Here is a 288,358-nt window from a genome sequence, read left to right on the forward strand (position 1 = left end):
GTCGCTACCCCTGCGTGACATTGGCGCCAAAAAACAAATTCCCGGTGCCTAGTGGTTTCTGCCCCCTTGGGGGCAGATTGACCTAAAATCAACCAATCTGCCCCCAAGGGGGGCAGAAATGGTCTAAACACAGTTTGCCCCCCAGGGGAGCGACCCTTGCCTGATGGGTCGCTCACCATCTCTAAAAAAACAAACATACAAAAAAAAAAAAACACACAAAAAAAATTTGCCCTGGCGCCTAGAGGTTTCTGCCCCCCCCCCTGGTGGCAGATCGGCCTAATAATAGGCCGATCTGCCCCCAGGGGGGGCAGAAATGGCCTAAAATAAATTTGCCCCCCGAACACCCAACCCCCCCCCCCCGGAGCGACCCTTGCCTACGGGGTCGCTCCCCCTGCGTGACATTGGCGCCAAAAAACAAATCCCCGGTGCCTAGTGGTTTCTGCCCCCTTGGGGCAGATTGACCTAAAATCTACCAATCTGCCAATGGTCTAAACACAATTTGCCCCCCAGGGGATCGACCCTTGCCTGATGGGTCGCTCCCCATCTCTAAAAAAAAAAAAACAAACAAACAAAAAAAAAACACAAAAAAAATATTTGCCCTGGCAACAAGAGGTTTCTGCCCCCCCTGGGGGCAGATCGGCCTAATAATAGGCCGATCTGCCCCCAGGGGGGGCAGAAATGGCCTAAAATAAATTTGTCCCCCGAACCCCCCCCCCCCCCCCCAGGAGCGACCCTTGCCTACGGGGTCGCTCCCCCTGCGTGACATTGGCGCCAAAAAACAAATCCCCGGTGCCTAGTGGTTTCTGCCCCCTTGGGGCAGATTGACCTAAAATCTACCAATCTGCCCCAAGGGGGGCAGAAATGGTCTAAACACAATTTGCCCCCCAGGGCAGCGACCCTTGCCTGATGGGTCGCTCCCCATCTCTAAAAAAAACCAAACAAACAAAAAAAAAAACACCAAAAAAAAATTTGCCCTGGCAACAAGAGGTTTCTGCCCCCCCTGGTGGCAGATCGGCCTAATAATAGGCCGATCTGCCCCCAGGGGGGGCAGAAATGGCCTAAAATAAATTTGCATCCCCAACCCCCACCCCCCCTCCAGGAGCGACCCTTGCCTACGGGGTCGCTCCCCCTGCGTAACATTGGCGCCAAAAAACAAATCCCCGGTGCCTAGTGGTTTCTGCCCCCTTGGGGCAGATTGACCTAAAATCGACCAATCTGCCCCCAAGGGGGGCAGAAATGGTCTAAACACAATTTGCCCCCCAGGGGAGCGACCCTTGCCTGATGGGTCGCTCCCCATCTCTAAAAAAAAACAAACAAACAAAAAAAAAACACAACATTTTTTTTTGCCCTGGCAACAAGAGTTTTCTGCCTAGCCTGGGGGCAGATCGGCCTAATAATAGGCCGATCTGCCCCCAGGGGGGGCAGAAATGGCCTAAAATAAATTTGCCCCCTGAACCCCCACCCCCCCCCCCCCGGAGCGACCATTGCCTACGGGGTCGCTCCCCCTGCGTGACATTGGCGCCAAAAAACAAATCCCCGGTGCCTAGTGGTTTCTGCCCCCTTGGGGCAGATTGACCTAAAATCGACCAATCTGCCCCCAAGGGGGGCAGAAATGGGCTAAACACAATTTGCCCCACAGGGGATCGACCCTTGCCTGATGGGTCGCTCCCCATCTCGAAAAAAAACCAAACAAACAAAAAAAAAAAAATAATAATAATTTGCCCTGGCGCCTACAGGTTTCTGCCCCCTCTGGGGGCAGATCGGCCTAATAATAGGCCGATCTGCCCCCAGGGGGGGCAGAAATGGCCTAAAATAAATTTGCCCCCGAACACCCCCTCCCCCTAACCCCCCGGAGCGACCCTTGCCTACGGGGTCGCTCCCCTTGTGTGACGGCGCAAAAAAAAGATCCCTGGTGCCTAGTGGTTTCTGCCCCCCTTGGGGGCAGATTGACCTAAAATCGGCCGATCTGCCCCCAAAGCGGGCAGAAATGGCCTAAATACATTTTGCCCCTCCAGGGGAGCGACCCTTGTCCAAGGGGGTCGCTCCCCATCTGTAAAACAGAAAAACAAAAAAATCCCTGGTGCCTAGTGGTTTCTGCCCCCCTTGGGGGCAGATCAGCCGAATCAAAATAGGCTGATCTACCCCCCCCAGGGGGGCAGAAATGGCCTAAAATAATCCCCCCAGGGAGCGACCCTTGCCTAAGGGGTCACTCCCCTTGCGTGAAATTCACGCAAAAAAAAAACTTCCTGGTGTCTAATGGTTTCTGTCCCCCTTGGGGGCAGATTGGCCTCATCAAAATAGGCCAATCTGCCCCAAGGGGGGCAGAAATTGCCTAAATATAATTTGCCCCCTAGGGGAGCGACCCTTGCCTAAGGGGTCGCTCCCCACCTAAAAAAAAAAGAAAACATAACAAAAAGAAAAAAAAAAAAAAAAAGATCCCTGGTGCCTAGAGGTTTCTGCCCCCCCTGGGGGCAGATCGGCCTAATAATAGGCCGATCTGTCCCCAGGGGGGGCAGAAAAGGCCTTCCCAAAAAAATGCCCCCCCTGGGAGCGACCCTTGCCAAAGGGGTCGCTTCGTTGCGTGACATTCGCGCGCAAAAACAAACTCCCTGGTGTCTAATGGTTTCTGCCCCCCTTGGGGGCAGATTGGCCTTATCAAAATAGGCCAATCTGCCCCCAAGGGGGGCAGAAATGGCCTAAATATATATTGCCCCGTAGGGGAGCGACCCTTGCCTAAGGGATCGCTCCCCACCTAAAAAAAAAGAAATCATCACAAAAAAAAAAAAAAAAAAAAAGGTCCCTGGTGCCTAGAGGTTTCTGTCCCCCCTGGGGGCAGATCGGCCTAATAATAGGCCAATCTGCCCCCAGGGGGGGCAGAAAAGGCCTTCCTAAAAAAATGCCCCCCTGGGAGCGACCTTTGCCCAAGGGGTCGCTCCCTTTTGCCAATTTCAAGAAAAAAAAAAATCCCTGGTGTCTAGTGGGGTTTTAAAAGCCGGATTGCAAGCAATCCGGCTTTTGAAACCTGTGAGAGACTTCATAGGGAAGGAAATACATTTCCTTCCCTTTGAAGCCTCTCGGGGCCTCCCCCATGGGATTGAAAAAGAAATGCAAAAGCATTTCTTTTTCAATCGCGCTGGAAGCTCTGCTTCCAGCGCGATGGGGGAGACCCTGTGACTAATCAGCGCGCGCTCGCGCGCTGACGTCACAGGGGCGGTTGGGGGGGTCGGGGGTGGGAGGGGAAGGGCTTCCCCTTCCATCCCTGACTTGGGGGGTTGGGGGGGAACCCCACAGAGGGAGCGCTAGCGCTCCCTCTGGGCTCTGTGCACAGGACGTAATGGTTACGTCCTGGGCACAGCAGCACTGTGCCTCAGGACGTAACCATTACGTCCTGGGCACAGAAGGGGTTAATAGACGGCAGTCCGTCTTTATTGTTTGATGGCAAGTTGTTACGCGCTTTCGAGAAGTTCATTTAGCCTCCGTTTTTAGGTACATTGATATATGAACTCGATCTCTGGCATTTTACTTTCGTTTTTGTAAACAACGGACTACAGTCCGTCTTTTATGTTGGGAATGCGAACTGCTACTGCATTCCCGGAAGTGTATTTAACTTCCGTTTTCAGGCGCGCTGTTATGCGTACTCGCAACATGTCGTTCCTAAGTAGCTGAACGCCGTTTCTTGATCGGATTATATTATGTTAGGTAAGTGCTTATAGAATGGTGTTCTCTGATGGTGGAGGCTGTTAAATTTTGAAGTAATGATTAATATTGAGGTTAGATTCTACATATTTATTTATATTGTAGTTTTGAATGGGAACGGCATGCAAATACCGAGCATGCAGTAAACAAGGAGCTTGATGTAAGATACTTGGTTTGAGTTTTTTCCTTTTTTGCCATTTGGCTGCAATTAAGAATGAGTTACAACTGCTAAGGGATTTATGACTATTCATTATATACTTAAATGGATTTTTTACTTTTCCTTGCTTGAATAGGTGTGATGTATTTATACTGAGCAGATATATGAGGAACAGTGTCTATTACTGGAAGGGATTTAAAAGTATTTGGAATCTGGAGCATATAAGGTACAATTAGGAGTTATACCAAATTCAATACAGGTTATTTGTGGATGTTCATTATTATTTCACTGGATTCAGTCTTGGACAGTATCTATTGGGCGTTTTGATATTGGTACAGAGTTTGTACACTGGTGAACGAAGGAATTGACTACACTGTTACACGGTTTGGAATTGCATGTGGAATGCAGTTTACTTGGTGACTGGTAGCACTTCTATTGATTTCACGTGGTGACTCTTTGATTGGTGAGGTGGATGTGCTAATTTAATATATCTTTGTGGGGTTTTTTCACAACGGATGGAATCTTTCCTCTCGTTTAACTTTGGGACCTGTCAAATTGCTATGAAGGGGACCTATATATTTTATTTAACATTGTAGTTTGAGCATTTTGGTTTCTAATGTAAATAAGTTGCTTATAATGTAGAGCCCTGAAGAAGTCGTTGGGGAATAGAGGATTTTCCCAGGATGAAACACGTGTTGGCTCGGAGTGTATTTCCATGGACGATGCTGTAAAATTTGAAGACGTGATTCAATACATTTCTGGATATGACTGGACAGTACAACAATTGGCGTACAATCTATAGAATGTTTTTTTTGTGAACATTATTCATTTGAGATTTGACTTACTTGACTTGTGGAACAGGCAACTGTGGAAAAAAAGGGGGGCCTCACATTGTGTGCAGCACTGGATAATATCCCGGTTACCCTTGATTGTGAGCTGCCTTTCTCTTCTTAGTATGTGCACCTTGACCATGTGGGCTACTGTTTCTACCCTTGCATTCTACTGTTACGTTATCAGGAGGTGTATGTCTAATGGTCTTGCAGTGGTCAAAACATAGCTTACTTTGCCACTGGTCTCTATGCCCCATTTTCTCTGGCATAGCCTACTGAGATACTGATTTGTGGGATTTTGAGAGGATTTATGGACCAGATTCAATTGGGACCATGGTCACCTCTAAACTAGACTGCAGGCCAACCTGGTGTTCAACATACCTCAGTGGCATTAGAGCCCAACAGTCCCTTCAGAACAACAGCAGTGCGCTCACAAAGGTTCCCTAGTATGCTTAGGATAATAATAACCAGGTGATACATGCACATATTGCACCCAATCCTGGTGGCCAAGTCTGTGTCTTTTCAATAAATGTACTGCCAGGGTTCTGGGCCCACTCCACCCTTCAGATCCCACCATCAATATCTTACTGTAATTTCCGCATCCTGCTTGGATGTGGTACCCTGGTGTTTCTAAAATACAAAGATTATCTGATTCAGTCCATCTTTCAGCCACAGTTGCAGGATGAAGAGCCTTAGGGGCAGAGGGGATTCTATCCTACCTTACAATGCTGTGTGGTTTCACAAGATGGCCTCCAATATGAGTTACGAAGTTAAAAAAAGGATACCTTATCCAGCATCTACCAAGTCTTTCCCTTTCAACTCTCCCCTGGCTGTATTCACTGTTTCTTTCATACCTCTGGGAAAGGCAGGGTGTGCTCAGCATGGTGGATGCTTCACTGGCAAATTTCAAGCTCACTGATGGCCCCTGCCACCATAAAGCATCCAAGATGATGGATCGCCAATAGCAACATAGCAACATTTATACTCATTGCACAGCCCTACAAGCACTCCATAGTTTTACCCCTGCAACGGTGTATATTCTTGTGGCATTGAGATTTGCTTTCTGGACTACAGGGCACAGATTTGTCAGATGAGAGGCATGGGATTATAAGATTAGTGCAGAACATATTCATTTCAGCTTGCGGCATGGCCACTCCCCTGGCTTGTTTGTTACATTTGACATTTTAAGATACCCAAAGCAATTTTTGTGAGTCAACCAGCTGGGCTTTCTTTGTGGCACAGAAAACAGAAATGCCATGAGACCTTGAAGTCCTCACACTGGGAGCAACTTTGGAGCATTCACACATTGACACCCAGGATGAAAGCGTTCCATGGCAAATGACATAAACCAAATACTTCTGACAATTATGCCACTTACAGCCTTGAATGCATCCTCCCTATCTGTTTTCAATGGCAAATACATCTCCTTTATTTCTTCCCCAGGCTCCACTCCCATTGCCTTGCCCATACAGTCAACAATTTAATGCCTCCTCTCTACACACTCATAAATCACTCTCTCCTTTCTCAGCCAAGGGCTTCACAACATACGTTTCCACCAAAATCTACACTATGTGGTAGTGAAAACCTTACTATCACTTCCTCTCACGCTAACTTCTACACATTATCCCAACTCCTTTGTCCCCACAAAACTGCAAAATGTTTAACTAACCTTCTACATATATATCTTCTAACCCTCATCAACCTCTCCCATTGAGGGTTGAATGCACTTCAGTCCTCTGAAACTATACTCTAACACCTTGCCAAATTATTTCCTGAGCCACCACAGTCACATGCGTTGCATCCTCATTCACCTTGATCTAGCTACTGATTTGTATACAGTAGACCATCCACATAATCGTCCTCTCTCCACACTGTTGGTATTAAGGACTTTATATTACAATGCGTCCCTCATATGTAACAGAGCAATCTTTTTAGTGGTAAAGAGCTCCAAAAGACACCCAGAAACTCTGTCCTAGTTGGGAATCTGAAGTGTAATTACTATGTAACACCAATTCTCTTTCTACACCACATCAGTTCAAGACAACATTTCCATGTTTGTTACCTTCTACCACCTCTATGCTTATGACACACGTGGTTTCCTTTCCTACTCTTTCTCCTTACCACCAATCACACACATTTACCTGTTTCACTGCTATTGAACATGAAGGACCCTCAGGTCTCTTAAACTGAACTCCTCCAAAATCTCTATATTTTCTTTTCCTACTGATCTTACACTCCCTCTGGATATCTTGACTTTCATGTCCTTGGCTAGAAATTGTTCCATACTATTCAGCCCTCCAATATATGTACAATCATTTATCAATATCACTGCCACAGAGTCACAATATCAGCCACATATTATAGGAAAAATGTGCCTGTTAAGACCATTTCATATTGCAGAGCCACTTATTAACTCTTTACTATATACCAAAATAGATGACTGCAAAAGCCTACCTCTGGGATTCCCTCAATGTCCCTTTCCCATTTCACAAGGTTTTTACTTGCACAAACAGAAACCTATTCAATTGCCCGATCACTATTCCTCCACTACATGCCAGCATAAAGCTGGATTTGCTAACAACAGGGTAATTTATAAACTTATGATATGATTGTATTCAAAGTGGTCCATGATGTTTCCCTGGACTACTTCAACAGTATACTGCCCTGCTACACAGTAGGACCGTGGATAAGTTGTATTCACATGCACAATCTTGGGTCAACCTCAAATATTAGGTGTAGTGTCTTGCATGATTTAGAACACAATCTTTCTGACTGCCAGGGGACTCAGTATCAGTATAGTGTAATTACTAGAATAGAATGTAATGAAAATTTGATTTAGAATGTTAAAGTTGACAGATAAATGCAGAGAATAAAGACATGTGATTTACAGCTTTGTGTGTGGCATAGTCAATCGCGGATACACAGGCTGGAGAAGATGCTACAACTGGTGATGAGATAACCCAAAGAAGAAAGTGCTCACCTGGAGAGTTTGCCATGGTCTGAGCAAACTGCTCATGTGTGCCACATGCGCCCTCATCAAAGTGCGGAGTCGACGGTTGGCATATGTGGATTCGAAGTGCAGTTCAAGTTGGTGTGAATCGTATGAATGGAAAGAAAGCTTCACTAAGAAGTCTAGACTAAGAAGTCTATGCATCGTTGGTCAAGAAGCTACGACTAAGCTCATACAAAAAGATACCGCCCTGCTACACAAAACAAAGTTATATATTGTATGGAGTGTTAACGCTAAAAGCGGATATAGCCAGGGATATGAAAGTGTAATTAAAGAGAATCATATTTTGCTATATATTACTATGAATATTAGCACTGGCAGACAAAACAAGCGAACAGGACTCCTACTGCTATTACTGTTACCTGAGTCTTGATAAGTGGAGCATTATGTCCTCATCACCGGACAGGGAGACCCAAGAAGAAGCACCTGGGTTGTGCTTAGTGAGCTTTCTAATACCCGACGTGGCTCACCAAAGCTGCCGGGTAGCGGTCATAACAACTCCGGAGGACTTCACGTGTGTCGAGGCTCCAACGGAGACAAAGAAAAAAGTCAAAACTCCAAAGGCTGCCCCGGCTGACCAATAGACTGAATGATCATCGGGCCTCTGTGATGTATCAGATTCCCAGGGACACCCCACAACTTCTGACAGAGCTTCATGTAAGATCCACATAAACACGTAGAGTAGATCTATGATTGCAGAGGTTTATTAAAACCAGCATAAACAGAGACCTCATCCACCATTAAGTAACAGCAACTGTCATTTGATTCTCTCCACATTCCACCTTAGTAACTTCTCAACATTCCAGAACATTACCTCACTCCTTAGATTCAAGACACCACAACACCTCCCTCACTCAGCTATATTTTATAGAAAAAACATAAATAATGAACTTGACAAAGATTGCATACATAAACAAAACAATCACCTTACAGCAAACATAAGCATCTACTCTACCTATAATTATTACAAATGTATAGATCTACTTTACATAGGGGGTCATTCTGACCCTGGCGGTCTTTGACCGCCAGGGTCGCGAATGACGAAAGCACCGCCAACAGGCTGGCAGTGCTTCCTAGCCCATTCTGACTCGGCGGTAAAGCCGCGGTCAGAAAACCGGGACCGGCGGTTTCCCGCCGTTTTTCCCCCGGCTGGGTGAATCCGCCAGGGCAGCGCTGCAAGCAGCGCTGCCCTGGGGATTCTGACCCCCTTCCCGCCAGCCTGTTTCTGGCAGTTTTCACCGCCAGGAAGAGGCTGGTGGGAACGGGTGTCCTGGGGCCCCTGGGGGCCCCTGCACTGCCCATGCCACTGGCATGGGCAGTGCAGGGGCCCCCTAACAGGGCCCCATGAAGCTTTTCACTGTCTGCTTAGCAGACAGTGAAAAGCGCGACGGGTGCAACTGCACCCGTCGCACGCCCGCAACACCGCCGGCTCTATTTGGAGCCGGCTTCTGTGTTGCAGGCCTCCTTCCCGCTGGGCCGGCGGGCGCTAACATGGTTAGCGCCCGCCGGCCCAGCGGGAAGGTTGAAATGCCGGCAGCGGCCTTTTGACCACGTAGCGGCCAAATGGTGGTTCCCGCCTGGCGGGCGGCAACCGCCGCCCGCCAGAGTCAGAATGACCGCCATAGTCTTGCAAATGAAGGGGAGCTTTTTTCACTACTTTACTTAGTCTTGCAAATGAAGGGGAGCTTTTCTTACCCTTGAGGGCTACTGACCCCCGTGTCCATTGTGTTTATCCTTCTGGGAAGTTAAGTCCTCTAAAAGTCCTCTAAAACTTCATCATCCGAAATTAGATTCTCATTTGTCCACCCCTCTTCAGATGATGGAAGATACTTTGCTACTCAATTAAGATTCAACATTTTGTTGTCACTCATTTTTAAACACCTTGATTACTTTGAAGGGTCGACTGTATTTAGAGACTCTGCCTCCCTTCCTGGGAGATTTTTTTTTCACCCAGTCCCCTACACACACCACTATATACTTAACAGTTTTTCTCACACCGTACCACCTCTTCCTCTTCACCATCTTCTCTCATTCTTTTTCCCTCCAATCCTTTACTTCTCCAGTTGGATCATTCACCATCATTAGTTTTCCTGACACCCACAATGGTATTACTTCTGTGTTTGCCACCCTCCCTTTGAACAACTGAAAAGGAGATGCTCCAGTTGATGAATGTGGCGTAGAAATATATTCTTGTACTTTTTTTCTTTATGGCTGTTTTCCAGATATTTTTGACATCAGAGCATGTTGAAAGATTCCTTCAAAACGTTAATGAACCTTTCCCCTATACTATTACTTTCAGGATGATATAGTGCAGCTTTATTATGTATCACTCCTCTTTCTCTTAGAAATTCCTCTACTACCCTTGATGTGAACTCCACCCCATTATCTGAGAGTAACAATATAGGAAAACCTTCCCTCTCAAACACATCTTAGTCACTAACTTGATCTCAGGCCAGCGTGATAACATGTCCACACACACCAAAACATAATGATTATAAGAATTTATTTCAACAGGATCTATTTATCTATAGCAATGTCAGACCAAGGACCCTTTGTGTGTTCCCTCAACCACACTGTCTGTGCCCTACATTTCAACACTTTATCACTGCATGAGCACTCCACGCAGTTCCGCACCATTCTTTCAATAGTCACATCCAATGCTGGACACTAGTATCCTTCTCTCATCCTTTCTTTGGTCTGGCTATACCCATGTGACTTGCAGGAGCATGATCTAGTAACTTTCTCTGCACATTGACTGGAGGAACTAATTTACTGCCTTTCATGAGCATACCATCAACAACTGATAATTCATGTTTGATTTGGCAAAATCCCTTCAGATCACCACCACACACATTTTTTTCTCACACCATTCTGTCAAAACCATCTCCGAGATCAGACATGCATTACCTTTTTCTTCTAAATGCTTACCCCCAAACCAATCTCCTTCCTCTGATACCTCACTTTCTACATCACTCTCTTTATCACCCATTCTCAACAAACAATCTGCCAAAACATTGCCAATATCTGGTAAATATGACACCTCAAAGTTAAATTGCTGTAATGCGACTAGCCATTTGTATATCCTGTGAGAAACAAAATCTATTCCAATCTTACTGAAAATGTCCCTTAGAGGTTTATGATCCGTTTAAAATATAAACCCCTTAGGAATTTTCTTAGTTTACGTACAGCCCAGAATACAGGAAGGGCTACTTTCTCTACAACTGAGTAACTGACTAATACTCCCTTCAACATACAAGATATAAATAGAAGAGTTTTTTCGTTACCATCCTTCTTCTGCATCAGAACTGCCCCCAACACCTTCAAGCTTGTATCTGTCAATATTCATGACTCATCTGCTGGATCAAAACTTCCTAGATTAGGCGCTGTTTTATACACTGTTTTACCACTGTTTTACCAGTTCAAATTCCTCATCACACTTTATACACCACACTAATTTCTTCCCTTTCCATAATAACTCTCTCACGCTCTCATAGATGAAGTATGTTTCAGCCAAATTGGGAATAAACTTATTGTAAAACTCTGGCATACCCAAAATTGGCATAAGCTCTTCCTTATTCTGTGGAGTATTAAGATTGCAAATTGTGATGACCAGGCCAGCCTTTGGTTTGATTCCAGAAGCACCTGCGACATGCCCTAAGTATTCAATCTCCCATACATCAAATTTACATTTTTCAGCCTTCAAAGTCAAGTCTGCATCACGCAGTCTTGACGACACTCTTCTCAGCTGATTAATATGTTCTTTATCTTGCTTTTCAACAATCAAAATATCATTTTGACATATTTTTACTCGATTAATTCCCTTAAGAACATGCTCTATTTCTCTCTGGAACACCAATGCCACTGAAATTAAACCAACAAGCATTCTCATGAATTTGAAGGTACCAAAGGGTGTAACAAATGCAGTAAACTCCTGGGAATGTAGGTGCAAATTTATTTGGTGGTGCCCTTAAGATAGATCTAGAGATGAGAAATACTTTGCTCCAGTAAGAAAACTCAACATTTCACATAAATTTGGAAGTGGACAGTGATCTACAATTACTGCTTTATTAAGTTCCCTCAAGTTCACACAGAGTCTGGCCTCCTCATTGCCTTCCTTGCCATGACAACAAGAGACAACCAACTTGTGGCCTCCACCTCCTGTATGATTCCACTGTTAACCAGTCTGTCCAATTCAGCTTCCATGCTTTCTTTCACCAGTAATGTTACACTCCTGTCTTTAGCTACTTTTGGTGATACATTCATCTTCAATCTTAGAAGATGGTAGTACTTTCTTAAGCAACCCAACTTGTTAATAAACATTTCTGGAAACAACTTAATTCACTTCTCACTCTCATTTGAAACTGAGTTGATCAAAGGGATGTTTCTGACAAATGGAGAGGGTTTCTCGTTGGCATCTAGTCATACATACAAATCACGTTGCTGAAACAAACTAACAAGAGAATCACCTTTCATAGGAACATATACTTTTCCTGGTATGATTCTGTCCCTAAACTCAATCGTCCCTCAGAAATGACCCAATAAATAAAAGGGCTCTCCCCCGTATCCTTTCGGGTTGATATCTGGTTTAAGTAGCTTCACTTTCCCAATTAGATTGTGTTCATAAAAGACTTTTGGAATGAGCGTTCTTTTGGCCTCTGAGTCAAACAGCATTTTAACCAGCTTTTCTTTGATGTTAACCACCTCTAATGGGCCATCACTAGAAGATCCCCTTCACTTGAAATATGTTAATTTCCTTGACATCTCCTACATCAGCCTCATCAACCTCTACCTCCCATACCTTTTTTGAATCCTTTGAAGATCTGCAGCACTTATCAAAGTGTCCTTTGCGTCTACAGATCTTACACATGGTCTTCCAACCAGGACATTCCTTATTATTAACAAAATGCCTGGAATTGCCACACAGAAGGACTTTCCTTACACAGACGTCAAACTAGGATTGACCACTGCAGACACATTATTGGACATTTTTCTGCATACTGCTTTTACAGTGCTTCCTTCTCCCTTCTCATTATTATAACTTGTTGCATCTTTCAGCAGTACATCAACACATGCCTTTGAATGTTCAAATGTCTTGGTGGTAGTGAGAACTTCCAGAAGAGAGGGGTTGTCTTTTTGCCACATACTTTTCCAGGCTTTGTCTGACGCACACCTCAAAATCAGTTGGTCTCTCAACCTTTCTTCAAGAGACACCAAAATTGCAAGTAGGTGCAAGTTTATGCAATTGTGTGACATACTGTTCCACCATCTTTCCAGGACGTTGCATTCTCCTCCCAAAATGGTACCTTTCAAGATCAGTACTCAACTTTGGTAGATAATGCAGATCTAACATTTTGATCTTATTCAGATTTTCAACATCCTGATCCAACAGTTCAGGAAGATGTACAAAAACTTCCTGTCCTTCCGAGCCAAGACAATACATTAACAGTGAAGTTTTTCTCTACTCACTGAGTGAAGTTCCACAAATCCAGGCATAGTGATTGAATACCTTTTTCCACGTTAGCCATGTAATAGACGGGTCCACAGGAGAAGTCAAGAAAAATGGAGGCACAGGAACATTCTGCATCATCTTAATATTTCACTTCTATAGCTGGAGGAATGGTGTTTACAAATCTCAAACTATACCACATAAAACCTACAATTTAATCCTATGTTTGTACTAAGTTCCAGTACTGTTATTTATTGTACTGGTGAGTGTAACAAAATGTAAAATAAGGTTGAGACACTCTTAACATACTGTCAGTAGCTTACCATTAATATGGTGAAAATTATACCTCTTCAAAAAAAAATTGTGTATCATTGTTGAAAATGCGCCGACTTTGTTCTGGTGAGCATAACATTGTTAGTAATGCAATTTTAATATGGTGATGATACACCCCTTAAAAAAGGTGTGTGTTACGGTTGATAATGCACTTACTTTGTCCTGCTGAGTGCAACATATCACACTGGTGTTGCCGAAGGTAAACAGGCATTCAGCGTTGACGCTGCAAAGGTCAACAGCAGCAAAATGATCCAATGACCCAAGAGCAGTGATCCAATGACTCACACCGCATTTGCCACATCATCAAGGTCTCCAGCATGGTAGGTACACTTGAACAGACTCCACAAGTGAGCGTGCGCAGGCTGAACGGTGAGTGAGCGCAAACCGCTACGTGAGCAAGACAAGCAGAGAACATGGTTGACTTTTGAAATAAATGATTAAAGTTTTTAACCCTACACACACACCAGGTCCTCAGGGCAGTAGTACATTCAACATGCACAAATGTTGACTGCTGATCCGCAGAACACGCTCTGATGTTGACAGCAGATCCATGGAACACACACCGTGTTGGAAGCTGATCCATGGAACTCACAAGTATCACCCTTCCTCGCCACCGAACAAATCTGGCTTCCTCAAGCACAAGTCAAACTGCTTCCTCAAGCTCAGTTGTTCTCGTACATTGAGTCCCACACACGAAGTTGACAAGCCAGCATTTCAATCTGTTGAGAATTATTTAGGTATTGAGGCCTCTCTGTGAGTTCGGCCCTTGTCGCCAAGTGTAAGATCTACATAAACATGTAGAGTAGATTTATGGTTGCATGGAGGTTTATTAGGACCAGCATTAACAGAGACTTCATCCACCATTAAGTAACAGCAACAGTCTTCATTTGATTCTCTCCACATTCCACCTTAGTAACTACTCAACATTCCAGAACTTTACCTGAGTTCTTAGATACAAGACACCACACTTTACCCTCAGTTTCAGCCACTCTCATGGCAGTTAAACTGCTGCAGCCTTCCTGAAACTACCACCATCCTTCGGTTCTGCCAAGAAGCAAAATATTGGCGAAAGATGGACTGCCTGGATGAAGACATTTGAAGATTTCAATGATGCACTTGAAGAGACTGATAGCAGAAAGAATATGAAATATCTAAAAAATCTTGCTTGTGATGGTATGAAAGAAGTCATAAATTAAATGCTGAGAACTGATGAAATAGTCACATACTGTCAGATTATGTAAGCTCTTAACTTCAAATTCAATCCAGCACCAAACGTTGATTATGAATGACATGTTCTTAGTCAAGAACGTAAAAGAGTTGGTAAAACAATCTATGAGTTTGTGGAAAGACTTGACAACTCATCAGACACTGTAAGTTCCAAGCATTTAGTGACGAAGCCCTGCAGCTTAGAGTTATTGATGGATGCTTGTCTGATTCATTCAGAAGATGAATGCTAAGAGAAACTGTAGTAAGTGTTGATGGCTGCCAGAGCTGAGGAATGTGCTGAGAAACAAGCTGCTGATATGGAGACCATAGGTGCTCAGAAAGATTCAGTCATGAGTGTGAAAAGTAATCGGAAATAAAAGACTGAAGTACACAAAGTTATTTCTATATGTAAAAAGAGTTGTGTTTCAGCTGTGGATTTTCATTTCCCCACAAAGGAAAGTGCCCCACCATTGGATAGATGTGCAAAGACTGTGGTAATGAGTATCATTTTATGACAATGTGTAAAACAAAGGAAAAAGTAAGTGTGTGATGGTGCGAAGACAAAATGGCCACCAGAACTTTCCAGAAGCAATGTTCGACGGACGTCCACTAGGCCAAGTGGGGACATCAGCTAAGGCAAATAGATTTTAAACAAAGTCAATCATCATTTAAATCATCATCAAACAGTTCTTCTGTCTCAATACTAAGTAGAAAGTGAAGAATGTGATTGTGCCATGTCTATGTTTATCTCAAGGAAACATGCATGTTTGACTGGTTGCATGCAATGAAAAATGTCAGTCAAAGTCAACGTGCCAAAGCAACAAAATCATAAAAACACTGTCCAAAGATTACATTGAAAATAAATGGATGTTCAATACCTTTCATAATCAACAGTAGTGCATCAATGAATATAATTCCTGAAGAGAAATACAATAAACTGCCTCCATTACTGCAGCTTACACAATAGAGACTAAAGTGTATACTTGGGCTACATCCACACCCTTGAAGAGTAAGGGTTCATTTGTAGCAACAGTGAAACATAAGCGAACAAAGGTATAAGAACTGATCCATGTGATTCAAGGTACAGCGGCAAATGCCTGTTTGCTCAGTTACAAGATGGCTGCTGACAGGGGACTGGCTTCGTGAATTACAACATAAAACTCATTATAAAATTATAAGTGAATTCCTGTTGTTATTTCATAGTTTAGGAAAATTAAAGACTATAAAAGTAAAGCTGTACATTAATGAGTATGTTCGTCCTTTTTGTCCAACGCATAGACAAGTTGCTTTTCATTTACAAGAAGGCAACAAGTGCCTGTTTGCTCAGTTACAAGATGGCTGCTGACATGGGACTGGCTTCCGTGAATTACAACATAAAACTCGTTATAAAATAATAAGTGAATTCCCATTTTTGTTTCATAGTTTGTTGTTTTGTAGTTTAGGAAAATTATAAAAGTAGAGCTGCACATTTATGAGAATGTTTGTCCTTTTTGTCCTACACATTGACAAGTTGCTTTTCATTTACAAGAAGCTGTGAAAAAGAAATTGAGTTGTTACTTAAACATGCCATTATTGAGTATTCCACTGGTCCAACACCATGGGTTTCCCCAATAGTAGTGTGCCGAAAAAGGACAGTGAAGGGGCTGTATGCATATGTGTTGACATGCATCTTGCAAACAAAGTAATTAAACAAGAGCGACATGTAGAGCCAAAGTCTTTTCGCAACTTAATTTGAATAAAGGCTGTCATCAGTTTTGAACTTAAAGAAAGGTGCAGGTACATTATGACCTTTTCTACACATGTTGGTTTGTTTAGATATAAAATACAAAGGGCCTGATTTAGAGTTTGGCGGAGGGGCTAATCAATCAGAATGGTGATGGATATTACATCCACAGAAATATAAATCTTGTAGGATATAATGGGATGTATAATTTGGCAGGCAGGATATCTTTCACAGTTGTGACGGTGTAACCTCTCCACCAAACTGTAAATCAGGCCCTTCCTTTTGGTACGTCATTGGCTGCAGAACTTTTCCAAGACATCAATTGACGTATCATAAGCCTGTAATGAATGTATTCAATTATAGCAATGACATATTCGTTCTTAGAGGTATGCTTTGTGAGGGGGCCGGGGGCTGCAGACTACACCTCCCTCACTCCTTTACGGCAGGAAGCCGCCCCTTGCCACTCTCTTCGTGTCTGGAGGCACATATTACTGGACTTTTGCCCTTCTGCACGGGAAGCTTTGTGAGGGGGCCGGGCTGCAGACTACACCTCCCTGACTCCTTTGCAGCAGGACGAGAGCCCTTGCTGCTCTCTTCGTGCCTGGAGGTGCTTATTACCGGACTTTTACCTGCTGAGCGGGACGCTTTGTGAGGGGGCCGGAGGCTGCAGACTACACCCCCCTGACTCCTGTGCGGCAGGAAGCCACCCTTGGTGCTCTCTTCATCCCCAGAAGTGCTTATTACTGGACCTTTGCCCCGCTACATGGGACGCTTTGTGAGGGGGCTGCAGACTACACCTTCCTGACTCCTTTGTGGCAGGAAGTCACCCTTGCTGCTTTGTTTGCGCCAGGAGGCGCTTATTACCAGACTTTTGCCCCGCTGCGCGGGACATTTGTGAGGGGGCTGCAAACTACACCTCCCTGACTCCTTTGTGGCAGGAAGCTGCCCTTGCTGCTCTCTTTGCACCCGAGGTGTTTATTACCGGATTTTTGCCCCGCCGCGCAGGAAGCTTTGTGAGGGGGCCGGAGGCTGCAGACTACACCTCCCCGACTCCTTTGGGCAGGAAGCCGCCCTTGCCGCTCTCTTCGTGCCTGGAGGTGCATATTACCAGACTTTTGCCAAGCTACGTGGGAAGCTTTGTGAGAGGGCCGGGCTGCAGACTACACCTCCCTGACTCCTTTGTGGCAGGACGCCGCCCTTACTGCTCTCCTCGTGCCTGGAGGTGCTTATTACCGGACTTTTACCTGCTGCGCGGGATGCTTTGTGAGGGGGCCGGAGGCTGCAGACTACACCTCCCTGATTCCTTTGTGTCAGGAAACCACCCTTTTCGCTCTCTTCGCAACCGGAGGCGCTTATGATCGGATTTCTGCCCCCCCCACTGCGCGAGACACGTGTGAGCATGCCTGGGCGAAGACCGGGCTAAGAGCGGGCCCGTCTGTGCCCGTCAGAGCCCACAGGAGACATGGCTGGGCCACCCCTCTAACATTTAATGGTATCAAAGAGAGAACAGCGTTGTCTAAACTGCCACTCTATTGATCAACATTAATGTTCTACTAATCAATGTATCACATTTGATCTATATTGATTATATTGGTTCTATTGATCAGTGTGTTAACAGGGGGCTGGTGTGGAAATAAGTGTTTCAAAGTAACATAAACTAGGTATTTTAGTGCGGGACTGAAATCCATAGCTGGGCAAGAGTAAGCAATCAAATGCAAAAAACACGCCCCCTCATAAAGATCATACATCAATATTGAAGTATATCTCAGGTGCAATGGGGGCTATAGATAAGCAGATCACAAATGTAGAAGAAAGGCTACTATCACAAGGGAGTCCTGTAGAGGGTTCATCCTTGCATAATAATCCCCCTAGCTTAGACCCTGATTCAATATGTCGGCCTAAGATAATAGATAGTAGGAATCAAGAAGAAACCCTAAACGGCTGTATTCAATATGCAAACGAGTCCATACTAGAGGTGGATGATTCCCCCCTCCACCTAAACGTACTGTATACGGAAGCCTTGAGTACCCCAAACAGCAAGTGTTTCAGGCCCTTTCATAGCCAAACCTCGTAAAAAGGCTTCAACCTATTGGAGAGTTGCAAACTAAAACCGTTACAAAGAAACTTCCCCAGAAGATAACTGAAACTACAGCAAAAGCATATGCAAATATTCTAGACACAATTAAAGCCCTAGGACTCACAGTCAAAACATAATTTGATATCTTTCTAAATCGTCTAATTCAAGTGCAGTGTAATGTGGCGTCTATCCTTGACTTAGTGAAGACACTAACTGTTGATGTAATCTCTATAACCCTTTAACCTAATGGTACAACCTATTCAAATAACGGAACCACAACCCCCGCCAATTACTTCTTTACCAAAGCAGCCTCCCACAGAGTCCTGCACACATGCAGATCGCACCTGTAGTGTACACCACACTATGATGGTGCATACAAGCACAAGTGGCTCTGAGATCTATAACAAGGCCCACTCCCCCTCGGACATTCCACTTCTCCCGAGTGATATTTTACAACTACCCCCCTCAATGATTTCCTATGTAGTGGTCTTTGTGAATGTTCCTACTATACCCGGAGAGAACCAGGAAACATGGATGACGGAAAGAAACAAATCCTTAAATTGGATAGGATCTCGACTGGAACCCGGCATGATTGGCACTCTATTTGAAGATATAAAGATGGTTAGGAGAGTCAAATGGGTAGGTAGGAGCCAGAAACCATTAATGGGAGATTGTGTGGTACTTTCATTTAAATCTCTAAAATGGGTAGAAAGAATCTTATGGGGATTAAGACCTTGCCAGGTATCTAACCATGGTATTTCATTACTTCCATTAGGCTATTTCTATCAAGGTAATAAGGGCCAGGACAACCCCAAGAAGGGGACCCTCTCATTATGGGAGAGAATTGAGTGAAACATTTTGTCCCCATTAGTAACAGATTCCAAGCCCTTCCCCCTCTGGAAGAATGGGACTGACTGTGGTTGATCTGGCCGGTGATAGCGAGGAAGCAATCTCTGCGGAACCTCTACCTGATCCACCAAACACCAATAATGATATGGCGGGCAGTAGTAGGGAAGTACCTGCGGGAATTATTAATGAACAGTACAATTCCAGATCTGGAGTGCGTGATAGAGGCGATCTTGTTCACCCGATCACACACTCATCCTTCCCTCTTAATGACGTAGCTCTTGCTGCCCCTCATCGATACGATTCAGGGGCTGCAAGACTAGGCCTTGTTCTTTTGTTTTGGAATGTGGCAGGCCTTTGCAGCAAGATTGAAAATACTGAATGGTTCTGTTTTATTGGACCATTTTCATGTCTGTGCCTCCAAGAAACCTGGTATACGGATCCCATACATGTAAATGGATATAGGACATTCCATACTCCTGCGATGCCTTCCATGCATGGATGGTCGAAAGGGGGGCTTTGCACTTATATTTCAAATAAGCTTGATTTGATAAATGCGATTAGCCTAACTTCAAATGTTTTTTTATCAGGTGATTGTATGCAAACTACTAAATTTATTACAGTTAGTTGTTATAATTTTTTACAATAACGCCCCTTCGGGTAGAATCCCACATATAATTAGACAATTGCAGGATGACTTGGAACTAGTGTGTAACTCCACCAGGAGAGAGACCTTGATTGTATGAGGAGGTGATTTTAACACACATTTATGTACACAATAGGCTGACAAAGTTTGTGGCCTACATGTAGGGGGTAACGAGGCACAAGTTTGTTTTACCCACAACCATATGGTAGCATACTGAATGACCCCATATTCAGGTTTGCCTTCAGATAAAAAGCAGCACAGGGGAACCATGGATAATCTTAGTAATATAGAATTAGGCTCAAGAAATGGGTTCTCTTTACGCTGGTCCCAGATTGAACAAATAGGCTTTATGAAGCAGCCGCTTAGTGACCAGGTTAAAGACTTCGAGATTTGCCTGATGCTAATATATACCCACAAGAATGTATCAGAGCTTTTACTGCAATCACACGTGGGATTTAAAAGTCACTTAGTGCTAACGTTAAAACATCAGGGGCCAGATGTAGCAACTAAACATTTTGCGACTTGCAAATAGCGAGTCATAGCGACTCGCTATTTGCAACTCGCAAAATGTTATGCAGTACGGTGTCTCAGACACCGACTGCGACTCGCTATGGGGTCGCAATGACCCACCTCATGAATATTCATGAGGTGGGTCGCAAATTGCGGCCCCATAGCGAGTCAAGGCACTCGCAAACATGGAGGCCTGCTGTAGTCAGCAGACCTCCGTGTTCGTGACTGCTTTAAATAAAGCAGTTTTTTTTTTTTTTTAAGTGTAGCCCGTTTTCCTTAAAGGAAAACGAGCTGCACTTAAAAAAAAAATACGAAACCTTTAGTTTCGGTTTTTTTTCAGGGCAGGCAGTGGTCCCTTGAAAAAAATGTTTGGGGTCCATTCACAAACTGGAAGGGGTCCCATGGGTTACCATCCACTTGAATGGATGGTAACTGCGTACGCGGTCGCAAATGGTATTGCATCCCACTCAGACTCGCAAATAGGAAGGGAACACCCCTTCCTATTTGCGAGTCGGAAATGCATATTGCGAGTCGGTCCCGACTCGCAATATGCATTTCTGAATAGCAAAGTGGCTTTTGCGCCTCGCAAACGGCGATTTTCGCCGTTTGCGAGGCGCAAACACTTTGCTACATCTGGCCCCAGGACCCCAGAAAAAAAGGCTGGTTTGACTCTGAATGTACACAGGCTCATAAAAATCTCAAGAAGGCCCTACGCAATTCAAAAAGAAGTAAGAGTGAGATTTCCATACTTAGCCAGGAGTATAAGAAGGCCGTAAAAAACAGGAAATTATAAAAGAAGAGGCTTGGAACACCCTCTACGAAGCAAGCCTTCAAACTAACAATGTTATATTCTGTAAAGTAGTAAATTCCTCGCTGCTGGGAGAAAAAATAATCTCACAGCATGGAAATAGCTATTACGGAAGAGGAATGGATCGCCGATTTCTCTGAAATACACTGCTCAAAAAAGGTGACTCTAGATGCAGATGTCTATAAAGGCGAGTTGTTGACTATTACCCCACCATTTAGTATAAATGAGGTAATCAAAGCCATTAACGTAAGCAAGAGTGGGAAAGCAAAAGGACCTGAAGGAGTCCCAGTGGACATATACAAGCCCAATATTGTTCTTTGGGGCCCTTTATTGACACACTTTCTTAGACAGGTTTTATCTCAACCTGGGCAGAGTCCATTATAGTACCAATATTTTAAAAAGGCGATCGTGTGAACTCTGATTGTTATAGACCAATCTCGCTTCTCAACACTCTTTCAAAGATAGCTGGTTGTATTATTTTGAATAGATGACAGGAGTTGCCCAGGGATAGTAACAGTGGAACAGGCTCTAAATCCAGATATTTTGATTGGTAAATATACTAAGGCCAAGAAAGGAAACCTCAACATGGTCTTTGTAGATTTGACCTCGGTGTTTGATTGCGTGATCCAGAGTAAACTATGGTCCACCCTGATGCAACTGGGGGTAGATGAAACAATAGTCCACTTTATAAGGGAGTTATACTCTAGAGGTAGAGCAAAGGTACGATTTGGGGTGCATGGGGAGTGCACAAGCTCATTTAACATAAATCAAGGGGTACGAAAAGGCTGCGTATTACCGCCTTTCCTTTTTTCATGATATATAAATAATCTTGAGTCAGTGTTAGTCAATAAATGTAAGGATTTACCTCAAACTGGTCACCGACCGATACCAGCTCTTATGTATGCTGACAATGCTGTTCTTCTGGCACAAACCCCACTAGCTTTGCAGCCTCTTTTGCAACTTTTGCCAATTACATGGTAGAACTAGGCCTTAGAGTTAATGGCTCTAAAACATATGTGATGAAATGTGGCATTAAGACTATTAAAAATTTCTGTATCACAATAAGGGGCGAGAAAATAGATATTACATCAACATTCTCATACCTAGGAATCCTGGCCATCAAAAAAAAATCTAAATGAGTAGGGAGAATCACTCCAAAAGTCATGTTGACAATTTATAGTGCTAAATGTGTCTCTGTCGCAATGTATGGGGCTGGTTTATAGGGACATAAAAAGTGCAATACATTGCAGATAGCGGAAAATTATTTTTTTAAATCACTTTTATTTGTCCCTAAATCCACTTCATCATCTTTGTGTCATTCAGAACTTGGGGTTACCCATATTGCTGACTTAATAAGGATACAACAAGTATTATTGTGGCACACAATCTGGTCTTCAGAATATGAAAGTCTGAACAGGGCAATTATAAAAGATTGTCAAACCTTAAATCATTCATTGCGAATTCCTTGGTTGGAGTACATTAAGAACAGTAATGAATGACTGGAGTGCTATACTTGAGAACTGTCCCTGCAATTCAGTCTCGACACAAAGTACAATACATGCAGTTTTATTTTGTAAATTGTATACTAGCCAGAGAAAAACAATTTTAAAACCATTTTTAAAATCTTTACAAATACATCAGTGTTGCCTGGCCTTTATGTACCTACAAACCCTTTCATCAATCAAAATTTGTAATGGTATTGCAGTTTATTTATGCGCAGTGTTAAAGGCCAGAATGGGCTTTATGACAACTTTGTACATGTTTTATTAACAGTCTTAGTAATGTGTTGCAGTGTTTTTTATTACCATTGATTGATGTATACCACTTTCAGATTTTAACTTAAATTAGTTATCTTAATTTTTTATTTTTTAAAATGTATTTATATGTGCTTTTATGGTTGCTGATAACAACTGAATAACGTATTTCCTACTAGAGGTACATAGAAGAAGCAGAATAGAGCTCTCACGCAACTATGCCAATTACTCAGGGAGGCAGATTTCACCTTGAACACAGGCAAGTGTGAGTTCAACAAAACAAAACTGAAATTCTTTGGCCATACCTTTTCTGATGGGGGTATGATGCCTAATCCTGCAAAAGTACAAGTGTTATCAAATGCTGACCTCCAACAAGAAGTTTCAATGTTATGTCCTTTTCTAGGCATGGCCAGAAACTGTTCCAGATATATACAAGACTTTGCCAGTGTGATTGCTCTATTACGAGAGTTGACAAATAAAAATATTTATTTTCAGTGGTTACAAGAATGTGAGGAAAGTATCAATAGAATCAGAAAAAACATTGGAAATGCTACAGAGATTGCATATTTCAATACAAAACTTCATGCAGAAGTTGCGGTTGACGCCAGCCTCATCGGGTTAGGCGTTATCCTTACAGAGCTTAGTGGATCCCCAAATACTTGACAGCATATTGTAGACTATGCTAGTAGAAGTCTGTCTCAAACAGAACATGCTTACCCACAGCCTGAGAAAGAAAGTTTGTCTGTGTTGTGGGATGTGAACATTTCTATGCATTCCTGTATGGAAAGCCCTTTTAACTGGTGATTGATCATCAAGCTTTGCTGACCATATTTGACAATTCAAAAGCCAAGATGCCTCCTTGCATTGAATGATGGGGATTAAGATTACAAGAGTATGATTATATAATTGTGCATTGTCCAGGAAAAGATCAGAATCCTGCTGACTACTTTTCAAGAGTGCCTATATAAGGTTACAACACTCCTTCCAAGATGGCTGAGGCCAACATTAATTTCATTGTCAAGTCAAGCATGCCAGCTGGTGTATCATTAGCACAAATTGTTACTGCCACGAGTCATGACAGTGACCTGCTGAAGTTAAAAGACATAGGCCCTCATTACAACATTGGCGGTAAATGCCGCTTACCGCCGTACAGAAGACCGCCAACACACCGCTGTGGCTGCTGAATTCCGCTACAGCTATTACGACCCACAGGCCGGAATCCGTCAAAATCCAGACAACCACACAAGTCTGCCACACAAAAGGTCAGTGATAAACTGGCGATAACAAAACCGACACCGTCACGCCAACAGGAATACGCCCACACTATCACGACCCACGAATCCACACAGTGGTCTTTCAACCGCGGTATTCCATTGACGGTACACACCGCCGCGCTCAAAATACACACACACACTTACAAAACACAACCACATTGGACAAAATCGAAATACACACACCTGATACACATACACACACCACTCCCACACACCCAATACAATATAAAACACACACCCACATCACCCACAAACCCTTACGACCAGAATTGCTAAAGAAGGCCAGAGAGAGACACCACCATCAACAAACTAGCATCCACAGGCACTCAACACCATCACTCACACAACATTCAGACCTCACACAACACACACAAACACATCCCCTCACACATCACAACACACACAACCTCACAGATCACCCACACCACCCCATGGCACTGCAAAGACACCCCAGGTTTTCTGAGGAGGAGCTCAGGGTCATGGTGGAGGAAATTATCCGGGTAGATCCACAACTATTCGGATCACAGGTGCAGCACACCTCCATTGCTAGGAAGATGGAGCTATGGCGAAGAATCATGGACAGGATCAACGCAGTGGGACAGCATCAAAGAACACAGGATGACATCAGGAAGAGGTGGAACGACCTACGGGGAAAGGTGCGTTCAGTGGTCTCAAGACACCAGATTGCAGTTCAGAGGACTGGCGGCCGACCCCCACCTCCTCCCCCACAGCTAACAACATGGGAGGAGCAGCTCTTGGCTTTACTGCATAATGAGGGCTTCGCACGAGTAGCTGGAGGAATGGACCACCCTACCTGCATGCTATCACATACCCCCACCCTCACCCCCATCACTCCAACACTTCACATATGTCCCACTATCACAAACCGCCCATCCGAACACCAAGCCCTGCATTCAACACCAAAGCATTGACACCGATCACCAAAGCATGTCCATTACAGATACCCACACAGACCCCAAAACAATTATCACACAAGGTCCTAGACAAGAATGTAAGCACTGGGGTTCAGGGTCACCCACCCATTGCACACGATGGCACACACAGATGCAATAATCAGGCCTTTACACCCCTGCAGGACCCCTACCCAACGTCATCGGACAGGAGGTTCCAGACATGTCCATACCCCCACAGAAGAGGCCCACAGTGAAGACAGCAGCTCTGTCCAACTGGATCTAGATGACCAGCCCAGCCCATCTGGGACCTTAGGACAGTCAGTTCCCCTGACACAGTCACAAGCCACCACAGAGCCTCCCCCTCAGGAAACACCATCACAGCACCCACCCAGTGGGCCCATACCTCTGTCCCCAGGACACGTCAAGCAGCAGTGTGTCCACCACTACAGGGAACCCAGGCAAACCCACCAACCCAAGAACAGCAGGGACTTGGGGGCAGTGGCCATGGGCACACGGTTCAGGGGACAGAGGCACAGGAAAATCAGCGAACTGGGAGGTCTGCTGTGCGGCAGGGGGAGGACAGGCCCAGGGATCCCACTCTCCACGAGGCCCTCTCCTCCATCATGGGAGCGTACCATCATTCCCAGGAGACGATGGCAGCTGTACTGGTCAAGTTTCAGGAGACCCAGCGGCTGCAGGAGGAACAGTATTTGGGGTTTAGGGAGGAACTCAAGTCCATAAACACCACCCTGGTCACCATTGTAGGGGTGCTGAAGGACTTTGTGAACACCAGGAGGGACACTGTGGCACAACAAGGGGCCCCTGACATTAGCCTGGACGATGAACTGCCCACCACCTCCGACGGCACTAGTGGACAGGAGGCACCGCCACAGGACCACGACACCTGCACCCCACCCCTGCAGATGGAGAAACATCCCCCAAACGGTCCCTGAGATCCAGGACAAAGACAGAGAACAATGCCAAGACCCCCACCAAGAAAGGAGACCACCCTGAATGTCATTCTTCTGTCCCACTTTTTCACCCTGTCCATCCTTAACCTGCCCTAGCTCCACTTCCTATGCCCCTTTGGACAATGCACCTGTGAGACAAATAACTGGACTCTACCATGGACATTCCTCCACCATCACCCCTGACCATTTTACAAACCCCTCCACTTTTTTGCACTTAAATAAACACCCTTGAATCACAAAACAATCTGAAGTCAGTCTGTGGTTTCACAAATGTGTATTTGCAATAACTGAGGAAAATAGCAATGTCCATTGTATTGTCAACATACCTATGTCACACAGCTCTAGTCCATGTGGTAACATAGCAGAGGTCACACAGTGGGACCCACATCTGTGAAATGGAAAGGCAAAGTGACAGGTCAGGGTCGATACATTGGGTGAAAGTGACAGACATATGATAGGTCTAACAATTTTATCAGATGTAGGAGGCAGTGATGTCCTCTCACCTGTGTCTCACTGGAAGTATTGCTGGATCAGGTTGTTTCTGTTGTCGATATCCTCTTCTTCTGCCTCTTCTTCTTCACTTTCCAAAGGCTCCACAGCTGCCACAAGACCTCCTTCTAGACCATCCTCCTGCAGAAAAGGCACCTGTCGTCACAAAACCAAGCTGTGCAGCATACAGCAGGCCGCAATGAACTGGCACACCTTCTTTGGTGAGTAGTACAGAGAACTACCTGTCATATGGAGGCACCGGAACCTGGCCTTCATGAGACCGAAGGTCCTTTCTATCACTCTTCTAGTTCGCCCATATGCCTCGTTGTAGCGTTCCTCTGCCCTTGTCCTGGGATTTCTCACTGGGGTCAGTAGCCATGACAGGTTTGGGTAACCAGAGTCACCTGCAAATGTTGAGGGACAACTGTTAGACACACACCAACCCTTAGGGACAACCCCAGACAACTATTCACAGGGTATAGGTTCCTTGTCCTCACCTATTAGCCACACACAGTGCTTCTGGACTTGTCCCATCACATAAGGGATGCTTCTATTCCTAAGAATGTAAGCGTCATGCACTGAGCCAGGAAACTTGGGGTTCACATGGGAGATGTACTGGTCGGCCAAACACACCATCTGCACATTCATTGAATGGTAGCTCTTCTGGTTTCTGTACATCTGTTCACTCCTGCGGGGGGGGACCAAGGCTACATGTGTCCCATCAATGGCACCTATGATGTTGTGGATATGTCCCAGGGCATAGAAGTCACCTTTCACTGTCGGCAAATGCTCCACCTGAGGGAACACGATGTAGCTGCGCATGTAGTTCAGCAGGGCAGACAACACTCTGGACAACACGTTTGAGAACATAGGCTGGGACATCCCTCATGCTATGGCCACTGTAGTTTGAAAAGACCCTCTTGCCAGGAAATGGAGTACTGACCACTAGAGGGGGGATTCCTGTGGGATGGCGGATAGCTGACATCAGTTCTGGCTCCAACTGGGCACACAGTTCCCGGATTGTGGCACAATCAAGTCTGTAGGTGACTATTACATGTCTCTCTTCCATTGTCGACAGGTCCACCAGTGGTCTGTACACCGGAGGATGCTGCCATCTCCTCACCTGCCGCAGCGGACGTGCCCTATGGATGAGAACAGCGAGCACAGTGTCAGCCAACACTGAGGTAGTAAAAAAAACAATTTTATTGCACACATTTGTCAATACGCTATGTGCCTGTCTTTGTGTGTATGCAAGGCCTAGATATGTGTGACTCATTTAAAAGTAATGCCATGTGGCCCACTGAAATGGCGGCTGTCTGACCTGTAGTGTGGGACATGGGGATATGAGGTAACTGCGCTGGCGTTGTACACCGCCGCGGTAGGTCGTCGAAGACCACGGCACAATCCTGCATTGGATATCATTGGGCCCTATGGGTCCCAGGAGCCAATGACGATGTACACCGGCGGTGATGGTATGCACCGCCGTGGACGTGACCGCCATTTTCTGTCTGTTCACTCACTTGATACCTGATCTTCGACAGGAGAGGACCTACACTGCAAGTGCTGCTGTGACCTCATTTTGGAAGCAACCATGGCTCATGTGTCTGGGGAAAGGGCCCCTGCCTTCACATCAGAGGAGTTGAATAAACTAGTGGATGGGGTCCTCCCCCAGTACACGCTACTCTACGGTCCTCCAGAAGAACAGGTGAGTGCACTGTGAGCATGCTATATGGGCAATGCCTGTTTGGAGTGGTGTGGATGGAAGATACAGGGGGATGAGGCCTGCATGATCAGACGGTCAGTGTATGCGCATCAGGGCAATGGTGGAAACGTGGGACAATGACTGGGATGGTCCGGACGGTTAAAGTTTTTCCTTTTCCCCTGTACTATCCCTGTAGGTCAGTGCCCACCAGAAGAAGGATATTTGGCGTGCCATCGCCAAGGACGTCCGGACCCTGGGGGTCCACCACAGACAGAGCACCCACTGGTGTAAAAGATGGGAGGACATTCGCCGCTGGAGCAAGAAGATGGCGGAGGTCCATCTGGGGATGGCCTCTCAACGTGGGAGGGGTGCCCATCGCACCATGACCCCCCTGATGTTCCGGATCATGGCGGTGGTGTATCCGGAGTTGGACGGGCGCTTGAGGGCATCACAGCAGCCACAAGGGGGTGAGTACCATCACATCCATCTGTCTCTGCATGCATTGGAGGTGTCTGGGTGGGGGAGGTGGGCAGTGGGTTCTCCTAGGCTAGGGCAAGCTTTGTAGGCAAGAACCCTTTGTGAAGCAGGCTAAGTGGCACCCCAACCCCACCAGTGGTAAGAACCATCTACACCTAGTCAGGCTCCTGTGACTTCCATGTGTGCAGCAATAGGGCATAGGCCATGTACCCCATGCCCCTGTGATTAATTAGGGAACTCTAAGTGCATTGCGTAGTGCAGAGGGCTGCTGTGTCTGTAGTGTCCGCCAACGGTAGCGATATTGCATGCACTGAACATGTCTTTCTTCTTTCTCCCCCCCCTTTTTGTGGTCTCCCTGTTCTTGTGTGCATCATCAGGAGGAGGAGCTGTGCCACCGGAGCAGGAGGAAGCTGCACCCCATATGGCCCTGGAGGGCAAGACAACGGAGTCTGAAGTCACCAGTGGGACGGAGGGCAAGGGGAGCTCCATGGCAGGAACAGGAGCAGAGACCAGCGACACCGACTCCTCCTCTGACGAGAGCTCCCTTGCAGTGGCGGGCCCCTCTGTGCCCACCGCATCCACAGGTACTGCCATCACCACCCCGACCAGCACTGCCCTCCCAGCAGCCCCTCAGCGCGTGTCCCGTGGCCGCTCACCCAAGAGGGTGGGCATCTCCTTCGCCCCAGGCACCTCGGGCCCTGCCCCAGTCTGCCCTGCTGCCCTCAGTGAGGAGGCCATTGACCCCCTGAGATCCCTCACTGTTTGACAGTCTACCATTCTGAATGCTATCCAGGGTGTAGAGAGGCAGTTGCAACAGACAAATGCATACCTGGAGGGCATTCATTCTGGCCAGGCAGCCCAACAGAAAGCATTTTAAGGCTCTGGCCTCTGCACTGATGGCAGTTAGTGTCCCTGTGTCCAGCCTCCCCCCTCCAACTTCCTCCACCCAGACCCAATCCCAAGTACCTCAGCCTATCCCAAGCACACCATCAGACCAGCATGCACACACCTCAACAGACAACGGTGGCTCTGGCAAACATAAGCACCACACATCCCAGAGGCACTCACACAAGCATCATACCCATGCACACATTCCAACATCCACTGCCTCCACTGAGTCCCCCTCCTCCCTCCCTGTCACGTCTCCACTCACACCTGCATGCACTACTTCTTCAGCCACTACCTCCATCACCAGCACGCCCATCACCACACACCGCTCATGTGCACTCACTACCCCACTACCATTCACACATCCCCTGTGTCCTCTCCCAGTGTGTATGTGAGCCCTCCTCCCAAAGTACACAAATGCAGTCACACACCCACCCAACAGCCATCCACCTCACGACAGCCTCCAGCCCATGCACCTTCACCCAAAGCCAGCAAACGAACACCTCCTACAACCACTACCTCTTCCTCCACTCCCAAAACCCCTCCAACTACCCATTCCAGTGTGTCTAAAAAGCTTTTCCTATCAAATGTTGACCTCTTCCCTACACCTCCCCCACCCCGTCCGTCCCCTAGGGCCTGTCTTTCCAGGTCCCAACCCAGCACCTCAGCCACCACATCACCGGGCACAGTGGTGCCAGCAATAGCCGGATTTTGGAGTGCACCAAGCAACAGGGCTGCCAGTGTCCCAAGGAGCGAGGGGAAGGACATTCCCCCACCTCAAAAACAGAACATTTGCCCACATCCCGGAGGGAGAAGGCCAAAACACCTGTCACCAAGTGCTCAGCAAGACAATTGCGCCACCATCCAAGGAGGGGAAGGGCCTGAAAATGAAAGGCAAGGCAACGTCGACGCCAAGCTGCATGGTGGACAAGACTGCCACCAGCACCGCACCTGCACCTCCACCTGCACCGCCACCAGCACCGCAGTCACTAAGCCCGCCACCAGCACCACAGTCACTGAGCCCGCCACCAGCATCACTGAGCCTGCCACCAGCACCGCAGTCACTGAGCCCGCCACCAGCACCACTGCCACAAAAACCACCACCAGCACCGCCACCACAGAGCCCGCCGCCAGCACCGATGCCACAGAGCCCGCCACCAGCACCGATGTCACAGAGCCCGCCGCCAGCACCGATGCCACAGAGTCCGCCGCAAGCCCTGATGCCACTGACACCGCCGCCAGCACTGCCAGCGGCCCCGCCACATCCTGAGCCAGTGGCACCACCGCAGACATGGCTGCCATCCCCAGTGGTCAGTCGTACGAGGCTGGTGGTCAGTTCTAGGAGCCTGGGCAGCTTGCATGTTGCACCACCATCAGTGGAATATCACATCCACTACCTCAGTCTTTGGCAGGATGAAGCACTCTGGGCACAAAGCCCCATCCAGAACCAGTGGAGAAAGGCATCCACTACCTCAGTCCTTGGCAGGATGAAGCACTCTGGGCACAAAGCCCCCTCCAGAACCAGTGGAGAAAGGCATCCACTACCTCAGTCCTTGGCAGGATGAAGCACTCTGGGCACAAATCCTTCTCCAGAACCAGTGAAGTATCACATCCACTACCTCAGTCCTTGGCAGGATGAAGCACTCTGGGCACAAAGCCCCCTCCAGAACCAGTGGAGAAAGGCATCCATTACCTCAGTCCTTGGCAGGATGAAGCACTCTGGGCACAAAGCCCCCTCCAGAACCAGTGGAGACTGTTATCCACTTGAGAGACTGTGGCTTTGCACTCCCCAGGATAAAGCAGTGGGCAACACACCCACTGGAAAGACTTGAGAGACTGTGGCTTTGCACTCCCCAGGATAAAGCAGTGGGCAACCCACCCACTGGAGAGACTTGAGAGACTGTGGCTTTGCACTCCCCAGGATGCAGCAGTGGGCAAACCACCCACTGGAGAGACTTGAGAGACTGTGGCTTTGCCCTCCCCAGGATACATCAATGGGCATGGAGCCCCCTCGTGGAGCTGGTGTCGTTATTTCGATCTGATGCCCCTGCAGTGTTCTCTCCGTTTCGATCGGGTATCAAGTGTGGGCCTAGCCCATGCATTTTGGGCCCAGTGGTCCACGGACTATATAGGTGCCGTACCTGGACTTGAATTCTTGGTGTACATAATTGTTTATAGTGTATATACATTTTTGACTAATGGATTATTCTTGATTACAATGGTTACAATAATTTCCTTTTGTCATTTCGTTCTTCCAGGGGGGGCTGGGGGGTGTAAATGTGATGTTGCAGCATGTATGTGTGTGTATGTTGTTGTGGGTGAGGGTGGGGGTGGGGTGTTGCATATTGCGTGTGTCTGTCACTCTCTTTTCCCTCCCATCTCCCCTGTGTTGTAGGTGCAGTACTCACCATGGTCGTCACCGCCGTCATTCGTGCTCCTGGTAGAGGAGCAGGAAGACTATCACAGGGAGGATTTGGAGTTTAGGCTCCATGGCGTCCTGGTTCCTCGTGAGGTGTGTAGAGGTGAGTGTTTTCCCTTCCAAGTCCTGTTTCCGCAGTGTTTTTGTTTGCGTTGAATCCACCCAGAAAAGGTGGCGGATTGGCCTGTCATAATAGTGTGAGCGGTACATTGTCTTCCGCCTCTCAGTTGGCGGTGACCGCCATGCTGTTTGTTTGTACCGCCATGGCGGTCAGAGTGTTAAAGTGGCTGTCTCTGTTGGCGGTTTCCACCATGGTCATGATTCAATTATTTTTACCGCCGGCCTGTTAGCGGTTTTACCGCCGCTTTACCACCTACCGCCAGGGTTGAAATGAGGGCCATAATTACACATCAGTTGTGAAACAAACACATTTGGCCTCTCAATAATGATGTTAAAAATCAAAATCAAAGAAATGTCTAAGATGAATTGTCCATAACTCAGGAATAAATAACTTTGCAAGGGCTGAGAATCCTGATTCTGGAGAGTTTCAAACAAAAACTGATTGAAGTGGCTCATGAAGTACATTGTAGTATTATTGCCACAAAGAGAGTTCTCTGAGTCTGAGTTTGGTTTCCATAGATGAAAGAGTTGAAAAGTACCTCACGGCCAGTCACATATGAAATACTCTGTCAGCTAAGGTTACTTAAAAAAACTCTGAACATGTAAGAATTCCCCAAACATGCCTGGGAGAGAATAGGCATTGATTTTGTTGGTCCTGTTGATAATTTACATCTTTTATTGGTGATTTTAGATGAGTAAAAAGATTTAATGATATCTTTGTGACATGGGTCATAACATCTATTGTGAAGCCTGACAATGGACCACCCTTCAACAGTAAAGAATTTAAAGAATTTCTGGAGCATCTGAACATAAAGCATCATTAGATCACACCTTTATGGTCACAGGCCAATGGACTTGTTAGGCGTTTTGAGTACACTAAAGAAAGCAGAGCAGTATGCAACTCTTGAGAAAGCTCTATTTAAAAACATAATTGCATTCTACTCTACGAGCTTATTGTGCGACAATCCATTCAACCACAGGTGAAAGTCCTGCACTTTGATGTTCGGGAAAGCAACGAAAACCAAGTTACCTCAATGAATCACTGAGAGAGATAAAAGTGAAAACATGATTTGTACCAAGGACTTGGTTAACAAACAGAAACTGAAAGTTTACACAAACAAGAGGTGACATACAAAAGAAATCTTGTTCAGAAAAGAAGAATTGGTGATCACTAGACAGATGCACAAAAGAAAATCTGATGCGCCTTATGATGCTGAACATTTCAAAGTGGTGTCTACCAAAGGACACATGGTTGCTGGGTTCTTTTGTTGCTCTCTGCCCATTGACTACATTTCATTTGATTATATTGTTTTGGTTATTCCCCCAATACATATTATTTGAGGAATATATACGTAACCTGCTGTGTTCAGTGGTGCCTATTATCCAAAGACTACATTGAATTAACGTGTATTGCTTGTATTGATTCCTCAGATACCCATCAGTTGAATTATATATACTATTTTCGATTGTTCTTTGTACTTAAGCTGTCTTATTCATTCCCCTGGTATACATTAGTTGATATATTTGTATTATCTTTCTGGAGATCCTTAAACTGTGACTCAATGGGATGATAATGTTTGCATTTTGATGTGAGAAGATTTCTTTTTTTGGGCATCCCCTTTATGTCCATACACAAAGTTTTATTTTATACCATACGGAGAGACTGTGTCTCGAAACATGTGTTGGCTGTTTGGCTGCCCTGCAGTGATATCCTATGTCGAAGAATAAAATAAGTGATTGGAACAACTACTTCTGACGACACTCTTTCTCAAACATTGCTGTTTATATTATATATATGTGTTACCTACTGGCAGTCGCCAGTAGGTAGTTATAGTTAAGACCACATTTCCATAGAAGCATTTTTTTTTACTTGCCACTATCTTTGGTACGGTTGGAGAACAGTTCACAAAATTTACTAAAAAGAAGTGTGCTAGTGATTCTTGTTGCGCATGGAAAGTTTTGTTGTGATCCATCAAGCAGGCGCTGAGAAAAAGGAGAGGTCACAAAAGTTGCATTTCCCATTTTTATTCCTTCAGGGCCTTTGAACACGACTACAGCCCAAACCAATGGCTGGAATTACACCAAATTTGGCAGAACGCTAGCTGTCGGTACAGAGATTGTGCTTTAGGGTGCTTGGTGTAAATCCATTCAGTAGTTTAGAAGAAAAAAAGGAAATCAAAATTTGTATATCTGAGGTCACGCAGACTTTGTGAATCATAACAAGCCTGTGCAGGAAAATGCACAGCTCTGACTGGCTGCCAACACTTCAACCAGGAAGTGTTGACAGCCATCTTGGGACTCGGCTTTAGCTGAGTCCCACAAAAAACATAATTAAAGGGGTCAGGGGTCAGGGTAGGGTCACCCTGAACCCTAAGTTGTGGTGTTGAGGTCACAGAGGGACCCTGTCAGAGCTAAAAAGCAGTTTAAATTAAAAGAAATTTCAGCTATTTTGTGTCATCATTGCAAATTCATGGCAAATGTTTAAAAAAAAAACAATTTCAGTCTCCGGTGCTTGTTTTTTAATAAACCCATGGCTGGACCAGGTTCTGGGGCACCGAAAATATAAGGGGGGCACACAGGCCAAGCCTCCAGGGCTTATATGTGCCCCAGGGACTACCACCTCCCTGAGGTTAAACAGTAAAATCATGTGTGGGGGCCACACTGACCTCCCCAGCCCTGACGACCACCACCTTCCTGGGCTAAAATAACAAAAGTGAAGGGTTGAGGGTCCTACTCCAGGTGTGTCTGTGGTCTTTTCCCTTCTTTAATTTAAACTTCAAAAGGTAAAGGTTCATACTAAAAGGTGATCTCATTTGTTTCAAATGATAAATCCACTTTTCTTTTTAATTTGTACTAACATATCTCATTTTACAGATATTGATCATCAAAGCCTAAATCGCTGTCCCTCTCTGAATCTATGAATTACTCTCTCTCTCTTAGGGTTGGATGGTTAGGGCCATGCGAACTGGGAAAACACAAGGTTGGGTGGTTATAGGAAGTTGGCCACAGGGCCTTGTCTCAGGTTAGGCCCTGCGACGAACTGCCACCGCACATGGCCAAATGCCATGCGCAGCAGTATTTGGATTAACGTATAGAAATGAAAATTTCTGTACTTTAAAAAAAAATTAACTTCGCTGAATAAACCAAAGGTTATAGGTATCTTATTGTTCGAAAATAGAAGAAAGAAACATAGAAATTCAATTAAAAAACTAAGGCCCATATTTATACTTTTCTAGCGCTACATTTATGTCATTTTTTGACGCTAAAGCGGCGCAAACTTGCAAAATATAATTGTATTTTGTAAGTTCGCGCCGTTTTTGCGTCAAAAAAGTGGCACAAATGTGGCGCTAAAAAAGTATAAATATGGGCCTAAAAGTTACAGTGACCCTATAGTTAGGCTCACATTTTAAATGTAACAAACCATAGAAATTCCCCCTTTCTCGTTGGAGTTATATCAAGTAACTATAGCTTGTGTCCTAAGATAACTATAAGTTGCACCCTCACCATGCAATGCTACCTACCCCACAAATTACATTACTCATGACATCTTTGATAACATAATTCATAATATCAATGTAATATTTGCAAAACAAATTATGAAAAAAACTGTGCATGGTGGGGCGCAAGTTATAGTTACCTTAGGGCATAAGTTATAGTTATTGGAGATAATGCTAACTATAACGGTGAATTTGTGTAATTTTATACATTTGTACATTACAAATGTGAGGCTAACAAAAACATCCCTGTAACCTATGCTTTTTTAAATATATATATATAAACACTCTTTGGTTAGAGTTATTTCAAGTGACTATAACTTGTGCACCCACCATGCATTGTACTTTCTTTAATAATTTGACTGCTAATGTTTCATTGATATTTTAATTGACGTTATAAAAGGTGTCATGAGTGGTGTAATATCTGGGGTAATTGGCAGTGGTGTAGTATCTGGGATAATTAGCAGTGCATGGTGAGGGAGCGATTTACAGTTACCTAGGGCACAAGTTATAGTTGCTGCTGAATTTCTATGGTTTTGTGTGCGTAAATTCAGAACAAAACAGAAATGTCTGTGTAACCTTTGGTTTTTTAAGTAAATTTCTATTTTTTTTTATTCCAATTCCTAACTTTACCATCCCTGTAACATTTTTTTGTTTGTGAATTTGGATGTTTTTTTTAATGTAAAGTAATTTTAATTACTATACATTACTCCAACCACCATTGTGTACCCCCTTCAACCATGCGTGGCAGGGTGTCCTGTGGCCAGGCCCTGCAACTGACCCCACTATAGCCATCCAACCCTGTACATGACTGGGGGTTGGCCACAGGGCGTGGCCTGTGGCCATGCCCTGCTTCAAACCCCCCTATAACCACTCTACCCTGTGACATGCACAGCCTTTGGCCATATGTAGCAAGGGTCGGTTGCAGAGCCTGTCTCTCTGGATGTGAGAATAGGTGAGAGAAGGTGTCTCCGGGTGTGAGAGTGTCTTTCTGAGTGTGAGAGTAGGTGTGAAAGGGTGTCTAGGTGTGAGAGTGGGTGTGAGAGTGACTCTGAGTGGGTGTGTGAGAGTCTGAGTGGGTCTGTGAGTGGTGTCTTAGTGGGTCTCTGAGTGCAGGCATTAGTGTGTGAGTGAGCACGTGAATGTATATATATATTTTTTTTATTCGTCAAGGTTCGCAACTCCATTGTGCTGTTACTGACATGTCATGACTCCATGCATGTGAGCGTCAAAAGATGGAAAATTTCGTGAAAATTCACCAGCCAGGCAAGTCAAAAATGCTTTTCCTATGGAAACTAGGTCCTAACAATAACTATATTTCATTTAACAGAGGGGGAGATGTAGGGGGTCATTCTGACCTCGGCGGTAAAAGGCCCTTACCGCCGGTCAGAAGGTCGCCATAACACCGCCGCGGCCGTGGTTAACCGCCATGGTCATTCTAACCCACAACGGCCAAACCTCCAAAATTCCGTCCTCCACTGCAGGCCACCACATCAGCGGGCAGCGATAAACTGGAGATGACCAAACCTCCACCGTCACGCCAACAGAAATACGCCCATGCCATTACGACCCACGAATCCACACGGCGGTCATTCAAACGCGGTATTGCATTGGCGGTACACACCGCCGCGGTCAGAATACACACACATCACCAAAACACAGCCACATTGGACAATTTGAAATACACACACCTGATACACATACACACACCACTCCCACACAATCAACCAACTATAAAACACACACCCACATCACCCACAAACCCCTGCGACCAGAATTACTGAGAGAAGGAGAGAGAGACACAGCAGACAATCCAAAGCAAGACACACTGAGGCACACTACACCATCACACACACCACATAGTAGCACAAAGCACCACTCACCAACATACTTATCATCACATACACCACCCCACACCACACCCACACCACCCCATGGCACCCCAAAGGCACCCACGCTTTTCGGACCAAGAACTCCGGGTCATGGTGGAGGAAATCCTAAGAGTGGAACCCCAGCTCTTCTGCTCGCAGGTGCAGCACACCAGTATAGCTAGGAAGGCGGAGCTATGGCAGCGGATCGTGGACAGGGTCAACGCGGTGGGACAGCATCCCAGGAATAGGGAGGACATACGCAAAAGATGGAACGACCTACGGGGGGAGGTCCGATCGATGGTCTCCAGGCACAACATCGCGGTCCAGAAGACTGGCGGCGGACCCCCACCCACCCCTCCCGAATTCACATCGTGGGAGCAAGACGTCTTGAACATCCTGCATCCTCAGGGCCTTGCAGGAGTAGCCGGAGGAATGGACTCTGGTAAGTCCAATCTCAACTACTATATCCCCCCCACCCCACCAGCATGCCAACCCACACCCCCACCCTCACCCCCAACCCCCCAGCACACATCCTCCCTGACAATGTCTCACCAGCACAACCCACCCATCCCAACACCAACTCCTGCATGCCAACACAAATCATGGGCACCCATCACATAAGCATGACCACTGCACTAACCCCCCCCCCTAACTACCCTCACAACACCTCCCTCAAGGGAATGCCTGCACTGGGGGACAAGGGCACCCATAACACGCACGCTATTGCACACACAGAAACAATAACCAAACTCTCTTACCCCATGCAGGACCCGAACGACAACACACCAGCCAGGAGGGTCCAGAAGTGTCCATCCCACCCCCGGAACAGGCCCACACTGAGGATAGCAGCTCTGTCGACAGTGAACCTGATGACCAGCCCGGACCATCGGGGACCTCTGGGCAGTCGGTTCCCCTCAGGCAGCCACAGGCCACACCAGACCCGACCCCCTCTGCCAACACCAGCACAGCTCCCACCCAGCGGGCCCATGCCTCTGTCTCTAGGACAGCTCAATCAGCGGTGTGTCCGCCACTACAGGGCACCCAGGCTAACCCAACACCCCAACAACAACAGGGACCTGGGGGCAGTGGTAGCGGGCACACCGGCCAGGGGACAGAGGCCGGGGGAAACCGGGCAGCTCGGAGGGCTGCTGTGCGACAGGGGGGGAGGAGAGGCCCAGGGAACCCACTCTCCAAGAGGCCCTCACCACCATCATGGGGGCATACCACCACTCCCAAGAAACGATGGCGACGGTACTGGCCAGGTTCACTGAGATCCAGGCACAGCAGGAAGAACGCTACATGGGGTTCAGGGAGGAGCTGAGAATCATCGGGACCGCAATGGGGACCATCGTCCTGGCCCTCCACAGGATAGAGGACGCGTTGCGGGACCATGGTGCACCACACAGGGCCCCTGTCACTAGGCCGGACCAGGAACAGCCTACCACCTCCGCCGGCGCTAGTGGACAGGAGGTCCCAACACCTCGACAGCCCCCCAGAACCCCACCTCCTGCTGAAGATCAACCACCCCGTAAGAGGAGCCTGAGACCAAAAAAAAAGACAGAGTAGGATGTCAAGACCCCCGCCAGCAGGACATACCCCCTCAAGTCTTCCCACTGTCCCACATTGCCACCCTGTCCAACCATGAACTGCCTATGCTCCATCCTTCCACAGGCAAAAGAACAATGCACCTGTGAGACTGAGAACTGGACTCTGCCATGGATATTCCTCCACCCCCACCCATCACCCTTAGAATCACATGTACCGATATCTAGCACTGTAAATAAATCACATTTTGCACACAAATCTGTTTTGAGTCATGCTGTATTATTAACAAATGTATTACATATTACTGTTCAATTTCTGTTCTGTCAATTAGTCATGACAACATACCAATGTCAATACGCTGTATTTCATGTGCGAACCAAGCAGAAGTCAGGTACTGAGTCAGACAGCACTGAGAAGGGAAGGGAAAGGCAAAAATTAATGAAAAACATCTGTGGGGAACTACAAAAAATACAGATGCAGGAGGCTATAAGCAATTGTGAAATGGCGTGGGTGATTCTTACCTGGGTGTTACTGGAAATACTGTTGTGTCACTCTGTCCCTATTGTCTGTGTCGTCCTCAGAGTCTTCCTCCTCTTCACTCTCCACAGGCTCCACGGCTTCTACAACACCACCATCTGGACCATCCTCCTGCAGGAAAGGCACCTGGCGTCGCAAAGCCAGGTTGTGGAGCATACAGCACGCCACGATGATATGGCACACCTTCTTTGGTGAGTACATTAGGGATCCACCTGTCATATGCAGGCACCTAAATCTGGCCTTCAGGAGCCCAAAGGTTCGCTCAATCACCCTCCTAGTACGCCCATGGGCCTCATTGTACCGTTCCTCTGCCCTGGTCCTGGGATTCCTCACTGGGGTCAATAGCCACGGCAGGTTGGGGTAACCAGAGTCACCTATTAGCCACACACGCTGTCTCTGTAGCTGTTCCATCACATAGGGAATGCTGCTATTTCGCATCACATACGCGTCATGCACTGACCCAGGGAACTTGGCATTCACATGGGAGATGTACTGGTCAGCCAAACAGACCACCTGGATATTCATTGAATGGTAATTCTTCCTGTTCCTGTACACCTGTTCATCGTCATTTGGGGGGACTAAAGCCACATGGGTTCCATCAATTGCTCCAATGATGTTGGGGATGTGTCCAAGGGCATAGAAATCAGCTTTCACTGTAGGCAAATCACCCTCCTCTGGGAAAATGATGTAGCTCCGCATAAGTTTCATCAGGGCAGACAACACTCTGGATAAGATCTTGGAAAACATAGGCTGAGACATCCCAGATGACATGGCCACTGTTGTCTGGAATGAGCCAGTTGCAAAGAAATGGAGGACTGACAGAACCTGCACCAGAGGGGGAATTCCTGTGGGTTGGCGGATGGGGGACATCAGGGCTGGCTCCAGCTTGGCACACAGTTCATGGATGGAGGCACGGTCAAGTCGGTATCGTAGTATTATATGGCGTTCTTCCATTGTCGACAGGTCCACCAGCGGCCGGTACACGCGAGGATTCCTCCTTCTCATCGCTAGTCCCAGCGGACGGTGCCTAGGAAGGAGAATATGGAGTACAGAGTCAATCCACTCACAGGTACGTACAACACAGCTTGCACAGTACAGGTAAATGTATGGTTTGATATGTTTGTATGTGTGCCATTGCAAGGCCTAGGCCTGTGTGACGCATTAGAAATTAAGCCATGTGGGCCCTTGAAATGGCCGATGCCTGACCTGTGAAGTGGGACAATGGGATGTGAGGTCACTGCGCTGGCGGGGCACACCGTGGCGGTAGGCGGTCGAAGACCGCTGTGCGAAGACGCATTGGTTAACATTGAAGCCTATGGGTTTTAGGAGCCAATGACGATGTGCGCCGGCGGTCGCGGGACGCACCGCCGCGGTACGCACCGCCGCGGGCGTGACCGCCATTTTCTATCTGCTTAATCATTCGAGACCTGATCATCCACAGGAGAGGACCTATACTGCAAGTGCTGCTGTGAACTCGGTCTGGAAGTGACAATGGCTGCTGCTACTGGTGAAAGGGCCCCCGCCTTCAGTTCAGAAGAGTTGGAGAAGCTCGTGGACGGGGTCCTCCCCCAGTATGCACAACTCTACGGTCCTCCAGACCAACAGGTGAGTACACTCAGTGCACATTGAATGGGTTATGCCTGTGTGGAGGGGGGGGGGATGTAAGTTGATGGGGTGTGGAGGGAATGGGGAGTGCAACGCACGACAGATGAGAGAATGGGAACCATGACAAGGTTGGGGAGGGGGGGGCATGTACTCCAAACATGCAGATATGTGACGGTTTCTCTTTCCCACCCTGTACATGTCAAACAGGTGAGCGCCCACCAGAAAATCGATATTTGGCGTGCCATCGCCGAGGAAGTCCGGAACTTGGGGGTCCACAACAGACGGGACACCCACTGCGGCAAGAGGTGGGAGGACATCCGCCGCGGAACGAGGAAGACCGCAGAAACACTGCTGGGGATTGCCTCCCGACCTAGGAGGGGTGCCAGTCGCACCATGACCCCCCTGATGTCCCGGATCCTGGCGGTGGCTTACCCTAATTTGGATGGGCGCTTGAGGACAGCACAGCAGACACAAGGGGGTGAGTATCCGCACATTCTCCCATCTGTATGCGCATTGGAGGCGTCTGGGGGGGGGGAGGAGGGCTGTGGGTGACATTAGGCCCGGGCGCTCTCTGTAGTGTAGTCCGCTCCCTTAGGCATGGCCCTGTGCCCCCGCTCCCCACCTCTGTAGGGTGCCAAGTGCAGCTACCCATGCTCCAGCATCACCCATGTGCGCGTGTGTTGTCCCTAGACCTGCTTGCCTAGTCAGAAGTACTGAGTAGTGTACCCCAAGTTCGCGACTTAGTGCACGAGGCACCTGTGTCTGTCCTCTCCGCAAAGGGTATTGCTAAGGCATGCACTCAACTTTGTTTAATTTCTCCCCCCACCCTAAATCTTTGTCTTCTTGTGTTTTAGCATCATCCGGCGGAGGAGATTTGGCGTCGGAGCAGGAGGGAGCTGCAGGTCACCAGGCCCCGGTGGGCACTGACACAGACACCGAGGGCACCAGTGATCCGGAGGGCGAGGGGAGCACCACAACGGGGGCCGGTGGAGACACCAGCGACACGGACACGTCCTCGTTTGGGAGCTCCCTAGCGGGGGCGGCACCATCTGTGCCCCCCGCAACAACAGGTACAGCCGCCACCCAGTGCACCAGCACCGCCCTCCCAGCAGCCCCTCAGTCTTCGCTCCGTGGCCGCTCGGCCAGGAAGGCGCACGTCTCCTTCGCCCCAGGCACCTCAGCCCCTGCCTCTGTTACCCCTGCTGCCCTCAGTGCGGAGCTCATTGACCTGGTGAGGACGCTCATTGTTGGGCAGACTACCCTTCTGAATGCCATCCAGGGGGTGGAAAGGGAGGTGCATCGGAGCAATGCCTACCTGGAGGGCATTCATTCGGGTCAGGCTGCCCATCAACGAGCGTTCACTGCTCTGGCCTCAGCACTGACGGCAGCCATTGTCCCTGTCTCCAGTCTCCCTCTTCTATCTGCCTCCACCCTTTCTCTGTCTCCTGTACCTCAACCTATCCCATCCACACCATCAGACCAGCCTGCACACACCTCAACACCCAAGGCCAGCTCATCCAAACATAAGCACCACAGAAAACACAAGCATTCACCCAAGCAACACACAGATGCAGACATATCAACAGTCACTACCACCTCTGTGTCCCTGTCCTCCTCGTCTCCCTCCTCCCTCCTTGTGACGTCTACACTCACACCTGCATGCACCCCAACATCAGCCAGTTCTTCCACCACCAGCAAACCCTCCACTACAGTCCGCACACCTGCAGTCACCACCCCCACTGGCATTTACACGTCCCCTGTGTCCTCTCCCACTGTGTCTGTCACCCCCTCTTCCAAGACACATAAACGCAGGCAGACACCCAAACAACAGCCAACCACCTCACCACAGCCTACGTCCCAGTCACCTGCACCCAAGGACAGCACACCTGGCTCTCATACAACCACATCCTCTTCCTCCACTTCTCTCACCACTACTCCTACCCCTTACCTTGGTCCCAAGAAAAATTACCTCTCCAGTTTTGACCTCTTTCCCTCCCCCGACCCACCCCCTCCAACTGGGAAAAGTCCCAAGGGCACCTCAGCCACCACCAGCCCAACTACTACAGTGCAAGTGGTGCATGGCATGTGGAGTCCACCCTTTGGCGGCAGTAACACTTCGGTGAGCAGCAAGGGGACAGCCAGCCCCCTCCCAGGCAAGAGGACCCAGAAATTGAAGGGCCGCCGTGAGCGGACAGAGACGGCTGCCCCCAAGGAGGTGACTCCGGCCACTTCACCGGCCACAGCAGCCAGGGGAGGCAAGGGCCCGAGAGCCCCATCTAAGGAGCGGAAGGACAGCAGGGCGGAGAGGACAACCACCAGGAGCACGGAGCAGGAGGGCCCCACAAGCCCCATCCCGGCTGCAAGGGACGACACCAAAGGGCCCAGGACTCACTCCCCGAAGGGGCCTGACACAGCACGGTCGGAGGGCGACTGAGCAGGGTGTCCAGGCCAGGTATGACTCCCTTGACATACTGCAAGAGCACCGCTGAAGAGGGCCCCGCCGTGAAGACAGGTACCGCTGAAGAGGGCCCGCCGTGAAGACAGGTACCGCTGAAGAGGGCCCCGCTGTGCAGAAGAGCACCGCTGAAGAGGGCCCCGCCGTGAAGACAGGTACCGCTGAAGAGGGCCCCGCCGTGAAGACAGGTACCTCTGAAGAGGGCCCCGCCGTGAAGACAGGTACCGCTGAACAGGGCCCCGCCGTGAAGACAGGTACCGCTGAACAGGGCCCTGCCGTGCAGAAGAGCACCGCTGAAGAGGGCCCCGCCGTGAAGACAGGTACCTCTGAAGAGGGCCCCGCCGTGAAGACAGGTACCGCTGAACAGGGCCCCGCCGTGAAGACAGGTACTGCTGAAGAGGGCCCCGCCGTGCAGAAGAGCACCGCTGAAGAGGGCCCCGCCGTGAAGACAGATACCGCTGAAGAGGGCCCCGCCGTGAAGACAGGTACCGCTGAAGAGGGCCCCGCCGTGAAGACAGGTACCGCTGAAGAGGGCCCCGCCGTGAAGACAGGTACCGCTGAACAGGTCCCCGCCGTGGAGACAGGTACCGCTGAACAGGGCCCCGCCGTCTCAAGCACCGCTCCGCTGGACCCTTCCTGTCAAGCACCGCTCCGCTGGGCCCTTCCTGTCAAGCACCGCTCCGCTGGGCCCTTCCTGTCAAGCACCGCTCCGCTGGGCCCTTCCTGTCAAGCACCGCTCCGCTGGGCCCCGCCATCTCAAGCACCGCTCCGCTGGGCCCTTCCTGTCAAGCACCGCTCCGCTGGGCCCCGCCGTCTCAAGCACCGCTCCGCTGGGCCCTTCCTGTCAAGCACCGCTCCACTGGGCCCCGCCGTCTCAAGCACCGCTCCGCTGGGCCCCGCCGTCTCAAGCAACGCTCCGCTGGGCCCTTCCTGTCAAGCACCGCTCCGCTGGGCCTCGCCGTCTCAAGCACCGCTCCGCTGGGCCCCGCCGTCTCAAGCACCGCTCCGCTGGGCCCTTCCTGTCAAGCACCGCTCCGCTGGGCCCCGCCGTCTCAAGCACCGCTCCGCTGGGCCCTTCCTGTCAAGCACCGCTCCGCTGGGCCCCGCCGTCTCAAGCACCGCTCCGCTGGGCCCTTACTGTCAAGCACCGCTCCGCTGGACCCTTCCTGTCAAGCACCGCTCCGCTGGACATCGCCATGTCATGCATCGCTGCGCTGGGTCCCGCCGTCTCAGGCACTGTTTATGGTTCACTGTGCCCACCACGCCTCCTCCTTGACCAGTGGACTCTGTAATCCACCTGAGAGACTGTGGCTTTGCACTCCCCAGGATGGTACAGTGGGCAACCCACCCACTGTAGAGACATTGAGAGACTGTGGCTTTGCACTCCCCAGGATGGTCCAGTGGGCAACCCACCCACTGTAGAGACTTGAGAGACTGTGGCTTTGCACTCCCCAGGATGGTACAGTGGGCAACCCACCCACTGCAGAGACTTGAGAGACTGTGGCTTTGCACTCCCCAGGATGGTACAGTGGGCATGGTGGCTCCTCGTGGATCTGGCGCCGTGGACTCATGTGGCTGTGGTGGCCCCCCCTTCCCTTCCCCCTGAGGTGCCTGTAGTTTTGACATCGGATGCCCCTGCAGTGTTCTCTCCAAAGGACTCAGGTCTTGTGTGTGGGCTTTGCCCTTGTTTCGCAGAACCTTGGCCCACGGACATGTTAGATTCGTAGGATGTGCAGGACTTGTTACTTCAGTGCTACACTGATGTGTATATATTTTTGTTTTTTGTAAATATTTTTCACGGTTGCTCAATTATTTCCAGGTGCTTTTTTTGAACATGAAAATTTATTCCAAATTTGGTTGTGTCATTGTATTTTTAAAGGGTCTTTGTGTGGTGTCACTGTGACTTCCTGCTCTGCATTGGTGTGTACATATTGGGGGGGTCGCATATGTGTATGCCCGTAACCTTTCTTCCTCCCCCCTCCCGTGTGTCGTAGGTGCAGTACTCACCGTTGACGTCTGCGCCAGAGTTCGTACTCGTGGTAGATGAGCAGGTAGACGAGAGCAGGTATGATGTTCAATTCGGGTTCCATGCTGTCCGGATTCCGCGTGGAGTGTCTCGAGGTGAGCGTTTTCCATTGGAAATGTCTGTTTCCGCCGTGTTTTTATCGGCGGTGCTCCCGCCCCGGAAAAGGTGGCGGATTGGTGGGTCGTGATAGGGTGGGCGGTACATTGTCTGCCGCCTGGCTGTTGGCGGTGACCGCCGCGCTGTTTGTTTGTTCCGCCGTGGCGGTCGGAGTGTTAATGCGGCGGGCTGTGTTGGCGGTTCCCGCCAGGGTCAGAATTGCATTTTTTTGACCGCCGGCCTGTTGGCGGGTTGGCCGCCGCTTTATCACCGACCGCCAGGGTCAGAATGACCCCCGTAGTGTCTTGCATGATTTAGAAAGGAACCTTTCTGACTCCCAGCAGACTCCGAATCAGTGCAACATAATCCCTAAAATAGAATGTATTGAAAACTTGGTTTAGAATTTTGAAGTTGACAGGTACACACAGAGGAATAAAGGTGAGGGATTGACAGATCCATATGTGGCGTAGTCATTGGCGGGTACCGAGGCTGGGGAAGACGATACATTAGGTTACCCATATTTCTTGTAATTTCATTTCTTATGCTTATGCTGACCATGACTTTTTGTTTTGAGCAGACTTGGATCAAGCACAAAATAGTTAGCAGGAACTGTCTCACACAGTCACATATATTGCAATCTCAACATTTAATTCTGAAGGTGAATGGGCATTATTTTTGTCATTTCACGTTTGCTGTGCCTTCAAACACAGAGGTCAAATGCCAGTGTAGTTTTCTGAAAGATTGCTGCTTATTCTTCTTATTTGGAAACTGATGTTTATTTGCCTTTCGCTTACTATAAAGTGTGAGGATTTTTGTAAAGTGAAATATGTAAAAATCTTGTTGGTATGAAAGGAAAGGCTGTAGGATATTGTTTTCTTCTAACTCACTACAAAATTCAAATACCTATAACTGAACTGTACAAATATTTCAAAATGAATAAACTGGAAAGCACAAAAGAAGCACTGTTTTCTTTTTTGTAATGGAAACAAAGATCTTAATAGGATCAAAACAAATCAAAAATATTTACTTGGTAATGCAGAAATGACAAAGATTTTCACACATTATCGTATGTGTGCTAAATAGTTTTTTCAGTAAAATTGCATGTCTGCGCAAATTTAGTGATCATTTTAATGAAAATAGTGCTTTCTTTAAATGAGAGCGAAGACATTTGAAGGAATGTTGGGGCCCTGGGCCAAACATATTTGGGAGGCCCCTGTTCCGAACACCTTTGAATTTATGATCTAATTTCAGCTCTTTCATGCCGTCTGTACCCAGGTCACTATGGGGGTTATTCTAACTTTGGAGGAGTGTTAATCCGTCCCAAAAGTGACGGTAAAGTGACGGATATACCACCAGCCGTATTACGAGTTCCATAGGATATAATGGACTCGTAATACGGCTGGTGGTAAATCCGTCACTTTTCCGTCACTTTTGGGACGGATTAACACCTCCTCCAAAGTTAGAATAACCCCCTATGTGTTTAAATTTAATATTTGGGGATAGTGATGTGGGCTTTCATTATTGTAACACAGCAGTAGATCACTAATATTAATGCAATTAATCTCTGTTATACCCTCTCATTTCTCATATTTTTAGCTAAGTAACTTTTTTATTGATGTTGCATTAAACATGAACACAATGTTTCTCTGCAGCATGTCTGTAGTAGCCTTCTGCACATCACCCACATTAAAAATAAACGTAAAGAAAATGGTATTTAAAACAATTTGGTCAAGAATTATATAATGTCACCAAGGTGAGACCCTGTGTATAACAGGGCTGGCTCCATCAGTGGTCCCCTGAAATGCTGGAGCCCTGGGCCATTGCCTATTTTGCATATGCCTCAAAACATCTCTGAATGACAGTGACTACCACACTATGCTTTGGTAATATATTTGTGACAGTGTTCTCCTAAATGAAACACCAGCTAAATACTGCTTACTACTCTCCTGCTGAATGGGCCTGGCTCATTTGCTACGGTTGTTCTTTGTGTGACGATTGTTTTTTTCAGAATGTCACCAGCAGAGGTCACAGAAGAAGATATGCACATGATGCTGGGTGGATTCTGAAGACATAACAGTTACAGTAATCAATGCATTCCGACTGACTGGAGTAGAGTGGATGATGTCAATTAGTAAAAGAATATAAATTTACTTAGGACAGAATACTGGGCCTGGGAAAATGAATGGTTTGAGAGCAGTTCTATTTCATTTTATGCCAAACAAATGCAAAGCTAACTTTAAATAATTTCTGAGAGCCGCTAATGCATAATTCCTTCTTATTAAAACCATAGGTATGAATAGTTATCTTTCTGAAACCTGTGGTAATCACTTAGATTCTCAGAAAACAAGATGTTGCTCTCCAGAGCAAGAAACTGATAGAGGGGGAATCCGAGTAACTGTTATACACGTTGCTGTAGCAGAGATGGTTGAGCCAACAAATTAACAGGGAGAGCAGAGTTAAGGGTCTGTCTTGGCTGTAAGAGCCTGTCTTTGCTTTAGGAGCCCAGACATGAGCTGAGTCACGGGAATATTTGGCTTGAAAATCAGACAACAAATATTATGTCAAAATATGATTGTTTTTTTTAAATTCAAAAAAGTATATTTCTTTGGCAAATGTTTAATCTTGGGACATCAAATTATATCACTGCATTGAGAAGTGTGTCTTAAAAGTGATTAAACATGAACATAGACACATTCATGCTGCCACTCCCCACTCAGATTACTGTACCATTAGTTAACTCTGACATGGCTACGTTCTTATGAATCCATGGGAACAGGAAATATCACAGAGACTAAGGAAAATTGTTAAGAATGTCAGTTGGAAAGGAGCTGACTGGAAGAGGTGACAATAAATATACCTCTTACCTATATCTTGTCTTTGGTATTATTTAACCTGGACACCACATTTTGGCAACAGAGGACGTGATCTGTGGCTGACACCTCAACAGCTGTTCATAGTATCGGAGTTGAAGGTGAAAGTGGATGGCTGGTGGCAGCATTGGTTGAGTCATTTTGTAGATTGTCTTAAAGAGACAACAAAAACGCTTTCCGTGACTGACAGGAACCTTGCTGCCTTGGAGTCCGGTGGGTGCAGCCACTGTGAGGAAGACATCCCTCAGTGGCGTGGAGTATTTTGGTCCCGAGGCGGCGACTGGTGAGAGGTGATGTGTTTGGAACTATTTTGATCATGAGGAGGGGGCAAGCAAGAAGCGCTTCTGCCGTTTGGGATACCTTGTGGCTGGTGTTACCCTTCAGTGCTGCAGCAGCCTCAGGATCGATGAGTGACCTGTTGGTGGTCCGTAAGAAAACTTTAATTTAGAGTATTCATTTATTGTTCTGAAGCACGAGCACCGTGGTGAGCAAGTGTACTGAGCGGTTGCTGTGTCAAGTGCGAGCTACATGAAACGCAAAAAAACTATTTGCAAACAAGATGACGTTTGTTTCTCCAAGATGTCTCTTATTTAAACAGCTGCAACCTGGAGAAGGGAGACATTTAGCAAGGCATATGTTTAGGGGCCATCTTGGGGAAAGGTCAGTGTATGATCACAAAGAAAAAGAAACCTAGTGGTACTGCCTATAATCAGGGATTTCTGTGACAGGCACACACTAAAATATTTTTATACCTATCCTGGAACACTGCTAAATGTAGAAATTTCGGTGACAGGCACACACAAAATATTTATGCCTGTTCAGGAGCCCTGTTAAGTGTGTGGTGATGATGGGTGCATCATTTCTGTAGCTAGTCTTTATGTAAATACAAAAAGACACAGTCACAAGCACACCTAATTAAAAAAACAAAAGAGATGAGAAAAGGTTTTTTTCTGAACAAGCAATCTGAATGAGTATGAAATTAGTGTTACAAAATTAGATCTGCACTATTTACCTAGAGTGAGCATGATAATGGAATGATATTACTTTGGCATAAGAGAACAAGGGATAGAGAGCTATGGCTGAAAGATGATCAGACTGTAGAGGAAGTTATCATCGTTATTGCCATGCGTTTTTGGCATATGATGAAATGGGTGGGAGAACTGAGCAAAGAAAACAAGCTGAAAAGTGCTGGGGAGAATGTGAGTGAGGTAGTTTGCATGAGTCAACACAATTGGGTACTACAGAAGTTAAAGATAATATAGTTTAATCTAATACGACAATTGATTTCAAAGACACTTGTTTTAGATGTGGAAGGATGGGACACAAGGTCAATGCAAATGTGTGTCCAGCTATCCATGTGGTAGGCAATCAGTGTGGAACCAACAGGATATAGAGACTCTCCTATGAATATGTTTGGTTATTTCTTGGTTTGTTGGAGTACAATGGGAGATTTACAGATGCAAAAATATATGTAGCAATCAAAGGTGATAATCTATTGAGTTGGCCACATCAAGGGGGTTTAGGAGTCACACTAAATCTCAATGCAGATCTACCAGTACAAATACATTAAGTTTTAGGTGATGAAAACAAGTTTGTTGCTATGTTCAAAGATCTGTTCAAGGAGAAGCTAGGCTCTTTGCATGATTACAAACATCATATTAAGTTGCGAGCAGGTGCTAAACCTGTAGTAGCTGAAGTGAGGAGAATACCCATCAATATATAAGAAGGGGTTCAGAAAAAAATTACAAAACTCATTGAAAAAGGAATTATAGAAGCTGTAGAAGCCACAGAATAGTTGGCTCCCATTGCAGTAGCAAAGAAACCCAGTAATAAGATTTGTTTATGTGTCTATCTGAGAGCACTTAATAGAGAAGCTATTGTGGACAAGTGTCCACTTCCTAACATTGATCAGATGGTTTAAACCATAGGAGAAGCTAAGTATTTTACAACATTGGATTTAGCCTCAGCTTATCATCAGGTTGAACTAGACAAGACATCTTAAGAGCTAAAGGCTTTCATCACACCAATGGGTGCGTACGAATTTCCATGAAAGCCAATTGGGTTTTTGGCTGCCTCAGTATTTCAAAGAATTATGGCTAATATTTTGAAAGGTGGGATTGGGGTTCATTGTTATCAGGATGATATGTTCGTCTTTGGTAGAACTATAGAAGAACATGATGTCAGAGTTAAGAGAGTGTTGGAGAGGTTACAAAAGGCAGATTTAACATTAAGGAAAGACAATTGCACATTTTGTGTAACTAAAGTTAATTATTTGGGACATCAGATCTCAAGACAAGCCAAAAAAGGAGTTGGCTAAAACCATCAGGAATCTAAAAAAAACAGAATCTAAAGAAGAATTAACATAATCTCTTGGAATGGCTGAGTTTTATAGTAAGTTTGTAAGAGGTTTTGCAGATAACACTATTCACTTGAACAGATTATTGGGTAAGAAAGTGGAATTTGTATGGAGTGACGTTTATGATGAAGAATTTGCACAAGTAAAAAATGATCTTGCTAATGCTCCCATTCTGCAAGCATTTGTTCATGGTGAAGATACTGCTGTAATTACGGATGCCAGTAACAAAGGTTTAGGTGCGCACTAGTTCAAATTAGAGATGGAAAAGAATGTCTTAAAGCATGTGCATCAAGATTTTTGAGAGGTGCTGAGATTAATTATTTGGTCATTGACAAAGAATCATTGGCCATATTTCAGGCTCTGAGAAAGGTTAAAAATTTGATCCGGGGGTTCTACATTTAAAATAAGATCAGATAATAAACCATTGAAAGATGTCTTTGAGAAAAAGGGTTGGATTCGATATCTTCAAGAATTAGACAGTAGGTGGTTCCCCTTCAAAATTTTAATTTTATTGTGGAGTAAATTCCTGCTGCAAGAAACTTTATTGTAGACTTTATTATGACTATTTGAAATTGCAGATTCCCAAGAGTTGCAAGATGAATGGGATGAACTGAATGAGCAAGAAGTTATGGTGTGTGAGATAACTTTGGGTGCTATACAAGAGGATGAATGGAAAAGTGAAGTATTAAAAGATACTGAGTTACTCAATATCATGGAGTTGTTAATGTCGAGACGGATAGGTAGGTTGAGTAAACCATGGGCAAGTCTTAAGGAAGAGTTAGCAGTGAAAGATGGTGTGTTGATGGGGGGTACTAGATTGATTCCACCAGCATCCTTAAGAGAAAAGTTAATTTACATTGCTCATGAAGGACCAATGGGTATTGCTAAAGCTAAAGTACTTATACGTTTGGATTTCTGGTGGCATGGATTAGATCTTATGGTGGAACCTGCAGTAAGAGATTGCATTCTGTATAATATGAGTGATAAAGTACATAAAACGTGTAATGTGCCTATAGTCTGTAGGAAACTACCTAAGTATCCCTGGGATGAGGTGGCAATTGACATAGTTGGACCACTACATGGAGAGCATCATACTTCATATTTGATTGTAATGTTCGATTTATACTCAAGGCAGGTAGAAGTAATTTGTGTGCCTGACATTTCTACCTCTAATGTGATAAAACGTCTGAAATATGTTTTTCAAATAGAGAGTTATCCATGATACATGCTTTCAGATAATGGTGTGGGATTATTCATAAAAAACTCACTATACCATCCTGAAACAAAATGGAGCTATTGAGAGACTCAACAAAACTTTAAAGGAGCGTATCAAATTAGCAAGAGTGAATAATTTAGATGGGAAAAGCGATCTACCAATGGATAGAGGTTGTCACCCCATTCTACCACTGGCAAAACTCCAATTGAGTTATTTAAAGGAAGAGCAGCAAATACTAAACTCTGACCTGGGTGGATAACCTTTGACAAATCCATTGAAAATAACAATAGTGGAGAATGGAGGTAAAGAGAAATTCAATGTCAATAAAGTAGAAAGAAAAATTATGATGCTCGCAAGTGTGTTCAGAACATTGGGGGTCATTTTGACCTTGGCGGACGGCGGAGGCCGTCCGCCAAGGTACCGCCGCTGAATGACCGCACCGCGGTCAAAAGACCGCGGCGGCCATTCAGGAGAGCGCCCGCCGGCCCAGAGGAAATGCCCCTGCAACGAGGACGCCGGCTCAGAATTGAGCCGGCGTAGTTGCAGGGGTGCGACGGGTGCAGTTGCACCCGTCGCGTATTTCAGTGTCTGCTTAGCAGACACTGAAATACTTTGCGGGGCCCTCTTACGGGGGCCCCTGCAGTGCCCATGCCATGGGCACTGCAGGGGCCCCCAGGGGCCCCGCGGCACCCCCTACCGCCATCCTGTTCCTGGCGGGAGACCCGCCAGGAACAGGATGGCAGTAGGGGGTGTCAGAATCCCCATGGCTGCGGAGCGCGCTCCGCAGCCATGGAGGATTCACAAGGGCAGTGGTAAACCGGCGGGAGACCGCCGGTTTACCCTTTCTGGCCGCGGCTGAACCGCCGCGGTCAGAATGCCCTCGGGAGCACCGCCAGCCTGTTGGCGGTGCTCCCGTGGTCGGTGACCCTGGCGGTCACCGGCCGCCAGGGTCAGAATGACCCCCATTGTGTTTAAAGTTGGGGTTTGGGTAAAGATTAAGGCACCATTGGGGTGTTAACAAAGGTTGAAATTCAAATGTTGCTGCCAGTGTGATACCTGTTTTGTCTATGAGGATATGAGCTTGGACTGCCGATGACCATCTTGTACCTGTTTTGTGTGTATGGAGAACTTACACTGCTGCTAAATGCTGTACATTTTGTGTGTGTGTTTACACACAGGTTTGAACTGCTGATGCAGATGTTTCCATGTTCAGGGCATGTGAGGGAAGCCTTTATTGTTTCTGACCAGATCAGTAAGTGTTCTAAGGTTGTAAGGGAAAGGTGTACTCCTGACTGGTTCTGTACCTCTGTTGTGTGTAGAAATCTTGCTATGCGTGTGAAAAAAGCTTGCGATCTTTAGGCTCATTGCTGTTCCTTACACTTGTACCAATTATGAAATCTTGCTTGTTTGTTGTGCCTAAGAGAAGCATTAAATGGTGCTTTCCAGTGGCATGTGTTCTATGTCATTGAAGGAACCTTGCAGTGGCATTTCAACACCACCCTTATTCCATGTCTTTTAAGCAAGTTTGCACTGACCCAAGGACCAGTCTTGTTCCATTTCCTTGAAGAATCTTGCACTGGCCCCTGCAGTGCCACATTAATTCAATGCTTTTGAATGAAACTTGCACTACCCATAGTACCAAATTTGTTCTATGTCTTTGAAGGAAGCTTGCACTGACTGATTCTGCAGTAGCATACTTGTTCTATGACTTTGAAGAAAGCTTGCACTCTCTGACACTGCATGTCCGTTAAGGGAAGTTTATATGCCTTTTAAAAAAGTTCACATTGTTCTGCAGCAACACACTTGTTTGATGTTTTTCAAGGAAGATTGTTATGCTCTTGACCAGTGTGTAATGATGAATGGATGTGAGGTGGGCCAAGGACTCCCTGTGCTTCTGCTCCATGTGTTCTATTTACTTTTGTAGGTTTTAGGTCTGAGCAAAAGACTGTTTTTTGCTGTTTCACCAGCCTTTCATTGATCAACAATAATAATTCATATTCTTGCTTAGAGACAATGGGCTTTAGGTAGCAATAAGTAAGCCCACTGTAGTTATTCATCAGACAAGAGTGGCATTCACATAAGAGTTCAGACCTTCAGAAAAACATACAAACAATCAGGCAGTAGATCATCCTTCTTCAGCAATTGACTTTGTTGCTAATGTTTGCCTCTGTCTAATAGACCACTGGTGGTCTTTAGGATTCCAGGTAATCTGAGCAACAGTATTTTGACTGTCTTACTATGTGTTACTCTGCATCCAGAGACGTGTGACCTCAGGAGATATTTCCTTTAGTTCATAAATCAGCAGCTCACCTACAAATGCAGACTGGCGCTAATTGAATAATAGGATTACCAGCAGCCTCACTGACATTGCTATTGGAACCACAACCTTCTTATACAGATCAGCAGGCATCACTGCTTCAAAACCATGCTGCATAGTTAAGTAATGTTCTGGTGCAGGCATAATGTGGCACTAGGGATTCCAAAGTGTGCAATGCTTGCATTGCACCACTTTGTAAATCTGTCACGGGGAAAATGCCTCCTTGATGCTGCATTAGCGTAAAAATACATTATGAGAGGGTGGCACAAGGAGGCACTAGGGGCTTCTAAATATGCCCCATAGTCTGCAGTTTGTCTAAGGTTGACTCATGGGAGATAAGATTATGTCAATTGATGTTCATGCTTCAGTGTAAATTACTTCAAATTCTATGGATTAAACCAGTGGAAATAATGCACCAGATAATCAAACTCTATCCCCTATTCCATCTTGTGTCCAAACTTTGATCCTTCCTGGTGAGTCGTGTACCTGTGTGTAAGCAGTGTGCTTGTGTGAGGGCAGGCTAGCCACCAAGTTTTGTGAGTGCATTGTGAGGGATGTGCTTCTGTAAATGGAGGATTACCTTTGTCTTTTGTGAGTGCAGAGTAAGTAGTCTAAATGTTAAAAGTTTTGCCAGTGTGAGTGCAAAGTGAGGCATATTCATGTATCACTGCAGTGTGAGAAATGTGCCAATGTGAGGGCAGTAGTTTGAGTGTGGGGTCCTTGTATGTTATGTCTTTGTCTGCATACACTTTACAAAGGGCAATCTTATTGGCTCTGGCAATCCCTTTTAGGGTTATAGCTTTGACTTGCAGAAATGCAGTGCAGGGAATGAGCATACATTAGTGTGTGTATAAGAATGGTAGAGAAATTTGATATGGCAGATGCAAGCTCTGCAGAATATTGAGGAGTTTACTGGGGCAGTTGACAGACTTAGATGTCATCCTAGTGAGGATGGGCAGTTTCTCTGCATGCACTAGTGTCCATAGCAACATAGGAATGCCACTGACCCACAGACTATGAAAACTGGGGATCTTGCAATAAAAAGGCATTACAAAAGCCCCCAACTAATCTGCATAAAACCTGTAATTCTTACTGGAAATATTTATATAACACAAGGAATTCTTTTTAGGATTGTGTCAGTGTGTGCCTCACATCCACAAGGAATCTACGAGCTGTCAAATAAAACTTGGTAATCACACTCAAACCACCATGCACAGCATACAGATCCCCATCTCTCTATTTTCTAGGTCGTCATTAATGGAAAGATTTGCCATCTGAAAGCTGAGTTTGTCCATAACTAAGTTCAAAACTACCCTTATGCACAATTTCATGGGATCAGAATAAAAGAACAATAATACATAATGTATCACAATTGTACATGCTTGTGTGTAATGTAGCCATTTAACCTGTCTATGTGCTTTTCCTGTTTGCTGTCTGGCGTTCCAATTAGTGTGGCTGTACAATGACTCATTTACCCTCACATTCTTATAATAGTGTTCATACTTTATGCTATGAAAGCAATAGAATGCTATACTCCTTTAGTATGGGTGGAAATATAATAATCTAAATAAATAACTAGCTTTAAAATTAAATAAATACATTGAGACTAATGACCAGTTAAATGTAAAACTGATGCAATCAAATATTGATCTTTTCCAAGCTGGGGCAGCAGCACAAAAGCATGTGAAATGCATCATACAATTATATCTTCTAAAGTGAAGCACCCTTTCATCGAAGAAGAGAGCTTATAAGTGTTTATCTGCAGAATCATGTCAGGAATTGCATTGTAATGATGCCTGGGTAGGGCTTATAATATGGAACCTGCTAAACATAAAATTACATAAAAGTGCAAAAACATATTGTACTGATTCTAGACTGGCATTCATACAAGTCAGCTAGTTTGGCATCATTAGTGGCAATTCTGTGAATGGAAGCAGAATGCTAGTGGTTTTGTATCACCTGACACCCTCAGGGGTGTGGAATTTATTAAAATATCTACTTGTCCACGGGACAGGTTGCTTCTCAAATCTACTTGTCCTGTAAAAAGATCTACTTGTCCCTTTGGTGCCATGTAGTGTGGCGCCAAATTATGGCAGCAATCTCATTATGTAAGAGCTCTGATAATAGCCTCTCTGATTATGCCAGGGCTACTACCATAGTAGGGCTTGAATAGTTGCAGTTTCAATCCCTACTGTAGCAATTTCCTTATTTTTCCACCTTTCTGCAGATCTGCATACTGGGGCTGGAGGAAGCAGTAAGCAATAGTTCCAGGGCTGGAATGCCTTTGAGTCTGCAAACCTACTAACCTGCATGTTTTAAAGATCTTCACCAGCTTCTCTCTAATATTTTCCCATAATAAGAAAGGTTGGACATTTACTCCTGACAATGGCAGAATTAGAACTTCTTCCAGGGTTGGGAAGAAAGTGGCTGGAGGGAAAATGAACTTGCAAATGCTCAATAGATTTTCACATGAGCAAATCTACACATGCGTATTTACCCATGCTAAAATACAGTTCACAAATATTTTATAGGGGTACGACATATACCATGGGTGCACTTTTGTGACTTTCTTTAAGAATTTGGGGCCACATGTAGGTAGGTTCAGATTTGCGACCCGCAAATTGCGAGTCGCAAATCCGAATGTAGGATGGTGTCCCTGACACAATCTGTGATTCGCAAGGGCTTCGCAAATGCACACCTCATGAATAATCATAAGGTGGGTCGCAATTTGCGACCCCCTTGCGAATGGCGGCCTCACAGGGATGGTGGCCTGCTGGAGACAGCAGACCACCATGTCTGTGACTGCTTTTCAATAAAGCAGTTTTTTTTTTTTTGTAATGCAGCCCGTTTTCCTTAAAGGAAAACGAGATGCATTACAAAAACGAAAAATTAAACGTTTTCGTTTCATTTTTTCAGAGCAGGCAGTGGTCCTGGGGACCACTGCCTGCTCTGAAAAAATGTTTACAGTGACATTCACAATGGGGAAGGGGTCCCAGGGGGACCCCTTCCCTTTTGTGAAAGTGTTAGCACCCATTTGAAATGGGTGCAAACTGCGATTGGTTTGCGCCCACGTTCGCAAAACAATCCTACATTGCACTGCGAGTCGCAATTAGGAAGAGAACACCCCTTCCTAATTGCGAGTCGCAAAACTGGGTTTGTGCACCGCAATGTGCTTTTTGCACGTCGCAAACAGCGAAAGTCGCTGTTTGCGACATGCAAAAAGCTACCTACATGTGGGTCTTGGTCCCTAATTAGGTCTGGTGTTAAAGACATTTTGTTTTTATTAAACTTCTATTTCTCTCTCTTTCGGCTGGCTTTACTGTGAGTGATCGCATTCTTCTCTTCCACAAGGAGCATATTGGCACACAAAGTAGTTTTGTTCAGTGTCAGGAACTACAGTGGCAATCAGTGACGTAACGAAACTGGAGGGTGCCCCTTTGCAAAGAACATGAAGGAGCCCCCTCTCCAGACTCACTCAGGGTAGGTGCTGTGCTGAAGGGGCCCCCTGGAGGGCGGCTGCGGGGCCTTTGTTATGCCACTGGTGGCAACGTGTGCTTTTAGAGTTCAAAAACATTTTGGTTTTTTTTTGCCAGTGTTTGTTACAATGTTGAGGGCCTGGTAGCTCCCACAACAATAAAGTGTTACAAAAGCCATGTCAAAACAAGACACGCATTGATGAAACTAAAAGACTTATAAAAATATGTCAGATCAGTTGGCTTTGTCAGTGTTTGTTTATTTTCATGCTTCCCATAATCGTGTTGAAAATGGTTACACTGATTTTCCATTAGAAATATTTTTGGGAAATACTAGCATGCATCAAAACATTTTACTAAATGACACCTCATTTGCATCTAATCAGAGAGCATTCTGGGAGAATTATACTTAGCCTCATAGCCTAAACTTTTCAAACATGTGTATACACGTTTTTTTTATTTGTACTGGAACCAACTTCAGTAGTGAAGTGTGACCTTAAAACATTTATTTACAGCACTCACCCTAATAATGAAGGTTTTCAAATAATGAACCATAAATACAAGTTCGAACAGCGTTATCTTTTGGAAACACATTACCTCAACTGTAGAGAGTTCCACTCTCTGTGAACAGGCAGCCAAAGGGTTTGTGCTGCAGAGGGTTGGGCCTACTTGTCCCAAGGACAAAGTAAACATAAAAACTTGTTGCCCTTGACCCCAAACAAGATGTCCCGGGCGTCGGGCGATAGGAATTCCACATCCCTGCACCCTAATGACAGACACCTGCCTTGCAAGGGAAAATGCCAGGGACAATATTATAACTATAATATTTGTTAGTTCCATCAACCTTGGGGTGGTCTTTCCCGATATTATTTGCCTACTTTCCTCCTACTTTTCTCAATTTGTTTGATTTGGCCTTAGAATTCTGTGAACTTTTTAACTGCTAACCAATGCTGCAGTTCTTGTGCTCGCTTCCAAAAACATGATAAAGTTTTAGGCATATTTAGTTTACTTATAAGTCGCTACAATATTCCCAGGGATGATACATTAAATGCTACTAGTGGGACTGCTACATTTATTGTGCCACTCACTTAAGTAGCTTCTTAATCATGTCTCAAGCCTGACATTTGAAGCCTGTATATAGTTTTCAACTGCCAATTTGACTTGGCAGAATAAGCCCCTTTCCAGTCCTAAAGTTCCCTATTTACTACATATAGTTAACCCCTAAAATAGGCCCTGAGCAGCCCTTAGGGCAGAGGGCATTGAACTTAAAAAGTTGGACATGTACATTTAAATTTTATGGGCCATATTTACAAGCAGCTTGCGCTACCAGTGCGCAGACGGTGTCGAAAACTATTATCCCCGCAATGCAGGCACCCTTGCACCATGGTGCAAGGGTCCTGTGTTGGCGCATGGCAGCCCCTTTTGCGCCAGCACAGGGAAAAAGGACAGGAATGTGCCATAACTTGTAGATTTGGCACAATCCTACCCTTTTCTTTCGATGCAGGGCAGCACTTCAAGAAGTCTTGCAACACTGCCATGTGTCGAAATATTATAAATATGCCCCTATGTGTCCTGGTAGTGAAAAACTCCTAAATGTTTTTTACTACTGTGAGGCCTACATCCCATTGGGTTACCTTATTACATTTAATAAGTAATAACTTTTGTTTGAGAGCAACTTGAAATGTCATATTTGATGTCTAGGGAATTGTAATTTAAAATCCTCTTGAATGGGAAAGTCAGATTTGAAGTCTCAGTTTTGAAAATGCCACTTTTTCAAATTTGACATTTTCTTCGCATAGCTATTTGCGGCCTGTAGGCTTTTTCCTGTGTCAAATAATGAGATTTAGTTGGCCATTGTGTACACCTCCCAGACAGCCACACATTAGACAGACTGGATGTTGGCAGTATAAACCAGCCAAAGCAGGATCAAGGCATGTAGTTGTGCAAAGATCTACTTGTACTTAAAACACACTGCTTTAGCTCGCACACAGGGAACTTCACACTAGCCTAATGTGACTGGATATCAACTAGGACCATAGCAGGTTGGCAGGAAATTTAACACACTTCTGTGGGGAGAAATTCTAGAAGAACCAGGTATCAAAATAGGACCCTTACACCAACTCTTTGGTTCACTTCTGGACCTGTAGAAAGACTCGCAGAGTGATGGATATGTATTGATTGAAAAACTGAATCAGAGAAACCATATCGGAGGAAACCAGATCATGGAAAGGTCAATTTTATGGAAAGACAATTTTAAGGAGATACAACTAAGTTACCAAATGAAATGATACATTTTAAAGAAAGATAATGTTGAGGAAAAATCCAAAATTACATTAAATTTGGGTGGAGGTAGGATTAGTGAGGGTTTTTTGGGTTCAGGAATGGGTAATGGTTAGGTATAATGAGGAGGCTTGGGGTGGATTTCAGGCACAGTTAGGAGGTTTCGGGGCTCATTGATGGGCATAATTAAGGAGTGGTGAGTGTTTAATTTTTTGGAATAAAAAATGTATGATGTTTAGGGGTGTGAAGGGGGTTTACGGTACATGCATATGTGGATCTTAGTGGTGGTGAGTGTTTTAAAGGTTCAGTGATGGTAGAGGTTAGGGGTGGTGAAGTGTTTTAGGTGTCAGGTTTTGGTGGAATTTAAGGTGGTGACAGGTTTTTAAGGATTCAGAGATGGGTGGATATAGATGTAGAAGGAGGTTTTTAGGGGTCAGGGATAGGTATACTTTATCGGTGGTGAGGATTTTTTAGGGGTCATGGATGGGTGGTGTTTTGGGATGGAGAGGGGTTTAAGGGGTCAGGGATGGGTGGGCTTTAGGTGTTTAAAGTGGCTTTTAGTATTCAGGAAAACGTGGAGTTTAGATGTAGTGAGAGGTTTTAGGGTTCGAGGATGAGTGGGGCATAGGAATAGAAATGACTAGATTTCACGGAAGGGTGTACTTTAGGTGTAATAAGGGTTTTTAGGTTTCTGAGTGGGTAGAGTTCAGGAGTAGTGAGAGCTTTTAGGTTTCGGGGCTAGGTGTAGTTGGGGAATGTTGAGGGGTGTTTAGGGGCAGGAATGGGTGGTGTTTAGGAGTTGTGAGCAGTCAGGATGGATGGTGATTAAAGGTGCTGAGTAGTCAGCAAATTAAAGGCAGATAGAACAATTGTTTGACAATATAAAAGATATATGGGGTTATTCCAACTTTGGAGGAGGTGGTAATCCGTCCCAAATGTGACGGATTTACCACCAGCCGTATAACGAGTTCCATAGGATATAATGGACTTGTAATACGGCTGGTGGTATATCCGTCACTTTACCGTCACTTTTGGGACCGATTACCACTTCCTCCAAAGTTGGAATAACCCCCATAATCTGAAATGAGGTCTCCTGCAGTAAATACCTCCAAAAACAGTTTGTGAAAGTAACACCTGTAGCTATTACATTTACCCTTAAAAAATAAGCATTCAAAAACCAATTTCAATCAAAAAAACATTCTATGAATTGGTTTCTATAAAATGGTAAATGCCATTCATTCTTGCAGTAATGGTATTCCATGGAATCGTTTTTCTATGAAATCACATACAGCCCTCTCGGGTAGATTGGCACAAAAGCAGTCAGCCTTAACTTAGAGGCACTATGGAAAGTATTAATGCTGCACTTCAAACAGTATTAAAGTGAAACACAACAAAAAACATCCCAGACTAATTTAGAAAAATAAGAAATTATTTAACACCAAAACAGATGAAATCCTATAAATGTGTCCAGAGATATTCATTTTTAAAGATTGCAGGTAAGTAAAACATCTAAATGAGCCACTTATGATAATCTGGTTGTAGAAGTCCAGGTGAAAATCATAACTTTAAATCATCCACAATGGAGCATGGGCAAGATACCTGTAGCAAGGTAGTCCCACTGAAAGAGTTACCTTCAAAGTCCAGCATGACGAGTACCATTTGCGGTGGAAAGGGTTGCAAGGAGCATGGAGGGTGTCACAGATGGTTGTCAATGTAGCATGTGGAGCAGGCCGGGAGTGTCATTGACAGTCATCACTGTAGCGTGAAGATCCTGTTAGACGTGGCCGATGGTCATTGCTGGAGCTTCACTTTGGTGGACATTGATAGCTCTCAATGCTGTAGCTCAAAGTGCAGATTTCATGCTTTTGGGCATCATTTCTGGCTTTTGTGGTGCAAAGAGTAGTGTTTGTCAGAACTTCGCATTGGTGGGTGGACTGGATGGCAAAATCTCAGTGCGAATGGGCCCATTCACAAAGAACCCAAGACTTCACAATGTTTCCTGTTTTTTGGAGAGCAGCTCAACTGAGGCCACACCAAGGGTCCAGTAGATAAGGGGCACAGCTTGTGTGTCAGGAACTCGCACCAGGAGAAGCCAGCAGGGCTCAGGCAGCAGGTCAGCTGGGCAGTTGCAGGGGGACTCTGGAGCTTGCTATGGCCCTTTAACTCAAAACAGGAGGTCAGTCAGCTGACCCTTGGAGTCTTGCTATGGCCCTTTAACTCAAAACAGGAGGTCAGTCAGCTGACCCTTGGAATCACTTCATCCTGGAAAGAAGGGTGTAGGTCTTCTCAGCTGGCAGGGTAGAAGGCAACAGAGCAGCAGAGTAGTAGGGCAGCAGAGTGACAGTCCTTCTTGCAGCAAAGCAGCACAGTAGTCCTTCTTCTGTAGCAGCCACAGGTCCTGAAGTGTACTGAAGAGTTTGAAGTAGGAGAAGGTACTGGAGGTTTTAACTCCCAGAGGTGCTTAGAATGTGCTCCCTCTCTGACCTAGCCCCAGATTACCTAGGGTCACTATAGACTAGTGTCAATCCCTTTGTGAATATGCTCAGGCAAATCTTTTGTGATGTGAAAGTACGGCAGGAGGCAGCTTCTCTCCCGCGTCGTCTGAAATGCCCCATCCTGCCAAAATGTATGCTCCTTCGTCTCACTGTCTGGGAACACTATAGGAAACCAACTGCCAGCTACATCAAGTCATGTAACCCTGGAAACAGCTTCCAGACACCAAATGGTTACGACAAGTAAATGCCAAAAGTAGCATTTTCAGAATTGTGACTTAAACTTTGACTTTACCATTAACAAAGGAAATAAGCTACAATTTTTTAGATACCAAACTTGAGATTCCTACCTGATCCCAATTGAAAGTTATCACTTATTAATTGTAAAAAGTTAACCCAATGTTATTGTATGGAAGAGGTAGGCCTTGAAGTAGTGAAAGTTGATTTTAGGAGTTTTTCACTACCAGGACATGTAAAAAGTTAAAAGTACCTGTTCAACATTTTGAGTACACAGCACCCTCCCATGTGGGCTGCCTAGGGGTGACTTACATTTATTAAAAAGAAAGGTTTAGGCTTGGCAAAAGGTTTATTTTGCCAAGTTGAAATGGCAGGTTAACCTGCACACATGTGCTGAAATTGCAGGCCTGAGACATAAAAGGCTATTTAGGTTGGTGGTACAATGAGTGCTGCATGCCCACTAGTAGTATTTCACTTACAGGCCATGGGTACATGTAGTACTACTTTACTAGGGACCTACAAGTAAATTAAATATGCTAGTTGAGTGTAAGCCAATGTTACTATGTGTAAAGGATAGAACACGAACACTTTAGCACTGGTTAGCAGTGACAAAATGCGCAGTCCTAAAAGCCAACAAAAATAGGTTCAGAAAACAGGAGGGTGAAGGCAAAACTTTTGAAAAAAATCCCGTCAGAAAGGACCAGTAGAGGCAGTAACATTTTGCATCCTTTCATTTTTCAACACATACTGACAATAAAAAATGTTAAATAAGTACCAAAATTCAACATAATAAGGCTTCAGGACCTGCTCAGGATGTACCACAAAGCAAGAAACTTCATAGCCATTTCACCAGTTACATTTCACTCCGCACTTTGTACTTATGGATTTATACTGCTATAAAAACTCAATTGCATTAACACTACCCTTACATTGAAGACTTGGTGCTATCCCACATTCTTACCTACTTTCATATAGTGGGTTGGCAAACTGCTACTAAAGATGCCAGCTTTCACACATAAATAATGTAAAAACCACACCCCACAGCTAGGTGGTAATGTACCAACTCCTAACTATCCCTTTCGCACAGGTCCTTGATGCAATAATAGCAGAGGTGTGGTATCCTACTGGGCATATCAGAGCAGAGCCAAAGACTGTATCACCATGAACAGAGCTAAATACAATAAGAGAAGTAACTGAGTGAAGCCCAACACACCTCTGTGGCTGCAGACAAGAAATCGCTGGTCTCTTTGCAGCCTGTGGCTGGGCTATTCTCAGTCAGCCTCTTATCTCTCATAATATTTTGACTTGGCTCACTCTGTAACAGATGTTCTTATCCCAACTGCAGCAGACAGTGTACTTCGCCTTGACTTGTTGACTCTATCCTGTTGGAGCTAAGTGATTCCCCACTGGTACTATGACAGCGAACGTACTCCGGAGTGAAGGCAGAGGGAAGACAGCCTTGCAGATAAAACTATCCTAGAGTCAATGCAAACCATGAAAACGTGTATCTGTTGTGACCAGTAACTGGGGTAACCTAAATGGAGGGCACTAACAGAGAGAGAGAGAGAAAGAGCACTGATTACTACAACAACTATCCCCATAGGCACGAAGCTTGAACTTTAGAAATTATAGCTTTGCAACAGACCCTTAAACTTGAATGTAATTCAAAAACCAATTTTGTGGAACGTAAAGTGCCATAGTTTGTACGCTGGTTCATATCAGCGGCCATGTTTCATCATGAGGGTCCAGATTCTTGTTATATGCTCATTATCTCAAACCCTACCAATGGTACTATTTTGCCAAGATTACCCTGCAACCTGCGTGGAAGTAGTGTAATGCATGTTACAGTCATGAAAATGTTGCTTGTACATATATGTGCAAATTTGAGTGTGTGTCATTTCAGAAGCTATGTATGGATGTGTGAGGTATGCTACCAGAGCAAATGCTTCGAATCAGTAAAAAACTATCAACAGTGATCAGGGACTCAGCTCCGGGTTGGGGGTGGTTTGGGGTGTTGCAGCCCCCTAAAACATTTATACTGTAATAAATAGTGGGGTACAAGTTTTTTCAGATAGAAAATTATTTATTTGGCATAAGAAGTCATAAAAGCATAAAACAGAAATACATAGTATAATAATCCATAAACCTAGCATGGAGCATAGCTTACACACTCATAATTGTTAGTAATTGATATGAATTTCTGATTTGTAATGGACTCTTCATAAAATTCAATATTACATGACGTATATCTATTGACGAAAGTCTGTGTAGAACTTCATACCAGGCTTATATTGTGCAAAACCAGCCTGACTCAGTAAATGTACTAGAAACATTGATCAGAGGCTTGAATATAGTTTGCAAACCAGGTTAAAGTAACATTTGTATTGCTTTGAAACATAATTACAGTTGCATAGGGTACATCATATCTCCAGGTCCCTTGGGAGGAGAGCAGCTTTAAAATACATAAAATTTAATCTGAAGGAAGTTAAAGTTAAATAAACACAATAACTTGAATTCTTAAAACAAAATGTATGTAGTTCGGCATGTTTCACAATGACCATTAGGAAGTACACCTTCACAGACTTCAGTCACATTACATTGTGTAATCTTTCGCTCATACAGAGGTCTGCATGGTGAGATCTTATAATATCTTTAGCACTATTGTGAGAAAACAGGGCTGATTTCAGAGGCCCCATAACTTTTTACCCCCATTTTCCTCTTTTTGCTGGTGTTTTCCTGACTTTGATGGTGCCCTGGGTACTGCTAACCAGTCCCAGGGCCTGTGCTCTGAGTAAAATGGATATGCAAATTAGGCTAATTATAATTGGCTAAGTTAACCTACCTATAAGTCCCTAGTATATGGTAGGGCATGTAGGTTTAGGGACCACAGCATAGGTGGTGCACACCTAGGTGCACTGCTGAGGTGCCCAGTGTCATTTTAAAGGCAGGCCTGCTTTGCTGGCTGCTTTTAAATTAAAGTTATATGCAAATTCGACTTTGGAATTAAAGGTACTTCCAAAGTCTTAAACTACCTTATTTTTACATATAAGTCACCCCTAAGGTGTGCCCTATGTGCCCCTAGGGCTGGGTGCCATGTAACTATAAGCAGGGACTTTATAAAAATAGATTTATAAGCCCTGGTGAGGTAAAAACAGCCAAATTCGTTTTTCCCTCATTGAAGTAAATGGCCTTCATAGGCTAGAATGGGCAGACTTTATTTTAAATTTTAAAGTCTCCTTAAATGTTACATACCAAGAATTTGGTATCAAATTGATTGTTATAATAAATCCCACAACTTCCAGTTGTTGGATTTAATATAACTTGTCCAGGTAAAAAGTTTAGACTTTACCTAAAAAGTTGCCAATTTCAGCTCTGCATTGTTTTTGCTGCTGTGCTCTGATTGGCCAGCCTGCAGCAGCTTCTGCCAGGCTGCCTTGATGAGGTGTGAAGTGGCCAGGCTTCACACAAAGGAATGTGCTTGGGGGAGAGAATCTCCCCTCAGCAGATGGTGAGGCAGGAAGGGGGAGGGCTGCCAAACTGGTCTTCAAAGGCAGAGAAGGACATTTGCAGCACCCAGCAACACCCCCACATCCTGCAACCCCAGACAATTAGGTGCCCCCTTGATTAGATTAGGAGAGGGCAGGAGAGGGGTGTGTTTATGATTTTTAGCCACACCAGTGGGTGGGCTCAGCCAGATGTAACCTCCAAAAATCAGATTCATCCATGTTGGATTTTTAGAGACTGTTGCCTTCTGGGATGGATTTTTGCCACACTTCCCAGGAAGTGGTCATCACAGGGGGACGACCCTGTCCCTGATTGGAGAACCAGGGCCCCCCTGCTTTTCACCCAGGAGCAAGGATAAAACTGGCAGACCTGCACCCACGCCTCAGATTCCCTCCAGAATTCAACAAGAAAGGAACTAAAGAAGAAGAAGGACTGCCCTGCTGGACCCCTGGCCTGCACCTGGACCCTGCACTCAGAAGGACTGCACCAGCTGCACACTTGGGCTTCACCACAAGAAGGACTTTGCCTGGCTTCAACTGGTTCAAGGAGGGACTCCCTGTTTGCTACAGGTGAAAAATTGCTAAACCAGAGTCCCCTGCACCAACTCCTGAAGAAAGCGACCAGCTGACCACTGTCCAGTGGCCAAAAAGGAGTTTGCGCCAGGTGCATTCTGGGAGTTGAAGTCCGCACCCCCCAAGGACCATCACAGAACTTCTGGACCCTTGGGGTGAGCTGTGGATCCCAAAAGAACCTTAAAAGAACATCTGGGTGAAGCCCCAGAAGTTTGGAAAAGATTTGAGAATTTTTGGAAAAAAGCTCCAGAGAGGGACCGACCCGCTGCGGAAATTCTAGCCGGCTTGCCTCAACCGCGACCCGGCCTGACTTCGTGGTTCGTCCCGGTAAAGAAAAACATCCAAAAAAGAGACTAAGTCCGAACGTAAAAAGTTGACCGGGACCTCCCAGCCATCGTATCCGAGAAGGGCTCCATGGACGTCGGATCAAGATCCAGGTTTACCCCGGTCGAAGGATTTTCATCTCGAAAAAACGACTAAGTCCGAAGGTAAAAGTCTCCACCGAGGAAACCCACATCGCGTATACGGACAAGGGCTCCAGGAGGTCGGATTCAACTGGCAGGTTCGTCCCGGTGAAGAAAAACTTCAAAATAAAGACTAAGGGGGTCCTTCTGACCCTGACGGGCGGCGGAGGCCGCCCGCCAGAGTTCCCCCCTCCGAAATACCGCTCCGCGGTCGGAAGACCGCGGAGGGTATTCTAAGTTTTTCCCTGGGCTGGCGGGCGGTCGCCAAAAGACCACCCGCCAGCCCAGGGAAAAACTCCCTTCCCACGAGGATGCCGGCTCGTAATCGAGCTGGCGGAGTGGGAAGGTGCGACGGGTGCTGTTGCACCCGTCGCGTATTTCACTGTCTGCCAAGCAGACAGTGAAATACTTGTAGGGGCCCTCTTACGGGGGCCCCTACAGTGACCATGCCAGTGGCATGGGCACTGCAGGGGCCCCCAGGGGCCCCGCGACCCCCCCTACCGCCATCCGGTTCCCGGCGGGCGGACCGCCGGGAACTGGATGGCGGTAGGGGGGGTCGGAATCCCCTCGGCGGCGCAGCTAGCTGCGCCGCCTTGGAGAATTCCAAAGGGCGGCGGTACACTGGCGGGAGACCGCCAGTGTTGCCGGTCTGACCGCGGCTTTACCGCCGCGGTCAGAATGCCCTGCGGGGCACCGCCGGCCTGTCGGCGGAGCTCCCGCCGACCCTGGCCCCGGCAGCCTTAGACCGCCGGGGTCAGAATGACCCCCTAAGTCAGAAGGTAACTTTTTAACCGAGGCCTCCCGTGACCTGTAGCCGAGCAGGGCTCCATCGCGGTCAGCCTGAAAGTTTGACTTTGCCCCGGTCGAGGTGCAACCAGATGACCCGATTGGCGCTTTTTGTTTCTAAGCGCTAGAAAAGTAATAATTCTTTAAAAATTCATATCTCCGGTTACCCTGAACCGATTTTAATCGTTTTTGTGTCATTTTAAAGATAAAAATATAAACTATTTTTATAAATTGGTTTTGGATTTTTAAACTGTTTCCTGTGTTTTATTTAATTACTGTTTTGTGATATTTGAATGCTTTACACTTTGTCTCCTAAGTTAAGCCTTGACGCTCGTTGCCAAGCTACCAAGGGTTGAGCTGGGATTAATTTACTGAGACCTAACTGTACCTATGTGGAGGTTAGTGGCTTGTTGCTAGGTGTAGGTACCTACCTGCCCTACCAATAACCCATTTTCCAACATAATTGGAAGCAGCGACGGGATCCTGTACTTGTGTTCAATATCACGTTACAGTTTTAGGTAAAACAAATTAAAAATCCTTTAAATTGTCCTAGTGCATAAATTGTTTTTAATTTTTAATTTGGATTAATTTCAATTATTGAATTTTTTTAATTTTTCTAAATTCTTGTTTCCAATTTTTGCAAAAAGTTTTTGTTGACACAAAACTAGGGAACCATGGAGCTTGATCTGGCTAGCCTACCCACACTGACAGTAGTCCAGCTTAGGGGGTTGTGTATTGAAAGAGGGTTGCCTGCAACCACTGATCTCAGGAAGCAAATCCTGATCACATCCCTGACAGCATGGGCTGAGGCCCAAGAGGTAGAGTCAGAAGAAGCTCCAGAGGAGGGAGAAAGAAGGGAGGATGCAAGCTCTAACCACTCAGGGGAGGGAAGGCATCTGAGCCCAAGTGAGGATGAGGAAGAACGGTCCTCAGTAAATACAGTCACTAGGGGCAGATCCAAAGCTAGTGGTGGGAAGGGGGTCCTTTCAGGAGGAGAGAACCCATCCATCAGAGAAAGAGAGCTGGAGGCCCAGCTAGCATACATAGCTTTGGAAGCAGAGAAGCTGGCCCTAGAAAAGAAAAAGTGGGCATACAAAGAGAAAAGAGATGGAGGCAGCGATAAAGAAGCTGAGGTGTCCATGGGTGGGGGAGTTTGCCCCAGATTACCCAAGGGGGTGGTTCCTGCTTATGTAGAGGGGGATGACATAGATAAGTGGCTGGGGGCCTTTGAGAGGGCACTCCAAATGAGAAGGGTTAGGCCTCAATACTGGGGTTCCCTTTTGTGGGAGTTGGTCCCCAACTCAGGGAGGGATAGGCTTCTGACCTTAAGGGGGGAGGAGGCAGATTCATACCCTAGTATGAAGAGGTGCTTAGCCAAGAAGTTTGGTCTGACCCCAGAGCAATATAGAATAAAGTTCAGGGACACCCAGAAGGTCAGTACCCAGTCTTGGGTTGACTTTGTGGACATTTCAATAAAGGCACTAGAGGGCTGGATTATTGGTAACAAAGTAGATACTTATGAGGGGTTATACAATCTGATCATGAGAGAGCACATCTTGACCAATTGTACCCAAGAAAGGTTACGCCAGCATCTAGTGGACTCTAAGCAGACCAACCCTAGAGAGCTAGGGGAGGCAGCTACTGAGTGGTTGATAACCAGGGTGGTTGTCAAGTCCCAGGGGGGAGACTCCAAGAAGGGGGGACAGGTCCCCAAAAACCTAAGGAGGGAGGTGGTAAGCCCACCACAGAGACTCCCTCTGTACCCCAGAACCCTAAGAAGGAGGAGAGTAAATCCCACTCCCACTCTGACCAGCAGAGACAGTTAGACCCAGGGTTAAAAAAGCTCTTGGACAGTAGGGCTTGCTTTGACTGTCAGCAGACAGGTCACTTCAGAGGAGATGCAGCCTGTCCAAAGAAGGTGGTTAGCACTGGGCTGTCCAGTGTAGCCATAGAGGAGGATTCCTCAGATGATGAAGTCCTCTTAGCATTGAGCTGGGAGACAGGACCAGATGGTAAGCTGGTGATCCCTGAGGGTGGAAGTAGGCACTTCCACCCCATTCAGGTGAATGGGATCCCTACCACTGGCCTGAGAGACACCTGTGCCAGTCACACTATAGTGAGTGACCGGTTAGTGACCCCAGACATGTATGTCCCAGGAAAGACAAAGAAAGTCAGGATAGCCACAGGGGAGGTCACCTCCAAACCTGTAGCCATAGTGCCCCTAGAGAGGGAGGGTATCCTTGACTGGATTAGGGTGGTAGTCAGTGCTGACCTTCCCCTAGATTGTATCCTGGGCAATGACCTCCCAGAGGTGAGTCTGGTCACAGATGGGGTGGTCGCCCAGGGCGCCCCCCCAACCCAAAGTCCTGGGGAGTCAGTCCCTACAGTTAGGAGACAGGGGTCCCCAAGAAAAGGAAAGAAGAAAAGGAAGGGTAGGCCACTCTTAAAGAGAGTTCCAGGGAGCCAAGGGCCTTCTGCCCCAGTAAGGGGGGAGCCCAGAGTTGGCACTGGTGAGGCCTCACCTGACCCCAAGGAAGTCCTGAGTAGTCAAGCAGCTGTCCAGATGCAAGGTGTTGCCCCTGCACTGACAGAAGGGAGAGTGGAAGGAGGGTGTCTGCCACAGGAGGTGGTAGCCCCCCACTCTAGACAGCAAGAGGGGTGCCAGGACCCCAAAGATGCCCCTAAAGCAGCTCAGCCACCTGTCAGTGGAGAGCTTAGGGTGTGGTTCTGGGTACTGACAGCTGTCAGTAGCCTCTGCTGGGTGCTAGCCTTCCTGGCAGCACTGTACTTGGCCTGGGAGGCAGACCCCAGGGCCAATAGCAAAGTAGTCCCCCTGACCCTGTTGGTCATGGTGGGGTTGCTCAAGAGTTGGGTGACCTCTTTGGGTAAGCTAGGTGTTGCCCTAGCAAAGTTTGGAGTAGGGGAGGTGGGCACCTCACTACCCAAGTTGGCAGAGAGAAAGGAGGAAGACCCCCCTAGAGGAAAGTTTCAGTTTGAGTTGGGTCCTTTTACTGTTGGGATGGATTCACTACCCATAGGGAGTGACCCTGACAGGAGGATATAAGTCAGAGTAGGCCCTGCAAAGGGACAGCCAGTTTTCTTCACTGTCTTCCTCGCCTAACAAGCCAGGAAGACTCTCCCAGGGTTGGGCTGAGACTCCTGGGCGTGTGGGCTGGGGGGGGGTTGTGTGAGAAAACAGGGCTGATTGCAGAGGCCCCATAACTTTTTACCCCCATTTTCCTCTTTTTGCTGGTGTTTTCCTGACTTTGATGGTGCCCTGGGTACTGCTAACCAGTTCCAGGGCCTGTGCTCTGAGTAAAATGGATATGCAAATTAGGCTAATTATAATTGGCTAAGTTAACCTACCTATAAGTCCCTAGTATATGGTAGGGCATGTAGGTTTAGGGACCACAGCATAGGTGGTGCACACCTAGGTGCACTGCTGAGGTGCCCAGTGTCATTTTAAAGGCAGGCCTGCTTTGCTGGCTGCTTTTAAATTAAAGTTATATGCAAATTCGACTTTGGAATTAAAGGTACTTCCAAAGTCTTAAACTACCTTATTTTTACATATAAGTCACCCCTAAGGTGTGCCCTATGTGCCCCTAGGGCTGGGTGCCATGTAACTATAAGCAGGGACTTTATAAAAATAGATTTATAAGCCCTGGTGAGGTAAAAACAGCCAAATTCGTTTTTCCCTCATTGAAGTAAATGGCCTTCATAGGCTAGAATGGGCAGACTTTATTTTAAATTTTAAAGTCTCCTTAAATGTTACATACCAAGAATTTGTTATCAAATTGATTGTTATAATAAATCCCACAACTTCCAGTTGTTGGATTTAATATAACTTGTCCAGGTAAAAAGTTTAGACTTTACCTAAAAAGTTGCCAATTTCAGCTCTGCATTGTTTTTGCTGCTGTGCTCTGATTGGCCAGCCTGCAGCAGCTTCTGCCAGGCTGCCTTGATGAGGTGTGAAGTGGCCAGGCTTCACACAAAGGAATGTGCTTGGGGGAGAGAATCTCCCCTCAGCAGATGGTGAGGCAGGAAGGGGGAGGGCTGCCAAACTGGTCTTCAAAGGCAGAGAAGGACATTTGCAGCACCCAGCAACACCCCCACATCCTGCAACCCCAGACAATTAGGTGCCCCCTTGATTAGATTAGGAGAGGGCAGGAGAGGGGTGTGTTTATGATTTTTAGCCACACCAGTGGGTGGGCTCAGCCAGATGTAACCTCCAAAAATCAGATTCATCCATGTTGGATTTTTAGAGACTGTTGCCTTCTGGGATGGATTTTTGCCACACTTCCCAGGAAGTGGTCATCACAGGGGGACGACCCTGTCCCTGATTGGAGAACCAGGGCCCCCCTGCTTTTCACCCAGGAGCAAGGATAAAACTGGCAGACCTGCACCCACGCCTCAGATCCCCTCCAGAATTCAACAAGAAAGGAACTAAAGAAGAAGAAGGACTGCCCTGCTGGACCCCTGGCCTGCACCTGGACCCTGCACTCAGAAGGACTGCACTAGCTGCACACTTGGGCTTCACCACAGGAAGGACTTTGCCTGGCTTCAACTGGTTCAAGGAGGGACTCCCTGTTTGCTACAGGTGAAAAATTGCTAAACCAGAGTCCCCTGCACCAACTCCTGAAGAAAGCGACCAGCTGACCACTGTCCAGTGGCCAAAAAGGAGTTTGCGCCAGGTGCATTCTGGGAGTTGAAGTCCGCACCCCCCAAGGACCATCACAGAACTTCTGGACCCTTGGGGTGAGCTGTGGATCCCAAAAGAACCTTAAAAGAACATCTGGGTGAAGCCCCAGAAGTTTGGAAAAGATTTGAGAATTTTTGGAAAAAAGCTCCAGAGAGGGACCGACCCGCCGCGGAAATTCTAGCCGGCTTGCCTCAACCGCGACCCAGCCTGACTTCGTGGTTCGTCCCGGTAAAGAAAAACATCCAAAAAAGAGACTAAGTCCGAACGTAAAAAGTTGACCGGGACCTCCCAGCCATCGTATCCGAGAAGGGCTCCATGGACGTCGGATCAAGATCCAGGTTTACCCCGGTCGAAGGATTTTCATCTCGAAAAAACGACTAAGTCCGAAGGTAAAAGTCTCCACCGAGGAAACCCACATCGCGTATCCGGACAAGGGCTCCAGGAGGTCGGATTCAACTGGCAGGTTCGTCCCGGTGAAGAAAAACTTCAAAATAAAGACTAAGTCAGAAGGTAACTTTTTAACCGAGGCCTCCCGCGACCTGTAGCCGAGCAGGGCTCCATCGCGGTCAGCCTGAAAGTTTGACTTTGCCCCGGTCGAGGTGCAACCAGATGACCCGATTGGCGCTTTTTGTTTCTAAGCGCTAGAAAAGTAACAATTCTTTAAAAATTCATATCTCCGGTTCCCCTGAACCGATTTTAATCGTTTTTATGTCATTTTAAAGATAAAAATATAAACTATTTTTATAAATTGGTTTTGGATTTTTAAACTGTTTCCTGTGTTTTATTTAATTACTGTTTTGTGATATTTGAATGCTTTACACTTTGGGGGTGATTCTGACTATGGCGGACGGCGGAGGCCGTCCGCCATAGTACCGCCGCCAAATGACCGCACCGTGGTCAAAAGACCGCGGCGGCCATTCAGACATTTCCTCTGGGCCGGCGGACGCTCTCCAAAAGAGCGCCCGCCGGCCCAGAGGAAATGCCCCTGCAACGAGGACGCCGGCTCAGAATTGAGCCGGCGTAGTTGCAGGGGTGCGACGGGTGCAGTTGCACCCGTCGCGTATTTCAGTGTCTGCAAGGCAGACACTGAAATACTTTGCGGGGCCCTCTTACGGGGGCCCCTGCCGTGCCCATGCCATTGGCATGGGCACGGCAGGGGCCCCCAGGGGCCCCGCGGCACCCCCTACCGCCATCCTGTTCATGGCGGGTTTCCCGCCATGAACAGGATGGCGGTAGGGGCTGTCAGAATCCTCATGGCGGCGGAGCGCGCTCCGCCGCCATGAAGGATTCCCCTGAGCAGCGGTAAGTCGGCGGGAGCCCGCCGACTTGCCGCTTCTGACCGCGGCTGAACCGCCGCGGTCAGAATGCTCGTGGGAGCACCGCCAGCCTGTTGGCGGTGCTCCCGTGGTCGGTGGCCCTGGCGGCCACCGGCCGCCAGGGTCAGAATGACCCCCTTTGTCTCCTAAGTTAAGCCTTGACGCTCGTTGCCAAGCTACCAAGGGTTGAGCCAGGATTCATTTACTGAGTCCTAACTGTACTTATGTGGAGGTTAGTGGCTTGTTGCTAGGTGTAGGTACCTACCTGCCCTACCAATAACCCATTTTCCAACAACTATGTTTTATTGACAGGGGATGGGAGAACATTTCTGAAACCCCCAGCCTATAAAACAGTGCCTTTATATATGCCAGCAAGAGTATTTTTTTTTTTTAAACAGCTTTATTCAGGTGTAGCCCTAAAACATAGGACGTTGATTAAAATCACAATTAAATCATTACTTAAAATGCAATATACTCAAAATATAAAAATAGGAGTGTCATCTTCTCAAAATTCTGATGAAACATACAAGGCAGCATTATATAGTATGACAGCAATTCTCGCAATACCCAAATATGCAACTAATTGCATTTCTTGGTGATGCGAACCTTCTTAATCCTAAGTACATATTAAATAACTAGCATATTCCTTAATTTATAGTCAATAATTAAGAACAGTTGAATCCTTGTAAAATTACCTTTGATTAGTTAAACATCACATGCCAGCTCTCTCACCCCTTGCAAGGCTCCAGAGAGCCCCATCAAGGAACCTTGTATTCCATTTAAAAATCGACCTAAAGCACATGTCACATTAAAAAATCTCATATCTACCAGTAGGTTGAGAGCTTGACCCCGATTAATATTATTATATTCCCTAAAGATTGGCTTTAAGAACTTTTTCCGTTCATCTAAGAACCACAAGCAATACAATAAAATATGCTCAGCAGTAATTTTTTCTTTGAGGCCATATGTACATATACCCAGATCATCCCTCATTTTGACTCTTGTTTTCAGATCCATATAGCATGGGTTTAGCTCGAGCCTGAATTTTAGCACTGTGTCCCTTACCTTGGGATTAGACAAAGCTTCTATATAGGAAAACACATCCTCGGTTCTCCACCCACGCCCCATGAACTGGGTAGGTATATTAAGTGCTTTCAGTCAGGTAATGTGAAGTGTCTGTCAGATTTCACCTGGGATTTGTACAAGGCCACACTGTCAAAAACATACACACACTCTCCCATCCATGATCGGAAGGCCTTAAGGAATTGTAATTACTTTGAAAACTATTGTGTTTTAAGTACCCAGAACAGATGTCACTCCTCTGTCTTTCTACTGCCCGTAACCCCCCCATGTCCTGCTTCTCATATAATGTTTTAACAAGGTATCCCAGGGTGGTTGTTGGGAATCTAAAGCTCACCCCCCCAATCTTACTGACCAAGCTGTGCCCCTGACAATGGTTCCCAAGGAGTTTGTCAATAAAACAATCATTAAAATAATCGAGTAACTCGTTATTTTCCAGAGAGCAGATTAAATAATGCAAGATGGTGAACCAACACAATCAAGATTATTTGCAACGATCCATAGGTATTCATTCATTAATCATGTAAATAAATAGCTTTACTGACGGCATTGCACGGATGGCTGAGTGAGCAAATCAGATACAGTGGGGTAATTAAATACAGACAGATGTCATTTTTTAAGCTGAGGTCAGTCTCTATCCATTTAAAAAAATTATGCCAATTTCACTAGATCCGTTTCCAGTGTTTAATCCCATAATGGCCCGAGTCCACCCTTCTCATCAGGAGAAAGGGAAAAAAACGACTTCAGTCTGTCACATTCCAGATACTGACAACCACATTGGACATAACGCTGTATCATCAACTAGCTGATGCCAGCAGATCTCGGAGGTCGATCACAACGTTAAAGAGGATATGATCCGTCCAGGTTAACCGCGAAGGGTGGATTTGGAGATCACGATGATAAACACCTTCATATATAATAATTTGTAATTAGCTCTACCATTAACTTTTGACTAAGCTATTGCACTCACCATTGGCCATACGTCACCAACCCAATTTGAATTTAAAATAACTGGATTGTGTCGTGCTGAACCTAAACATATGAAATAAAAGCGTTCGCCAAGTAGGACAAGCTGTCCAGAGACCTGAAGGTTGCCCAGGACATAATGCATCTAAGTTCATAAAAATAGCTTTTCTTCTTTGGGTTCCTGTCTACACCTCGCTCGCGCATCCGCACATCTCAGAGGACCACTAAACTCACCTGGAAATAAATGATGTCTTCCTTCATCTTTGCCCGCTCGAAAAATAACTTATGATAGACTAGTTTCTGTAACATAAACAGTGTAAGCACTGAGACAGGATAATATAGTGTTATTTGAAATCGTTTTTTAAAGTTTAAAGTAGCAGCAGCAATGCGCGTTTATGAGTTGCCATTTTTCATGCCTGCTCCTTGGAGCACGTTGTTCAAGAACCTCCTGAGAATTTTTAACGCTGCAAAATCTATGACTAAGAGAGAGCAAACTGCCAACTAGCAGGTCTCCTTTCGTATGCATGACATTCATCAGTGTCCCTTGAATTTGCCACTGCTGCAGAGTTTTGCTGAACAGTTATTTGGGGGAAGTAGCTTGCTTTGAGTACGGAGTTCCCAATCAAATGAAAACGCCACATCGTGCTGTCAGTCTCAAATTTGCTTTAATAAAAGTTGCTGGACATGTTTCAAAAGTGTAAAAGAATGTGCCTCCCTTCTTGAGAACCTTAAGGACTGCTCTGTACAATGTAATCAATCACTGCTGATTTTAAAAAAAAGAATGGCTTAATCTTTCATGAGCTTTAGAATCTGATTGCCTGTTTTTGTATCGATTAAATATTGACTATTTAACATTATGCAACCTCAAGTTTGCAAGCAGTGTTTTTAAAATTAAGAATGTACAAAATTAAGGGGCATATTTGTGAGAGACTTGTGTCGCCAGTGCATCACTTTTTTTTTACGTTGAGCTGCATAAGCCTCTCAACCATCTCTGAGACCACGCAAAGCCACTTTGTGTGGCTTTCAATGGCCTCCTAGATATTGAGAAAGACAAAGCAGGGCAAGTAGGTGCATTGCCTTATTATGTGCCAGGGAGGCGTGCCATGGGCCTTGAGATGGCTTTTCCTTTGCAACACTCAAGCATTTTGACACTGACCCAGATTTACTTAATGACGTAAACCTGGAGCAGCGCAAAAACCTTACACCTCCCCAGAGCAAGCATAACGAGGAGAAATATTTGTATTTCTCCAATTTTTTTCCTCTTTCCGTGTGTGCTGCATTCAGTGGCATACATAACAAGAGGAAACCGTCTCTCTGGATTGTTTTTTGCAGGAAGGTGCATCTTCCTGCACAAAAACAATTGTGCACGAAATGCAGGCACCCTTACAACAAAATGCAAGGGTGTCTGCATTTGGGCTAGAGACAAATTGTGCACAAGTGCAGGGGGAAAGGGCAGACATGCACTGTATTCCATTAATGCAGTGCACTCCTGCCCTTTCACGTTGGTGTAAGGCAGAGCAAAAGAAGACTTGCAGTGCTACCGTATGGTGATTCCCCACAAATATGGGCCTACATTTTTGTCGGGGCAATTGCATAGAATGCATAATATTGCAGTTACATCAAAATACAAAGGTAAAATATATTTACAATGTTTTTGTTCTTTCCTACAGACAGCTGTGGCTACCTGCCAAAGTACTCATGTTACCAATGTACTACTACATACATATTTTATACACAATGAGAAAAGGGTGTGTGAGCTTTTGTTCAAGCCCCTTTCGCTATTCTCTGTGGACATTTTTCAAGACTTGTCATTGGAACATTATTGTTCACATTGCCTTTTGTGACAGGGTGGAGTTATAAATAGTACCCTGTGGTGACTTCACCCCTGATGCCCAGATCATATTGTTGTTTCTGTGCCCCAGACATTTTTTAAGACTTGTCATTGGATAGGAAGCTTTAACATTATTTTTCAAATTGCCTTTTGTGACAGGACAGAGTTATAAATAGTACCCTGTGGGCATGTGCTTTTTTGCTGGAAACATTACTTTGTTGAATTTTCTCCCACTTTTATGCACAAATATTGCTATTATTTCACAATATTTTTGAAAATAAATACCCTCAATTTCTCATAACAAACTGTGGACAGAGTTCACTGGCTCATCAGTGTGTGGTGTGATATTATATCCTCATAGTCTGCCGTAGCAGGCTATACCGGCCATTTAAAGCCCGATTCACCATTTAGTGAGGGCCTTTAACAAGGGAGCAGGATTTTAATGCTGGTATAGTCCTGATAGGGAGGGCTACAGGCTATTCGAACATTCTGCCAGTAGACAGCAGCATTTTCTAATGAATAAAACAAAGGCCTCATGGATCCCGAGGGGACTGAAATCTCCTTGGCAGCCATGAGACCTTTGCTCACAGTAACAGCTATGAACATAAACATTAGAATGTTGGATTCTGGGCTTCTACCAGCCATTAGAAGCCATTAGCACTCCATTGTTTTTTATGGAGCTCCCAGCATTCCAATTTTCTAATATTAGTTGTCTCCACTAATAAAAAACTTACTGACCATCAAAGGAGACTTCTTTTTTTTTTAATTAGCATAACTAATCTGTATTCATTGGTTTGAAAAGAGACATATGAGATTTATCTAATAATGTAGAAGCTGTAGAAAACCACCTAGATTAAACACTGAAAGCGTAAATCAAATAGAGTTTAAATTACTAGTCACGGAGGATACCTATAAATAACGAAACCCTAATGTCACTGGATAGAAATCCAGAGTGAGTGAGCGAAGAGTAAATACTGTAAATCTTGCAAGATGAAACAATATTCATATTGTGACAGTGTTTTAAAGGGTATGAAGAGGGACTACCAAAGAAAGAATGTATACATTGCTACTGAAAGTGATTCCAGAGACACAGGTGAAGTGCTAAGTCAGAGGGCTCCCAGAGTTCCTGCATGGCGAATATGCAACAAAAATAAACTGTGCAAAATATTAGTCAACATTGATAATTACTGGGCAAATTAAATGATTTGGGGAAACAAGGGATATTAAAATGGTTTTGACATGGAGGATTATTGAAATCTTAACATGGCCTGATGTTTTTTACAAAAAAGTTTCTTTGCACAACAACAAACTAAGATAATTTATGCATAAACAAACTATGCAGTAATCAGCAAGAAAGAAGTTGAAAAGCTATATTATTTAAAATCAGTGAGAAACACATAGGGCACAACAGTAGGACTAGTGGCATGGACTGCATCGGACTGGGAACCCAAAGCCGGCCTGGCAAATGTTGTCAGACAAGTCCCCATTGGATACATTGCGTGCATGCCTGGCCACCATAATAGTACTTGGGATTTCTATTGCCCAGGAAAATTTGGAACAAAATTTAAAAAACGTGCATTCCACAACACACATTTCATTATGTATTCAATTGTATTCGTTTTTAAAGCATAGTAAGTAATGACCTTGAAGAGTACCAGGTTGCGGCTAACTTTATTGGGGCTCTTCAATGATTCCCTCACTATCACCCTTTAACAGTGCCTCTCGTCTCTCCATAGCACTCTCTCATTTGTATTTCATTTGTTTTATAGTGCTTCTCTTACACGTATAGGGTGATGGAGCATTTTATATCACACACACATACAGAGACAATGAATCGTGTTTAAATCATTGTATAGAAAATGTTAAATAAGACAAAGTGGACTACAAGTTGTAGGAGTTAAATGTCATCCATACTGGTAGGCTTTTTTTAAGAGTGCTTGGACTGGGAAAGCATAAACTCAGGATTTAGAACGTAACACAGTGGTTAGGGTGACTTTACTAATAAAGAAGTTCTACCCAAACAAACTCTTTTTATCAAAACTAGAATAATTCAAGACTCAGGAAAAAACATAACTTTGTAACCTGTTCTAAACAGTTTGCATTCAGCTCTTTGATGGCATTTCATAGCTAACTGAGCTAGATTATGATTGAAACTTATGAACTGCACAGTAACAAAAGGGTCTCTATGACAAAAACCTCTGCATAGTACACAGTACCTGTTCCTTGCAGCAGGCATATTAACCCTTTTTGCTACCTTCGATGAGTCAAAACTGCCACTAGACAAAACTCCATTCTCTCTCTCCAACAGGTATATTAATCATCAGAGTTATCTTAGCACTTTTATTGTTGCCTAAAAATTGTTGGATATACAAGGAACTCTGCAGTGCTTTTAAACATGCTGCACTGCTACAAAACCAGCCAACCTGGTACAGCAGTCCGGCCTTGGGCATGGATAAAAAAGGATTAAGCAGCAATGTACATTAAATAAAACTTTATAAACCAATGTAAACATGATTACACTATCCAAAGGAATTAATGGAATGTTCACTGCAAAATCTTGCAGGGTTAGCATGTTAGTTAAGAGGGAAGGGGTGCCTATGGTGGGGGAGTTTAAGGAGAAAGGTTTATGAGAGTTGACTTCCAGGGTCAATCTGTGGGCTAAATTGTGTTGATATGAAGCACATTCATCAGCCTAGTTTGACGACACTGAGGGTAGTGGTTATGTTTAGGGGAAATCAGAAATGGGGGAACGAAATAGTACATTGATGAGCAACACTGACGTCCTATGTTAGAATTTTACTAGTTAACAAGAATTTAAAGCTGATATTTTGGAAGAGACACATACACTGGGTTCAAGAGGCATGGAAGTCAATACAAGCATCTTGGATTTCACAGGGTTTATATGCCACTCAATAGCACGTACTAAAGAAGTAGCTATTTTGGTAATGTTTACATTAACAGATGTAGATCAATATTAGCAAAAGTAATAAATTCAACTGATGAGCCATGTCTTGGATTTCAATCTGGAATAATGTGTTCATGACAGATATCTATGGCCCACTTGTTGATTTGTATCAATGATATGGAGAACCTTGTTGACTATCCCCTCATAGACTGCAGGAGACATTTTAACTGGCATCCACGTTCAAGGCTTAATAAATGCTCTAAACAAGAGAATACAGACTAATTAGCCTTGATGTGCAGTGCTATTGTCAAACTGATATAGAATATGGCCCTTGGGGACATGTGAGGGCTTGAACTTCAAGACAAGCCCCTGTTTTGTGACCCCATCCTTATCTTCTGCCAATTGATCATTCTTAACTCCTTCTAACCGGGTTCCCCTGTTGAGTCTGTTCTAGTATCTATCGTACAGGCCTGTTCCTCTGTTACTGTACCTGCTCTGACTGACAATATTAATCATTCTCTTTTCTGTGGAACTTTTTTATGCAAATGTGAGAAATCCTTCATAGTGCTAAGGTTGATAATTACAGACCGATCATCTTGCCTTCAAACTTTGAGAAAGTTCATTGAACAGGTTGTGATCAATAAGTTATCAAACCGCCTTGAAGATGTGGACAGTCTGGCAACCACAGCAACTGGGATTTCACCCAGATAGAAACACTGACACTGCACTTTCACTGGTTTATTATGATCTGAGATCACTTGTGGACCAGGGAAACTGCAGTTCTTATTTTGCTGAATTTGTCCTCTGCTTTTAAAACCATTGGCAACAACATTCTTGCGAACGCATTTTTCATCCTTCGCAGGAATCAAATGCACATCAAGGACGACAGACCTTTGGACCCAGAAAAATGTGTGGTGAACCATCAACAATTACTTCAACATCATCTCAATAATTTAAACACCATGATCAATGTGACCATGGAAGGAAAAATCCAATCAGGAATATAGCTTAAAGATTTATTACAAACACAAGCTCAAAGTCACGTTATAGAGATATATAATTGCGAAGAGTTGCCCAAGGTGACAACATAAATTCAGGTGTACTAACTTCAGTCTCCCCTAACGTTTTGCCTCTGTTTCCCAGGTTGTTGATGTGTGCTGGACTCAGTTTTTGCTGTTTTTGTTACTCTGGTCATTTTACCACTGCTATCCAGGGCTAAAACACAAGCTCAAAGTCACGTTATAGAGATATATAATTGCGAAGAGTTGCCCAAGGTGACAACATAAATTCAGGTGTACTAACATCAGTAAAACTAAGCATTCAAGAAGAATGATAGAGAAAGTCTCTGTGACACAGAAATCACATGGTGCTCAGATCGTACAATCATTAGTCAAATCAAATTCAGCAGAGGCAATATTCTTTAGCTGGGCACGGGTCCTCCCTATAGCTAACCAAATCAGGGAAATACATGTGTGGGAAAGAACACATGCGGGCAAAATAAAAAAATACAAAAAGGATAAAATAATTTGGAAAAATAATAACTTGGGCTACAGGTCACTAACTAATTAAAATAAAATAAGCATTAGCATGGTGGAGGTTGTGATCTAAAAAAGGCATTTCTTGGGGCAATGGCAAAAGACAGATAAGAAAATATCTCTCCAAGGGATACAGGATTCAAGGTATCTTTATCAGCAAAGCATCTGGTCAGCAAGACATCTGCAAGAACCAGTGAAGGGTCTATCTCTGACCAAGACAGGACTAGGACTGCTTCTACTCTGAGCAAAGTTGGAATGTCTATGCTATATTTATTCACATAAAACTTTCTGATTTGTCAAAGGTCCATATAATGGTAAATGGGCATCATCTAATTAAATTGTTCACCAGAATCGAGTTTGCAACAGTTCAACATTTTCCCAAGTCTGCAGTGGAAACATGTCCTTTCGGTGTCGCTCAAAACAGGTTGAAACAATTGTATATGATCTCAATCCATGCTCCTGTACTATAATGTTCTCAAGGACAAATGGGTAAGACTTTTTGTAAGATCAAACAATAGACTGATCTGAAAGAAGACTCTGTAGGCCACAGTTATGCTAACATAAAGAAAATAAAAATACATTTGATTTTATATTTTTCAGCAAGCCACATATAATATACAAGCTTATAATCCATCATTAATAATATTTCAGCAGTATAAGTAAAACATTTAATCTAAATGGAAATCCTTTGTTATTGCATTACATTAGGTATAACAAAGAACTGCATTTTCTCACTTTCACATACCTTCAAAGTCAGTAATCTTTCACAAAACAGAAGAACACCAAATGTGTTTGTACAAACACTACTAGTTTAGAGTTTAAATTTCATTTTAACATCAACTTTAACTTTCTAGCATGATTTAATCAGAAAGGCACCTATGTCGAACTTTGAAATACAGACAAATTGCACATTTAAAAAGCATGTCATTGCAGCTTTCTATGGTAGTTTTTTCACTCTTTACATTCATAAACTTCAACTGTCACAGTCCAATGACTTTAGTGACACGAGGAGCAGAGCTAACATGTATGCTCTATCAGTCTTCTAAAACTTCTCAAGGAGACAGGTCTCAAGGGAGACGTCTTGGCATGGCTTGACTCCTTCTTAAAAGGATGCTTACAGTTGATAACACTTCCCCCATACTGGTTTGCTGCACAACCAGTAACATGCACGGTCCTTCCGGGATCCCCTGTCTCACAGTTTTTAACACTGATTTGCATCTGCTGATCTCTCTCATTAGGTTATTTGGATAAGCTTTTAATAAATACTGATCATCACACCCTCCACTCAGCCACTAGTTTAACCACATGCCGGCCCAGATTTACTAAAAAGTGGTGCAGCGTGTGTTAGACTTGGCATCCTTCGTGTAGTCTCCCCTAACGTTTTGCCTCTGTTTCCCAGGTTGTTGATGTGTGCTGGACTCAGTTTTTGCTGTTTTTGTTACTCTGGTCATTTTACCACTGCTATCCAGGGCTAAAATGCAAGTGTTCCTATGTAAAATGTATGTGTAATTGGAATTCCAAGATTTACATATTTGATTTACTGGTAAGTCCCTAGTACAGTGCACTAGAGGTGCCCAGGGCCTGTAAATGAAATGCTGCTAGCGGGCCAGCAACACTGGTTGTGCCACCCACATTAGTAGCCCTGTAAACATGGCTCAGACCTGCCCTGCAGTGTCTGTGTGTGCAGATTTTAACTGCAAATTTGACTTGGCAAGTGCCCCATTTGCCAGGCCCAAACCTTCCCTTTTCTTTTCATGTAAGACACCCATACGGTAGGCTGTAGGTAGCCCTATGGACAGGGTGCAGTGTATTTTTAAGGTAGGACATATACTAATGTGTTTTATATGTCCTGACAGTGAAATACTGCCAAATTTGTTTTTCACTGTTGCAAGGCCTATCTCTCTCATAGGTTAACATGGGGGCTGCCTTATAAAATGATTAAAGCGTACATTCCCTTTAGGAGCAGATAGACATGTGGAGTGTGGGGTCTCTGAACTCACAATTTAAAAACACATGCTTTAGTAAAGTTGGTTTTGAGATTGTGTGTTTGAAAGTGCCACTTTTAGAAAGTGGGCATTTTCTTGCTTAAACCATTCCGTGCCTGTTTGTGGATTCCCTGTCTGGGTTAGTTTGACAGTTGGGCTGTTTACACCTCTCTCTAGACAGTGACACAAAGGGAGCTGTGGTGTAGCCTGCATACCCTGATGAGCCAACTCTGCAAGGAAGGAGGGGAGAAGTGGTCACTTACACCTGAAAGGGTTGTGCCTGCCCTCATACAATGCAGTCTCCAACCCCCTGGTGTGTATCTGCGGCCTGGCCTGGGCAAAGCAGGATTTCACAACCAAGAGAGACTTTCCTTTGAAGTAGGCCTACTTCAAAGACCAAAATGGGTATAAGACGAGCACCTAAACCCTTGAAAAATTAGATCACTTCTGGACATCACGAGGAACCTTTGCCTGGAGAAGAGCTGAGGAGAAGTGCTGTCCTGCCTGTGACTGTGCTTTGTGGAGCTATCTTGCAGTTGCTGCTTCTGCCTGTGCAAGGGGACAAAGACTGGACTTTGTTGTGCATTCCTTCTTGTGAAGAAATCTCCTGGGGCCTTGTACTGAACTTGCCTCCTGTTGTTGAAGTCTCAGGGCCATCAAATACTTCTCCTGCCAGCACCTGGACTCTCTGCTGAGACTCTTGCCCTGCCCAGATCCTGGGGCCTTGGAAGGTGAAGCTGGCTGACCAAGACTGAAAATCCACTCACAGACCACCGTGAGGGGAAAATTTAGATGCACCACCTGAGACACGGCTGAGAAACGACACGCAGCCGGCTTCGCAGCTGAAAATCAACGTTCCACCTGCATTGCAGTTGGAAAATCGAAGCACGCAGCAGGAGAAACAACACGCAACACCCGCTGACGGAGGCGAATAACGTTGCAACCCACACAGCGCAGTTTCCTGATGCCGTGCAAGTGGATTTTTGACACAACATCGCTGGGTGCACAAAAACGTCACAACGCTCTACTGCGGAGAGAAGAAACGACACACGCCAACACGACCGGAGGATGAGAAACAACGAACGGTCTCGCTTGCGGGTAAGAAATTGATTCATCGCTGCCCTTTTTCGATGCACACTCGCCCGTGCAGTGTTATGTTTATGCTACCCAGGTACTTTTGAACAGTGTTATTACTGTTTTCTCAAAGATTTAAGACTCTTTTTACTTTTTAATTTAGAACTTGACTTGTGTATGGTGGATTTTTGCTGTATGGTCTTGTTTTGTTTAGATTAATATTTTCTATTTTTGTAAACCTGTGTTGTGTCATGTTTGTAGTGTTTCCACTTAGTTACTGTGTGTGGTGGTACAAAAACCTTACACCTAGACTCTGAAGTTAAGCCTGCCTGCTTGTGCCAAGCTACCAAGGGGGTGAGCCGTGGTTAACAGAGGGTGATTCTCCTTTAACCTGACTAGAGGGGATAGCCTGACTGCCAACCAAATACCCCATTTCTAACAGCGTGGCAGCAAAAATTACAGCGCCGCACTACACCACTTTTGAAATGCAGGGATTCGCCATATTTACACAACTATGGCGCACAACTGTGTTTTTCCCTGCAATGGGGCTAAATTTAGCTGCCAGCTCCAACGCAGGCATCCTTCCACCATAATGCAATGGTGTCTATGTTGAGCGGAGTGATTGTTTATGAGCAGAAAGGTGTTCCTACCTGCACATAAACAATCTACAATGGCGATTTGGCACTTCTATGTGTGCTGAAGAATGCAGAAAACATAGAAGTAGCAAATCGTCATTTTAGAATGATTGTTTATGTACAGGAAGGTGTCCCTTCCTGCACATGAACATTCATTCATGGCCTTTTGCTCCTTCTATGTGTGCTGCAGAATGCAGCACAAATAGAAAAAGCAAAAACAGGCAGGAATAAAAAGTTTTCCACCATGTTAATGCCACCCCTGCGGTGGTGTTAGGTTTTGGTGCTTCCACAGATTTACGATTTCTGGTAAATCTGGGGCAGCGTCAAAAGCAATGGGTGTTGTGGTGAAAAGCCCACAGCAACACCCATTGCACACCCCTCTGCCTCAGAAAACTGCATCAGAGGGGCCCATATTATAAGGAAGTGATAACCCACAAAAAACAATGAATAGCGCCACGGTAACATCACAAAAAGTGATGCTACGGTGGCTCTAGGGCCTTGTTAAACTGGCCCCCTGTCTTTTCACTGTTCATTGTCTTCCAAAAACTTTTCACCTTAATGCCCAAAAGAGAGAAATCTTATTGCTTATTAATAAACCTCAAAGATAGCAAGACTCCCTCAGGCTCTCAATTGCATAGATCCTGTTTCTTTCCATGCAATCTCAGATTAAAGTTGTAACTTCTGCATACTTGCTTCATTAGAAATCATAAGAAAAGTTCTTCCCTTCTTGCAAACCCATTTGCATGCTCAGGCAATTTTGACCTGTGTTCTCTCCAAGGATGATTATTACAATTTGCTTTTTTTTTCATCCGGAGTTCTCTTTGACTCAGTTGCAGCGAATGCAAAACTTTGCTGTCAGGAGAGCCTGTAGGGCAAAGACATATGAACAAGTCTCAGAAGCATGCAACAAACATTTACATTGTCTCGGATATAAATTTAAGGTGGTCATGCATGCAGATATTTCCAGTATGTAACAAGAAACAGAATGGTCATCACAAAGCAAAACCTGAGTATAACCTCAATATAAAACTTCCTAATAACTAATACTAGAGGATAATGGAGATATTGCATAATCCTTAATCAAAGGCAAACAAGGTGCACAGATAAAGATAAGAAAAGTCAAGTGTGACTGGAAAATACAGAAGGAGCTTGGAAGGCATCAAACCGAAAATGAGGGTAGTAAAAAAATGGAAAACACTTGCATTGCAATGTATGCAGACGTAACTTACAAACTTAATTCTTAGAATTAGGCTTCCTATTACAAAAAAGGTCACAGAGTGAAAGAATATTGCAGATATTTTAATTTTTTTACAGTTAACTTTAGAAGGGCTCTGCTGAGGAATATAAATAAACAAAATTGTTCCTTGTTTTTAGTCTGGCTGATGAAGATAGAAAATGTACTTCATTATCATAATTCATATTCCAAAGTAGCCAAAGTGACCAGTAGATGGGCAAATGGCAAGGCATTCAAATTAAAAGGCTTTCCAGAATTCACATATCCCTTTTCTTTTAATGTATTTGACCATATGTTGGATTTTGCAAAGTCTCTAGAATCCATGAATAAATTCATTCGTTTTTTTTTCAAAAACCTTGTAAGCTTAAGAATGAGTGTTGATCATTCATCTCATATAATTACTCGTTGTCATCAATATACTGGCAAAAGGAAAAACTATGTGCTCCCAGGTTTTGTTTCCAAGGAGCAACAATTATATGTTTCTGGATCTAATGTACATGATCATGTAACTAATGTTTGCTCTCACTTATAAATGAGTTTAGCAATTTTTTGTATTCAGGTGCAGATGAGCTAATTCATCCTCCAATGTATTGTGTTGGGGAAGGAATCACTAGAAGACTGTAAGCTTTGATTTTCCCAGGGGCTTGGATGATTTCTGTTGGATAAAATAGGTAAATGCAGTGAAGCCAAAATGTTATCTGGTCTGATATGTTTAAACTAGGGTTTGATGTGGTGCTGCCAAAAGAATGCTCAAATCAATATGATTTTGTTTCCAAAGTACTAGAGGAAGTTCTTGCAAAAGAACAGTGAAGCTGGGAGAGTTCTTTGGCTATACTCTGGTTTACTGACATAGTGAAACATTTTGAAACACTCTATTTTGGTTGCCTGTAAGCTGACAATCTACATTGTCATCTGGTTACATGTCTTTTTTCATGTTGTTCAGATTTGTGCCCAATCGTCTTGAGCTGTGCCAATTTAAAAAAAAAATGTTCTTTTGGTCTATGGCTTAGATTAAAAAAATATATATATATTGTAGCAGTTCATCATAAGAATTGCTGATGTTGTTTTAGATTGACTTCACAAGACCCTCCGGGACTGAGGTCTGAGGTAGGGTAATCATAACTGTGAAACAGGATTCATGGAAGGCATCTTGGGAGAGGTATGTATGTGCATATGCATTCATGTGGTATTTCTTTATCCCAAACCTAGCCAAAACGCAGAAGAGAGATCCACATGGTCAAAGGCACGCTTAAAGTCAACAAGTAAGAGGAGATGGAAATGAGTTGAGGACCGCTAAAGCATAGTGATGTGGTGTTTTTCCAAGAGGCGATCCTTTAACTCTTTATTAAATTGAAGCAGTGTTGGGGCTGTCTGATGGATACTGCCCCATGTTATGAGGATGTTCTTAAGGCATTTACAGAGAGCATCCGGTCTGTGTTGGTGGAGCATTACACAATCACTGACCTTGTTCAGCCTTGTTAGGCCTCCTCTTTGTGGTTCAGCTTTAGTTCTGTGGGCACAGCAAGCTTGTGATCCCTATCTATGCATATATGTTGTTCTTATGGCATCAAACAGAAATACACAAGTTATGGGTAGAATTGTTGCAAAACAGTTTACCATTGGCCATAAACTGAGATACATTCAGGTCAAACATGTTTTGTTAAGTTTACACTACAGAAATTGATCAGCCATATGCAAATCCAAATACTTGCCACTGCTTCAATAGGATCTGTCTATCCACAAACTACTAGACCAGGTCCCTTTTGATGGAAAAACAGCAATTCCACATCACAGTCATCCTTCTTGGGTCTTGTCATTGAGATGCAGCTTGATCTTTGTGGCACAGCACGCATAGCACACATATCTGGCCACCATTGTAGCACAAAGGGCAGCACAATAAACCACAAATATATTGGGTTCAGTGTCTGCAAGTGTCTCAGTCATCCCTATGACAATCCAGACAGCAACCAGAATCTTGCTACTATAGAACTTGTCCAGCCTGTCAGACTACATCCACTCCAGAAGGCAACAGAAGTAATCCCTGACTAATTCTGACTGGGCCTTATCTGCTGAAAACCTTTGGCAGGCTATCAATCTTTTTTGTTGACTTCTTTGTCAACCTAACCCGAGATCTGCTCAAAGGTGTTCAAAAGAAAAAAGCAACATCTTCTTTAGTTTTGTTGACAGCCTATAGAATGGTTCATTGTGATTGTCCCTCACTTATCTTCCTTTGTGGATTGTTGTAGAGAAAGAAGCGCATCAAACATATTGGGCGGAGGGCTTGGTACAGAAACAGATCTCCATTATATCAAATATGGGGCGGTTTTCTGCTTCAGTCACGCTGTGGATTTCCGGGGTGTGACTTTCTACTGAGTGGGTGTTTCTCAGACTTGTCTTGAAGTGGCACTTACCAATGTCAATTCCATATGCAGTCTTAAAAGTTGACTTGGGGCTACTAAGGCCATGACTCCTAACAGCAACACAGTGTACCAATACTGAGATTGCTCCTTATTAATACTAACATTTACTCCTTGGACAGGAGAGGAACCCACTGCCCCTTCAAATGTTTTTAAGCCTGTTAAAAGAAGACCCTGATTGATCACTTGCCTGAATCTACTGTTAAGGCTGCCGTAATAAAAAGGCAAATGTGAGCTTGGTGCTAACTGACTTTGAAGTCACAAGGACTCCCCACTGAAGGATGAGATAACACTTTTATAGTGTCTACAAACTTGAAAAATACAACTGAGAAATATTCCTCATTGATAGGTTTTCCCCAACTGCACCCATCACCAATTATTCTGATGCAACAACAGCCATTACAGGACATTTTGAGCAATGCAATCCCTTTGAATTCTCCAAAAGAAACATGCCATGTCAACGGCTAAAAATGCTCAAAGGTTTGAGGAGGGACTTTCACTTATATCATTATAAGAGGGACATGTTATTATTGACTATGTTTGCATTCCCACAGGTATGTGCTTCTGTTATCTTGCTTCTCATAATGGCACATTGATGATAGCTACAATCTAAGTGCAAATATATACTTAAAGATTGCTTTGACTTTACATCATGTAAACGTTTCACATATTCAGTTATTGTCAATACTAATTTAATTTTTTGCCACTATTTTGCTACTTGTATCTGAATTGGGTCTAGTGTTATAAGCATTTTTACTTCTGTGTGTGCTAATCTGTGGAGCTAGCACTGGATCTCTTACTGTAGGAAAGTTAGCACCAATTTCTGCCTCATGTCAGTGTGTTTTGACTGTGTCACTGGGATCCTGATAGCCAGGACCCCAGTGCTTATGGTTTTGTGGCCTGCTTGCCAGTATGTTTCACTGTTTTATTGAACAGTGAAAGTATGCTTGACTGTCACTGGAGTCCTGCTAACCAGGACCCTAGTGCTTATATGCTCTCTCCTCTCAAATTGATCACTACATACTGATAACCCAGTATTTCATCCCAAATGGGCATACTGGTCACCCCTTATAAGTCCCTAGTATATGGTACCCAGGGCATTGGGGTTCCAGGGGATCCCTATGGGCTGCAGCATTAATTTTGCCACCGATATGGAGCCCATGCATAGGCTTCTACAGGACTGCCATTGCAGCCTGTGTGAAATGGTGTATGCACCCTTTCACAGCCATTTACACTGCACCAGGTCACTTACAAGTCACCTATATGTCAGGCCATCCAACCCTGAAGACTGGGTGCAAAGTACCTGTGTGTGAGGGCACCCCTGCACTAGCAGAGGTGTCACCACATCATCCAGGACCATTTTCCCGGACTTCGTGCGTGCGGGGACCCCATTTTACGCATGCACTGGACATAGGTCAATACCTATGTCCAGCTTCACATTGGTAACCCTGACTATGGCAATGTGAAGTGTCTAACAACTGGGAATTGTACCCCAATACTGATTCTAGTTTTGGTTGTACAATCCCCTGCGCTCTAGGAGTTCCACAGTGGACCCCCAGTACTGCCATGCCCGCCTTTTGAGGTTTTCTAGGCAGCTCCAGCTGCTGCCACCTCACAGCCAGGTTTATGCCCTCTTGTTGCTGGAGCAGCTCAAGACCAGGAAGCCAGAACTAGGGAGAGTGTTACACCCTCTCCCTGTGGAAATAGCTGATACAGGCATGGGAGGGGTAGCCTCCCAGAGCTTCTGGAAATGCTTTGAAGGGCACAGATGGTGCCCTCCTTGCATAATCCAGTCTACACCACCAGTGCGGGGACACCAAGTCCCTGCTCTGGCGTGAAACTGGACAAAGGAAAGGGGAATGACCCCTCCCCTGTCCATCAACACCCATAGGTGGTGCCCAGAGCTCCTCTAGAGTGTCCCTGGGTTTTGCCATCTTGGATTCCAAGGTGGTGGGGCACTCCAGGAGCATTTGAGTGGCCAGTGCCAGCAAGTGACATCAGAGACCTCCCCTGATAGGTGCTTGCTTGGTTAGGTGACCAATCCCCTTTTCAGGGCCATTTAGAGTCTCACCTCTGGGTGTTTCTTCAGATTCGGATTGCAAGACTCCAGCAGGAATCCTTTGCATCCTTTACTTCATGTTCTACAGACAGAACTGCAGCTGAACCCTCCAGGAACTCTACAAACTGCAACAAAGAAGCAAAGATGATTTCTGCAACATTTTATCTTCAGCTCCTGCCAGCAACTGCAACAGTTTCCAGGTTGTGCATCCTCCGAGTAGTGCCTGTCGTCAGCCTCCACCAGAAGAACTGAAGGAATCTCCCGTGGAGTGATGGAGTCACTTCCCTGTTTCAGCAGGCAACTCTCTGCAGCAACGACTGGTAGAGTGTGTCCCCTCTCCAGATGACGAACTTGGATCCAGCAACACGGGTGGTCGACTAAAGTGACCCTGACGGGAAACACCCGGAACAACGACTCCGAAACCACGAAGTCGTGGAAAACGAAAGTGAAATAATGCGTTGGGGTGGGGTGGGAGCTCGGGGTGATTAGGGTTTAGAGGGGTAGGGGAGGTCACGGTTTAGGTTTTAGGGGTGGGTTGGGGGTTGGGGTGCTTAGGTTTTAGGGGCGTGGTGGGGACTCAGGGTATTTTTCGTTTTTGGGGGTGGGGCAGGGGGCTTGGGGTGATTAGGGTTTAGGGGGAAGGGGGTCAGGGTTTAGGTTTAAGAGGTGGGTTGGGGTGGTTTAGGTTTTAGGGAAGGGAGTTTGGGGTTGTGGTAACTTTAGGAGTGGGGTTTGGGGTAGTTGTGGGGATGGGGGGTTGCAGTAATTTTTGGGGGTGAGGGGGTAGGGGAGGAAGCATGCTGGAACCGTGCATGCTGATCACTAATGCCTTTACCAGGAATGCGTTTACAACAAAAAATCGTTGTAAAGGCATTTGTGGTAAAGGCATTAGTGATACCAACAAGTTTGTTGTTCCAAACTTGTTGTTGAGCCATGGGTGCTTGAAGCACTCGTGGTTCCAAGATATAACTGACCCTGACAATCCCAAGTTACAGCTACCAAACTTTGGTGGAGGTAAGAGCTTGCCTCCCCACGCAAGACAGTACCCCCATGCACCAAGTGACTTGCAGTTGCCAAGGCTTGTGTGCAACCTTCCAAGAAGTTCTTCATGCACAGCACAGCTTAGGCCTCCAGCACTCCATTCTGTGACGCACAGCTTCCTGAGTGGTTTTCCGGTGGCGTGAGATCCCTTTGTGTCGTGCTGCAAGAGACTCCATTTACACCTTCTTTGTCCCCATACTGTGGGACTCATGTACGTGCTGCCTGGTTTTCTGAGAGCTCTCTGATTTGCTGAGAGCTCCCTCTGTCTTCCCCTCCTCGGTAGAGGCCAAAAGGTCCCTCCTGGTCCCAGGCAGCACAATCTTCTGCTAACCGCAAGTTTTGCAGTTGCCAAGGCTTGTTGGCGGAATCCAGTGACGCAAACCAGACTGCAATCATCCATCCAGCATGGGACACCTTCCTCACCAACCAGGAACCCCCATTTGTCATCTATGGTGAATAACGGACTTTGTCTTCTCACCGTGGTTCTTTTTTTGCACCTTTATCTGGGTTAGCAGGGGCTCCTGCTCTCCCTGGAATCTGCAGTGCTTCTTGGACTTGGTCCCCTTCTTCCACAGGTCTTTAGGTCCAGGAATCCATCATTGGTGTTTTGCGGTCTCTTCTAGTACTTGCATAATCTTCTATCATGGCTTTCTGTGTGTTTCAGGGAACTTACTGTGATTTACTCCTGTTTTTTCTGGGCTCTGGGGTGGGGTCCCTTACTTACCTTTGGTGTTTTCTTACACTCTCAGTGCCCCTCTACACACTTGCCTAGGTTGGAAACCGACTATTGCATTCCACTATTGTAGTGTATGGTTTGTGTTCCCCCTAGGCCCTTTGCAATCTATTGTGATTTTCACTATTTGCACTGTTTTCTTACTGTTTACTTACCTGTTTTTGGATTCTAGTACATATATTGTGTATATTACTTACCTCCTAAGGGAGTATAGTCTCTAAGGGATGTTTGGCATTTGTGTCACCAAAATAAAGTACCTTTATGTGTGTGTGAGTACTGTGTGACTACAGTGGTATTGCAAGAGCTTTGCATGTCTCCTAGTTCAGCCATGGCTGCTCAGCCACAGCTACCCCTAGACAGCCTAGCTGCTGGACACTGACTACATTTCACTAATAAGGGATAACTGGACCTGGTATAAGGTGTAAGTACCTTTGGTACCCACTACAAACCAGGCCAGCCTCCAACACTTACAAGACTGACTGTATGTCCTAATATGGGTGTTCCTTTTGGAGTAGTTAGAGGGATAGGTTGGTCAGCCTGTCTGTATCTTACTCTTCACAGGGGTGCACTAGGTTTAGTTTGTTTCCTGTGGGTAAAGAGGCATCGAACAAGTAAGACCACACATTCTAGTGGCACACATCATTTTCACATTCACAGCAGAGGAAGTGAAAGGCAAACAGATAGTTTGTACTTTTTGCCACATACCGTGCCCATTGTTTGCCACGGAAACAAGGCTGTAAGAAGCCTTCTTCGGATATATACTCTTACTTACAAAACATTGGCACAAGGCATAGGGCAGTGCCACAAGTCTTTTTGTTGTGCTGCTCTATGCAAATTTAAAAGGGCAGGAATGCACAGTATTTATTAAATACATGCATTCTTGCACTTTCAGCCAGTGCCTAGCATGCAATTTGGTGCAAGGGCGTCTGCATTTCTGGCAGGATTGTTTTTGTGCAGGAAAGGGCACCTCCTTGCACAAAACAATCCATGAAGGCTTTTTCTTCTTTCTATATGTGCTACAGAATACAGCACACATAGAAAGAGGATAAAACAAGGGGAAATAAAGATTTGCCTTGTTATGCCTCCCCTGGGGAGGCGTACGGTTTTGCCACATTCCCAGGTTAACACAACCCAGGATTACTTATGCTGCACTGCCTTACACCATATTTGCGAGGACATGAAAAGCCATGCAAAGTGGCTTTGTGTGGTCTCATAGATATGGGGTGGCACAAGGGGCTTGTAAATATGCCCCATAGTCCTTCCTCTCAGTTAAAAAAGGGCCATAACCTCTAACTGCTATGAATGAGGCACACTAAACTCCTGTTTTTTTTTCGATTTTTAGCACGCACATGAGAAGGAGCTTTGATGACAAAAGCCTGGGCTCATCTCTTCTTTGTTGCCATTTTGGCATAGATCAACAGCAATATTTGAACATGGTATTTAGGGGTTTTACACATTACACGTTGCCCTGTGCTGTTTAAGGCAAGTGCAGACATCAGAGTGAGTAACACAAAATGTACACATCTTCATGTAAGACGTCTAAAGTTGTAGTAAAGACATGGAGATTCTACCCCTACATGCTCTTTGCCTTGAAAGGATGCAAACCCTAACTACTATGCACAATGGTTTGTTGTTCACTAATCATAAATAGTTCTGATGAAATAGTAACCCAAACTGGAAGTCTCAATCGAGTTACAGAAAGAAAAACACATAGGGTTCAGTAGTGCAAAGGCTAAATTCTTCTTGGGCGAGGTGTACGACCATTAGAGATTACATCTCGCAATTTGCAAATTTTTGTGATTCGCAAATTGTGAGTCGCAGTCTCTAATGCATAACAGTGTCTTCAACACTGTATGCTATTCCCAAATGGGTCGCAAGGGACCGGCCACATTAATATTCATGAGGCAGGTCACATTTTGTGACCCATTGGGAATGGCCAGAGCTCACAGGGATGGTGGACTGCTGGGGTCAGCAGACCACCATGTCTATGACTGCTTCCTAAATAAAGGATTTTTTTAAATGGAGCCAGTTTTCCTTAATGGAAAAGCGGAAGCATTACAAAAAAAAAATGAAAAGTTGTTTTTCATTTTTTCAGAGTAGGCAGTGGTCTGTGGGACCACTGCTACTCTGAAAAAATGCTGGTGCCCCCATTCATAAAGGGGAATGGGTCCCTTTGGGCCCCCTTCCTATTTCTGAATGGGTTGCCACCTAATGGCAGTAGGTGGTAACTGCAATTGATTTGTGACTGCATTCCCGGTCACAAAACAATCATACATCCCCCTGCGACTGGCTATTAGGAAGGGATGCCCTTGGCACGACCCTTCCTAATAGCGAGTCGCAAATCATATTTTGCAAGTCAGTAACAGGCTACCGACTTGTAAAATAGGGTAGGTACATGGTACAAGGCCATTTAGTGGTCACAAACAGCAAATTTCACTGTTTGCGGCCGCTAAATAGCTTTCGACATCTGGGCCCTTGTACTTTTTAGGGAGTGGCTGACAGAGTATTAGCATCTTAGATGTAACTGGCTATTTGTCGACTGTTAAACCTCTGCTCCCAGTGAAAGTTGTGTTTGGTACATAGTTATAAATTAGCATTTACTTGCATCATTGTATTATTTTACTATGACATCTTAAAACATACCTGAACTAGCATGACTAGATGACTCAAAGTCACCAGTTTTCCAATAATGTTATTTATTTTATCAGGAATACATTTCAGGTGTGTTGGTGGAATTGGCTCAATAGAAGTAAACCAATGCTCTAGTATCCAAAATGCGCCGATTTGTTAAATTAAAAGCCGTGGACGGAAACCTGTTTCTAAGTGAAATGCAGTCTTCAGGTTACCATAAACTGTACACAAACCCACATGGAGGTGAAAATAGGTCTTGATGCCCTGCTTCTCACATACATCACCTATGCAAGACGCAAGAGACCCTTTCATCAATTGCACATCACACCGGGAACAAGCTTGTAACCAGCAGAAGTGAAGTCTACTGGAGTATATGCAGTGGCTTTACTTTTAATAAATATACAAGAATGTATTATATCTTGTACACATGATCTTTCTACTTCAGCATAGCAGTGGTACACTTAAAACGTATTGTTGGAGATAATATTGACGTTTCTCCAGGTCCATGCTCTTCCTACTGTGTTGGTTTTTGGAAAACCAGATATACATAAAGTGCCTCAAGAAATTATCAGCTTCAATTATTAGGGTGTAATTTGATCATTTTCTCAGGGTAATGGTGACCATCTTTCACGATTTGTGTTATTAGTAGATAATCTGAAACCTTTTCTATCTCTTCGGTAAAATAATGTATCTAAAAACACATTTTGGAAGGCATTAGAAAACCAGGACATTTTGAAAAAAAAACAGCCCTCAGCCAAAATCCAAAGAGATGTCTGAGATTATGATGACCTTCCCTAAATGAGATCAATGTGAAAATGAGGCTCAGTCCAAAAGAAAAGTGCACTTTGCACGGTTTGATGCAAACCTGCTAGATTATTTTCCACTTTTGCTAGATTCTATCGCTGAGGTAGGGACTCTGCCAACTGAGGCACTGCTGTCCATTGCCCTGAGCATGTGCTCTGACCCTTGAAAACAAACATGCATAATTGTCTAAAACCTGATTGCCATTTTTAATTTACCTGTAAATCCCTTTTGTAAGGTAATCAGTGTACCTAGGGCCTGTAAGTTAAATGTCACTAGTGGACTGCAGCCCCACTAAAGTGACAGCGCAAGTAATGTATTCAGGCCTGCCCCTACAGCTTCACTGTGCAGTTCTAAAACAAAAAATTAGTCTTGTCAAAAGAAACTCTTTGCCACACCTAAACCATCTTTTTTTAATAGCTAGAAGTCGACCCTAAGGTAGGCCTTAAGTGCCCATAGGGCAGGGTGCATGGTACTACAAAAGTAGGGCACGTGTACTTAAGTTTTACATGTCACCACAGTGAAAAATCTTCAACAACCTTTTTTACAGTAGACAGCCTGGTTTTCTTCTAGAAAATCACTGGGTTATTTTATAACACATTATAATGTGTAACTTCAGTTTGGGAATAGCTATAACCATGATTGAAGAAATCAAATTATTAGGAATTTGAAATCCAATCTGATGGTAAAGTCAGATTTTGAATTACTATTTGAAAAATGTCACTTTTAGACAGTTTGCATGTTCCTACTGGGAAGTGTGAATTGCTCTAAGGAAAGGGGACTGAAGAGCCTTGGTTGGGAGGAGGTATGACCTCCTCCAGACACGATGACCTGGAGAAATGACCATCGAACCTCATAAACTTCAATGGGCAGCCCGTGTCACAGGCAGATGTAACTCATACATAGGCCTGCTGTTACCATTGTCACGGTAGCCAGGGTGGCAGCAACCACATTTGGGAGAAAACCTGATCTGGGGGGGGGGGTCCACATTTCCCCAGACACAACCCAGCTGTGTATCCAGAGCGCTCACCAAGGGAAGGAAGATTCTGTTGTGCTGGACTTTGGCAGAGCAAGTCACTATGGGACTGTTTAGGGCAAACCCCTGCAAAATTATACCAAAGTGGGTAGGGTTGCCCTGGGAAAATTCTCCCTATTGATTAGGCATTCAACCCTACCCACAAGCAAGTGGCAGGCACAAAACTGGCACACCTGGATATCTTCTTCACAGCACTGCTGGACCTGAGGAGACAGAAGAAGGCCAGCACCTGCTGAACCTTGACTTCAGGAAGAGATCTGGACCTAATTTAACTAGTGGAGACAGGCCTTAAGGGCCAGACCTGCTCCTACTTGAACCCAGGATGGGATAGCAGGCTCCACAGGCTAGTTGGCTAGCCTCCTGTTAAGCTACAGGATAAGAAAAGCTGCAAGAAACCCACCTCCCTGAAGAACCATGTTCACCAGTTCCAACTAAACGTGCCCTGGGCCCTGCTAGTGGCTTCGCCTGAAGTTAGTCTTGACCTCCAACTGGTGTCCTTTAGGTCCTGGGGCCCTTGGGTAAATGCCAGAGTATACTTCTCATGTCCAACTCTAAAAGATGGGCTTTAGAAACATTTCCATTAGTTTTCTACAAAAGAGCTAGAGGCTCATTAAATTTGATTTATTTTATTAAACCCGATTGTGATTTTATTGTGTTGAGTTGCCACATTTTTTTAAATACACTAAGGGGGTCATTCTGACCCTGGCGGTAAAAACCGCCAGGGTCAACGACCGCGGGTGCACCGCCAACAGGCTGGCGGTGCTCCCATGGGCATTCTGACCGCGGCGGTACAGCTGCGGTCAGAAACGGAAAACCGGCGGTGTACCGCCAGTTTTCCGCTGCCCTGGGGAATCCTCCATGGCGGCGCAGCTTGCTGCGCCGCCATGGGGATTCCGACCCCCATTACCGCCATCCTGTTCCTGGCGGTCGTGGCCGCCAGGAACAGGATGGCGGTAAGGGGTGCCGTGGGGCCCCTGGGGGCCCCTGCAGTGCCCATGCCAATGGCATGGGCACTGCAGGGGCTCCCGTAACAGGGCCCCACCATGATTTTCAGTGTCTGCCATGCAGACACTGAAAATCGCGACGGGTGCAACTGCACCCGTCGCACCCCTTCCACTCCGCCGGCTCCATTCGGAGCCGGCATCCTCATGGAAGGGTGTTTCCCGCTGGGCTGGCGGGCGGCCTTCTGGCGGTCGCCCGCCAGCCCAGCGGGAAACCCAGAATACCCACAGCGGTCTTTTGACCGCGCAGCGGTATTCGGGCGGTCCCAGCCAGGCCGGCGGCTTCCGCCGCCGGCCGGGGTCAGAATGACCCCCTAAGTGAGCAAAGGTGAAAACATACTCATCCCATCTCTGGAGAGGTCTGACACCCACCCCAACAGCTTAAAAACTGCTTTTCTTAGGAAAATGTTTAGAGCAGCAATACCCTCTCAGAAGGGCATGGAGCGATTGCATCTATATCACACGGTATTTCCATGTTTTATCTGTTTTGGTACTGATAAATGCTTTATAGAATAGAATAGAATAGAATAGGCTTTATTTCGACTTTTCAACAAGTCATAAAAGAAACACATAAAAATATTCTTATGATAAAAGATAATCAAAACAAATGTGTTACAAATCACATGATTATGATTAAAAACATAACAATTAATACAAGAAGTTAAAATACAGTGACATATTAATCAATCAATCATAAAATGTTTGGGTGGCCAAATTGTCATGCTGCCAATCCAACAAGGGACTTTCTTGCTGTGATTATGGAACTTAAAAAATGTGCTAAAATACCACATATTTCAATAGAGGGTAACATCTGAAGATAAAGATACGCAGGGCGACATTGTCACATGTGGGTAGATCTTAAAAAAGGCATCAAAAGATGCTTTCTCTGTTTTTCATAGAATTTACAAAAGAGAACCAAGTGTATTGTACTTTGTACTGACTTTGTATCATAAGGACAAACCCCTAGTATTGCACTCCAATCATTCATGGTCGGAAAAGTTACCAAACGGTGGAACGTGTCTAGCCTTAGCCTAGTGAGAATGAAACAATGGCGAGGTTTTACTACATTTACCAAGTAAGGCTGCATGCCCTCCGTGGACAAAATCAATTGGTTAGACATGAAACTGTGTTTTTTTTACTCTACTATCCACCTCTGGTCTTCTAGGTGCTTCAAGGACAGGGACCTCAATTCTTTCCTGGTTAGTATCTCCAATAATTCTGGGTTTGCGTAGTATTCTTTATGGCCCATGTTTTCAAAAAAGGTCATAATATACCTCAGCCATGGGACTCCTAAAGAAGAAGCTGATGTCATGCAATCCCGTAAAACTACCCTATTTAGGCCAGTGTATTCTGAAGTCCACATTTTCTGCCATAGCAATATCGGTTGTATCTTTATTAGGTCGACTAGGAAAGGGGCCCCTAGCTCTGCATGGCTAATGAATGATGAAGTGCCATTTGGTACCATTAGCAAGTGTCTCCAAAAATCATTTTCCACAGTTTAGATCGGGTTACAGTTGGTAAACCCCCAAACACCCGCTCCATAAGTGGCGGACAGGATACATTTAGCTCTTTAGACTTTTAACATGTTCTGTGGAGTGATCACCCCTAGCCTCTTGGAAAAAATCTTCAGGGTTGTCTTTGTCTTCGTGATCTGTAATTTCTTAGTTTTTACACACTGTGCCAGGGAGTCTTGTTTATCAAACATTATACCCAGATAGGAAAATGTTGAAGTAATGTCAATCTTTCCACCTTGCATGATGATATCATGGTTCATCATTGATTTCCTGCCACAATTCATTATAAAGGTTTTCCACCTTGCATGATGATATCATGGTTCTTCATTGATTTTCTGCCACAATTCATTATAAAGGTTTTCGAGCAGTTGACAGTAATGCCAAAGTCTGACATGTATGTAACGCAAGTAGTTAAAAGTCTTTGAAGGGCTAACGGGGTCCGGGCCATAAGAACAGCATCGTCTGCATAAATCTGAATCGGATGATGACCTATTTGTGGGAGATCTTTACATTTACTTGTTAATTCTAGTTCCAGCTTGTTTATGTATATTGAGAACAAGAATGGAGCTAATACACTAATACACAGCCTTGAAGTAAGCCTCTATGTATACCAAAAAGCCTAGTACATTCCCCTCTTAATCCCACATCTCACCCTCGCTCTACTCCCTGAATACAGTTCCCGTATGAACTGAATTATTGTCGGTTCTATCCCTATGCCACTTAGGATTTCCCATAGTTTCTCATGAACTATGCAGTCAAATACTGAAGATAGGTCTATAAAGGCCAAATACAAATGACCTTCCCTAATCTTTGTATATTTCCCAATTATGATACTTATGTTCAGTCCTTGTTCCACTGTGCCTATTCCTGTGCGGAAACCATACTGTAATTTGGATAAGATATTATTTTCCTCAGCCCAGCCTTGTAATCTGTTCAAAATGATTCTCCTAGCTGTTTTAGCTAATGGTTCAAGTAGTGAGATAGGTCTATAACAGGCTGGATTTTTTATATATGGGGACAATGATAGAATCTAGTCATGATGGTAAGGGTCCTTGCATACAACAAGCCCTCAATACCTGCGTCAATAGGGGGCCCCATACTTGTATGTTTGCCTTGTATAAGTCTACCGGAACACAAAGGGACCCGGTGCTTTTCACCCTTTACTTACATTTATGGTTTCTACTACTTCCTCCAAGCTGAACTGAGGTGTTATAATCATACATGAGTTTTTTTGAGTGGTGTAACTCGTTGGAGACTCAAGTAGCTCTATGTCAGAAGCCGGGCTATATATCTTAGAAAAGTGAGCAATCCAATCCCCTTTTGCTATAGCAATTTCCATTCTGGGATAATGTCTAGCCCCTGACATAGGAGTATTTATTATTTTCCAAAAAAAGGATATTATATTTTACAAGACTAGCTTTATGGAGGGATTCCCAAGTATTTTGATATTCCTTTTTTTAGTGGCCATCTTATATTCCTGCCTCCGAGCGCGTATCTCGGTCAAACATCTTATTGGACCACTTAGGGCCTTGTGTGCTTTTGTACAGTCGAAGTCAAACCAGACTGTTTTTCCCCTCTGACCCATCTTTCCTGTTTTATTGGTAAGAACTTCTTTCACACCTTGCGCTATTGAAGAAAAAGCACTTAGGTATTTTGCTGGATCCATGTCATCACTGGGGCAGTCCGCAAAAGCTTGCGTATGTTCACAAATTAACTGCTTCAGAAGGTCCTTTGGCTCTATTTTGGACCATTGTAGTGAGTACCCGTTACGCGAGGTTTAGTTCGATGTCATTTACCAAAGCATCTTTGTCCTGCTGGGGGAGGGTGGAAGATGTTAATGAGATCTTTAAACTCTGTGGGAATTGGTCACTTATTGTGATATCGTGGAGTAGCTATTTGGAAAGGTAGTGTGCGAAATTAGTGGACATTAAGGCCCTCATTACAGCCCTGGGGGTCAGTGTTAAAGCAGCGGTAAGACCGCCAACAGGCCGGCGGTAAAAAAAAATGGAATCACGACCATGGCGGAAACCGCCAACATAGACAGCCACTCTAACACTCCGACCGCCACGGCGGTAGAAACAAACACTGCAGCGGTCACCGCCAACAGACAGGCGGAAGACCATGTACCGCCCCCACTACTATGAGAGGCCAATCCGCCACCTTTTCCGGGGCGGAAAAAACGCGAACAAAAACACAGCGGAAACAGGACTTGGAAGGGAAAACACTCACCTCTACACATTCCACGTGGAACCAAGACACCATGGAGCCAGAACTCTAAATACTCCCTGCAATGGTATTCCTGCTCCTCTACCAGGAGTACGAAAGACGGCGACAACGACCATGGTGAGTACTGCACCTACAGCACTGGGGAGGGGGAGGGAAAAGAGAGTGACACACACACGCAACAACCCCACCCCTACCCTCACCCACAACAACATACACACAAATACATGCTGCAACATTACATTAACACCCCCGACCCCCCATTTAAGAACGGAAGGACAAAAGGAAATGAGTTGAACGATTGTAATAAATACAAATCTATTAGTCAAAACTTGAAATACAGCATAAACAATTATATACACCAACTACACAAGTCTGGATAGTGCACCATTCATAGTCCGTAGACCACTGGGCCCAAAATGTTTGGGCGAGGGCCCCACTCGATACCAGACTCCAAACGGAGAGAACACTGCAGGGGCATCAGATCGAAATGAAACAGGCACCTCAGGGGGAATGGAAGTGGGGGCACCTCAGCCAGATGAGCGCACGACGCCAGCTCCACGAGGGGGCCCCATGCCCACTGCTGTATTCTGGGGAGTGCAAAACCACAGTCTCTCAAGTCTCTCAAGTGGGTGGGTTGCCCACTGCTCTATCCTGGGGAGTGCAAAGCCACAGTCTCAGAAGTCTCTCAAGTGGGTGGGTTGCCCACTGCTCTATCCTGGGGAGTGCAAAGCCACAGTCTCTTAAGTGGATAACAGTATCCACTGGTTCTGGAGGGGGCTTTGTGCCCAGAGTGCTTCATCCTGCCAAGGACTGGGGTGGTGGATGTCTTTCTCCACTGGTTCTGGAGGGGGCCTTGTGCCCAGAGTGCTTCATCCTGCCAAGGACTGAGGTAGTTGATGTGATACTCCACTGGTTCTGGAGGGGGCTTTGTGCCCAGAGTGCTTCATCCTGCCAAGGACTTAGGTAGTGGAAGCCTTTCTCCACTGGTTCTGGAGGGGGCTTTGTGCCCAAAGTGCTTCATCCTGCCAAGGACTGAGGTAGTGGATGCCTTTCTCCACTGGCTCTGGAGTGGGCTTTGTGCCCAGAGTGCTTCATCCTGCCAAAGACTGAGGTAGTGGATGTGATACTCCACTGACGGTGGTGCAACATGCAAGCTGCCCAGGCTCCTGGAACTGACCACCAGCGGTGGTGCCACTGGCTCAAGATGTGGCGGGCCGCTGGCGGTGCTGGCGGCAGTGTCCGTGGCATCGGTGCTTGCGGCGGACTCTGTAGCATTGGTCCTGGTGGTGGGCTCTGTGACATCGGTGCTGGCGGCGGGCTCTGTGGCATCGGTGCTGGCGGCGGGCTCTGTGGCATCGGTGCTGGCGGCGGGCTCTGTGGTGGCGGTGCTGGTGGCGGTCTTTGTGGCGGTGGTGCTGGTGGCAGGCTCAGTGACTGCGGGGCTGGTGGCGGGCTCAGTGACTGCGGTGCTGGTGGCGGTGCAGGTGGCGGTGCTGATGGCAGTCTTGTCCACCATGCAGGTTGGTGTCGACGTGGACCTGCCCTTGATTTTCTGGCCCTTCCCCACCTTGGATAGTGGCGCAGCTGTCTTGCCACTATCCACTTTTGTTTTCCCTGAGCCCTTGGTGGCAGGTGTTTTCGCCTTCTCCCTCCGGGATATAGGCAGCTTTTTTACTTTTGGTGGTGGCGGAATGTCCTTGCCCTCACTCCGTGGAACACTGGCAGCCCTGTTGCTTGGCGCACTCCAAAAGCCTGCAGTTGCTGCCACCACTGTGGCCGGGCTCGTCATCTTGATCCAGTTGGACAGAGCTGCTGTCATCACTGTGAGCCTCTTCTGTGGGAGGACTGGACATGTCTGGAACCTACTGTCCGGTGATGTTGGGTAGGGGTCCTGCAGGGGTGTAAAGGCATGATTATTACATCTTTGTGTGCCATTGTGTGCAATGGGTGGGTGACCCTGTACTCCAGTGCTTGCATTCTTGTCTAGGACCTTGTGTGATAGTTGGTTTGGGGATCTGTGTATGTATCTGTAGTGGACATGCTTTGGTGATGGGTATCCATGCTTTGTTTTTGCATGCAGGGCTTGGTATTGGGATGTGTGGGTTGTGATAGTGGGGCATATGAGGTGTTGGAGTGATGGGGGTGAGGGTGGGGTATGTGATAGCAAGCAGGTAGGGTGGGGGATGTAATAGTGAAGATTTGACTTACTAGAGTCCATTCCTCATGCTACTCCTGTGAGGCCCTCAGGATGCAGTATAGCCAAGACCTACTCCTCCCATGTTATAAGTTGTGGGGGAGGAGGTGGGGGTCCACTGCCAGTCCTCTGAACTGCAATCTGTTGTCTTGAGACCACGGAACGCACCTTCCCCCATAGGTTGTTCCTCCTCTTCCTGATGTCATCCCATTTTCTTGGATGCTGTCCCATTGCGTTGACCCTGTCTACGATTCTGCGCCAGAGCTCCATATTCCTAGCTGTGGAGGTGTGCTGCACCTGTGATCCGAATAGCTGTGGCTCTACCCGGACAGTTTCCTCCACCATGACCCTGAACTCCTCCTCAGAGAACCTGGGGTGTCTTTGCGGTGCCATGGTGTGGTGTGGGTGATGGGTGGGGTGGTGTGTGTTGTGATGTGTGAGGGGATGTGTTTGTGTGTGTTGTCTGAGGTGCGTGGATGTTGTGTGAGTGAAGGTGTTGTGTGCCTGTGGATGCTAGTATTGTTGATGGTGGTGTCTCTCTCTGTGCTTCTTTCTCAATTTGTGACGTAGGGGTTTGTGGGTGATGTGGGTGTGTGTTTTATATTGTATTGAGTGTGTGGGAGTGGTGTGTGTATGTGTATCAGGTGTGTGTATTTCGAATTGCCCAATGATGTTGTGTTTTGTAAATGTGTATGTATTTTGAGCGCGACGGTGTGTACCGCCAATGGAATACCGCGGTTAAAAGACCGCCGCGTGGATTCATAGGTCATGATAGTGTGGGCGTATTCCTGTTGGCGTGACGGTGTCGGTTTTGTTATTGCCCGTTTATCACTGACCTTTAGTGTGGCGGACTTTTGTGGGTGTCTGGATTTTGGCGGATTCCGGGCTGTGGGTCGTAATAGTTGTAGCGGAATTCCACCGCCGCAGCGGTGTGTTGGCGGTCTTCTGCACAGCGGAAAGCAGGATTTACCGCCAAAGTTGTAATGAGGGCCTAAGATATAATTGATCACTGTGTCTGCACCCCTTCCATTAAAAGTTGGATTAAACTGCAGGTCATCAAAGTAAATTTCATTTATAAAGGACAAATTAAATTTATGCACCAATATATTCATCGCTTCACCTTGTATGTTATGTGTAAAGTGAGGCCTCGAGCCGATATCTTCCTCATACAATCCACATACATTCTCAGAGGTTTCCTTGCAGAGATGCACGTTGAAATCACCACCCCACAAAATAAGACTTTCTCTCTTAGATTTTGTGCAGATTCTCTCTAGTTCCTCTCCCAATTGTGTTAAAATAATAGAGACCTCACCCACTGGTGCATTGTTATAAAAATGAATGACCACTAGCTGGGTTTTCTGATCTAGGTCACTCACAATCATTTGATAGTATACTTTCGAGATTTGCATTTTTAAGTTTGTTGGGGAAAGCTTATTTGAGATGTATGTGCATAAACCCCCTTTTGACTGACCGTTTCCTGTGGGTACTGCTGGTGTACGATGTGTTTTATATCCATTTATATGAATAGGATTTAAGAGCCAAGTTTCCTGAAGACATAAAAAGGGAAAGTCTTCAATAAAGTTCATCCAGTCCTCGTTATTAAGCTTATTACTTAGGCCTGCCACATTCCAATAAATTAAAACTATTTCCAGTTTCTGTTGATTCTGTCCCTGTGCATTGTTTGTAGTCAGGGGGCTATGCCACTATGGGCTATAAGAGTTGATGTCCTAGACGGGTCTCCCTGCCCTATATGCCTCCCTTCTATATTCATTTCCGATACCCTCTCGTTAGATATCTCTTTCTTCGCCCTACTGAGTCAATCTAGGTCTTCTAGTGTTGAGAGGGCTTGGAATCTGTTACAAGAAAGAATAGAGTCAGGACTAGGTAAGACTGTAGTGTGGGCTGATCGGATGCTGTTCAGATTTTGCCCCACAAGGACTTTGATAAAAAATATCCCAAAGGTAATAATGAGATGCCATGATGGGTAACATGCCTTGCCTCAAATTCACAAATTACTCTCTCCACTAGGTCTGGGGATTTAAACGAGAGGAGCACACAGTCTCCCTTCAGTGATTTCTGGCTGCTACCTAACCACTTGATTAAGATCCAGGCGCGATCCTATCCAATTGAGGGACTTATTACTCAGGGCTGTCCATGTTTCCCGATGCTGGATAGCCAGGAGGGGTACGTTAGCCAAGGCCACTACATATGGTGTCTCCTCTGGGGGGAGATGTAAAAAATCACTTGGTGTGTGCGAGAGCTCAGGTGTTCTCCTACTTATGTATTCCTCCCCAGTGGAATTTGTAACAGGCCGAGTTATCCTGTCTATAGATGACACACTTTTCAAAGTCTTTGCATGTGTTTGTCTGGTAGTTGGCGCTAGTTTTAAGGATTGTAAATTACTCGTAAGATTTAGGGTCGAGTTTGGTTCAATAGAAGCTTTTCTGGTTTGTGTTGCGGGTTGTGAATTACTTGTGAAGTTTGGAGTTAAAAGTGATGCACTAGGATCTTTTCTCAGGGGATGTAAATCCTTGGGCTGTAGAGACTTCATAATTACTAGGCCTGCCTCAAAATTACTCTCTACCACTCTTAAACGTTCTGAAAGGGAGTCCAATGAGGCCCAGACCTATGATTTCAAGGCATTTACTGATTCATAGATGTTAACGAGAAGGTTTAGAGTTGTATCAGCTGGTTTATTTGGGGTTTTCCTCCTGGTTACTTTTTTTAATGACTGTCTTCTAGGGATAGTTACTAACTCTTTCTTTAAATTTTTATTAGTGGAGTTATCTGGCCTCCCTTTCGAAGGTTTCCTTGCCCACTTAGGTGATGGTGAAGAATCGTCCGGGACAGAAATTAAGTCTGAGATGTTTTGAATACACCCATTTTTATTGTTTTTACTTTCCTGGTTCCCTCTTACGTCTGCCCTAATTCCTCTGTTATTACAATCAGCCTGTGTCTCTAGGTTCCTTGACCGGGGTATAATATAATCGCTAGAAGTAAACAGTTTTTCTTCGACATTAGAAATTTGCTTATCTATCACCCCCATCGCTCCTGAAATATATTTTAATATGGAGGTACTGTCTTTTACGTTTGGGGGAGGATTCAGCATTGAATGCTTTCTTTTATCCATGATTGAAATGGCTAAGAGTAAGCCTTTTTGAAAGGAAAAATATTTTTTCCATAAGGCTATGGAAATTCCCTTTGTACAGGATGGCAAACAGAAGGGTGAACAGGTTAGGTTAGTTTACCGGCCAGCAAAACTCCTCATGTATTGTTACACAGAACCCAGCCCAACCCCCAAATGCTACCTAGTTAGACCAATTGTATATACACAGTCTCAGTCAGAGGCCATCACTAAAAACAACCTTGTCCATAGAATTAAGTCATATATTGTAAAAAGACACTCTCACTTATGAATCCTGTTCCTTTCTCCAAGGTCCAGTTGTCTCCTGTGTTTGTTGTTGGGGGGTGGCCCAGCCCGGCCTCCTTCAGGGCTACGACGGGCCACGATGTGGGGAACCGGCGGCGCCTTCAAGCGCTAGGGCAAGTGTCTGGCCCCGCCCCCTGGCCTCCTTGATCTCCTCTGGGACTTGGAGTCCCAACGGCAGCAGCAGCAACAAAACAAGCGTCCCGCGATGTGGGAAACCAGTGGCTCTTTCAAGCGCTAGGGCAAGTGTCTAGCCCTGCCCCCTGGCCTCCTCAATCTCCTCTGGGTCTTGGAGTCCCCACCGCAGCAGCAGCAACAAAACAAGCATCCCGCGATGCGGGGAACCAGTGGCGCTTTCAAGCACTAGGGCAAGTGTCTAGCCCCGCCCCGTGGCCTCCTCACTCTCCTCTGGGACTTGGAGTACCACCGGCAGCAGCAGCAACAAAACAAGCGTCCCACGATCCAGGGAACCGGCTGCGCATTCAAGCGCTAGGGCAAGTGTCTGGTCCCGCCCCCTGGCCTCCTCGATCTCTTCTAAGACTTTGACTCCCTAAGGCAGAAGCATCAACAAAACAAGCGTCCCAATGCTTTATATATTTCTTTGGAATTACCCCTGTCTGCTCTATGCTACAGCTACCGAGGGTTGAGCTCAGTTTTAAATTATTGAGACCACACTGGACATAGTCAGTGTTATACCTGGCAGCCTCGGCATGGTTTTCCACCTGCCTTTTTTCCTCTACACCTCCTTTTTGCTGGGTCATTTTCGATGGCTGTAGGACTCTGCTTACTTTACCTCCGCTAACCAGTGCTAAAGTGCTTCTGCTCTCTCCTTAAAAATGGTAGAATTGGCTTATGCCCAATTGGCATATTTAATTTGCTTGTAAGCCTCTAGTAAACTGATACTACCTGTGGCCACTGCCCGCAATTTAAATGCTATTAGTGTGCTTGCAGCACTGATTGTGTCACCCACTTAAGTAGCACTTTAAACATGTCTCAGGCCTACTATTGAACCCTGTGTGTATGCATTTTTAAAGCGCCCTCCATTTTGACCTTGCAAAATGAATCTTTTGCCAGGACCAAAAATTCCTTGTTAATGTATATAACACCCCAGAGGACAGGGTGTAATGTATTTAAAAAGTGGGGCATGTACTTTTTAGTTTTACATTCCCTGGCAGTGAAAAACTTCTTAAATGCATTTTTCACTACTGCAAGGCCTACCTCTCCATAGGATAACATCAGAGTTACCCTAATACATTTATTAAGCTGTAATTTCCAAATGGGAGCAGGCAAACAGGTCATTATTGGTGTCTTTGGAATTGTAATGAAAAATCCTAACTTATGGTGAAGTCGTATCTCAACTTACGATTTTGAAAAAGACACTTTAGAAGGTTGACATTTTCCTGCCTTGGCCGATGGGGCCTGCAGTCTGTCTCTGAATCACATGACTGGGTGTAGTTGATAGTTGGACTTTGTGCCTTTCTCCTAGACAGCCACACACAGTATAGAGCTCAGGTGTGCCTGGATAGGTCATCACTGGCAGGATGGGAGGGTGGAGCTGGGCACAGCCCTTACTTGTACCTGAATAGGCTGTGTCCTGCTTCCACACAGAGACCTGCATAGCCACTGTCGTTAGTGTGGGACCGGAAGTCAGGGCACCTGTGCACTTCAAAGGTATGCCTCATGGAGGTTCTACCTGCTTTAAAGGTACAGGCAGTTATAAATACTGGACTTCAGACACCAACTCTTCAGTACACTTCCGGACCTGGGAAAACTCTGCCATGTAGAAGTACTGCTGTGTGATTGAAAGAACTGCCACTCTGCTGGACTGCTGCTCTGGAGGACTGCTTCCATGCTGTGCTGGCCTGCTGTCCTCTTGCCTGGGTGGGAAGGACTGAACCTGAATCTCTAGAACCCCTCAGTGAGTACAAATGCTGGTTGGCTGGCCACCTGATCTGAAGCCTCAGGGACATAACAGGCTTCCAACAACTCTACACTTAGACTCTTCCATCTGTGAGTCTACCCTCTCAAGTAGTGCCACCTAGGTCCAGGACCCTTGGAAGTGGACCTAGGGTGCTCTGTAGGCCTCAGTGGTTCCAGCAAACTGATGCATCTTCTCTGTTGTGAGGATCAAGACTGAAGAACTGACATGCTTCTGTGCGCATTGAACCTGTTGCAAAGATGCACATCACCTCACAGCTTGTAACCGCTGCTGCATGACGCATCATTTGTGCAAGCCCTCACATCCCTTGATTATGACAGCCTTGATTCCGAGGACATACTATCCATTGCAGGCTCCCAGTTCCTCAGAACTAACACATTGCCCTGACTGAGTGACGTATCCTCAACAGTAGACATTACATTTCAAGCCCTCATCGATGGGATCCTCAACTATGACACACGATGCAGATCCTTGCAATGCTCCACAGGCAAGCATTTAAGGTAATTTGTTCAGAGGTCTAACTGGGTCCCTGTAGCCACCCTGTGCTCCATCGCAGTCTGCCTGAACTTGTGACTCTGTCCCGGTCTGGTGACCAGAAATCTACACTTGGAACTTTGTGCCTTTGGCACTATTTTCACTGAAATATTTAAAACTATATATCTCAATTGTTAGACCTTGGATTGTTGTCATTTTTGTTTTGTTTTATTTTTTAAACATAGCTCTATTTTTCTGTTTTGGTGTGGGGTAATTTTTGTGTGGTGTTTTTCACCTTATTGCTCTTTGAAGTGTTGTACAAATACTTCACACTGTGCCTCTATGTTAGGCCTGACTGCTTTGTTCCAAGCTATGACTGGTTGAGCATAGGGTAATTTTGGGTTGGCTTGTGCCTTATCCTGACAAGGACTGCAGTTGCTGCTTGACCAGGACTCCCCAGTCAAACAACAACCCAATTTCTTACAGTCAGTAATAATGCTATTATTACTTGAAAAGGATAACATCCACTTCAACTAATAATCCGTTTTCTCACAGATTCACAGATTCCCATTTGGATAGACAAATATACCACTTTAGATTTTAAGTTCCAAAATATATTTACCTTATTTATAGTTTGGAAGATTGGATAGTCTGCTACAAACTTGTGACAAACTTGTGGTCCGTCTGCTGTTTTGCAAGTGCATTATAGTGTTTGGCACTTGAAAGATGGCAGATAGGACATCCGTCATATTTCTGACAAATTATCTCAACCACCAAACTCTAAATACGATCCATAGTTGCTTGCTGAGATCACTTCATTGGTGGTTAGAGGCTTCCCTTATTTCTGAGAAAAAAAGAAACCTACGTAGCTGTGCCAGATTCTGCCAGAGTCCTGTTGGACTGAACTGTACACACACATATACTTGTGACGAGCATACTTCCAGGACCAGGATGCTTTTCCAAGATCGCAATGGAAACTTTTGAACCTGCAAACCATCTGATGCCTTCTTTGCTGTTCACCAAGTAAATCAAAACGCCCTTAATTTTAACATAAATGAGTAAGCAAATACATTCATACCTAAATTAAAAAAAACTAATTAAAATATATACCAGCAATTACATAAATGAGCAAATAAATGCATGAGGAAACGGATAATTTAATAAGACAAATACATACATACAAATAAATAAATACATAAAAATTATCGTAAAAATACACATATTATTAACAGTAAGTAATAGTAATCACTTTACAGGCCACATCATTTCTCCACTTACCTCTATGTTTGAGATCTACTACAGCTGGATGGTGAATTTCAAAATAAATCAGAAACTAAGACTGTGCAAAACAAGGTATATTAAGATCCTTCAAAAAAAGCGAGCTTTATATAGTCTCCTTTTGAGACAACTGCATATGTCCCATCATAGATGGTTCCATAAAACATGCGGTTTACTTCAGGTAGAGGTGACCTGTTCGCCCTCTGACACCACCTCTTGTAGTGAATTCTTTTAGCGCCGACAATTGCTCTATCAAGCAGTGATAGATCGCGCCGTTCATCCTGTTTGAGCTCCCCTCAGCTTTTGGACACAGCAGAGGACAGACAAGGCATCTTCTGGGCATAAATCTCCAGTAACAGCTTCTTTAATGTGCAACGTTTTTCTTGTTTATAGAAAAGTAGAGCATCCAAATTAGCTACACAGGATTCTACTGGGACTGTGAAGAACGCCTTTTCAAAGAGCATTCAAATGTGCAGGGGATCTGAATTATTCTGCCTCCCTCTCCTTTCAAATAGTGGCCTCAAAAAGGACCCGCTGTGCTACTTTCACCATTCAAAATAATACAAAGAAACAGCGGAACATTTTTAAAAGCCATACAGAAAAATGCGGCTTTAGTTTTGTACTCTCCTCTTGTAGCCACAAAATGGGATTCCGCTATCCGTCCTTTATGAACCTGCTATTCCACTGTTTCCACGCAAACCGCTACGGAGGGTAAAAATACACAAAAGTATGTCAATGGATGTAATCCTTTTAAAACTGGCAAAATTTTGTAAATGATGTAAACCTTTTAAAATTGGCGAAGTTTTGTACAGTCCACACAACTGCAGCTCGTGAAAACATTGTAATCCGTTACGTCATCTAATTTTGTTATTCTCGTTCATGTAATTAACATCAATGGGTGAATGCAGCCTTGGAGAAGATTTTTAAACATGGTTTGTAGTTCCAGTAACTTCATAAATACAGGCATGGCAAAAAAACACAATTTAAGTGCCACAAGCACATTTTTAAATGGAAAAACGTCTCCAAAACATTATTTTGCAGGATATGCAGGACATTTCACTCCATGGTTAAAGTCATAAAGTCAATTAAATTAAATTTAGGAATGGGTAGAGGTAAATTTGTAGAGTTTCGCTGCTGTCTTCCACCACAGTTCGTGCCGGTCTGTACTCTGGGGCGGCAGACAAGGACATTCAATTTCCTTAATAAAAATAGTAGTTTAGCATCAGCTGTCTTTGTTCCAGGAGCTCTAACTGCTTTTCTCCTAGGATGATAAGAGTCTTTTTAGGTGGTAGGGAAGATGGAGACAACCCCAAAGCAGATGTAGAAGGCTGTGGAAGAATAATGCCTCTACTTAACAGCACACTTCACCATGGTGACCAGACACATGGAACAAACACCAGCACAAAAACGAGCAGTAACACCAACAGCGCCCATTGTGGTAAATTTAAAAGGCACACAATCGTCCCAAAAAACACAGCTGAACTGCATTCAAGAAGCAACTCCTCCTCTAGGGGACTGCAGAAGCCTGAATACACATACGTGGCCGACAGCCCCGCTCACATGTTCCCCAGTGCGTCTGAGGCAGACTGCCCATCACAGCCTCCCTATCAGAGCCCCGTGAGCAGCGTGAAAGTGCAAAAATAAATGTATACTGACAGCAGAGACCGGAGCACTGACACTGCTGTAGACAACGAAGTAACAGGCAGAAAACAAGCAACAGGAGCCACCCAATGCTGCCCAAATCCAGGGTCCTGGCACACCTGCAATACGAATTACACTTGAGGCCCACCATAACCCACCACCTCGTGCTACTCCCACAATTGTCTTAGGGTCCCTCAGAGCTCAGCAGAGGGGAATCGTCATGAGATACGGTGGAAGGGAAAGCCTGGCAACCACCTCAGCATTGCCGGTAAGGCCCATCTTGGACAAGAAACAAAATAGGAAGTGTTCCAGTAAGGTATGTGTTTATATGCCGGGAATGGAGGGTGGATGGGGCTAGGAATTGTTTCCTGTTTTGTTTCCTGTCTGGGAAGGGACCTAACCTCATGATGTCAGGACTGGATCACGGACAAGGGATGTAGAGGTAATGAGTAATTCTCCTCTGGTATTTAGTAGGCCTGATAGTATACCCATATGAGTGGTGTGAATCTGACTGAAAGGCACTGAGTAGGTTCCAGATGTGATTAAAGTTGATCACTGACTTCTGTTTCAAGTGCCTTTGGAAGGACTGGATGCGTCTGAGTTAGGTCAGTACTATGAAACACTGTCTAAGTCTGCCAAATGTTTTTTTTTTGCAGTAGTAGTCAGTATGGTGTGTTTGAGGTCTTCATCCCAGAGAAAGGGTGTATTAATAGGTCTGGTGATAAAAGGTAATAGGGCAGTGAGACCCAGGCTCACTACTTTTACATTACAAGCACCCATGACAGGAAGGCTGTTTTAAAAAAACATCCAGGTTTTCTGATATCATTATCAACTGGAAAAAAAACCATGACGAATGGTAGAGCAGGCAGGTGCTATTAAATGCGGGTCATTAGAGGAACAATTTTGTTGTTGGAAAAGGCAAGGGAGGTGTCATTCAGCTCTTTTGAGGATACCAGGAGGCTTCTCATTTGACTAGGGTTAATATCTCCTTATAGTTATGAAAAAATGATTTTGTTAAGTTATCTATCTCAGAAGTACAGGCTTGGAAGTACAGGGCCTCATTTCTGAGGCCTTAGCTGAATACTGCACCAATGGAACATCATTTTTTTAAAGTTCCAGTGGTGCAGTGCGCCAGCCCATATTTACAAGGCCAAGCAAAGCCACCTTGCATGGCTTTTCATGGCCATATGAATATGGACCCCTTTCACGCATAACAGTGCGTGAAAGGGGCGTTCAATGGGTGAAGACTGGGGGTTCTTACCCATGGAACCCTTAGAAATCTAACACATTTGCAGATTTAGAAGTCTGTAAATGTGTCAGATTACTAAGCTACACCAGGGGTGGTGTAAGAATGAAGCAATGGGTAGAAATATCTTTATTTCTCCCTGTTTATTCCTCTTTCTATGTGTGATGCATTTTGCAGCACACATAGAAAGAGGAAACCACCTTTTCTGATTGTTTTTGTGCAGGAAGGTGTCCCCTTCTCTTTACAAATGAGGCCCACTAGTGGTAAAATTACATAGTGGAATCAATTTATTCAATTTTAAAGGTTATCTGTGAACCTCTGATTCTACTTCATTGAATTAGGCCGGAAGGTTGAAAAGGGACAAGAGGATCTAATACACAAGAACATTACTTTTTTAAATGTACCAGAATTTCCTCAGGGGCCTCCACATGGGGCCTTCAAATGGGACTGGTATGTCCATGAACTGTTGTGTGAAATCAGAAAATTAGAGTATAACATGCTGGTGGAATTTGGTGTTGTGAGGCACAAGAAAAAATAGTTTTCTTACAAAGCTCACTTTCATTAAAAACACTATTTTAACAGTTCCCTGACCAGGGTAACGTTTGGGAGCTGATGAGAAGGAATCCTGTGACTACAGAAAATAAGTCTAGGCTTTAGGCCTTAGTGAGTGAATTTTTTGACTGCACAAGGTATAAGAATCATCGATCCAGATAGTCAGTAGTGGGAAGATTATGCCTGCCTACATCATCAATGGCATATGTCAATGTCAGTGAGATACAGAGTGGCATAGCAAGGATAAGTACTCCTTTACATTAGACCACCTATCTGTTTACTTTCCTTTCTTCTTTTCATTCCATCTTTTATTTCTCCTTTTTCCTCTACCCCATGATTACTTCCCACCTTTCTGTTCTCTCTCTCGCCTCTGCTATGCTTACATTTCAAATGGCAAAAGCTATTGTCTTCAGACTAGCGACAGAAGAGGAAGAAGAAGACGTGTAAACTTTCATTATTATTGCTACTAAACAGATCAACTGTGGTAACACTTGGTAAGTAGAAACACAATTAAAGGTAGGCATGTGTGGTGTGTCTATGTATGCAGTCATTTCTATAATAAAAGGGAGTGCTGCAGATTTCACGTGAATCAAAAGTGCCCACTAGTTCATTTTCAGATCTGATAAATCCCGGACATATGTTCAAGGTTGAGAGGCCTGCCACATGGCCCTGCAGTCCTAACACATGTTTTCTATTTCCTGTTAGCCTGATTGATGGTTATCATTTTAGAAGATAGAAAGCGGATCCAGGGTGTTGCAAAGGGACCCCATTTTTAATTTTTTGACTCACCTGCTAGAAATCCTGAACCCTAATAACTAGTGCAAGTGCATGTGCTTTGAGCCTAAAACATATGGGACTTGGGCCAAAACATGATTGCACATTTAGCTTTCCTTACAGGGCCATCACATATGGTGCAGAAATACACCTGTTGCATGAAAATTAATTGTCACTTGTGGACTGCAACATGTATTGTACCATCGAATACAGTGACACTAAAAACATGTCTCCAGGGCTACCCTGTGTCGCCTGACCCCTGCAGTGTAAAACCTTCAGTGAGACCTTTCAAAATAAATCTTATTGACAGGTAAAGAGCTCCCTTTTAAATATTAGTAAGCCACCTCTATATAAGCCTTGTAGCCCACAAATCAGTGTGCACGGAGTTTCAACATGGGGCATGTAGAAAATTAAGATTCCTATTTCCCTACATTAACAAAGCCCTAAAAGCTATTTTCACTGTGGCAGGCCTAGCTGTTCTATGTAAAAAACCAGAGTACAGATTACTGGTATCTCAATAACGGGATTAGTCAGAAAATAAATTAACCCCCTATTTGTGATAGTTATTAAAAATCCATTTCAATGTTGAATTCAGGTTTTCAGCAGAATATTCAGAATAATATTAAGGGCGGGGGCTCTGATCATCATGCTAGCACAACAGTTTCAAACCCTGCCTAACAGTTCAGTTTGAGGCACATGTAAAAGTTCTGTACTCTCAAAGAGAGGGAAACAAGGCCAGTTAACAATTATTGTGTGTCTGCTGGCTGATCACTGAGAGACCTTGGTTTATTTTACTAGACTCTGGCTTCTTGTTTTTTTGTGGGTGCACAACCTGTTTCAAACTGGATTTTAGTATTAGATGTCGAAGGATACAGATAACTTCCCTATGACACTCCCATGCATGTCCCTAACCTTCAGGGTCCACGTTTAGTGTGGCTGAATACTTTGGCCATCTTGGAATTTTCCATTGCATGGTGGGCCTTTTTTCAGTTAGGCAAACAGGAGCTACTGAAAAAGAAGACAGGTTAGGGCTTGAGAACTTTTACTCCATTGGTCAGAGAATGGCTAGGAATGTCTTAGGGTGTTCCTCACGCAAAGGGTAGTGAACCTTGGAAAGCTGAATTCTCACCCTGCCCTCCTCAGAATACTTTTTGGACTTGTGGAAAATGAGAAGATGATTGGAACTGTAGTCCCTGACTTGAATGGAACCCTGAAGGACTGGACCTATTCCCTCTTGTACCCATGACAAAGAAGTGGACTCCAAGGGTCAGTTGGCTGACCTTCTGGCTGCAAGATGCCTTTTCTGTAAAATTTAAGTTACAGATGGAACTCGACTGGACTTTGTCGTTGGCTTCTGCCTAACACCATTAGAGTCTATAAATGTCTTTTCCTGAGGTTCTATGGGGAAAATTTATAAGTCCCTCTAGCGCCGCCATAATGTCATTTTTTTTACTCTAATGTGGCTTTTCTGCTGTGCCATATTTACAAAGTGTTGCAATGCTTGCATTGCGCTTCTTTGTAACCCCTTGCACCACATTATGCCTGCATCAGACAGAATGTATGAAAGGGGGACATTCCAGTGCAGGTAGGCCTGAAAACATGGCACAGTCAAATTTACAACATTTTACTGTGCCATTTTTTCAGTCATTTTTAAGGCTTCCTCAGAGAAGGCATTAGAATGATGCACCCATTATATCCAATAGGCTCCCCTGTGCTTTACTGCACTTGCATCAACACTTTCAATGCTAGTGCAGCAAAGCATCACAATAGCATAAAAAATGTAGACACTATTGAGCTAAGGACCGCCAAGGTGTGCCGTATTGTAAATACGGTGCAACCATGGTGTTGTTAGGTGCTAGGAGGGTGGTGCATTAAATGTGGCGCATCATCTATACGCAGAGCACATGGGTGGATAGAACAGTCCTTGCATTCTTTCTTGCACTTTTCATCATTCAGTAAGTCATTGAACAGGGTTACTATTTCCCCAACATAGCTCGCATGAACCCTTAAGTGGAAAAAATATGTATTATTGGGTCACGAAGTATCAGTACCTCTGAATTAGTTGATCATTAATAATGACACATTCACATGTTTTCCTTTGCTCAAATGTACTGTCAAATTAAATACTCTGTCATTTTTCAAAGTTGGAAATCTTTGCAAAAGCCTTTCCAAAATAAATGTGGACAACATTGTTATTAGAGTCTAGTTGTAACATCAAAACTCATTGATGGGAGGAAAATTACATCACAACTCAACTGTAATCAAATTGTACATTTGAATTGTGACAAAGCCTGTCATCAGACAAAGCAAAGTTTTGTGAAGCACATTTTCAAAAAAGTGCCTTTTGTGTTTTGCAACCTCTGTCATGCAAATTTTGGGCCTGATTTATATTTTTTTAGCACCACCTTTGGTCATATTGTGACACAAAAGCAGCGCAAACTTACAAAATTCAATTATATTTTGTAAGTTTGCGCCGCTTTTGCATAAAAAAATAACACATGCAGCTCAAAAATAAGTATAAACATGGGTCTTTATCTCTTTCAGTTCATGGTTATTATCTGGTAAGGAAACTTTTATAGTATTCTGTTTATTTTGTGACATGTTCTAGTACAGGAAATGGAAAGAAGGCATTATCTGGGTACATACATAAATTCTTAAATGTGTACAAAGGAATAGAAACAATTACAGACTGCTTTCAGTTTTATTGCATCTACACATTTAGCATTTCAAATAATCAGCTGTTCAGTAAAAAGAAAGGGGGTTAGATCTCCTTGTATGATAATCACTGAATGACCTTATCATTCATAAAAGGTACTCTGCAAATTATTCAGAAGTAAGGTACACTATAATGGGAATCAGCTTTTGGTTCTGTACTAATGAATCACTGTTCACTGATGTACAATCTCAGAACTACCCTGGGGGAATAGATGAGCCTGTATCCAAGGAACACCAAGCAACAAAGTAAGAAAAAAAGATATTCAAAAAGATGTTAAAAAATCTGAATGCTGTACACTTGTAATTATCTAACGTTTTCAATTTCTGTCACATGCGTTACAAAAACTCCATTGTATTGGGAGGTGGGTGTCCATCAGTAAATGCTAATTGTGGTCAATGGGAAATGTTTGTCACTTTATTTTGTGATGTCAGGTTTTTTATATTTTTGCCTAATAAATCTGCTCAGACTTTAAGTTGGGATGAGAGTGGATTCTTGATTGAGGAATCTGGTGCTTCTGCTGGGAACTCCCTAAATCTGTGGTGGGTAGTGAACTACACTGGACTCCGCGTTATGACCCCGACAACAAGATAAGGAAGACATTTATCCAAGGAAACTGGGGTGCAGAACGGCCTAGTGATCAATCTGTCAATCAGGTCAGACAACATTGGCACAGTTAAATTGATTAAATGTGAAATATGATCAAGTTTATTTTCTTTTTTGCATTTTTGAAGAATCTCAGTGGTGTCATATGGGTAGGAGATTTTGCGCCAAGTGGCTTAGTTAGGTAGGTACAAGACTGCTGTAGGAGTTACAAGTGTGGATGTAATACATGGTATAGACCAAGTGGGCTCTAGAAGTTGCACAGATCAGAAAAGGTGTGTAGAAGACTTGCACACAGAAACAGGCCTCTGTAAATGTGAAGGAGCTCATTGATCTAGCTGCTAGGAGACCTCCAAGGGCCTCACAGGTGTTAATGAACACAAGGGGTTAGTGTGCTTGCTTCAAAGATACTTTCCTGTCTATCTGCACAGTTAGAGAAATAACTGTAAGGCTCCTCCTTACCCTGCTAACCTTCTACGTGACCTCCTACCAAATGGGCAGTAGCACAATGCTGGGAGACACTCTAATGTTTTCCTAAGAGTGAATGAAAAGTAGAACCCAAGGATGGGGGCAAAAATATCGAAACAGGAAAAACCCTTATCAAAAGGGAGTCCAGTTCATGTGATATACCACCAGCATGGAAAGAGTGCATGCAGCTATTTGACCCAGTGTGTGGGGCTCACTAATGAGGATGTGAAAAAGTATTTCCAGAGGAAGGTACCTTTGATCTGGAGCACTTAAATAGTGTATGAAAATTACTAAAAGATCAAAAGAATAAAATAAATGTAGAGCAGTGGCCAGTGAGTTGCAGTTATAGACATCTCTTCGTGAGTAGAAGCCAAGTATCCAGTTTAAGTACTCAAACTGGCTGTAGGTTTATCAAAGATGGTGTGTTATAGGTTACTTAGTGGCATGCCTGTAGGAAAATATCCCTTTTTGTGTTGTCCCCTCCTTTTTTCGCTAGATTTAATTTATGGTTTTTGGACTGTGAACACTGGGACACCCTTTCCAGTGTATGTGCTCTGACCCCTAAAACCATGTTGCACTAGAATGCACCTACTTGGCATATACAACTCAACTTCAAATCCCTAGTGTATGTTACAAATTGTGCCTGGGGCCTATAAGATGAACAGCACTAGCGGACTGTAACACCTATTCTACTACTATACTGACAGTGCAAATATTACTGCAGGCCTGCCATTGTAGCATGTCTATGGCAGTTCAACAACTGAAACTTGACCTGTCAAAATGAAGCCTTTGAACAGGTCAGAACTTTGCCTTTTAATGTAAAATATTAATGTCAATCTTATGTAGGTCTTAGGAGCCCTAATTCGGAACACATATTATTTAAAAGTAGGACATGTGAGGCGTGGCCACGGGCGTCAAGATGGCGGTCGCACTTTAAGAGTGCTCCGGACCCCTCCGTCATCTGCCTGATACTGGCCTGCCGTTCCTGCACCCCACCGGCCCTTCTTTCCTGAGCCCCACCTGCGTGAGAACCCACTGCAGTGGTGGGGGGAGAGGCGCCTTCGTTTGGGATGTGGCGGAGTCGGCGGCGGAGGTCGGCCGGGTGGGGCCAGCGCCGGCGACAGCCTTGGGGCCGGCAGGAGAAGGCGGGATCCCTGTGGAGCCGCAGTAACTGTTGGGGTGCAGCGCAGGAGTGAGCGGCGGTGCCCTGCGGTAGTAGGAGCGCTCCTTGCCCGTCGATGAACCAAGCCGTATTCCACGGTGGCCCCGGAGAGAAGACCCCCGCCCCAGGCATCCTCGGCCTGAGGCCCGTACCACGGCCCGGGGGTTGTGTGGCAGCAGAGAAGGCCTACGGTGCGTGGAGTGGGTGGGCCCGGGCTTCCTTGAGGGCACGCGGGCCAACTCAAGCGGTCCATCCTGCTGACTGGAGGCGCAGCAGAGACAGTGCAGGTGCCGGTGGCTGGTGGAAGGCACACAAGATCACCGACCCGGGCAGAAGTGGAGCCATGCCACGGAGCATCGGCAGAGTGACAGCGAAGCCGTGCGGGGCCCAGATGTTAGTGGTTGCCCATCCTGAGGACATGGGGTCCCCGCCTGGACAGAGACGGCCCGGGAGTGTCTTGTGGGGCCTGAACCTGGTGTGTGTGGACCCCCTAGGACGGTGTGGTTTAGAACTGTCTGCCCTACCCCTGGTGGAAGACTGGGGGTTACGAGCAGCCAAGCAAGGAGTGAACACCCCCGGTGCGAGAGGTGTGGATCGGCTGGTGGAGCGACGACAAACGAGAAACCCTGGGTGGGGTGAGAGTGGACTCTGGGAGTAAGCGGTGGTGCTGAAGAGACCCACTGAGGCTGCGGCAGCAAGAATCAGGGCCCGAGACGGTGGGCAGACTGCCCAGGGGTGCCCTGACTTTCCATCTAGGCACAGATTGGCAGCAGGCATGGGGAAAGATAGGGCCAGCAAGCAGCCACCCGCGTCACAGCAACGTAGCAACTAGTTCGCCAGGTAGTCTGCATCGCAAACAGTGGACGTACCTGTGTCAGAGACCACCGCAGCAGAAGGGGTCACCACAATCCTACAAGCCATCCAGTCTTCACAACTGGCGATTGAGACCAAGGTTGGTGAGGTGCGAGAAGATGCGGGCTTGCTGCGACAGGACCTGGGAGCGCAGTGGGACCCATCATGGAGGTGGAAGGCCGGGTCTCCCAGGCAGAAGACGAACTCACGGATCTCAAGGCCAAAGTCGCTCAGCTACAGACCCGCATGGGGGAACTCCACCATAGAGCAGAGGATGCGGAAAATTGCTCCAGACGTAGCAACCTACGTTTTGTGGGATTTCCGGAGGGAGCAGAGGAAAATGGCGCAATAGATTTTCTGGAGGGCTGGATCAAGTCATGGGTCCCTGCTCAGAAACTCTCCCCTTGGTTTGCGATTAAATGAGCGCACAGGGCGCTGATGCCCTAGGGGTGATAATATGCCAAGAGAACCTAGCCAGGAGGGCCCAGACGAGGCTTCAGAGGAAGAGCGTCTTAGCCATTCTCCCCTGCTCCCCTGAACCTAGCCCACTGATGGGTGGTAGTGCGGGGAGGCCGGGATGGGGACTTGTTCTCTGGTGCGGGGTGCGGGGCGGCAGGGAGCCAGATTACAGAACTCCGACTTAAACAGAGGGGTCCACCACTCCAAGCTTGCAGTTGACACATTGTGGGCACAGTTTAGGGCGACAGATGCTTCTGGGCTAGAAGTATGGGGTGGGGGGCAGTTGGGGGGGTCATAGGGGTACAGTTAACTACAGTTGTTCACTATGGGGTTTGCATTGCATTTCTTGCCCTTGCTAGGTTGGTCGTGGAGGAACACCCAGACAGGCACACTTCTCATTATTTTCACCCTGCACAAACTAGAGCAGACTAATCGAGTCCTCTCCTGGAATGTAAACAGGCTCCTTGATAAAAATTAAACGATCAGCAGTGTTCTCCTTTGTCCATCGTTTTGCCCCATCCATAATCTTGCTACAGGAGACCCACCTCCTGGGTACCAAGTGCCCCATGCTCATGAGAGGGGGCTACAACAGAGTTTATCATGCATGATTCACTAGGGGCTCGAGAGGCACAGCTGTTTTGCTACATCGCTCCCTGCCCATGGTGGTGACGGCCAACCGGTCTGATCCACAGGGCCGATACATGGTGGTCACTGGACTTCTTGGGGGGCAACCCATCAATATACTTAGTATCTATGCCCCCTCGGGCACGCAGGGGCGGGTCCTCATGCAGCTTAGAGACGTGGTGGCTGGACTCCCACCGGGCCTAACCATAATAGGGGAAGATTTTAACTCTGTTCTTAACCCGGAGATAGATACTGCTGGACCCACGTCCTTGGGCTGGGCCTTTGGGGCAACTGGGCTGCGTAAATGGGTTGACAGCTTAGGTCTCTGTGACGCATGGTGGACTTGGCACCCACAACGACGGCAATACACTCACATATCCACAGCACACCATACCCACGCCAGAATAGATCTCTTCCTCCTGCCGGCCCTTGATGTTCCCCAAGTTACAGGAGTAGAGATCCTTCCTCAGGGGGTTTCAGATCACGCACCAATACTCCTTCGTTTCGATGATGTAGAAGCGGCCAGACGCCCGATGTGGTGGCTTAATTCATGGTACTTGCAAGACATTGCCTACACCCAAGCTCTTGGAGAACACATTTCAGACTACTTTGCTTTTAATCTTGGGTCTGTATCATCCCGGGTACGATCTGGGCGGCCTGCAAGGCCACTCTCAGGGGGCATGCTAAGCATCTCCTTCGGGTGCGGGAGCGTACATGTCTTCAGAAAGTGTCGGCCCTGGAGGCCGGAGCTGTGCGCTTAGAGGGCCAGCTTAACGATACCACATCTCCATCGGCGGTGCAGCAATTAACCCTAGTTAGGGAAGAGATACGACACACTACCATTGAGGCAGCTAAACACATGTGGCATGCGTCCGTAGCCCGCGTATACGGGTGGCGGGGAAAAGAACAGCAAGCTCCTCCATTGGCTCGCCACTGGACCAATGGCGAATAGAATTGTGCCAGAGGTCGTCGATGAGTCCGGCGCCATCTCCCGGACCCCATACGAGATAGCGCAGAGCTTCTCCACTTACTACAGGAAGCTCTCTGAGGAGCGACCCAGGCCCCAGGTTGAGAGAGATGCCCCCTTGCTGGAGGAGGTGTCCTTTCCAGTGATTTTGACAAAGGAAAAGCAAGACCTTGACGAGCCTCTGGACCTGAGGGAGGTTGAGGAAGCCATTTCGGGGCTGGCTGCCGAGAGGACGCCGGGCCCGACGGTTTCCTGGCGGAGCTCTACCAAAAGGTTGGTGAAATCCTTCCCCCCACCAGCTTACCATGTTCGAAGAGGCCGAAAGAATGGGGTGTCTCCCCCCCGATTTGGATCTGGCCACTATGGTGGTGATCCCGAAGACCAGCTCCCCCCCCCCCACAATGTGGTGCGGCTTACCGCCCCATCTCGCTGCTTAATACCGAACTGAAAATTCTATCTATCATCCTCGCTACTAGGCTGAAAAAGGTGTTACTCACATTTTTCCATCCGGATCAATGCGGCTTCATGCGGGCGAGGAGCACCAAACACTGTGTCAGTCTACTACAAGTGGCCCTGGCCAACCGGAACCAGCTGATCTCTCCGCTGGCACTTCTTCTCCTGGATTTCTAGAAGGCCTTTGATACCGTGGACTAGACCTACCTTTAGGAAGTGCTATTAAAAGTCGGGCTCGGGCCACGATTTCGAGCACTAGTAAGACTCCTGTACTCCAATCCAACGGCCTGGGTGCAAGTGAATGGCCGGTTCCCTATCCATCGGGACATGCGCCAGGGATGTCCCCTATCCCCGCTTCTGTTCGCCTTTGCGATAGAGCTGCTGGCAAAGCTTATCAGGGAGGACCCCGTGGTTGAGGGCTGGTCATGGCCTACCGGAGGAGAGGATTGTATCGCCCTGTATGCGGACGACGTGCTTCTGTTCCTAGCAAGCCCAGCTAGTAGCAGTCCTAGAGTGATGCACCTGCTGGAGCTGTTCGCAGAGGTTTCTAGCCTGATGCTTAACCCCAGTAAATCGCTTTTGATCCCACTTCACCTGGCCAGGGTCTGCTACGACTGGCAGAGTACCATTCCGATTCGATGTAACAGCTTCCGATACCTGGGCGTGCAGATTGCACTGTTGCCTGAACTGGCGTGGTCCCTCAATGTCGAACCCCTGACACGGAGGGTCAAGGAGGACCTCCAGAGATGGCGGTCTCTGCCACTCAATGTCTTGGGCCGGATAGCGCTTTACAAAATGATGGTTCTCCCCCGATACCTCTACCTGCTCTAGAACTACCCCTACCCTATCCCCAGGAAATGTTTCAAAGAAACGGAGACTGTGGCGCGACAGTTCCTATGGTGCAATGCCCGCCCCCGCGTGGTGTTTTGCTTTTGCCAGGTAGACGTGTACAAGGGTGGACTGGGGATGTCCAACCTCTATCATTATTACCTTGTTATGCAGCTATTGGTGATTAATGACTGGCTGGGAGGTGGCTGGTCAGACCTGGCCTATCGGCTGGAACTATTGACACTCAGCTTTCCTAGTTTGATGGGGCTGCTATTTGGTGACCCATTGCATGCAAACTCCCGGAAGTGACGAGGGTGGGGCTGATGGGGTGGAGGGTGGTACAGACGGAGACGGGGTGGTGGTGTCGTCTCACGCAGAAGACCCCGCTGTGGCAGGGAACATGGCTTAAGGATGTCTCAGCACTCGAGGGGTTCCATAAATGGGATCTTATTGGCATATCACTGCTTGGAGATGTCTGGGCAGGTACTCATATGCGGTCATTCCAAGAGCTTCAGCAGCAGTTCTCCCTTGCCCCTTCCCAATTCCACAAATACCTGCAACTTCGTCACACACTGCATGTACAGGTTCAGGCCGGGATGGTCCTCCCTGAGTTTAGCCCCGTGGAGGACAGGACGCTGATGGGTCTCTTGGGCAAAGGGGGAGTGTTGCTCATATACTGTACATTGACAACACACACAACAGGGCCCTTAGATGTGCTTCGTGAGCGATTGGAGTGCTGTGTGGGTCCAGTGGATGACGACGACTGGAGAGATGCTCTGATAGCCCCACGGACATTAACCATGACCTCCCGACTCCGGGTTGTGCAAACTTATTATCTCCATGCGGCCTATCTCTCTCCTGTGAGACTCCATAGAATGGGCCTCCGGCCTCAGGCTGACTGTCCGCGCTGCGCAGGCCCGGATGCAGACTTCTTTCATATGGTGTGGACCTGCCCACATATTGTATCCTATTGGCGGGCAGTGACGGCCAAGATCGCTAGGGTTTTGCAGGAGGAGCTGGAAGTTGCCCCAGTACTCATCCTCTTGGGGGTCCTTGATGGAGTAGGTTCAAACAGAGAGACCGGGCATTCGTCAGAACGGCCTGCTTGGTGGCCAAGAGGAACATTGCAGCAGGCTGGAAGTCATAGACAGCTCCAGCGGTAGGAAGGTGGCGCAGGGGAGTGGACTGGTGTGTTCAGCAAGAAAAGCTTGTGTAGGAAGCGAGGGGCTGTCCCCATAAACATGACAAGGTGTGGGGGAAATGGATGGGGACCTGGGGAGGGGACGATACAGTTGTGGGTTAGTGTACATTTGTCAAACGCACTGTGTTGATTCCTTAAAAGTGCATTCCGACCAAGAGACTTCGCTATGTTCTGTGCTATTGTCTGACACGATGCTTGGTTTATGAGGCTTCTCTACGACCTGTTGGGTTTTATGTTGTTGCTATATAAACTCAATAAAAATGTTTATTAAAAAAAAAAGTAGGACATGTAGAAATGTAATGTTATACATGACCTTACAGAGAAAAGGCCCCAAAAACTATTTTCACTTTAGCAAGAACACCACTGGAATCCATTATTAAATTTATTATTACATTACATTATTATATTTATCATATTTACAATGCTAATTTCCATTAGGAAATAACTAGAAATATAATCCAAATATTCTTTTAATAGTTATTTTAAGTCTGATGGAATAGTAAACTCTAATTTGTAATAGCTATTGAGAAAAAGGTAATTTTACAAAGTTCCCTTTTTCCTGTCTAAAGCCTCTGGTAGCCCATTTGCATGAGCTCCAACTTTCACCTGGCAGCTGAATAGTAGTATTGTGCAAACTTAGCGTAATGGGCTTCATGCCACTATGCAAAATTGTGCATAATTACACAAAATGCAAATCTGTTATTTCACACTCTATTTTAGTGTGAAATGCATACTTATGTTCATTTTTGGTGCGGGATGCATTTGAACAAGAGCACAGCGAACAACCGCTGCTTGTGTTCTGTTGTTCCTCTGAGTTTCGGATAAATTATTACAGCATCATGGACCATTTAGGTTAAACTTTATCATGAACAGCGCATAATTATGTGAAGTGATATAATGGTGTAATTTTGTGAATTTTGCTTAACAAGTGTACCATGACATTCCCAAAATTACATGAATTATGCCAGTGTAATATAAATTACACCATGGGCTACTGATTGGCTCACTTGATGAGGTTTTCAAATTGCTCCCAGAGCAGAAAAAAGGACTTGGGTGTGGTGAGGTGTTCTGTTCCTCAGGCAGGATTACCATCTTGGCTGTGCCCAGGATCATGATTAACTTAAAAAAAAAAAGCATGCTCTATCACAGACAAATATTAGTTGATGTATGGGCAGTGCCCTTCTTTGTTCCCACAGTCAGACAGGCACCAATCCCAGTGGGAGAAGAGCTGCCCTCAGATCCGGTTTAAAAGTGCCCACAATGGAAGGGCTGCTCATTTACCAGGCTAAACCTCTTCGGTGGGCATACATGATTTGCATGGGTTTCACCATCCTAGATTTGGGCAGAGAGTGGCACTGTGGAATTGTTTGCAGTAGGGCATACAGACACTGTATACAAAACTGGGTATGGCTACCTCTGGGAAGTATTTCCCTATTGGTTATGGAGGGGTCAGGAGTTCCCCCACCTAATGGCTACTGCCAGGCATAAATGTGGCACTGCTGGGCACCCTCTACAGAATGGTTCTTGAGCTGTGGAAGACAGAAGGACTCCACTTGCTGTTAAAACCTCTGCGCAGACCTAAAAGACTGGTCCTGCTCCCACTTGTACCCAAGACAAAGCATTGTAGCCCAGAGTCAGTTGTCCGACCTCCTATTAAGCTGCAGGGAAACTACAAGCTGCAAGAAGCTGCATTTTCCAAAGAGTCCAGCTGACTAGTTCCAACTCTACCTACTCTGCTGAGGGCTTCTGATGGAGTGAGACATGACCACCAAGTGCTGATCCTGAGGTCCTGAAACCCTTGGCTGTGTGAAAGTGGACTGCTCCTAACATTCTGAAAAATCTAGAACTTGGAAACTTTTTGGCTCCAAAGAACCCTGGAGAACCGTGACAAATCTCTAAGTGAATCTGACGTAGGTGCATTGCCACTAGATGAAAAATTCAGGTTGCCGCCTGCTCAGAGCTTTTCTGCAGCAGCAAACCAGTTTCAGCTGGATGTCTGGAGAGAGCATCCAGCCTCATGGGTCCGTGTTTGGCTACAGCTTGTAGCCCTCCACCACACAAGGAATCAGAGCTTAAAAAAGTGTCTACGTCTGCATTTAGAAATCTTCACTGGATGAAGAGGCTGAAAGTATCAGGCCCATGAGAGACCTTCCTTTGGAGGAAATTTTTAATTTCTCCCACTCAGAGCTTTCCTTCCAAAAGTCAATTTCTTCACAGGGACCTTGGCCGACGGCCATTTGGCGGCATGAGAGGTGGCTTAATACCCTGGTAGGCTATCATATTTTAGGGCTACAGGAAACCTCTGGTGTGGATAATTCATTTTTGGATGGGTTTTCGTCCTTCTTTGAGGCTGATATGCCTTTATTACACAGAAGAGCCAAAGGGGGTTTACTCACTTTAGTATCTTTGGAAATTCCTTGTACCTCACATCTAATTGAAAAGGGTTCACATAATTTGCTAGTAGATCAGTTTGATGTTAAGAAAGTCCCAAGCATAGTGGTGATTCTTTTGTGCAGGCTAATGCTAACAAGCTAAGTCTTAAAAGTTTTCTTGACTCATACGAAGAAAGTCAGAATTTAACATATTCGGTGTTCAGTTTAGGTTATTTTAAAATTCTAATGTGCACCGATGGCGGCTGGGCTGTTTAACACAGGATGATTCTTTCTTGGAGAGCCAAGAAATTACCTACTTCAAGCATACTCCACAAGGGGAGTTGCTTTAGAATATCGTTGCCATTGTGAATTAGCAGCATGTCAATAATGAATTGGCAATAGCATTTATCCCATCTTTTAGTAGGAGAAGGTGTAATTTGTTGATTGATCATGTTTTAATATCAACTGCCATGATACCACATGTTAAACATTTTGAGATTAAAATGAGTCAGATTAGTGACCACAATCCCCTAGCTTTTGAACTCAACTGGGCAGTTGGGGAACTTATTAGGTATGATGTGGGGAAAGGGAACAGGGAGGTAATCACCAAAGATCAAGATCGTCGGCTTAATGGAGCAAGGTTATTCCAGAGGCCTTTGATAGTAACCTCCATAGGGTATGTGAACTTGATTTTAGCATTTGCCTTAACAAAAAAAGGTGAGGAGATCTTGACTGCCTTTTATAGGATATATGGGCAAGTTGCAAAAGACCGTAAATGGCCTCTGGATAAAGTGAACATAGATGGGGAGAGGTGGTTTTACCCACCTGTGCAAATGCTGATCAGGATCTGATGAGGGCACTGAATCATATTCCCAGGGATAGGAATTAGATAGTCATCAGAAGCAGAGCATATAAACACGCCATGACCACTTGGAAAAAATAAATTCAAGAGGGAGCTTGGGATGATCTCCAGCTGGAAAATGTTCTGAAGAACAGCGACAAGTTCTGGAAAGTGATTAAGCGCCTGCTTTTTATGATATCTCGTAACCGTGTGGCAGATTGTGTCAATGCCCCAGATATGTGCGGCAACTTCAGCAACACAAAAGGATGATAGACGGAGTGATGAACAATGCAAACACTCACCTCCAATCACAAATCTGGATTTAATCCATTGTTCTTTTGCTCACCATGCCACCCCAATATGAACCCTGCCATATGCAAATCAGTCTTGACCCTGTTCCTCATGAGAACAGTCCAGCCTGAACTGCCAAGCCAGGTTCTCTCTGGACTGGAAACAAGCATTCTGGGATCAGTTTCAGAGTGTCACCATTCATCAGCTAGGCTAGCTTGAATCCAGTGGGACAGTGAGCACGGGACCCCCATATGGGCATACCTTTCCCACATAGGGCAACTTTAGCAACACAAAAGGATGATAGATGTAGTGATGAACAATGCAAACACTCACCCCTAATCACAGATCTGGGTTTAATACATCAGTCTTTTGCTCACCATGCCACCGCAGTTTGGACCCGTCCATATGCAAATCAGTCTTGACATCGTTTCTCATGGAAACAGTCCAGCCTGATCTGTCAAGCCGGGTCCTCCCTGGACCGGAAACAAGCATTCTGGGATTGGTTTCAGAGTATCACCATTCACCAGCCAGGTTAGCTTGAATCCAGTGGGACAGTGAGCATAGGACCAACGTCTGGGCATACCCTTCCCACTTATGGCAACTTTGGCAACACAAAAGGATGATGGACAGAGTGATGAACAATGTAAACTCTCACCCCCAATCACAGATCTGGGTTTAATCCATCATTTTTTTTGCTCATCATTCCACGCCAGTTTGAACCCAAACATATGCAAATCAGTCTTGACTCTGTTCCTCACAGGAACAGTCCAGCCCAAACTGCCAAGCCAAGTCCTCCCTGGACAGAAAACGAGCATCCTGGGACTGGTTTCAGAGTATTACCCTTCATCAGCCAGGCTAGCTTAAATCCAGTGGCACAGTGAGCACGGGACCCACGTCTGGACATACCCGTCCCACTTAGGACAACTTTAGCAACACAAAAGGATGATGGATGGAGTGCTGAACAATGCAAGCATTCCCCCAGTTACAGATCTGGGTTTAATCCATTGTTGTTTTGCTCACCATGCCACCCTAGTGTGGACCCAGCCATATGCAAATCAGTTTGACCCTGTTCCTCATGGGAACAGTGCAGCCTGAACTGCCTAGCCAGGTTCTCCCTGGACCAGAAACAAGCATCCTAGGACCGGTTTCAGGGTGCCACCCTTCATCAGCCAGGTTATCTTGAGTCCGTTGGCACAGTGAGCACGAGACCCATGTCTAGGCATGTCCTTCCCACTTAGAGCAACTTTAGCAACACAAAAGAATGATGGACGGAGTGCAGAACAATGTAAACAGGCACCCCCAATCATAGATCTGGGTTTAATCCATCATTCTTCTGCTCACCAGGCTACCCCAGTTTGGACCCATCCATATGCAAATCAGTCTCAACCCTGTTTTTCATGGGAACAGTCAAGCCCAAACTGCCAAACCATGTTTTCCCTGGACCAGAAACAAAATCCTAGGACCTGTTTCAGATTGTACCCTTCATCAGCCACGCTAGCTTGAACCCAGTGGCACAGTGAGCACAGGACCCACGTCTCGGCACACCCTTCCCAACTTTAGCAACAGAAATGGATGATGGATAGATAGCAGAACAATGCAAACACTCACCCCCAGTGACAGATCGGGGTTTAATATATCATTCTTTTGCTCACCATGCCACCCCGTTTGGACCCAGCCCTATTCAAATCAGTTTTGTCCCTGTTCCTCACGGGAACAGTCCAGCAGGAACTGCCAAACCATAAAACTCATCCAGAACCACAGCAAGACTAGGAAGAAGGCAGACTCCTTGACTCTTCTCTATTTTCATAACTTCATTTTGAAGTGAGGATCAAATGAGGCTTGACCCGAAACAACACTTGTGCAGGATAGATCTATCTATCTATCTATCTATCTATCTATCTATCTATCTATCTATCTATCTATCTATCTATCTATCTATCTATCTATCTATCTATCTATCTATCTATCTATCTATCTATTGTATCTCCCACGCTGCTAAACTAGTTCACGGACTGCTTCTTTCTGCAGCTTTGGAAAATCAATACCTCAGGTGAGCCACAGCAGAAACCATCCGGGACACATACTGCAACTTGTTGGAAAATTCTAAAACATAGACCGAAACATGCTAAAGAGCTTGAAAATAAACATGATCCAACTGTCACGCTTCTGTCTGTTAAAATGAATTGGAGCACACAAATTCCTTCCAACACAGAGGGCCTGATTTAGAACTCGGAGGAGGGAATACCCCCTCACAAATGTGACGGATGCCTGTCTGCCATATTATGATCTCCATAGAATAAAATGGGATTGTAATACAGTCGACGGGATATCCGTCACATTTGTGGCAGAGTATTCTCCTCCACCAAGTTCTAAATCAGGCTCAGAGTGTTCAAAACAAAAACTTCCAGTTGCTCCCCTTTAAACTAGAGGTGGGTGTAACTGGCATAAATCTGCTTAGCGCAATTACTCACAATTATGTGTGAGAATAATAATATAGCATTTAGCACTACTTTCTTAGTGCAAAATGCACCCTTGTGCCTAAAATGGGCCTGGGGAGGCACAGGACATGAACAACAGTAACCAGCAGTGACTTTGGCCAATATTTATACTTTCTTTGCTACGCAATCTTACAAAATACAATGATATTTTGTAAGTTTGCACTGCTTTTGCGTCAAAATGCACCCTTGTGCCTAAAATGGGCCTGGGGAGGCACAGGACATGAACAACAGTAACCAGCAGTGACTTTGGCCAATATTTATACTTTCTTTGCTACGCAATCTTACAAAATACAATGATATTTTGTAAGTTTGCACTGCTTTTGCGTCAAAATAGGATGCAAATGCAGCACAAAATAAGTATAAATATGGGCCTTACTCTCTCTAAGGCCCTGATTCATGCTTTTTGGTGCAAAACTGCACTAACGCAGTTTGGCACCAAAAAGTTTAGAACTGGCTTGGACCATTTCTTTGTACCATTTCTTGTACCATTTCTCTGCATATTTATGGAATGGTGCAAGCTGGTGGAAAGGGTAGGCTAGAGTAAAAAAAATGACGTTAGTTGGGTGGGGCTGGCAGTATGGAAGAAGGGGGTTTACACCAAAACATTACATTAGGCAGGTTAGAGTAAAAAAATGACTCTAATTTGCCTAGAGTCATTTTCTGACACAAAACCATCCATACCACATGACTCGTGTCTTAGAAAAGACAGGAGTCATGCCCACAACCCCAATGGCCAGCATAGGGGACCAGGGTTCCCTAGGCATGGCTATTGCACCCAGCGCCATGTAGGGAGGCCCATTTCAAGGCCCCCAATGGCACTTAAAAAAATAAAATACTTAGCAGTACTTACCTATACTTACCTGGGATGGGGTCCCCCATCCTCCGCTGTCCCTCTATTGTCAGTGGGGTTGTTCCAGGGGCCTGGGAAGGGCACCTGTGGACTTATTCCAAGGTGTTCCACCATGGGAATAGGCCCACAGGTCCCCTAATGCCTGCCCTGACCCAGGCGTTAAAAAAATGGTGCAAAACAAGCTGTGTACCATTAAATTTTACCCCTCCTCCCTCCCGTGTGTGCTTTTAGCACAGGGGGATAAATATGGCGCTAAGGCCATAGAGTCATTTTTTGCATGGGAACGCCTATTTTGGATCTCATTGACGCAAATTAGGCTTCAACATCGAAAAAATGACTTTAACTCTATAAATTTGGCACAAAACAAGTATAAATGTGCCCCTTAGTTCATTGTTCCTGTGTTCCCACAGTAGGCTTTTTACCCCAAATTACTCTTAATTACTCAATTAGTAAGTGCATGATTTCAGTAATTTCGCATCACAAAAGCAGTGCGTAATTACTGATATTAATTCACAATACTCCGGCGTCATTAAAATTTCACCAAGGCCTATTTCAAACGTGGCTACTGTTATTCATGTAAAAAAAAGGAATAACAATCATGTGTCACATCTGACCCTTCCTGAATAATTAGTTTCCAAAGCAGAAGTCATGATCTCCTCACAGTGCTCCTTGTGACAAATCTTTCTAAACACCCTTCACGGCTTCTCTAATTTGTGGGGCTGTTAGATGGCCCGTGGCATAGTTGTGTAATTATGTTCTTCAGTTGAATATCTCCTCACTTCTCTGTAGTCAGGATCTAGTACCAACCATCAGTCAATGAAAAATATCACAGATTCAGTTCACCACATTCTGTGTCAAACAATCCCCATTACTCAGCTGACAGTCCTTGTGCACGTCGTCTGGCTGTCTGCTTGGAAAGACACCGGTAGGCCACTCAAGGATTATTTTCTGTTTTTTCATTTATTTTGTCTTAATCCTGCTTCCTCTTCTTCACTGTTCTTTGCCTCTTAGCACATATAGGTCTTCTTTCCGCTTGTCACCAGTGTTGCAGTTGTAGGTATCTATTTGTAAGCAGAAATCAGGTAGCCAGTTTAAGTACTTTAACAAGTGTAGGTGTATTGAAGGCGGTTAGCAGAATGCCCCACTAGTAGCCACATCTTCTTTGCGCTGCTCACCCTCTCTCTAACTGCTGTCCATCTTTGCAGTCAGTCATTCTATGACATCATATCTTTGATTAACAAGATCAAGGAAACAGGGGAGTGGAGCATGTAAAGCATTGCAAACACAGAGGATTAAACCAAAGTTTTCAAATTGGCACAAGGAAACAAGCAAATGAAAGCTCAAGTCCCAGATGAAATTTAAAATACCCCACTGTAATTCGCATGATTTTAGGAATTCACATTACATTTGTTATGTGAAGCTCCCCAGATTATGCCATTACACCACTTTGCATAATTATGCACCAGTCACTATAAAAATGTACCATACATGCCCCACTTCACTATAAAAGTTTCTGCACATGCATGGCACCAAAATAAAGTGAGTTGTTCTCTGTGCCTTCTTTTATATTATTTTTTAAAGCAAAATTAGTTCTTATGTCAAAAATTGACAAGAGGACACATTTTGATCTAAAAATAGCTCTAAATGAAGGATTTGTAGTTTGGTAATTTTGCCATAATTTAGCATCATCACTCAAAAGCAAATCGTGTGAATTTTGAAAACCCCTATTCATAGGTCCACAAAATAAAAAGACTGATAAGTTACTCAAATACCAGGTCAATCACATGAGGAACAAGGTTAGGGCATATACCCTCACAACCCTGCCACCTTACGTATGTCCCCAAATGCCAACAGAGAAATCAGAACCAGAAGAGAAAAAGTGGGAGCATGTTGTTGATGTTCCATTTTTCCACATGCTGATAAGAGATGCTAGGTGTATGCTAGTAGAAGTACCCAGAAATGGTACAGTGGATACTGGTCATTCATTTTTAGGGGTGATAAGCAAATAATGTGCAAGCAAATGGAGTGAGTGCAGCAACAGCATGACTGACTACAAATAATTAATGGTCTGTATGCGCATTCACAACGAGGTGCTATCTATCTAGCTACACCCCACTGGCAGTTATAGTTAGGTCAGATGTTCCACAGGAGAAGCATTTTTTGTGTTGCCAATAACTTAACTACAGTTTGATGAATCACCACATTTTTTTTTATGGGCTTCTTTTTGACTAGCTTGTGCATGTATGGTTTCGAGGTGATCCGTCAAGCCGGGGCCAAGAAAAAAGGGGGGGAGGTTCCAACATGTAAAATCCCCATTCATTTTCCATAGACTTCTTCACACATACACACACACACGAACGCACACACACACACATAAATATTCATATATATTCATGGAACAAACACTTGAGCTTCAAAAACAGGCTCTGACACCAAAGGGGATCCAATCTCAAAAGTTATTTATTTCTGCATTGCCAAAGAAGTGTAACAAGTTTCAGCCACGGACGCGCCCTTCCTCTAACACACAGATGCCATTTTTTAGATAAACTTAAACACTTTTAAACCCACAGGGGCCTTACTGTTCAGATTAAAATCTTGACTCAATTCTTTTCAAACTCTTTTCTCTATTACCACCCCTGAATCTGTAGTACATTGACTCTATCAAAAAGTAACTGAGAGCAGTCTCATCACTGTTGTGTATCTTCTCAAAATGGCGGGCCACAGGGCAACTCTGATCCTTATTTCTAATAGCTCTGATGCATTGATAACTCCTCTTATGCACCTGTAAAATAGCGGCCTCAACATAAATTTTGAGACATGTGCATTGCAAAATGGACACAACATAATAACTCTTACAGTGAAACACACCCCGGATCTTGTATTTGACATTCAATAGAGGCATATTGATTTCTATAGTATTTACCCCAAACTGGCATGCCTTGCACTTATGACATATTTTGAAGCCCCAGTTGCCATTCAACCAACTACCAGTGGCAGACATTTCAGAACTACTCACTACCAGATCTTCCTGCATTGATCTTGCTCTGCGAAGTGTACTCAATGGTCTGTTGTGTAGGGTGTCTCCTATAATGAGAAAACTACTAACCAGGTGCCAATGTCAGGTAAGGACATATCTGATACTTTGATATTCCCTGCAGTACCATGTGATCATTCTAATCTCTTGGTCAGACTTGTTTTACTTATCTAGTCTAGTGAATAGAAGAACCTCACTCTTTACCATATTGACTTTATGTGTTGCTGTGTTAATTGTGTCATAGGTATACCCTCTCTCCAGGAATAGCTGACTAAGATCCTCCTGGGCCACCTTCAAATGTTTTTCATCACTGCAATTGTATTTAATCCTCAGGCTTTCTGCATAGGGTAAGATGAGCTTGTGGTAATGTCAGGAAAACTATTGCCAGTGTTGTTAAGTTCTTCTTAGAACTAGCTTCTTCAGGTTTAACTGCCACTCAAGATGGTGGCCGCAAATCTTTGTGAGGTCAGCGCTCTAGTGTTTCTACCTTAGTCTCGTTCTGAAGCTTCCCTCCAGCTGTTGAGATCTCTGCTTCGATCATCTCCTGACAGTGCAGGCTAACTGCAGAAACTCCAAACTCCAGAGCCTCTGTGCCTTGTATGCCTTTCACTACTGTCCTAGCTCCCTCTCCTGGCACTGCTTCACTGAACCAGCATGTATTGAGGCTTCAGGGAGGGCCCCCCTCCCTTCTTCCTCCTGGTACTGGATTCTGTGGTAGGTCTGGCCAGTTTGTTTGCAGAACATCTTATTGTTTGGGCCATGGTACAGTACTGCATTGAAATAATGCCCTATATACTGATTACCCACTGACTAAACACTCTTTGTATCAGGGGAAAACCTATTTGCACTTCAATAAATGATATTGACAAGAGCGTAACTTTTCTTTCTGCTGGAATAAAATGTACAAGAATAGGCACCAATGATTACAGTGCGTTTCAACAAATAAAAAGAGTGCTGTGATCTGCATCTTCATCTATACTTTCCTGCTGAGTGTGACAAGATCTTTGTTCAAATTCAATTATCCACAGAAGGTTTACATCATCTGTGCATTCTGCCTACTGCTGTTCTCCTTACCTATACTGCATGAGGATTATTCCTTGAGCAGCATAATGGCAACATTTATGTGGGCCAGAGCAAGTGTACATTTTCTGTAAGGACTTACAAGACACCAAATCTAGGTTCTTCTATTTCAGACTATCATTAGTATTTTATGTTCCTGAAGTTAAATGCAGGAAATACCTTTGACCTACTTTGTATGTGATAACAGTGCCAATGCTTGGTTACCAGCAGATAGGTCAAGAACATGTTAGCAGGCATATGTAGCCCCAGCTATACACATTCTCTCAATCACTATACCAAAAGAGACTGACAAGAGCAATATCAGATAATGAAAGACTTTTCAATGTACCATTCCAAATGCCTGGGAATTAGACTCACCATTTATAAAGTTCAAGCTTTCACCAAGACTCTGGGATGAAGTCGCCAACAGGCCTGTCCTCACTTCTAGGCACACCTTGGACTAGCTAACAGCTCAGAGAGCTCTAATCCATCAAAAATGTACAGTTTGGGGTTATGTCCTGGCTGCTGAGGTTGGGGTTTGTTCCAGTGTAAGGGCAGAATGGTGCTTTTATATTCCCCAATATCTCTCTCAGTTTTCACAAGCATATCGATAATATTAGAGAAAGCTTGAAGGATCTACAGAACACAAACACCAGACTTAATTTATATGAGAATGGTATCTGGCCCAGATTGAAGGAGGCCTTTGTTGATAGGGTACTTAGATAATTTTAATAATACTTACCATTTTTCTTTACATTCTCATATAAATCTGTATGTGTGCTATTCATCACCTCACTAGCAGTACTGGTTTAGCCCCGTATTTCCCACTAGTACAGAAGGTAATGATGTTACTGTTAGTAGCCTTGATCATGGAATAGTGAAATGCATTAATGGAAATGAAATGAGCCCTGAAGGCAGTAGATTAAACGGCAATCCATTTTCAGACTTTCCTTGATTAATGGAGTCCTGGGAACAGGTAATACAAGAGATATCTTACTCATAAATAAAATACTCTCTGTCCACCAATATTGGCAGATCTGAATGTGGATCAGACAATAGCACAAACAAAGGATGGGGATGCACTTACGGAACAGGAATCAAATCAGAACCACCCCACACAGGGGTAGTAATGACAGAGCATTTAAGATCTAACTCTCTCCTGTGGGCTATAATATTGACTAGTGCACCCAGGATTAGCCTGGAAGATGCCTCGTTCATAAAGGAATCAGCACAGATAGCATGGCACTGTACAAGGGATTGGCTAGTCCTTATCATTAAAACAGCTAAATGATATCAGAAGTAATGCTTATCGAAATGCAGGTGACTGAGAAACATTTCAAAGCCAATTTTCCCTCTTATAAGAATAAAACTTGATGAAATAAACAAAGAAATTACAGAATACAAAGAGCACCTGAGCCAGTCTAAAATACACATTTTCAAAAAGATCTGAAAAAGTTTTCTTTCCCAAAAGTTTACCTTACTCAGAACCAGACTTTACAGATATCGAGATACTTAGCGACACCTCGAAGACCAATTCATCCGATGGCAGGGCCTCAGACAATGGCAGTTGGTCAAGTGGGGATAGAAATAGAGGTAGCAGTAGGGGAAGGAATAGGAATAGGAATAGACCCTTGATATAATCCTGGGGAGGTTTTGCCGCTTACAACAAACCAATGGGCACCCACAATTGTTTATCACCCACCTAACTCACATCAGTTTTTTGGATGGGGCCCCTTTCCACAAGGTCCACTACCCTGGTTGTTTCCAAGCAAATAAATCCAGCTTTTATAGAGGGGTGGAAGAAGCAGAGGAGGAGAAAGAGAGAGACAAGTCAATTGGGAAGACCAAACAGTGGGGGTACACACAAGGAATATGTTGAAGGAGCCATTGCAGGGAACAAGCCAGTGTCAGAGATCATAACTAACATTTTGGCTGTATAACCAAAAGCAACACAGCAGAGACTTTTGAACAAAGGTTTAGGTTTTATCCCTTCAGCACATTTGGATAAATTACAACTTCATTGTTAAAAGCATTTTTTGAAAAGAATGAGATCGTAGACAACACAGAGAAAGGAGATACAGGACTAAAGGTGAAATCTACCTTTTGCCCTCCCAAAAGCTCTGTCCCTATTGATGTATTGAAGTTTGAGCAAGCAGTTTTGAATGAAGTAGAAGCTATAGAGAGCAGGGATAGTGAGGTATTTTACAACATGACCAGAGAAGAGACCATGGCAGTGAATGAACAGAGCATGGACAATAGGATTGTCATAAAACCCACCGAACAAAGGGAGAGGCATAGTGATCCAAAACAAACAGGATTACAACACAGATTGTCATCTCTTGAATGAGAAGAAAAACTATAAATTGGTTTCTACATACCCTTCACAACAACTAGATATAGAGATATAAAATCTGGTGGAAACGGCAGAGACAAAAGGCAGAATTATTTTTGGTAACCAAGCCGAAGTTTCCTTACTTTTATACTCTTCCTAAAATTCATGAGGACAGACGACAAACACCAGGGCACCCAATTGTGCCAGGGAAAAGCTCCCATTTGGAATCCTTATCCAGATTCTGTGACTTTTTCTTGAGTCCTCTGGTACAAAATACCACAGAATATTTGAAAGATACTAAAGACCTATTTGTCTTACTGCCTTTATCCCAGGCAGACATATACTTATGAGTCTAGATGTAGAGGGTCTCTTTATCAGTTTTTCTCAAGCAGATGCCTTGCAGGTCATTCAGTTATCCTTGGACCAAGAGGATTGGAATTATCAAACTCCAAAAATGTTTATCCTTGATTGTGCACACCTAGAGCTGATGAAAAACTGTTTTGAATATGAGGGCACAAAATACTTACAGAATTTTGGGACCTAGATGGGCAGTACATGTGCCCCCAATGTGGCTGGATTGTGAGTATTTAACTTCAAAAAGCAACATATCCTGGATGAAAGCAACCCTTTCAGACAAATATTTTACTGTGGAAGTGGTAGATGACATTTCAATCATCTGGAATGGGGCGATTGACTGACTACCCCCATTTCTAGCTTGTATTAACACAGGTTCTCCTAATTTAAGATTCACACATACAGTGAATACAGAATCCATTACGTTTTTGGATGTGACAATCTTCACAGTAGATGGAAGGTTCTACAGTAAGACTACAGACAAAAACATACAATTAAGATTTGATAACTTCCATCCCAGACCATTAAGAGAAAATCCTCCTTTGGTCAATGTTTGAGGTTGTGGAGGAATTGTAATACATTGTCTGACTCACCAGGCAAAGGCCCTGATGGGAAAATGTCTGGCCCATGAATATCCCGAATGGGTCATTGAAACTGTCTTTTTTACTAAGGATGCTGATGGGCTCTAAGGATGAGGGGATGGGTCTGAGGCAGAATTTCTATCTGCCACACATGATGTTTGTAGTAAGATGGGTTTTCTAGACACTGGTCTCCTTCCTAAGGCCTCTTATAACAATCTGTTTGTGAACAACTTACACGTCCTGAACAGAGAAGTCAAGTTGTCAAGCCTCAAGTATCTTCTGAAGCAGTCCATGTTAAGAAGTCGATGAACCCAGAAATTCCTGTCTATTCTTTAAAACAGCTTCCTGCCTCTGACTTTCTCAGTCTTACTATTTCTGGCTGCCCAGTTAAAGCCTTGGGTTCTGGAGTGGAACTGTTTTCCATTTTTAGATCCATGGACCTGTCTATCAAGAGATCATTAGTTTCTGCTGCCCATCTAGCTCATAATGGAAATGGGAAAGCAAAATACATGATTTTCGAAGAAGATTAAACAGAGAGAATCAAAGAAAAATCTAACAAAACTTCTGTTCCTGGAAGTGGTGTCGCGTAGGCTCTCACTATCCTAAAGAGACTACTGGATTTGGGGGGCACTGTGGGGGACTGAGTCTGAATCCACTACAGGTGACACCTGTCAGCCTAATCTGGGGTTTGCTCTGGCTAACTAGCAGTGCTTCATCTCCACCCTAGAGCAGGGGTGATTGGGCAACCGAGCGCATGACACAATTGACTCCTCAGGGAAATCGTGGTCACTTAGATCTCATCTGTTTCTCTCAGTTACATTAGGCTCATGTATGCAAGGACAATCAGAGGCAGAATATAGTTCAATAAGGTTTTACTGAAGTAACTGCATCTTAGATAATAAACATGAATTGCAATAACTAGGACGATGAAGCATGACAGGATTAAAATTGTGACAAGGAGAGTGAAACATAAAACTACGCTACCAGATTGTCACTAGAATCGTTAAAAATAGCTCCTCTCTAGGCTATGTAGGAGCGCAGCATGTTAAGCTCTAATTCTGTCCTCTAGGTTCACCTGGAAAGACATCATCCCTCATACCTTAGCAAGAGGACTGTAGTCTACTTAAGCAGCTGCAGCGAAGCACTCAGCAATCAGCATTCAGTCGTGGTCATCTGGCTGGAATTTCCCTCTAACGTACATAGGTCAAAGTAGTGTTTTTATAATAAAACAGCTAATGTTCCAAGAAAGGATCCCATGTAAGAGTGTGTATTTTTCTGTGAACATTAGAGAAAAAGCGTTCCACTTTTGCCGGCAACCTATCTTACTGCAGCCTTGAGAAAAGCACAAAGTGAAAGAAATGTCTTGTCTAAGAACTCAGTGCTGGCCTAGGCAAATAACATCTAGATTGAGAAAATAAAACAAGACCACAAAAGTGGCTATTGTTAAAATAATAAAACGAAGCTGAATAAAATATATCTAGGTTAAGGTGCACAGCGGCAGGCCTAGTTTGCTTAACTTACATATGTAAAACTATAGCTAGAATGGCTACACAACAGTGAGAGACCCTGGAACTCCAGCCACAAAGATGACCAATGGACTGAAGCAGACACAAGAAAATAGAGAGCTACAATCATTTCTTGCCTCTGGAGAGCTGGCATCCTCAAAATTAAATCCCAGAGATGGTCATTTTGTTGCTAGGATAAACTTTGTGTCCAGTGGATCACAAATTTGCTGTCAGTAGAGGGGGGACTTTTCATCATGTGTTATTGCTCCCATACATGTTCCTGTGGACAATTTATGGCTAGACTGTGTTGCATTATTTCACTCTGACCTAACCATGAACCACTCTTTTTTATAGTCTTGTTTCACAGGCATTGAACATTTGAAGATGTTACAAAGCAAAGATATTTCTCTTGAATGTTTAGCCCATGCCCCCTGTGAGAAATTGGGTTGTTGGTTGGCTGGGGTGTGAACCCTTGCCCAGCAACAACCACAATCCCTTGCAGGGTGAACCACAAAAAGTCACTAAATTAACTTGTGCTTGATCCTGGGTACCAAGGCACAAGAAGCAGTCATGCTAAACTTAAAGGCAATGCACTAAGTATTTATGCAGTGCACAAACAGCAACACAGTGAAAACACAACACAATAAAAATCCCAAACCACTTTAGAAGAGTAGAGAAAATTGAAATATATTATTTGACTACTGGGCACCTTTAGCACCACACCTAAGGGTCCAGGAGTGGAGGGAGACCTCTTTGGGGTGCAAGATTCACTCAGGCTGATTCTAGGTGCAAGTTTAAGATGGTAGGCGCCTGTTATGTCCCTGTGGCTCAAAACCGGAGACCAGCTGAACTAGCCCTTGGAGTCACTTCTGGAGTCCTGGGTGTAGGTGGTGATTCAGGGCTTTCCAACAGGACTGGTCCCTGAAGGTCCCAAGCAGTCTCCAGGCATGCAGCAAAGAAGTCCTTTCAGGTACAGCATCAAATTGGCAGAGTGTGCAGCAGGTCACAGCAGCAGGCAGTCCTCTGAGAGTCATTTCACAAGTCCAGTAGTGAACTGAGAAGCAGGTCTGAAAGCCCTCTTTTTATGCCTTGGTGCCCTGCTCCTAGAAGTTGGGAGACGTTTCCAGAACGGTTCTCTGAAGTTGCAGGAATTTCCTGCATCCCCTGCCCTGGCTCATAGCTGACTGCACTGCCAATACATGGTTGCTAAGCCTATTGCGTGGTGGCAGAGCCCAGTGTTTTCAGTTGCAAGTGGGGCTGTGCTTAGCTCCGTCACCCATCAAGTAGTTAATCACCCATTCAGGCTCTGCTAATCCCCCTATTGTGTGACTGTCTGGGGTGAATTCACAATGTCCCAATTGTCAGTTACGCTCAGTCATGTGACCTAAGGTAGGTTACAGGCACAGAGTGTTTTTAAATGTAATACCTTCACTGACTCTACTCTAATCAATTAATAATGAATAGGCACAACACCTTGTCTTATTGCAACCACATATTTAGCTATGCATTGACTGGCGTCCCATCATGAATAGGTGATTTATTGACACTGGAGAGGTTTTCTTGCATATAGGCACTAGCAGCCATGCACAGTATAAAATGTTGAATAATATTATCATTAATAGCTCTGTTAGCCTTACAAGATCCACAATGTACACTTTTCAACCTTTTGGTTGCAGAGGGAACAGTGGTGATTTCATTTTTGATTGGAGCGCACTCCATAGTTATGACGTAACATGTTTGACCAATAAAAAATTTGCTTCAATTTGAGGTGGAACTTGGCCACTCATACAGTTTGTAGAAGCCAGAGTTGAAGTGCTGCTGGCGTTTGCTTGAAAAAAAATGCTTTAAGTACCAGGTAGGGCTATTAGTTTTACATTCAATGGACCTGTTTTACACCTGAGTGCTTGTTTAGTGGAATTAATGATGCACCCAACAATTAACTGGCAGAAATGAATTGTTTTTCAGAATTGGATTCTTTAAAAAGTTGGGGTGCCTTTAAATTTGTTCGACTTAATGGAGACTAGTATATGCAGTTTAAGTCAAATTCCATTTATTTTTAGATTGATTCTCTAGGTCCTTTAAGCCAGCACATTCAACAGATTGATGAGCGTTGCTATTTTGTTCCAAGTAACTAGTTTGTTTCGTGCAACCAGGTGTTGGGGTGTATCGCTTTCGTTTGGAATCAGTTTTTTTTAGAATTGATGTGTGACATATCAGTGACTAGTTAGTTTGGAGGTCTCTATTGACTCTCCTCAAGTGACAGCTGTGTGTTTGTCAATGTTGTTACAAGAAATTGTCTTTTTTCTTCCTTCTGTTCCAGCTGAACAGTCATTGGCTATTCTTGATTAAATCTGTTCTTCTGTGAAATTTGTTAAACTGAAGTAAGTGCACAGCTAAGGATGTAGAAATCTGTCATAATCGAAAATATTTGCCCAAAGGATACATTTCATCATGTTTGGTATTTTTTTTCAGTCATTTAAGTAAGTGTGAATTGCCTTGGGCAACAGTAAGTAGGTCTCATGGTTTATGAGCAGTATTTAATACATTTAGATTATATTCCTTATTTTGGTAAAATAATTTTCTTCCCTTTTAGGTTGGAGTATTTATCCAGTTCAACATTGTGAGTAGGAGTAGCATTATTGGGGTTACATTGTCATGTTGTCTATTTTCAAAAAGTCTGTTTGCCATTCCAGTGTTTAATGTGTGTTGGGTAAGATCAAGACAACGAGGTGCTAAAGCCATCTTTTTTATTCAGGTGTGGAATTGTTGTTGTCTCTCTGACATGTAATAAGACAATCCCATTTATAGGATAGAAAACCTTTTAAAAGTGCAATTTTCAAACTTGTGATCATAAATCCGAAATTACCATCAAAGAGGGTTTATCATTGCAAGTTCATAGGTACCAAACATTACATATCTACCACCTCTGGTTTAGGAATTACTATTTATTTTAATAAGGAATCCCCCTTATTACCCTATGGAATGGGTAGGCCTCTCACTAGTGAGAAAACAAATTTGGGAGTGTTTCATTACTAGGACATGTAAAACTAAAAAGTACATGTCCTACCTTTCAATTACATAGCACTCTGCCCAATGGGCTACTAAGGGCTTACCTTAGGGGTGGCCTATGTATAATAAAAGGGCAATTTAAGACTTGGCAAGGGGTTTTAAATGTCAAGTCGACATGGCAGTGGGACACTGCCTTCAGGCTGCAATGGCAGGCCCGGGACAAGTTTTAAGGTGCCAATTAAGTGGGGGGGCATAATAAGTGCCACAGGCCGAGTAGTGGCATTTAATTTTCGGGCCCTTGGTATATGGCACACGACCCTACAAGGAACTTATATGTAAAGTAAATATGTCAATCAAGTATATACCAATCAAACCAGGTTTAGGGGAGTGAGCACATGCATTTTAGCACTGGCTAGGACTGGCAACATGTACAGAGTCCTAAGGACAACAGAGAAAAAATCCAGACAATATGGAAGCAAACAGGCAAAATGTTTGGGGGAAGCCCATCCTAAGGCTGACAGGTCTAACACCCCCAGAATGTCAAAGACAAGGGTCTAGTTTTTTTTCTGAACATGTTGCTAATCTAATTTTAGAAAATTGTGATCTGTTACAATGCAGAGGCATTGTTGTAATTCCGGTCTTGGATGAAAAGCTAATTACTAGCAGGCATTCTGTTCATTCAAATCAGACACTGTATGATGATTGTTTGCTGTGTTCATAGGGATTATCTACTAGCAATCTGAAAAGTTTGAATGTTTCTATATGAAATGGAGAGAGATTAGTAAAATAATCTGGGTCTGATGTTTCTGTCTCTCTTACCCCCTAAGTAGAGGACGAGTATGTGAAGTGGATTTGGTTAGCTGGAGAATTAAATAGTGCTCGGGCGCTGGGACATGTTTTCAAACTTGAGCACTAGTAATAAATTGAGAATGGTCTCCTGGAATGCAGCAGGAATAGTGAACTTTCCAGAGAAATTGGACTTCTTAAGTAGTTTTGAATTTGATTTAATTTGTATTCAGGAGACCTGGTGTACATCTGCCTTTTCATGTGAGGTCTGTATTGCCTTAAGCTGTAATGCCTTGTCTTCTAAGAAAGGCCATGCAAAGGGGAAATTGCTGTTTTATTAAGCAACAAGGTAAAATGGGAATATAAAAACTTTATAGACCACACTCATTTTTTTCAGGCATTAAAAGTTGTGTTTTATGTAGAGTGGGGCAAAAGAGTTCCTTTGCTAATAGTGAATGCATACATTCCCCTCAATAAATGTTACAACAACATACTCCTTGACATGTTTAACTATATATCGGTGATAGAGAAGAATGAAGGGGAATGTGAAGTTTTGTTAGTGGGTGATTTGAATTGGAAAGTGTCTAATCACCCCATTAATCTATTTTGTGATGCTGAGAAGAAAACTGCATTTAACATCCAGCCTTAACTGTTTCCTTTGAATGTAAGAATGGATGAAAGAGGGCTTGGATTTTTCAACGATCCAAGAAAAAATGCCTATATGATTTTAAATGGTAGATTTGACAGCCCAGTTTACACATAAATCCCCTCTGGGGGGGTCCATCATAGATTACATTATTGCTTCCTTTGCTACAGCTCAATATGTTTCAGCCTTGGCAATCTTAGACTCTTCTTAAATTTAAGCCTTTCCTCAATAGGGTCATGTGAATGTAATGGTTTACATACTTACTTCAGTGAGAGTATGGGTAGAACTCATTGGCCTCTTTCCAAACTTGATAATTTAAAAAATGTTTAGAGAGAGTTATTCCAATCCTAGATCTTTGGAACAGGAATATCCTTAACTTTTTTCCAACTTTATGGGTCAGAGTGCAAAGGTTTATCACTGGGCACATTCAAACCCACTCTTAAAACAACGTGTTCCTTAGTAATTCTCCAGAGTAAGGAAATTAATAGATTAACTTGGTTACAGTTTCTCTCATTTTCAAAGGAAAGGGACAGACATATCAATATTAAAGAGATGAAGGCTACGGCTGAAGGCAAGCCTAAGAAAGCAGAATGCTGAATGTAGGTGGATTGACCTGAAAGAAGCAGCCTCCATGAAAAATTCTCCAAAATATTAGGCTATCATTGCAGAGTGTTGTGGTGCTAAAATGATCTCCCATCCACCTCCTATTGTTGAGGTGGTATTGAGAGGTTACATTCTTTCTCTCTATGCAGAAAACTTCGATACTACCTTTCTCGTTAATTACGGCCTGTCGGATGGCAAAAATGAAGCTGACAGATAATAATTGAGACTGAGGCATCGATCAGAGCATTGCGATTCTCTGGTGCAGTGGGTCCTGATGAGGTTCCAATCTCAGTGATTAAGCAAGAGGTTTCTTCTTGGGCAAAAAGTCTGCAGCCTGTATCCAAATACTGTTATCTGAAAGGCAGAGTTACCTCCTCTTGGGTTGGATGTGTCATTATCCCTTAACATAAAAAGGGTGACAGAAACTCTCCTGCTAATTATCACCAAATTGCCCCGCTGAATAAAGTTGGTAAGATTTGTACTAAAAGCCTTTTTGAAAACCTTAAGACTTGGGAGGAGAGCAGTATGATCATTCTGCTGGAACATACTGGTTTCAGGAAGGGTCATAGTACGCTAGAAAGTATAGAAGCTTCAGTGCATGGCATCTTTATAGACTTCTTCATGGCCTTTGATTTGGTTGATCGGCCGACTTTTTTGGAAGAAGCTATCCCTGCTAGCCATTTCAGCAAATTTGCTGCACTTAATAGTAGCTCTGCATTCCTCTACCCGGTGTTATGGACTGATAGGTGGTGATAAGAGCTTATCTATGGAATTTTCAACAAAAAATGGCATGAAACAGGAGTATGTACTGACACCTTTATTATGCTCATTGTATATTCATGAACACCGTCCCTCCAATGATATGGTGATCAGCATTACTTGAAGATCAGTACCTCGAAATCCCAAGTATTATATTTTCTAGGGAAAACAATTCTCTAAAAAGATACATTATTCATGGTTTTTGCATTCTCAGAAGTTAAAGTGAATTACATCTTATCACTTTTCAGGGAAAAGGGGTGAAACTAAGTGCCTATTGTCTGATGTTTCTTCACTAAGAGACCTTTCTTATAAAGAGGTTTTCATTACATTGAGAGAGAAATCCCTATTTTTTTAGAAATTTTAAGTACGCTTTAGAACATCTGGAGCTGGATTTAAGTACAACATTTTCTTTATTGTCTGCCCAGTTGAAAACTTAGTTAAAGCATGATTTTTTAAACAAAACCTACCATCTGGACTGAAACATTTTTAGCCAAAAGAGAAGATATGGGGCCAGATTTAGGAAAAGGGGTGCTGCACTTCCACCCCTTAGAGGCCCCATAACGCTACCATGTGTACACCATAGTTAAGATACGGCACATCATGGCGATAGTTAGGGAACTATCAAAAATGTTGACGCTAATCCTGCAAAGCTCATTGAGGCCCATTGTAAATAATGGTGTGCCTCCTTTTAACTTTAGATTTCTTTGTGCCATTTCTTAAGCCCCCTAATGGGGGAACGCCCCCTTTGCAGACATTATGCCTGGTGTAGGCATAATGTAGCACAGAGGGTTACAAAGTGGTGTAATGCATGCATTGGGCCACTTTGTAAATCTGGCACAGCGATCTTGGCCTCGTTGGGCGATATTAGCGTAAAAAAATGCGGTGCAAGGTGGTGCTAGGGGCTCTTAGATCTGCCCCATGATGTTTGATTGATTCTGCTATCATAACAAAAGCAACCCTACTAAGTGTAGATTTTGCCTTATGGGTGAGGCATTTTTGCACTTTATAAAAGGTTTTAACTTAAAAATGGCATGACACCTGAAATTTATGTGACTTTTGTCAAATTAACATTCAAGAATTAAAATGTCTTATTTGTTTGTCTGCCTTTGCTGCTATTGCGTAGAAATTCATTGAAACCTCTTTTTGTGAAATTCAATGCACAAACATCAGAAGAGGGACCCCAATTGTTATATAAACCTCCTAGTGAAATGTTTTGCTTTCAATTTATTAACTTTTTTAAAGTGTTTTTAACTTTCTATTGACCTATTTAAATGATCCTCTGAAGTTTATTTTTTCTGGTTCGGAATATATTATCTTTGTAACATTTTTTGAAATTTGTATTTTCTATTTTTTTATGTTTTTGTTTATTGCTTTGTTCTGTTCTTTTTCTGTCCTTTAATGTGGACCTCTTAGGAGTTCCAAATCATAAAATAAACGTTGGGCTTTTGAATCCTTACAAATGCAGGGGAATGAGCAAGAAATCAAAATGGAGAAGCCCTGCTAGAGGACACTGTCCGAGAGACAACCACTATCCCACTCACATGTGTTACCACCTACAATACCATTTCAAACCTGGTGACAAAGGTGATAAATAAATACTGGAATATATAGGAATATATTGAGGTTCAGGGAAGTTGACATGGGAAGAACCCATTTTCTCTTTCAAAAAGGCAAGGAGCCTTTGAGGCAGTATGATGTCAACTTGAACAAAAAAGATCATAGCAGTAAGGTGTACTTGGATTTTACCCAGTATAACTGGACACTATGCATGTGGGAATTGCAGTGTTTGTCATTTGATAATCACTGCTAAAACATTGAACTAGAACCGGAAAAAATGTGTACACTAAGGAAACATACCAACTGCAATTCCACAAATTTAATTTATCTGATGACCTGTCCATGTGTGATATGCTATGTTGGCATGACCAACAGAAAAATCAAAATAACCGACTGCAGGAGGTCAAAGTCCCAATGATGTGGGATGGGTTATCATAGAAAGGTTGAATTGTACTAGCAATACCATAGAGAGGAGACTTTTAGAAATAGAGCAAAGGTGGATATATTGCTTTTCTGCATCGAAAATGGGCCTCAATGAAAATATCTCTTGGGGAACCCAACAAATTTAAATACGAACCTGGATAATACCCCTTATATATACACCATTAGAAATACAATGTCTCTCTTTCCCTTTTTCTATTAATTAATTAGCAATGAATAGTACACACCTGTGTGCCAAGAACAGTACTTTGAAAAGTTTACACATTTGAGTAAAGGCATCGGTTTAGACATATACACCATCATCTCCTCATAAAAAAGAGGTATATTACTAGGTTTCCTTATATAACCCTTGATAGGGTTTCTGAAGGCTGTCAATCACCTAAAAAAACTTGATAAACAACTCGCTAACAATGAAATATGAAAGACAGCAAACTGTCATTCTTCTTTATGTCAATTTGTTTATTAATAGAGCCCGTGCAGTGAAGCATGCATTGAGGAACTCCAGGTAGTAAGTGTGCATCCAGGTCCCCCTGGTAACTAAGTTGACCATGCCCAAAATGAGCATGAATCAATACGATTATAAAACATCATGCCACACCCAATATAAACATGAGGCATGACGCACATGTCCTCATTATGTCTGCAATTCATGCAATGTACTTCCCAATAAAGGGACCACCCTGGGGTAACTTGACAGTGCAGGTATACCTGTGGCCTATCTGTTGAGTGGGGATCGACTAGGCGTCCCTGTTCACTTAACAACATAGATACCTAACAAGGTGTTTACATGCCCCCATCTACCTAAGAGACACTTTGATCACGCTCTGTTATACACGGCGTGGCCCACACCGACTATTTAATTGGTAGTGGAGTAACAAAACTGGTGGGGGCCCCATTGCAAAAGACATTGAGGGCCCCACTCCGGACTCACTCAGGTCATGTGCTATGCTAAGTTGCCCCATTGGAGATCGAGCCCCCCACCCCATGGGGACTATGGGGACCTTTGCTACACCATTGCAATGGCGGGCGATGCAATAATGATTCGGAGCACTAGGGAACCAAATAGGTTTGGAGGAGGGCCACTATCCTTGATGAAGTAAGTAGGGGGAGGGAGGGCCAAGCAAAAGCGCTACTATGGCATTTAAAAGGGCTCATTTAAGAATATATTGTGACTTGAATTGTGTGTTTTACAGTGTGTGACTACAAGACTCGTCCCCCAGGAGGCTCCTCGAGGCAATAACCTATCGGCTATGAAGTATGCTGTTGCTATAATTGTTATTGACATTCTAAAAGACCACAAAGGGTTCTTCTTGAGATTGTCTACTCAGTAGGGCAAGGCAGCATGTAGGGCAATGATGTTTCCTGTAAGAGGACATTGGGATGCATGCAGCTTTTCTGAGCCACATAATGTTAACATTTTGGTGGGCCCTGGAGGATGCCCAAAAGTGCTATACTTGGGTTTTTGACTCATACAAACATTAACTGAGGTCCTTGAACTTAAGGTGCCCCAATGTGAAGATGAAAATATGAATAAAGTGCACATTTTTCATTTTTTTGTGATAACTAACAAAAACTTGTTTTACCACAAGTATTGAGGCACAAGTGTATCTGCTTTCTATGATTCTCTTTCAACAAATATTCAAATGGAGTGAGAACGCAGACAAAGTTATGGGTCGTGAAGTTGCACATGCCTTAGGGAGCATGCAAAAAGGTCTTGAAAAAGCAGATAGACCCTTAGTGGGCAGTTAACATAATTTGCTGATACGTGGTGACCAAAATCTACTAACCCTAAGGATCTGAGAGTATCTTATAGCTCTGAACACATCCATCACTAATCTTGTCTGGGGCATCATTATTAAAGTACACTGTTTTGGTGGGAGCTGTTGAGACATTTAAATTCATTTTTCCTATGATTCATTGGGAACTGCCAAACAAAGATAAACCTGATCCACTGTAATCAGGCGTCAAAGCACACCTTGGATACGATCGGCATCCCGGGTGGGACCCCTGTGATAAAGCACGCCACCAACTAGTTTGGAGGTTGAGGGGTCCTTTAGTGAACAACAAAAAAACAGTTCAATATTGGAATAAACATAGTGAGACTCAGGTCACTTGGTTATAGTCTTTGCGTATGTGGTGACATACTTGCTTCCTCTGTTTGGTTTTCATGCCATTAGATTAATGTCAAACGTATTGCTCTACAGATTGCTTCTGGGGCACTAAAGAGAGGAATGAGAAACTACTTGCATATGTTCTTAGTACTACTGTGATTGCCTATGCCATATTGTTTACACTGTTTTACAGACTGTGTTGCTTCTAAGGTATTTAGCCCCCCCTCTCATATTTGGATATCTGAGTCAGTATTCACAATTAGCCAACACAGTGTCTGGAAGTTTAGACGTCATATTTCTTTTCTGAATGTCAACTGCACATTTCTCATGATAAGGTACAAGTTTTGACATAGGCTCAACCTCCTGTGATCCTGGGCAAATCAAGTAATCTTCCTGTGCCTAAACAAATGTTTTAAAAAAATGAACCAGTCCTTGTGTAATGTAACTGGTGCTCATGTAAAGCTCTCCAAATCCTTCAGGTCAAGTTTGTGCTATACAAAACTGAAAAAAAAGGAAATGCTGAGCGCCTACAATGATCTAACATTTTTGGTTTCTGACATATGTTCTGCTGGTGTTTAATGCAAAAAACAATAAAAATCACTTATATTTGAGGGATGTTCAGCACTAGAAGCTCTCTATGGTCAATGGGAGAGCCTTTGTCACTTTAATTTGCAATTTCATACTTTTCATATTTTTAGTTAATGAACATACTCAGATTCCAATTAGGTGAATGAGAGATACTTCTTAGACACCACATAGGTGGAGGACTTAAATTGGTAATTTACTGAAATGTTTGATGTTTTCTCTCCATATTTAAAGCCTGGACCTCCAACGGGAGTCTTTTAGTATCAGAGGAATTACTAATGACAACTGTTGCATGATACTACCTATATAGATTTTTACACAGTGTAGGGTTCTGTTAATAGGCCAGTGAGGGTTGGGAAAGACAGTTATCTCTTTTCGGTCATAGCCAAAATGGCATGGCACAACATTTCAACAAATATGCTCTTGTTTTGTTGGCCTGAATGTATTTCTTGCAGTTTCCTCAAACCAACAATGAGAAATTTAATTGTTAAGAAAATTGAAGAAAAACTAGAATCGCAGGCCAAATTTACAAAAAAGTGGCATCAAAATTTGCAGCGCAGAATCACTTTAGAAAAACAGGGATACAGCGTATTTACAAAAATACAGCACACCCCTGTGCTTCCCCCTGCGCTGGCACTGAATTTAGCTGCCTGTGCCAATGCAGACATCCTTGCCTCATAGTGCAAGGGTGTCTACGTTGAGGGGAATGATTGTTTATGCGCAGGGATGTTTCTCTTCCTGCACATAAATGATCTACAATGGCGCTTTGGCACTTCTTTGTGTGCTGCAGAATTCAGCACACATAGAAGTACCACATCCTCATTTTTTAATGATTGTTTGTGTGCAGGAAGGGGCACCTTCTCACACATAAACAACATTCATGGTCTTTTGCTCTTTCTGCTCTTTCTATGTGTGCTGCAGAATGAAGCAGACATGGAAAAAGCAATAAAACTAAAAGTAATCTTCTTCGTTGTGTCATGCGAAGGGGGTGTATTTACAAGTTGGTGTTAAGCCACAAAAAGTAAATATGTGCACAGCCCCACTGGAGCATTACAACAAAATGTGACGCTCTGGTGGCGCTATCGGCTTGTAAATATGCTCCCTTGCTTCTGAAAAATGATATAAACTGCATTTTAACCATCAAGTTTTCTTCATTGTCCTTCATCTGGCTTGATTCAAGGGCCTGGTGTTACACTGTTTTGTGTGATACATGACTGATAGAAAGCGATTTGTCACACTAGTTTACCACTCCAACCACACCCCTCCACTGTGGTATTCCACAGTGTTCATGTCTTTCATAAAATGTTTTAATTTATACCTAAACTTTCTGCCATCTGTTTTTAGTAATTTACATTACCCTTCTATACATACCCGTCAACACTCAGAACTTGCTGAGATTCAACAACTACTAACCTCCAATGACCAGTAGTTTGGTTCCTGCTGGAGACCATTGACCAGTGCTGAATACATTGATACCTGACTCAGATACTCATGGCTGTTGATACTTAGAGTGCTCTGCTTCTTTTACATTATAGGGATTTGGTTGACTGGCTTTATTCACAGGACTGAATTTACAGCTCCTTTAGCAGCTGATATTCTTTATACTGATTTTACAATTTTTAACTGTTCCTCCAATTTGTTTCAATTATGATTACTCCTCAGTAATACCACCAACCAGAAAGCTGACTGGAGAGCATAGGAGCATTTGGGCACCGTTTACATTTACTTTTACCCCACCCTTTTTACATTGCTCTGAGTGTAGCACACCTGTTTTTCATGTTGGCCATACTCTTGCTAATGACAGTCTTCTTGAAAGATGCAGCTGTGTGTTTTCACCACCAGCGTGCCAGAAGAGTGCCAAAGCAAGCCTGCCTGCACCTGTCAACACCCAGACCACACCTAGCGCCAGAAACCCTGTTTTTCATATCCCAGACCCTGCTAGTTAATATCTTAACCTGCCTCTTATCTTCACTTTCTCAGTCGAGATAAGCAATATTTTTGTTAATTATTGCAGACACCTTCATACAATGCTGTTCAGATGTATCAAATGTAGATTCCCTTCTCTTACCTCCCCCATATCTTTAACATCACCAGCTCATTGTCTGGGATTTAATCTCTAGCCATTCTAATGGCATTCTATTTGTGTCAGAGACTGGCTAAATCCTTAGTCCAATCTAGAGGTAGTCTCTCCTTACCAATAGGCTACTCCATCCAAAGGCTGGACAGCCCTGTGACACAGGAGAGAAGTCTTGCCATCATTTTTTGCTCTACTTTAATACTCCAGTATTTCAGCTACCTTTTGCATGCTTTATCTAAAGCTGCATGGTTTTTAACTTTAGTGCAAATTCTACCAAGTCCCTCTCTAGGAACCTTTTCTACCTTCCTCCAGTCCTAGAAACAAATTCAGCCCAAAGTTGTTCCACCTTGTATCCCCTTATATTTTAAAAGTAGCAAATGTCTTCATTATTGGAGGTCTAATTTTTTATTTAAAAAAATTAGACACCCATGGATCAATTACACGTCTACATGATAAGAAATAACTAGGACTTACCCAGCTCATCCCTGAATCCACACACCTGGGCAGGCATTTACTAGAGCTCATCTTTTCTAATCGAACACGCGCACATGCTCTCAACCCTTTTCCCTTAACTTGGACAGACCATTTTGAGATTCATTTCCACTGGCCCTTTTTCTTTTCAACTCATCACATTATCTATAGAACCCTTTCCTGGACAAAAACTCCCCTTCCAAATCCATTACTGCCTTTCATCAACATTCCTGCAATCTAAATTCTGTAAAGGACATGAGTGCATTTCATTTTCATTAGTTGGGTCACTAATTCCCTTGACACCATAGCCCCCGTTAAAGCATATCATACACACTGCTCGACTCCCACCACACTTTATCTGACATAATCACTTTTGTCGGCAGTGGTTGTGTATTACAACCTTCATGTGATTACTTAGATGTTTTACAACTAAATCCATCGCTCCTAATGGAGCTTCACTAAACAACTTCAGTCTTATCACTCTAGAGGAGCTATCTAAGATACTACTTTTGATCAAATACCCCCCTTCTGGTCCTTGCCACCTCCATTCTGCACACAAGGATCATCAACATAGGCCATGCTCATACTGAGTTTTGCAACAAATCTTTGAATACAAGAAGTGTCCCTTTTAGTTATTATAGGGAGCTATGTGGAGGAAAGTAGAGTATTATATGGTGTGGGGGTTAGTCCTCACCGTGTAATACTCTCACAATGCCCCAGTGATGGTCCTTGGATTCACACTAGTAAATCCTTAGCTCAGTCCTGGTAGAGAGACAAAGAGTAGTCAGGTTCTACTTAGAGGAACATGTGTTAAGAATTTCAGAGTACCAACATGGATGATAAGTAATTGATACAACTCAAAATAAATCTGACACAAATTTATAAACATAGAGCTTATTTTTGTATCTTAAATCAGACACCAAAACAAACATAATTTAATCAGTATCCGAAATTATAGATTTTAGAAGCAATATTAACTCCCAGCAGAACTGGCATCTAAATGTTGCATTGAAATCTAAGGAGAGAATATCACTGATTGCAAAAACATACTTAGAAATCGAGCTACATGAAACCCTTATAGGGTTAAGGTTGTGCAGTCCCTAGGACCAGATCACAACAGTCAGTTCAGTTTTACCTGGCTCGTGGCGTCCTGGTGCATTGTTGTCCTGGCTGTCCGTGGTGCTGAATGGAACTTCTATTGAAGTCATTAGCGGGAAGCCACTGGTGACAAACAACCACTTGGAGGTTGAGCTGCGGGGAACTCTTGCAGGGGTAAGGTTGTGTGGGTCCTGGGACTAGGCCACAACAGTCAGTTCACTTCTACCTGTTCCGTGGAGTCTGGATGTAGAGTTGTCCTGGCTGTCTGTGGTGCTGAAAGGGACTTGCTCTGGTGCTGTTTTTTACCACTTACATGACGATGCTGAAAAAGGTATGCAAAATCTCAGCTGGGGCTGGGTTGCAGATGTCAGATGCAGACTGCACACTGCGCCCTGCACCTGCAGCATCAAGTGTGGGGGTTAGTTACTGGCAACTAAGAAGCCTTGGCAATGGTAATGGTGCTGAAATCCTTTAGGATCTTTACATGGTCCAGGGCTGCAGTGTAGCAGCCTGAAACTTGGAGGCAGGTGGGACTACAACTCCCAGAAGACACTGGACCACCTGGCACTCGTCGAGCCCACAACGGGCGTGATGACCAGTAAAACTTCCGATCCTGTGAGCATTTTTATCTGCAGTTTGCAGGGGACTAGTGCCACTGCTCCAAGGGGGTCTGAGGGCGCTTATGGTTTTCACATGGGTCCCTCTGGTCCGGAGTGATGAGTTTCAACCAAAGACGAGTATCATTCATGCAGCTCCCTGTCTGTTGCCTCAGGGACAGAGTATCCCTCTTTTGCCTTGATGCAGTGGGCAGAGTACAGTTGTCGTTGATGCAGAGCTCTTCTTTGTCCTTCTTTGAAGTTGGTCAGTCAGAACTGAGCTTGTTGAGTCAGGGGTGTCCCTTAAATCCTGGATTTAGGGGAGTTAGGGTTGGGGAGACTAGTGGCCAAAGGGCAACTAGCTCCTACAGCTAATCCTTCCCTGAGGTGACAACATCCAGTTGGACAGGTCACCTTTAGCTCCCCAGAACCATCTATTCTGCCACTCATAAGATGACAGAATTCAAGATTTAGTGCATAGACGGGGCTGCTCTCCTTAGAGGTGTGGTCAACCTTCATGGGGTATGCACAGTCATGCATATCTAATTTCCCACCTGTCCATGAGCAAATGTGCCTGGGCATGGGGGGACTGTTTCCTCCACTGGGGGATAGCACAGCTTGCTATCAGGGAATGTGAAGCCTTTGAAGCTCTCTGCCCTGATGGCTCTTGTTGGAGGGTGGATTATAAATAAATGCAGGTAGGTACATTCACTAGCAATAAGGTAACAATCATAAATAGGGTCCAGTCATGTTCTCAATAAATTAATCCTTGTTCAACCCTCAGTAGCTTGGCTGCGAGCGACAGGCTTAGGAGACATGTGTGTAAAGCATTTCAAAACAACAATACATTAAATAAGCAAGACACAATGCACAATAAAAATCCAAAACCACTTTATAAAAATCTGAAACAGTTTTTATGATTAAAATGACAAAAAAATGACAGAAATCCAATACAGGGATTCAGAGATATTAATTTTTAAAGATTTAAAGATTAAAAGTAAAAGGTCATACTGGACCGGGACTAAGTCAAGAGTTCTGGCCACATCTGATGTAACACCTTTACACTTACTTCCAGAAGTGTTTCTTGAATCAGGAAAGGGGTACACAGCAGCCACCAGCCAAGGGTTCAGAAGCTCTGGTTTGCCTCTTGTGGTCTGGGATTACAACTCCCACAATGTACCTGGTCAATCCAAGTAAAAGCCAGGTGAAGCTTGTCAGTTGGAGTTGTCCTTGTTGTTAATGTTGCAGGTAGCTCTTACAACACCTTTCTACCTGTTGCTGGTCATGGAGTCCATTCCTTAAACTTGAAAACAGGCAAAGTCCTTTTGTTGGGAAGCCTTGTGAGTACAGCAGGCCCAGTGCTTATAAGTGCATTCCTCTCTTGTGCAGTTGTTTCTTTTGGGTCTTTGGGGGGTCCAGAACACCAATCCAGGATTCCAGAATCACTGAGTTGCTCCATGGGATGTTGGGACTACAGTTCCCACAATGCACCTGGCCAAACCTTTAAAAGTCCACTGCACAGGTTCTTCTGACAGGAGTTGATGCAGCTGGCTCTTGATAACTCTTTTATACCTGTCACTTACAGGGAGGCCACTTGTGAATTATTTAGAAGCCACGCAAATACCTATGTTGTGAAACCAGAGGGTGCACCAGCTGCAGTCCTTGTGAGTGCAGTCCTTTTTGGTGCAGACTAGGGGTTCAGTAGGGAAGTCCTTCTTCTTGTTATAGGCAGGGATGGGATCTGAGATGCTGGACAGTTCTGCCATATTTTCCCAGTGTTCCTGGGCAACAAGCGAGAGAGCACCACTGACCAATGGGGTGCAGGGTGTCACCCTGAATTATGACAACTTCCTAAAAGTGTGACTTTTTTGTCCCAGAAAGCACTATTCTTTCAAAATCCATGTTAGAAATGGGGTCTTTGGTTGGCAGTCAGGTTAACCCCTGTCCAAGCAAGGACCCTCACTCTAGTAAGGGTAAAAGAGAATCAGCCTCAGCTAACCCCCGCTCATCCCCTTGGTAGCTTGGCATGAGCAGAAGGCTTAACTTCAGAGTGCTAGGTGTAAAGTGTTTGTACCAACACAAACAGTAACTTAATGAAAACACTACAAAATGACACCACACAGGTTTAGAAAAATAGAAAATAATAATCTAAACAAAATAAGACCAAAGCGACAAAAATCCACATTACACAAGTCGAGCTATCACTAAGAATTCAAAAAGAGTCTTCATGTAATTTTAAATACAACGCTAACACTGTTAACGTGAAAATGTACCTTGGGTGCATCAAAAATAACCCGCACGGACCAGTATACATCAAAAAGGGCTTGCGATGCGTTGATTTCACTCACAAGCGAGACCTTGTGTCGTTTCTCCTTTAGTCGGGTCGGTGTGCGTCATTTCTTCTCTCTGCAGGAGAGCGATGCATCGATCCGGTCAGCACTCTTGGGTCATGGCAGGCATTGCGTTGCTTTTGCACACCCAGCTGTGTTTGTATCAGAAATTCAGCCGCACGATGGTCTGAAAACCATGCAGCGCGAGTTGCGATCTCACCGTTCTCTGTCAGCGATGCTGTGCTTCTTTTCTCCAGTCGCTGGCACCGATCTTCGTTGCAGGTGAGCATCGATTTTTAGCTGCGAAGCCTGCGGCGAGTTGATTTTTCAGCCACAGATTGGAGTTGCATCGATTTTTCCCCGCACAGCGGTCTGTGAATGGATTTCTCACTTTTGGGCTGCCAGCTTCTCCTCTCAGGGCTCCAGGAACTGGATGGGCACCACTTGGCAGAGTATGAGTCTCTCCAGAGGCTCCCGGTGCTGGCAGAGAGAAGTCTTTACTGTCCCTGAGACTTCAAACACCAGGAGGCAAGCTCTAAATCAAGCCTTTGGAGATCTTCACAAGAAGGAAGGCAACACAAAGTCCAGTCTGTGTCTTTTAGCACAGGCAGAAGCAGCAACTGCAGGATAGCTCCACAAAGCACAGTCACAGGCAGGGCAGCTCTTCTTCCTCAGCTCTTCAGCTCTTCTCCAGGCAGAGGTTCCTCTTCGTTTCCAGAAGTATTCTAAAGTCTGTGGTTTTGCGTGCCCTTCTTATACCATTTTGCTCTTTGAAGTAGGCTTTCTTCAAAGAAAGCCTCTCTTGATTGTGAAATCATGCCTTGCCCAGGCCAGGCCCCAGACACAGACCAGGAGGTTGGAGACTGCATTGTGTGAGGGCAGGCACAGCCCATTCAGGTGTGAGTGACCACTCCTCCCCTCCCTCCTAGCACAGATGGCTCATCAGGAAATACAGACTACATCCTAGCTCCTTTTGTGTCACTGTCTAGTGAGAGGTGCAACCAGCCCAACTGTCAAACTGACCCAGACAGGGAATCCACAAACAGGCAGAGTGACAGAAATGGTTTAAGCAAGAAAATGCTCAAAATCAACTTTAATGAAAGATGTATTTTTAAATTGTGAGCTCAGAGACCCCAAACTCCTCATATCAATCCGCTCCCAAAGGGAATCTACACTTTAATCATATTTAAAGGTAGCCCCCATGTTAACCTATGAGAGGGACAGGCCTTGCAACAGTGAAAAACAAATTTAGCAGTATTTCACTGTCAGGACATATAAAACACATTATTATATGTCGTACCTTAACCATGCACTGCACCCTGCCCTTGGGGCTACCTAGGGCCTACCATAGGGGTGCCTTACATGTAGGAAAAGGGAAGGTTTAGGCTTGGCAAGTGAGTACTCTTGCCAAGTTGAAATTACAGTTTTAAACTGCACACACAGACACTGCAGTGGCAGGTCTGAGATATGATTAGAGACCTAATTAGGTGGGTGGCACAACCAGTGCTGCAGGCCCACTAGTAGCATTTGGTTTACAGGCTCTGGACACCTCTAGTGCACTTTGCAATGGAACTTACTAGTAAATCAAAAATGCCAATCATGCATCAACTAATTACATACAAATTTTTTATAGGAGCACTTGCACTTTAGCACAGGTTAGCAGTGGTAAAGTGCCCAGAGTCCAGTACACATTAACAACCTGGGAAGCAGAAGCAAAAAGTTAAGGGAGACCATGCCAAGGATGAAAAGTCTAACAATCTACAATATAGAAACTCTCTTCTGGAGGTTAAGATCTGGCTAAGCCATCCCACTTGTGTGGCTACGTTTCCCTAACAGTCCACCTCCAGCCCCTCTGCTAAATCAATTTCAGGGACTCCTATCCGGCTGTGGGTGCAGAAAGTGAGGGGAGCCTGTGTCCTGTCCTAACTGTCCTCCTCTCTTTTAAGACCAGTTTAGCTACCCAGCCCCCTTCGTGTCTTTGATCTGCAGCTTGCAGATCTCCACCCACCAGGTATCCTTTTTGTTTCAATGCAGGCCACTTCATGCACTTGGCTCAGCCTCGCAGCCTGGCAGAGGTTGGCCATTTAGACAAGGGCTGCTTGCAGGCTGGATTTTTGCTCATCAGAAAAGCAAGTGCTATAACTTCTTTTCTGTGAGAATTATAATAAACCGAACATTGGCAAGTTGCATTAATTCTAAATATCATTTTAAGTCTTTGAATGATATTTTAGCCAAGCCTTTTCAATAGTTGTACTTTCATAAATTATTCTTATGTTAGCCTATGGGGCTAATGTACTCCAATGGGGAAAAACTAAATTGGCAGTTTTTCCTTCACCAGGGCAGATAAAACATATAGGCCCTCATTTTGACATTGGTGGTAAGTCCCGCCTACCACCATGCTGACTGCCGCTAACATACCACTGGCGCAGCGGTTTACCGCTACCAATATGATGACACACACATAGCAATCCGTCACTATACAGCCACACACACAAGTCCGCCAGCCTAAAGGTCAGTGATAAACTGGAAGGACCAAATTCCACACAGTTACACCAACAGAACTATGCACACCATAAAATGACCCACGAATCACCGTGGCGGACATTCAACTGCAAAAAACCATTGGCGGCATATATTGCTGCGCTCAAAATATACACACACAACCAAAACAACACCACATTGGACAATTCAAATAACACACACCTGACACTCATACACACACCGCACCCACACACTCACACCAATATAAAACACACAGACACACTACCCACAACCCTTTACGACTAAAAGAAATTTACAACAGAGAGATAGAGTCACCAAGAGCACCCACAGAAACAGAGCCACAGAACACCATCACCCATATACCATCAATGCACCTTACAGCACACACCGCAACACATTACCCCACACACCCTCACACACACCACACACACTACACCCATGGCACCACAAAGAAACTCCAGCTTCTCAGAGGAGGAGCTAAGTGTCATGGTAGAGGAAATCATCCGGGTAGAGCCATAGCTATTCGGATCACAGGTGCAGCTGACATCCATTGCTAGGAAGATGGAGCTATGGCGGAGATTCGTGGACAGGGTCAAAGACGTGGGACAGCACCCCAGAACAAGGGATGACATCAGGAAGAGGTGGAATGACCTACGGGGGAAGGTGAGTTCCACATCAGCAAGACACCAGATAGCAGTACAGAGGACTGGCAGTGGACCCCCACCTCCTACCCCTCAACTAGCAACATGGGAGGAGCAAGTCTTGGCAATCATGCATCCTGAGGGCCTGGCAGGAGTTGCAGGAGGACTGGACTCTGGTAAGTCAACTCTTTACTACTTTCACCCCCCCTACCTGCATGCCATCACATACTCCCACTCCTACCCTCACCCCATCACTCCACCACCTCACATACACCCCTCCATCACAACCCACCCATCCCAATACCAAGCCCTGCATGTCACACCAATGCACGGACCCCCATCACAGACTGCATGGACACACATCACTAAAGCATGCACATTAAAGAGAATCACCTAGCCCTCAAAATCACTACTCACACAAAGCAAAGCTGACAGGTCAATCACAACCATAGAGGGCAACACACCCATGCACAAGATGTCACACTCAGAAACAATAACACTGCTATTATATCCCCACAGGTCCCCCATACAACGTCACTGGAGAGGAGGTGCCAGCAACCTCCAGTCCACCCCCAGAAGAGGCCCACAGTGATGACAGCAGCTCTGGACACCTGGATCTGGATGACCAAACTGGCCCATCAGGGATCTCGGGACAGTCGGTTACCCAGGCACAGTCCCATACCACCACAGAGCCTGACCCCTCAGGAAACACAAGCACAGTACCCACCCAGCGGGCCCATACCTCTGTCCCCAGGACACGTCAATCTGCAGTGTGTCCGCCACTGCAGGGACCCCAGGCAACCTCACAAACACAGGATGATCAGGGACCTAGGGTCAGTGGCAGTGGGCACACGGTTCAGGGGACAGAGGCACAGGACAACAGCGAAGGTGGGAGGACTGCTGTGTGAGAGGGGGAGGACAGGCGCAGGGAACTGACTGTCCAGGAGGCACCTACCAACATCCTGGGAGCATACCACCATTCCCAGGAGATGATGGGCCAGATACTGGATACGTTGCAGGAGACCCAGTGGCTGTAGGAGGGACAGTACCTGGGGATCAGGGAGGACCTGAAGGACATCCACACAACCCTGGTCACCATTGCAGAGGTGCTGGCTGACATGGCCAACATCATGAGGGAGGTAGTGGCACACCACCGGGCCCCTGACACTAGCCACACCGATGAACAGCCCTCCACTTCCGCTGCTGCTAGTGGACAGGAGGACCCGCCACAGGACCAACAGGCCACCAGCACCCCTTCCCCTGCAGAAGGAGAACCACCACGCAAACACTCCCTGCAATCCAGGCAGAAGCCAGAGAACATTGCCAAGACCCCGGCCAGGAAATAGGACTCTCCTGATTGTCACCCTTTTTTCCCACTCTGTCGCCCTGCCCACCTTGAACTGCCATTGCTCCCCTTCCTATGCCCCCTTGGACAATGCATCTGTGATAAAAATAGACTGGACTCTATCCTGGACTTTCCTCCACCATCAACACAGCCCATTCCACTACTCCATCTACTTTTTAGCACTAAAATAAACACCAGTAAAAAAATACAAGTATGGAGTCTGTCAAATGACCGAACTATGGCCCGTATTTATACTTTTTTTAGCGCCGCATTTGCGCCGCTTTTTGACGCAAAACGGCGCAAACCTACAAAATACAATGGCATTTTGCAAGTTTGCGCCGTTTTTGCGTCAAAAAACGACGCAAATGCGGCGCAAAAAAAGTATAAATACGGGCCTATGTGTAATATGCTGTGCTTTCAAATATCCTTTCTTTTATTGTTTTCCCCTTTCCCCTTGTTATTATCGCGTGTACTGTTTTCTTTTGATTCTGTGTTCTGGAACTACTGTGGTGAGGCTTAGCAGTCCGTGTCGAGTGTTCCACCTCAGCTTTCAGTTGGTGATTCCCTCTCGACATGGATGGTTTGTGCTCTTGCTGTCGTGGGTCCCATTTTATTCCAATAAACCTACTCCACTTGAAAAGTGGAATTACGTGTCCTGGAGCATTATTACTTTTATGGACAGATATTTGCTCTTGCCTACTTTACATCTTTTGGTACCAGGAGTGGGGTACATTTTTTTAACTTTGCCGCAACTGGGACCCACAGACCAAACTAACCGTCAATCCAGAGGTTAGATGCGAGAAGCCCATTTCAGCACAGGACTAAGGAGAACCGAAGCAAAGATATGTAAGACAAGTTGCGAGATCATAGACATTTTCTTTTGAGTATTTTTTTTTTTTCCGGTGCCCTTCCACTGTTTTGTCCGGACTGGTGGGAGGAAATCCGCGTGCCCTAACGCTTACCTGCTTCACGAGCTGTGTGACCTAACGCCTACCTGCTGCACGAATCACTGTAGAGGTGAACTTCTCTTCACCTTCGTCAAGCCCGGGTTGAGGTACTTCACCTCGGCACGTTACGGCCTCCATTTAAAAGGACACGCGCCATGGCAACGAGGAAGCCAGCATGAGCATGTGAAAACCAGGAAGTGCACAAGACTGTGTGCGCAGCGCGAGGCTGTGCGCGCAATAGGTCTGCAGCTACGTGACAATTGGCAACGTTGCACGCAACTGCGTGTATAGCAACCACAGGACCGCAGGAACAAGACGCGTCGTAACAACGTTTGATTCCAATGTCAGTGACAAGCATTGCGATCAGCGCGCAAAGAGAGAATGCGTGTTACTGTTGTGTTGCGTAAAATAAGGAGTTGCTTTCTCTTTCACTTGTTTTCACAAATTTTCTTTTCTGGGCACAACGATCATTACGAAGTGTGCTTCCACTGCTGGCATACAGAAAGCTATTTATTATTCAATTTCAAGACTAGACTGTAATTTTATTGTTTGAACTCATAAAAGAAAGGGGTCTTTTGGCATCAGCAGTTAATTGTTAAGTTTGACTTTTAACTTTGGGGGAAATTCTTGCAAAATTCTATTTTTACTGTTCGTTGACCAGTTGCTTAACTGCGTTACATGTAGATTTTATTCCTTAGTATTTTGGGTTAAGCACTGTCATATAATGGCCTCATATCAAAATGTTGTTTAACCTCCATCTTTCTTACCGAAGAATGGGAAGCCTGATTTAAAATGGACTGAATGGTTGAGGATATTTGAAAATTATCTTGTAGCCATTGATGCCCATGCGTTTTCGCCTGCTAGGAAAATGGCTTTGCTGTTTAATCACTTGGGTGTAGCTGGGGAACGTGTTTTTGACAATTTGCCACCAGTGCCTGATCCCATTTCCGAGAATATTTTATGGAATGAGTATGAAGAAGCGAAATCTAGAATGATGAGACAGTATGCGGATGAATCCAGTGTTTTGTTGGAAAGATTCAATTTCGCAATGTGTAAACAGGCTGCTGATGAGTCGGTAGAAGAGTATGTGGCCATGTTGCGTATGCTTGCAGCCAAATGTGATGTTGGTGCCAATGTTGATCTACATATTAGATATCAATTTGTGTTTTACTGTTTTTCTAAATTAATTCAGGAGCGTCTTTTAGCCTGTCGCAACCCGACCTTAGCGGAGACCATTGACATTGCAAAAAGCATTGAAAGGTCCATTGTGTCTTCCATGGCTTTATCCAGTCTTAATCATCACATGGGAGTTAGCTCTGTGGCAGAGGAAGATTCTGATTCTGTTTGTGCTGTTATCAACAAATCTCAAAAAGTAGGAGAAATCTCAGTCAGAATGTCAGTATGTCTGTTTGTTTTAGGTTTGGCTCTTATAGTCACTTAGGAAATTCCCCATCTTGTCCTGCTTTAAACAAGAAATGTTTGAAATGTCACAAAATTGGTCATTTCCAGAAAGTTTGTAGGATGGTTAGACTTAAGCCAAGTTCAGGTACCAATGTATCCAAAATGCGTATTAGTAATGTATACACTGCAGACCCTGAAAATGACGTTTCTGAATGCATGAGTAGACTTTCTAATGTTGTGGGCATGAACAAAGATTTGAGCCTTGACGAGGCAAAAATCAAAGGAACTCTATGTGAAGCGAGCATAGGTGGGAAGCATTTAATGGTCATAGCAGATTCTGGAGCCCCAGTGACTATAATTGCCGATAGGACATATTTTTGTTATGGCCTGACTTATCTAAGTTGCAGCGTCCTGACATCAATCCTAAAGCTTTTGGTGATCAAGATATAGATTTGTTAGGGTATTTTTGGTTAGATTTGTCTATTTTGGGAAGAGTAGTACATACCAAAGTCTATGTGGCTGTCAATGGTAGAGATATTGTGGGTTGGAGAGATTTGGCCAAACTCAGTATTATTCTACGTCCTGGACATTGTACACCCATTATCTTAGCTGATTTGCCGGTAGGTAGTACTCCTATCTTATCAGTTCTGTCTTCCGAGTCAGTTTTCTGCGATCTCAAACTTAAGTTTCTTAAAGTATTTCAGGACAGAGTTGGAAACGTAAGAGGTTTCTAACACAATATTAAACTAAAGCAGGGAGCATCGCCTGTAATTCACAAAGTTAGACCAGTACCTTTAAGTATCAGGGAAAATTTGAAAGAACTACTAGACAAATTGATCCAAGAAGGTATAATTACCACTACAGAGTCCTCTGAGTGGGTTTCACCCATTGTTCTTACAAAAAAAAGATCTGGTGACATGAGATTATGCGTGGACTTGAGGTCTCTAAATAAAAACATACTAGTTGATTGCCAGCCCCTGCCCCACATACAGGAACTTATTACTAGCATTGGGAACGCTAAGTATTTCTCCACCATTGATCTACACTCAGCATACCATCAGATACCCTTGAGCGAAGAATCTCAATCTCTCACCACTTTTATAACCTCTTTTGGGGCATACAAATATCGTAGGCTTCCATTCGGCTTGGCGTCTGCAGCCTCTGTTTTTCAAAAAATGATGGCTTCCTTGTTCAAAGAGATAAACAATGTGGTAGTTTACCAAGAGGACATTTTGGTTCACAGTGTTACCACGGAGGAGCATATTGTCCTTTTGAACAAAGTTTTTGACATACTACAGTCACATGGCATGACTATTAAGGCAAATAAGTGTAAGATTCTAACTGAACAAGTAGAGTATCTTGGTCATGCTATTTCTGCGGAAGGAATAAAACCTAAACTTTGTAATTTAGAAGCCATCAAAAATGCCCCTGCTCCTTCTGACAAGGATACTTTGCGTTCTTTCTTGGGGCTGTGTGAATACTACACCCGTTTTGTTCCTGGGTATGCTCTGATTGTGCAACCATTGAGATCTTTACTCAAGAAAGGTCAGAAGTTCATCTGGGACACAATTATGAATACTACTTTCCAAAAGATTAAGGAACTGGTGTTGTCTGCACCCTCTCTTAAATCTTTCGTACCTGAGGGTTAATCTTTTATAGCGGTAGATGCCAGTTTGAAAGGTCTAGGAGCTGTTTTGGGCAAATTGTTAACGGAAGAGAGAATACAGTAGCGTTCGCTTCTCGGTCCCTTTCTGAAGCAGAGAAAAAAAATAGCACAATAGAAAGGGAGGCACTTGCTTGTGCCTGGTCAGTAGAAAAGTTTAAAACGTACATATGAGGCAGAAAATGTGATGTATTTACTGATCATAAACCTTTAGTTTATCTTCTTAGTGGTAATGGCTTGGGAAAGGCTTCCGTTCGTCCAGTACGTATTCTATCCAAATTGCAAGAATATAACTTGATTGTCAAGTATATTCAAGGTGGTCTGAATGTTTGTGCTGACTGTCTGTCTCATATGCCACTGAAAGCCTCTGGTAATGAAACGGATTGTCAGGAGGATGAATGTGTGGCTGGCTTGGTCGAAGCTGTCTCAGCTTGTGATGGCAATATTACAAGAGATGAGTGGAGAACAGCCATGTCCACTTACAATGTATTGTCTCGCGTGGCTCATTTCATCAAAGATGGTTGGCCTACAGAGAAATCCCTTGATAGAGTCATGAGAACATTCAAACAGGTATCGGGGGAATTGTTATTTAATAATGAAGTTTGCATGAGGGGAAACCTTTTTATCCCGGTAAATGATCTCCGCCATAAGATTATTAAAATGGCCCATCTAGGTCACTTAGGAATCTCTGCTATGGGTAAAAAATTGAAAACATCATATTGGTGGCCTGGCTTACATGAACAAGTTACACATTTTATTGATAATTGTGATCATTGTGTTGTTTCAGACAAACACTGGAAGAGCTATACTAAACCCATGCATCCTGTACCTTTTCCAACTAAAGCATGGGATAGCTTAGCCATTGACTTTTCCGGTCCTTTTCATGTTTTACCAAGAGAAATGAAATTCCTTATTGTACTTGTGGACTATTACTCAAAATGGATTTATTATTCCTTTGTTGAAACTGCTGACTCTGAGTCTGTTATAAAATTTCTGGAGAGACTTTTTCACTTAGAGGGTGCTCCTTCTACCATAGTTTCTGACAATGGGGTGCATTTTTCGTCTCACAAAATGGAAACCTTTTTCAAGAAGTTTGGTGTTAAGCACTCACAAGTAGCACTCTATAGTCCCTCTTCGAATGGCTTGGTAGAGAGGGCCAATCGCATTTTGAAAGAGGGTATTCAGACAGCTATTTCCATGAAAATTGATGTTGCTTGTTTTCTCCAGGAAAAGATTTGGGCATACCATACTACGCCTCATTCTACCACGGAACTAACTCCTTTCTTACTTCTTAGAGGAAGGGAAGCCACCACCAACTTGACTCCCTCATTGCTTCTACAGAACAGAACATTTTAAAAATAAGGTTTAATAAACTTGGATTAATTAAGATCTACATTGGAAAAGAAGCAATTAGTACAGAAAGAAAACTATGACCTCAGGAACAAAGTCAAGGATATCAACATAGACGTTCAAAAAACCCAATAAAGTAATGAAGGGGGAGTCTAAGTTCTCTTTACCTGTTAAAGTCATTAAAGCTAATAAAAACTCTCTTTTATTAGAGGGAAAGGGATGGTGGAATAGGAACAGTGTTGTTCCGGTATCTAAACAACAATCCGAGATATTTAGTAAAGATTACTCAGAGCCTGAGTCATGTACTTCTGCATGTTTAGATAGTTCAGATGCCTCAGATTTTCATTTCAGTGAAAGTGGTGTACATGATTTGTCTAGTGCTTCCCTGACAATGGCAGACCCAACATCATCTACATCGGCAGACCCTACATCATCTACTTCGGCACACTTTTCTTTAGAAACTGCGTCAAATGCTTCTATGCATAGTGAAACATTCCTTCCAAAACAAAACATAACAAAAGATACAAACGTACTATCAAGATGCCTTCAAGATTTAGTGATTACTTGTTAAATTTATTTTTTGTTTTTTGATTTATTAAGAAAGGGAGGTGATGTAATATGCTGTGCTTTCAAATGTACTTTCTTTTATTGTTTTCCCCTTTCCCCTTGTTATTATCGCGTGTACTGTTTTCTTTTGATTCTGTGTTCTGGAACTACTGTGGCGAGGCCTAGCAGTCCGTGTCGAGTGTTCCACCTTGGCTTTCAGTTGGTGATTCCCTCTCGACATGGATGGTTGTGCTCTCTCTGTGGTGGGTCCCGTTTTATACCAATAAACCTACTCCACTTGAAAAGTTGAATTACGTGTCCTGGAGCATTATTACTTTTATGGACAGATATTTGCTCTCGCCTACTTTACACTATGTATTCGTTTAACAAGCTTGAAACACTGCAATACAACTGTACAGGAATAAATACATATGACCTGTAGTAGGCTGCAGTCAACACACCAGGTGCCAGACTGGGGCACAGATATCTGAAAATAGAGACAGTAAGTGACCATAGAATTGGGAGAATCTGCCTTCCATGTACAATGTCAAACACAAAACTGTCAATGTAAAGTGAAGTTACAGTGTCTTACCTGTGTGTCACTGGAAGTACTGTTGTGTTATTGCTGTCCTGTTGTCCTCATCCTCATCCTCTGCCTCCTCATCTTCACTGTCAATAGGGTCCAAAGGCACCAGGCGATTATCTGGCAGACCTTCTTTTGTGAGTAGTACAGGGATCCACTAGTGAGATGGAGGTCAACGAAACCCTCTGCCCTTGTCCTGGAATTCCTCACAGGGGTCAGTAGCCACGAGAGGTTGGGATACCCAGAGTCACCTGCAAATATCAAGGGACAACTGTTAGACACACACTAAGCCTTAGGGCCAACACCATACCCATACACCAACATCCACTGGGAGGGAACCAGGAATCACCTATTAGCCACACCTGGTGCCTTTGGAGTTGAGCCATCACATATGGGATGCTGCTATTCCTCAGGATAAGGGCATCATGCACGGACCCGGGATACTTTGCACTGACGTGGGAGATGTACTGGTCCACCAGGCACACCATCTGCACATTCATCGAGTGAAAGCTCTTTCGATTTCTGTACACCTGTTAATTTTTCTGGGGGGGGGGGGGGAATGCAATATGTGTTCCATTGATTTCCCCAATGATGTTGGGGATATGGTCCAATGCACAGAAGTCAGCTTTCACTGTGGCCAAATCCTCCACCTGGGGGAAAACGATGTAGCTGCACATGTGTTTAATCAGGGCAGACAACACTCTGGTCAGCACTATTGAGAACATTGGCTGTGACATTCCTGCTGCCGAAGCCCACTGTCAATTGGAAAGAGCCAGTTGCCAAGAAATGGAGCACAGATAGGACTTGCACAAGAGGGGGTATCCAAGTGGGGTGACGAATAGCAGATATCATGTCAAGCTCCAATAGGACTGTGATTGTGGCCCTGTCCAGTCTATAGGTGAGGATAATGTGCCTGTCCTCCATTGTTGAAAAATCCACCAGGGGTTTGTACACGGGGGAATTTCTCCATCTCCTATTCATCCGCAGCAGTTGTAATCTAGGGGGAAAAACAGTGAGCAGCTGGTCAGTATTCCACATTTCCAAACCCTACACTGCATTGCATGTTGTGACAGTAACAGTATATTGTTGGATAGGCCCAAATGGTGCCTATGTATACTGTGGCGCAGTCAAGTGCCATGGCCTGCCCCACCCATGAAATGGCATCCGCCTATCCTGTGTGGATGGACATGTGAAAATGAGGTAATGCCGCTGATGTTGTGCACGGTTGCGGGAGGCGTTTGTGTTCCGCTGTGCAACTCCTCATTGGTTGTCATTGGGCCCTTTGGGTTACAGTGGCCAATGAGGATGTACGCCGGCGGTATGCACCACCCCGTACGTGACCGCCATCTTCTATCTGTTCGCTCACTTGCTACCTGACCTTCAACAGGAGAGGACCTACACTGAAAGTTATGCTGTGACCTCAGTCGGGAACCTACCATGGCTCTTGTCACTGAGGAAAGGGCCCCTGTCTTCACCACTGCAGAGTTGGAGAGACTGGTGGATGGGGTCCTACCCCAGTACCGAATGCTGTATGGGCCTCCAGACCAACAGGTGAGTACACTGTGAGCAGTATGCATAGGGCATGAATGCATGGAGTGCTGTGTGTGAGGTCCTCTTGTGGGGGGGGTTGGTGGAAGGGTTCTGGGCAGCATGATGCATGTATGGTGGACAATGCGTAAGAGGATGGGAGGGCTATGGTGGGCCATGAGTGTAACAGGCCGGATGGTCTGACTGATACCTTTTTCAATGTGTATTTTTCTGCAGGTCAGCGCCCATCATGAAAAGGGTATATGGCGTGCCATCGCCAAGGACGTGCGGACCCTGGGGGTCTACGGCAGGCAGAGCACCCACTGTCAGAAACGGTGGGAAGACCTGAGACGCTAGGCAAGGAAGATGGTCCGCATACTGGCGGTGGCCTTTCCGGAGCTGGATGGGCGCTTGAGGGCATCACAGCAGCCACAAGGGGGTGAGTAAAGTTTCCCAATATACTACATGCGCGTGGTGGGGTGGTCCCTGGGTGGTTGATGTGGGCCTGTGGGTGCCCCTAGGCCAGGCCGGACATTGCAGGGTAGGTCCTATGTTGAGCAGGGGCTGATGAACACCATCTCCTACCAAGCTAGTAGATATCCACCACTGGACAGGGGTCTGTGGGTGTCAAGTATGCTTCTATTGTCGTTAGGTATTCCTGTCCACGACCTGGTGACTTGCATTGCTACTGGTTGTGCACTCCCCAGGACCAAGCAGTGGGCAAACCACCCACTAGATGGGCAAAGCACCCACTAGAGAGACTGTGGCCTTGCACTCCCCAGGACCAAGCAGTGGACAAACCACCCACTAGAGAGACTGTGGCCTTACACCCCCAGGACAAAGTGATAGGCATGTAGCTCCCTCCAGGACCAGTGGTGTTATACCATCTTCCGGCTGAGGTCCCCCCCATTCCCCGTGCCCCTGAAGTGCCTGTGTATTTTTGACCTGATGCTCCTGCAGTGTTCTCTGCATGTTGTTGCAGGATTGAGGTGGGGCCTTGGCCTATGTGTAGTGGCCCTGTGGACTACGGACATTGAGGACTGGGCAGTGTCCCTCCATTTGTAAATATATATACTTTTTGATTTTGAAGCATGTATTTATACTATTTTATCTTATTACATTTACTTTAATCAATTCATTTTGTCCTTGCTTTATTCCTGAGGGATATGTGGTAGATATGTAATGTTGTTGCATGTGGTTGTGTGTATGGTGTTCGGAGTGGGGGTGTTGCGTGTTGCCTGTGTGTGTCACTCTTTTTTTCCTCCCCCCTCCCCTTTGTGCTAGGCGGCAGTACTCACCGTGGTCGTCTTCGCCAGAGTTGATGTTCGTAATGCAGAAAGAGGTGAAGCAGCATGGGGAAGATGTGCAACTCGGGCTCCATGGCGTCGTGGTTGTTCCCTGAGTCTCCAAAGGTGAGTCCTTTGCCTTCTGTGTTCTGTTTCTGCCGTGATTTTGTTGTCATTGGTACCACCCCAGAAAAGGTGGCAGATAGGCCTGTCTTAATACAGTGGGCGGCACATTGTCTCTTGCTTGGCTGTTGGCGGTTACCGCTGTGGTGCTTGTTGCTACCGCCGTGGCAGTCAGTGTGTTAATGTGGCTGTCTCTCTGGGCGTTTTCCGCCATGGTCATTATTCCTTTTTTTTACCGCTGGACTGTTGGCGGTATTACCACCACTTTATCACCTACCACCAGGGTTGTAATGAGGGCCATAGTATCACAGCCCTGTTTATAGTTACAAGGCTCACTACCCTGGACCACCCAGGGGAGACCGTAGAGGTAACTTATATATAGAAATAAGGTTAATTAAGACTTTGAAAATTCTTCTAATTCTAAAGTCGAATTTGCATATAATTTACTTTTAAAAGCAGCCTGCAAATCAGGGCTCCCTTTAAAATTACTGCGTGAATAGCAGCAGTGCATACTTAAGTGCATTAAATCTACTGGACCTCTAAACCTACATGAACTACCATATACTAGGGACCGGCATTTAGGTTGTCAGTGCCAATCGTGATTACGCCTAATTACCAATTTCTTTTAATCAGAGCACAGACACTGGGTCTGGTAAGCAGAGCCCAAGGCACAATCAGAAGTCAGAGAGCCAGCACTTCGTGGTCCAAAATGTGGCAAAAAGTGGGGGAACACTGCTAAAAATCTTCGTTTCTCAGGGCTCTATTCACTAGTCTGGCTGGGGGTGGGAGGTATGACACCCATCCTTCCTCAGCCTTTTTTTCTGATTCCTGGGAGTGCCCATGCTGCCTGGCAGGTGGTCAGAAACCTGTCTTGGCAGTAGCAAGCACAGGAAAAAGCATGAGATGACCGTCCTGAGCACAATGATGGGTGGCAAATAAGTAGGGAACCTCTAGTGTGCCACATGGGTGCATGCCAGCTGCCCCTCAACACCAGATTCATGTTGGGGGAGAGAAAGCAAGTTGTTCGACACCAAACTTGACAAATTTGACATTTATAGGCAGTACTATAATGGAATCAGCATCCAGACATAACTCCCATATTATCCATAGCTTGTGCTTATAAGCCTCCACCTTAAATATGATACACCCTGCTTCCTGAGCTGCAGAGGTCTACCTTAGGGATGCCTGACATATATGTAAGGCAGTTCATGGGACTGTGTCATTCATGGTGAGGGCACAGTCGAATTTCAGCAGTTTGCACTGCTCTGGCAGTCTGCAGTAGCAATCCTCACATCAGCAATTTGTGAGAGACATCTAGGGTGGCGCAAACTTGTGCTGCAGCCCTGGGGGCCCCTTTACCACCTATGCCCTGGGTACCGTAGGTACCATTTACTAGTGGCTTATAAGGGGGTACAACTTTTGCCATACTGGGAATCACCATGTTGACAACTCAATTTAGAAAGAGAGCACAGGCAATAGGGCCTAGTTAGCAGGCTTCCAGTGTACTTACAGTCAAACACCTCAGCATTTGGGGCAAAAACAGTGGGGGGCCACACACAAAGGGGCGCTTCCCTATACTATGGTTCTTCTGCTTCTTAAAGAACCATTGCTGACCCGCTAAGCCCTACCAACAGCCACCCAATATCACTTCTTCACCTACCTTCTAAAATGGTGGAGAAAATTGTGAACAGTAACTCATTAACTAATTAAAGTGTAATGCTCTCCTTGATCCTTCCCAGCCAGGCTTCTGAACTTCAACCACAGATGAATTTCGCACCTTCTTGGATCAAGGCGGGTCAGCAGCCCTTGTCATTTTGCATTTCTCTGCTACCTTTGATATTATCTCCCATCCTACAATTGCCAAAAATACCATTTGACTTTGGTATTTGTCTTGAGTCCTTGGGCTGGTTTGTTTCCTTTCTGTCCTGAAGAATCCAACCTGTGTTTTGCCTCTTTTCTAATTTCTTCAAATCTAAATTAGCATGTTGTGTCCCACAGGGATCAGCACTTAGTTCCACACTAAAGATCATCTCATATGCTGATCACAAATCACTTTGTTTCTATCTATTATGCATGCAGGACACTTGCTTAAAATTACACAGTTCCAAAATGGTAGTTTTTACTTTGGTAGTGTACATCAGCAGGTCCCCAGTCTCTCAGCCCTACTCCCTCCACTGCCACTTTCTCACGAAACCTAGGTAGCATACTCTATTCTACTTGCTCTGTGACTAACAAATCACTAAATTTACAGCAAGCTATCAGTGTATTTCGGAAAGTTAGGAATCTCTTTAATTTGTTTCTATCTTCAGAATGAAAACTGGTCATTCAAGGTCTAAACATTTCCATTCTTGACTGCTGTAATACCTTAGATCTTTGCATTCCAGGCAACCTCACTCACCATCTTGAGGTGATTCAAAACATGGCAGTCAACCACATTTTGATTCTTTCCTCCAGACCCAATATATCTTACCATCTGCCAGAACTTCTGTGGTTCCCAATTAGGAAAAGGTCCAAGTTTAAAGTAACATGCTACACACCAAGCAATCTACTGAATGGTCCTTCCTAATTAAACCACAAACTGAAATCTTAAACTTCCAATTGGGCTCTTTGTTCTTCTTAACTTGCCATTCTTCATTCTTTCAATTAAGACCCAGAATTGGAATCTGTTCTCCCCCTTCATTTGTACAGTGTGGAAATCTAGGCTTCTTTAGCAGCCATAAACACCTAGGCACAGATTTACTATAAATTTGCATTGAGGTTACATCACTTTTGTTGCACAGCACCAACACAGATACTTTTTGCAATTTACTAAACCATGCCAAAACACTTTGCATAGCTTTGTGTGGTTTAGTAAATGCAGAGTAACGTAACGCAGCACTGCTTTGTGTTACTTTGCATGGGTTAGGTATTACATGGGGCGAGCATGTACAATCCCACCCATGCATTTTGGGGCAAACCCAGATTAGCAGAGAATTGTAACTCTGGGTTTTTGTCAAAATGGTGCACATGCTCGACAGAGAAATAACAAGGAGAAATATCCTAATTTCTCCTTGTTACATCCTCTTTTGATATATGCTGCATTCTGAAGCACACATAGAAATAGGAATATGGCCATAACACAGGCACCAATTCACTACAATGCAAGGGTGCCCGTCTGGGCACAATCAGAGAGCACAAATGTTTCATAACCTTGCCAGACCGTGTTGTGTGAAATAGTAGTAAATGTGCCCCATAGTGTTTCCTTTAGCACTCGGTCACTGTAAGGAAATGCCTCCTTGGCATGGTTACCCCCTGACTTTTTGCCTTTTCTGATGCTACGTTATGATTTGAAAGTGTGCTGGGACCCTGCTAACCAGGTCCCAGCACCAGTGTTCTTTCCCTAAACTGTACCTTTGTATCGATAATTGGCACAACCCTGGCACTCAGATAAGTCCCTTGTAACTGATACCTCTGGTACCAAGGGGCCTGATGCCAGGGAAGGTCTCTAAGGGCTGCAGCATGTCTTATGCCACCCTGGGGACCCCTCACTCAGCACATGCACACTGCCTCACAGCTTGTGTGTGCTGGTGGGGAGAAAATGACTAAGTCGACATGGCACTCCCCTCAGAGTGCCATGCCAATCTCACACTGCCTGTGGCATAGGTAAGTCACCCCTCTAGCAGGCCTTACAGCCCTAAGGCAGGGTGCACTATACCACAGGTGAGGGCATAGGTGCATGAGAACTATGTCCCTACAGTGTCTAAACAAAACCTTAGACATTGTAAGTGCAGGGTAGCCATAAGAGTATTTGGTCTGGGAGTTTGTCAAACACGAACTCCACAGTTCCATAATGGCTACACTGAAAACTGGGAAGTTTGTTATCAAACTTCTCAGCACAATAAGTGCACACTGATGCCAGTGTGCAATTTATTGTAACATACACCCAGAGGGCACCTTAGAGGTGCCTCCTGAATAAACACCCGACTTCCAGTGTAGGCTGACTAGTTTCTGCCAACCTGCCACACACCAGACATGTTGCTGGCCACATGGGGAGAGTGCCTTTGTCACTCTGTGGCCAGGAACAAAGCCTGTACTGGGTGGAGGTGCTTCTCACCTCCCCCTACAGGAACTGTAACACCTGGCTGTGAGCCTCAAATGCACACCCCTTTTGTTACAGCACCACAGGGCATCCCTGCTAGTGGAGATGCCCGCCCCTCCGGCCACTGCCCCCACTTTTGGTGGCAAGGCTGGAGGAGATAATTAGAAAAACAAGGAGGAGCCACCCACCAGTCAGGACAGCCCCTAAGGTGTCCTGAGCTGAGGTGACTCCTGCTTTTAGAAATCCTCCATTCCTCCAATAGGATTAGGGATGTGCCCCCCTCCCCACAGGGAGGAGGCACAAAAAGGGTGTAGCCACCCTCCAGGACAGTAGCCATTGCCTACTGCCCTACCAGGCCTAAACACACCACTAAATTCAGTATTTAGGGGCGCCCCAGACCCTAGGAAACTAGATTCCTGCAACCTTAACAAAGAAGAAGGACTGCTGACCTGAAGCCATGCAGAGAAGACGGAGACGACAACTGCCTTTGCCCCAGCCCTACTGGCCTGTCTCCCATCTTCGAAGAACACTGGAACAGCGACGCATCCAACAGGGACCAGCGACCTCTGAAGCCTCAGAGGACTGCCCTGCACCCAAGGACCAAGAAACTCCTGTGAACAGCAGCTCTGTTCAAAACCAGCTACTTCTTGGCAACATAGAAGCAACTTCTAAAGACTTCACGTTTCCCGCCCGAAGCGTGAGACTTCGCCCTCTGCACCCAACGCCCCCGGCTCGACCTGCAGAAAACCAACACCTCAGGGAGGACTCCCTGGCAACTGCGAGCCCATGAGTGACCAGAGACAACCCCCCCTGAGCCCCCACAGAAACGCCTGCAGAGAGAATGCAGAGGCTCCCCCTGACCGCGACTGCCTGCAACAAGGGACCCGACGCCTGGAACCAGCACTGCACCCACAGCCCCCAGGACATGAAGGAACCGAATTCCAGTGCAAGAGCGACCCCCAGATGACCCTCTACCTAGCCCAGGTGGTGGCTGCCCCAAAGAGCCCCCCTGTGCCTGCCTGCATCGTTGAAGTGACCCCCAGGTCTCTCCATTACTTCCTATACAAAACCCAACACCTGTTTGCACACTGCACCGGGCTGCCCCTGTGCCGCTGAGGCCGTACTTTCTGTGCCTTCTTGTGTCCCCCCCGGTGCCCTACAAAATCCCCCTGGTCTGCCCCCCGAGGACGCGGGTACTTACTTGCTGACAGCCTGGAACCGGGGCACCCCTGTTCTCCATAGAAGCCTATGTGTTTTGGGCACCTCTTTGACCTCTGCACCTGACCGGCCCTGAGCTGCTGGTGTGGTAACTTAGGGGGTTGCCTTGAACCCCCAATGGTGGACTACCTGTGCCCCAACTTTGAGACTTGTAAGTGTTTTACTTACCTTCAAAATGAACCTTTACTTACCTCCCCCAGGAACTGTTGATTTTTGCACTGTGTCCACTTTTGAAATAGCTTATTGCCATTTTTACAAAGACTGTACATGATATTGTGTTCATTCAAAGTTCCTAAAGTATCTAAGTGAAGTACCTTACATTTAAAGTGTTTAATGTAAATCTTGAACCTGTGGTTCTTAATATAAAAACTATTGGCCTGAAGTAAGTCTTTGAGTGTGTGTTCCTCATTTATTGCCTGTGTATGTACAACAAATGCATAACACTACCCTCTGATAAGTCTACTGCTCGACCACACTACCACAAAATAGAGCATTAGAATTATCTATTTTTGCCACCATCTTACCTCTAAGGGGAACCCTTGGACTCTGTGCACACTATTTCTTACTTTGAAATAGTAGATACAGAGCCAACTTCCTACAGTCACCCTCCAAGGGAATAACCTTGCTTCTCACAGAATAAATAAATAAAAAGTTAGTGATAGTTCATAACCAATTAGGAGTCTGCAATATTTATTTCATGCTCAAATAAATGGCCTTGATCCTATCTTTGAAACAGGTGAAAGAGATGAAATGTAGATTCATATAAAGTGGCTTATCACCCGTGAGGGTCTCAAGGTGCTCTTCGTGGGCATGGAGACATTAATGGGCAGATTTGAAAGCCCCCGGTGCCTACTTGCACCACATTAGGGTGATTTCTTTAATGCTAATGTGGCCCAATGAGGCCAAAATCACCACACCAAATTTCCAAAGTGGCGCCATGCATGCAAAGGGGGTGTTCTCCCGTTGGGGGGCCCAAAAAAATGTTACAATTACATCTAAAAGATTTTTTTGCATCACATTTTTCTGCACTTTTCATGCCTGCTCAGAGCAGGCGTTAAAAGGAGGCACACCATTGCTTACTATGGGCCTCAATGGGCTTTGCAGGATTAGCTTCAAAATTTTGACGCTAATCCTGCAAAGCTCCGAACTAGCGTCAAAAATGTTGACACTAGTTCCCCTAACTACCGCCATGGTGCGTTGTGTCTTACCTAGAGCACACACACAGTGGCATTAGGGGGGCAATGCAATGGGTGCAGTGCCATTTTTCTTAAATCCGGCCCTAAGTGCCCAGAATAACAGGACGTTGCACCGATGCCAAAGCTTGAACCTGTACCTCCATCTCTGACTGCTGCACTACATCTTCTCCCAATTTAAGAATACGTTTTATTTGTCTCTGTTGATGAATACCATCAGCTCATTTCTTGTTTCAGCATTTCTGTGAAATATGTTCCTGACACTTATTCTCAGGAAGAGTCACAGTTGTCATGATGGTACTGGCATTTTAGTTTACTAAACACCTTCAGCACTGGTAAATCTGATGTGCAGTTTTGTACGCTGTTTAGTACTCAGATGTTACCGAAATGCAGCAGCCCATCTACGCATACATTGGATTCCTTTCCTCATTCTTGTGAGGAAGCACTACATTTTAAAGTATCTCCAGTTCCCACGTGTCTCTGCAGCTTAGTAATGATGGTGAAGATGGTGAACTTCATGACTCTTTGCTTATATAGAGTTGCTTTCACTCTCTGCTCCTCCACCAACTAATTTCACAATATTTAAGATGTTTGCAGGACACTCCATTATGGCTGTTTAGCCCAAAGGAGGGAAAAATCCTTTCAATATTCCACTTCTGTGCGTAGTAACGAGTGTGGGATTGTTATCTGTTCTGTTCATTTGATGACTACCAGATGTTCTGAAGTGGAATCAAGATCATCCATTAAAGCTAGCCAGCCAGAATTGTATGTCCAGGGTATCGCTGAATGTTATATCTCTCGAGGTCATTTAAATGAAAGATTTAATTAAACCTAAATTATTATACTTTGGCTTATGTGTGTTTCCTACCCTCCAACATTCTTGTTTTAGTCCATTTTGATAACATTAGAATGTTAGACGAATGGCACCAGAAGTGTACACATTGATTTACAGAAAGTAATAACCCGGTCTTGGCAACACGAAGACGGTCTGAGCCATGGCAGAAATGTAATAACGTTTTAGACAAACAGGAATCCTAATGTGAGATTGCTTGTCAATGTAAATTAAGCACGTGCAAAATTATCGTTTTATTGTGTTTAAAAACATATATCTGTTAATGTCTTGTAAATTTTGAGTTTATCTGACGTTTTGAGATACCATTTATTTCATCAGAAAATTAGGATGCTACTCTGAAGGTTATTTAATATTCAGGTTCTTCTATACAATGCAGACATTATGGAGCTTGGCACAATAGTAAAGTCGTTGTTTCTAAAGTAAGTCATCCCTTCCCAAGGACGTGCAGGCGTTGAAATAGCAATAGGGTCAGAAAGTTAGGTGCTTATGCGCCTGGCATAAGGGAGACCCAGACTGCCAGAGTATATTTGTGGAAACATAGGGGCATATTTAAGAAAAGTGGCGCTGCACACAGTGCAGTGCTACTTCTTTCCGCCCCTTAGCACCCTCCTACCAAAACCATTTGTGCACCGTCTTTAAAATACGGCGCACCGTGGCACAGGGTAGGGGGCAATAGCATCAGAATTTTTGAAGCTATTGATGTAGTGTTCAGGGTTAGTTCCAAAATGTTGGCGCTAACCCGGAACAGTACATAGGGGCCCATTGCAAGCAAAGGTGTGTCCCCTTTTAATGCCTGCTCGAAGCAGGCATTAAAAATGCGGAAAAAAAGGCTGTAAATCATTAGCGTAAAAAAAAAAATACAAAAATGTGGCACGAGGGTCGCTAGGCCCTCTTAAATCTGTAAATCTGGGCCATACTTCCCTCATGAAAATCGTCATAGCCAACTGCTGAGGTTTTTTTCCATTACACAGTAAAGATGTATACTTTGATTTCAGCAGTGAATTTAAACAGTGCCATACAGGTATCTCAATTTTAGAAATATAGAGGTGACTAATGGATTGAAAGGAAAGTGACATCTAGTACCTTCCACAATAATATGTCCGATTCCCAGTATTGTTTCCACAGAATAGCTTTGACATACATGCGCAAACAGGATTTATTATGAGTGCAAAACTACATTATTTAGTCTCAAAAGTTGAATTTTACACTCAATAGGATTGACTACTTTCAAGTTTTATGAGTAACTCTATAAGAATTGGAATGGGTATTCACAAACTCGTATTTTATTATTTATCACCTTGTAATGGGTTGGAGATTCACTCCTGCAGTGCAACTGTGACCTGATAAGATAAAACTTAGGGCCAGATGTATGAAAGCCATTTCTCGGTCGCAAATGGTCCATGAGGCCGTTTGAGATAGGGAAAAGGCATTTCCTCATGTAACAATCCTATTCTGCGAATCGGTAACCAGTTACTGAGTCGCACAATAGGTTTGCGAGTCGTTATTAAGAAGGGGCGTGTCAAAGGCACCCTTTCCCATAGCGAGTCACAGGGGATGTAAGATTGTTTTACAACCGTGAATGCGATTGTAAAACAATTGCAGTTACCACCAACTTCAAGTTGGTGGTAACCCACTCGCAAAGAGGAAGTGGTCCCCACTGGACCCCTTCCCCTTTGTGAATGGTAGCAAAAGTTTTTTTGTAGAGCAGGGAATGGTCCCACGGGCCAATGCCTACTCTGAAAAAAAGAAAAGAAAACTTTTCATTTGTTTGTTTGAGATGCATCCTGTTTTCCTTTAAGGAAAACGAGCTGCATTAAAAAAAAAAAAAAAAAAATGTTTTATTTAAAAAGCAATCACAGACATGATGGTCTGCTGTCCCCAGCAGGCTTCCATCCCTGTGATTGTGGCTATTCCCCATGGGGGCTCAAATTGCAAACTATTTCATGAATATTGATGAGGTAAGGCATTTGCCACCCCATTGGGAATCGCAAACAGTGTTAAACTCACTGGTTTACATTCCAGTTTGCGATTTTCTAATAGCGTAATAGCGAATTGCTAAGATTTGTTATTAGGAAATCGCAAAGCCAAACCTACATGCATCTGGCCCTCATGCTTTTGAATGTAAACTTTTATATTATTTTTTTCATGCAAAAATATGCATGTTTACATTCAAAAGTTATCTATCACTGTTATTTGATACTTTCAGATTTTGGGAATTCTAAAAAACCTGAAATCTACAGAAATCTGCAGAAGTCTACAGGTGAATATTTCTGACTTTTTGAAAACAGTACCAAAAGAACAGAAATAGTGGAGTTTATTGGAAGATCTTTAGATTCATTTATTCTGCCATTTATATCCATGATTGATTGATACAGTTGCTCAATCTGTCCCAGACTTTCTTGAAATCAATTTAATTCACGAATAAGAAGGTTGATCATGCTTTCCGATTTACACCTGGGAAAATAATTATTCCATCTATGTGGTCTATATTCAGCATTATACACACATAGGGGCAAATTTATGAGAGATTTGTGCCACCTCAGCATCACTTTTTTGATGCTCTGGTGGCATAACCTGCTCAACTATATCTATTAGGCTGCATAAACCCACTTTGCGCGGCTTTGCATGGCCTCATGAATATGGAGTAAGACAAAGCAGCGCAAATAGGAGCACCACAAAAGGACTCCACACCAGTATAGAAAAACAACTAATATTTATCCAAATCAAACAAAACCAAAACGACAAAAATCCAACATATACAAGCAAAGGTTTGAATTTTTAAACAAAAAAGAGTCTTAATCCACAGAAATCAATGGAAGCATTGTTTTAGCACAAAATACTTGGTATGCGTAAATAATAAAGCTGCACGGGCAAGCATGCAAGTGATGCATTGATTCTTTACTCGCAAGTGAGTCAACGTGTCGATTCTTTCTCTGCGGGGCAAACAAGCGATTATTTCTTTGCAGGATATGGATGCCCTGATTTCCAGACAAGCAGCCTCAGGCCCATGCAGTGATGTGATGATTTTGAAGCCCAGAGTCATTGGGTGGAAAAATTCGGACACGCTGTGTGAAGGGTTCGTGTTGAGAACAGATGCTGAGTCAATTCTCCAGCCGCGAGACGGGCGCTGCATCGAATTTTCAGCCGCAGGAGAAGCTCCTGCGGCAACTTTTCTTTTGTGCACACAGCGGTGCGTGGATTTTCTCCCACAGGTTACCAGCTTCCACTTCTAAGGGCACAGGGACTGGATTTGGTACCACTTAAGAAGTCAAGTTTCTCCTCTCACCAGGAGAGCCCAGGCATGGGCAGATTAAGTCTTTGATGTGCCTAAGACTTCAGAACAGGGGGCAAGCTCAATCCAAGCCTTTGGAGAAACTTCACAAGCAGGATTTCAGAAAGCAAAGTCCAGTCCTTTCCCTCTTAGGGCAGAAGCAGCAGGCCAGCACAGCAAAGCAACAGGCAGAGTGTCAGGTCCTCCTCAAGCATGAAGCTCTTCTCCTTTGTAGAGGTTCCTCTTGATCCAGAAGTAATCTGAAAGTCCAGGGTTTTGGGCCAACTACTTATACTCATTTCTGCCTTTTAAGTAGACACACTTCAAAAGAAAGTCTTTGTAATGCACAATACCTTGCCTCTTCCTTGCACTGCCCCAGACACACACTAAGGGGTTGAAGACTGTATTGTGTGAGGACAGGCACAGCTCTTTAAGGTGCAGGTTTTAGTTTCTCCCTCCCCACTCTTGGCCAGAAAGACTCATCAGGATATTCAGGACGCACGTCAGCTCGCTTTGTGGCACTGTCTAGAGGGAATTCATAAACAGCCCAACTGTCAGTCTGACCTAGACAGGAACGACACAAGCAGGTAGAGTCACAGAATGGTTTAAGCAAGAAAATGCCCACTTTCTAACAGTGGCATTTTCAAACTGACAATTTAAAAACCAACTGTACAAAGAGATGTATTTTTAAATTGTCAGTTCAGAGACCCCAAACTCCTCATCTTTATCTGCTCCCAAAGGAAAACTGCATAGAAAAGATATTTAAAGGCAGCCCCCATGTTAACCTATGGGACAGATGGGCCTTGTAGCAGGGACAACTGAATTTAGCAGTATTTCACGGTTAGGACATGTAAAACACATCCGTTCATGTCCCACCTTTAACATACACTGCACCCTCCCTATGGGGCTACAAATAAGGCCCACCTTAGGGGTGCCTTACATTTATAAAAAGGGAAGGTTGGGGCCTGGCAAGTGGGTACACTTGCTAGGTCGAATTGGCAGGTTAAAACTGCACACACAGACACTGCAGTGGCAGGTCTCAGCCATGTTTACAGGGCCATTCATTTGTGTGCCACAATCAGTGCTGCAGGCCCACTAGTAGCATTTGATGTACAGGCCCTGGGAACCTCTACTGTACTTTACTAGGGACTTACTAGTATCTCAAAAATGCCAATCGTGGAAAAGCAGAAACGAGTCCCAAATAAGTAGGGTTTTTGCCCTTTGCAAAAGCTTCAAGCTCAAATGCACTCCACCTACATTCCCGGGGTAGTAACCTCCTACTAATGAACGATACAGGCTGCTCAAGGCCCTCTTCATTTAGCTGTGACAACACTGCTCCCACACCATGCTCTGAAGCATCAGTTTGCACAACACATTTTTTAGAGAAGTCAGCTGCCTTCAGCACGGACCCCGTGCACATTGCTGCCTTCAGTGCATCCAAAGCTGTCTGGCAAGCCTTGGTCCAGATAACCTTTTTGGGTTGTTCCTTGGAGGTGAACTCGGTCAAGGGAGCAACAAGAGTGCCATACCCCTTGACAAACCTCCTATAGAAAGCTGTGAGACCTATAAAGGCTCTCACCTCAGTTTGGGTCTTGGGAGGCTCCCAAGTCGGAATTGTATCAATATTGGGTTATAGGAGTGCCACCTAGCGACTCCCCACCTGGTGCCCCAAGTACCCTACGGAGCCCTGCCCTATTTAGCACATGCTAGCCTTAATAATGAGGCCTGCCTTCTGCAGGGCCTGTAACACTTTACAGAGGTACTGCAAATGTCCCTCCAAAGTGGAGCTGAACACAGCAATGCTATCCAGTTAGGCTGCAATGAAATAATCCAATCCAGGCAACACCTGGTTAACCAGCCTCTTAAAGGTGGCAGGAGCATTTTTCATCCCAATGGGCACCACCCCAAACTGGTAGTGCCCATCTGGGGTAGAAAATGCAGACCTATCCTTGGCCCCCTCAGTCAGAACAATCTGCCAATATCCAAACATTAAATCAAATATGCTGAAATAGTTGGCAGCCCCTAACCACTCAATGAGCTCATCAGCTTGGGGGATGGCCTGCACATCAGTCCTTGTGGTCGCATTAAGTGCCTGGTAGTCCCTGTGGGACCAAGACCACAGGACTGGCCCAAGGGCTACTGGAAAACTCAATAACCCCTAGAGCTAACATTTTGAATACCTCATCCTTAATGCTGGCTCTAACCTTGTCAGTCACCCTGTAAACTTTATGTTTCACAGGTGGACTGTCCCCAGTGTCCACATCATGTGTGCACAAGTGCGTGACCCCTGCGACCAAGGAAAAGAGAGAGGCAAACTGTCCCAACTCTTGGCGACAGTCCATCTATTGTTCTAGAGTCAGTGAGGGGGAGAGGTTCACATCCTCCACTGAACCATCTTTCTCTTTGCAGACAGGAGGTCAGGAGGAGGCTCACTGTCTTCCTCCACCCCACCATCAGTAGCCAAGAGCAGAGTCACCTCTGTCCCCTCAAAGTGAGGCTTGAGGCAGTTCACATGTAGGACCCTCAAAGGGTTCCTAGGAATCTGCAAGATAGGTGACATCACTCTTGCGCTCCACCACCTCAAAAGGCCCAGTCCACATGTCCTAGAGAGCGTGAGGCACTACTGGGGCCATCACCCACACTTTTTGTCCCGGATGAAACTCAACCAGAGTGGCATTCGGGTCATACCACCATTTCATATCTTTCTGGCTTGATTCCAGGTACTCTTGAGCAAGCTTCCTGAAGGGGGCTGTCTGGTTCCTAAAAGCCAGCATGTGATTTAATATATCCTGGGGAGCGTACTGGAGGCTTTCTCCAAGCATTCTCTAACCAGATTCAAAGGTCCTGAAGGGGGCTGTCCTGGTTTGTAGTGGGTACCAAAGGTACTTACACCTTACACTAGGTCCAATTATCCCTTATTAGTGAAATGTAGTCACTGTCTAGAAGCCAGGCTCTCTCGGGGTAGTGTGGATGAGCAGCCAAGGCCTAAAGAGGAGACATGAAAAGCTCATGCAGTGTCACTGTAGTCACACAGTACTCACACACATGAATAGAAAATACTCAGTGTTACAAAAATAAAGGTACTTTATTTTGGTGACACAAATGTAAACAATACCATAGAGACTGTATTTATTTAGCAGGTAAGTAATACACAAACTATATACACTAGTATGCAGAAATTGCTGTAAAAACAGTTAGAAAACTACAAATAGTGAAAATCACAATAGTTAGAAAGGGGCCAGGGGGAACACAAACCATATACTAAGAAAGTTGAATGCGAAAGTCGGTTTCCCACCTAGGCAAGTGTAGTGTGTAGAGGGGTGCTGGGAGTATGAGAAAACACCAAAGGTAAGTAATAGAACCCACCCCAGAGCCCAGGAAAGCAGGAGCAATCACAGTAACTTTCCTAGAACACACAAGAACACAAGAAAGGAGATTAAGAACCAGAAGAGACTGCAAGACACCAACAATGGATTCCTGGACCTGAAGACCTGTGGAAGAAGGGGACCAAGTCCAAGAAGCACTGAAGAGTCCAAGGAGAACAGGAGCCCCTGCTAACCCAGATGGAGGTGCTATAGAAGAACCACTGGTAAACAACAATCAGTACTGCACCCAAGGAGACAGATGCGGGTTCCTGGTTGGTGCAGAAGATGTCCCACGCCGGATGGATGATTGCTGTCTGATTTGAATCACTGGATTCTGCCAACACGCCTTGGCACACGCAAATCTCGGGGGTTAGCGGAAAATGGTGCTGCCCGGAACCAGGAGGGACTTATTGGACTTTACCCAGTAGGGGGACTCATAGGGGGCTTTCAGCATCTCAGATAGCCCTCAGAAGACCAGGTAGTGTGCACAGGAGTCCCACAGCACAGGGACAAATAAGGTGCAAAAGGAGCCCCATGCAGCACTACACAAAGGGATACCACACTACCGGAGAACCATTTGGGTGGCTGTGCATCGCAGGAAGGGGTGCTGGGGACTGGTGCTGCACGGTGCCAGAAGAAGTTTGTGGAAATATGCCAACAAACCTTGGCAACTCAAAACACCTGGTGCACGGGGGCATTGTCTTGCGTGGGGAGGAAAGCTCTTACCTCCACCAAAGTTGGACAGTTGGACGTCAGGACCATCGGGACCACTTCAGTCCACAACCCATGATGCTGGATCCATGCACTTCATAAGGAGAGGGGACCCAGGCCACTGGTCGTCACTGCAGAGGGGTGCCTGCTGAATAAGGGAAGTAACTTTATTGCAGTTTGTAGTGTTCCTGGAGGATCCAGATGCAGTTTCTTCGGTAAGAAGGTGAAGTAAATGATGCAGAGGATTCCTCCTAGAGTATTGCAATCCGTATCTGAAGACCCACCCAAGAGAGAGACCGAAATTAGCCCTGAAAGGGAGATCGGTTAGCTTCACAGGTAAGCACCTATCAGGGGAGGGCGCTGACGTCACCTGCTGGCACTGGCCACTCAGATGCTACCAGCGTTCCCTGTCAACTTGAAATCCAAGATGGCAAAACCCAGAGACCCTCTGGAGGAGGGGCGGTGATTGACAGGGGAGTGGTCACTGCCCTTTCCTTTGTCCAGTTTTGCACCAGAGCAGGGACTAGGGGACCCTGAAGCGGTGTAGACCGGATTATGCAAGAAGGGCACCATCGGTGCCCTCCAAAGCATTTCCAGAGGCCCTGGGAGGCTACCCCCCATGCCTGTGACATCTATTTCCAAAGCGGGAGGGTGGAACACCCCTCTCCCAAAGGAAATACTTTGTTCTGTCTTCCTGGGCTCAAGCTGTTTGAGGAACAGGAGGGCAGAAACCTGTCTGAGAAGTGGCAGAAGCTGGGACTGCCTGGAAAACCTCAGAAGGCTTTAATGGCAATACTGGGGTGACTCTAAGGGGCCCCCAGAATGCATGGAATCATTCAACTAATGCTTGTAAAAGCATTGGGATATGATTCAAACATGTTTGGTACCAAACATGGCCATATCCGGAGTTACCATTGTGAAGATGGATATAGGTGGCGTAAAATGGCGCCCTGCACTCACAAAGTCTGGGGAAATAGTCCTGGAGGTCGTGGGGGCACGTCTGCTATTGCAGGGGTGCCCTCACACACAGGTACTCTGCACCCTGCCTTCAGGACTGGAAGGTCTGCTATAGGGGTGACTTATACAGGACATGGTGCAGTGTAAGTTGCAGTGAAAGGCTGCATGCACCATTTCACACAGGCTGCAATTGCGGACCTGTAGAAGCCTTTGCATGGGCTCTCTATGGGTGGCAACAGAAATGCTGCAGCCCATAGGGATCCCCTGGAACCCCAATGACCTGGGTACCTGTTGGAAAATGGGTTATTGGTAAGGGCAGGTAAGTACCTACATATAGGCCACTAATCTCCACTTAGGTCCAATCAGGTCTCAGTAAATTAAACCTAGCTCAACCCATGATAGCTTGGCAACGAGCGACAAGGCTTAACTTAGGAGACAAAGTGTAAAGCATTCAAATATCACAAAACAGTAATTAAATAAAACACAGGAAACAGTTTAAAAAACCTAAATCAGTTTATAAAAATAGGAAATATTTTTAGCTTTAAAATGACACCAAAACGAATAAAATCGGAGAAGGGGAACCAGAGATATGAATTTTTAAAGAATTATTGCTTTCTAGCACATAGAAACAAAAAGCGCCAATCTGGTCATCTGGTTGCACCTCGACCTGGGCAAAGTCAAAGTTTAAGGCCGACCACGATGGAGCCCAGCTCGGCTACAGCCCATGGGAGGCCTCGGTCAAAAGTTTACCTTAGGACTTAGTAGTTTTTCTGGAGATTTTCTTCAGCGGGACGAACCTGCCAGTCTAATCTGACCTCCTGGAACTCTTCCTCGGATATGCGTCACAGGAGCCCTCGGTGGAGATTTCTACCTTCAGACTTGGTTGTTTTTTCAAGGTGAAAATCCTTCGACCGGGGCAAACCTGAATCTTGATCCGACGTCTTTGGAGCCCTCCTCGGATACGATGGCTGGGAGGTCCTGGGCAACTTCCCACTTTCGGTCCCACCTTAGAGGTGACTTATATGTAAAAATAAGGTAGTTTAAGACTTTGGAACTACTTTTAATTCCAAAGTCGAATTTGCATGTAACTTTAATTCAAAAGCAGCCAGCAAGGCAGGCCTGCCTTTAAAATTACGATGGGCACCTCAGCAGTGCACCTATGGGTCCACTAACTATCCTAGGGGCCCTAACCCTACATGCCCTACCATATACTAGGGACTTACAGGTAGGTTGGCTTAGCCAATTATAATTAGCCTAATTTTCATACTGATTTTACACAGAGCACAGGCCCTGGGACTGGTTAGCAGTACCCAGGGCACCATCAGAGTCAGGAGAACACCAGCAAAAAGTGAAAAATGGGGGCAAAAAGTTAGGGGGCCTCTGCAGTCAGCCTTGTTCTCTCACAGTACCTAAGTACCATATACTAGGGACTTATAATGGGGTACCAGTATGCCCCTTGTGGGTGGAATACTGGATCACCAGTATCCTGTAACCATATTTTAAGTTAGAGAGCATAACTACTGGGGTCCTGATTAGCAGGACCGCAGTTGACACAGTCAAACACACTGACAAACAGGCCAAAAGTGGGGGTAACCATGCTAGAAAGAGGTTACTTTCCAACAGGTCTCCTCACAGGGTGGCCATACCATAACTCTAAAGGGCTAAATCCAAGAAAATTTTATGGCACCTCCCTGTAGGTGAACAGAAGGCATGGCAAGAGGATGTCCCACTTATGCCTCAAGGGCTCTGACAGGCCCATGATCATGCCCTTCAAAGTGCGGTTGAATCTCTTAACCAGACCGTTTCTTTGGGGGTAGTAAAGAGTGAAAACATTTTAGGTTACCCCACACTCCTTTCACAGAGACTGCATATATGTAGATATGAAAGTGGTATCCCTATCAGATACCACCTCCTTGGGGAACCCCATATGTGTAAAAAAAAAACATCAATGCACATCCCACCACAAAGTCCGTGGGATGATCTCAAAGGAATGGCTTCTGGGTGCCTGGTGGCAAGGTCCACTTTCGCCTCTTGCCTGACAAGTTTGGCAAGACCTACAGTGTGCATCTAAGTGTCTGTACATTTGAGGCCAGTAAAAGTGGGTGACAAGCTTCTCAAAGGTCTTGTCCTTCCCCAAATGTCCAGCTAAAGGCACATCATGAGCCAAATCCAGTAGGAAGGCTCTGAAGAACTGAGGTACCACCAGCACACGGACTGCCCCAGGTTCAGCAACCTTAGGCTTGCTAAATAGAAGGCCATCCTGCCAATAACTCAAGTGTGAACCAGACTCCTTGCCAGACACCTGGTCTGCAGACTGCTGCCGCAAACCCTCCAGAGTAGGGCATGTCTTCTGTGCCTTACAGATTTCTTCTCTGGTAGGTCCCCCTTCCTGCTGCCACTGAGTCAGCTTGGGTACCTCCCCCAGTTCAGCCACCTGTTCCTCTGCAGGCTCTGGGACATCCGCCTCAGGTTCAGCCTCCTCCCGGACTGTGGGAACTTCTGGGGTGGGTTTCCAGTGCCCCTTGCCCTTCCTCCTCCTGGAAGACACCTGCGCTACTCTTTCAGGCTTCAGGGCCTCCTGATCATGCTGATGGGCTGCCATTGATGTAGTGGACACATACACCTAACCAGACAGACCAAGTGAGACTTATATTCCACCTCCTTCCAAGGGGAATCCTCCAGGTCATTGCCAAGCAGACAATATACAGCCACGGTTGGGCTCACACCTACCCTCAAGGAACCTGAGACCCTCCCCATTCAAAGGAAACTTGCGCCAGTCTGCGCAGGCGCTCTGAGTTGTCTACCACAACTACCTGATAAAGTCAGGTGCTGGCTTAACTCTGGAAAACAAAGATTTACAAGTGCTCACAAGCAATTAAGTTGTGAAGCCCCTCATAAGTTGTTACCTTACTGCCCTTCACCTAACAATCCAGTGACCTGCAGAAGGAGTCAACTAATTCTAAGTAGGGCGTCCTTCGTTATGGTATAGGTGAGTCCCTGAGGATTCCTAAAGATGTCAAGGTATCCCTCCCTTCCACCTCAAAGTGCTTCCACAGACCCACCTACCCAATGCTCTTCAGGGACCAGGTTCATGTGGAGAGCAAACTCATTCCCTTTGAACGACAAGTTTATGTCATCCTCCCTCTTGTAATCCTTAACTAGGTCTTTGGGAATGTGCACCTTCATTCAGGCTGCACTGAGGTACTGCTGCCATCATCTCTACTAGACTGGCTCCTCAGATCTAGTTCCCTTAAATTAAGCTCATAAGCCAGCATTATCTTCTTCTCCTCAATAGCCAGTCTCCTCTTCTCCATCTCTATTTTGAACTACTCCAACTCAAGTTGGTGTACCCTCTCTGCCTGTTTGTCCTGCAACTCTTCAGGAGTCAGACCCTTAGAGGACACACTGCTACCTGCCCTTGAGACCCTCCCCCAAGCAGTACAAATACCTCTGCAACGCCCTCATGGGTGTTGTGTACCTCATCACCATCAATCCCCTCCTCTGTGTGCCTCCCAACCTACATGGTTGTCACTCAGGCCGTCAGTGCCTTTTGCATCTCCAGATTGAGACATTATGGAAGTCAAAAGTGCAAAGTCTCAAAGCAGAACAAAGAATTCCTAATGAGAAGTTCAAAATGAAAAAAAACAATGGAAGTAGATGAAGTCAAAGAAGAGAAAAATCAAAAACAAGTGGTATGTATAGGAAAGTACCATCTTTCTTGGCATGTTACTCCCAATTTCTGCTGGTTTGTCAGTGCGTTTTTCCTGCCCCACTGGGATCCTGCTAGTCAGGACCCCAGTGCTCATAGTTTGTGGCCTATATGTGCTGTCAATATGCTTAACTGTGTCACTAGAGTCCTGCTAAGCAGAACTCCAGTGCTTACGCTTTCTCTGTGTACCAAATTTGTCACTATAGTTTAGTGACTCCATATTTCAATTTCAATTGGCATACTGGACCCCCCTTATAAGTCCCTAGTATATGGTACCTAGGTACCCAGGGCATTGGGGTTCCAGGAGATCCATATGGGCTGCAGCATTTCTTTTGTTACCCAGAGGGAGCTCAGACAAACCCTTACACAGGACTGCCACTGCAGCCTGCGTGAAATAGTGCACACACTATTTCACAGCCATTTTCACTGCACTTAAGTAACTTAAAAGTCACCTACATGCCTAACCTTCATTTACTGAAGGCTAGGTGCAAAGTTACTGTGTGTGAGGGCACCTTTGCACTAGCAAAGGTGCCCCCATGTTGTCCAGGGCCAATTCCCAGACTTCATGAGTGCGGGGACACCATTATAAGAATGAACTACATATACGTCAATACATATCTGCAGCTTCACAATGGTAACTCCAAATATGGCCATGTGAGGTGTCTAAGATTGCAAAATTGAACCACCAATCCAAATCTGCTATTGGGGATCCAATTCCATGCACCCAGGGGGCTCCACCATGGATCCCCAGTACTGCCAAACCAGCTCTCTGATGTTTCCACTGCAGCCCCAGCTGCTGCCACCTCACAGGCAGGTTTCTGCCCTCCTGGTGATTGAGCAGCTCAATTCCAGGAAGACAGAACAATGCATTTCCTTTAGGAGAGGGGTGTTACAGCCTCTCCCATTGGAAGTAGGTGTTACAGGCATGGGAGGGGTAGCCTCCCAGAGCCTCTGAAAATGCTTTGAAGAGCATAAACGGTGCCCTCTTTGCCTAATCAAGTCTACCCCGGTTCAGGGACCCCAAGTCCCTGCTCTGACGCAAAACTGGACAAAGGAAAGAAGAGTGACCTCTCCCCTCTCCATCACCAACCCAGGGGTGGTGCCTAGAGCTCCTTCAGAGTGTCCCTGGCATTAGCCATCTTAAATTCCAATGTGTGGGATCCTCTGGAGATCTCTGAGTGGCCAGTGCCAGCAGGTGACGTCAGAGACACCTCCTGATAGGTACATTCCTGGGTAGGTAGCCAATCACTCTCTCAGGGCTATTTAGGGTCTCTTCTCTGGGTGTTCCCTCAGATTTGGTTTGCAAGACTCCTCCAGGACTCCTCTGCATACTCTGCTTCTGACCGTTGGATCAACCGCAGACTGCTCCAGGAACCGCTGAAACTGCAACAAAGTACCCAGGAAGGCTACTGTGACCTGCAACTTCAGCTCCAGCCAGCAATTTCAACAGTTTTCAAGGTTTGCATGCTCTGAGGACTGCCAGTCTTCACCCTGCACCAGAAGAACCAAAGGAATCTCCTGTGAGTGACAGTCACTGCCCTTCTTCAGCATGCACCTTTCTGCGATGACAACTGTTACTCTGGGGCTCCTCTCCTGTCAACGAGCGTGATCCCTGGAGCACAGGTGGTGGACTAAGTGACCCAGACTGTCCAAAGGTCAAGCTGTCCAAATTTAGTGGAGGTAAGAGCTTCCTTCCCTGTGCTGCGACAGTACCCCTGTGCACTGTGTCTTCAGCAGCTGCTTGGGCTTCTGTGCACTTCTTCCAAAAGTCTTTTGTGCACAGTTTAGCCCAGGTCCCCATCACTCTATCCTGCAATGCACAGCTCCTTGAGTTGTTCTCTGGCTGCGAAGGATTATTTTGTGTAGTGCTGTGACAACCGCACTTTGCAACTAATTTGTCCCCATGTCCTGGGACTCCCGTGGGGGCTACCGGGTCTTCTGTCGACTCTCTGAAATGCTGAGAGCCCCCTCTGTCTCCTCAGTCTGAGTTGAGACCCCCAGGTCCCTCCTGGGTCCGGGAGGCTTCTCTTTGATGCAAAACGCATTCTTGTGTGAACCAAGGCCTGTTTGTGGAATCCAGTGACGCAAACAGCCTGCATCCAACTACTCGACGTGGGGCATCTCCTGCACCAAGCAGGAACCAGAAGCTATTGTCTATGGTGCATTTCTGTATTTTTCTTCTAACTGGAGAATCCACTTTTGCACCTTCTTCTAGGTTGGCAGGGGTTCCTGTTCTTCATGGACTATTCATTGACTTCTGGACTTGGTCTCCTCTCTCCACAAGTCTTCAGTTCCAGGAATCCATTGTTAGTTGCTTGCAATCTTGCTTGGTTCTTGCATAATTCTTCATCACGACTTGTAGTGTGTCCTGAGGACACTTGCTGTACTTTACCCCTGTTTTCCTGGTCTCTGGGTGGGGAATTTTACTTACTTTTGGTGTTTTCTTACACTCTCAGTGCCCCTTTACAGACTACACCTGCGTAGGGGGGAATTCGTTGTTCGCATTCCACTATTTTAGTATATGGTTGGTGTGGCCCCTAGGCCTATTGCAACCTATTGTGTTTTTCACTGTTTGCACTATTTTCTTACTGTGTGCTTACCTGATTTCGGTTACTTGTGTATATATTGTGTATAATACTTACCTCCAGAAAGAGTGTTGCCTCTAAGATATGTTTGGCCTTGTGTCACTAAAATTAAGTACCTTTATTTTTGGTAACACTAAGTATTGTATTTTATTGGGTATAAGTATTGTGTGACTATAGTGGTTTTCCAAGAGCTTTGCATGTCTCCTAGTTCAGCCTTGGCTGCTCTGCTACAGCTACCTCTAGACAGCCTAAGCTGCAAGACACTGTCTATATTTCACTAATAAGGGATAATTGGACCTGCTATAAGGTGTAAGTACCTTAGGTACCCACTACAAACCAGGCCAGCCTCCTACAGTATGTGGTTGAGTAATGGTCTGCACTGAAAACAGTAGTATACACTTAATCACTTTATGTCATGAACAAATACAACTTCCATCCTCACCGCTGATAACCAGTTTTAAAAATGGGGTCTCTGGTTGGCAGTCAGTTTGCACTCTGTCCAAGCAGGGACCCTCACTCTAGTCAGGGCAATGGAGATACACATTTAGATAACCCCTGCTCACCCCCTTTGGTAGCTTGGCACAAGCAGTAAGTCTTATTTCAAAGGCTATGTGTGAAGTATTTGTACCAAACACACATAGTAACGCAGAGAAAACACTTCAAAATGGATACCACACCAGTTTAGAAAGATTTGCAATATTAATCTGAATCAAACAAGACCAAAATGACAAACATCCAACATATAAAAGTAAAGTTATAATTTTTTTAAATAATAGTCTTACTCCATTAGAAACAATTAAAACGTTGTTGTTACACAAAGTACCTGGTTTGTCTAAAAAATAAAGCTGTCTGGGCTAGCGTGCATCGAAAAAGTGAGTGATGCATCATTTTCTCACTCACAACTAAGGCCATGCGTTATTTTCCGGATGGGGCACTTCAGGTCCACGTAGGTTTACGTTGATTTTGACGGCAAGCGATGATGCGTGAGAAATTCAGGCGCATGGTGATGGAAAAGTGTGCTGGGTGAGCTTTGCATCATTTTCAGCAGCTGCAAGTGGGTGTTGCATTAATTTCCCGGCCACGATGCAGGTGGTGTGTTGATTTCAGTCGTGAGGCGGGTGGTCCCTCATTTTGACAGCTGTGTTGCATGTGGTGCATCAAAATGTTCCCCGCACAGCTTCCTGTGCCTGGATTTCAGTCCATGTTTTAGCAGCTTCACCTTTCAGCGGTCCAGGGATTGGACTGGGGCACCACTTGGCAGGGCCGGAGTCTCAGCAGAGATCCCAGGTGCTGGCAGAGTAAGTGTTTGATGGCCCTGAGACACCAAAACAGGAGGAAAGCTCAGTCCAAGCCCTTGGAGATTCTTCACAAGCAGGAATATACCTCAAGCCAAGTCTTTGTCATCTTTCAGGCAGAAGCAGCAACTGCAGGCCAACCAAGCAAAGCACAGCCACAGGCAAAGGGGCAGTACTCCTTTTCCATCTCTTCAGCTCTTTGCCTTGGAAGAGGTTCCTCTTGGTTCCAGAGGTAATCTGAAAATCTGGGGCTTTGGGTCCACTACTCATACCCTGTTCTGCCTTCGAAGTAGGCAAACTTCAAAGGAAAGTCTCAGTTGTTCACAAGATCCTTCCTTGCCCAGGCCCGGCTCCAGACTCACACCAGCAGGTTGGAGACTGCATTGTGTGAGGGCAGGCACAGCCTATTCAGGTGTAAGTGACCACTCCTCCCTCCACTTTAGCCCAGTTGGCCCATCAGGATATGCAGGCTACACCCCAGTTCCCTTTGTGTAGGTGTCTAGAAGGGATTCACAAACAGCCCAATTGTCAGTCTGACCCAGACAGGGAATACACAAGCAGGCAGAGTCAGAGAATGGTTTAAGCAAGAAAATGTCCACTTTCTAAAAGTAGCATTTTCAAACTGACAATATAAAAACCAACTTTACCAAAATATGTAAATTCTGAGTTCAAAGACCCCAAGCTCCACCTTTCTATCTACTCCCTAAGGCAAACTGCACTTAAAAGATATTTAAAGTCAGCCCTCAAGTTAACCTATGAGAGAGATAGGTCTTGCAGCCTTGAAAATTGAATTTAACAGTGTTTCACTGTTAGGACATGTAAACACATCAGTGCATGTCCCACATTTAACATACGCTGCACCATGCCCATTGTGCTACATGGGGCGTACCTTAGGGGTGCCTTACATGTATAAAAAGGGAAGGTTAGGGCCTGGCAAGTGGGTACACTTGCCAGGTCAAATTGGCAGGGTAAAACTGAACACACAGACACCGCAGTGGCAGGTCCGAGCCATGTTTACAGGGCTACTCATGTGGGTGGCACAATCAGTGCTGCTGGCCCACTAGTAGCATATGATTTATAGGCCATGGGCACCTCTAGTGCACTTTACTACGACCTACTTGTAAATCAAATATGGCAATCATGGAAAAGCAAAAACAGGTCCAGCACACAGCCAAAACATGGGAAGCAGAGGCAAAAAAGTTAGGAGACCACGCAAAGGATGCCAGTTCTAAAAGCCTGTATGTGTTCTTTGTTCCCCATGCCTCCTTGTTTGCTATTGTTGTCTGACCATTTGGCCAGTGGTAATTTTATGAATCCAGCGGGTGTGTCTTTACCATAGGCTTTCATGTGTTCTTTATTCCCCATGCCTCCTTCCTCGCTAATGTTGTTTACCTATGTGGGCAGTGGCCGTTTTGTGCTTCCAGCCAGTCGGCTTTTACCAGAGGCTTGCATGTGTTCTTTGTTCCCCATGCCCCCGTGGTTGCTATGGTTGCTTGAACATGTGGCTGTTAACCATTTTCTGCATCCAGCCAGTGTGTCTTTGCCATAGGCTTGTATGTGTTCTTTGTTCCCCATGTCTCCTTGCTCCATGTTGTTGTTTGACCATGTGGTTGGTGACCACTTAGTGCATCCAGCCAGTGTGCTTTTGCCATAGGCTTGCATGTGTTCTTTGCTCTCCATGCCTCCTTACTCACTGTTGTTATTTGACCATGTGGCTAGCAGCCATTTTCTGCTTTCCCTAGGCTTGCATGTGTTCCTTTTTCCTCATGCCTCCTTACTCGCTAATGATGTTTGACAATGTGGCCGGCAGACGTTTTGTGCATTCAGCCAGTGGGTTTTTGCCATAGGCTTGCATGTGTTCTTTGCTCCCCATGCTGCTTTGCTCGCTATTCTTGTTTGACCATGTAGCTGGTGGCCATTTTGTATAACCAGCCATCGTGCCCATTTGTTCTTTGTTCCCCCTTGATCGTTGTTGTTGTTGTTTGAAAATATGGCTGGTGACCATTTTGTGCATCCAACTAAGGTGCCTTTGACTTAGGCTTGAATGTGGTCTTTGTTCCCCATGTCTCCTTGCTCGCTATTCTTGTTGGACCATGTGGCTAATGGCCATTTTGTGCATCCTGCCAGTGTGCCTTTGCCATAGGCTTGCATGTGTTATTTGTTCCCCATGCCTCCTTGCTCCTTCTTGTTGTTTGACCATATGGTTGGTGGCCGTTTTGTGCATCCAGCCAGTGTGCCTTTTCCAGAGGCTTGCATGTGTTCTTTGTTCCCCATGCCTCCTTGCCCATTGCTCTTCGTTTGACCATGTGTCTGATGGCAATTTTGTGAATCCAGCCAGTGTGCATTTGCCATAGGCTTGCATGTGTTCTTTGCTCCCCATGCCTCCTTGCTCACTGTTGTGGTTTTACGACGTGGCTGGTGGCTATTTTGTGCATCCAGCTAGAGTGCTTTTTCCATAGGCTTGCATGTGTTCTTTTTTCCCATGCCTCCTTATTCACTAATGATGTTTGAGCATGTGGCCGGCGTAAGTTTTGTGCATCTGGCCAGTGGGCTTTTGCTATGGGCTTGCATGTGACTTTTTTTTCCTTTGCCTCCTTGATTGCTTCTGTTGTTTGACCATGTAGCTGGTGACCATTTTGTATATCCATCCAGTGTGCCTTTGCCATAGGTTTGCAGTTGTTCATTGTTACCCATGCTTCCTTGCTCGCTGTTGTAGATTGACCATGTGACCGGTGGCCATTTTATGCATTCAGCGTGTGTGCATCTGTCATAGGTTTGACTGTGTTCTTTGTTCCCCATGTCTCCTAGCTCGCTATTCTTGTTTGGCTATGTGGCTGGTGGCCATTTTCTGCATCCAGTCAGTGTGTCTTTGCCATAGGCTTGCATGCGTTCTTTGTTCCCCTTTCCTCCTTGCTCACTGTTTTTTGGCCATGTGGCTGGTGCTCATTTTGTGCATTTAGTCACTTTGCCTTTGTCATGGGCCTGCATGTGTTTGTTTTTCCCCATACCTCCTTGCTTGCTGCTGTTGTTTGAACATGTGACTGGTGACCATTTTGTACATCCAGCCAGTGTGCTTTTGCAATATGCTTGTTGTTTTACCATGTGGCCAGTGGACATTTTGTGCATCCAGCCAGTGGATTTTTCCCATAGGCTTGTAAGTGTTCTTTGTTCCCATGCCACCTTGATCGTTAATGTTGTTTGACCATGTAGCTGGTGGTCATTGTATACATCCAGCCAGTGTGCCTTTGCCATAGGCTTGCAGGTGTTCTTTGCTCCCTGTGTCCCCTAGCTCGTTGTTGTTGTTTGACCATGTGGCTGGCGGCCATTTTGTGCATTCAGCCGTTTGCCTTTGCCATAGACTTAAATGTGTAGTCTGTTACCCATGTCTCCTTGTTCGATGTTCTTTTTTGACCATGTGACTGGTAGCCATTTTGTGCATGTAGCCAGTGTAAATTTGCCATAGGCTTGCAAGTGTTCTTTGTCTCCCTGCCTCCTTGCTCACTGTTCTTGTTTAACCATGTGGCTGGCAGCCTTTTTGGGCATCCAGCCAGTTTGCTTTTCCATATTCTTGAATGCGTTCTTTGTTCCCCATGTCTCCTTGCTCGCTATTCTTTTTTGACCATGAGGCTGGGGGCCATTTTGTGTATCAAGCCATTTTGCTCTTGCCATAAGCTTGCAGGTGTGTTCCCCATGCTTCCCTGCTAGCTGTTGCTGATTGCCCGTGTGACTGGTGGCCATTTTGTGCATCCAGTCAGTGTGCATCTGAAAACGCTTGCATTTGTTCTTTGTTCCCCCTGACTCCTTGCTAGCTATTGTTGTTGTTTGACTGTTAGAAATGGGGTCTTTGGTTGGCAGTCAGTATACCCCCTGTCCAGCAAGGACCCTCACTCTAGTCAGGGTAAGTCACAGACAATCCAAATTATCCTGTGCCCACCCTCTGGTAGCATGGCACTGAGCAGTCAGGCTTAACTTACAAGTCAATGTGTACAGTATTTGTGCAATAAATCATACAACACCACAATATAACACCACAAAAAAAACACCACACAGTGTTTAGAAAAATCTATAATGTTTATCTGGATAAATGCAGGTCAAAACGATTAAAGATGAAATAAGCAAATGTAGAGAGATCACTGAAAGTGATATCCAGTGTCTTTAGAGTTACAATATTACTGTAAAAGCAATAAAAAAGTGTCTTAAGTTCTCCTAGAAACAACAAGTGTCTCCTGCAGGGCAAAGTACTTGCTTTGCATTGAAAAATCCTCGCAAGGGACCGCAGAGGAGGAAATGCGTGGAAAACGGTGAGTGTGCGTTGGTTTCGCCCCTTCGCACACAAACCTGCGTCTTTATTTTCCACGAGGGGAAGACGTTGCGTCGATTTCCGGCGCTCGGACTTGGATCCTCTTCCAGTATCTGGGTTTTCAGACGCCCCGGGGACGATGCGTGGAATTTTCTTCTGCTCTGCGGGCGCTGCATTGATTCCTCTCAGGAAGTCGGGTGGCGTCGTTCTGAGTCAGCTTGTGTTGATCCAGTAGGGCCGTGCGTCGAAGTTCCGGTCATGTCGCTGGTGCTGCTTCGATCTTCTGTCGCGAACTCGGGCTACTTCGTTCCAGACTCGGCGTGCAGTGAATTTTTCACCACAAGCAGGCTGTGCGTCGTTCGTGGCAGACGGTGCATCGCATTTTTGCTGCAGGAGAGAAGTCTTTTCGGTCCGGAGACTTCAGGGAACAGGAGGCAAGCTCTATCCAAGCCCTTGGAGAGCACTTTTGCAGCAAAGCAAGAGAGCAGCAAGACAGCAGGGCAACAGCAAGGCAGCAGTCCTCTTCAGAAAGCAGTCAGGTGAGTCCTTTAGGCAGCCAGGCAGTTCTTCTTGTCAGGGTGCAGGTTCTGGTTCAGGTTTCTTCTCCAGGAAGTGTCTGAGGTGGTAGGGCAGAGGCCCTGTTGTTATACCCAAATGTGCCTTTGAAGTGGGGGAGACATCAAAGAGTGGCTCAGATGTGCACCAGGTCCCCTTTGAGTTCAATCCTGTCTGCCAGGGTCCCAGTAGGGGGTGTGGCAGTCCTTTGTGTGAGAGCAGGCCCTCCACCCTCCCAGCCCAGGAAGACTCATTCAAAATGCAGATGTATGCAAGTGAGGCTGAGTATCCTGTGTTTGGGGTGTGTCAGAGTGAATGCACCAGGAGCTGTCTACTAAACCCAGCCAGACGTGGATTGTAAGGCACAGAAAGATGTAAGTGTAGAGAAATGCTTACTTTCTAAAAGTGGCATTTCAAAAATAGTAATATTAAATCCAACTTCACCAGTCAGCCAGATTTTGTATTACCATTCTGGCCATAACAAATATGACCTTCCTACTCCTTTCAGATCGGCAGCTACCACTCAAACATTGTATGAGGACAGCCCCCATGTTGGCCTATGAAGGGAGCAGGCCTCACAGTAGTGTAAAACGAATTTAGGAGTTTTACACTGCCAGGACATGTAAACTACACAGGTACATGTCCTGCCTTTTACCTACACAGCACCCTGCCCTGGGGGTTACCTAGGGCACTCCTTAGGGGTGATTTTTATGTAAAAAAAGGGGGGTTTTAGGCTTGGCAAGTACTTTTAAATGGCAAGCCGAGTTGGCAGTGAAACTGCACACACAGGCCTTGCAATGGCAGGCCTGTGACAAGGTTAAGGAGCTACCTAAGTGGGTGGCACAATCAGTGCTGCAGGCCCACTAGTAGCTTTTAATCTACAGGCCCTGGGCACATATAGTGCACTCTACTAGGGACTTATAAGTAAATTAGATAGCCCAATTGGATGTGATCCAATGTTACCATGTTTAAAGGGAGAGAGCATATGCACTTTAGCAGTGGTAAAGTGTGCAGAGTGTTACACAAACAGTATCTAAAAAGTGGAGGGAGGCAGGAAAAAAGTTAGGGGTGACCACCCTAAGGCTGTCAGGTCTAACACTGACCATATGGCTGGTGGCCATTACGTGCATCCAGATAAGGTGCCTTTGGGCTTGAATGTGTTCTTTGTTCCCCATGTCTCCTTGCTCATTAGTCTTGTTTGACCATGTGGCTAATGGCCATTTTGTACATTCTGTCAGTGTGCCTTGACCATAGGCTTGCATGTTTTATTTGTTCCCCATGCCTCCTTGCTCTTTCTTGTTGTTTGACCATGCGGTTGGTGGTCATTTTGTGCATCCAGCCAGTGTGCCTTTGACATAGGCTTGCATGTATTCTTTGTTCCCCATGCCTCCTTGCCCCTTGCTCTTCGTTTGACTAGGTGGCAATTTTGTGCAAACAGCCAGTGGGCTTTTGCCATAGGCTTGCATGTGTTCTTTGCTCCACACGCCTCTTTGCTCGCTGTTGTTGTTTGACCAGGTGGATGGCTGCTATTTTGTGCATCCAAGCAGTTTGCCTTTGCCGTAGCCTTGAATGTGTACTCTGTTCCCCATGTCTCCTTGCTCGCTGTTCTTTATTGACCATGTGACTGGTAGCCATTTTGTGCATCCAGCCAGTGTGCTTTTGCCATAGGGTTGCATGTGTTCTTTGCTCCCCATGCCCCCTTGCTCACTGTTGTGGCTTGACAATGTGGCTGGTAGCTATTTTGTGCATTCAGCAGGTGTGCTTTTTCCATAGGCTTGCATGTGTTCTTTGTTCCCCATGCCTCCTTCTTCACTAATGATGTTTGACCATGCGGCCGGTGAACGTTTTGTGCATCTGGCCAGTGGGCTTTTGCAATAGGCTTGCATGTGTTGTTTTGTCCCCTTTGCCTTCTTGATTGCTATTGTTGTTTGACTATGTAGCTGGCGACCATGTTGTACATCCAGCCAGTGTGCCTTTGCTATAGGCTTGCAGGTGTTCTTATTTCCCATGCCTCCTTGTTAGCTGTTGTTGTTTGACCATGTGGCAGGTGGCCATTTTGTGCATCCAGCAAGTTTGCCTTTGCCCTAGGCTTGAATGTGTGCTCTATTCCCCATGTCTCCTGGTTTGCTGTTCTTTTTTGACCATGTGACTGGCAGCAAGTTTGTGCATCCAGCCAGTGTACATTTGCTGTAAGCTTGCATGTGTTCTTGGTCCCCCTGCCGCCCTGCTCACTGTTGTTGTTTGACGGTGTGGCTGGTGGCTATTTTGTGCATCCAACTAGTGTGCTTTTTCCATAGGCTTGCATGTGTTCTTTGTTCCCCATACCTCCTTATTCGCCAAAGATGTTTGACCATGTGGCCGGTGGACGTTTTGTACATCCAGCCAGTGGATATTTCCCATAGGCTTGCATGTGTTCTTTGTTCCACATGCCTCCTTGATCGTTATTGTTGTTTGACCATGTAGTTGCCGCCCACTTTATGCATCAAGCCACTGTGCCTTTGCCTTAGGCTTGCAGGTGTTCTTTGTTCCCCATGCATCCTTGCTTGCTGTTGTTGTTTGACCATGTGGCTGGCGCCCACTTTGTGTATCCAGCCAGTTTGCCTTTGCCATAGGCTTGAATGTGTAGTCTGTTGCTCATGTCTCCTTGCCCGCTGTTCTGTTTTGACCATATGACTGGTAGCCATTTTGTGCATTCAGCCAGTGTAGATTTGCCATAGGCTTGCATGTGTTCTTTGTCCCCCTGCCTCCTTGCTCATTGTTGTTGTTTGACCATGTGGCTGGCAGCCATTTTGTGCATTCAGACTGTTTGCCTTTGCAATAGGCTTGAATGTGTTCTTTGTTCCCCATGTCTCCTTGTTTGCTGTTCTTTTTTGACCATGTGGCTGGCGGCCATTTTATGCATCCTGCCAGTGTGCCTTTGCCATAGGCTTGCAAGTATTCTTTGTTCCCCATGCCTCTTTTCTCACTGTTGTTGTTTGACCATGTGGCTGGTGGCCATTTTGTGCATCCAGCCAGTGTTCCTTTTCCATAGGCTTTCATGGATGGATGTCATATCAGTTTAATAATATGCTTGAGTGCCATTGTAGTATATGTATATTAAGATTATGATTTTGATGAACAGTACTTATATTATAATTTATGACATGCTTTTTTGCATATTTTATTTTGTTCCCCCTTGCCTCAAAATAGTTTTCTTCCTTCTTGTCCTTCCATATAAACATTGGCAATTAATAATCTTTTTAAATCTATGTTCATTATTTTTAATTGTTTTATTTTTTTAAATGTATTTATTTAATTTTGCCTTGATCCATCCATCCACCATAAGCACACAGGTATAATTCCATTCCCTTCTGGACACCCTGCCCCCCTCAGTTTTTTTAAGTATTATTCTATTTACTCATGCACCTCTCTATGACAGGTGTCTTTTTTAGAATAGATAGGCATAAAGCAAAGAGCTATATCTGTAGGTTAGTTGCCTGTTTTAAAATGACATGTTATAGTATGGTGGCGTGGTTTGACTTTACAATGTTTGGATACATTTTTATTATTATATAAGTAACTAACCACACTAATATTGCCATTGTCTGTACCATTTAAACCTGCAACAATGCCATGTTTTACTAACTGCATGTTTTTTTTTTATGTTTGGTATCTTTTAGGTGCACAAGGGAAGAAGAGACATCACCGGCAGTACTGCTAAATAAAAGGCCTGCACAGTGACTTCAGTCCTCCAATCTCTTCTGCTTGTGTAGCTTAATACTACTACCAACTGAGAGATTTAAGATGGCCCCAAAGAAAGTTGCTCCCAAGAAAGTGGTCAGTGAGAAGAAGCAGCTTTCCACCAGTGGTGCTCAGACCACAACATTTTTCAGAAGATATGTGCCTGCCACACCGGCCTCTGAGGAGGTAACTGGGAGCAGCACTGCCGCATCAACAGTACCACCCCAATTTAAGTCCAAGACCATGTTTGTCAGGGGGCAGCCAAGGCAATCATGGTGACACCACTGAGCAGTGACACTGAATTGGATTTCTCCCTTTCACAAAGTAGCACCCAATTGTTTCAGGAAACAGAACAAAGTGGATAGCAGCCACAGCCAGCAATGGTAGATCTTCATGAGCAGAACAGGAGGTCAAGCATCCTGCAGAGCAAGAGCCTCGTCTTTGAGAATCATTGGCTCCCAGATCATCAGCAAGCGCCAACCCCTACTTAAGTAGACTTATGCACTGCTGAGAGGCCATCAACGACACACCCACCTACCTCCAGGTTCTTCTTCAGGCATTGGTAGTTGCCCACTAATAACATATTCTTTCCCATTTTGGGAAACTTCTAAGCTCAGCAAACAGGAGGAGAACATTGTAGTATGCTCCATTTGCCACATAAGTGTTTGTCGAGGTCAGCCCAGTTCACATTATAGTACTGGAGGCCAACTGACCCATATGAAAAAACATAATGCAATCCAGCTGGAGGAGCTCCTTAAACAAATTGCTCAACATGGTCTTGGGTCTTGATGATGAAAGTGAGGAGAGCCAGGAAACATCAGCTACAATTCCAATAACAGTGGGAGGTGATGATGAGGAAGAAGAAGGTGACATCCTCATGCAAAGCAGCCCTGTGCCCAGCAGTGGGCCAGAATCATCCACCTAAGCCACCTCACAAAAGCACAAGAAAACTGAGAGTCAGATGGCGACAACATGGCATACAGTGACTGCCCCTCGATGCACATGGAGCCTACCACCACCTACTTCTCAAAAGTTGCCTGCAACAGTGGCCCAGAAAAGAAGAAAATCCAGGCCACTATTACAGGAATGTATAGGCAGACGGGGTCCTACGACCGCAACCACCCAATGGCACACTTGCAGAATGGGAAACTGGCAAAAATGGTAGCACTAGATCTCCTCCCTTTTTCTACTGGGAAGGATTGGATTCTTAGAATTTAGAGCAGCCCTCGGCCTGAAATGGAAGTTTCTAATTGGGATCTATTTGGCCAGAGTTGCTGTAGCAGCACTGCATCACGATGTGCTGCAATTGGTTGGACAAGCTTTGCAGCAAAGTCTTGTTTACACTATCCACCTGTTTACAGAAATGTGGACCAGTTGTCAGGCCACTGACTGCATGTGTATCATTGCACACTTGATCTCTTTTGCTGAAGTAAAGCAAAAGCTCTCTACAGGTCTTGGCCCTGAAGAAAGTTTTAAGAGCATTCGGTGGCATGCAAAAGTAGCCATGGTCACCATGACAAAATCACATACAGCTGCAAACATCTTGGACGAATTTAACAGCAAGGTGTCTGAATGACTGTAATCCAGGGGTCTAAGAACTGGATTTGTTGCCACAGATAATGGCAATAACATAGTTAGGGCCATGGCAAATGGTGGCTAGGGGTCCTGTGTTTGGTGCATTGCATCAACCTGGTTGTACAAGGCTTTAAAAAAAAAGAAGACATAGGCCCTCATTAGGAACTTGGCAGTAATGACCACCGACCACCGTGGCAATGGTGAACAGAAGACCGCCAGTGGCGGTAGACTGCACACCGCCGAATAATGATGCCAAAAGTCAAACCTTTCAAAAATCCTGCAACCTCCACCCACCACCAGGGTCTACAATGGCGGAAAGGCAGTACACCCCACCCCGCCACTGCCAAGCAGACATATCCTTGGCCAACCAAATAATGATGCACAAATCAGCGTAGTGGATAGTGAATGCTGAACGACCATTGGCGGTATGGACCGCCACAGCCAGCAATAGGACCCACCAACACCAAAAGCACACATTGTTAACTATGAAACCCACACACCTGACACTCATCCAGAACACTATAAAACACTCAAACACATACCCCACAACCCTTTGCATCGCCAATAGCACAACTGAGATTGACAACACAACACACATTCGCTGAACACATCACACAAGTCTCACACACAAATACACAACCAAAACACATACAAACCCGAAACACCTTTACAAGCCACACACACAACCACACAACAGCACACTCACCAATACACCCACAACACACCACCCACAACACACACCATGGCACCCCTGAAGCACTCCCGCTTCACAAATAGGGAGCTAAAGACCATGGTGGATGAAATACTCAGGGTCGAGCCACAACTATTCGGGGCACAGGTGCAGCAGACACCCATGGCCAGGAAGATGGAGCTATGGCAGACAATAGTCAACAAGGTCAACGCAGTGGGAAACCATCCACGCACAAGGGATGACATCAGGAAGAGATGGAGCAACCTGCGCAGGAAGGTTCGGTCAATAGCATCCAAGCACAACATCGCCATACAGAAGACTGGTGGCAGTACCCCACCTAAACCCCCCGAATACACCGACTGGGAAGAGAAGGTCCAGGCTATCCTGCACCTGGAGGACCTCACTGGACTCGGGTAAGACAACTACAATATCTTAACAGTCACCCCACCTATAATGCATGTATCACTGAAGCCCTCTCACTACCACCAGACCCCATCCCCACCGAGTCCAAAACACCCACATCCAACTACCCTGCATGCCCACTATCCCACAAATAGACCTCCATCCAGCCCCCTGTGCACAGTCACCTTCCCTTGCATGGATTCCCAGTGGCACTACAGCACCCACAATGCAACTCCACCCCCACATAAAATGCAAAGAAATGTACACGAAGGGACCTTGCATGCCACAACAGGGGAATATAAGCATAAAATAGGGCAGAGCAGTGCAGCAACTGCTGAAATGTACCTGAGACCCACATGTCCATCCCCCCCCACAGGCAACACCCGCCATGCCACCCGGACGGAAATGCCAAGGAGGGCCAGAGCCCCACCTGAAGACAGAGGCTACACTCAGGAGAGTGCAGAGGGATGTTTGGAAATTGAGAAATACCCTGGCCCATCACACAGTCCTGGACTGTCACCCTCCAGGAGCTCCACCCGGGATACCACTGACAGCCCTACCACCCAGCCACCATCATCAGCTCTGGCCAAACGACCCCACACCAGTGTCTCCCTGCCACAGACTGGTGGCCCACATGTATAGAGGCCAGAGTCTCCACTCACCAACAGGCAGGATGATGAAGGGCCCAATGCAAGTGGGACTGCCAGACCTGTGCAGGGGACACAGGCATGGGGGATAGGGCCAGTGGGAGGGTATCAGTGGCCCAGGGGTGTGGCCAAAGGATGCGTGTACCAGCCCATAGGTGATATCTGAGGTCCTGGGAGCATACCACCATACCCAAGACAGGATGGGCCAGATCATGGCCACCTTGGAGCAGAATCAGAGGCTGCAGGTAGCACACCACCAGGAGGCCATGGAGCAAGCCCTTACAAGCCCCAACCACTAGCCAGGACACTGCCCTGCCCTCTACATCTGCAGCAGGTATTGGACTGGTGGCACTGGCAGAGGACACACCGGAAACCAGCACCTCTACCCCTGCAGCCCAGCTCCAGCTACGCAAACGTGCCCTCAGACCCAGACATGCCACTGAAACACCAGCCAAGATCAGGACCCACGCTAGGAAGTGACTCTGCCCTGAACTGTATCCCTTGTGTGCCTCTGTGCTCCCTTGTTGACATATGAAGTGGAACACTTGTGCCTCTTCTATTGACTTCAAAGCATATCATAACAATACATAATTTATGAGAAAAATAATTTATATTTTATTCAGCAAATATAAACTTAATTACAGAAATCAAAAACGGAAAAAACAATGATGATTCCCTACAACCAAATGCAATTACAAGGAGACAAGACAATTAACTCAAACAAAAAACAACAAAAAAACAAGACCACACTGACACGAATAATCATACAAAGACAAATATCACATATCAATAACTACACATATAAATAAAATTAAAAATTCATTACTTATGATGTATCACATTTAATAACAGATGCACATTTTCTACTCAAAGGACAATCCTTAAATCCAGCTAATCATATGTATATACTCTGTACTAGGAAGTAATACCAAAACTACTTTGTAACAGTGTAGCCTTGCTTTATATCGCTAAAAGATCTTCAAAGTTCATATCCTGATATGTATCCACGTAATTGTTCAAAATCATTGTCCATCATTCACATCATAATTCTTGTATAGGTTACATAGGTGATCAATGGAGTTCATAATAGACAGTTTAGACCTCTTCTTGCCACTTGCATTAGGACATAGCCATTGCTTTGGCTGTTACTATTGCCAAATGGAATTCATAATAGACAGTTTAGACCTCTTCTTGCCATTTGCATTAGAAAATAACCTTAGCTTTGGATGTTACTGTTGCCACTGTTGCCGACGCGCGTTTCGGTGAACTTGCAACTACTTGATACAGTCTTGATTTCTCATGCCACCTTCATCAGGGCAATATATCAGAGTTGGCACTGAGCCATACATTGAGAATCTACTCATCTAATATATGGAGTGACTCTACATGTAGATTCCATTTATATAATTATTGGCAACTGCGAACAAGCAAGGCATTGTGTGTTGTTAATGTTTCTGTCAATAATCACAACTCCCTTGTTGACATGCCACTGCCATTATACTATCTTCCAATGACCACATAGACCAAAACCCAGTGCTACCAACAGCTGAGCATATATACCTGAGTATGGATTTGCACCATGTGCCCCCTCCCTATCACAAATTATGTATATGTTGCCATTTAATAAATACACCAATGTACTCAAATTATATGTCTCTCATCAATATGAGACATACATTGTGATTGTGTATGCATTAGCCAGTCAATTTCATAATCATACCTTTATTGCAGGAGGAATCCAACGGACTGTAGTGTCTGAAGTATGTCACACTGTACATAAAATTGGGTTTCTTGGCACATGCCACTTCAGTCATCAGTTAACAGTGTCACTGACTATAGACACCACATTACCAATTATGTGAGTCAGACTGAAACTAAGCAGTGAATACATCAGCATCATTGAACAGCACCTTAGAGGCACTGGAAGTATAGTCGGATAAGCTGAGTCCTGGAGTTGAGATCTTCCCCCTCTTTTTCTCACCATCACTCTCATCCCCTCTCTGAGGTTGCTGGGCTGGTTTGACAGCACCCTCCTCTTCCAGAAGAGGGATAGCTTTCCTCACAGCCAAGCTGTGCAGCATGCAGCAGGCCACCGCTATCTTACACACCTTGTCAGGGACATAGCACAGGGATCCCGCAGAGAGATGGAGGCAACAAAATCTAGTCTTCAGGAGACCTATAGTGCGTTCAATCACCTTCCTAGTACATCCATGGGCCTCTTTATAATTCCTCTATGCATCTGTCCTGGGATTCCTCACAGGTGTCAGGAGCCATTGCAGGTTGGGGTAGCCAGAATCACCTGCAAAAGTGGGTGGAAAAGGACCTTAATACACTGACTTTACATACCTATAATCTCGCTGTCAGCTATGTGCAGATCCAGTGTAATACGCACTCACCTATGAGCCATCCTCTGTCCCCTTGTAGTTGTTTCATCATATGTGGTACACTGCTGTTTCTCAGGACAAAGGAATGGACTGAGTCGGGGAACCTGGCATTGACATGTGATATGTACTGGTCAGCAATACACACCAATTGTACATTCATGGAGTGATAGTTGTTACGATTCCTGTACACCTGTTCATTCACTCTTGAGGGTATGAGAGCTATGTGGGTTCCATCAATGACACCTATCAAATGGGGGATGTTAGCATAGGCATAAAATCCAGATTTGATGGCGGGAAGTTCAACCCTTTGGGGACACTGGACAAATGTTTGCAAGTGTTGGACAGAAATGCATCCAGGAATTTTGATGGGATGAGGCTGAACATTGGCTGCGAGACCCATGCACCCATGCCCACTGTCACCTGAAATAAGCCTGCAGCCAAAAAATGGGGTACCGATAAAACTTGCACAGTTGTAGGGATGGCATGCTGATTTGGATTTGCTGGTTTCAGTACAGGATCCATTAATGCACAGAGATCATGGATAGTAACTCTATTGAGTCTGTAGGTGACAATGATATGACTTTCCTCCATAGTTTCCAGATAAGCCAGGGGTCTGTAAACAGATGGGGGCTTTTCCTCGCCACATGGGTCTGTACCTATGGGGGAGGAAAGAACACAATCTGGGTGTCAACTTACACTTGCATCCCATGATGTCACTGCATCTTTGTAAGTGCGACACGTAGGTAACACACACAAAGGCAAAGTATGAAGTACACCGTTAGGCATACATGTGCTGAGTTAACTCTGTCATAATGGCATCCCAGTGTGGACACACTTCCAAAGATGGGTACATGTGAGGATCCCAGACTCATGTCAGCAAGCAACTAAGGGTGGAGATTTTGAGGCCCTGGATGAAGCACCTGGCCAGGCTATGGTGATGTGGTGGTAGCAAAACGGCAGCCTCCTGCCATCCAGGTATGATAGAGTGGAAGTGACTTAATTCCACTGGCGTTAGTCATTATGGCGGAAGGCAGTGTTCATAGCTGTGCACCCGATCATTGGATTACATGGTTGTCAATAGGGAACCTGGGCCAATCATGATCGCTGCTGGTGGTGACGGAGCACACCGCCACGGTAGCTACTCTATTTCGTCAGACCCTTAACACTTGACTCTGATTCCCATGCAGGCTAGTACTCCACTGTGTGTGCTGCTGTGTCCTGACTGTGGTCCCTAAGATGGCGCTGGTTAGAGGGGAACCGGCCCCAGCCTTCACCACGGAGGAGCTGAAGAAACTGGTGGACGGGGTCCTCCCCCGGAATGCGAAGTTGTATGGGTGACCAGAGGAGCAGGTGAGTTGGCATCTGTCATCCTTAGATGTGTGTGATTGTGGCGGATGCCTGTGTGTTCGATGTGTAACTGCCCAGCTGTAGACTGTCTGGCATGTAATGTATGTAAGTTGATAACATGCCTTTCAACAATGGCAGTTCCATAGGAAACTACATGTCATCTGTATTCTGTGCTCACATTCTGACTTCTGTTTTTTTGCTCTGTGTGTCCCATGCAGGTCAGCTCCCATCAAAAGAAAAGCCAGTGGCAAGCCATCGCCAAGGAGTTGCAGACCCTGGGGTCTACAACCGGCAGAGCACCCACTGCAGGAAGCGGTGGGAGGACCTGAGGTGCTGGGCCAGAAAGACCGGAGAGGCCCAGCTGGGGAAGGCCTCCCAACGAGGAAGGGGTGCCCGTCGAACCCTGACCCCCCCAATGGCCCGCATTCTGGTGGTAGCCTATCCAGATTTGGATTGGCGCTTAAAGGCAGCACAGCAGCCACAAGGGGGTGAGTACCAACATTGTTGTGATTCTGTTTTGATGGATGTATGTTGGTGCTGTGGTTTGTATGCATTCTAGTGCCAGGCACTAGGACAGGTGTGTTTCTGCAGTCCTGCCCCCTCAAAGTCCCTGGGATGATGTGAGGGCTAGTTTGGGCAGTCTCTATAGGCCCATGGGGGTTCCCCTTTCCATCATCTGGTATGGTTTGTGGCATCATGGACTTTTGAGTGCATTGGCTAGGCAGAGTCTCTCATGGTTGTACTTCACACAGTGTATCAGGTCCATGTTTCATGTGGGTTATTTGGTGTATTTTGGGGTAAATGGCCACTAGTCAGGGGCACAATCATGACGTATGTTGAATGTGCTGTGTGTAAGTGTGTGACCTGGATGGGAGTGTGTGTGTGAGCCAGGGATGTACAACTATTCAGTTTTTGACAAAGTTCTCCCTTGTTTTGTCTTTCCACCCCTGTGCTCTTGTGTCCTTTGTGTACATCCTCATCATCTGGCGAGGGATCAGTGGCACAGGTGAGTGGGAATACAGCAGACCATGGTTCCAAGGAGGCAGAGTTGACAGACGCCAAGGGGAACAGTGGGTTGGAGGGCGAGGGGAGTACCAAGGGGGAGGCAACTACCACTGGAGGTTGTGACTCTGATACCTCCTCCGATGGGTGCTCCCTGGTGGTGGTGGACCCGACTGGGCACACCAATTCTATGCCATCTTCCGCCACCCCCATGCCATCACCACCCTCCCAGTTGCTCCCCACCCAGTTGCCTGTGACCGCTCACCCAGGAGGGTGGGTGTCTCCTTCACCCCAGGCACCTCATCCCCTGCCTCAGTCAGCCCTGCTGCCCTCGCGGAGGAGGATATTGACCTCCTGAGGACCCTCTCTGTAGGGCAGACAACCATCATGAATGCCATCCAGGGGCTGGCATCCCAGATGCAGTAATGCAATACATACCTGGAAGGCATTTGCGGTGCCAAGTCTGGCCTACAGAGATCTTTTCAGGCTCTGGCCTCCTCTTTAATGGCAGCCAGTGTCCCTGGTCTTTCCGTCCCCCCTCCCACTACCTCTACCCCTTCCAGCACCCCACTGCCTTCACCCATCCCAAGCACACGCACACGTACAGACAGCCATGCACACAAGAAGCACACAGAGAAACACAAGCACCACACTTCCTACCACAGGCAGGCACACACCCAACGTACCAAAGCACACACAACAACATTCACTTCCCCCAATGTGTCAGCCTCTGCTGCCACCCTGTCTGTCAACTCAGCATGCACACCCATACGCACTGCACCCTCATTCACTGCTGCTGCCCCCATTCATGCAGTCACCACAACATCTGACATCCAGACATGCACCCCAGACACCACACCTGCACTCAACACAACTACATTGTCAGACACTTGCAGCACACTCACCAGACCTGCAGACACCCACACAACATCCATGTACACTGGCAGCCTGTCTTCTCCCACTGTGTCCACCCCCTCCTCCCAAAACACTCAAATATTTGCAGACATCCACACAACACACATGCACCACACATCAGCATACTTTACAGGTACCTGCATCCACGTCCGGCACATCTACACTTGGTACTAGCACTCCTTCAACCTCCACTCCCAGACCTGCCTCCAAATACTCTCCGACTGCCCCTGAGAAGCTTTCCCTCTCCCGTGTTGACCTGTGCGAACCCACTGGCCCACCCCTTCTTGTCTCTAAACGTGCCCATCTCCTTGCCCAGTCAAGTCCTTTCATGTCCAAGTCTGACCCAGTCTGCGCTTCCCATTCCGGTGCCCCTTCCCCAGGGAGGAAGAAACCCTGTGTTGCCCCAGGTCCCTCTGCCACCCATGGTCCAAGCTCACACCCCCTCCTTCCAAGGGCAATCCCAAACCCACTCCACCTCCTAAACCTAATCTAAAGCCTCCCACCTTCCAGACGTAGGTCCCCACTCCATCCACCCACTGCCTCTGTTCCCTGAGGTGCCTTGCTGTCCCATTGATGACTCTTTCAAGTGGAGGACCCTTTGCACATGTGGGATTTAAGTTCGGCCTGTTTTGGCCCTTCAAGCTATTTGCAATGGACTGGCCAATGGCCTTATTTGGACATGATGTAATGTCTTTGTAAATAAAGTTTCAGTGCCCAGTAGTGCTGTTGGCACAATATGGTGACATTGTACAGCATTTCACTATGAAGGGGTGATGTGAACATGTGTGTGCTTTAGTGCAGGACTTTGTTGGCTTATGTCTGGTATGTATATTTTGTTATGGTATACCTGGCTTGGGATAGGGGAGGGGTTGGGGGTGCGTTGCAGGGTTGGTGTGTGTAACTGCACCCTTTCTTCCCATGTGTACTAGGCTGCAGTACTTACAGTCGTCGTCTTCGTTCGTGGTCACGGTCCTGGAGGTATAGGGCAAAGAGCAGCACTGCCATTATTTCTAACTCTCTCTCCATGTCTGCGTCAGCGTGTTGTGTGTGCCTCCAGTGAGTGTGTCCTTTTATATTGTTCATTACCGCCACCCTTTGACTGGCGGTGGTTCCCGGCCCAGGCTTGTGTTTCATTATTTGGTGGGCAGATAGGACCTTTCCGCCGACCTCGTCAGGACCACAAAGATGGCGGTGTGTGGATGGACAGCTACTTGTTTTTCATTGGCTTCATTATTTGGCGGTCCGGACTGCCAGCCTGTTGGCGGTACATACCGCCACCGCCAGCGGAGAGGTGTTTACCGCCATGTTTATATTGGCCACCATAATCAACAACATACTGACCTCCTTTAGAAGAATCTGCTCTAATTTCAGCCATTTTTCCAAAGCCCAGTAGCAGTTGTGGAATACTCAGTGTGCTAATAGAGCACCCACTAAAGCCCTGATACAGGAAGTGCCAGAACATTGGAACTCTACTTATTATATGTTGCAACGTCTGATTGAGCAGTACAGACAATCAATGACTATGTCATTCGAAGGGGAGGGGAGGCAATTTCGAAAGCTATGACCATGGACGTGGACAAATCGGGCCTAGTCAAATGCCTGACCCAATTGCTACTTCCTTTTGAGGTTTTCACACAGGAGGTTGTCAACGAGGACAGAAGGATGGGCCAAGCTATCCCATAGCTGATTCTGCTACAAGACCAGCTAAAGAAGGTGTCTTATTTACAAGAATGCCAATGCCAAATTCCAATGTGCTGCCTGTGTCAAAAATACAATTGTGTACCTAGCCTACAAATACTTGGATTTGAAGAGGTAACTGGAACTAACTACTACAATTGCAACAATGAGTGATTGACTGTGAGTGATGATTCATGATTTATGTGGTGGCAGACAGTGAAGAAGGGTGATCAATTAATACTAAACTTGATTTTGATCAATGTCTGGTGCCTGATGGGTGATCATTTTTCCTGAAGGGAATAGGCCTTTACAAACTTACTGAGAGAAAATGTACCTGTATGGCCCACTCCTTTTTTCGAGTTATTCAGAGTCCAGACCAGTCACTTTGGATAACAAACACAAATGTGTACAAAAATACTGCAATTCTGTTTCTGTACTTGTTCTTCAACAGCAGTGCACCACAAGTCTACCTTGATCCGGTCAGAAAAAGGATGGAGTTTCTCAGAATCAGGAGAAGGATGGAAGGTCAAGGCAAGAGTACCTCATGAACAACTAGAAGAAGGGAACTTTTGACTTCAAACGGAAACTATGAATCTGAGGCTTAGTACTCAACTATGTGGAATGGAGAGAGGTGCATTGATTTGGGAAATGCTGATAAGTATGTGTGTCTTACTGGTGGCAAAACTGAAGCTTCAAGTCCTCTTGCTTTTAGCTCTGCCTCTGAGTACACTCCTCATGAAGCATGCCTTCCTTCTGTCCTTTGTCTTGACACTACAAAACTGTTTCTGTTTTACAATCCACAGGCCTTCTCCTTTCCTGCATGAACGAAAGGTGAAAGCTGAGTTCAACACTCCTGCTTACCTATCGAAATGGTTCAGACAGGCACCCAAGAGTGACAGACACTTTTAGGAGAATGTGTATGTATTGCCCAAATTGGCAATAGAACATCACTTTTCTTTTAACATATTTTTTAGAACTGGATGGGTTAAATTTACTCCTCCATAATTAAATTTTTTCAAACCTAGATCACAGAACATTTAGATATCTACAACTTTGTTCTCTGGGGCAGAAGGACTGTTTGTAGTGCATTTAACTGAACTGTGTCATACTTATGCCTTCATTTCCTTCCCAACAGATTGATGATGATGTGCTGCTAATCGTCTTGATTAATACTATTGTTGTGTTTTGTTTGTTTTTGTCACACCTTTCCTCAAATCCCCTTTCCCATCCATTCACCAAACCCCTAACCATCTTCCCCGGGACTGTTTGATTTATTGAGGTGTGATTTAATTTACACCAAATAGATCACACATTTGGTGGTGCGGATGTCATTAAATGTGACACCAACACACTGCGGGATCTTCTAAGAGCCAAGCAATAGCCCACTGTAGGAAGGTACCCTCTTTCTAGCATTGTTACCCCCACTTTTGGCCTGTTTGTGAGTATATGTCAGGGTGTTTTCACTGTCTCACCGGCATCCTGCTAGCCAGGACCCCAGTGCTCATAGTGAAAACCCTTTTTGTCAGTGTGTTTTATATGTCTGCCTTTAAAATTGTGACTGCAGGCTAGTGACCATTTCTACCAATTCTAATTGGTACACTGGAACACCCTTTTAATTCCCTAGTATATGGTACCTAGGTACCTAGGGTATTGGAGTTCCAGGAGCTGCAGCATTTCTTTTGCCACCCATAGGGAGCTCAGACATTTCTTACAAAGGACTGCTGCTGCAGCCTGAGTGAAATAATGTCTACATTATTTCACAGCTATTTTACACTGCACTTAAGTAACTGATAAGTCACCTATATGTCTAACCCTCACTTAGTGAAGGTTAGATGCAAAGTTAATAAGTGCCCCCACATAGTTCAGGGCAATTTCCCCGAACTTTGTGAGTGCGGGGACACCACTACACGTGTGCACTACATATAGGTCAATACCTATATGTAGCTTAACAATGGTAACTCCGAATATGGCCATGTAAAATGTCTACGATCATGGAATTGTCCCCCCAAGCCAAATCTGGTATTGGGGTGACAATCCCATGCATCCCCGGGGCTCCAGCATGGACCCCAGGTACTGCCAAACCAGCTCTCTGGGTTTTTCACTGCAGCTACCACTGCTGCCAACCCACAGACAGGCTTCTGCCCTCCTGGGGTCTGGGCAGCCCAGTCCCAGGAAGGCAGAACAAAGAATTTCCTCTGAGAGAGGATGTTACACCCTCTTTCTTTGGAAATAGGTGTTAAGGGCTGGGGAGGATTAGCCTCCCCCAGCCTCTGGAAATGCTTTGAAGGGTGCAGATCTTGCCCTCCTTGCATAAGTCAGTCTACACCGGTTCAGGGATCCCCCAGCCCCTGCTCTGGCGTGAAACTAGACAAAGGAAAGGGGAGTGACCACTCCCCTGTCCATCACCACCACAGGGGTGGGGCCCAGAGCTCCTCCAGTGCGTCCCAGACCTCTGCCAACTTGAATGCAGGGGTATGAGGGCACAGTGGAGGCCTCTGAGTGGCCAGTGCCAGCAGGTGACGTCAGAGAGCCCTCCTGATAGGTGCTTACCTGACTAGGTGGCCAATCCTCCTCTGAGGGCTATTTAGGGTCTCTTCTGTGGGCTTCTCTTCAGATAAAGAATGCAAGAGCTCACCAGAGTTCCTCTGCATCTCCCTCTTCGGCTTCTGCCAAGAATCGACCGCTGACTGCTCCAGGACGCCTGTAAAACTGCAATAAAGTAGCATGAAGACTACCAGAGACATTGTAGTGCCTAATCCGGCTTTCTTGACTGTTTCCTGGTGGTGCATGTTCTGGGGGCTGTCTGCCTTCACCCTGCACTAGAAGCCAAGAATAAATCTCCTGTGGGTCAACGGAATCTTCCCCCTACTAATGCAGGCACCAAATGTCTGCTTCACCGGTCCTCTGGGTCCCCTCTCATTGTGACGAGCGGGGTCCCTTGAACACAGGAGCTGGATCCAAGTGACCCCAACAGTCCAGTGGTCCATCTATCTAAATTTGGTAGGGGTAAGTCCTTGCCTCCCCACGCCAAACAGTAATCCTGTGTTCTGTGTGAACTGCAGCTGCTAGTGCTTCTGTGCACTTTTGCAAGGAATCCTTCATGCACAGAACAGCCCCTGTCCCCAGCACTCCGTCCTGCATTGCTCAAGTCACTGAGTTGCCCACTGGCTTCGTAGGACCCTCCTTTGTAGTGTTGAGATGACTGCCGTGCTCAGTTTTCTTGAACCTGTGTTCAAGTACTTCTGCGGGTGCTGCCTGCTTTTGCGTGGGCTCTCTATACTGCGGAGCACCCCCTCTGTTTCCTCCTCCAAGGGTGACCTCCTGGTCCTTCCTGGGCCTAGGCAGCACCATTTTCTTCAACCGTGACCTTTGCAGCTAGCAAGGCTTGTTTGTGGTCGTTCTGCGTGGAAACAACTCTGCATCCTCCAGCACACCGTGGGACATCTTCTGTGCAAAAGGAAAAGTTCCTGGCATTTCTGTTGTTGCAGAATCTTCAGCTTCTTCCACCCAGAGGCAGCCATTTTGCACCTTCATCTGGGATTTGGTGGGCTCCTGACCCCCCTGGACACTTTCGTGACTCTTAGACTTGGTCGCCTTGCTTTACAGGTCCTTAGGTCCAGGAATCCGTCTTCAGTGCTGTGCAGTCAGTTGTGGTCTTTGCAGAATCTACTATCACAAATTTAGTTTTTTTCTGGGGAAGTAGGGTAGATGTACTCCTACTTTTCAGGGTCTTGGGGTGGGGTATCTTTGACACCCTTTTTCTTACACTCCCAGCGACCCTCTACACACTACACTAGGCCAGTGGTCCATTCCACTTTCTTAGTATATGGTTTGTGTTGCCCCTAGGCCAATTGCATCCTATTGTATTCTACAGTGTTTGCACTACTTTTCTAACTATTTACTTACCTGATTTTGGTTTGTGTGTATATTTTGTGTATTTTACTTACCTCCTAAGGGAGTATATCCTCCAAGATATTTTTGGCACATTGTCACTAAAATAAAGTACCTTTATCTTTAGTAACTCTGAGTATTGTGATTCTTATGATGTAGTGCTATATGATATAAGTGGTATAGTTGGAGCTTTGCATGTCTCCTACTTCAGCCTAAGCTGCTCTGCAATAGCTACCTCTATCAGCCTAAGCTGCTAGAACACTACTAATCTACTAATAAGGGTACTGGACCTGGCACAAGATGTAAGTACCCTCAGGTACACAGTATAAACCAGGCCAGCCTCCAACACCCACACCAGCCTCACTTACCCAACCACACATAAGTAAGAAGAAACGTCATTCCTTAATGTCAACATCATCATTCAGGCCTTTGTTATGCGTAAATAATATGCTTAACATCATCGACTACAGAGTACAGATTTTGAGTACATTTGTCTTTACTTGAGAATTTCCTAAGTTTTGTTTTTCAAATTCCTTGCTCACCATTGCTCGGAATAATTTACTATTGCTAGTTTTTGTTTTCTGGTATTCTTTGATGTGTCCTGGTGGTTGTAGCCTTTCTCCGCCTTTCTAAAGCTAAAATGCACATTGTTAGAAATGGGGTCTCTGGTTGGCAGTCAGTTTGCACTCTGTCAAAGCAGGGACCCTTGCTCTATTCCGGGTAAAGGAGATAACCACTTTGATAAGCCCTGCTCACCCCCTTGGTAGCTTGGCACAAGCAGTCAGACTTATCCCAAAGGCAATGTGTAAACTATTTGTACCAACACATACAGTAACACAGTGAAAACACTACAAAATTACTCAACACCAGGTTAGGAAAATAGCCAATATTTGTCCGAGTAAAACAAGACCAACAAAAATCCAACATACACAAGCAAAGTTAAGAATTTTTTGAATATTAAACTTTAATATAGTGCTTAGAAACACAAATGCTTCAAATTGGTGATATTAAAGCATCGTAATGGAGTTGTTCCCAACAATCCGACACTAATGGCGCCGGTCACGAAGTCACAAGGACCCTCAGGTACACTAACTTGTGGAAACGAGGAAACAAACCAGTGCTAATAGTTAGGGTTCGAGGCATCACTGGATCCGGTGAAGCGTCACTTCTGGTGCTGGGGAGCGAAGGAGCAGGGGTGTCGGTGCGAGGTGTCGGGTCCTTTCTGTGGAGCTTTGGAGGTGAGGCGGCATTGGTGCGAAGCATTGGATCCTTGCACTTCCAGCGGGGTGGATAGCTGGCGGGCACGACCTGGTGCGTCAAAGTCGGGTGTCACGGACATCTGGTTCAGTTGCAGGTGGTGTTGCAGTATCTGACAGCAGCGTCATTCCGGAGTCTTCTGAAGTCGGTGCACTTGGTTCTTCTTGGTTTTTCACCTGCTATTCCTTTCGAGGGCCTAGGGACTGGATTAGACACCACTTGTCAGGGTAGGAGTCTAAGCAGAGAGTCTGGTGCTGGTAGAGGAAGTCTTTCATTGCCCTGAGACTTCAGAACAATGGCCAACCTCAATCCAAGCTCTTGGAGACACTTCACAAACAGGAATATGCTGCAAAGTCCAGTCTTTGTCCTCTTTCAGGCAAAATAAACTGCAGGCCAACCCAGGAAAGCACAGTCACAGGCAAAGGGTAAGTACTCCTTCTCTAACTCTTCTCCTTGACAGAGGTTCCTCTTGAGTCCAGAAGGAATCTAAAAGTCTGTGGTTTTGGGTTCACTACTTATAACCCTTTCTGCTTTTGAAGTTTGCAAACGTGAAAGGAAAGTCTCTGGTGTTGACAAGATCCTGTCTTGCCCACGCCTGGCTCCCGACTCACATCAGAGGGCTAGAGACTGCATTGTGTGAGGGCAGGCACAGACTTTTTCAGGTGTGAGTGACCACTTCTCCCTCCTCTCTAGCCTAGATGGCCCATGAGGATATGCAGGCTACACTCCGGCTCCCTTTGTGTAACTGTCTAGTGAAGATTCACAAACAGTCCGATCAAGACAGGGAATACACAAGCAGGCAGAGTCACACAAGGGTTTAAGCAAGAAAATGCTCACTTTCTATAAGAGGCATTTTCCAAATGACAATTTAAAAACCAACTTTACCAAAAGTTGTATTTTTAAATTGTGAGTTCAGAGACCCCAAACTCCATATCTCTATCTACTGCCAAAGGGAAACTGCACTTAAAAGTCATTTAAAGGCAGACCCCATGTTAACCTATGAGAGAGATAGGTCATGCAACAGTGAAAACTGAAATTGGCAGTATTTCACTGTTAGGGCATGTGAAAACACACCAGCACATGTCCTACCTTCAACATACTCTGCATCATGCCCCTGGGGCTACCTAGGGCCTGCTTTTGGGGTGCCTTACATGTATGAAAAGAGAAGGTTTGAACCTGGCAAGGTACACTTGCCAGGTCAAATTGGCAGTTTAAAAACTATACACACAGACACTGCAGGGCTACTCCTGTGGGTGGTACAGCCAGTGCTACAGGCCCACTAGTAGCATTTGATTTACATGCCTGGGCATCTCTAGTGTACTTTACTAGGGACTTACTGGTAAACCAAATAGGCCAATCATGGACAAAACAACCACTCGTACATTGTACAGTGAGTGCACTTGAACTTTGTACTGAGAGTTTATTTCATTTTAGTTTTGAAATGAGGTGATGGGTCTCGTGATAACTGTAACCATCATTTTAAAAATGGCAAGTTTTGTTTTCACTTGCGGAGGATTAATGTCAACACCGGCAGCCCTGGCTATCGATAAATTTGAGACACATTTGTTTTCAAGGTTTGTGTTTACGGTATCAGCATTCCTGCCCGAGTATTGTACACTTTGTTTATGAAGTTTTTGGCGGTTTGGCAGCATTTGGTTCTTAATTGATTTTTTCACAGGGGGAACATGTGCGCTCACTATTTATTTATTGAGTTCATGTTTTATTGAGTTTATGTGTGAATTTTTGGGCACTTGCATGGGGCTACATTAGTCACATGTCAATTTCATTGGTTATACATTTGTTATGTGAATAACACATGTGACAGTCTGTTTGGCTGGTTAGTTTTAATTTAGGTTTGATTTCCACTTAATGAGCTCGGAAGGGCCTCTTTTTTTATTTAATTTTTTTCATCTTCACAGTTACCCCTAAAGAAGGGCTAAAAAGCCCAAAGTGCATTGGGTTTTAAAACAGTAGGTGATTGCACATGTGTATTTGGACACACTGTTGATGACAGCAGGATGAGCACCTCACAAGCGTTTGAATATCGAAAGCACAAAGTTTGTTCAAATGATTGAAGCGTGGAGTTTAACAAACATATGTGAATGAAATGAAAATGACAAATTACAAGGGACTTAGGGCCAGATGTAGCAAACAAAAAAATTGCGACTCGCAATTTGCGAGTTGATGCGACTCGCAAAATGTGAGTCGCTAATCGAAATGCAGGTAAAATAACAGGGCGCTCGCACCCGGAGTCGCAACGCAGTGAGCGAGTCCGCCGATTGTGAGGTCGCTTTTTGCAACCGTGCAAAAAACGAACTCGCAATTTGCGAGTGGATGTCGCAAATTGCGATTAGCTTGTTAATTGCTTATAGGTGCTGCAGAACACTCCAGAAACCACTCCAGAACACTCTGGAAACACTTCCTGGCACATGATGATGACATCACAGCCAGGAAGTTTACTAATACACCTGGGAGGAGGCAGGACCACACCCTTTTATAACTGCTGAACTGCACACAGGAGAAACAGCAGCTGCCATGGAAGGAACTCCAAGGAAGAGAAAACTGAAGTTCTCAGAGAGGGAGCTGGAGGTGCTGACAGATGAATGCTGTCAGCACTATGACAAATTATTTGGGACCGTCAGCTCCTGCACAGACTAGACAGGATGGCCACATCCATCGGCAGGCTGGCGATGAACCCCACAGGCCTGTCGAGGAGGACAGTTGGCCTCCAGGTCGAAATGGGCCATTTCGCAGGGGATGTGGCTAGGGGCCTGGGACGCCTCACCCACATCATAGACTTAATGGAGGCACGGCATCTGTCCAGGGGCACAGGGGAAACACCCCAGGACAGTGAGGAGGGCTCTACAGTGAGCAGTGACTCTGCCACTGACAATAGGGTGCTCAGGAGTACCAGGCAGAGCACAGCAGAAGCACCAGGGACCAGCCAGGCTGGCAGGAGGCGCAGAAGGACATAGAGATTACCCTGGTCCTGTTGAAGTGGCACATGACGTCAATGTGCCACATGCCTGGTTTGCATTTTCATGCCCATGAACATTCATTACTTGTATATAGTTCTATTTCTGCACTAATTAAATAGTTTATTTGTTCCACTTAACAAATGGTGTTTTTGGTCAATAGGTGAGTATGGTTGGAGTTGACACGTACCTTCCAAAGTATTGGCTTGCGATGTGTTCCCTCCTCAGTCTGCCTTGATTAGCTATACTCCGATCCCCATGATGGCGATGTGGTTGCTCTTGCTCTTCATCATCAGGATCTGGGTCTGCAGGGGTGAGAGGTAGCCCACGTCGGGTGGCTATGTTGTGGAGGATGGCGCATGCGACCACAATTTTGAATGCTGTAATGGGGGTATACTGGAGGGCACCTCCACTGCGGTGGAGGCATCTGAATCTTGCTTTCAGGAGTCCAAAGGTGCGCTCGATAAGGTTCCTGGTCCTCTTATGTGCATTGTTGTATCGCCTCTCACATTCATTGCTGGGTGTTAAAAACGGAGTCATGATCCATGGCCTTAGAGCATATGCACTGTCACCTGTTGGGCACAAAAAGTACACTGTTAGGAAGTCCTGGTTGGTGTGCACAGTGACCTGTGTGTATGTCTGCAAGGTGTCTGTAGCTCTACCTAGGAGGTATCCGTCTCCAAATTCCCCACGTTCCAGGCGTTGATGTATCCCACTATGCCTAAAAATGTATGAGTCATGGGTACTGCCTGGAAACTAAGTTGCAATGTCAGTGATGACATAATGGGCGTCACAAACAACCTGAATATTCAGTGAGTGGGTACACTTTCTGTTGCGGAAAAGATGTTCCAGGTTTCAAGGGGGGCATATTTGAATATGTGTCCCATCTACACATCCTATGACATGGGGAAAGTTTGCAATCCTGTAAAAGTGCAGCTTGGTGCTGTTTATTTCTGCCTCATTCCTTGGTAGGTATATGAAGTGAGACATGTGTGTGACTAAGGCATCTAGGAAGGCCCTGAGGAACCTTGACACTGCACTTTGGGATACCCCACATGCCACAGCAATGACCCCCTGATAGCTCCCTGAGGCCAAGAGGTGCAGTGAGCATAGCACTTGCACATGCGTAGGGATGGCGCAGCCACGCAGAGTCTGGTGTTCTAGCTGTGGTTTCAGTAAATCAATTAATTCTAGTATGGCTGTGCTCTTCCTCAGTTTGCTGAAAAAGAGTCTGCCTTGTTCTATATATCTTCTCCTGTCTGTGGCCCCTCCTCCTCCTCTGCTGTGCGGCGTGGACTCTCCTCCTCACTGCTATCAGGTATACCTCCGCCATCTTGAGTAACCCAGATGCTTTCTGGGTCTCCTTTTATACTTTGGTTATGGTTACCACCTGCTCTGAGTTAGTGGTAAATTGCAAGTGCAAAATGGGCTTTTTGCGACTAGTCGCAATTTGCGAGTTGCAATTGCATAAGCTTTGCGACTCGCAAAATGAGACTTGCTAATTGCGGGTCGCAAAATGGGGTCGCAAATTTTGCGAGTCGCAAACGGCTCGCATCGCTTTTTGCAAGTCAGAAATGGGGTTTTTGAATCCCATTTCCGATTTTGCATAGTCGCAAATAGCGATTCGGGCCATTTGCGACTCGCAAAAGTTTGCTACATCTGGCCCTTAGGGCCGTCTTTGTTGGTAGTTGCAGCCTTTGACCGTGATGCATGTTCATGCACCAGCTTAATAATGCAGCTAGAGCTAATACAGGCTCAGGAACTTCTTAAGGGGGGCAATGAGCAGCAAAAACTGTACCTTTCCCTAACCAAGAACTGAGCTACGTTAGGTAGGGATTTGAAGGAAAAGGTCACCACTAGGTATTGTAGGTATCGCTCCCTCCAATATGAGTATGACAAGGCTGGTGGGGCGAGTGTTGGCACATCAAACTGCAGACAAGCAGTCTAAGTCCCGTATCCACTCCCTGAAAGGGGATGATGGCACAGTATATACTAGCCTGGAGGCAAATTTGGAACAGTTTTTATCTTTTACCATGGTTTGTATGGTTTAAATGAGACATTTGAGGAGGGCAGGTTTGAGTGCTTTCTTCGGGCTTTAATTATAGCCCCTGCTAGTGGACTGTCTTTCTTCTCTCTCCAGGAGGATATTACTATTTGTGTGATCAATCAGGCTATAATATACTTACCCTCTGGAAAAGTGACTGGGGATGATGCTTTTCCTTTAAAATTGTATAAGTTTTTTATGAAAATGTTCTTACTTCTGTTTGGTCAGGTTATTCAGCATAAAGGGGCTAGTGGTGAGGTTCTCCATCTTGGAATACTAGCCAGATAATTGTCTTCCTGAAGAAGGGCAAGCCTTTAGAAAAACTTGGGTCATATCGCCCAATATCACTTATCAATGCAAATGCCAAAATAGTTGCCACTGTTTTGGCTGCACCACTTGCCCCTCTTATGTCTGGTGTGGTGTTGTATTACCAGCGTGGCTTTATTCTGGGACGCGACACCACAGCACATGTAAATACCGCAATTGTAACTTGATATTGCTGAGAAAGCTGGCTTCAATATCGGGATGATACTTTTGGATGCAGAGAAGGTTTTTGATCGAATAGTGAGTGAGAGCTTATGGGTCACGATAGCTGCTTTTGGCTTCTCTAGCTGCTTTCTTAAATGGGTGCAGGCCTTCTATAAAAGTCCATATGCCCACCAGGCCTATGCTGGGCTTTTATAAGCTCCCTTTAGGATTTATCAGAGCACTAGACAGGGGTGCCTGGTCTCCCCCTTTTATTTGATCTATATTTGGAACCTTATCTGTGTTCCCTCCATTACAATATTCGCATCCAGATCTTTGTATTTCGGGGTAATGAACTTAAAATCAGAGCCTATGCGGATGATGTTGCAGTATATTCCTGTAACCCAGCACTTGCCTTAGACTGTATTAAAGAGGAAGCCAGCAAATTTGGTACGTTCTCAGGCTGCAATTTTTAGTTTAGATAAGGCCCAGGTGCTCATCAATTTTCAGCCTGAAAGTCCATTACCTAGGGTTACATCCTCGGCTACTTACCTTGCCGCGGGTGGGACAAATCTTTAGGCTTAATTATGAGTGCTTGATGCAAATGATCATAAAGAAATTAAAAGGATGGCACCGACTGCCAATACGTATTATTGGACCCTGAAACATTATAAAGATGAGCATGCTACCTAAATCCCTAAATTATTTAACGTGCAATTCCTCTACGTGTTGTGAACTTTGTTGCAAACAATAAAAGGGTGTTATTAGCAGTTTCATCTGGGGCTATAGGCAGGAGGGTGGCCATTTCGACTTATTAAGCTTTCGTATAACCCAGAGAGATTCCAGCTCCCTGATTTTAAGTTGTATTTTTGGGCAGCGTTTGCAGGGCAACTCCGCATCTTACTCACTACTGACAATCAGGACCCCTTGGCTCTCCCTATTCACCTGGCACTCAGACAAGAATGTAACCTGTTTTTATTGAGACCTCGGGACCCCAACTATTCAACTATTTCAAGCGGGTTAGACTCAAATGTATTAGGGACATGATTTACATATGGCAGGAGATTTCCATCAAATACTCTCTATAGCTTATTAGTTCTGACATGCCCTTGTGTGATAATCCTATGTTACTGGCAATCTTTCACGGCTATACTTGTGAGGCCTGCTTAACCATGGGGTGTTATGTTTAACACACTTCTATGATTTGAATGGCTTTTGCATCTTTGAAGACTTGCAAAAGCGCTATGAGCTTCCTCTACATTTTTTCTTTAAGTATCTCCAGATTAGGGATTATTTTTCACCAGGCATAAATTTGTAGTCCTACCCCCACGCTCTGACATACTTGTGGGCCTGTTAAATGGACCTAGAAAGTCTTTAATAAGTACAGTCTATCAATCCCTATGCCAGCAACGAGCAAATGATAGCACTCTGCTTGCTGATAAATGGAGAGAGGCCTTCTCTCAGAACATAGTACCTTCAGAAATTCTGGCTGCATGGGGTGCTCTGGAAGGCGCAGTACATTCGACTAATGTTAAAGTGCAGCAATTGAAAAATCTATGTATGCTGTATTAGATGCTAGATGGGATAACAGGATGGGCCGGGGACCGTAGCCCGGACAAGACTAAGGGGGTTATTACAAGTTTGGTGGTCCTGTGACCGTAATGTTGTGGTCGCAGTCTGCCCGCCAACAGGCTGGAGGAGAAGACCGCCAAATTATGAGTTTGACGGTAGTGCACACAGAAGGCCTCCAAAGCACTGCTGGCATTGCCAGGCAGGACAGACCGCCGTGATTGACTGGAGGCATAAACTGACCTGTTAGAAGGCTGCACACCACCAATGTGACTGCCATGGTCAAACTACCGCAGAGCACCAGGCAGAAACAAACAGTATAAAAGGAGACACTCACCTCTAAGAAGCCATACATGTCCGGAGCCGCCATGGAACACAACTAGACATCATGCTGCTGCTCCTGCTCGCCGAAAGACAATGTAGACATCACCAACGAGGATGACAACAACCGTGCATACACACTCAACTGTTGCAAATGTTAAACGTACAAATCGGTACAGTCAAATTAGATACCATAGGGAGGGGGTACGAAGGGCTGCACCATCATGTAATAACATAGTGACACAGGCACTCTCATATTGCATCAAGGACACCCACACATACACATCATGCACACATCAGCCAGCACACACACCACACATCAATACCACACATTGACGCACACCAACACAGCACAGGCCCAGCCTCACAGATCCCCAGTCAGCACATACAAACTTGTAACAACAACAGCACAAATGCAAACACATGTCATACACTCACAACCAACACTGGCTAGGGGTTCAACACACATACAGCACCATGTACAACCATGTGTGATGGAACACACACAACAACACCATCATACAACCCAGCTATCGACACATATCACACACACACATACACAGTATATCGAACCTATCACAGTACACACAGACTCAAACAGTCAAAACATACAAAGGGACACTGAACAACAACAAACATATCACAACAAACACAACACAGTACCATGACACCAACTTTTCAGCTACATGAACACACACACCCAACCTCATGGGGACAATAGCACTGCACACAACCTCAACTACTGCTCAAAGGAATCATGAAGCAGCAAGCAGCGCACACAACAAAATACTGGCACACACCCAATGTCAGCCAGGAACATCTCATACCTAGGAAAGGAAATGCATGACAAAGATGTAAACAGAAAACCAACAACTGGTTGGTTATAATATATTATATTCATAAGAAAGGTAAAAGTTCAAGGTTGTTCGCCAATCCATACATACAAAAGTAATTTGCACCAAAGGCACAAAATGGTGCCCCAACTTGACTCCTGACCTCCATGTAACCTCCACAGGTAGGGGCATCAACAGGGCAGGCAAGCACCTCCGGGAGTATTGGGGGGCAGAGGCGGGGGAAGGGGATTTGGGCTTGGACTTAGGACGGGTGGGTTTTAGTTTGAGAGGGGGGAACTTTTTGGGAGGGGTAAATTCTTCTTGACTGGTGGATGGGCATGGGAGCTGGCAGAGGATTTGGGGGGGCCTTGGAAGTAGAAGGAATGGCCTTGGGGAGGAAACCAGTCCTTTCGAGGGTGTCACGGGGAGGGAGAGTATGTAAAAGGTCAGGGTGAGAAAGGAACACTTTTTTGACACACCGGGATGGTCATCAGAAGGGGTGTGGAGGGTGAGATAGTGGTTGTAAGACATTTAGGAGAGGATGTCTTGGGTGCATGTGTGTTGGAGGTATGCTTGTGTGTGGTGGGTGTCTGTTGGGGGGGCGAGTGACGGTGTTTATTTGTCTTGGGCTGAGGAGGAGTGGAGGTGCTGGGGTATGCTGTAGTGGGTGGGTGGCTGTCTGTTGGGGTGGTGACTAGGGTAGATGTCTGAAGGTCTGCTGGTGTTTTGTCTGCAGGAAGGATAGGTGTAGTGACTGGGTCAGTGAATGTTGATGTGGTGTCTGCAGGTGTGCCGGATGCTGTGTCTGTGATGCTGAGGGTGATGGGGGTCTCAAGGCAGGATGTGACTGTTGCTGTGTCTTCAGGTGGATGTTGTCTGTGTGCGTGCCGGTGGTGTGTCTTGTCGTGTTTATGTTTGTCTGCACTACTCTTGGATGTTGAGGTGGATGTATGCCTGCCTGCTCATGTGCTTTGGCTGGGTCGGGGATGGGGGATTTGGACTGGGTAGAGGTGGGTGGAGGTGGAAGGTAGACAAGGGGTGACTGGCTTCCGTCAATGTGGAGGCCAGAGCCTGAAATTATCTCTGTAGGCCAGAGATTGCACCGTGAATACCCTCCAGGAATGCATTGTTCTGCTGGATCTGACTTGCCAGTTCCTGGATGACATTCACAATGGCTGTCTGACCCACAGAGATAGACCTCAGGAGGTCAATAGCCTCCTCATTGAGGGCAGCAGGGGGAGCAGGGGATGGTGCAGAGGTGCTGCGGCAAAGGAGTCGCTTAAACTCTTGGATGAGCAGACATGGCAAACTGGGAGGGGAGCTACAGGGAGGGTGGAGATAGAATTGGTGGTGGCAGACAGAGATGGTACAGGAGTGGTTCCCGATGGGTCCACCACCACAAGGGAGGGGCCACTGGAGGAGGACTCAGATGAAGCTGTAGCAGATCCCGTCTCCCCCATGGCACTCCCCTCACCCTCCAGGCTACTAGGTCCCTTAGTGTCTGTAATGCCGTGACTGGAAATCCCGTGGCCAGAAGCTTCCCCACTCGGCTGTGCCCCATCTCCTTCACCTGCCGGTGCTGATGCTGAAAATAGATGTTAAACTAGTGTCATCACAAACACACAATAACATTTCCATTTCAGAAATCAAATTCCATCATGTCCACTGACCCCCCTAACCCACGGAAGTTCCAATAAAGTATCAACATCATGTAACAACACAATATTATGCATGTCCCTCAATTTCTCAGCTGTCACACACCAGCAAAGCAAGGTACCTGAAACTCAATATATCATGAATGAAGTGGACACATCACACTGACCATACCATGAATAGGTGACTATTCCACTTATTAAAGGTGACAGAATCACAACAATATAGTCAACCAGTAGACAAGCAATTGATTCCTATTGTAAGGTAGCTTCACATTTACGCAGACCCTATTCTTACTACACAAATACATGACCCAGGTGTCATGTACCAGGCAATTACATATGTTGCCAAGTAAAGGCAGGCAAGCCTGATTCAAACAAAACATACACACAGCAAGTGACATAGATTCAACAATATCACAATGGGCACATACCATCATATGACATATCAACATGTCACACCTGCCAAATGTGGGTCAAGTAGGTAGTACACATGCCACACAGACACACCAATTGTGATGTAGCAACGAGTGATAATGGACTCTGGTCCAAGAAATGTATAAAACATGTCTCCAGAATACAAACAATAATGGTTATGTGAGGACCAACTAAGTACACACCAAAGTCCCACACACAATTAGCAGTTTCCCAAATTGTGTATGTCTCAAATATACTACTGTGCTGTACCGGAAGGAGGGTAACAGACCTTGCTAACAGCAACATAAGTAAACCATTTTGTCACAGAATGAGAAGCAATATCAATACCCACATATCAGACATGGCAAGTCTGGCTTCTGTCTGTGGTGTATTCACAAAGGAAACGCATAAGTGATGTAAACATAACTGGAGCAACAACCATGATGCAAGCCAACAGTCATGTCACACTTATCAACATATCCACAGGTCTTTAAGTATTACCATACCTGCACCACATATGTTTCTTGAGAAACAGGAAGTTTCCAAACACACTGGTCTCTTTTGATCATTACACATGATGTTGACACAGTACTGTTTGGGCCATTGCTGTGAGAGGACAACAATTGCCTGTGTACCATATATACACAAGTATACCATGGACAAGCTATGTGTCATGTGTTTGCTTTCAGGAAATCAGCATGGCAGTTAAATTATTACATCTGACACCAACATATGTGTCCCTTTGGAAAAGTAGCATGTGCACACTGGTAAACAACATACATATTGTCAACTCTGATGAGACATCACACATTTCTAAATACATTCTTCACTTTCTAAGGGGAAGTACCTTGGAACAAGTGTGAAGATCCTAGCTATGCATGTTAGTTGACATGTCTGATCGCACCACTGCTTCATATAATTCTGTGACACATCAGACATCATCAAACCATCAAACATGTGAGATGACTTGCCCATACCTGACTTCAAATCAGACATAGACATACTCTCTGATACATAGCTGAATACAAAGAGCAAGAACCAACTCACCTTTTTACCATGGCACTAGTGAGGAGTGATCTGTTGGTGGGAACAAACACCCACCAGGGTAGTAAAGCTGTTCACTGGGATTCAAAAAACAGAGGGCCAGATGTATCAAGCGTTTTTGTATTCGCAAACGGTACGAATGTCCGTTTCCGAATGCAAAAATGCGTTTTACGATGTATGAAAGGCATTCGCAGTGGGAAAATAAGAAATATTAGAAATAGTGATTTTTTGTGAATGAGACACAAATTAGAATCGCAAACAGCATATCGCAAATAGCGATATGATTTACAGAATCGCTTTTGCGAAACGTTAATTGTGATACAGAATAGCGAAACGCAGATAGCGATCTCCTAATTTGAAATTGTGATTATTCGCAGAATGGCCGTTTGCACATGCAATTTACCACAAACTGAAACCAGGTGGTAACCAGGTGCAACCTATATAAAGAGGTCCAGAATGCCTCAGCCCCTCTTCCACAATGGCTGCACTCTACATCATGGCGATGAGAAGGAGGATCTTGGCAGGTTTGAGGAGAGAGAGGAGGAGACAGGAGCGCATTTTCAGAGTGCGCATAACCTTTTTTGAGCAGACTGAGGAGGAAATTTATGAGAAGTACAGTTTAAGCTCAGCCATGATACTTGACCTGATAGCTGAGCTACAACCCATGCTGGAGCGCACAACACACAGGACCAATAGCATACACACACATTTGCAGGTATTATGCTCCCTGCACCTCCTAGCCCTGGGAGCTATCAAGAGGTCATAGCAGCAGCTGGAGGGGTGTCACAGAGGGCCCTCTCTAGATTTGTCAACACATTTCTCAATGCCATGCTGAGCAGAATACAACTGTACATAAGATTCCCCAACACCCCACAGGCATTACAACAAACTAAAGTTAATTTTCACCAGATAGCACAGTTCCCACATGTCCTAAGTGCCATTGATAGGACACATGTAGCAATCTGTCCACCATCGGCCACCGAGTATGTGTATCGCAACCGTGAAAACCATCATTCTATGAACATACAGGTGATATGCAATGCCTCCTACATCATTACCAATCTCGTGTCTAGATACCCAGGGAGCACACATGACTCCTACATCTTTCTCTACAGCGTGATACATACAAGACTGCAAGCTGGGGAGTTTGGGTAAGGATATCTACTAGGTAATTTGATAGTTCAGAATAATGCATTGATGTAAGCATGACTTCAGACAGCAAATGTACTCATTTTAATCTCTGTGCATTCAGGAGACAGTGCCTACGCAGTGCGAACCTATATGCTAACACCCTACCTGAGCCCTGCCACTCCAGCAGAGAGAAGGTACAATGCTGCACATAGGGCTGCCTGCAATGTGGTGGAGTGCACTTTTGGGCTGCTGAAGAGCCGTTTCAGGTGCATCCATAGGAGTGGAGGTGCACTACAGGACAGCCCTGAGACAACATGCACAATTGTTGCCACATGTGCTATCCTGCACAACATAGCAACCACCAGGGGCATACCAGTGGAACTCACTGAGCCAGATTCAGATGAGGATGATGATCCCTTACCACCCCTTCTACCAGCAGACAGGACCAGTGCAGCAGGAGGCAGGCAAAGACGTGCTGACATCACGCACAACCATTTTTTATGTAAGTAATGACAAATCCACTTCAATAATATGTATTTCAGTAGTTAGCATCTTTAAAACCTTGACTTCAGGTAAACAACGTGTCATTAGGACATAGCTATTCACAATGGGCTGACATGAACTATTAACAGTGTCACACTATTAGCATCATAGGATGACTTTATTTCTACATGATGAGGTGGTCCCCTCTAGCTTTCAACATCACTTCTTATGTCCACGCACTCCACTTGAGTGCTCAGTGCCCTCGCTGGCACCTCTAGTAGGAGGTTCACCTGTAGTACTGTGTCTGGCACTGCAACGCCTGGATCAATCACAGGGACTGTCAGACTGGTGAGGCTAGAGGACTCCTCACTGACACCAACACCCAGTTCGCTGGTTGTGGCACTGCGTGCTGTTTGCATGGCATCCACTACGTTGGTAATTTGCACCAGTCCATGTGCAATGTCCTGACTGCAATGTGCCATCTCCACCTTTGTGGCAACGGTACGCCATGATATCTGGGCTGTTGAACTTGCAAGCCGATTGATTTATCTACAGAAGCTATCAAACTTTCCCAGATATTGGTGATGGCACCTGCGCTGGCTGAGGCGCTCCTGCCGTATCTCAGTGCAAAGTTCCCCAATGGCCTGTGTCAACTCCTTGGTGTTTTCAACAACTCTGTGCTGTCCCTCAATCAGGGTCTCCAAGTGCTTGTTTTGTAACCCCAAATTGCTATTGTGAGACACAAACTGTCTGTGCAGTGACTTCAAATGTCTGAATTGCAGGCGCTGCACCTTCAGCATGGAAGCTTCCAGGTCTCCAAAGATTGATGGGCCCACTCCTTCTTCTGTGCCCTGTCTGCCTGCATCGTGGCGCCTCCTGAGGGGAGTTGACTGACGCTGGCGCTGGTGCAGGGACTGCTGTCTTCCTGTGGGACTCGCCTGTGGTGGTGGTGTGGGTTTGTGTTCTGGCATCTCATCTGAGTCCAGGTTGTAATCTGGCCCTGGTATTTGATTCTGACTGTGGCTGTGTTTCTGCTTCCCCCACTTTTTAAGATCCTGCAGCAGCAGGGAGGGAGTCATCTGCAAGGACAATGTGCAGCATGTCAGTTCTAGCATTTGTCACAGATTTCCACAGTGTTGCTTTCAATGTACAATTAAATTGTGTCACCCTGAGTCATTTGTGGTGTTTCTCTATGTGGCTGGCCACTATCTTGCTATTTATGTTGTGTATTCACCTTAGGGTTGTGTACTACCACTCCCATAAGGCACTGTTGTGTTGTATGTAAGATGTGACATGGACTACTTTTCATTGTGCATCAAGCTATGTTCTATTTCCTAAGGGCATGTGTACATGCACATGTGGGGATACACATAATAACTGGCCTTACCTTTGCTGGGGCTGGGTGTCCCTGAGATGTCAATGTCAGTTACACCACTGACAGCTTCAGGCAGCAGTGTAGACTCCACCAGGTCTTCCATAGGGGTATACGGTGTGTGGGTGGATGGTCCACCTCCACTGCTCCTTGCCTCCCTGAGCCTGCTGGCCACCCTGTCCTTGGCATGGGACCGCAAGTCGTACCATCGCTTGCGTATCTCCACAGAGCGCTGCGCAACACCCACTGTACATATTTTTGTCTGGATGTCAGACCAGAGTTTCCACTTCTCACTCTCACGGACTTGGAGTGAGGTCCTGCCAAAGAGTCTATCATGGTTCCCAACAACCTCCTCAATAAGCACCTCCAATTCTTTCTCACTGAATTTTAGCTTCCTCTTCCTGTCTCACTTCTCCTTCCCATTGCCAGAATTGGCCATGTTGCAGTTTGATCCTGGCTTCCTCACAATGCCGACTCCCTGGTGCTGGGCTGTGTCTCTCGCTGCTCCTATGGGTGTTGCATCTGAAAACAGCATGGGCTGACTCACTTCCTGCTTGTGATGTCATCAGGCTGTTCGGGTTTGCCGTTTTCGCTTTTTGCGATTTTCAGTTACCGAATCGCAAACTTTTTTGCGATTCGGTATTTGCATTTCGCAAATAGCTTTTGTGAATTTTAAGAAATCACTATTGGAATTCCCTACCTGATATCTTGATACATCTGACCCAGAGTCACATGTGCTTCATTCAGTGCTATAGGACTGAATGGCCCCAACATGCATCAACACATCCTGCTGTCATTTTACAACACATCAAGCATATCTGATCATGGTATGTACCTGATGATGGCTGCCATTACATCTCAGGTACCCATGTACAACAGTCAGAAGTGGAGCAACGAATACTCATTGTCTCAGAAATCCACACCTGTCATTTCACATAGGGACATGCCCAGGAACTCAATCCTTTAAGCACACTGAAAGTACCTATAGGGCTTTAAGGGCACATTTGGAAATTTTGCCCATAAGCCTAGGCTACACAAATCAAAGCTTAGTCGAGCTACAGCAACATATGTGTATATGATACTCTTACCTGTTCCTCTGATGCACCACAGAGCTGTTCACACAGGGGGTAGGACCTCCTCCAAAAGCTTCTCCAGCTCTTCTGGTGAGAAGGCAGGGCCCCTACCACCTGTAGGATGTGGCATGATTGCTCCCATAGGCAGTACACAGCAGCTCGAGTTGCAGAGGTCTTTCTGGCAGCTGTGTCAGGAGTCAAGTGATAGGTTCTCCAGGAGATGGAGGTCACATTCGCCACGTACAGGACCTTCATCACCGTTGGACACTGCCATTGGGTAAAGACTGCCACAGGTAGCAATGTGTTCTAATGGCAATGTCCGCTGAGGTTGCATACGCCTACAGCTATGACGAATTCCGCTAGTGGTCGTTTCCTATTGTCTAGTATGGTAGGTCAGGCAGTCACCATTTCAAAGCCCTTAGATGGTCGAAAAAGTTAATTTATTGATGCGTCACAAGTTTGAAAACAAATGTTACTCATTATATCCAGTGCTGGCATTGACCAAGATGAAGGGACATGTTGTCATGTTGTCTAGCTTAAATTCAGGAATCTTTGGAGGCACAATTAGCACCCTCTTATCAATGGGCAAGACAGTTATTGTATTTTTTTAATGAAATGCCTAGTCAGCTGTCCGTATCACAGAGACTCACAGAGGCATCTGTTTACATTCACATGGCATCTTTGAGGCAAGGGGATGACATATCACTGATATGCAATTATTTCCTTTGGTATGTGCTGTGTACCATGTTTCAACTGTTTCAGCTGGCATCACATCACTCTATGGGACATGTATATATATTGACAGTTGCAAGGGACACAATGAGTGATTGACATACCTCCTTATTTTCTCTCACCTAGTTACCCTGGAATGAGAATGGTCAGACAATCTCCAGTATATCTTCCACTAGCAGACATGCTGACCCCAGAGGATCGACATGTGATTCAGATTTACCGCCTAGTTAGGCAGACAATCATGAATTTCTGTGGGCAGTTGAAGCCAGATCTAATGCCTGCCATATGTCATCCTAATGGCATACCACCCATTGTACAAGTCATGTCAGTGCTGCACTTCCTGGCCACAGGATCTTCCCAAAATACAGTGGCTTTAACTGCAGCAGGGATGTCCCAGCCTGTGCTCAGTCTGGTCTTTAAGGCTGTACTGTCTGTATTGTTAAAACACCTGGACAGCTACATCATATTTCCACAACGTGAGGAATTAGCCCATGTGAAGGCTGATTTGTATGGTTTTTCACACATCCCACATGTAATAGGAGCTATTGATGGAACCCATGCAGCCTTGGTTCCCCCTCATCGGAATGAACAGGTCCATCAGAACAGGAAGAACTTTCACTCCATAAATGTGCAAATAGTTTGTTTGGCTGACCTCTACATTTCCCAAGCATGAGCACGGTACCCAGTTTCGGTCCATGATGCCTTCGTCATGCAGAACAGCGCTATCCCACAGCTGATGACACAAATTTACCCAGAAAGGGCCTGGCAGGTTGGTACATCACATGTGTCATTTGTGTTAGTATAATATGTCTGCTGCCTAATGTAATGATGCCCTAGACTAATGTTTGCACACATGTAATGTTTACTTATAGGGGACTCTGGCTACCAAAACTGACCATGGTTATTCACACCAGTGAGGTCCCCAACCACGCTAGGGGAGGTCCGCTTCAACAAGGCCTATGGAAGGACACAGCGTGTCGTGGAGCCGACTTTTGGGCTCCTGAAGGCAAGATTCTGTAGCATCGATAAGTCTGGGGGAGCCCTCCTCTACTTACCCGCCAAAGTGTGTCAGATCACTGTGGCCTGCTACATGCTCCACATCATCAACCTGAGGTGTCAGATCCCTGATGAGGGGGAGCCAGCAGTTCCACCGGGTGAGAATGCAGAAATACCAAGTGAGGATGACAATGATGAGGAAGAAGGTGAAGACATGAGGGCAGAGCTCATCAATCAGTACTTCACCTGAGTGTTATTATGTGATGGTCGTAATGTGACTGACTCAGTGGGGTAGTGTGGGGGTAGGATTGTTTGAGACGAATCTTTGTGTGTCCATCAGACAGGTCATTTGTTGCTTAGCAGTAAAAAGTTCAGGTTAATTAGGACATGGAGTTGTGACTCGTGATAAGCTCCTTTTTTGTTAGTGGCAGTCAGAATGCACAATCTGAGATACCATTGTATATGGAACATGTATTTTCTAGGTCATGTTTGCCTTTACCTGCCTAAACTCTTTGTTCACCACTATTTCTTTCCAGATCTCTTTGCAAAGCCATCCTCATATGGACATTTCTGAATTGTATTACCGGCAGGTGAGTTTCACTGGTCTGACATGTGAAGTGGACAAGGATGGATCCAGGTAATGTGTCACATATTTTTGGTGGTGTATGAGTCCCATGCCCTGGTGTCAGGACAGTGGGATGGCAATGATGAGTTCTACACAGAAGACCTGTTTGCCAAGTTATCTGGGTCCAATGGTGTCATGTGTGTGATCATGTGTCTTTGAAACATGTCTTTCAGTGCAATCCATTCACTCAACCTTCTCATAGTTTTGGTAATTATACTATTTGTCTTCTATGTGGCTGTTACTGTGTTCCCTTATTTCAGGCCATTTATATCAAGACTGACATGGCACAGTTGCATGCCTACAAATACCCGACAATGGGAAGTGGAAGGTTCCCTGAGTAGGGACAGTTGTACTGACCTCTGTATGTATTATGGGCTTTGTTATTTTGGTAGGCTTGGTATAGATATTTGATAAGGGTTTAGCCAATGACATTTTCTACCAATCTGTTTGCCTTTATGGATGGACAAAGTCTGACATGTGCTTTATTTCAGTGGTCTATGGAATGTTAGTTACTGACACCTATGCAGATGCAGAAAGGTCCAAGGACTCACTGTACTACGCGATCCCTGATAGTTGGTCGGCCCATGTGTAGCACAGTGAAATAAATGTGGATTGATGTTTCTCCACTTGTGTCAATGTGTTTGTATTGAACCCAGGCATGACATAACCTGTGTCATGTCCCTTCTCACATTTCCTTCATATGAGTCATTCATGTGCATGCAAAATATTGCTGAGTCTACTGTTCTACATAGATGAGAAATTAATCTCAAACATAAGTTGTATTTTAGTTGTATTTATTTACATGTGCACAGGACATTAGGATGAATGTGAGCAAATATATAAGGTTTAAACAGCGAAGGTTTAAGTAATGGTTTATGTTCTCATTAGGGCATTGACATTGGTTGTAGAAGAGTCAACAGGGTACATCTCTGGCACACAAAGGGAACCAGTCATTAGAGGATCACTCTGTGGACAACCATGCTTGTGGGGGGGGGGTTACTCAGCTACAGAGGCAGCGTTGTCTAAGGCATGTTCTTGCTCAGGCAGAGCCTCCATTCCACTGGCTGCCAAGGGGTCTGGTGTTGTGCACAAACCCTGTTAAGGGTGGTGTTGCTATCTCTCAGCACCCTTGTTAGGGAGACCATGTTGGCATTAAGGGCCTCACACTGTTGCATGACTTCCTGGTGGTTGTCCCTCTGCAGCTGCTTGATCTCTCCCATCATGGCAAGTACCTGGACCATCACGCCTTGGGATTGTTGGTAGGCTCCCAAGACTTGGGAGATGGTGTCCTGGGCAGAACTGTCCCTAGCTGCCTCATACCGCTGGCCCATACCATTCCTCCCACACACTCTACCCCCATGTGCCTGCACCCTTGGCACAGTTTGTCCACTTTTCTAGTTGTGACTCCAGAACCTCTAATGTGGGGCACATGATGGTTGCAACTGTCCTTGGGACATAGGATTGGTGGTGACTGGTTGCCTGGTATGTTAATGCAACAGGACGGGATGAGTCGATGTGGGCAGCGTGAGGCTGACAGTTGTGGTCTGACAAGGTAGGCCAGATGCTTGTTTGTAAATGCTGCAAGATCTCTCCTACTCTAAGGAACATCAACAAACCCTTCAGCTGGTATTTCCTTAATGAGTAAGCTGAAGCCTCTCAATAATCTAATGTTGTGCAATAGATTTTATGGGTTTACCTTTGCAGTATTTCTGCTTTTGCCCCATTACATGTCCAACTGTGGATGAGGATAGGTGGCCTCCTGGTTTGTTTTTTCTTTATGTATTTTTAATGTTTTTTTCTTTCTTTTTTTATATAGCTTGTATGACAGGACTTTTCAGTCTAGTGACTCAACACCGACCTGATGAAGTTTGCTAGAATACCTACTTCAAGATTTAAGACAGTTCATAATTATGGTAGTATATTCATTTTGGACATAGACTGAATAGTAAAGGGGTCTAGCCCTGCATGACATCTGGTTTGTTATTGTCTATACCCCTTGTATTAGTAGACACTTTGGTGACTATGCCTCATTTTTTACTTAGAGTTGACCTCCCTCTTTTTTATATTTTTTTGTACTAGTATGGCATGACATCTGGAATGTTACATTCTATCCCTATGGTCTTATTAGACACTCTGGTGACTTTGTCCAGTTTTGACTGACGGTTGTCCCCACTCTTTTCTTGGGGAGCACATAATTTGACTATTTGCTAAGGATTCTTATTCTTTTTGTACTGAAGGCTGGTTCTCCTTTTTTTTTCCTACCTTTTGTTTGGGAAAGCAAATTGTTTGTTTATATGGTGAGGTTTTGTGGTTTCTTCGAATTGTATTTTATTTCCTTATTTCTGACTTTTTCTAAATCTATCTAGTAATACTGTTTGGAACATTGAATGCTTATGGTCAATAATTTTGCATTGCAGTGTATCTCTTACCAATATTATTGGATTGACTGGTTTTGCTTGCTTTCTACATTGACCTCTGGTAAGATTTTGAAAATATTGCACAAGCAAATGTTTGCTCAATTTGTCTCATAAGGTTTTCATGTCTTCTAGGGTATTACTTTGATGGTTCTTTCCATTGTAGGATACACGTTTGTGCATCTCTGTCTCACATTTCCCTTGCTACCATTTTGGTTTATATTTTCTATATTAATTTCTATTTTTCTTTTTTGACATTCATATCATAACTTACATATCGAAAGACACTGTTTTTGTATATGTCTTCAAAAGTGTTGTTTAGTATGTTGTTTGGTATGTTAATATATCTTTGTAATTTTATATGATTCTTGTAAGTCTCTTAGCCACCATACTAGAATTTTGTTTGATTGTATCCTAAGATGCTTGTTGAATTATGAAACTTTTGAATATTTAGTAGTCAAGATTGTAATCTCTGCATCAGAAACAATAGCAGGTTCATAGATAGATAGATAGATAGATAGATAGATAGATAGATAGACAGATCTATCTATCTTCTGGACAATTATACTCTACCAATTGTGGTAAACCTACCAATATTGAGAGTAAGGCCGTAACTGATCAGATCTACTTAGTCCCAAAAAAACAATGCTCAGATAAAACAGGAACATACAGATTTCTTTCATTCTTCGCTACTATGAGTTAGACTCTTCGAGATTCTGAGTGTTATGAGTCAAACAGCCCTGCTACAGAAATTGATACCTGCAGGGGTGTATATGTAGTAGCGTAAAAATTCACTGTGTCACCTAGAAAAAGTAGACACACACAATTGGTGGTATTTTACAGTAAGAAGTGCAGTTAGCACATATATCTCATATATGTCAGAATAATGGCTGTTATCACTGTCATTTTGTCAGTCATTACATAGAACAAAATAAACAGAAAAACCCTAAGCATATTGCATCAGACATCTCCACTACATGTAACAGACTTGTCTAATCCAAACCTAAAACTACATAGATGTTAGCCTCATGGGTATCGTATTGGCTGAATGATTAGTAATATCTCTTCCAAGTTTTCAATGCATTGCTGAATGGTATTTCAGTACTAATAACTCTCTGGAGAGCAGAATGGAAGATTCCTCTCAGCTGTGTTTTTGTTAATTTTGTTAGTATGGCTAATGTTAACCTGCTACTAAAACAATATCTCAATCTCGCACAGCCTCTTGAGAGCTTTCTCTGGTAACCCTAAGTAAAGGCAAGAGCAGTACTTAGCTATGCAAGAGCATGTAACTTATGATTGTTTGAATATGAAGGGAGAAATGTTCTTTAATTTTCTTCAGTATGCTTAAACAGCTGGATGATTTTGTTATTTTGCTCACAGAGATGTTTTATTTATAAATGTTGGCCATGTTTAAAAAATAACGTCAGAAAATTACAACTAGGGTATTCACTGATCTTAATTTTCCAACTTTCTGACATTCACAAACATTCCCAGGAGTATTTATTGAAAGTTGCACAAGGGGAATAGGATGGTCCCCGCACATTTTCGGCCTTTTTCTCCAAGAGAAAAATATTTTTTACCATAGAGAAACCCCCTTACCTTTACCCCCATGCAATCTGAGGATGATCCTTACCTCTTCCTACCCAGGAAAGGGATTTATGGTAGTCCCGTGTTGGAACAAAAACCTTACCATTTTCATTGGTGAAACGGTAATGAGAGGAATTTGTGAATGCCCACAAACGTTCCAAGGCTAACTGTGCCTTGGAATTCCAATTTCCACCCTCGAGTGGGATTTATGAAAGCAGGTTTTTGTCAAAAAGTAAAAATATGGGCCTAATTGTTTGGCTTATGTCTTCCAGAATGGGTTTGTGTTTCCAACCTGTGCTGTGCTTCTGTTTCCAACATCATGTTACGATTCAGGTACATCTGAAAATGCAAGTGTATTTTAAACGTAGGAATCTGTAACATGTTGAAGGAATATCACTGCCCTTAAGTTAATACAGCAGAAAATTGTGTCCGACTACTTACTGCTTGTCGACTGAGCGATATATTTCCGGGTGTCCAGGAGGAGTGTTACAGCTCATAGTGGGATTCCCACTTTGACCCAGTTCATTTTTTAACAATTTGAAATGCTGAGGCATTCATAACGATTAATATGTATATTCAGTCTGTGTCAAAGCGTTTCGAATTGTTAGCAGACATGGGTACTTAAGTTCACCAAGATTAAATATTTCATGCAAGATGGCGCTGCATAATCAAATGAAGCTGGGATAAGAAACCAGATATCCTAGATCCACTTAGACACTAGGCGCCATAGGTTCATTATCAATTAATAATTTCTTCAAACCAAAAGGCAAGTTCATTTTCTAGATATGAAAAGGCAGTTGCATCTCTAAGTAGAGGCATAGCCTGATGAGAGATGACCCATTTTTATTGTTTTCTCACTTTAAGACGAAGATAATCTCCAAAAAATAAGATGATGCTACATGTGAAAAGAACCTATGTTCACTCTTTGTTCCCAGCTGCCTTGTTCAAGATCATTTTTAGAGAGACCTGTCCATGTAAACACAATACAACACCGATGGGGATTAATAACCCAATATTAATTTACACATTCAATTTAACAGCAGGTCGAGGTGCACACATTTTCTATTAATCATTATTTTGTGTTACACTCATGCAGCAGCTAGCATGCAGAACAGTAATCAACGAAAGCAGCTCGCTGTGGTATTGTTTTACAGAATGGACCTGAATGGGTTCAACACACATCTTTGACCGCACGGGGTACCTGGGAGAGAGTCTCATTTATCAAGCAGCAATCAGCTTCTCAGAGCTCCGATGAACTCTAGCTAGATTCACCATCTGTGAAATTGAACAAGCTATTTTTAAAGAAATGTTTTTTTAATTGTTCAACCTGTACCATTGCCTTTTCCAGGGGTTGTAAAGCACGTAGTTGGAATCTAAATGACTATTACAACAGCTGTAGAATACATCTATTAAATATTTTAAATATTTTCAAATAATCACCTTATCATATCATAGATTTTCAAAAAATCTTAGTTTTGCATAAACAATTGGGCAAATATCTTTTTCAAACTGCAGCTTGTTTTTCAAACTGTCAAATCTAGGTTTGTAGGGTAAATGATGAATAACATCGATGGGCTGTGCTCAATGGCAATCCAAAGTTTAGGAGAAGGTGCTTGCATACATCACGAATTCCATTTTCCAAACAATTGGGCAATGATTGCTGTCAACTAGCTTTTTTTAAAGTCTTTATTTAGATTGTATTTGCTTTATTAACATCATTGATCCTAGTTTGAAATGTACCTCTCCAATCAACTATGGACCTTTTCACGTATGTGCCAGGAAAACAAATGGCAATACTGCAGGCACCAGCATTTCCCAGTGAAAAAGTTTAAAGGCATTACAATTTTTCACGCTTCTATTATTTAATAACAGTGGGAACTAGTCTTTTTCACGAATCCCTATGTGGTTTTCACCAATTAGGAACTTTTGCACTGCATCGAAATAGCAACCAAAGTGACAATCAAAATTGTAGTAAACGTTTCCTCTAAGTTAAGAGTCCGACTCTTCACGCCTTGCTCCACTCCCACGGTTTGAATTGTTCATATGCTGCCATTTCAGTTATGAAGTCCTCCCATTCATTGTATGTGTCTGTGCATCTGCATCCAGGGTCTCATAATTACTCTTCCTGCTTGACTCTACCAGATGAGGACCAGCCGAGATGCTTGGTTCGGGTTTAGATCGAGGACCTCTTGGAACCTCTTGGAATCTTGAGATCAAAACATGCTGCACTTTCAGGAACGACATGTGTCTTAGGGCCAGATGTACGAAAGGATTTTACCCATTCTGTGTCTATAGGAAAAAGCTTTCGTACATATGGCCCTTAGTGTCTGAAAATGCTGACAATGTAACATGCAGAACCAGGTTTGAATTCCGGCCTTGGCTTTGTAAGTCCGGCAAATATCCCCGCCATTAAAAAAAGGTGTAAAGTAGTCTGTGTCTGTTATGTGGTGCTTTTATATCCTTAGGCAACAACCTTAATATGAAACTGCCAACAATAAAATGTGGATTCTGGCTATTACCCAAATGCTAATCTCCGCTTTCAAGAGTTAAGGATCTTTAGGACCAGATTTACAAGGCCCTAGCGCCTCTTAGCGCCACATTCGCATAATTTCTTTACGCTAGTGTGGTGTTAAGGAGGCCATCCTCTTTTGCCATATTCACAAAGTCGCGCAATTCTTGTATTGCACCACTTTGCACCACGTTATGCATGCCCCAGGCATAATGTATGCAAGGGAGGTGCTCCCCCGTAGGTGGGCCCGTAGAAATGGCACCTTGAAATTTACAACATTTTACTGTGCTATTCTTAGCATCATTTTCAATGCCTGCTCAGAGCACGCAATTAAATGACATGTCCATTACTTTAAATGGGCCTACGTTTACTTTGCAGGATTAGTGCCACAATGTATGGCGCTAATCATACAAAGTACCACAACAGCGTCATGAATTTTGACAGTATTGTTCTAACGTGCGCCATGGTGAGCCGTATTGTAAATACAGCACACACATGGTGTTGTTACGGAGGGCGCAAGAAAAGTGGCACATCACAGCCGATGCACCACTTTCTTGTAAATATGGCTCTAAGTGTCAGAAAGATAAGTTCCATCTATTGGCTGAAACACACAGAGTGAAGCTGGAAAATCAGTGATTGATCCTGGCTTCCATGCTTGACAAAACTGTGTGATCATGCCCAAACACTTTATGTCACCATCTTTATTTTTGTTCATTATCACATTAGAGCCCCTTCAAATATGTCAGTTCAGGATGTACATTATAAAAAAACCTCTCAAATTTGATGTAATAGCCTATAATCTTGCTATGTGTGTATTAAGAATCTAGGCCCTATGAAGGGTAAACAGAACAACTGCCATTTCTTAGTTCACTAAGAGCATTGTCAACAGGTTGGAGACAGGAATATTTTACAGTTTCTGTTTAAAAACTATTACTTTTAATAAACACTTCTTGATGGAGAGATTCAATCCGATGTTGTAAGGTGAAACACTTTTGGTGTTGACAAATTGTGCTTTTCTGTATTTTTAAGGCACTTTACTGTATTCTAACACAATGTGTGTTGTATGATTTACAGGTTGAATATTTTAGAGTTCCACTCATGCCCTAAAGTAACTATAAATCTTGCCTCCACCATGCACAGTGTTGTCATAAATAATGTAATTTCTGATGTTGGGATGATGTTATCAATGATGCCAAAGAACATGTCATGAGTGATGTAATATAAGAAGTAATTAGCAGTGTGTGGCGAGGGCTCGAGTTATAGTTATTTTCACGCATGAACTAAACTTACTTGATATAGTTATAACGGGTGAATTTCAGTGGTTTTGTTCGTTTAAAACTGTTTTAACTGACATTTTTGCCTAAATATAGCATTCCTTTCACCTTTGTTTTTTTCAGTGGTTTGTTTAATGCAAAGTAAGATATTATTACTATACCTAACTATAATGTCACTAACCTTTGTTTTATTAGAGACTTTTTAATTTATTTTTAATTGTAAAGTAATATTTGAATATCTTATGAAACACCAACCTCACTCCATGCATGGCATTCGGCTGTTCACAGCCTAGGGTTGTCCGCAGGTCGGCAGCCAAACCCATGCGGCGTTCCTGGAAGCAGGGAGGGCATGTCTGCTTCCACCCAGCAAGAGCTTCAAAAATGCTCCCACCAGGTGGAAGCAAACATGTTTCTGTGTCTGAATATTTTGGGCAGGAAAATGACTGAGTCCCGAGGGTGGACTCCATGGGACACAGTAATTGAGCTGGCCCTGGGGTATTGGATCCCAGGGGCCTGTTAAGGATTGGGGAAGGAGGCCATGTGTCCCCTCCCCTTAATTTCTATGATGGCCTCAGAAGATGGCGGGCCCTCCCTGGGATGGTTTGTTAATAGTAGCACAGGCCATCACTTTTTGAAGAAAATTACTACTGATTTTCCCCTCTCCCATTATTGAATATGGGCCCAGTGGTGGGCTCCATAGGGCTTATAATGCATAAATGCGGCCCGGCTGCCATTTTGTGTTTTTTTTTTTTTTTCAATCCCCCAGGAGTATATTAGAAAGGAAGTTTGAGTTCTGGCAAAAGAGTAATAGCCAGGTTGAAATAGCAGTTTAAAACTGCACACACAGTTTTCAATGGCAGGCTAGAGACATGTTTAAACAGTCTATTGAATGGGTGGCCCAATAAGGGCTGTAGGGCCATTAGTAGCATTTCATTTACCTGCCCTGGATACATGTAATACCATTTTACTAGGGACTTTCAAGTAAATTAAATGTGTCATTTGAGAGTAAGCCTATATTGCCATGTTTAGAGAAGTGAGCACAAGAACTTTAGCACTGGTTAACATTGGTAAAGTGTGCAGAGTCCTAAGGCCAACTAAAACGAAACTGGCACACCAGGAGGAGTGAAGGCAAAACATGTCATGTTTGGTTTTTACTGAATTGTAATTGAAACCCTTCTTTTATGGTAAAGTCGGATTTTAATTCACAATTATGAAAATGCACCTTTTAGAAAACTGACAATTTCTTGTCTTAACCATGTGATGCCTACAGCCTGTATTCTGGGTCTGCCTTCGTGTATTCCTACAGTAATACAAAGGGAGATTGGATATTGTCAGGATGTGCTATCTTGTCAGGATGGGAGGGGAGGGGATGTGTCACCTATCACACTTGCACTTTATAGGGGCTGCCTCAGCACATTCACAAAAGACTTCACACTAGCCTAATACCACCCCAGATCCCACAAATGCAGGGTAGGGGAACAAAGGAAATTCCAGAACAAGATGTGGGGGCAAGTCAAGAGACTTCTCCCATTTCAAAGCTGGTACCAGGTATAAATACTGGACCTTCAGACCAAAACTTCAGTACACACCTGGGCATGTGGATACTACAGAATAAGGACTGCCCTGCTGCGCCAGAGAACTTCCCTTCTATATGACAACTGCCCTGCTGTTCAAGGCCTGCCTTGCTCTATGAGATGAAAAACTGGACCTGTTACCTTCTTCCTAGGCTGAGTAAATGCACCGGACAGCTGGCTGACCTTCTGTTCTGAGGCACAGGGACACAGCAAGCTCAAGAGGTCTCTCTGCAACTGTCCAGCTGGCCTGCTGCACTGGACCTGCCTGGAGATGCAACTGGGCCTGCCTGAGGCCTGCTGGTCTCTGCTAGAGTGAGCTCCTCATCCTTACGACCTACCATCCCAGGTCCTGGTCCCTTGGCAGGCCTCAGAGAGAACTCCTCCTGGTCTGACTGAAGGTTAGATCAAGGGACACCACACCCCCAAAGCCTCACTGCACAACCTTATTTGGGATGACTCTGGGTGATGTGAAGCCTTGCAAAGCAATGCCACACAGACTGCACACCACTGACAAGGTCTGTGTCTGTCCTGCTCTCCATCACGGTCAGCCTGAACTGGTGGCTTTGTCCTGGTCCAGCACAACAAGATATTTTCAGTTGGTGCTTTGTGCCTTTTGGTGCTACTTTGATCCAAATCTTTTACATTGCATATCTCTAGTTCTCCAGATTGAATTGTTCTCATTTTGTTCTCAAAGTATTCATTAAATCACAATATATGTTTCAATAATTGCTTGGGTTTTTATTGTGTTGCATGAATGCTTTACACATTGGCTCTAATTCAAGTCTGACTGCTTTTGTCCCAATCTACCAGAGGGATAAGCACAGGGTAATTTGATGACTTTTGTTGTTCACGCTGCCAAGAATTGTGAGTGTTGCTTGAGAAGAGTTTCCCCTACCAGTAACTGAATTTCTCACAAATATGCATTTAAAAATATTTCTAGCGAGTCTAGACCTTTCTTACTTCTTTAGGTGGTCTGTAATTGTCCAAACTGTTGTATTTAACTGTTGTATTTATAAGAGTGTGATATTTAGTGGGGATCATTTATACAAGCATGTGACATTGATGGCAGTTCCAGTTGGTAGTGCAACCTGTAGTGGCCTTCTGGGCAATACCTTGGGCCCTGATACCTTTTCATTTACAAATTAAGCACTGCAAAGACTTTGCACTAGGTTTGTGCTACATATTTTAATGTAGATTCTGATGTAAATTGTTGTGTTTGCACTTGCAATTCAATGCAAATCATCATTTGCATTGGATTGTAAGCAAAAGTAATGCGAAGCTGCGCAATGCGCTGCTTTCCATTACTTTTCATCACAAGTGTGTTCCGTGGGTGGTGCATGGTTGTTCCTGTGCAACTACCCATGGATTTTGACGCAAATCGCTATACAAATTGTAGATGAGGACTTGCACCGAAACCCTGTACCTCCTTGGGGCAGTTGAGAAATGTTTTTATTTCTCCTCCTTTTTCCCTCTTTGCATGTGTTCTACATTCTAAAGCACACAAACAAAGAGGGAAATGTTTGAGGCTACAATAAATGCTTTCGAGGTACAAGTCAACAGCAGTGAATGCAACCTTCTTTTAGGAAACTGTAGATGTATGTAGCAAGAGTCCAATCATGTCAACTCTTATTTTATACAAAAAAACACTTCAGCTTTGAAATCATCGCACCATGTATCACATTTCTTTTGATATGCCATCAAAAAATGCCCAGGTATTGTGTTCAGTCCGTCACAGATCTCTCGTGATTGTGGTAAAGGTCAGGGCCTATTAAAGCATATTAAAACATTTGGCAATAAATCAGACCACCAGAAACTTGCCATCAAGAATATGTCTTCAACAAGCGCTGTGCACGCCAGTGCGTCCACACAAAGATCCTATTGGTAGAGCAGTGTAAAACAGCCATACATTATGGGGACTGTGTTCGCTTAATATTGAACAACGCAAAGCCGACAGCAGCCAATCAGAGTGCACGTTTTCTATGTGTACTGCAAAAACGATAAAACACATTTTGTGACAGACTTTGACTGATTTATTTTTCTATCCTTGCACTGCATATAAACATTAAGAACAACATTATTGGGGATAATATATCTCCTGCCAAGGACAAACGAAACCGTTTGAAATAGTTTAAATATCCCAAAGATCCTACTGGCATAGTTTATGAACTATCTGACGATTTTCCATTTTCCAAAGGTACATTGAACTGATCTCCAAGGTTACATGCTCTCCTAGGTACATTAGTAAATATCTAATAGGTTTCCATTTTCTTGACAGAAACAATTACAAATGCCACGCATGAATAGTTTCGCTCGGATAGGAGTAGCAGACAGCCGGCGTCTCTTAGGTAACATTTGCAAATGTTCCTTATAATGCCTTAGATCAACATAAAAAAATATATAGGAATATAATAAAAAAATACTGACTGTTTAATTGTTTTCAGTTTATTATGGCCACAGTAGAGTAATAATAGCAAGTGAATTATATTTTACTGTGATGTACTTTAAATTACAAAAAAATTGCCTGAATAATAGGAACATTTTGACGAGATAATTAATTTAGCGATCTAGCACAAATTACTGCTGTACACGGCACCCGCTAGAATTTGTGGACCATTTCTACAGAGGGCATCAGAGTATTTTTCTTAAAATGTTTTATTACAATTTGCAATTTTTTGTTCCATGCATTTAAGTGAAGAAGAGAACAAGCAAGCCAACAGTTTTGAAATCCATACATAATATTATATAGACTGTTGCCAAAAGTAAAAATCTGCTGTAATGAAATCTCTTGCAAAATGAGAAAACTCAATCTAGCCGCACATTTAAATATGCATAATTGTGTAAGGGATTTTTTGTTTATTGTTTTGTGTGCTGCATTTTCTGCATCCCACTGTTATTGCATGTGTTTGTCATAGCGGTAGAATTATAAGGTAATACTGTGTCAAACTATGTAGAAGGCTTGACTCAATTTGACATCAGGAAAGGACGATTATGGATCACATTATATGGACTTAGCTAATGTGATATTCTTAGACATATGACTAACACATTAGTGATACAAAACGTTTAAGGTACCTAGAAAATATAGAGAAAAAAAGTTGTGCATATTAAATGGTTATGTTTAAAATCTTACTTGCCAATTATTAAAGATGCTCTTATGGCAGTGTAGGTACACATAGTAAAGCAGGTCATGGAAAACATATTGTGATGGATTCAAACGAGCACAAGCCTGCTCATACATACTTTTTTATAAGTTCAAGTTTATTTATTTATTATGTTATGGAACTCCGCTGGAGGTCCACATAAAATGATACATTTTTATAAAACCTATAGTAAAAATAAAAATGATTAAACTTTCGTAGACAGTTTGATTAAACTAGTACCATGTTAAGAAACACTTAAAATAGCTAAAAACTGTAGCACAAAACATTTCATTATGCAGAATGAGGAGGACTTGTATTAAATTGGAAGCAGTACTTAAGGAAAAAGTAAAACAGATAGAGCGCAGCCACCTGCGGCGAAGAAGCAATAAGACTGGGCAGATTAAAAAAACATGTTTCAAATCTTGGACGCCGTTATGGCAAAGATTACAAATAGTGGAGGAAACAAACCATCTGGCTTGTAATGTATTGAGGGAAAGCTGCCCCTGTCGCAGCAGGAGCCAGAATCTTCTCACCCCATGGGACATGTTCCATATGAGAAGGGCTGTGTGACCCTTGGCCTTAAGGAATCGGATATTGTATGAAACCTCTGCCTGTGTGCGCAGGGCTGGCGGTCCAGGCAGGAACTCGCCACCCAAGTTTCTTTCCTGAGTGCGGATTTGAGCAGTGCTGGAGAGAGAATGAAAATAATAGAAGAATCTAATTGTAGATGATTGATGGCATATAGAAAATTCCTGCAGATGGAATATTTTGCTCTATGACCAGCTAATATTTCTTTTTTTAACAGTGACCTCAAAGAGTCGTCACTGCACGTCATCAGGTTAACCATCCAGAAGATTACCACAGCCAGGCCTTGAATAAAGGATCTGAGCAAGCCCAAATCAATCCTCAATATTGGTGCTGAAAAGGTGGAGTTTACACTTAAGATATTCCTTAAGACACGTCCCTTGAGTTTATCGAGAAAGATCCATCTTGATACTGCGGTATGCTCTATACCGTACAGTAAAGACGGAGGTATCTTCACGCAATAAACCTCTAGGAGGTGTTTAAAGTGCCTTCTGCCGTTGCCCTATATAAGACATTCAGACTGTTAGCTTGGGATTGGGCCTTCCTTTGGTTGTGCTCAATATGCTCTCTTTCTTTAAGTCTCCCACAGACAATTTTACCCAAAAAGGCGTATGAGGTTACTCTTTCGAGGTGTTGAGCTCCCAAGGTACAGCAAAAGTTGCTGGACTTAAATCTTTTATTCCCATGAAAGCTCAAAATTTAGCTTTTAGAGCAATTTACCTTTAAAAAGTTGACTTTGGTGTGTTGTTCGAGGGCTTGAAGATGATTATTAAGCCCCATTGGGGTTCGATCTAAAATGATCCTAATTTCGGGGCAAAACCCTCACACTGAGTTAAATGAGCAGATAAGTCTGAAAGATACAGGGAAAATAGCAATGGGGCCAACATACACCCTTGTTTTAGGTCGTTTTTGGTTGGAATGGCATGAGATAGACCTCGTTCACCCCCAGCAAAACTTTGCACCAGATGAAGGAGTGAAGGGCTACCACAAGGTCAAAGGGAATACCGGGCATGCCTAGTCTTAGGAGCTTCTTCCCAAAAAAACACGATCTACCTTATCAAATGCTGTGGAGAAGTCTACAAAGGCTATGTAGATCACTTTCCCCCTCAGTGAGACATATTTTTCATTAATTACTTGCAAAACTGAGAAATTGTCAATTGTACCATGATTTCTCCTGAAGCCTGACTGCTCCAAGGGGATCATTTTATACCTTTCTTCCCAATCATTAATCTGTGATAGCAAAAAATTTGGCAAACATTTTTCTGACCACGTCCAAAAGTGCAATCTGGCGGTAATTACCAGGGCAACTTTGATCCCATATTTTATACAAAGGGACAATGATGCTACCCTTGCAGGATTGAGGGACATTCCTGGATTCACAGCAAACATTCATACCTCTAATGCAGCCTATTCCACAGCAAATATGCAACCCCTCCCTCGGCGTGACCTTTCGGCAAAGGGAGTAATAATTTTTAAACTGCAACTCCCTAATAGACCAGGTTTTTTGGAGGCAAATTATATCAGGATTTAAGGAGTCCAGAAAAACATTTTTTTCCCCCTTAGACTTTACACCTGCTGCATTCCAAGATATAAGGGTAAGCTCATTGCTACATTGATGAAGCTGTTAGCCGGGAAGTTGTAGCAGAACTACTTAACACTGCCTTAGCCAATTCCAAGAATGGGGACTAGTGCTTAAATCAGGAGGCGGACAAACTGGGGAGTCCCTAAATAATACTTCTCGGCCATGAACCCCCAGGTGAATTTTTAAGTCCTTATAGGTATGAAATTTAGTGTCAGGGTTAGCAAAAGGGATGACTGGGAAGGTAGGTTTCCATGCTCCATCGGGAAGCTGGTTGGCCCACTCGGTTAACCTTAAACCTGTCATGCTCAAGACAGGAACTACATCGATACCTTTACTTTGTAGAGACTGTAAGTTACTTGAGATTTTGTTGACAATCAATTTGGAGGAAAAGGATACTCAAGACAAGGGACCAAAATCGGAGGCCTTCTGAGAGACCAAGTGTATATCCCTCCTTTCAATCAATCTAAGAGGTTCAATGTCAGAAAAGCATTTTAACAATTGGGATCTGTTAAAAAAGAGATCATTATCAAATAAGAGCATAAAGTCTAAAGTCAAGGTGTCCTCAGGGTAACGACCTGGTCCCCTTTTGATGGGTTGCGGCCAAAACTGGGCATGCTTGAGTCCTGAAGTTGCTACAAAGGATTGTGCAGATAGATTTAAGGATGACCTAATTGGTTGAGAAATAGTCGAATCACAAGCCATAATTGCATCAACCATTTCAAGGTTGCCGATGGGTTGATGAGGTATGGGCATTGACTGGCAAACGGTAGGTGTAAGGTGAGAATGTAGAACTGGAACCTCCTGGGTTAAAGGATCTTGTGAGCCAGATTGATTTTCAGAGAATCATACTTTTCTCTGACCTTTTTTAGGATGTTTCCGGATAGTTTTTTTGGACCTTTTGACTTTTTTCCTTTTACATATTGGAGTTTGTTCTAGGGTACCCAAGGTACTGGTCAAGATATTTGCCTTTGGTTGAGCTTTGAATATGGAAACATGACCGACTCAGAGTTTTGACAGACTGGATCTGGGTCTTTCTCTGATGAATAGTCACTTAACACGAATCTAATGGAGTTGACTGGGCTCTCAATGGGAGCGTGATTCATAGGGGATAGTCCTACCTGCGGTGCACCAGCCTGAGAGCAAAAATTAGTATCAAGGGATTGTTTGGGGGTATGATGCCGTGCTAAAAGGTCATTATAATGTTGCGTGAAAAAATCCAGAATTTACTCCATTGCCAAGTGTCATTTCTTTTAGAATGGGCATTACGGAATCAAAAATGCAGTCAGATTCTCTAACCAAATTTTCTAGAAGCTTCAAAATAGAAGATAAAAGATGCTGTAAGCTTAAGAGCGAAGACCAGACCAAAACATTTTGATCAGGGTTACTGTTTAGAGGGTTAACATTTAGATTCAGGTTGGGTGTCGTTGAAAGGTGAGATCATAGTGAGGAATGGTTGGAGGGTCTGCTACTAAAGAGCTGAAAACCTGTGGATGGAGGTAGAGGAGACGGTGGGGGAGATGGGGGAGATTTTTCTTCCTGGCTTGTTCCAGATCTTTGAAGGTGTTCTAAATCGAGGCCAAGGAGGGTGAAGTCCACAAGAAGATTTTCCGGGCCAGCGTGTGGAAAAGGAGCCTCGGTACCAAGTTCAAGAGATTAAGGGCCATATTTATACTTTTTGACGCAAAACTGCACTAACGCAGTTTTGCGTAAAAAAAATTAGCACCGGCTAACGCCATTCTGAAGCACCATGCGGGCGCCGTATTTATTCAATGACGTTAGCCGGCGTTAGCCGGCGGAGCTGTCTGGTGTGCGTTAAAATAAATGACGTACACCAGGCAGCGCCGGCGTAGGGGAAAATGGAGCTTGGGCGCCAAAAAATGGGGCAAGTCAGGCTGAGGCAAAATTTGCGCCGCAACCCGATTTGCACCATTTTTTTTTTACTCCCAACCCCCATTGACATGACTCCTGTCTTAGCAAAGACAGGAGTCATGCCCCCTTGCCCAATGACTTCTGTCCCCTGGGCATGGTCATTGGGCATAGTGGCATGTAGGGGGGCACTAACTATGCCACAAAATTTCTTTTTTTTTAAATTTTAAAACTTACCTGAACTTACCTTAATGTCCCAGGGGTGGGTCCCTCCATCCTTGGGTGTCCTCCTGGGGTGGGCAAGGGTGACAGGAAGTGTCCCTGGGGGCAATGGAGGGCACCTCTGGGCTCCTTCCGAGCCCACAGGTCCCTTAACGCCTGCCCTGACCAGGCGCTAAAATCGGCGACCCACCCACTCCCGGGCGTCATTTTTGCCCGGGAGTATAAATACAACGCACATGCCTTGGAGTCAGTTTTTTAGACGGGAACGCCTACCTTGCATATCATTAACGCAAGGTAGGTGTCCACGCTAAAAAATTACGCAAACTCCGAGATCTTTGGCGCTAGACGGGTTTAACGCCAAAGTATAAATATGGAGTTAGTTTTGCATCGGAATTGCGTCAAAAAAAACAACGCAATTCCGGCGCAAACAGAGTATTAATATGCCCCTCAATTTCCTTTACAAAGGCCAGGTTAGTTCAATCATGATTTAGTGGAGGGATTGTACTTGGAGAAGGCGAAGAAGCTTTACAGAAAGCCGAAGGCTCAAGGATAAAGGAAGATGTGTGAGACGTGACTGGGCTCCTGTTTGGATCTGCCGGAATGTGAGGGAGGACTGAATCCTTGGGATAAGGAAAAGGGCAAGAAGGGAGGGGTTCTTCTGATGGAAAAAGACCTTGCAGTCTGGAGGACCAGGCTTTGAAGGATTAAGGGGAGCCTTCTCTTTGTCCCATAAGGGAAAGATTTCAGCATTTTAGGCCCAAAGTGTCTGTGGCTTTATTGCGCAAAGGATTGGATTTTGTTTTGGAACAGGATCTCCCTGGAAGCAATTGACCGTATCTCAATTTTTTGCAGTCATTGTGACCCACAGTACAAAGTTGGGTGGTTCACTTGTTTTAAAATGGAAAATGTTCTGTTAGATGATGAGGACTTCCAAAGTTGATTAGAGCAGAGAGGGTGGCCAGGTGAGAGGAGAAAATAATTGGAGTGGTGTTTAAGAAGACCGATAGTACCTTGTGACTCCCGCAGCCTCCCTGCAGCCTCTCTAGGCACCCTGTTCTGTTAGATCATGAGGACTTCCAAAGATGATTAGAGTAGCGAGGGTGACCAGATGAGAGGAAAAATAACTGCTGTGGTGTTTAAGAAGAACAACAGTATCTTGTAGCTCCTGTGGCGTCCCTGCGACCTCTCTGGGCGCCTGGTGGCTCTACTCTCACAAAACGGGCCAGGAGGGACAGTCAGGGGTGGAAAAGCCCTCAGGAGCACAACACTCAACCTGGCAGTCTGGTCGGGGGAAAGGGCACCTGCCCCAACTCCCTGAAGATGAAAGATCTGTGAACACAGGCAGAAATCAAGGGGTCAGCAGAGGGCAGTGAATACCATGGTGGGGCAATGAACCAGCCCCCAGTGGGGGAGAAAGTACAAGGGGCCACGGCCTGTACCACTCACAGACTGCTGCATCTGCAGCCTACGGCAATGCCCTGTCCCACGCTGTCCCGCCGGTATTCTGCCGGTGTCATCAATTCGTCTCTGCAGCCACCAACCCGGTGGGTGCGTCCCGCTGCAAAGAGAGGGGTCGGCCCCCGGCCGGGATCTGCAATTTGCGACCGCCGCACTTTGCACCCCAGCCCCCTCGGTGCCATGCCACCAGCCTCTCTTCTGTTGCCTCCGCAGCTTCTGAGCTGGTAGGCCCAAGAAGCTCCAATTCGCTGTGCTCGTGGTCATGGCCACCACTTGGTACCACCTCACCAGAACTTCCCCCAGCAGTCTCCACAGTTTCCTGGCTGGTGGGACCCACAGCAAGGTGGGAAGACAGTCCCCGGCTAGGATCTGCAGTTCGCCGCATTCGTGGTCGCGGGCGCCGTCCGCCGCGGTCTGCCGTCCATTGCTCCTCACTGTCCTCGCTCCTCAGCGTAACGAAGCGTAACATGGTGTCAAGCGTAAGCAACACAGGATACTCTAACCTCTCTCTGGGCAGCACCTTCCTTTCACCTTTTTTCTAATAAAAGCTGGACCTCTTTCCTTATGCCCACACTAGCGATTTGTAACACCTGTTCCGTGGAATACAGTGCTCAGTTATTGCTCTGTTCACCCCATGCAGTATGGGTAAGTACCCTCTCCCAGCAATAATCGTGTTCGCCATACAATGCTGTACTTTCCATATTATTGAGTATATCAGTGTTGCAGTGGGATGGGATTACTACCTTGCAGATCGTTGATGCAAACTCAAGTTACACTCTAGCAGTTGGGCCTTTAGTCCAGAACTGAGACTTAACTTCAACAAACCAACAATACACAAATGACAGTGAAGCACATTAGGCCTCACAAGAATGACAAGGGTAGTAGATATGCAAACCATGAAGGTTTATTAGCAGATTAGCAATATTTCAAATCATTTCATGTGATCAAAGATAAATGGTGAGCTACATTAATCTCTCTGTTACATAAATCAAATCAATACAAAATAACAAATGCAAAACAAAATGCTAAGAGTTATCATAGAGCAAAATTGAGCAAATTATGTTTCCCATAAAGGAAAGATTCCACAATATACCAAACTAAGAGGAATTTAGGGATTTTGTGTGAGAAATCAAGCAGGAGGTGTAAGAAAGTAAAGCCTCTGACAGGCAGAATCAAATAAAGATTCATTCAGGTAAACAAGAATGGATTTGCTAAGGAGTCTAACTCTTTGTACTTGAGCTGAGAGGTGTCTAGTCTCAGGAGAGTTAAAAGGGGCATCTGAACCCAACTAGCTCAACAATGCACAAATAAAACACATCTCTCAACAGTGTGCAACACTCCTGAAGGAATCCAAGGAAGAGGAGACCAATCAAGATTGAACATTTTACGATAAAGCAGTTTGAATCTCATTACCAGTCTTCGCTCAATTGAAGTCTTTAGTGCCTGACTTTCAAAAGATATCCCATAGCAGGAAGGTAGTTGTTGGTCATGTTCCAGCCAGAAGTGTGGAAAATCATTTTTCACTCTTTATGGAACACACACAGATAAACAATTGTCACAGAAACCATAACATTCGTAACATTTAAGCACAAAACATTTCGGTTTAGCATGAGTTATTCTACCTGAGGCCTACGTTTACTATGGCTTACATCAAATCACACTTTATATAAGCATGTGTGAGGTGCAAACTAATATATATGTTAATCAAAAGAAAAGTAGTATCAGTGCATCACAATCACTAATAGGCACACAACGGCCACATCCTTCACCTAATCCTGTCTACCCCAAAAAGAAACACACAGTCACAACCATAAGCTTTTTCTCTTTCTGTTGTCTTTCTCTTTCTCTTCCTCTGACTCTATCTGTTTATTTGTCTGCTCTGTAGCTGTCTCTCTCTCTCTCTTATTTTAACTTTGTCTCTGAGTTTCTGTTCCTGTTTCTGCTCCTCTGTCTCTCTCTTACCATGTCTCAAGCTTCCTCCCACTTTCTTCCTCTTTCTGATTTCTCTGTTGGAATTCAATTATCTGTTTTCTTTTTATTGTTTTTTAAATGTTACAAATTAAACATGCCTAAGTAATTATTATTTTGATTTTTAAGTGTAATGCTCAACAACGTGGGAAGATCTTGATCTTTTTATTACTATTTAACACTTTTTAAAGGAAGCACAATTAACCGGTTTTGATTGAAAAAAACTGTCCTCTAGGCCTATGCTTCTAGACTATTAAATAAAGGTATTGTTGGTTTGATAAATTCATACACAATATTTTACTGCCAAGGTGATTTCATCTCCATACTAATTTTAGTTCTCACACTTTCATCTTCCCTCACTTTTTCTTTTTAAATTATATTTTATTCTCTTAAATCTGGGCCTTGGTCTTAATGAAACTGAACTATCTGGTCGGTTGTGCGAGTGCTCTGACAATGGAGTTTATCGTAGCATCTTCACTTACCCCCAATTTACACACAATACTGTAACATAACAGAGGGTTGGTGCACGTCAGAAGATGTCATATAGTATAATTGTAGTGACAAATATGACTTATTGCGACAGTTGAGGGCCTGGTTGCATCCATCATATTGTCTGATGAGTTCCCAAATGTCAGGTAATAGCCAACATTTTCAGTATCAATGCCCATATACTACACATGATTTACTATACATGTGCCCATTTGGGAGTGGAATACGTACAGTGGAGTCGCATGTTATAAAGTGGAGTGACACGTCATAGAGTGGAGGGGAGTGACATGAGTGTTGTAATGTGGAATAGAGTGGAGTGTGGTAGAGTAGAGTGGTGTGTTTTATAGCGGAGTGGCATCTAATACATTGGAATGTCTAGTCACTGAGTACAGTGGCGTGGCATGTCATAAAGTGTCATTGAGTGGAGAAGAGTGGTGTAGAGTGTAGGAGCATACAGTGGAGTAGATTACTGTAGACTACTGTGGCGGAGAGTGGTGTGTTGTGTCGTACAGTGGAGTAGGTTGGGGTAGAGTAGAGGTGCATAGAGCAGAGTAGAGTGTTGTAGAGTGGAGTGGCAACTTGAAGAGTAGAGTAGCGCGTCATAGAGTGGTGCATTGTGCACTATCTTACTGTGGAATAATAAAGTGGAACAGAATTGAGTGGAGTAGTGGAGTAGAGTGCAGTAGATCAGAGAAGGTACAGAAGTGTGTCAGAGTAGAATGGAGTAAAGTAGCGTGTAGTGGCATAGAGGGATTTGCATTGTACGATGAAGTGCAGTGTCTTAGAGCACCATAGAGTGCAGTAGAGTGTCAGGGAGTGGAGGATCATAGACTGAACTAGAGTAGACTGTTATAAAGTATACTGGAGTGCCGTACAGTAGTTTGTCATAGAGTGGCACATCGTAGAGTGGAGTACTGTGGAGAAAAGTGACATAGAGTGTAGGGACATACAGTGGAGTTGAGTGTTCTACAGTGAAATGCCGTAGAGTGGAGTGTCGTCTCATTGAGTACAGTGGAGTGGCATAGAGTGGAGTGTCATATGGTCGAGTGGAGTGTCGTACTGTAGAGTGCCATTAACTGGAGTGTTGTGGAGTGGAGTGTCATGGAGGGGAGTGTTGTGTACAGCCCTGTAGAGTGGCATAGAGTGGAGTAGAGTGTTATAGAGTGGAATGACATAGAGCGGAGTACAATGTAGTACAGTTTTGTACAGTGAAGTGTTGTTGAGAGGATTGCCTTACAGTAGAGTGGAGCAGAGTGTTTTACAGTGTAGCACGATAGAGTAGAGGATCATAGAGTAGTATCTGGTATAATGGAGTGTGGTAGAGTGGAGTAAAGTGGCATACAGTAGAGATGCATAGACTTGATTATTGCCTTCTGAAGTGGAGTCACATACAGTGAAGTGGTGTGTTGTAGAGTACAGTGGGCTGTCACAGTTTGGAGTGCACTGCTGTAGACTGGACTAGAGTAACTTATAGTGGAGGGGCATACAGTGGAAAAGAGTCTTCTACAGTGGAGAGATTAGAATGATGTATCGTAGAGTACAGTAGGGTGTTATAGAGTGAAGTGGACTGTTGTAGAGTGGAGTGACATACAGGGAAGTGTTCTACAGTGGAATGTCATTGAGTAGAGTGTCATTGAGTAGAGTGTCATGGAGTGGCATTGAGTGAAATAGAGTGTTGTATAGTGGAGTGGCATACAGTCGAGTAAGGTGGAGTTGAGTGTCCTACAATAGAGTGTCATCAAGTGGAATGTCATGGAGTGGATGACAGTGTTGTAGAGTGGAGTGTTGTGTAAAACAGTGGAGTGGAATGTCATAGAGAGGAGTGGAGTAGTGTGTCATAGAGTTTCATATAGTGTAGCAGAGTGGTGTTGCTCGAAATCGGATTTAACTTATATAAATAAAAGACAAGTGATGTTTGGCAAAGCAGGAACAGTCTCTTTAATAAAATGTAACGGCTGGGAGAGCGCAGTACAGAGATGGGGTCTGATGACTGTCTCTCAAAGTTACTGAGTTTTAAAAATCTTTTATACATTGTTTGGTGGTCCAATAAAAAAATTGAATACATTCTTTGGAAAATGGAATCAAGGCCTAGTTACAAGGCCATAAATCCAAACTTCTGATGAAGTGTGTAGGTGGGTCTCGACATTGCATGGGCATAGTGTTGACCAATAGGTAATATGCCGAGATGTCCAGCATGGGGAGCGTGTGATCACTGTGTGTGTAGTGTGTGCTGTGTTCTGATTGGCTGTGTGTTTCTAACCTTATGTGCCATCTTACTTTATGGTGTTTTAGCAATGCGCACTCCTGTGGCCAAATGTGTTTTATTGGGTGCCAATTTCCTAGGACCTTGTGGCGGTGCTTCATATCTGGAGAATCGATCTGGGTCTTTCCTGTTTTGTGTGTTTGTCTATGGGCTATGTGTCACCTGTAGGAAAGTAGCCTCTTTGTAGCATGGTTACCCTCACTTTTGGCCTGTTTATCTGTGTGTTTGACTGTGTCTACTGGGATCCTGCTAATCAAGACCCCAGTAGTCATGCTCTCTCCCTTAAATTATAGTTATAGGATATTGGTAATCCAGTATTCCACCCACAATTGGCATACTGGTGCCTCCTTATAAGTCCCTTGTACATGGTACTTAGATACCCAGGGCATTGAGGTTCCAGGGGTTCCCTATGGGCTGCAGCATTTCCCTTGCCAGCCATGGGAAGCCCATGCAAAGGCCTCTACATGACTGCCATTGCAGCCTGTGTGGAATGGTGCATGCACCCTTTCACTGCCATTTACACTGCACCAGGTCACTTATAAGTCACTCATATGTCAAGCCTTCCAACCCTGAAGGATGGGTGCAGAGTACCTGTGTGTGAGGGCACCCCTGTACTAGCAGAGGTTCCCCCACGTCATCCAGGACTGTTTTTCCCAGACTTCCTGAGTGTGAGGAGGCCATTTTACGTGTGCACTGTACATAGATCACTACCTATGTACAGCTTCACAATAGTAACTCTGAATATGGCCATGTTTGGTGTAAAACATGTTGGACTCATGCCCCAAGTCTTTTGCAATCATTTGCTGTATGATTCCATGCACTCTGGGGGCTCCTTAGGCAACCCCGAGTACTCACATTACATCCTTAAGAGGTTTGCCAGGCAGCCCTAACTGCTGCCACCTCACAGACAGGTTTCTGCCCTCCTGTTCCTTGAGCAGCTCAGGGGAGAGGGATGTTACACCCTCTCCCCTTGGAAGTAGGTGTTACAGGCATGGGAGGGGTAGCCTCCCAGAGCCTATGGAAATGCTTTAAAGGAATCCTCTGCATCCTTTACTTCACCTTCTTACCCAAGAAACTGCATCTTGACCCTCCAGGAACTCTACAATTGCAACAAAGAAGTAAAGACGACTTTTGCAACATTGTATCTTCAGCTCCTGCCAGCGACTGCAACTATTTCCAGGTTGTGCATCCTCAGAGGACAGCCAGTCTTCAGCCTGTGCCAGAAGAACAAAGGAATCTCCCTTGAAGTGAAGGAGTCACTTCCCTGCTTCAGCAAACACCTCTCTGCAGGGACAAACGGTGGCTTGGCCCCCTCTCCTGAAGAAGTGTATGGATTCAGCATAACTGTGGGTAGGCTGCAGTTGTCCTGATGGTCCTGATGTCCAAGTGTCCAACTTTGGTGGAGGTAAGAGCTTGCCTCCCCACACAGGACAGTACCCTCGTGCACCACATGTTTTGAAATTGCCAAGGCTTGTTGGCATCCTTCAACTAAGTTCTTTGTGCACTGTGGATCTCCAGCCCCCTAGCCCTCTTTCTTGTGACACACAGCCTCCTGTGTGGTTCTCCGGCGGCGTGGGAGCCTTTGTACAGTGCTGCATGGGCCTCCTTTTGCACCTTCTTTGAACCCGTGCTGTGGGACTCCTGTTTGTGTTGCCTGGTGTTCTGAGGGCTCTCTGAGTTGCTGAGAGCCCCCTCTGTCTCCACCTACTGGGTAGAGGCCACCAGAAACCCTCCTTGTCTTTGGCAGCACCATTTCCTGCTAACCATAATCTTTGCGTGTGCTAAGGCTTGTTGGCAGAATCCAGTGACGCAAACCAGACTGCAATCATGCATCTGGCGTGAGAAATCATTTGCATCAACCAGAACAACCAGAAAACGCATCCGTCTTCTTGGGTGCAGTACTGACTTTTCTTCTTCACGGTGGTTCTTCTTTTGCACCTTCATCCGGGTTAGCAGGGGCTCCTGTTCTCCCTGGACTCTTCAGTGTTTTTTGGACTTGGTCCCCTTCTTCCACAGGTTTTCAGGTCCAGGAATCCATTGTTGTATTGCATTCTGTTCTGATTCTTGCAGTGGTTACTGTGATTTACTCCTGCTTTCCTGGTTTCTGGGGTGGGTTCTATTACTTATCTTTGGTGTTTTCTAATACTCCCAGTGCCCCTCTACACACTACACTTGCCTAGGTGGGAAACAGACTTTCGCATTCTACTTTCTTAGTATATGGTTTGTGTTCCCCCAGGCCCATTTCTAACTATTGTGCTTTTCACTATTTGCACTGTTTTCTAGCATACTAGTGTATATAATGTGTATATTTCTTACCTCGTACCGGAGTATAGTCTCTAAGGTATTTTTGCCATTTGTGTCACCAAAATAAAGTACCTTTATTTTTGTAACACTGAGTATCTTTCATTCATGTGTGTGAGTACTGTGTGAATACAGTGGTATTTCTTGAGCTTTGATGTCTCCTAGTTAGGCATTGGCTGCTCATCCACACTACACCTAGAGAGAGCCTGGCTTCTAGACACTGACTGCATTTCACTAATAAGGGATAACTGAACCTAGTGTAAGGTGTAAGTACCTTAGGTACCCACTACAAACCAGGCCAGCCTCCTACATCACCCCACCTGTGATCTGGCAACAGTTGCTTCAGTCCTGGGTGCAGGGCCTGCTTGAGCATATGCTTCTGGCTCTGGACTGATGGGAAGTCATATCCAGTGGAATCAACAATAGCAAAGCGAGTTCATTGCTATGCTGGTACATATCATGGCATACATTGACATTGTTTTTGTGCATTTCCACAATGGCTTACAGTGAAGGGGAATAGGGGGTCATTACGACCCCGGTGGTCGGTGCAATAGTGAAGGTATTACCGCCAACAGGCTGGCGGTACATACCTCTACTATTATGACATTGGCGGTTTGGCCAAAGCCAAACAGCCAAGTTAACATACCGACCGCCATGGCGGTATCGACCGCCGGGCTGAGACTACAGTCTCCAGCCCGGCAGCCGTCACTAGGCATTATGACCCCGCCACCACCATGATTTCCGTGGTTTCTGTACCGCCACGGAAACCATGGCGGTAGGCACTATCAGTGCCAGGGAAGCCCTTCCCTGGCACTGATAGAGGTCTCCCACACCCCCCAGAGTCCTCCCCCACCCTCACCCTCCCACCCCCCCACATATACACACATACATACACACCCATACACACATGCATACACACATTCACCAACTCATGCATACATTCATACACACTCACAACAACACTCACGAACATACATCCAGGCACACACGCAATCACACAACACAATATGCATGTACACACATCCTACTCATGCTCACACGCATTCAAACACAGTCACACACACCCCCACACACAACACCCCCCAGTCCCTCCCCTGTCAGAGAACACGACTTACCTGGTTGCAGGAGGACCTCTGGCAGGAGATGTGACGTGGTGCTGCTGCCAGCAGCAGCGTCTGCCAGCAAAACACCACCAGGCCATATCATGAAACATGATACTGTAGGCGGTGTTTTGCTGGCGTGGCGCTGCTGCTGGCAGCATCGCCACCTTACCACCGTCCATTGCCATGACCGTCGCCGGAATTCCCCCAGCCTTCTGGCGGAATGCCAGCTACGGTCATAATGGCATGGGCGGTCGGTAGCCACGGCGATATATGTTGGCAGCTGTTGCCATGGCGGTAGGCGGCATTTGCTGCCAATGTCATAATGATGGCCATAGTGTGGACTACAGTGTTGTAGAGTGACATAGAGTATAGTAGAGTGTTGTCTAGTAGACTCCCATACAGTGTAGTATAGTGTTGTTGAATGGAGCAGCTTAGAGTGGAGTGACATGTCATAGAGTGGAGCACCATGTCATAGAGTGGTGTGGTGTGGAGTGTTGTAGAGTGAAATGGATTATAATAGAAGTGAGTGGTGACCATAGAGTGAAGTGGAATGGATTGTTATAGAGTGGAGTGCCGTGTCAGAGTGGACTGGAGTTGTAATGACCCCCTTAGTTTTATAACATTGTTTGCAGAGAGAGTTTTGGTGTAGAAGAGGTAAGGTAAGTAAACTACTTAACATCACATGGTAAGGGAACTCAGGTATGAAAATACAAAAAAGTAGAGGGGGAAGGGGATGTACACAGTGAGTGAATTGCTTTGCACTGGGACATGTGCAGACTGGTGGATATCCTCTGTTGACACACCTTAGCAGCGTCTCCTGTTTAATTAAATGTGACCAACTGCTATTGCAAAGACAGCTATTTAAGAAAAACAAACTCATTTACTTATGTACAAAAACAACTCCCACTCCCCTTTCCCATAATATACTTACCCCTTCACCTTACCACAAACATCTGGAAATACCCTGCCATAATTTTCCTATCCATTGTCTCCTCCAACAACAAGCCTCCCCCTCTCATTAACCCAAAAGAAGTAAATGAAAAAAACATGTCTGCCACTGTCCTTCCCACCCACTCCTCCCACTTCAAGTTCCATACCCTCCCTATAAAAATAGGGCCCCACAACCTCTAGCCCCCGCACAAGGTCCTTCTGGCCATGTTTGATTTCCTTCAGGTCCAGGTTAATGTGTTTTAGGCGGGCATAATCTGTGGTGGTTGCAGGAGAGGCTTGGGTGGCTTGCGTCCTTAACTGCCTGTGACCTGTGGTTTCAGCAATGTAATTGCCGGCGTACCTTTGATTTTCAGCCCAACGCAGCGGTTGCTGACTCCTCCTTCTTCCCTACAAGGACCACTAGCCGGTGGTACTCTACTACAATGGCATCTATTTTCTGGAGGCGGGTTTGGGAGAGGTAGCTAGATGATACAAAGAAACATGAAAAGAGCATAAATTATAGTGTTCAAGTTAAATAATTGTTCATATAGCTGTTCAGTAGAACAACATTGCTGTTCTCCTAGTGCCATTGGAAATCTTTCAATGCAAGGCTTGGTCACAGAGCTAAGACTTTTTCCATCCATAATTTGCATAATACAGTAGCAGTGAGTGTTAGGAATTAATCCATGACTGCCACCATAACAAAAAATAGATATGTTTCAAAACAGGGTGAAAAGTTACAATTATTTCATACGGTGACACTTGCAAAACTGTTAATTAATCAATGAATGAACAGACATAAAAATATATATTACCATTGATGACCAATGTACAATAAATTAATGCCACACAATTTACTTTACAATATAATGTGTAACTGTAATGGAGCCATCCTGGCGGGGCTGCATGTTTATTTTTGGACAGCTAATGGCTTGTCATCATTAATTCCAATGGCCATGCTCTTATCCTTTTTACTCCCACCCTGTTTCCAGACTGAGGCCCTCATTACCACATTGGCAGTTTTCAGGCAAGACTGCTGTGCAGAACACCAGCATCATACCATCAGTGATGGCGGTACAGTGACCGCCGTATTACGAGTCACAAAGTGAAAACCGCCCTAATACAGCCACAAATCCCACACTCCCAAGCCAACCGACAACAAAAGAATGACTGGCTGACCACTAGTCACGCCACACTGACACCATTCCATCCGCCCAATTAAGTGTCCTTTTTCAGCCCAGTGGCCATGCACGGCAGAACACATTTGGCGGTGCGCACCTCTGCGGTTCAATAGGTACCACCAATAATAGGTAACACCACATTGGACAGTTTGAATACCCGACACCTGAGACACATACACAAATCACACACACTTACTCACGTCACTATAAAACAACCCCCCACACACACACCCACCATCCCTTGCAACTCCTATGAACAGCACACATAGCAACAACTCATTCACATAGATCCCATTCAGCACAGGCACCTTTACACTGCACACTCAGCACACACCACACAACTGCACGCATTGCACTAAGCACACATCACACTCACACATCAACATCACAACCCAACTGCACCCACATCCAAACACCCCACCCACACTGCACCCTATATGGACTAAACCCCCCCACACACAACATGGCACAACAAAAGCACCCATGTTTCACTGACAATGAGTTGAGGGTCATGGTAGATGAAATAGTCAGGGTAGAGCCATACCTGTTGGGACCCAGGTCCAGCAAACATCGTTGACATAGAAAACAGAGTTATGGCAGAGGATCATTGACAGGGTCAACTCTATTGGCACACATCCACGCACATGGGAGGACATCAGGAACAGGTGGAACGACCTCAGGGAGCAGGTGTGTTCTAAGGCGTCAAGGCATCAGATCACCCTGAACAACACTGGCAGTGGCCCCCCACCTCCACCGCTTGAGTTAACATCCTGGGAGGAGAAAGTCTTGGACATCATGCATCATGAGGGCCTGGCTGGAATCATCGGATGGCTCAACTCTGATAAGTTAACAACACTCCCCAGGCACCAACCGGTCTTCCCCAGCATGCATCCCCACCACCCATCACTCCCCAATAGAACCAATCCCACACTTCTGGACCCCCCCCAGCCACCCCACACCCCTCCCCTGCATGCCACACCACCCCTCCGTCACCATCCTGCACAGTCACCCCCTAATGCAAGGATACCAAGCACAATGCAAAGCACCACAAATCACACAATGGATCACTACCTACATATCAAAGGATCATAGCCCCACTTCACAGTGGAACACCTGCATGGAAAACCATACCACATGCCACACCAACTGGTTGCCTCAACTGGGTTTCAATACATGGCAATAACAGCAATTCTATCCACAATCCTCAACACTCAATGGGACATGGAAACAGTGGAATAATCAGCATCCCCCAAACAATGCAATACTGCAGCTTACATTGCCATCACTTGAAAGCAAGTCAGGCTACACCATGCATCACTCGATGTGGCCAACAAGTACATCTAAAAAATGTAACTCTCTCCCTTACCATCCACAGGTCCAGCTGCCACTGCCAACCGCTAGCGGATGCCAGGGTCAGACAGCCCTCCCCAGGAAGAAGGCCCCAGTGGATGTCTGGACAGTGACGACTTGCCTAGCCCATCTGGGACGACTGGTCAGTCCACACCCAGTAGCCCCACTATTGACACACTGGACTCCCCCTCCATTGTGGCAACTGCACCGCAGCCAGCCTTTCGTCCCCAAACCAGTGCCCCAGGGATGGGTCAATCAGATGTGTGCCCCACAGTACATGGGCCAGAGTTTAGGACACACACCCAAGACAGTGAAGGTCCTGGTGCTACTGGGAGTGGGCACCCTGTGCCAGAGGCACTGGCACAGGGGGCCAGGGGTAGTGGGATGGGACCTGTGGTCCAAGGGACAGGGCAGTCACAACAATAGACTGGCCAGGCGGCCCTCTCCAAAGTCCTGGGTGCATACCACTAAACCCAGGACACGATGGGCCCCATCCTCATGACTGTGCAAGAGAACCAGGGGCTGCAGAGAGAACACCATCAAGAGGCAATGCAGTAGTGGCAGGCCCTCAGGGCCACTATGGCCTCCATTGCAAGGGTGCTGAAGGAGCTGACCAGCATCCTGCTTGAGTCCTCCACCTACCAGCAGGCCCCTTCCACTAGCCACATCCCAACAGAGCCCTCCACTTCAGCAGCAGCTAGTGGAATGGAGGCCCTGCCAGAGGACCCGCAGACCACCAGCACTTCTCCCCCTGTAGCTGTGGACCCCCTACGCAATTGAGGATGTCCAATCAGACATCCTGTAGGAACTGATGCCAAGACCAACACCACCGCCAGGAAGTGACCCTCTCCTAAACATTCTCCCTTGTGTGCCACTGAGACACCATGTTTACTGTTTACTGTCATCTCTCCGTTTTCCCATAGCCCCCTATACTGGCCCTGGACTACCCACAGCTAGACTTACTACACTGATAATTTCACCCATCCATGACTCCACTCATCACCCCTTGCACATGTCAGTCACAAATAAACACTATTGAGCACAGCTACTGTCTATGTGTTTATTTGTAAGAAATACCATTAACTCTGACATAACATGTTTATCTGTCAACCCATTGTCCTGCAAATGGTTGTGAAAGTGACAGAAGGAGGAGCAATATGCAGCAAGGATGATAGTGGAGCAGGCAGAGGCTGAAGACATGTGTCAAGGGAGGCAACAGGTGATGCAGGAACCAGAGTGCACTACACAAATGCCCTGCAAGTAGAAAAAGACAGAGACAACAATAACTATAGGAGTCGAATATGCCCACATAACACACATCCACTACAATTACAAAGTCCCTAGGGTGAGTTGGCAAGTGTCAGCTCTAACCATATGCCCGTGTCAGACCCCCATTTGCAAGACAACCATCCCCAGTGGTCCTTCCATCACAGCCGACAAAGCTAAACTTAAGGCATGTTCCACAGTCAGAAACAGTAATGTTGCACTCCCTCCCAATGTGGACTATTGTGATAGGTAGCAATACTGTTGACACCACAACGTTTAACACACAAATTGCAGTTAATATGGCAGTTCAAGGAATGAAAATGCACAAACATGTCACAAGTGAAGCAACACAACAGCAGGTTGAGAATTGCACTGAAATGTGCACAGCAACAACTCCACTGATGGGTAAATGTGACCCCCCCATACCCACTCAGAGGCAGAGCTGCACCCAATACAACCAGTGCTAACCAACACTTGGAGGATCTATGTCACAAGACAGCTAGGAGTACAGGTCACATGCCATACATCTGACACATACCTGTATCTCAGTGGAAGTATTGTCATAGCAACTCTGCTCTGGAGTCAGCTGCATCCTCATCAACTTCCTCCTCATCACTCCCTTTGTCCCCTTCATCAGCCACTGGTCCAGCTGCCACCTCCTCTGCATCCAGCCAACCAGCAATCAGGTGTGATGTATCAAGGCCAGATTGTGCAGCATGCAGCAGGCAACAATGATCTAGCACACATTCAGGGGTTCATAGAGTAGGTCACCTCCAGAGATGTGTAGACACTGGGATCTGGCCTTTGGTAGCCCAAAGGTTACCTCGATCAGATGCCTTGTCCTAATATGGGCCTAATTGAAAGAGTTTTCAGTATCTGTGTTGGGATGTCTCACAGTTGCCAGTAGCCAGGGAAGGTTGTGATAGCCAGAGTCACCTGTGTGCACGGAGGTAGAACCCATATCAAGACCGGAAGGGAGATAGGGCAGGCTGTGAAGAGAGTTGAGTGTACAGGAGCACACATACAAATGTATACATACCGATGAGCCGGGCCTGGTCCCTCTGTAGTGGTGCGATCATGTGTGTGACATTGCTGTTCCGCAGAATGAAGGAGTCATGCACAGAACCAGGAAACTTGGCCGTCACTTCGGAGATACATTGGTCAGCGAGACACACCACCTGAACATTGATAGAATAAAAGTGTTTTTTTCGGTTCCTGAACACTTGTTCAGTTCTCGTGTGTGGCACCAAGGCAATGTGTGTGCCCTCTATGGCCCCTATCATATGAGGGACATGTCCCAAATCATAGAAGGCAGCTTTGATAGTGGCTAAATCAGGATGTTGGGGTAACCTGATGTAGCAGGGCAGATATCTTAGCAGGGCACACAGTACATCCGTCAAAACATTACTGAACATCGGCGGTGACATCCCTGCTGCCAAGCCCATTGCCATCTGGAATGACCCCGTGCCAAGAAAGTGGAGGACTGACAACACCTGTACTGTGGGAGGGATGGCATTGGGATGACATATGGCAGGCAAAAGATCAGGCTCCAACTGAGTCCCCAGCTCCATGATGGTCTGACAATTCAGACTATACGTCTGAATGACATGTCGGACTTCCAGGGTGGCAAGGTCGACTAGGGGCTGATACACAGGAGCATGTCTCATCCTCAACAATGCACTGTATCTGAGAATAGAAGAGGGAGAAGTCACAAGAAGCTGCAGTGACTGTGTGGACACAGTGAAACTGTGCAATAGTCATCAAATGTCACCCACGAGGCACCTAACATTCAGCCACTATTCACTAAATAAATGTAAAATGGCAGACACCTGTCCTGCATGCACAGGACCATTAGAAGTAACCTCATACCGCGGCGTTAGTCATCATGGCGGTAGGTGGTCGTAACTGCTGTGCAACTCCTCATTGGATATCATGGTTGTCTATGGGAGACTGGAGCCAATGGTGATCTCCGCTGGCATTGAGGGTGATGTCCACGGTGGACATGACTGCCATTTCATGAGGCAATACTCACTTGACTCTTGAAACTCCTGCACACAAGACCTTCCCTGAGTGTGCTGCTGTGTTCTGACTCTGGTAGCCAAGATACCACATCCTTCTGGAGATGGGGCCCCAACCATCACCCAGGAAGAAGTCGAGAAGCTTGGGGATGGGGTCCTACCCATGTATGGAGAGTTGTATGGGGGACCAGATCAGCAGGTGACTCTAATGTCACCGTCCTATCCGATAGTGATGTGTATGGGGATGAAAGGCTTTGGGACGAGGCAGATAGAGTGGATGCACGGAGATGGGTGAGATGTCTGAGCCTAAGTGGCATGAAGACATGTGAGTGCGGGCATGAGATGTGTGCTGTCCACTGCTGTCCTTGTGATGCCACTCTACATGACTTTGTCCTTCTGTCTGTGTGACCCATGGAGGTAGCACCCATCAGGAGAAGGGGATTTGGCGTACTATTGCCAAGCAAGTGCGGACCCTGGGGGTCCATGTCCAGCGGAGCACCCACTGCACAAAGAGGTGGGAGGACCTGAGACGCTGGGCCCAGAAGACAGAGGAGGCCCAGCTGGGGACGTCCTCCCAATGGGGGAGGGGTGCCCGTCAGACCCTGACCCCCCAAATGGCCTGCATTTTGGTGGTGGTCTCCCTTGAGGTGGATGGGCACTTGAGGGCAGCACAACAGCCACAAGGGGGTAAGTACACACTCTCACCTTGTTAATGTATTGCTTAGGTGGGTTTGGGTTGAGTACTAGTGGGAAGCTGTATTGTAGGTACTAGGAAGACACCTGTCCACTATGGGTGTCAGCCAACCCTAGCAGGATTGGTATCACTGATGTGTGCCAATACCATACAGACAGTGACTTATGAGGTCAATTACTGCCAATGTCAATAGCACACTTGAGGTGTCAGGGCACTATCATCTGTATTTGCCTACCACTGTGCCAGAGGATATAAGTAAGTTTTCAATCTGCTGCCATGTACTGTATGTGTAGTGAGGCAGAGTAGGCCAAGATGTCACTGTGTTAATTGTCAATAGCTTAGTAGGCATGCTACCTACCCATGCAGGATTCAGTTGATTCAGGAGTATAAGAATTATTTCCCTAAAAGGTCATGTGAGGTTGCCAAGTACTGGGTTAATGTGACTAGTATGACTCAAGTACATGAGTGCTATTTTACTACCATCAGCAGTTCACATCAGCATTGCTGTAGTTCCCCCATGGTGTCCCACTGTTGTGACATGTTGTTATTATGTGTGACTGTTGTGCTGGCATTGACCCATTGCACTCCTTCCCTTGCCCTCCCTCTCCTCCCCTGTCTTTGGGTGCATCAGCATCATCTGGCAAAGGTGAAGGGGCACCGGTGAGTGGGAAAGTTGTAGTCCATGGGACCCAGGAGACTGATTCCAGCAGAGCCGAGGGGACCAGTGGGATGGAGGGCAAGGGGAGTGCCAAGGGGAAGACAGGATTGACCACACCATCTTCAGATTCCTCCTCCGATGGCTGCCCCCTGGCGGACCCATCTGGGACCACCACAGTAACATCCTTGTCTGAACCCATGTTCCACGCCACCCTCCCTGTAGCTCCACACCCCTTCAGGGATAATTTCAGGCTCTGGCCTCCTCATTGTTGGCAGCCAGTGTCCTTCTTCTTCCATGCCCCCTCCAGCTACCTGTTACCAATCCAACATCCCTCTCCCATCACCCAGCCAAACCACACTTTCTGACCCACATGCATCCACATCAACGGACATGATATGGAAGGACAAACATAAGCACCACAAACGCCACCACCACCATGCACACACACAACATTCAGATGTAGACATGACAACAGGTGATGCAGGAACCAGAGTGCACCACACAATCTCCCCTCAACCTCCCGCTCACAGGCACTACACCACTCAAACCTGCAGTCACCACCTCATTAATTCCAGATCCTGCCACAAGCGCCTTCACTGCTACTGTCACCACAATATCAGACCTGCATACATGCACCCCATACACCACATGCACATTCAGCACAACTGTCAACACCCCCTCATGCAGCACACCCACCCTACCTGCAGGCACCACAACATTCACCCACACATCTCCCCACCATCTCCCTGCATCTCCTCCCCCCTCCTCCCACTACTTCTAAACACACACACTCACCCACCCAACAGTCACACACCACACACATGGCATCCAATCACACACCTGTACCCAAATCACCTCCCCGTACACATCTCTCAACCACTCCCTCTCCCTCCACTCCCATACCTTTCTGTCATGACCATCCCAGTGCCCCCAAGAAACATTTCTTCTGTGAATGTACCCTGATTCCTACCAATGAACTAGTCCCTGCCCCCCAAGTGCCCTGTTACCCTCCCTATACCCCTGTTTTCCACCTTTCAGTCCTCCCCTGGTCATCACCATGCCCCCTTCCCACCTAAGACTTCCACCCCCAACAAGTCCACAGTCACCCCTTCCAAATCCAAGCCCACTTCCCCAAAATTCAAGTCCAAGCCCAACCCCTCCCCACCCAAGCCTAAGGACTCCCCCTCCAAATCCACAGCCAAGGACTGCCCCTCAAAACCCAAACCTAAGGACCCCCCTTCAAAGTCAACCCCCCACCCCCACTCCCTCTCACCCCTGAGGTGCCTGCCTGCCTGCCTCATTGATGCTCCTGCTCTGTGGAGGCCAGCAGTTTGCAGTCAGGAGTCAAGTTGGGAGCTTGGTCTATACCCAATGTGCTAGGGTCACTTTAGACATTTTGGACTGGCACATGGGCCTCTTTTAACATAGTTGTTCACATAATTTTAATATATCTGCACCACTGCACTGTTGGTGTTGATGGTAACAATCTTGTCCTGGCTTTCCTTTCACATTTATGAGTCATAGGTAATGGATGCTAGAAGATGGAACATTGGTGGAAACCATTAAAGTATTCACTAAGGCAGAAACTGAGAGAAATGTGGTACATGCCGAAATCATATTGGCTGGTACAGAACGAAGGGGGAGGTGGTAGGGGAATAGGTACTGAGCACCACTCATTTTCTGCTACCAATAGAAGATAGAGATGAAACACATAGGAAGCTTGATCATTTATAAAAGGATTGCTAACAGAGCTTGGAAGAAAGAAAGACATACTTAAATGTAGCAGTTATCATTGAAAAAAGAAAGTGAGCAGCCACTCATTCCTCATCCACAAGATGGTCTTCCCTGCCTTCCTTCTAAGGAGCCTGGAGTGATTCCAGACCTTGACAACAACATAATGGACATATTTAGATACCTGTAATTATTATATTATTTTGCAAAAGTAAAAAAAATACCTCAGTGTTAGACCTGTCAGCCTTATGCAAGGCTTACCCCAAACATTTTCCCTTTCCTCCTCCATTTGACTGAACCTATTGTTGTTGGCCTTAATACTTCTGCTAAAGTGCTTGTGCTCTCTCCCTTATATATGGTTACATTGGCTCATACCCAAGTGGCATATTTAAATTACCTGTAGGTTTCTTGTAAAGTAGAATACTATGGTGGTCATTACAACCCTGGCGGACCGTGTTAAAGCGGCGGTAAGACCGCCAACAGGCCGGCGGTAAAAAATTTGCAATTATGACCGTGGCGGAAACCGCCAACAAAGACAGCCACTTTAACACTCCAACCGCCACGGCGGTATAAACAAACAACGCGGCGGTCACCGCCAACAGAAAGGCGGAAGACAATGTAACGCCCACAGTATCACAACCTACCAATCCGCCACCTTTTCCGGGGCCGATTCACCGCGGATAAAAACACGGCGGAAACAGCTATTTCAAAGGGAAAACGCTCACCTCTACACACTCCACGAGGAAGGAGGGCACCATGGAGCCAGAACTTCATATTCTGCCAGCGCTAGTCTTCCTGCTCCTCTACGAGGATCATCAATGCCGGCGGCGAAGACCACAGTGAGTACTGCACCTATGACATGGGGGAGGGGGAAGGCAAAAACACAGACACACACACACTCAACACCCCAACCCCCACCCCGACCTTCAACCACTACAACACACACACCAATGCTTATTCATACATTACAGTAACACCCCCCAACCCCCCCCCGGAAGAATGCAAGACAAAAGGAAATGAGTGGAACCATTGTAATATATAAAAATACAGTAAGCAAATATATACATATATATATATGCACAATAAACAAAATATACACCACGATTAGTAGTGCAGGTATTGCACCATTCATAGTCCTTGGACCACTGGGCCCAAAATGCATGGGCGAGGCCCACACAAGATACCCGATCCAAATGGAGAGAACACTGCAGGGGCATCAGATAGAAATACAACAGGCACCTCAGGGGGAATAGAAGGGGAGGCACCTCAGCCGGTTGAGTGCACCATGCCAGATCCACGAGGGGGCTCCATGCCCATTGATGTATCCTGGGGAGTGCAAAGCCACAGTCTCTCAAGTCTCTACAGTGGGTGGGTTGCCCACTTTTCCATCCTGGGGAGTGCAAAGCTACAGTATCTCAAGTGGATGCATGTCTCCACCGGATCTGGAGGGGGACTGGGGCCCAGAGTGCTTCATCCTGCCAAGGACAGACGGAGTGGATGCATGTCTCCACTGGTTCTGGAGGGGGACTGGTGCCCAGTGTGCTTCATCCTGCCAAGGACAGACGGAGTGGATGCATGTCTCCACTGGTTCTGGAGGGGGACTGGTGCCCAGAGTGCATCACTCACCCCGTGACGGTCACAGTTGCGTCACTGCACCAGCCGCAAATGGGCTAGCGGTGCTTTCCATGGCGGTCTTTGCCCTGTTCAGCGGTCCTTGGTCTGTTCAGCGGTGCTTGAGTTGCCAGTGTCAGACCCGTTCAGCGGTGCTTTCCATGGCGGTCTTTGCCCTGTTCAGCGGTCCTTGGCCTGTTCAGCGGTGCTTGAGTTGCCAGTGTCAGACCCGTTCAGCGGTTCTTTCCATGGCGGTCTTTGCCCTGTTCAGCGGTCCTTGGCCTGATCAGCGGTGCTTGAGTTGGGGCTGGCGGTGGCCTCCTGGGCAGTGACTCTGGCGGTGGCCTCCTGGGCAGTGACTCTGGTTTTGGCCTCCTGGGCAGTTACGATGGGGCTGGCGGTGGCCTCCTGGGCAGTGACTCTGGCGGTGGCCTCCTGGGCAGTGACGATGGGGCTGGCGGTGGCCTCCTGGGCAGTGACTCTGGCGGTGGCCTCCTGGGCAGTGACTCTGGCGGTGGTCTCCTGGGCAGTGACAATGGGACTGGCCTCCTAGGCAGTGACAATGTGGCTGGCGGTGGCCTCCTGGGCAGTGACGATGAGGCTGGCGGAGGCCTCCTGGGCAGCGGGGATGATGGCGGTCTTCTCCGCCGTGCTGCTCCTCCCAGACTTTGGAGATAGTGGGAAATAGGTTAAGGGTGGACAGGAAAAGTTTTTTGAGACACTGGGACGGGTAGCTGGAGGGGGTTTGGGAGTGGAGGAAGAGGTGGTGGTTGTAGGAGGTGTAACTTTTGTGGATTTGGGTGCAGGCGCATGGGCTGGAGGCTGTCGTGAGGTGGATGGCTGTTGGGTGGGTGTGTGCCTGCGTTTGTGTATCTTCGGAGGGGGTGTCACAGACACACTGGGAGAGGGCACAGGGGACGTGGAAATGGTAGTGGGGGTGGTGAGTGCACGTGAGCGGGGTGTGGTGATGGGTGTGCTGGTCTGGGACGTAGTGGCTGTAGTGGTAGTGCATGCCGGTGTGAGTGTAGACGAGACTGGGATGGAGGAGGGAGACGAGGAGGAGGGGGACACAGTGGAGGCAGTGGATGTTGGTGTGTCTGTATGTGTGTGATGCTTGCGTGAGTGCCTGTGGGATGTGTGGTGCTTATGTTTGCCTGAGCTTCCCTTGTGTGTTGAGGTGTGTGCAGGCTGGTCTGATGGTGTGCTTGGGATAGGCAGAGGTACAGGGGGCTGGGTCTGGGTGGAGGAAGTTGGAGGGGGGAGGCTAGACACAGGGACAATGGCTGCCATCAGTGCTGAGGCCAGAGTCTGAAGGGTTCGATGAAGGGCAGCCTGACCAGAATGAATGCCCTCCAGGAATGCATTTGTGTGTTGCAACTCCCTTTCTACACCCTGGATGGCATTGAAAATGGTAGACTGCCCAACAGTGAGTGACCTAAGGAGGCCAATGGCCTCCTCACTGAGGGCAGCAGAGGTGACAGGGGCAGGGGCTGAGGTGCCTGGGGCGAAGGTGATGCCCACCCTCCTGGGTGAGCGGGCACGGGGCGAAGGCTGAGGGGATGCTGGGAGGGCGGTGCTGGTAGGGGGGGTGGCGGCTGTACCTGTTGAAGTGGGGGGCACTGATGTTGCCGCCACCACAAGGGATCTCCCATCGGATGATGTGTCTGTGTCGCTGGTTGCAGATCCTGTGACCGCCGTGGTGCTCCCCTCGCCCTCCGTCCCACTGGTGTATTCTGAGTCCGTAGTGTGGACCTCCATGGCCATGTGGGATGCAGCTCCCTCGTGCTCCGGTGCCACTGTAACTCCGCCTGATGATGCTAATGCACACAAGAACAGGGAAACCACAAAAAGGGGGGGGCGACAGAAGAAAGACAGGTTGAGTGCATGGTTTACCGCTACCGTTGGCGGACAGTACAGACACAGCAGCCCCCTGCACTACGTCGCGCTGTTGGGCTCTACAGGTGCAATTCCTGGGAAATGGCCTACAAGGCTATGGACGACATCTGCACGACATCTGCACACATAGATGACACAGGGGCATGAATACCTGTACTTGGCCCTCTACAGAGGTGGGGTGGGGTGCCACATGGCCTGCCTTACGGAGGGGCCTTGCCTACGGAACCCGCCCTGGCATAGGGAAATCCACAGACCTCCTCCCCCACCCAGACACCTTCACTGCATGCAAAGTCCTCTGAATGATAGTGTACTCACCCCCTTGTGGCTGCTGTGATGCCCTCAAGCGCCCATCCAACTCCGGGTAGGCCACCGCCCGGATCCTGAACATCAGGGGGGTCATGGTTCGACGGGCACCCCTCCCACATTGGGAGGCCATCCCCAGCTGAGCCTCCGCAGTCTTCTTGCTCCAGCGGCGAATGTCCTCCCATCTCTTCCGGCAGTGGGTGCTCCGTCTGTGGTGGACCCCGAGGGTCCGGACGTCCTTAGCGATGGCACGCCAAATATCCTTCTTCTGGTGGGCGCTGACCTACATGACATGTACAGGGGAAGAAGAGAAGTCATTACTAACTACACCATCAATGTGAGTGGCCCACATCCCTACCCTTGCCATGTGGCACATGCATTCACAGTCCTTCATGCACGCAGAACTCTGCCCCCTTCCTTTTTACAACCAGCCCTCTCCATACAGGCATAGCCCATACAGCATGCTCTCTGTGTACTTACCTGTTGGTCTGGAGGACCGTAGATTAGCGTCTACTGGGGGATGACCCCGTCGATGAGCTTCTCCAACTCCTCTGCAGTGAAGGCAGGGGCCCTTTCCCCAGACGCACGAGCCATTGTCTCTTCCAGACCGAGGTCACAGCAGCACTTGCAGTGTAGGTCCTCTCCTGTCGAAGATCAGGTATTGAGTGATTCAAAAGCTAGAAAATGGCAGTCACGTCCGCGGCGGTCACGTCCGCAGCGGTGCGTACCATCACTGCCGGTGTACATCACCATTGGCTCCTGGGACCCATAGGGTCTAATGTTAACGAATGCAGCATTGCACCGCGGTTTTCGACCACCTACCGCGACGGTGTACAACACCAGCGCAGTTACCTCACATCCCATTGTCCCAGTTTAGAGGTCAGGCAGCCGCCATTTCAGGGGCCCACATGGCCTAATTACCAACTGCATCACACATACCTAGGCCTTGTCTCACAACACAAATACAGGCCACATTTTGTGTATGAATGGTGTTCTGTGTAGACTGTGGGTACATACCTCAGAGTTGTTTGACTCCGTGGTCGCTGTTGTCCTTCATAGGCACCGTCCGCTGGGACATGTGAGGAGATGGCGGCATCCTCCGGTGTACCGACTGCTGGTGGACCTGTCGACAATGGAGGAAAGAAGTTTGATCATCACCTAAAGGTTTGACCTTGCCACAATCCAGGAACTGTGTACCCAGTTGGAGCCTGACCTGATGTCAGCAATCCGCCATCCCACAGGAATCCCCCCTCAAGTGCAGGTGCTATCAGTGCTCCATTTCCTTGCAAGTGGGTCATTTCAAACAACAGTGGCCATGGCATCAGGGATGTCCCAGCCTATGTTTTCCAACGTGTTGTCCAGAGTGTTTTCTGCCCTTCTGAAGCACATGCGGAGCTATATCGTTTTCCCTCAGGTGGAGGACTTGCCTACAGTGAAAGGTGACTTCTATTGCCATAGGACATATCCCCAACATCATAGGTGCCATTGATGGGACCCATGTAGCCCCCCCCCCCACAGGAGTGAACAGGTGTACAGGAACCGGAAGAGTTATCATTCCATGAATGTACAGATGGTATGTTTGGCAGACCAGTACATCTCCCAGGTAAATGTTATGTTCCCTGGCTCTGTGCATGACTCCTACATCCTGCGGAATAGCAGCATCCCTTATGTGATGGGTCAACTCCAGAGGCACCGTGTGTGGCTATTAGGGGACTCTGGTTACCCCAACCTGTCATAGCTACTGACCCCAGTGAGGAATCCCAGGGCAGAGGAATGCTACAATGAGGCCCATGGGCAGACTAGGAGGGTGATCGAACCCACCTTCGGCCTCCTGAAGGCCAGGTTCAGGTGCCTCCATATGACAGGTGGTTCCCTATTCTACTCACCAAAGAAGGTGTGCCATATCATCGTGGCCTGCTGTATGCTTCACAACTTGGCTTTGCGACGACAGGTGCCTTTTCTGCAGGAGGATGGTCCAGATGGCGGTGTTGTGGCAGCTATGGAGCCTGTGGACAGTGATGAGGAGGAAGCAGAGGAAGAAGACATTGACAACAGGGACTCAGTCATCCAGCAATATTTCCAGTGACACACAGGTGAGAAAACATTCCTGCCTACTACAAGTACTTTAACGCTTCTACCTCTATCCTGTCTGTCGATTTCAACCAGGTTATGGTCACTGAGTCGTCATTTTCCCTTACGTTTTCACAGGTGTGGTTTCCAACGTGTGTCATCTGCTTAGATTCCTCATGGACTTGAGATGTGTGACAGAGGTATGTTGACATTACATTTGAAAAAGCAATTTGTCACTGTCATTGCTAATACACAATTTCGAAATCACAGACTGACTCCAGATTGTTTTGTGCTTCAAGGGTGTTTATTGAAGTTCTCAATATTGGAGGGGGTTGTAAAATGGTGAGGGGGGATGGTGGAGGAATGTCCATGGCAGAGTCCAGTCTATTAGTCTCACAGGTGCATTGCCCATATGGGCATAGGAAGTGGAGCTGGGGCAGTTCCAATATAGACAGGGTTACAAAGTGGGACAGTGGTTTGACAATCAGGGTGGTCTAATTTCTTGGTGGGGGTCTTGGCATCGTGCTCTGTCTTGTTCCTGGATCTCAGGGACCGCTTGAGGGGTGGTTCTCCGTCTGCAGGGGTTGGGGTGCTGGTGTGGTGGTCCTGTGGCGGTGCCTCCTGTCCACTAGCGCTGGTGGAGGTGGTGGGAAGTTCATCGTCCATGCTAGTGTCAGGGGCCCCTAGTAATGCCACAGTGTCCCTCCTGGTGTTAAGTATTTCCTTCAGCACCCCTACGATGGTGCCCAGGGCGGAGCTGATGGCTCTGAGTTCCTCCCTGAAGCCCAAATACCGTTCCTCCTGCATGCACTGGGTCTCCTGAAACTTGGCCAGTACCGTTGCCATCATCTCCTGGGAGTGGTGGTATGCTCCCATGATGGAGGAGAGGTCCTTATGGAGAGTGGGTTCCCTTGGCCTGTCCACCCCCTGTCGCATGGCAGCCCTCCCAGTTCCCCTGTGTTCCTGGGCCTCCGTCCCCTGGACTGTGTGCCCACTGCCACTGCCACCAGGTCCCTGTTGTTTATTGGGGTGGTGGGTTATCCTGGGTTCCCTGTAGTGGTGGAAACACAGCTGATTGGCGTGTCCTGGGCACGGAGGTATGGGCCCGCTGGGTGGGTGCTGTGCTGGTGTTACCAGAGGGTGGAAGGTCTGTGGTGGGCTGTGCCTGTGTGAGGGGAACCGACTGTCCCGAGGCCCACGATGGTACAGGCTGGTCATCTGGATCCAGTTGGACAGAGCTGCTGTCATCACTGTGGGCCTCTTCTGTGGGTTCTGTGGAGTTGTCTGGACCCTCCGGTGTGGTGACGTTCCTTAGTGGTCCTGCATAAGATCATGATTATTGTATGTGTGTGTGTAATGGTGTGCAATGGGTGGGTGTGCTTGTACCCCAGTGCAAGCATTCCAGTGTGGGGGTTGTGAGCATGCTTTGGTGAGGGGTGACCATGCTTAGTTGTATCATGCAGGGCTTGGTGTTGGGATGGGTGGTTTGTGTTATTGGTACATTAGTGAGGAGTTGTAGTGATAGGGGAGGGGGTGAGGGTGGGGGTGTGTGATAGCATGCAGGTAGGGTGGGCGATATGATAGTTAAGATTTGACTTACCTGTGTCCATTCCTCCACCGACATCTCCGAGGCCCTCTGGATGCATGATGGTCAAGACTTGCTCCTCCCATGTTGTTAGTTGTGGGGGAGGAGGTGGGGGTCTGCCGCCAATCCACTGAACCGCAATCTTGTGTCTGGAGACCACTGAACGCACCTTCCCCCGTTCGTCATTCCACCTCTTCCTTAAGTCCTCCCGATTTCTTGGATGCTGTCCCACAGCGTTGACCCTGTCGACTATTCTGCGCCATAGCTCCATCTTCCTGGCTATGGATGTGTGCTGCACCTGTGAGCCAAATAGCTGTGGCTCTACCCGTAGGATTTCCTCCACCATGACCCTGAGCTCCTCCTCGGAAAACCAGGGGTGTCTTTGGCGTGACATGGGGTGGTGTGGGTGATGTGTGGGGTCAGTGTTGATGTGTGTGGTGATGTGTAGTGGTGTGTGGTATATTGTGCGTGTAATGTTGTATTTGTGATGGTGTTGTGTGCCTCTGTGTGGTGGGGTTCTCAGTTGCTGTGCTCTCTGTCTCTCTGGCCTTCGGTCGTGAATTGTGGTCGTAGGGGTTTGTGGGTGATGTGGGTGGGTGTTTTATATTGTGTTGGGTATGTGGGAGTGGTGTGTGTATGTGTATCAGGTGTATGTATTTGGAATTGTCCAATGTGGCGGTGTTTTGGAGATGTGTGTGTGTTTTGAGCGCGGCGGTGTGTACCGCCAATGGAATACCGCAGTTGAAAGACCGCCGCGTGGATTCGTGGGTCGTGATAGCATGGGTGTGTTTCTGTTGGCGTGGAGGTGGAGGTTTTGTTTTCACCAGTTTTCCACTGACCTTTGGTGTGGCAGACTTGTGTGGGTGTCTGAATTTCGGCGGGATTCGAGATGCGGTGTATTGGCAGTCTTCTGCACGGCATTAAGCGGCTTTTACCGCCAATGTTGTAATGACCCCCAGAGTCACAAAAGAGGGTCCCACGATGTCGGAGTCCCACTCGGAGAGTTAGGCAATGCAGGACGCAGTGCTGGGGACCTGGGCTAGGCTGTTCATGAAGGAAGTCTTGCAAAAGTGCACAGAAGCCTGAGCAGCTGCAGTTCACGCAGTACACAGGATTACTGTCTGGCGTGGGGAGGCAAGGACTTACCTCCACCAAATTTGGACAGAAGGGCCTCTGGACTGTCGAAGACACTTGGACCCAGCTCCTGTGTTCCAGGGACCACGCACGTCAGGATGAGAGGGGACCCAGAGGACCGGTGATGCAGAAGTTTGATGCCTGCATTAGCAGGGCAGGATTCCGTCGACCCACAGGAGATTTCTTCTTGGCTTCCAGTGCTGGGTGAAGGCAGACAGCCCTCAGAGCATGCACCACCAGGAAATCGTCGAGAAAACCAACAGGATGAGGCGCTACAATGTTGCTGGTAGTCTTCTTGGCACTTTGTTGCTGTTATGCAGGCGTCCTGGAGCAGTCAGCGGTCGATCCTTGGCGGAAGTCGAAGAAGGAAATGCACAGGAACTCTGGTGAGCTCTTACATTCGTTATCTGGTGAGATACCCACAGGGGAGGCCCTAAATAGCCCACAGAGGAGGATTGGCTACAGAGAAAGGTAAGCACCTATCAGGAGGGGTCTCTGACATCACCTGCAGGCACTGGTCACTCAGAGCTGTCCATTGTGCCCTCACACCTCTGCATCCAAGATGGCAGAGGTCTGGGACACACTGGAGGCGCTCTGGGCACCTCCACTGGGAGGTGCTGGTCAGGGGAGTGGTCACTCCCCTTTCTTTTGTCCAGTTTCGTGCCAGAGCAGGGCTGGGGGGATCCCTGAACCGGTGTAGACTGGCCTATGCAAGGAGAGCACCATCTGTGCCCTTCAAAGCATTTCCAGAGGCCAGGAGAGGCTACTCCTTCCAGGCCCTTCACACCTATTTCCAAAGGGAGAGAAGGTGTAACACCCTCTCTCAGAGGAAATCCTTTGTTCTGCCTTCCTGGGACGAGGCACCCCAGGCCCCAGTGGGGCAGAAACCTGTCTGAGGGGTTGGCAGCAGCCGTAGCTGCAGTGGAGACCCACGAAAGTTAGTTTGACAGTACCCGGGCTCTGTGCTGGAGACCCAGGGATGCATGTAATTGTTCCCCCAATACCAGAATGGCATTGGGGTGACAATTCCATGATCCTAAACATGTTACATGGCCATGTTGGGAGTTACTATTGTGACGCTACCTATAGGTATTGACCTATGTGTAGTGCACGCGTGTAATGGTGTCCCTGCACAAACAAAGTCAGGGGAATTTGCCCTGAACAATGTGGGGGCACCTTGGCTAGTGCCAGGGTGCCCACACACTAAGGAACTTTGCACCCAACCTTCACTAAGTGAGGGTTAGACATATAGGTGACTTATAAGTTACTTATGTGCAGTGTAAAATGGCTGTGAAATAATGTAAACGTTATTTCACTCAGGCTGCCGTGGCAGTGCTGTGTAAGAATTGTCAGAGCCCCCTATGGGTGGCAAAAGAAATGCTGCAGCCCTCCTGGAACCCCAATACCCTGGGTACCTAGGTACCATGTACAAGGGAATTGTAAGGGTGTTCCAGTGTGCCAATCAGAATTGGTAAAATTAGTCACTAGCCTGCAGTGACAATTTGAAAAGCAGAGAGAGCATAAACACTGAGGTTCTGGTTAGTAGAGCCTCAGTGATACAGTTAGGCACCACACTGGGAACACATACAGGGCATAGTTTATGAGCACTGGGGTGCTGACTAGCAGGATCCCTGTGACACATATGCAAAAACAAACATACATACAGTAAAAATGGAGGTAACATGCCAGGCAAGATGGTACTTTCCTACACAACCCTCCCTCAAACGAGGGACAATAAGGCTAACCTTGCCCAGATGAGTCTTGATTGTCACAGTGGAAATATCTGGAGAGTCCATCTGCATTGGAGTGGGTACTCCCAGGTCTATGTTCCACTGTATAGTCCATTCCCTGTAGGGATTTGGACCACCTCAACAATTTAGGGCTTTCACCTTTCATTTGTTTTAGCTAAAGTAGAGGTTTGTGGTCTGTCTGGACAATAAAGTGAGTACCAATCAGGTATGGTCTCAACTTTTTCAGTGCCCAGACCACAGCAAAGGCCTCCCTCTCTATGGCAGACCAACACTTTTCTCTAGGGGTCAACCTCTTGCTGATAAAAGCAACAGGTTTATCCTGGCCCTCAGTATTAAGCTGTGATAGCACTGCACCAACCCCTAATTCAGAAGCATCAGTCTGGACTATTAATTTCTTGGAGTAGCAAGGGCTTTTTAGGATAGGTGCAGAGTACATGGCATGTTTGAGCTCATCAAAAGCTTTTTGACAGCTAGCTCTCCACAATACCTTTTTAGGCATCTTTTTGCTAGTGAGATCATTAAGAGGGGCTGCTATGGAGACATAATTATTGATGAATCTCCTGTAGTACCCTGTGAGGCCTCAACTGGGTTTGAGTTGTAGGGGGTGTCCATTCCATAATGGTCTGGATCTTCCCCTGCAGTGGTGGAATCTGTTCCCCACCTACCAGATGGCCCAGATAAACCACTTTCCCCTGCCCTATCTGGCACTTTGAGGCCTTGATAGTGAGGCCTGCCTTTTGCAGGGCCTCCCAAACTTTCCATAGGTGGACCCAGGTTCAGCTAAAGACAGCTATATCATCTAGATATGCTGCACTAAAAGCTTCCAACCCTTGCAGGACTGTGTTCACCAACCTTTGAAAAGTAGCAGGTGCATTTTTCAGACCAAAGGGCATTACTGTGAATTGATAGTGCCCTTCAATGGTTGAAAATGCAGTCTTTGGTTTAGCATCTTCTGATAACCTAATCTGCCAATACCCTGAAGTTAGATCAAAAGTGCTTATATACTTGGCAGAAGCCAGTATATCTATGAACTCATCTGCCCTGGGTATAGGGTGAGCATCTGTCTTGGTTACTTGGTTGAACCCCCTGTAGTCAACACAAAAACCTCATCTCTCTTTTTCCATCTTTACTGTGAGGTTTAGGGACACACATCACTGGGCTAGCCCACTGGCTTTCTGAAGGCTCAATCACTCCTAAGTCTAGAATTTTCTGAACCTCTTGTTTAATGCACTCCCTGACATGGTCAGACTGCCTATAAATCTTACTTTTGACATTTAAACTGTCTCCAGTATCAATTGTATGCTCACACCAAGTAGTGGTACCTGATATCAGTGAGAAGAGTTCAGAAAACTGACTTAAAAGATTTATACAGTTATCTTTCTGCTCTGCAGTAAGACAATCCACAAGCACTACTCCCTCCACTAAACCATCAGCTTCATTGGTGGAAAAGAGATCAAGGAGAGGGTCACTCTCTGCTTTGTGACCCTCATCAGTTGCCATGAGCAGGGTGAGATCAGCCCTGTCATAGTAGGGTTTCAGGCAATTGACACGGAGCACCCTAAGGGGACTCCAGGCAGTGCCAAGGTCTACCAAATAGGTAACCTCCCCCTTTTTCTCAACAATTAGATGTGGTCTACTCCATTTGTCCTGGAGAGCTCTTGGGGCCACAGGCTCCAATACCCACACCTTCGGTCCTGGGTGGTACTGAGTCAGGACAGCCTTCTGGTCATGCCATTGCTTTTGCAGCTCCTGGCTGGCCTGAAGGTTTTTACTGGCCTTTTTCATATACTCAGCCATTCTTGATCTTAGGCCAAGTACATAGTCTACAATGTCCTGTTTAGGAGCTTTTAAAGGTTGTTCCCAACCCTCCTTAACAAGTGCAAGGGGACCTCTCACAGGGTGTCCAAAGAGGAGTTCAAAGGGGCTAAAGCCCACTCCTTTTTGGGGTACCTCCCTGTAAGCGAAAAGGAGGCAAGCTAACAGGACATCCCATCTCCTTCTGAGTTTTTCAGGGAGTCCCATTATCATACCTTTGAGAGTTTTATTAAACCTCTCAACCAGACCATCTGTTTGTGGGTGGTAAGGGGTGGTAAACTTGTAAGTTACACCACATTCCTTCCACATTGCTTTGCGGTATGCACACATGAAGTTACTACCTCTGTCTGACACCACTTCCTTAGGGAAACCCACTCTGGAAAAGATTCCCAGGAGGGCCTTTGCCACTGCAGGAGCAGTAGTAGTCCTTAAGGGAATGGCTTCAGGGTACCTAGTGGCGTGGTCCACTACCACCAGGATAAACCTATTGCCTGAAGCTGTTGGAGGGTCAAGGGGGACAAGTATGTCAACCCCTACCCTTTCAAAGGGCACCCCAACCACTGGAAGTGGGATTAATAGGGCCTTTGGAGTGCAAGCAGTCTTGCCACTGGCTTGGCAGGTCACACAAGAGCGACAAAACTCTTTAGTGTCCTCTGACATATGAGGCCAGTGAAACAGGGGAACAAGCCTGTCCCATGTTTTTGTCTGGCCCAAATGCCCAGCCAAAGGAATGTCATGTGCCAAGGTAAGAAGAAATTCTCTGTACTGCAAGGGAATGACCAGTCTCTTGGCAGCTCCAGGTTTAGGGTCCCTTGACTCAGTATACAAGAGGTTGTCTTCCCAATATACCTTATGGCTATCACTGACATCCCCATTCTGTTGCTTGACAACTTGCTGTCTTAAACCCTCTAGTGTGGGACAGGTCTGCTGTGCC

General features: G+C 45.4%; 1 long non-coding RNA gene across 1 annotated transcript; it reads left to right on the forward strand.

The window, feature by feature from the left end:
• The first annotated feature begins 3,632 nt into the window (after positions 1-3,632).
• LOC138294117 (uncharacterized) lies at positions 3,633-243,396 on the forward strand. The gene is made up of 3 exons (XR_011203200.1): positions 3,633-3,699; positions 241,514-241,574; positions 243,370-243,396. It is a non-coding gene; the product is annotated as an uncharacterized lncRNA (long non-coding RNA).
• Positions 243,397-288,358: the final 44,962 nt, after the last annotated feature.

Source organism: Pleurodeles waltl, chromosome 4_2, assembly GCF_031143425.1.
Source record: "Pleurodeles waltl isolate 20211129_DDA chromosome 4_2, aPleWal1.hap1.20221129, whole genome shotgun sequence".
NCBI classification, from domain to species: domain Eukaryota; kingdom Metazoa; phylum Chordata; class Amphibia; order Caudata; family Salamandridae; genus Pleurodeles; species Pleurodeles waltl.